Genomic DNA, 242097 nt, shown 5'->3' with positions numbered 1-242097 from the left:
GAGGATTTGCAACTGAGTCCCGCACGCGCCCGGGTTCACACGCCGCAGGGTGCGCGCTCGCGCACGCGCACGCAGTGGCGGGGGTGGGGACGGGCCCGGAGGCCCGGGCGGAGAACAAAGGGGCCGCGCCTGGCCCCGCCCCCGGGCTCCGCGTGAAATGGCGGCCGCCGCGCCACAAAATGGCAGCCGGCCCGGCCCCCGGCGCGTGGGGGCGTGGGAGACGCGGGGCGCCCGGGGTCCCTCCCCGCGTCGCCACCGTGGCGCCCCGCTCCTTCCCACGCCCCGAAGCTGCCCTCTCCCAGGGGCGGGCGGAAGGGGCGGCAGCCCTTCTCCGGATCCCACAGCGGCAGACGCGGCAGGTGTGGGGGACGTTAACGCGGGTCCCCAGGGCGGGCGGCCCGGGCTCTCCCGCCGCCCGCTGCGGCCCCCGCGCCCTCCTCCTTGGCGCGAGGGTCCCGAGGAACCCGGCCATGGCTTTGATGGTTGGAGGCCGGGCGGTGTGTGTTGGATTTTTCGTTTTCTTCTCTCCGAACCGCTCCGCTTCCCTGCGATTCCCATCCCCCAAGCTTCCCTTTGGTCTCCTCCTTTCCAGAAACTTCTCAGGGAAACTCAGCAAAAAAGCCGCAGGCTCAGCCTTCGCCGCGTTCCTCCTGACGCATGCGCAGTGAGGCGGGCGGAGGAGCGAGGCGCGCGCAGGGTAGGAGGTAAAGAGTGTGAGAGTGGTGCGGGCGCGCGTGTCCTCCTGCGGGGGCAGTTCGCTCTCACAATGAAGGGAACAGGTTTTCCCCTCCCCCCTCCCCCCCCAGCGGTCCGTCACTGCGCAGGCGCACTGAGGCAATTTCCCTAATCTTTGAGAGAAAGGGGGAGGGGCGGCCCGTGGCGCCTGGGCGGGGGCTCCGCGCGCCTGCGCACTGAGTCCTCCTGACCGCGCCGTTTTTGTGTGTGTTTTTGTTTTGTTTTGTTTCTCGGCGCTCGGCTCGGGTGGCGTCTTCGATTTCTAATGTGTCTGAGCAGCCAGTTTCTCCTGGACTCCTCGTTTACTTTACTCCCGCTGGCGGAAACCGCGGGGGGGGGGTGTCGAGCTTTCCCTTTGTGCCCTCGGGGCTGAGCCGGGATGGAGTCTTGGCTGGCGCCCCTCCCACTCCGGCCCGCGCCATGTTTGCGCGCCTCGGGATTGGCTTCGGCGTCTGGAGAGTGGTGGGACCTCCTCTAGGCTCGCGCAGCAGCCCCCGAGGCCGGGGAGGGGCCGGGCTGGCTCACACCTGGCACTGCCGAGAGTTCTCGTTCACCCAGCCGGGACTAGGGTGGCTTCGATGGGTGCCAGGCCGCGCCCGCCCCAGACAGTGGTCACCGCAGTGACCTGACCGCGTGGGGGGAGTTACGGTCAGGGCTGGCGGGGGAGGGGGTGTCTTGGAGGTAATTATTTTTGTATTATCTCGGGGCTTCAGTTCAACGTGCCTGGTTAAGTGCACAGTGCTTCTCCATTCACACACACACACTTATAAAGCATACGCCGACCCTGTGGTCCTGTAATCTGACCCAGAGTTTGAAATCCGAGGTTTCTCGCCTCCCCGAACCCCCTCCCATCACGCGCACACCGCCCCCCACAATAATTGCCTCGGTGGGCGATGGGTCGGTCCTCGTGGGAGCGACGGCTGTAAGAGGGCTGCGAGTGGGTGAAACCGGCACCCCGGCCGCCGCAGTCCGGGCTCCGAGGTTGCTGGCTGTGCTTGGGCCCCGCAGCCCCTGGGGCCGGGCGAACTGGCCGGCAGGTGCGTGTGCGCCTTGACCGCGGCCGCCGGGCGAGGTCAGCGGCTCGGGGCGGGGCCGCCCTGGGGCCCCGCGGAGGGAGGGAGCTCAGTGTCTCCCCGGTGGGAACGGCGGGGTGGTGCCCAGGCTCTACCCGAACTCTAGTTAAATCTGTCCAGAAGCTGTGGATTTCCACTGTTAAGTCACAGAATTCTGCTACTTAGGCTGTGATTTGAGGCTTGGAAAAGGCCAGGCCCAGTGTTCCTCCGATGGAAGACTCGGGTGTAGATTCGGTCTTGATATACAGCAGGGTTACTAGGTTCTTCCGATCGCTTCCCACAGTGAGGCGAACACCATGAGAAAGGAAAAGAGCTTTATAGTTTAAAATAGACATATCGGGCTGGCTCAGTGGTATAGTGCTTGCCTTGCATGCATGAGGCCCTGGGTTCGATTCCTCAGCACCACATAAGCAAAAAGAAAAGAGCCGGAAGTAGCACTGTGGCTTAAGTGGTAGAGCGCTAGCCTTGAGCTGAAGAGCTGAGGGAGAGCACCCAGGCCCAGAGTTCATACAAAGGGCAAAAAATATTCTGGTTTAAAGCGTGTGTGTGTGTGTGTGTGTGTGTGTGTGTGTGTGTGTGTCCACACACAATATTCTGGTTTAAAGCGTGTGTGTGTGTGTGTGTGTGTGTGTGTGTGTGTGTGTGCACACACGCATGCGCACCACTATTGAGGCCTGAACTCAAGGGTCTGAGCACTCACTACTGTCCATTAGCTTTTTCTTTTTTTCTGCTGGTCCTGGGACTTGACCTCAGGGCCTGGGCACTGTCCCTGAGCTTCTCTGTGCTTAAGGGTAGTGCTTTACTATTTGAGCCATAGCACCACTTCCTGCTTTTTCTGAATTTACTGGAGGAAAGAGTTTCATGGACTTTCCTGCCCAGGCTGGCTTTGAACTGTGATCCTCAGATCTCAGTCTTCTTAGTAGCTAGGATTACAGGCTGAGCCACTGGCCCTAGCCTTCAGGTGAGTTTTAGTTTTATTTATTTTTAAAAAATTTCATTGGGGCTGGGAAAGTGGCTCAGTGGTAGAGCGCTTGCCTTGCATGCCTGAGGCCCTGGGTTCGATTCCTCAGCACCACATAAGCAGAAAAAGCTGGAAGTGGTGCTGTGGCTCAAGTGGTAGAGCGCTAGCCTTGAGCTGAAGAGCTGAGGGACAGCTCCCAGGCCCAGAATTCAGGCCCCATGACCGGACCAAAAAAAAAAAAAAAAAACCAAGAAACAAAAAACAAAAAAAATTTTCATTGTTGGGGCTGGAAAGGTGGCTCAGTGGTAGAGTGCTTGCCTTGCATGAATGAGGCACTGGGTTCAATTCCTCAGCACCACATAAGCAGAAAAAGCTGGAAGTGGCACTGTAGCTCAAGTGGTAGAGCACTAGCCTTGAGCTGAAGAGCTGAGGTACAGTGCCCAGGCCCAGAGTTTAGGCCCCACGACTGACCAAAAAAAAAGAAAAAGAAAAAAAATTTCATTGTTGTTATAAAGGTGATATACAGAGTAGTTACGGTTACATAAGTCAGAGAGACTACATTTCTTTTTTTTTTTTTAATTTTCTTTTCTTTTTTTTTTTTTTTTTTTGTTGATTGTGGGGCTTGAATTTAGGGCCTGGGTGTTGTCCTGAGCTCCTTTGCTCAAGGCTAGCCTTCTACCACTTAGGCTATAATGCTACTTCCAAGAGTATATTTATTTTTGGACAAAGTCACCCTTTCCCTCACTGTCTCCCAGTCCTCCCACCCCATGCCCACTCACAAGTTGTACAGTTCATTTTCAACAGTGTCTAGTGAGTACCACTACTGTTATTTGTTCACTCTTGTACCTCCATTTCTGTGCCCCCACCTTACCCTCTCAAAGACAGATGAATGAACAAACAAGACAAAAAGAAAACAAAAGAGCAACAGAGGAAAAAAAAAACCTCTTTTCTATTTCCTGGAGTTAATTTCAATAAATATTATTTTATGTGATCAGTTGCACATAAACATTGTGCTTTTGTGTTCTCCTAAGTATATCCTCCTTTGGTCTCACTGTGTTTGAATGCCTAGAGTCCTGTGTAATTTATTATGTCCCAGTGTATTTTTAGATCTATCTTTCCCACATGAGAGAAAACATTTGCCATTTGTTTATTTAGTGCCAGTCCTGGGGCTTGAACTTAGGGCCTTGGTGCTGAGCCTGAGCTTTTGTGCTCAAGGCTAGTTAGTGCTTCACCACTTTAGGCACAGTTTTACTTGATGCTTTTTTGGGTAGTTAATTGAAGATCAGAGTCTCAAGGAGTTTCCTGCTGGGGCTGGCTTCAAACTACAATCCTCAGATCTCAGTCTCTCCAGTAGCTAGGATTACAGGCATGAACCATGGGTGAATTTTTCAAAAAGTAAAGGTCATGTGCTTGGGTGAGTGTTTAACCTGTGGGTATAAGGAAAATATGCCACCTTTCTTTCAATCCAACTACTCTTTTAGCCGTTTACATTGACATCTTTAGCTATGACTCTTTATTGATTCTGACTTTTTAATTAGAAAAAGTATTTCAAGCCAGATGCCAGTGGCTCACACCTGTAATCCTAGCTATTGAGAAAGCTGAGATCTGAGGATCACAGTTCAAAGTTGGCCTAGTCAGAAAAGTCCAAGTCTTATCTCCAGTTAACCAGCAAAAAAGCTAGAACTACTGATGTGGCTCAAGTGGAGAGCACCAGCTACAAGTAGCAAAAGCCAAACAAGGGTGGGTGCCCCTGAATTCAGACCTCAGTACACACACACAGATAACACACATAATCACAAAATATTTAAAATATTTCAAATTACTCTTCAAAGAAAGTTTCCCAGCTGGGAGCTGGTGGCTCATGCCTGTAATCCTAGCTACTCAGGAGGCTGAGATTTGAAGATCATGGTTTGAAGCCAGCCTAGGCAGGGAAATCTGTGAGACTCATCTCTGATTAACCACTTGAAAACTAGAAGTGGTGCTGTAGCTCAAATGGTAAAGTGCTAGCCTTGCGCAAAAGAGCTCAGGGACAATGCCCAGCTCCCAGTTCAAGGCCCATTACTCCCCCACCCCCCGCCCCCAAATAAAATTTCTATTTCCTGCCATATTTTCCAAATACCAACCAGATGGATCCCAGGACATTTGTATTATATAACATTAAAAAAAATATTCTGTTTAGGGGCTGGGAATGTGGTAGAGTGCTTGCCTAGCATGCTTGAGGCCCTGGGTTCAATTTCTTTTTTTTTTTTTTTTTTTTAAAGAATTATCGTGATTTTGTTTTTATTCTTTTTTATTTTTATTATTATTTTTTTTTTTGGTCGGCCGTGGGGCTTGAACTCTGGGCCTGGGCGCTGTCTCTCAGTTCTTCAGCTCAAGGCGAGCGCTCTACCACTTGAGCTACAGCGCCACTTCCCCTGGGTTCAATTTCTCAGTACTACATAAACAATAAGTAAAAGAAATGAGAAAACAATATAAAATCTGTCTATATGTTTTCTAGCAAAATATTGAAATTGAATGTGTGTGTGTGTGTGTGTGTGTGTGTGTGTGTGTGTGTGTGTGCGCGCGCACGTACTGGGTCTTAAACTCAGGGACTAGGTGTTATGTCTTTTTTTTTTTTGTCGGTCGTGGGGCTTGAACTCTGGGCCTGGGTGCTGTCCCTCAGCTCTTCAGCTCAAGGCGAGCGCTCTACCACTTGAGCTACAGCACCACTTCCGGTTTTTCTGGTGGTTTATTTGAGATAGGAGTCTCACGGTCTTTCCTGCCCGGGCTGGCTTTGAACCGCGATCCTCAGATCTCAGCCTCCTAAGTAGCTAGGATTACAGGCGTGAGCCACCAGCGCCCCGCTTAGGTGTTATGTCTTAACTTATGTCTTAACCAGCTCAAGGCTGGTACTCGACCACTTGAGCCACAGTTCCACTTCAGTCTTTTTTTTTTTTTTTTTGAATTTGGTTAGTCATGGGGCTTGAATACAAGTCTTGGGCATTGTCCCTGAGCTCTTTTGCTCAAGGCTAGAGCTCTACCATTTTGAGCCAGAGCACCACTTGTGGTTTTCTTATGGTTAATTGAAGGTAAGAGTCATGGACTTTCCTTCCCTGGGCTGTCTTTGAACCTCAGTCCTCAGATCACAGCCTCCTGAGTAGCTAGGATTACAGACTGTGTCAGCATTTTGACTGCTGGGATTACAGGAGTTTAGTATCACAACATCTGGCAAAACTTAACTTTTTAAAGACTTAAGGGGAAGGAGGGACTGGAGTGAGGGAACAGAAGACACTGTACTCATTACCTGACTCATGTAATCCCTCTATACATCAACTTTATAAATAATAAATTAAGTTAAAAAAATAAGTTCACTTCAGCAGTTTTTCTCTGGGTTAAGAATGACAGAAGCCTGGTGATGGTGGCTCACAACTGTAATCCCAGCTACTCAGGAGGCTGAGATCTGAGGGCAGGAAAGTCCATGAGATTCATCTCAATTAACCACCAGAAAACTGGAAGTGGTGCTGTGGCTTAAGTGGTAGGGCACTAGCCTTGAGCTGAAAAACTGAGGGACAGTGCCCAGACCCAGAGTTCAAGCCCCATGACCAAAAAAAGAAAAGAATGGCAGAAACTTAGGAAACTGACTTCCTTTAAAAAAATCAGCAATTCTATTTTAATTTATGGAAAACTAAAAATAATATAGAATAAATTACTTAGCTTTCCTGGAGACCTAAATAGTAAAGAAGATGCTTATGAAGTACTAGCTTCCTGAAAGATCACTATTATCCTTTCAACCTTTTGCTGTTCAAGTAACATATGTATAGACAATTTTCCCAGCATGAATTTTCTTTTCTTTTTCTTTTTTTTTTTTTTTTCTTTTTTTTTTGGGTCTGGTCCTGGGGCCTGAACTCTGGGCCTGAGTGCTGTCCCTCAGCTCTTCAGCTCAAGGCTAGTGCTCTACCACTTGAACCACTTCCGGCTTTTTTCTTTTTGCTTATGTGGTGCTGGAGGAATTGAACCCAGGGCCTCAGGCATGCAAGGCAAACACTCTACCACTGAGCCAACTTCCCAGCCCCCCAGCACGTACTTTCAATATTGAATGTAGTAGTAGACTGTTCATTCTCACTATTGGCCCTCAGAGATAATAATACAGTGGCATTTGTCTTATCTTCTATGACTGTTACTGTTATTATTATTAGACAGAATTTCATTATATAGGCCCAACTGGCCTGGCATTTGCTATGCAGGGTAAGTTGGCCTCAAACTTGAAATCCTCCTGATTCAGCTAGGATTACAGGTGTCCATCACCATATTTAGTTGTTATTTTCTTTTTTTCCTTCATTTAAAAAAATTGCTATTATAGGGGCTGGGAAGGTGGCTCAGTGGTAGAGCTCTTGCCTTGCATGCCTGAGGCCCTGGGTTCAATCCCTCAGCACCACATAAGCAAAAAGAAAAAACCCGAAGTGGCGCTGTGACTCAAGTGGTAGAGCACTAGCCTTGAGCTGAAGAGCTGAAGGACAGTGCCCAGGCCCAGAGTTCAGGCCCCACGACCGGACCCCCCTCCAAAAAAAAAAAAAAGAAAAAAATTGCTATTATAAAGATCATATAAAGAATGGTTTTGCCAGGTGCCAGTGGTTCATGCCTGTAATCGTAGGTACTCAGGAGGCTGAGATCTGAGAATCATGGTTCAAAGCCAGCCCCGGCAGGAAAGTCCATAAGACTCTTATCTCCAATAAACCACTAGAAAACTGGAAGTGGTACTGTAGCTCAGGTGGTAGAGTACCTGCCTTAAGCTGAAGAGCTGTGTGTGTGTGTGTGTGTGTGTGTGTGTGTGTGTGCACTGGTACTGGGGATTGAACTGAGACTATCCATGCTTGCCTTTTTCTTTCTTACTTTCTTTTTTTTTTTTTTTTTTTTTTTGCCGGTCGTGGGCCTGGGCGCGCGCTGTCCCTCACCTCTTCAGCTCAAGGCTAGTGCTCTACCACTTGAGCCACAGCATCACTTCCAGCTTTTTCTGCTTTTGTGGTGCTGAGGAATCGAACCCAGGGCCTCATAAATGCAAGGCAAGCACTCTACCACTGAGTCACCTTCCCAGCCCCCATGCTTGCCTTTTTCTAGGTGGTCTGCCACTTGAGACACACCTCAGACTCAGGGTTTTTACAGGTTAATTGCAAATGATACTCTTGGATTTGTCTGCCCCAAATAGCTTCAAACGTCAGTCCTCAGATTTCAGCTTTCTGAGTATCTATGATTATAGGGATGAGCCACCGAGGTCAATTTAATTAATATATTTGTATATGCCTTTTTGAAAAAATGTTTATATTTTGTGTATGCTTTCTCATGAAACAGCTGAATTTTAATACCCTTGAACCCAATTTGTAACTGAATTCTTGTAATGTATCTGGTAAATGTTTGTATAAATGGCAATATGAATTTATCTGCTCTAGTGACTAGGTTCACATTCAAAGCATGGATTTAAGGCTCAGATGCTTTCCCCATCTGAGCTTCCATTACGCATGACTGAACTCTTTGAGCATGTCTAGCATGCTAAATACAGCAGCTCCTCACAGTGTGAAAATAAGACTTGATTAAAAGCAAATCTATTTTAGTTCCTTTTGCAAATGGCTCTACTTTAATGTCACCTTCCTGAATTCCCTTTAATATTCAAATGAGGGAATTCTTTTTACCACACATTATAGATAAATCACAACCTCACTTTTCTGTTGCTGCTGTTTTTGAGGTACTGGGGATGAAATCCAAGGCCTTTCACACTAGGAAGCTCTCTGTCGCTGAGCTACAACCCCAGCCCCCACACTTTTTGTTCTTCAATGAGCATCAATTATTAATTGTTAAGATTATAAAAACAAACTCATCAGAGAATAACAGAGTAGGTTGCCTTTCTTCTCTTCCTTTGTTTTTCCTTTCTATTGAAAACATACAGGCATACATACAGGCTTATGCAGAAATTCTGCCCTTGTAAATATTGTAACAAGATTCTAAATGGAGTAAAGCTTTTCCAGTGTTTCTTGATGCATCGCCAACAAAAATGAAAAACTCTCACAAATCAAACACTTGTTGTGGAACTGTGCAAAGGGCATGAACTTATCAGAGTTGTTACCAAGAGCTTTTGCAATAGAAAAGGTCAGGAAAAAAAAAAAAAAGAATTGAGCAAATATCTACTCTGCTTTTTTTCCATAGAGAAACAGCACCAACGTAACATAGCCCTTATGATAATCTAGGAAAAGTACATTCAAAAAAAATTAGTAGGGGCTGGGAAGGTGGGTCAGTGGTAGAGTGCTTGCCTTGCATGCATGAGGCCCTGAGTTTGATTCCTCAGCACCACATAAGCAAAAAGAAAAAAGCCGGAAGTGGCACTGTGGTTCAAGTGGTAGAGCACTAGCCTTGAGCTGAAGAGCTGAGGGACAGCGCATAGGCCCACAGTTCAGGCCCCACGACCGGACCAAAAAAAAAAAAAAAAATTAGAAGCCCGGCGCCCGATGGCTATGCCTTTAATCCTAGCTACTCAGGAGGCTGAGATCTGAGGATTGCGGTTCAAAGTCAGCCCGAGCAGGAAAGTCTGTGAGACTCCTATCTCCAATAAACCACTTGAAAACCGGAAGTGGCACTGTAGCTCAACCGGTAGAGCACTCACCTTGAGCTGAGGAGCTGAGGGACAGTGCCTAAGCCCAGAGTTTAAGCCCCATGACCAAACAACAACAACAAAAAATTACGCTGTAGGGTGTGTATGGTGGTACAAGCAAGTAATCACAATATTTGGGAGGCTGAAGTAAGAATTATTTTTTCCAGATGCCCACCAGTGTTTGATGCCTGTAATCCTAGCTACAGCTAGGCTTCTTAGCCACTTTCAGCTTTTTAGTTACTTGGAGATAAAACTTTTACAGACTTTCCTGCCCAGGCTGGTTCTGAACCTTCATCCTCAGATTTTTGCCTTTTGGGTAGCTAGGATTATAGGTGTGAGCCACCAGTGCCCAGTCTTTTCTGGTTTTCATAGTGATACTTTCCCAGAGTTTTAACTTCTTTCTTTTTAGGCAGATTTTTTACTTGGTAACCCAGCTGGCCTCAAATGTTGGATTCTTCTGCATTAGACTCCTAATTGCTGCAATTATAGATATACACTGACATACTCAGCACCTATCTGGTTTTCAGTGAATAATGTACAATGTATTTTAAAGTGTTCCCTAAATTGTGGGCATTTGTAGTGAAATTGTTTCACAGGAAACACATGTCATTTCAGCATTTTCTAACTGCAGCCACAACATAGTAGTCTATAGTTCATGATGATACACACATTGTATCCTATGGTTTACCATAGCAGTTTGACAGAGAAATGGCCAAATGTAAATAGTCAAATTCCCTTCTTCCCTCCCTCCCTTTTTTGAAGGTGCTAGGACTTTAACTGAGGGTCTGAGCTACATCCCAATTTCCAATCCTACATCTTAATGTAGGTTAGTTTTCTTTCAGTTTTGCTAAGGAATCAATTCTAAATTAATTAATCAATTTATTTTCTGCCAGTCCTGGGGCTTGAACTCAGGGCCAAGCACTGTCCCTGAACTTTTATGCTCAAGGCTAGTGGTCTACTACTTGAGCCACAGCTCCACTTCCAGTTTTTAGGTAGTTAATTGTTGTTTTTGTTTTTTTGGTCCATCATGGGGCTTGAACTCTGGGCTTGGGCCCTGTCCCTGTGCTCTTCAGCTCAAGGTGAGCACTCTACCACTTGAGCTATAGCGCCACTTCCTAGGTGGTTAATTGGAGATAAGAGTCTCATGGACTTTTCTGCAGGAGGTTTGAACCAAAATTCTCAGATCTCAGCCTCCTGAGTAGCTAGGATTACAGGTATGAGCCTGTATATAATTTTTAAGATTCAAAGTTTCTAATCACTTAATGATTATTTTGCATGGAGACAAAAATCTCTTTGGAGGCATATACCATAAGTGAATTCAATTGTGAATGAGTTTCAGTATTGTTGTTTACAAATACTAATAGTACTTTCTTTTTTTCCTGTTTCCAATATTTGTTTTTCTGATTTTTGTCTCTGTCTCTTAGCTTCTGGATGAAAGAATGGCATGTGTTTAAATTCAAGCATGTTTTCAGTCTTTAAAATATTTTTCCTTCCTGTTTCTGCTTCTTATGAAGTTAAAACTTCAAACAATTTAAAAACATGTTCAACCAGGCATGGTGGCTCACACTTGTGCTTACATGTTCTCAGGAGTTGGAAATCCTGGAGGATTGAGGTTTGAGGCCAGGGGGTTATAACTGGGAATGGTGGTGCATACCTGTTATCCCAGTAATGCAGGAAGGAAGTCATAGGTAGGAGAATGGAGTTTTGAGACAAATCTCTGCAAAAGCAAAAACTTGACTCATTACTTGAAATTAACTGGGTTTGGGGCATGACTCAAGTGGTAGAGTGCCTGACTGCCAAGTGCAAGGCCCTGAGTTCAAACTGCAGTACAAAAATAACAACAAGAACAACAAAAATCCACCACCAGCAATGTTTTCTAGTAGAAATTATTGTAGCTTGGCTAGATGTGGTATTGTTAAGGCCTGTAATCCTGATGGGAGGGTTTGGAGGCAAGTCTGGACACTCAAAAAAAAAAAAGTGTAGTTTTATCTTTTTTTTTTTTTTTTGGCCAGTCTGGGCTTGAATTTAGGGCCTGGGTATTGTCCCTGAGCCTCTTTGTGCTCAAGGCTAGCACGCTACAGCCTGAGCCATAGTGCCACATCATGCTTTTTCTGAATAGTTTATTGTAGGTAAAGAGTCTCATGGACTTTTCTGCCCGGGCTGACTTTGAACCGTCATCCTCAGATCTCAGCCTCCTGAATGGCTAGGATTACAGGTGTAAGACACAGGTGTGAGCCTGGTGCTGGCTTGTAGTTTGTTTTTAAGGGCACTGTGAGACCAGATATTTATGTGTTCTGTACCTCTATACCTTAAGTATTTCTTTATTATTTATGTGTATGAAAAGTGTTAAGAAATGGGGGTGATGGTGCACTCCCAGCATTTGGGAGGCTGAGGCAGGTGAATCAAGACCACATTTCAAAAAACAAAAAACACAAACCCACAACAACAACCAAACAAAAACTGAATTGCTGACCGTCCTCATTAACTTGGTTCTTCTCCATTCTGTAGTTGCCTTAACTGTGAATTTTCTTCAAAGTCAAGGCGACAGGTTACTGCAAGCTGGTCATTATAGTAAAGTACAACTGAAGCTTTGTAAATTCCTAGACCTGGGGGGGGGGGGCGGCGGAGGAACAATCCACTCCTGTTAAAAACATAAGACACTAAATTACCCCGTGATTGGCGCAGCAGCCGCCTAACTGTCTCAGTTCAGTTCTGTTCCTTTTATACCGTAAGGATGAGCAAGGATATCTTGGCAAGACGTTTCACAAGGTCCTATATTAGAAAGTTGCTTAATGTTACAAGCCAATGATTCTTGGGAGGGATGGGTTTCCGAGGCGGTGGCTGCCGGGCTGGGCGGTGAGCCGGCAGCCTCGTCCTGACCACTTTCCCAAGCAGGCGGGGAAATCCAAGCGCCCGGAAACTGCCAGGCACTGGCTGCAGGGCGAGCAGGCGCAGGGGTTCCGCCTGGTCGGAGCCGCTTTAACCCACAAACGTGTCGGAACCAGCCCGGTTTTCTTTGTTCTTCCCCAGGCCTGAGCCTTGGGACGCATACCCGGCGGGGCTGCAGGCCGCCCCAGCGTCACGCGGCGCGTGTACGGGAGGACTGAACAACGCGGGAGGGCGGGCAGGCAGGCGGGGGCCTCCCGCAGGGCTGCGCGCCTGCGCACTGCGGCCGGGCGCGCGCGCTCCGCTTCCCGGCTCCGCGTTCCTCCTCCCCCGCCCGGCCCCGCGCGCCTGCGCGCCGCGGCTGGGAGGAACTCGGCGTCCCGGCCGCGAAGGGCGGTCGGACGCGCGCGCGCTCGCGAAGAGGGGGCGGCGGCCAGGCGGCGAGAGGCGGGCCGCGCGCGCCGGTGGGAAGCGTCCGGCCGCCACAGCGCCAGCTCCGTCGTAGTCGCGGCCGCCCGGGTCCCGCTCGCCCCTCCTCCCGCTCCCCCCGCCCGCCGCCGCCCGCGCGCATGCGCCGCCGGAGCGCGAGGGTCGGCTTCGGGTGTGTGGTGGCGGCAGAGCGGAGCTGCGAGGCCCGAGAGTCAGAACCTGGGGGAGAGGGATGGTCTCTGCACGGGGGGGAGCCGGAGGAGCCGCCGCCGCTGCCGACGCCACCGCCGCAGCCGCCACCGCCGCCGCCCCGGCGCCCGCCTCCCGGCGCTGACGGCCGAGTACGAAGCCGGCGAGGGGGAGTCAGCCACCGCGGCCGCCGGCGCGCCGCCCAGCATGGTGCGGGAAACCAGGCACCTCTGGGTGGGCAACTTACCGGAGAACGTGCGGGAGGAGAAGATCATCGAACATTTCAAACGGTGAGTGACACGCGGCCCGGGGCCGCGCTCGCTCCGCGGGCGCCGCTGCCGCTCCGGCCCGTTGCCGGCCCCTCCCCGTGCGCGGAACTGGCGCGGCGATCCCGGCCGCCGACACCCTCGGGCGGTGCGGCCCCGCCAGGCTGTCCGGACCGTCGTCCCCTTGGCCCGCGTCGCGGCGTCGGGCCTCGGCGGAACCGGCCACCGACCGCCGCCTCCCAGCCTCGGAGGGAGGAGGCCGGCGCCAGCGTCCGCGGAGGAGCGGTGGGCGCCGCGCTCTCGCCGAGCTCGCCCGCGGGGTCGCGTCCTTGTTGTCCGCCGCTCCTTGGTCCGGAGCGGCCGGGCGGGGACCCGAGCACGCCGGACAGCCCGGCTCGACGCCGGGAGCCCCGATCCGCACCACTCCCGCGCCGGAGATGTCAGCCCTGGAGAGCGAGAGTCGTGCGGACGCCGAGGTCCCGGTGGGTAACACAGGGCAGGCGGTCCGGCCCCTGGCTCTGAGCCCGCTCACGGGGCACCCGAGGCAGAAGGCCCTGACCGAGTGGCGGACGCTCCGTCGGGTTTGGGGGTGGGGGACTCGTAGGGACGCACCGGGCCGGGAGTGGGGAGCTCTCGCCCTGCGTCCTCCCCGCACCCCACCCGGGAGCCTGGGGAGGCGGGGGGCTAGCGGAGCGCGGGACCGGTGGACGCGGTGGCCTTTGGAGACTGTGGGCTCCCGGAACACTGGAAAGTGCAAACCTTCCCGGGCGGCCGCTGGCGCCCGCCCCGGGTCCTGGGGCGAGCGGAACGGGCGCAAACGTCGCCCTGGCCACGGGTTACTTTTTTGGTCGTGGCTCGCGCTCGCCGAGCGAGCGGAGGAGGCCTCTGCGCACAGCCCCGCTCCCGGGGCCGGTGTGTCCACACGGGCACGCCAAGAAGGAACGCAGCCGTGCGCTTCTGCCGAGGCTCAAGAAAGATTCCACGTCGGGCTCGCTCTTCAGTTCCCCTCTCTGTCCGGAGAGCGGAGGAAATGATGGAACGTGCTCATTAGTGAGTCAACCAGGGAGGAAAACAGCGGCCTGGCTGAGGACGTGGAGCGCGGAGGCCGCCGGGCGCCTCCGTCCCCCGGGTGGAGAACCATTGCTTCTGTTGGCCGTCGCTGTTACCGAGACCCGGTCTTCGCCACGGAGCGCTCGTGTGCGCGTGCCCGCCCGCGTGTGAACAGGAGCCCGCACCGTGAGGCCATGCCTGACCGGCAGGCCGCCCGCAGGCCCGGGGGAGGGTGGGAGGTCCGCTGCTCCGGGCTCGCCTCGGAGCCGAAGGGGCACCGGGGGACGCCGGGGAGACCGCGGCGAGCCGATGGGAACTTTCCGTCTCGGTGGTGCTCCACCCCTTCCTCCTCCTCCCCTTCCTCCTCCCCCTTCCACCTCGTCAGTGTCTCGGCGGAAAAAAAAAAAACTCAACAAAAAACACTGGGCTGCGGACGGTGGGAGCGGGAAGCCGCGGGATGTGCGCGCATTCTTCTGCTCGGGGGTGGGCCCGGCCGTCGGTCCGCACCGACGTGCTCGCACGTGCACTGCCGCAACGGGGTTAGGTGGCCGGACGTGTCACTTCGCCGTACGCAGGTTCGCGGGGCTCGGCCTGCCTCTGGCGGCAGCCTGACCCCCTGGCGCGACCAGGGCAGGGGTGAGGACACCGAGCCAGCCCGTTCCGAGCGGAGGGTTGCTGCGGTCCGGCTCGTGTGAATGACTCTAAAATGGCGGCCGGGACCCACTTTATGTGGGAATCGGCGGGGCGGCGCTCGGAATGCGCGGAGGGCGGGCGGGCGGCCGGCCGGCGAGCCGCATCCCGCGGGGAGCCCGAGGATCGCGGGGGCCTAGCTGGCACCTTGCTCTCCACTGCATTTAAAGGCAGACCTTACGTATCGCAGAACAAAAGCTACTCATAAAAGCTACTCATAAAAACAGGTTATTTTAAAACTCAGCAGACGTGTGTCCCTGCAACTCCTTTATCTTAAGAGTGATTTTTTTCTCTTTTAAACGAATATACTTTTATTTGAGTAGGTAGTGCATTTTTAGTGGGTTCAAAGAGCATAGAAAGGTTTACAACCAATAATCTCCCCATCACCCCTGATTCTGTTATCTCTCCCTTTCCCCACAAATAAGCTACTGTAGGTTTCCGCTTTCCTGCCTGTCTTCCCCTATAATAGAAATGTTGTTGCTGGTCCAACTTGGCGCTAAATGGACCAGCCTTTTATCCCCATTGTGGAATTTGCTTTACCAAAAAAAAAAGTGAGTCTGCTACTGGGAGGAAAATCGAATTGAGTAATTTAAGTGAAAGGGATGTGAGGTAGTTGTATCAGAATGATGGCTCTGCAAAGAAAAATTAATGGTATTCACCTCTGGTGTCTTGTAGAAATCACAATGAGAAAAATCATACAATACTTAGGTTAAAACTGAAGCTTAAGTGCCTCCTTCTGCCCTTTTCCCTAGCTAATTACAACATTAACTAATAACTGTTTTACAGGATTAAGAGGTGTACACTGGGAATACATTATATAAAACGTTTTCAAGATGAATGTTCTCTTAACAATGATTAGGCTTTTGCAGTATTTGGATTAAAAAGAAGGGGGGGGGCAAACTAGACAGCTGACATTTTAAAGGGGGGGGGGAAGTCAGAGTCAATTTTTTGTCCAGTTTATATTTTGATCAGTGTCTTTGTTTGACAATACATTGAGAAGATGCTGATTTGGCTTTTCCCCCTCAGTGCCAAAGGAAGACCAGAGCCTTAGAATATAATCAGAGTATTAAAAAAATTGGCTATGCCTTTTTACATAATAAAAAAATCTATTGTGTTCATTCTCTCCACAGCTTTCTAAATGCTGAAATAAAAAAAAATTAAAGGAAGACTTTCTGAATCGATTTTTAGTTAACAAAGATTCATTACGGGAGCACAATAAAGAAAGTCCTTTCCTTTGTATGTTAGCTGGATTGAAGGGGGAAGGAAGGAGTTACACAATTGGTTGTTGTCTTTCAGTTGTAAAAGAGAGGTGTGTGCAAAGGCGACACTTTGAATTAGAATGAGCAAATGAATGGAACCCTTTAAAGATTCAAAAATTCTTTTTATGTCTAAATTTCAGATTTTTCTCCCCACCCTCTTTTATGGACCAATCCAATAATATCCAGAGGATGATAGATTGCCCCTCATCAAAATTATTTTCAAAGAATAAAACCCACTTAAAAATGTATTTTGTTCATTTTAGTTGTTTTATCATAATGATTCTCTTGAGTTTAAAGACCTGGGATATACATTAGCATATATTCCAGAATCTTTGTCACATAATACAAAGAAGTTTCCTTGTTCCTTACAGTCAGTAGTTATTTATACCCATCATTAGAATATCATTAGAGACCAGACAGTTTCTATGAAACTGTTTTTAGTTTTGAATATGATTTTGAATATCAGTTCTCAGGCAGGATAGGCTTTTGAATATTTTAAAAAGTTACAAAAATTAGCAAAAATTACACAAAAATTCATTTATCTTGAGCTATATTAACATTAACACAGAATGCTTGAAATGCATTTTTGTCTTCTGAGTGGAATTCCTGTGGCAGACTGAGGGAAAATATACCAGTCATTGCAAAGAATGGTGGCATTTGACACGTAGAAGGTGCTTTTTCCCATTTACCTTTGTTGTAGGTTCTTGTTTGGTTGGGATTGTCTGGAATGCTTATAAGGAGAAGAGACTTGATCTATTGGATGTGTGCGTGCATGCGTGCCTGCGCTGGTCACTAGGGCTTTTCTGGCTAATTGTCTCAGACTTTTCTGCCCAGGCTGGGTTTGAACTGTGATCCTCAGATCTCAGCTTCCTAAGTAGCTAAGTGTGAGCTACCAGCATTCATCCGTACATCCATCCATCCATTTTATTCATTCATTCATTCATTCATTCATTCATTCATTCATTCATTCATTCATTCATTTTGGGTCTGGTCGTGGGGCCTGAACTCTGGGCCTGGGCGCTGTCCCTCAGCTCTTCAGCTCAAGGCTAGCGCTCTACCACTTGAACCACAGCACCACTTCTGGCTTTTTTCTTTTTGCTTATGTGGTGCTGAGGAATCGAACCCAGGGCCTCCTCATGCATGCAAGGCAAGCGCTCTACCACTGAGCCAACTTCCCAGCCCCCATCCATCCATTTTAAATCTACCTAGATGGTGGTAATGTGAGTGAAAGTTATTCTGTATGGGCTTCCAAGTCTCTCATTCCCCTTAGTTTGAAATCTGTAAATTAAAGAGAGTATTTAATTTGGACACAAATGTCTTTTGATATTATTTCTCTCTCCTTATCTGTTTCCTTCTCCTATATCCATCTTTTCCTCATTCTCTTCCTTTCTCCCTTCTCCCTTGAAAAAAAAACAAAGAAAAAAAAACTGAAACCTTGGCTTGTAATTTCCAATCTTTTAAAAAAAAAATCTTCCTTACCTATAAAAGGCTAATTTATTATTCACTTAGTAGCTATTTATGTTTTGAATGAAATTAGCATACTCTTACTATAGAAGCCAAATGTAAATGATTAAAAACCATGCAATTTTGGAGTGCTGTATAGCTGGTGACTAGTGTGGGAGTGTAGTGAAAAGATATCCAGATCCATAAAGTACCCTACTTCGGGGTGTTCATACTACAGTGTCCTTGTCTCAGTCAAGTTGGAACGTGCCAGTGTCTAAAATCACAGTGGAATGATTATAATATCCTTACTTAAATGTAGCGATTTTTGTTTCACATTTAATTACTTGTGATTTTATGTCCAGTATAGAGATGAATTTTATGTTTTACATTTTTTTGAGACAAAATCTTACCTGAAGCCCAGGCTGGCTTCAAACTTGCCATCCTGCTACCTCAGTCTCCATAGTGATAGGATTACAGGTGTGCATTGCCATATCTAGCTCATAGATTTTCACATTTCTAGATAGTATAGTGAGCTAAGTGCTGGCTTACTTTGTAATCTGATTTACTCAGAAGGCTGAGATCTGAAGATTGACATTTGAAGCCAGCCTAGGTGATAGCTCCAAATAATCAAAAAGCTAGATTGGAGTCATGACTCATGTGTAAAGCACCAATTATGAGAGGAAAAAGCTAAGTTAAAGAATGAGGTACCAGTACAAACACAAAGATAAATAAAAGTGAATGTCATAGACGCTTGATGCTTTTATTTAATGCATAAATAAAAGGCATGCTGCGCAACTGTGGCTCATGACAATAATCCTAACTACTCAGGAGGCTAAGATCGGTGGGTTGTGGTTCAAAGCCAGTCCAGGCTGGAAAGTTTATGAGACTTTTATCTCCAATTAACTACAAAAAAGAAAGCTGGAAGTGGAGATGTGGCTCAAGTGGTAGAGGACTAGCTTCTAGCAAAATAACTCAGCACCCAGGCCCAGAGTTTAAGCCCCTGTACCTGCACAACAACAGGCATATAACTCTACTAATTTGTATGTATAATAAATTTTTTTCCTTTTTTTTTTTTTTTTGGGTTCGGTCATGGGGCCTGAACTCTGGGCCTGGGCGCTGTCCCTCAGCTCTTCAGCTCAAGGCTAGCGCTCTACCACTTGAGCCACAGTGCCACTTCTGGCTTTTTTCTTTTTGCTTATATGGTGCTGAGGAATCGAACCCAGGGCCTCAGGCATGCAAGGCAAGCCACCTTCCCACCCCTAATTTTTTTTTTGTCAGTCGTGGGGCTTGACCTCTGGGCCTGGGTGCTGTTCCTACACTCTTCAGCTCAAGGCGAGCGCTCTACCACTTGAGCAACAGCACCACTTCTGGTTTTCAAGTGGTTTATTGGAGATAAGAGTCTCACGGACTTTCCTGCCCTGGCTGGCTTTGAACTGCGATCCTTAGATCTCAGCTTCCTGAGTAGCTAGGATTACAGGCATGAGCTACCAGCACCCAGCTTAATTCATTCCTTCCTTCCTTCCTTCCTTCCTTCCTTCCTTCCTTCCTTCCTTCCTTCCTTCCTTCCTTCCTTCTTTCCTTCTTTCCTTCCTTCGTCATGGGGCCTGAACTCAGGGCCTGGGTACTGTCCCTCAGCTCAAGGCTAGCACTCTACCATTTGAGCCACAGTGCCACTTCCGGCTTTTTCTGCTTATGTGGTGCTGAGGAATCAAACCCAGGGCCTCATGCATGCAAGGCAAGCACTCTACCAGTGAGCTACCTTCCCAGCCCCATGTATACTAATTTCTGTGTACTCCCTCTCTCCCTCTCCTTCTTTCCCTCCCCTCCCTCCCCCTCTGTCCCTCTGTCTTGTTTGTTTCCATCTCAGCCATCCTGAGTAGTTAGGTTTACAGATGTGAGCCATTGGCAATTAGCTCATTAAGTTTTCTGTTACCAGTCCTGGGGCTTGAACTCTGGGCCTGGGCACTGTCCCTGAGCTCCTTTTGTTCAAGGCTAGCACTCTACACCTTGAGCCACAATGCTACTTCTAGCCTTTTCTGTTTATGTGGTACTGAGGAATTGAACCCAGGACTTCATGCATACTAGGCAAGCACTCTATCACTAAGCCACAATCCCAGCTCCACCTCTGGCTTTTTCTGCGATTAATTAGAGATCAGAGTCTCATGGACTTTCCTGCCCTAGAGAGCTGGCTTCAAACTGTGATCCTCAGATCTCAGCTTCCTGAGTAGCTAGGATTACAGGTATGAGCCACTAGTGCCCAGCTTCATCACTAAGTTTTTATTTTAGGCATTACAAAGGTTATTTTGTATTTTTGTCCTTTGAAATGCCCTGCTTCTTCTAGAAAAAAATTTAGAAAAAAAATTTCTAGGTACTCAGTTTGGCTGTTTTTGCAGAGTTGAGTTCTAATCTTCCCGTTTCCATGTTTGTAAATATCTTCTCAGTGAAATCCTGACTCCCATTATTCATGATACATTTACTTCATTGCTCAGTCAATTGTGTGCCCCTTGGAACTAGTATCCCAACTGCTTTGCCTCCCACTCCTCTGCTACCTCTGGGGACATTGTCTCAATAGCTTCTGCATGGCTTCCCCTTCTTCTGTTCTTCCATGGAAACTAATGTGGGGAGGGGACCAACAAGGAAAGTAAAGGGAGGTGGGAGTGAGACTGTGTGTGTGTGTGTGTGTGTATGTATGTATGTATGTATGTATGTATGTATGTATGTATGTATGTATGTATATGTATGTGTGGTGCTAGGGATCAAACTCAACATGTTGTGCATGTCCCCAACCCATCAGATGTGGGAGTTAACTGGCTATGAGGGATTAGTTGCAAAACTTGAATGTGCTATTTTCATTAGTGAGGTGTAGTTCTGTTGTTTTGTTTCTAGAATGACTCAGGGAGGATTGTTGTCTTTAGTAGGAGAACTTATGTGCAAATGAAGTATGTGGCAATTCACACTATTGCTTATTAGTAGGTCAGTTGCAAAAGCTGGATTAAAATTGCTATTGCATTCCTATTGATAACCCAGACAATGAAGGTTGCTTGCAGGCTTTTCTGAAAAGGCGCACTGAGGAATTCACTGGGGTTTTAACATACTAATGGTTCCTGCTGTGTCCCCTTCCCCCTTTCTGGGGCATACCAGTGATTTTCAGGTTTGTTTGGCAGTTTTCTCCTGCCAGTACTGGGCTTGAACTTCTCCTGCCAGTCCTGGGCTTGAACTCAGGGCCAGACTATCATTTGAGCTACCTCCACTTCTGGCTTTTTGGTGGTTAATTGGAGTTGAGTCTCATAAACTTTATTGCCCCAGCTCCTCTTCAGATCTCAGTCTACTGAGTAGTGTACATTGGTAATTCTTAAATAAGTTTCTTATGGGGGGGGGCGGTTAATGAAACAGTATTAGAGTCTGGGTGAGATGGAGAACCTTTTCATCTATGGGTTATTGAAAATTGTAAATAAATTTCCTGAGGCTTCTGTTTTGTTCCTAGTATATATCAAGGGCTTAGAACGTCATCTTTTAAAGCCATGTAATTAATAACTGTTAAAATCACAACTGTAGTCTTTTCTCATAGCCTCATTTCCCACTTCCCACTTTGCTCTGCTCTCAAATGTAAAATCTGAAATCATTGATATACTGAAATCACATTCTTCAGGGAACTGTTTTTCTTTTTTTCCCCCAGCCCTGGGGCTTGAACTCAGAGCCTGGGCACTGTCCCTGAGCTGCTTTCACCCAAGGCTAGCACTCTACACCTTGAGCCACAATGTCACTTCTAGCCTTTTTTGTTCATGTGGTACTGAGGAATTGAACCCAGGACTTCATGCATGTTAGGCAAGCATGCTACCATTAAGCCACAATCCCAGCCCTCTTCAGGGAGCTTCTAAGGACTTTAATACTTACTTTAAATATTGTCAAATGTTGTAAGGAGAGCAAACATTATTTTAGGCAGATTTTTATTATAAATTTAGGAGATATAGTCACTTTTTTGTTGATTGTGGGGCTTGAACTCTGGGTTTGGGTGCTGTCTCTGTGCTCTTCAGTTCAAGGTGAGTGGTCTACTACTTGAGCCACAGCATCATTTCCAGTGTTCTAGTGGTTTATTGGAGATAAGAGTCTTACGGACTTTCTTCCCCGTGCTGGCTTTGAACCATGATTTCAGACTCCTGAGTAGCTAGGATTACATGCTTGAGCTACCAGTGCCGGGCTAGTCATCCTTCTTTATCCAACCAACTATGGATAGAAAGTATTTGGGAAAAATTCCATCTGCAGTGAACATATACAAGTACTTTGCTTTAAAAAATTTTTTTTTTTTTGGTTCTTGGAATCCAGGTCTGCTTGGATTCTGCTAAGCCTGTGTTCTTTTAGTAAGGTGTAACCCCAGGCTCCGACCCCAGTGCAACAGCTATATGCATTATAATAGATATTCTAAGTATTTAGAGATGGTTTAAGGTACTTGAAAAAGCTACACCGGAAGCTGAGGCAGGAAGTTTGATAGGAGGGTAGGCTAGTCTGGGAAATAGAATGAGACAGCTTTATAAAAAGGGAAGAGGGGACTGGGAAGGTGGCTCAGTGGTAGAGTGCTTACCTCCTCCCATGCATGAGGCCCTCGATTTGATTCCTCAGCACCACATAAGCAGAAAAAGCAGGAAGTGGCTCTGTGGCTCAAGTGGTAGGGCGCTAGCCTTGAGCTGAAGAGCTGAGGGACCCTGAGTTCAGCCCCCACGACCGACCAAAAAAAAAAAAAGGGAAGAGGCTGGAAATATAGTTTAGTGGAACAACACTTTTCTAGCACGTCCAAGCTCCTGGGTTTCTTGACTAGTACCACCATAAAGAAAAAGTATATGGGAAGATGTTCATGTAGTATATATATAAATACTTTGCCTGTCTATCTATAAACTTACCTACCTGTTGGTGTTTGAACAGGACCTTACACTTTCTTAGCTTGCTGCTTGGCTGGCACTCTATGTTCTGAACCACACCTTTAGTCTTACTTTTCTATTTTATATGAAAAACTTGAGTATCTGCCTTTTTTTTTTTTTTTTTCTTTTTCATTTGTGTGTTGGTCCTGGGGCTTGAACTCTGGGCCTGGGCGCTGTCCCTGAGCTCTTCAGCTCAAGGCCAGTGCTCTAGCACTTGAACCACAGTGCCACTTTCGGTTTTCTTTTCTTTCTTTCTTTTTTTTTTGTCAGCCGTGGGGCTTGACCTCAGAGCTTTTGGGCACTATCCCTCAGCTCTTCAGCTCAAGGCGAGCGCTCTACCGCTTGAGCCACAGCGCCACTTCCGGTTTTCTAGTGCTTTAATGGAGATTATGTCTCATGGACTTTCCTGCCCAAGCTGGCTTTGAATCGTGATCCTCGGATCTCAGCCTCCTGAGCAGCTAGGATTTACAGGTGTGAGCCACCGGCACCCGGCTCCACTTGGCTCCACTTCAGGTTTTCTGAGTGGTTTATTGTAGATAAGAGTTTGCCAGATTTTTCTACCTGGGCTAGCTTTGAACCATGATCCTCAGATCTCAGCCTCCTGAGTAGCTGGGATTATAGATGTGAGCCACTAGGCCCGGCCAGCTTTATATTCTTATTTAAGAAAAACTTGCATTTTATTCTTAAAAATTACAAATGGGGTGGCTGGAAAAGTGGCTCAGGGTAGAGTGCTTGCCTTGCATGCATGAGGCGCTGGGTTTGATTCCTTAGCACCACATAGTGAGCAGAAAAGCCGGAAGTGGTCCTGTGGCTCAAGTGGTATGATCCTCAGATCTCAGCTTCCTGAGTAGGATAACAGATGTTAGCCACTGCTACTTGGCTCCAGCCCAAGATTTTAAAATTACTCTATTTTAGGTTTAATAACCTATTTTTAGAGTGTAAAAATTGCTTAACAATTGCTTAAAAAATAGTCATGCTTGAGTTATCCTCCCAGTCTTCCTAAAACTTGGAGATAAAGATTCTCTAGCTTTGGGCTGGGAAGGTGGCTCAGAGGTAGAGTATTTGCCTTACAAGCATGAGGCCCTGGGTTTGATTCCTCAACACCACATAAACAGAAAAAGCCGGAAGTGGCGCTGTGCCTCAATTGGTAGAGCAGTAGCCTTGAACTGAAGAGCTTAGGGACAGTACCTAGGCCCAGAGTTCAGAACCATTGACCGACAAAAAAAAAAAAGTCTCTAGCTTTGTCTGTGTGGGCTGCTTTGAACTATAATCCTCTGATTTCAGCCTCTCCTATAGCTAAGTAATTGGCCCTCAGCCTTTTTGAGATTCATTTCAGATAAGTGTTACAGAAAGGTCAAGGAGGGGCTGCAAGGTGGCTCAGTGGTAGAGTGCTTTCCTTGAATGCATGAGGTCCTGGGTTTGATTCCTCAGCACCACATAAGCAGAAAAAGCCGGAAGTGGGGCTGAGGCTCAAGTGGTAGAGCGCTAGTCTACAGTTGAAGAGCTGAGGGACAGCGCCCAGGCCTGGAGTTCAGGCCCCACAACTGACAAAAAAAAAAAAAAGGTTAAGGATAGTTTAGTAAATATTATGTTTAGGAAGTTAATGGGGCGCCAGTGGCTCATGCCTATAATCCTATGTATAATTCTAGTGATCTCAGGATCGCAGTTTGAAGCCAGCCTGGCCAGGAAAGTCCGAGAGACTTTTTTTTTTTTTTTTCTTTTGTGGTTGGGGGCTTGAACTCTGGGCCTGAACACTGTCCATCAGTTCTTCAGCTCAAGCCTAGCCACCTACCACTTGAGCCACCACACCACTTCTGGTTTTCTGAGTGGTTTATTGGAGCTAAGAGTCTCATGGAGTTTCCTGCCTGGGCTGGCTTTGAAATGTGATCCTCAGATCTCAGTCTCCTGAGCAGCTAGGATTAAAGGCGGGAGCCACGGATGCCCAGTTTCTTCCCCCGCCCCCTCCCCCTCCCCCCCAGCTAGGCTCTACCACTGAGCCACCTTTCCAGCCCCCCCTCCCCCCCAGAGTCTTTTATCTCCAACTAACCACCAAAAAGAAGTGGAGCTGTGAGTCAAATGGTAAAAAACTAGCCTTGAAGCCTGGTGCTGGTAGCTCATGCCTGTAATCCTAACTACTTAGGAGGCTGAGATCTGAGGATAAAAAAGTCCGGAAGACTCTACCAATTAGACTCTACCAATTAACCACCAGACAAACTGTAAGTGATTTTGTGACTCAAAGTGGTAAAGTACTAGCCGTGAAGGAACAGCTTCCAGACACTGAGTTCAAGCCCCACAGCCACCAAAAAACAAAAACAAAAACGCAAAAAAACCCCAGAACTAGCCTTGAGCAAAGAAAGCCCAAGGAGAATGCCCAGGCCCTGAATTTAAGCCTGTGGACCCCCCCTCCAAAAGGAGAGTAATATAATACTGGGGTGCAAATATTTCTTCCAAAGGAAAATGGAAAACATACTTGTTAATAAGAACTATTTAAAGGGCTGGGAAGGTGGCTCAGTGGTAGAGCGCTTGCCTTGCATGCTCAAGGCCCTGGGTTCGATTCCTCAGCACCACATAAGCAAAAAGAAAAAAGCCGGAAGTGGCGCTGTGGCTCAAGTGGTAGAGCGCTAGCCTTGAGCTGAAGAGCTGAGGGACAGTGCCCAGGCCCAGAGTTCAGGCCCCACGACTGGAAAAAAAAAAAAAAAAAAAAAAAAAGAACTATTTAAAAAGTCATGTTGTAACCTTTCTCCCATATTTATATATAATATAAATTTTCTAAGAAATATTTTAAAAACATTTTGGAAAACAATTGATATGCAATAATAATATGTAGTAATAATGTTGACTTTATTTTTTTCCAGCTATGGCCGTGTGGAAAGTGTCAAAATTCTCCCCAAGAGGGGCTCTGAAGGAGGAGTGGCCGCCTTTGTGGATTTTGTGGACATTAAAAGTGCACAGAAAGCTCACAACTCAGTCAACAAAATGGGAGATAGAGACCTCCGCACGGATTACAATGAACCAGGCACTATTCCAAGTGCTGCTCGGGGATTGGATGATACAGTTTCCATAGCATCTCGTAGTAGAGAGGTTTCTGGGTTCAGAGGAGGTGGTGGAGGGCCTGCTTATGGCCCCCCACCATCACTTCATGCACGAGAAGGACGTTATGAGCGGAGACTTGATGGGTAAGTTCCAAGGTTTCTGTAGGCAGGTGTCTTGTATTTGATGTGGTGAGAACCAGAAACTCATATCTAGGGGCCCCAGATGGATTTAAAGTTTTGGGCATTCTCAATGTTTCCTATTTTGGGTTGGAAACAGAAGTGCTTTCTGTCCCAGTGGCTGGTGTCTTACGGAATCCTAGAGGATTATTTTCTTCAGTGGATTGGATTATCTACTCCTGAACTATAACATGATGGAAGATTTCCTGTGGCAGTATCATTTTTGGAGTTATTTGTCTTCTAGAATTAATTACTCCTTTTGGATATCAAGGCCTTCTGTGGATATATATATACCTTCTACCTGATGGAGCTATTTGGCTACAGGTTTCCTGGTCCTGCTATTTGGAATATTTCTGGAATATTAGAGCTGACAGATCCTTTTAGAAGTCAATACCTGCTTCTTGGTTTTCACTACATGAAGTCTACAAATTGGATTGTCGCGAAATAATCTAGCAGACCATAATGATTCAGCATTTGGATTCTACAAACAATACTTTAACATGGAAATATGTACTTGGATGAGGAAGAGCAAAGGCAGTGTTTGAGTTTTCCAATTTGGATCTACCCGAGTTCTGTGTTGGAATTATATTTCTTGGCTGAATGGGGGAAAGTTGAGACGATGGACATTCATTAATGCTGGAATATAGCTACTTTTTCCTACATGCTGGAATGTATGGGATGTCATGCTCTCAAGACTCCAATTAGCCCAGGGAAAGAGGATTACTATGTCATTCTTAAGCAAGTTGGGTCCAGAGAACTTTAGTATTGAACGCATGGTGATTATCAGTTGTGGATACAGCTGTTAAAACTGACTGGGTTGGATGGCTACAAAGGCAAACAATTGGCGAGCACTCATACTTTCTTCATCTGTTGGAATTTTAAAGGATATTTCCTTTTCTTGCCAGCTGCCTGATCAATACTTAGGGCTGGATATTTATGAATGTGGATCAATTTATAATGTCTACTATCTCAAGAAAGAAGTCTGGGGGTTTGAGAGTTACAGTTTGTTTGGGACTACTTGCTTCCAGTGGAATTATTTTGTCTGGTCACTAAGATTTTTTTTTTCTTGTGGTTCATCTAAATATCATTTTGACACCCTTGCCCATTAAGAAGGTGGATTACCCCTGTAAGAGGGGCCAAAATTGGGGAAGTTATGTTCACAATTCTCTCCCTAGATTTAATTGGGATTATAGGTCGTGTTTCCACAGTTGGAAAAGGTTGGTATGTCCTGACCTGTGTATTTAGTCCCTCTCCTAACCTAAGTCGAACTCTCTTTCCCCACTAACTCTAGAAATGTTTAGTACTAATAGATGAGTCAAAGAATAGCCATTAGATTCAGCTATACTAGCTCTTGTGCCTGCCTTCTGTACCTTCCTAATGGATAAGAATGTTGCATATTTACAGAATATTAGTAGTAGCAGTAATTCTAGAGCTTTTGCCTTTTTTTTGCTTTTGTTATACCATTAATAATGGCTTTCACTGATTAAACATTTCATAGGGTACTAAATGAATTATTTATGAAGTTTTCTCCTAAGTTTCAAAGGAAACCTTGTTAGACATTGAAGTATCCAAATTTCAGAATTATAGCAAAGAGTGAAGGAGAAAATCATTTGGGTATGATTTTTTTTTTTTTAGGGGGTAGAGGGTTAGGTCAGTTGTTTGTTACAATAGCAGTAGAAAAAAAGAAAAATAGCCTAGTAAAGTGGGATTGTGGTGTAGTAAAGTGATGGGTGAAAAGAAATGTTACAGATTTCCCATTCTTGGAGAAGACTGGGAAAATAGTATTGCATTTTACAGAATTTTTCCATATACCTTTTGTTGGAGAGATTTAAATTCTTTATCCCAATTTCTTTTTAAAAGTGTTTTTCTTTTTTAGGGGTGGTATTGAGATTTGAAGCCCAGGCTTCATGCTTGCTAGACTCGTGCTCTCCTGTCTTGAGCTGCAGCTCCAGATCTTTTTGCTCTGGTTATTTTTGAGATAGAGTCTTGCCCAAACCTGTAACCTGGAACATGAGCCTACTATTTATGCTTCCTTTCATAGCAGAGGTTACAAATTTGTACCACCATGGCCTACCTTTTCTGTTGAGGTGGAATCTTACAAACTCTTCTTGCTAGGGCTGACCTGGAGCCTTTCTTCATGCATCTGGGATGACAGGTGTGAGCCACTGGCTTGATTCCCTTAATTCTTTTCTATAGAAGATTTATACAAGATGAAGTTGAATAAAAAAAAATCCAAGTGATTTATTTGTCTTTTAAGAAATCAGCTGGGTGCTGGTATCTTACTCCTGTAATCCTAGCTACTCAGGAGACTGAGATCTGAGGATTGGGGTTCAAAGCCAGCCTGGGCAGGAAACTCCATGAGACTCTTATCTCCAATTAAAAACCAGAAAACTGGAAGTGGCGGTGTGACTCAAGTTATAGAGTATGTGCCTTGAGCTGAACAGCTACAGTGCCCAGGCCCAGAGTTCAAGCCCCATGACTGACCAAAAAAAAATAAAAAAATGCATGAACTGAATTCCAGTTCTGTGTAAAAATGGAGAACTTACAGTTTCTTATATAAATAGAATTAGTTTTTAACATTAGCACATAATTGCAAATGTTATTATAATGGAATAGTTTTTATTCTCCAAGATTGGTGGCCATTGATAGCCTAGTAAAAAAATTCTGAAGGATTGGGCATATGGCTCAGCAGTGGAGCGCTTGCCTAGCATGTGCGAGAGGGCCTGGGTTGGATCCCCAGCACTGGGAAGGTAGGATGTTGAGGGGTACTAATAAGTTAAATCATTGCTAAAAACTGTAGAGTTAATTTTTATCATATTAAGTATCTATATTAACATGTTGAATCATGACATTATAGATGGTTTAAAAATTACAAGGATAGCACAAGAAGATAACTTTTACTCTTAGGTCAATTTGCATAGAATAACACATAATAGCCAGTATTTTTTATCTCATGTGTTCTTAAGATTTTGTTTTTATTATTAAACATTATTTAGGCAATTTAAGCAGTCCAGTAATTAAGAAAAAATTAATCAAAGCAGTCTCAGCTGGGGATGCTGTGGCAGAAGTGCAAATTCAAGGCAGCTTAGGTTACAGAGCACAGCCCTGTCTCAAAACAAAACAAAGCCAGGTATTGGTGGCTCACATCTGTAATCCTAGCTGCTCAGGAGGCGGAGATCTGAGGATCAGTGTTCAAAGACAGCCCAGCCAGGAAACTCCATGAAACTCTTATCTCCAGTTAATCACCAGAAAACTGGAAGTGATTCTGTGGCTCAAGTGGTAGAGTGTTCACCTTGAACTGAAGAGCACCCAGGCTCAGAGTTCAAGCCCCATCACCACAAAATAAAACAAAAGTTACTGAAAGCTAGGCGCCCTTGGCTCACACTTTGTAACCCTAGCTTCTCAAGAGGTGGAGATCTGAGAATTGTAGTTCAAAGCCAGCCCAGCTAGGAAAGCCCATTTGAGACTGTTCTCTACAATTAACCACCAAAAGCTGGAAGTGAAGCTGTGGTTTAACTGATAGAGGCTAGTTTTGAGCTTAAAAGGTCATGAACAGTAGATGCTCCTTGAGTTAAAGCCCCAGGAGTAGTGTGTGTGTGTGTGTGCGTGTGTGTGCGTGTGCGTGTGCGTGTGCGTGCGCGTGCGTGTATGTGTGCGTGCGCGTGTGTGCGTGTGCGTGTGTGCGCGCGCGTGTGTGTGCTTGTACGTGTTTGCACACAGAAATGACTGAGGAAAAAGGAAAAAGTTGAACTTACAAATTTTTTATGGTTTTCTTTTGACATTTCTTTTATCTGTAGAATGTGCATTGCATCCAGCTTTCATGTCTTTTGTCTAAATGTAGTGTGCAAATATGGCTGAAAATATTTGCAAGTAAATACAGGTTCTATTTAGATAAGTATAAAAAACTTCTATTTTAAAAAAGATGGTATAGCTGGATATGGTTGTGCATGTCAGTATTTATAGTACTTTGGAGGCTGAGGAAGTAGGATCATGAGTTTATGGCCAGCCTGGACTTCATAGCAAGAATCTGATATGAGAGAGAGAAAGAGAGAGATTTTGTTGTGTGCATATGTGTGTGTTTGTGTGTACAAGCCAGAAAATCTGTAATAAACATCTGAGCTGCAGAACATCACTCATGAAAGCCTGATATACAAGTAAAATAATGACCACTCAGCTATGAAAATAATTTTGGGGGTGAAGTATAAAATGTTAAGCTTGTTAGTATTTGCTTACTAAGGTTAATGCTGTTTAGAAAATAACTAGGTGCAAAGACAATTCTGAAGTGAATGTTTGCATGACTTGCTTTTAGTTTTACTTGCTCTATTCTGATTAAATATTTTTTCCCCCTCCTAAATGCAGGGCTTCAGATAACAGGGAGCGTGCTTATGAACATAGTGCCTATGGACACCATGAACGGGGGACGGGAGCATTTGATCGGACAAGACATTACGATCAGGATTACTATAGAGATCCTCGAGAGCGGACTTTACAACATGGGCTCTATTATACATCTCGGAGTCGAAGTCCAAACCGTTTTGATGCTCATGACCCCCGATATGAACCTAGGGCTCGGGAGCAGTTTACACTGCCCAGTGTGGTACACAGGGATATCTACAGGGATGATTTGACCCGGGAGGTACGAGGCAGAAGGCCAGAGCGGAATTACCAGCACAGCAGGAGTCGCTCACCACATTCATCCCAGTCTAGAAATCAGTCTCCTCAGAGACTGGCTAGCCAAGCGTCTAGACCCACCAGGTCCCCTAGCGGCAGCGGCTCTAGGAGTAGATCGTCTAGTAGTGACTCAATCAGCAGCAGCAGTAGTACCAGCAGTGACAGGTAGGTTTTTTTTCCTTATGTTCTAACAGATATACATTCTCAAATTCTCAGTGATCTGTGGTAATGGTTTTTAACAGTTATTATTTTTTTTAAAGTTGTTTTTAAAAAAGTAATCTTGGGATATATATGTATATTGGATAAAAAAAAACCTGAATAGCACTCAGCCAAGTAATTTGCAAATGCTGTTTCATCTTCTGTCGGGCAAGGAACCCCTTTTTTTTTTTTTTTTTGAAAAGGGCCACTGGGATATTTATTTATGATACCATTGGATATTTATGACATCATTTTGGACCATTCGAAATTGTCAATCCTGGCATACAGGCTCTGGGCAGCTGTGGAGAAACATGTATGTCTAACACATCATATACTAAGTGATTTCACAGGCCTTAATTCAACCTTTGGGCCAGACATTCCTTATCCTTAAGATGATAAACATTAAAATTGCCAAAAAGAAGAAAATGGTGACTTCAGCTGTGTGAGACAGATCTTTTTTTGTTTTGGTTGATCGTGGGGCTTGAACTCCGGGCCTGGGTGCTGTCTCTGAGCTCTTCAGCTCAAGGCCAGCGCTCTACTACTTGAGCCACAGCACCACTTTCTGGTAGTGATAGAGTCTCATGGAGTTTCCTGCCCCGGCTGGCTTTAAACCACGGTCCTCAGCCTCCTAAGTAGCTAGGATTAGGATTATAAGCAGGAGCCACTGGTGCCTGGCTATGAGACATACTTAAACTGTTGAAGTTGTTAATTTTTTTTTTAGGTGTGTACTACCAATTTACTATTTTGGTTGAACATTGTAAAAGCTGTTTGGTTAAGTGTGTGTTGGTGAAATGTATTGTGGACACATTATCAGTGACTAAATGAATTTAGGTCATGTTTTAACAGGTATGGCAGCCAAATTTATAAATGCAAGTGGAAGATTTTCTTTAATTGCAAGTTGTGATGGCTGAGTCAACTTTTACTAGCTGGGAATTTTTTTTTTTTTTTAACAGGATTCTTCAGTTTATTAGGATTCTTTTTTAAAATTTTTATTGTGAAAATACTGTACAGAGGGGTTACAATTACATGGGCAAGGTAGTGAGTACATTTTTTATCAAGCATTGTAGCCTCCTCCTTTGTTTACCCTTCCCATCCCTTCCCAGCCTCCCCCCACCCCCCCACTCAAACCTTCCCCCCCACCCCCCCACCAAAGTTGTAAAGTTCTGGGAATTGTTTTTTAAACCCAGGAGTGTTCTAAAGATAAAAAATGAGAGAGTAATCATAAGGAAGAGACTACTTTTACTAACCTTGGGACAGTTTACTTATGTTCTTTTTTTTTTTTTGCCGGTTGTGGGTCTGAACTCTGGGCCTGGGTGCTGTCCCTCAGCTCTTCAGCTCAAGGCTAGCGCTCTACCACTTGAGCCACAGTGCCACTTGCGGCTTTTTCTGCATATGTGGTGCTGAGGAATTGAACCCAGGGCCTCATGCATGCAAGGCAAGCACTCTACTACTGAGCTACCTTCCCAGCCCTACTTACGTTCTTTGTGGCTTCATTTTCCCATCTTTTTTTTGGATCAGTGTGGGGCTTGAACTTAGAGACTGGGTGCTGTTCCTGAGCTTTTTTTTTTTTTTTTTTTGCTTAAGGCCAGCATTCTACCACTTTGAGGCACAGGGCCACTGCCAGCCTTTTCTGAGTAGTTTATTGGAGATAAGAGGCTCATGGAGCCTGTAATCCTAGCTACTCAGGAGGCTGAGATCTGAGGTTCGCTGTTCAAAGCCAGCCCGGGCAGGAACATCCATGAGACTCTTATCTCCAATAAACCACTAGAAAACCGGAAGTGATGCTGTGGCTCAGGTGGTAGAGCACTCACCTTGAACTGAAGAGCACAGGGACAGTGCCCAGGCCCAGAGTTCAAGCCCCATGACTGACAAAAAAAAAAGAGGCTCATGGATTTTCCTGCCCAAGCTGGCTTTGAACCACAATCCTCAGATCTTGGCCTATTGAGTAGCTAGGATTATAGGTGTGAGCTGCTGATGCCCTGGGAAAAGATCACGTCTTTTTTTTTTCTTTTTTCTCCTGTCAGTCCTGGGGTTTGAACTCAGGGTTTGGGCACTGTCCCTGAGCTCTTTTTGCTAAAGGTTAGTGCTCTACCACTTTGAGCCATAGCTCTGCTACTGGTTTGGGAGTAGTTAATTTAATTGGAGGTAAGAGTCTCACGGGCACTTTTCTGCCCAGGCTGGCTTCAAACCTTGATCTTTGGATCTCAGCCTCCTGAGTGGCTAGGATTACAGGTGTGAGCCACCAATACCTAGCTGACCAGCCTTATTTTATAAAATTGTTGTGAAGATTAAAATGAATCCTGAAAGTAAAGGTGCTTGTATTGATATCCAGTACATATTAAATAAATATTGCCCCTAATAATAAGTAACTATTATTCCTTACATGTTGCTTACACTCAGATGCTTATAATCTTTGGGCTTATCTATTTCCCTTTTTATTTATTTATTTATTTATTTATTTTATTTGTGAACATACTGTACAGAGGGGTTACAATTACATGGGCAGGATAATGCATACATTTCTTACCAAGCATTGCAGCCTCCTCCTTTGTTTACCCTTAACATCCCTTCCCAGCCTCCCCCCTTCTCCCCCACCCAATCCTCCCCCCCCCCACACTGACGTTGTAAAGCTCATTTTTGACATGACAACTTGTACTTCTCATTGTTGCAACAGGTCCACCTTAATCTTTAAATGACTTGTTTTTCCCCATCTCCTCCACAAGTTATACTGACATCAAATATAGTGAAAGCGGGGGTTATACTGTGGGGGAGGGACATACAAAGCAACAAAGAAATAATCTTATAAATGCGTTAGAAACACATGCATGAAAGAAAAAAAAAACATTAAAATACATATCTAAGGGTTCATTTTCCTAACATCACATTCTATTTTCCTTTACTGTTGATACTCAGTAGTCTTCAAATCCCAGATGCCCTAGTTTTAAATTTAGGTGATGGTGTTTTAAATTAACATGGTACACCTGCTTTGACCTGATTAAAAAGAACTAGATTATTTTCCTTTAAGTATTGCCTTCCTACTTTTAAGAAAATCAAATAATTATGTACTTCAATGGTTTTTTTTTTCTTTCTAAATTTTATAATTTAAAAGGAAACTTTTTTTTTCTCTCTCCACTCTTCCCTTGCTGGAAACATTTTTTTTTTTAAGCTCTTCTTGCTTAGATATAATTCAAATATTTGGGACACCCCCCCCCCCCCCCCCCCCCCCCCGTCAGTCCTGGCCTTGAACTCTCTGGGCCTGGGTGCTTGCTGTCCTTAAGCTCCTTTTGCTTAAGGATAGTACTCTGCCACTTGAGCTACAGCAATCCTCACATCTCAGCTTTCTGAGTAGCTCGGATTATAGGTGTGAGCCACCAGCTCCTGGCTAGGAATTTTTGAATACTAAAATGAGACAACTGGGCTGGAAAGGTGGCTCAGTGGTAGAGCGCTTGCCTTGCATGCCTGAGGCCCTGGGTTCGATTCCTTAGCACCACATAAGAAAAACGCCAGAAGTGGCGCTGTGGCTCAAGTGGTAGAGCACTAGCCTTGAGCTGAAGAGCTGAGGGACAGCGCCCAGGCCCAGAGTTCAGGCCCCACGACTGGACCAAAAAAAATAAAATAAAAAAAAAATAAAATGAGACAACTGACTGGGAATGTGGCTTAGTGATACAGTGCTTGCCTAGCATGCATGAATCCCTGGGATCGATTGTTTAGTACCACACAAACAGAAAAAGCCAGAAATGGTGTGGTAGAGTGCTAGTCTTGAGCAAAAGAAGCTCAGGGACAGCGCAGAGGCCCTGAGTACAAGCCCCAGGACTGGCAAAAAAACCAAAATGAGACAAGTACTGAGGCTCTGGCACCAGTTTTGCTGCTCTGTAACATGAAGACCCTTAATTTCTTGGTTTCATCTGCTATACTGTCTGGTTAAAGGATTGAACTTCATTTAAATTTTATAAACCATTATAAAATGCTGTGTGTTTCACTTTTTCCTGCATAGAACTGTCTAAAATGCTCAGATTTTAGTCATTTTACTCAAACTTTACTCATGAAGGGACTGCTACTGCATTCTATTGGATTAAAACTTATTGAAAACAATAGCTTATAATAGTAGAGTTGAAGCCAGAGAAGAATTAATGATACTAAGCCTCGAAGATTTTGTACTTTGGAGGAGTTATGAATTATAGACTCAGAAATTTAAACCCAGAGATGAACTGATGCATTTGATGGTGCTAATCCATGTTTATATAAATAAAAGCAAGTCTATGCTTCTGAACATTTTCACTTTTTGCAGTTAACTGCTAGAAAGGCAGGATATATCAAGAAAATGTAACAGAGGACTAAATCATAATAAAAAAGTTGATGAGCCGGGCCCTGGTGGCTCATGCCTGTAATCCTAGCTACTCAGGAGGCTGAGAGCTGGGGATCGCGGTTCAAAGCCAGCCCGGACAGGAGAGACCGTGAGACTCCTATCTCCAATAAACCACCAGAAAACCGGAAGTGGCGCTGTAGCTCAAGTGGTAGAGTGCTCGCCTTGAGCTGAAGAGCTGAGGGACAGCACCCAGGCCCAGAGTTCAAGCCCCACAACTGACCAAAAAAAAAAAAAAAAGCTGATGACTGCAAAGGCTTGATTTACTTTTAAGTTATGGTATGGTAGCTTGGTTTATTTATACAATGAATAGGTAACCTTGACATTTAGAAGGCCTCTGATCAGCTGACAAGTTTAATTTGCCTGTACAGTGTTTCATATTTAAGTTATCATCAATACTTAAAACTTGTAGTTGCCGGAGCCAGTGGCTCTCTCCTTTAATCCTAGTTACTCAGGAGGCTTGGATCTGAGGATCATGGTTCAAAGCCAGCCGAGGCAGCAAAGTCCATGAAACTTTTTTGTTGTTGTTGGTCATGGGGCTTGAACTCAACCTGGGCCCTGTACCTGAGCTCTTTTGCTCAAGGGTAACACACTTTGAGCGATAGCTCCACTTCCAGTTTTTGAGTATTTAATTGGAGATTAGAATCTCATGGGGACTTTTCTGCCCGAGCTGGCTCTGAACTGTGATCCTCATATCTCAGCCTCTAAGTGGTAGGATTATTGACAAGAGCACCTGTGCCCGCCACAAAACTCTTTTATCTTCAGTTAATTACAAAAGGTGAAAGTGGAACTGTGTGGCTCAAGTGGTAGAGTGTTAGCCTTGGACAAAAAAAAAGGCTCAGGAACAGTGCCTAGACCCTGAGTTTAAGCCCTAGGATTGGCACAACAAAACAAAATGAAAACAAACAAAAACCAAAACAAAACCCTGAAGTTTTATTTAAAAGGCCAAATTTGGGATCCTTGTGTGTTTCTTCTCTTTGTTTGCATTGTTGTACTGTAACTGACAAGAAGGTAAGTGTTCTAAAATATACTGACTTGGGCTTAAAGGAAGAACCATCATTCCTTTTCTTTCTCCTGAGTCTGCAGAGATTATTCTTTCTGTTTGTGTTCAGTCTCTTTTCACAAGTTAGAGTTCACTAGATTATTGGAATTTTTGGGGGGTCAACTGGGGGGCTTGAACTCGGGGTGTGGGTGCTGTCCCTGAGATTTTTCAGTCTAGGCTAGTGTTCTACCACTTTGAGCCACAGTGCCACTTGTGGTTTTCTGGTCGTTAATTGGAGATAAGAGTCTCACAGACTTTCCTGCCAGGGCTGGCTATGAACTGAAGTTTGCTTTTTATTTTATTTTTTTATTTTTTCGTTACCTGAACCTTTTTCATTAGCTCATTGATTTCCTTCTAGTTTTACTTGTGACAAGGGTTACATAATGGCACTTTTGTATCTATATATAGAATGGTGGGAGAGCAGAAAGAGAATTATTTGGACTCCTGGGGGAGATCTGAGACTCTGAGGATGTATAGGACTTGAGAAGGTTTTTATTTCAGAGGGGTAATATTGTGGGCAAAAGCAACAACATAGAAGTAGGTAGAAGAATGTTTTGAGACCAGCAGGTAATTTAGAATAGTTTATGCTAATGATTTAGGATTTTATTCTTTACACAGAGATTTAGAATGGTCATAGCTGTTGAAGTCTGTCCTTCAGAAAGGCAACTTGTAGAGTTGGTGTTCAATGATAGAATACTTTGTCAAACCTGTGAGACCCTGGGTTTGATCCAGCAAACTCTGGAGGACAACTTGGATTGCCAAGAGTGCCTATTTGAGGTGGGTGGGACACATTGTGTTGGGTAAGTTTATGCTGGCTTTTTGGCTTTTAGCACTGTCCTGAATTTGACAGACTAGTAGTATAGTTCCTTTCTCAGAGTACTTGCCCAAAATCTACTGAAAGACTTAGATAATACTTAATAAACTGAAGGATAAAGCTGAATTGGTGCACATTTGGCCATTAAATAGAGATAGAAGCCGGACGCTGGTGGCTCACGCCTGTAATCCTAGCTACTCAGGAGGCTGAGATCTGAGGATCTTGGTTCAAAGCCAGCCCCGGCAGGAGAGACCGTGAGACTCCTATCTCCAATAAACCACCAGAAAACCGGAAGTGGCGCTGTAGCTCAAGTGGTAGGGCGCTCGCCTTGAGCTGAAGAGCTGAGGGACAGCACCCAGGCCCAGAGTTCAAGCCCCATGACCGACCAAAAAAAAAAAAAAAAAAATAGAGATAGAAGCAAGGGTGCCTAAGTACCCTGGTTTTTAGAGCCTATTTCGTGTCCCTGGTTTCATTCTTTTCATCTGATGCCTCTTTTCCTCTACAGTTATATTGAATGCAGAGTGCAATACCTTGAAATGTTATATAAACTCAGAATGTTCAATTTCCTTTTGGAAGAAATAAGCTCTTTTTTGTAATTTTCAAACTTTTACCATAGCAGAATTGTAACAGTTCTAAAATCTCATTAAAGTTGCTTAAAATTAATACTAGTCTGCTGGACAAAATATATCTAGGTTTCTTTTCTGTATCCATGACTGAAGAATTAACAGCCCTTCATCCTCTTAATTGTTGCTGCTTTGATGCAGTGCTTATCAAATGAGTAAACATGGATTAATGGTAGTCTAGTTGTGAAGTCCTTATAAATGACACACCTCCCATGTCTGCACAAGTATTCACAGAATTTAAGTGGTGAGAGAGAACTGGGGCTTCATGACAAACTTTCCTATGCACTGCTTTTGTGTTGCTGTAGGTCTCTCTTAATTAGTCAATTTTCCTTTCAAAAGTATACTGTAGGCTGGGTGCTGGTGGCTCATGTCTGTAATCCTTACTACTCAAGAGGCTGTGATCTGAGGAGTGCTGTTCGAAGCCAGACTGGAAAGTCTGTGAGACTCTCATCTTTAATTAACCACAGAAAAAGCCAGAAGTGGTACTGTGGCTCAAGTAGTAGAGTAGCCTTGAGCAAAAGGAGCTCAGGAATGGCACGTAGGCCCCCGAGTTCAAGCCCAGAAAAAGCCAGAAGTGGTACTGTGGCTCAAGTAGTAGAGTAGCCTTGAGCGAAAGGAGCTCAGGAACGGCACGTAGGCCCCCGAATTCAAGCCCAGAACCGGTCAAAAAAAGAAAAGAAAAGAAAAAAGGTAATTGGGCAGGTTGGGGGATCCCTGAATTTGGAATTGTAAAACACTATATATCTTTTCTCTAACCTGTAACTAATTATGAAATTAGGAAACAAACAGTATGTGGCCATGGCTGGCCTATAATTCTATCTATTCAAGATGCTGAGTTGTTTTTTTTTTTTTGGGGGGGGGGTCTGTTGTGGGGCTTGATCTCTGGGCCTGGGTGATGTCCCTCAGCTCTTCAGCTAAAGGCTAGTGCTCTACCACTTGAGCCACAGTGCCACTTCCAGTTTTCTGGTGGTTTATTGGAGATAAGTGTTTCATGGTCATTCCTGCTCTGGCTGACTCTGAACCGTGATCCTCAGATCTCAGTCTCCTGAGTAGCTAGGATTACAGGTGTGAGCCACCAGTGCCCAGCCCTCAACTCTTCATAGCTCAAGGCTAGTGCCCTTGCACTTTGAGCCAGAGTGCCACTTCTGGTTTTCTAATGGTTGGTTGGTGATAAGAATCTTAAGGACTTTCTTGCCCTGGCTGGCTTTGAACTGTGATTCTCAGGTCTGTGCCTCCTGAGTAGCTAGGATTACATGTGTGAGCCACTAGCACCCAGCTAATTTCCTTCTTATTCTTATTTTACTTTATGCATTAGAAACATTATTCTCAAAACTGTTGCCACATCTTCACCAGATTGCTAGAAAAGGTTCCTGTCACCTTTGTAGCTGGTTAGCTACAGATTCTGTAGCCTAAAGTTTATTGAATGAGTGCTGGAAAATGATGGAAGAGTGATAGGTAGCCAAGATCATCTTGGTCTCACTCCTCTCCTCTAGCAGTTTATTTCTCTTAAATCTCCTTGTAAGCTAAAATTTACTTTAGTTTACATTTGACCATTCATTTAATAAATCTCCCCGCCCCTTGTCCTGTTTTTTGCTGGTCCTCCCGAGGTTTGAGCTCAGGGCCTGGTGCTGTCCTTGAGCCCCTAGCTCTCTACCACTTGAGCCACAATGCCACTTCCTACTTTTTCTGAGTAGTTTATTGGAGGTAAGAGTCTCATAACTTTCCTATCTGGGCTGGCTTTGAACCACAATTCTCAGATCTCAGCTTCCTGAATAGCTAAGATTACAGGTGTGAGCCACCAATGCATGGCTTAAATGCCCTTTTTGTATACCAGGCTTATGAAATAAGATTGATCAGTACAGGTTGGAGGGAGCTCCCTAAGTAGAGCCAGTTTTTTTTTTTTAATTTTTTGACATTACTATTATTTTTTGGCCAGTCCTGGGGCTTGAATTCAGGGCCTGGGCACTGTCCCTGAGCTTCTTTTGCTCAAGGCTAGCACTCTACCACTTGAGCCACAGCACCATTTCTGTCTTTTTCTATTTATATGGCACTGAGGAATTGAACCCAGGGCTTCATGCATGCTAGGCAAGCACTCTACCACTAAGCCACATTCCCAGTCTAGATATTTACATGTTTTTTTTTGGTCGGTTATGAGGCTTGAACTCAGCCTGGGCGCTGTCCCTCAGCTCTTCAGCTCAAGGCGAGCGCTCTACCACTTGAGCTACAGTGCCACTTCCAGTTTTCTAGTAGTTTATTGGAGATAGGAGTCTCACGGTCTTTCATGCCCGGGCTGGCTTTGAACCGCGATCCTCAGATCTCAGCCTCCTGAGTAGCTAGGATTACAGGCGTGAGCAACCGGCGCCTGGCTCCTCTTTGTCTTTCTTCTTCCTCCTCCTCCTTATTCCTCCTCCTCTTCTTTTATTTATTTTTTGGAAGAAGAAAGTAGTCCAGGCTGGCCTTGAACTCTCAATCTTCCTGCCTCAATCTCAGCAGGCTGAGTTTACAGGCATGTGCTTCTATATCTAGCCAGATGCTTTGCTATGTTAAGATGGAATTCATTATTGATGTATTACCATTCCATTAGAACAATCTAATTTTTGAAGCTTAGGTGGTAGCACCTGCCTATCAAGTGCAAGGCTCTGAATTGAAACTGCAGAACCACTCACCCTTGCCAAAAATAAAGGAATATTCCTTTTATTGAAACAAGTTAAAATATTTTTACTTCTGGTGGTATTATTTGCAGTGTATATACTTTAAGCCTTATAACAACCAATTTAAAAATCTTTTAGCTGAATATGGTTAAACTGTATACTTACTTATAGTAATTAGAATATTGACCGAGTTCTAGGATTTTTTGTTAGCTTGTTTTTTCTTCTTTCTCTCTCTCTCTCCCTCTCTCTCTCCCCCATTCCCCTTTCTCCCCCTCCGCCTTTCTCCCCCTTTCTCTCCCTTTCTCCTTTTCTCCCTTTCTTTCCCTGCACTCCCTGCACTCCTCAGCTCAAGGTGAGTGCTCTACCACTTGAGCTACAGCACCACTTCCGGTTTTCTAGTGGTTTATTGGAAATAAGAGTCTCAACAGACTTTCCTGCCCGGGCTGGCTTTGAACCATGATCCTCAGATCTCAGCCTCTTGAGTAGCTAGGATTATAGGCGTGAGCCTACAGCGCCTGGCTCCCTTACTCTCTCCCTTTCTTTCTCTCTTTCTTCTCCCACCCCCTTTTTTTTTGATTGGTCATGGGGCCTGAACTCTGGACCTAGGCGCTGTTCCTCAGCTCTTCAGCTCAAGGCTAGCACTCTACCACTTGAGCCACAGTGCCACTTCTGGCTTTTTCTGCTTATGTGGTGCTGAGGAATCAAACCCAGGGCCTCATGCATGCAAGGCAAGCACTCTACCACTGAGCCAACTTCCAGCCCTCCTTGAGCTCTTTTGCTCGAGGCTAGCGCCCTACCACTTTGAGCCACAGCACCACTTCCGGTTTTCTGGTGGTTAATTGGAGATAATAGTCTCATGAACTTTCCTGCCTAGGCTGACTTTGATCCTCAGATCCTCAGATCTCAGCCTCCTGGGTAGCTAGGGTTACATGTATGAGCCACCAGTGCTTAGCCAATTAATAGTTTTATTGACTGTGTAATTAGTGTTTTTTTCTAAAATAGCGCTAAATTCTTTTAAACATGATTTTAGAGGGAAAGTTGTTGGAGAAGAGATATTCTGGAGCAGCCAGAATATCTGTGATTGAAAACCAGTAGGTCTTGACTGCCCTAAAATGACTCTCCAAAATCAAGATTTGGTCTTTCCTGCATGATGCAATTTTAGAGCACAGAACAAGCTTTGGAGAATCCATTAAGAGGAAAATTTCTGATACATCAGTAGCAATCTGCAGGGGTCACCTAAGAGTTCTGTTGTGAAAATATTCCTTTTAAGTTTATTAGTTTTGTTACTACTCAACAAGCTACCCACAACCTTGTCTTTTGAGGTCATATTAGCTAGCCAAACCTTGCTTGTGCTAAATATGGAAAATGGAAAAATGTGTGCTTACTAATTGCTTTGGTGGACATAGGTCTATACTAAACAGGTTGGTTTCCTCTCTGCTTTTTCAGAATGTTGTTGAATACAGAATTTTGTAAGCTTAAAAAATTATTATTGTAGGTATGTTTGTCAGGGCCCACTTGGTGTGACTATATCTTTCAGGCTGACCCATATTTGCTCTGCTGTTAGAGAACTGAGAACTAGGTAGATGAAAATGGCAAGGAGAATCTCAGTGGGCATGTTAGTGCCCGAGTGTTGTAGAGAAGCTGAGAATTGCTTGTGATTTGAACCAGCCTAAACTGGAACCATCCAGTTTTGAGTTGGCTGCTGGCCACCTCCCAGAGGCTTCCTCATGTTTTTTTTTTTTTTTTTTTTTTTTTGCCAGGGATTGTCTGACTGTGCTCAACCTTGAGGAAGAGGGCCACTTCAGGGCTAGAGGGCTGTGGGGCTGGAGGGCAGGGCTGCCTCTGTGCCAGCTGTCTGGGTATGCTGTGGGAGGGAATGGAAGCTGCTGGGAACTGTGATTTTCACTGCTCTGTTCATCTATTAACCCTTTCTTTAACGTTAACTTTCTCTCTTCTGCCCCTTAAAAACTAAGGCTTGAAAATTTGTTTCTGCCCTGGCTCTGCTTTGCTATAGCACTGCAAGTCAAAGTATTTATTACTGAAGTTCCTAGGAACTTTGCTTTTAGTTAGGTTAGTTGTCTCTCCCCCTCCTTTCTGCTTGGGTTGTGCTATAGCTTGTTTTCTTTGTTAGGCTGAAGGAATGAAATTAGGTTGAGGGATAAAGCTATAACTTGATATTTTGTGGGTTTAGTCCTTATGTAAAATTTAATATTGCTTCAAAGATTAACATTAATACATTAATTCAAAAAATTAAAGTTCTAAAGAATGAGTCTTTTTTAAGTTAAAAAAAAAAGTTTATTGCTGGGCGCCAGTAGCTCACACCTGTAATCCTAGCTACTCAGGAGGCTGAGCTCTGAGGATCACAGTTCAAAGCCAGCCCAGGCAGGAAAGTCAGTGAGACTCTTATCTCCAATTAACCACCAGAAAACAAGAAGTGGTGCTATGGCTCAAGTGGTAGAGTGCTCACCTTCAGCTGAATTGCTAAGGGACAGTGCCCAGGCCCAGAGTTCAAGCCCCACAACCAACCAAAACAAAGTTTATTAGAAGAGAAATAGGATAATTTTAAAAATTCCAATCTAAATTGTATTATTTTACTTGGAAACAAAATATACATCATTTAAAAAAGCAGTATTATGCATAAGTGGCAAATTTTTAATACTCTGATTACTTTATAAAGTTTCTCTGAGGAATAAGGGAGTAGATGACTAAGCATGGCCTAATTTCTTATGAGAGTCACCATAACATTACCAAGACACGTTATAGCCAAGCTACAAATAAAGGAACACATTTGTTTTTGTCATGTTGGGTGTCAGGTTTGGGCTGTATAGAAAATTCATGTGTCCAAAGCTTTGCGCTCATGTTCGGGAGTGAGATTGAAACCTGTATCAGGTATTTTTACTCAATCTTGTTCTGTTACCCCTTCTGGGTTGTGTTCACTTAGAACCTTTCTATGTTAATTTCAGAAACCCCAGTACAATTTTCTTGCATAAACTTTTATGAAGTAAGGAAAATGACATTGTCATTTAAAAAGGAACACTAATGTTTTCAGAAAATTAGAACTAGCCAAGATTTTTTGTGCATAATCTTTTTTTTTTTTTTTGGGTCCGGTCGTGGGGCCTGAACTCTGGGCCTGGGCACAGTCCCTCAGCTCTTCAGCTCAAGGCTAGTGCTCTACCACTTGAGCCACAGCACCACTTCCGGCTTTTTTCTTTTTTCTTATGTGATGCTGAGGAATCGAACCCAGGGCCTCATGCATGCAAGGCAAGCACTCTACCACTGAGCCACCTTCCCAGCCCATTGTGCATAATCTTTTAAATCTGTACTTTAAAATATAAACTGAACTGGGTGCAGTGGTTCATGCCTATAATCCCAGAGTTCAAGCCCCATGATTGACCCCCCCCCAAAAAAAATTATATATAAACTGATTGGTATTACCTACAAAAAACTATTATACTTGCTTAGTAAATGATATATCAGGTAAGTTTACTTCTGACAGTAGGAAATTATTTTTCTAAAATACCTTTAATTTTTTTTTAATGGCAAACTAAACTCTCCAGATAGAAAGAATATTAAGTAAAATAGCTCTTAAAAATTATTTGGGCCTGGTCCCAGCAGGTCTACTGAATAAATCTACCCCTTACCTGAAAAAAAAAAAAATTATTTGGAGCTAATAGTGTTGGTGGCTTACACCTGTAATCCTAGCTACTCAAGAGGCTGAAATCTGAAGATAGCAGTTTGAAACCAGCCCGGGGAGAAAAGTCCTGGTGAGACACTTATCTCCAATTAACCACTCATAAGCTGGAAGTTGGGCTGGGAATGTGGCTTAGTGGTACATTGTTTGCCTAGCACGTATGAAGCCCAGGGTTCGATTCTTCAATACTACATAAACAGAAAAAGCCTGAAGTGGCTCAAGGATAGAGCCCTAGCTTTGAGCAAAAGAAGCTTAGGGAGAGTACCCAGATTCTGAGTTCAAACCCAGGACTGAAAAAACAAAACAAAAACCCAAGCCTGGAAGTGGCGCTGTGGCTCAAAGAACTATAGAGCATTAGGCTTGCGCACAAAGAGGTGCAGGGACCATGCCCTGCCCTGAGTTCAAGCCTCAGGACTGGCAAAAAAAAAGGGTAGAGTACTAGCCTTGAGCACCAAGAGACTCAAGGACAGTACCTGGGCCCTGAGTTCAAGCCCCACAACTGACCACCCCCTCCTCCAATTAATTTGCAATCCAGGCACTTGGGTTCATGCCTGCAGTCTTAGTTACTCGGGAGGCTAAGATCTGAGGACTGTGGTTCCAAGGCAGCCTAGGTATAAAAGTCTTAGTTATTTAGGAGGCTAAGGTCTGAGGACTGTGGTTCCTAGGCAGCCTGGCCACAAAAGTCTGAGATTTTTTTTTTTTTTTTTGATCGGTCGTGGGGCTTGAACTCTGGGCCTGGGCGCTGTCCCTCAGCTCTTCAGCTCAAGGCGAGCGCTCTACCACTTGAGCCACAGTGCCACTTCCGGTTTTCTGGTGGTTTATTGGAGATAGGAGTCTCATGGTCTCTCCTGCCCGGGCTGGCTTTGAACCATGATCCTCAGATCTCAGCCTCCTGAGTAGCTAGGATTACAGGTGTGAGCCACCAGCTCCCGGCTTAAGTCTGAGATTCTTATCTCCAATTAATCAGCAGAGAGACAGAAGTGGAGTTGTATAGCTTAAATGGTAGAACACTAGTCTTGAGCAAAATACTCAGGGACAGTCCAGGCCCTGAGTTCAGACCGCAGGACTGGCACACACAAAAAAACTTTTGCAAAGTAGTTTTCTCCTAAAAATCTCACTCATACTATGAATTTTTCTTTAGCATAGAAAACATGATTATAGGGGTCTGGGAAAGTGGCTCAGTTGTAAGAGTGCTTGCCTTGCATGCATAAGGCCCTGGGTTAGATTCCACAGCACCACATAAACAGAAAAAGCCATAAGTGGTGCTATAGCTCAAGTGGTATAGTGCTAGCCTTGAGCTGAAGAGCTGAGGGACAGCGATCAGGCCCAGAGTTCAAGCCTCACGACCAATTACCCTCCCCCCCCCCAAAAAAAAAGGAAAAAAGAAAACATGATTAGAAATATGTGTTAAGGGCTAGAGCCATGAGTATTTGCTTAATGCAAGACCCCTGAGTTCAAACCCTAGTACTCCTTCCCCTCCCCCCAAAAAAAATGTTTGCTGAGGGCTGGGAACGTGGCTCAGTGGTAGAGCGCTTGCCTTGCATGCATGAGGCCCTGGGTTCAATTCCACAGCACCACATAAGAAAAAAGCCGGAAGTGGCGCTGTGGCTCAAGTGGTAGAGTGCTAGCCTTGAGCTGAAGAGCTGAGAGACAGCGCCCAGGCCCAGAGTTCAGGCCCCACGACTGAACCCCCCAAAAAAACAAAAAAAATAGATCTGGTTTCCTTAATAATTGTTTTGCTTTCTGTTAATACTATTAAATTTTAAAAAAATGGCAGTGGCAAATACCCTGGAGCTAAAATTACTTTCTCCCTTTTCTCTTTTCTCCTGCCCTCCTCTCCTACCCTTCCAACTCTTTTTTATTTTTTGTGAATGTCCTAGTGCTCTACCACTTGTGCCACTTCTGGCTTTTTTTTTTTTTTTTTTTCTTTTGTGGTTGTGGGGCTTGAATTTTGTGCCTGAGCGCTGTCCCTCAGCTCTTCAATTCAAGGCTAGTGCTCTACCACTTGAGCCACAATGCCACTTCTGATTTTCTGAGTGGTTTATTGGAGATGAGTCTCACAGACTTTCCTGCCCCAGCTGGTTTTGAACCTTTATCCTCAGATCTCAGCCTCCTTAGTAGCTAGGATTACAGGCGTGAGCCACTTGTGACCGGTGACTTCCAGCTCTTTTGATGGTTAATTGGAGATCAGAGTCCCATGGGCTTTCCTGCTCATCGGCTATGAACTCTAGTCCTCAGATCTCAGCTTCCTGAGTAGCTAGGATTATGATCTGAGACTGCTGCTCTGCTTTTTACTTTTTTTTTTTTTTTTTTTTTTTTTTGCCAGTCCTGGGGCACTGTCCCTGAGCTTCTTTTGCTCAAGGCTACCACTCTACCACTTGAGCCACAACACTACTTCCAGCTTTTTCTTTTTATGTGATACTGAGGAATTGAACCCAGGGCCTCATGCATGCAAGGCAAGCACTCTACCACTGAGCCACCTTCCCAACTCCTGCTTTTTACTTTTGAGGGTGGTGTCTTTCTTGGGTCTTGAGCTCAGGGCCTTGGCACTGTTCCTGAGCCTGCCTCCTACCCCATCTCAAGGCTAGTGCTTTATCACTAGTGCCACAGCTCCACTTTTTAAAATGGTTAATTGGAGATAAGAATCTCATAGAATTTCTTGCTTGGTCTAGCTGTAACCCATGATCCTCAAATCTCAGCCTCCTGAGTAGCTAGGATTTCAAGCATGAACCACCAGCACCCGGCTAGATGCTCTTTTTTTTGAAATAGTAATTCCCCTCTACATTTCTTCCTTCCTTTCCTTTCCTCCCTTCTTGCCCCCTCTCTTTTTCTCTCTTTTCTCTCTTTCTTTTTCCTTTTCTTTTTTAATTGTAAAATACTGTGTAGGGAGGTTACAATTACATGGGCAAGATAATGAGTACATTTCTTATCAAGCATTGTTGCCTCCCCCTGTGTTTCCCCTTCCCATCCCTTTCCATCCCCCCCCCTTTCTCTTTCTTTCTCTTTCTCCCTTTCTTTCAATTCTTTCTTTCTTTCTTTCTTTCTTTCTTTCTTTCTTTCTTTCTTTCTTTCTTTCTCTCTCTCTCTCTCTCTCTCTCTCTCTCTCTCTCTCCCTCCCTCCCTCCCTCCTTCCTTCCGTCCTTCCTTCCTTCTGCACCCCCTTTTTGTTTTTGCTGTGTTGCAGTGGAGAAGCTCAAGCCTAGGGTATTCTAGTGTGTCAGCAGGCAGTCTACCATCCAGCTATATTCTCAGGGTCTTGGTATGTAGCTCAGGCTGACCTGATCTTTGAGATCCCTGTGGTACCGGGATTGTAGATACAGACCACCATGCTGGGTGGGGTGTGTGTGGAGGAGGAGAGAACTTTAATGTGAAAGTTATTTTAAAGTAATAGCTAATATTTTCATAAGAGTTTTAAAATGTGTCTGTTAACATACGGTGGAGTTTTTAGAAAACAAAGTTAATAGACATGGGTTATTCCTAGACATGGTATATATACATAAATATGTATGTATGTATGTGCGTATGTGTTTGTATATAAAACTAGGATAGTTGTGTGATGGTTGCAGGAGTAGGGGAAGGACAGACACCTTTTGAATGTGCTGTGTGATGGTGCTTGGAGCCATTTTGGACTGTAGCTCTGTTTTATCACAGAAAGAATGGCAGGGAAGTTGTTTGCTGTGACTAGAGTTTGCTATGGGCTAGAGTTTCTTAATGAGTAATTTTTAGGTCTTTAAAAAACAAACCTGTGCCCCAAAGGTAGATGGCTTAGGCTACCTTGTGGGTAGGTACCTTTCAAATCTCTTGATTAGAAATGGAAAATGGCAATCTTTTCTCTCATTTTAGATGGGTTATGAGATGTGATTAGCAACAAAATTAAATTGGAAAAGGACAAAAACTGCAAAGTATATTTACTTACGAGTTTGATAAAGGCTACATGAATTGTATTATGTTGGAATTCCATTTGGGTACCTGTGCTATCTTGGTTTATACTTTTTGAAGCATTTTAGTTGCTTACAGAAGAAATATACCTGATTTTTACATAGTGTGCAAGAGAAGGAGCAAGTCTCACATGTTGTAATCGACAGTAAATTTCTTTTAATCTGTCTCTAGAATCCTTGGGATGCTCTAATACACTACCATGAAAGAAGGTTTTCTTGTTTTTCATGGTTGATGGGTTTTGCTTTGAATTGAGTAGCAGGTTTTCTGAATCTTAAGGGGCTGTCAGCCATAGGCCATGGTTCTTTGGAATTTAAACAAAGTATTTTAGGACCAAGGATTGTTTTGAAAAGTGGTAATGCCTAGGAAAATAATTTTCTACTTTACCTAGTTTGAAGTTTGTGCTTACCACAGTTTTTTTTTTTTTTTTGGTCGGTCGTGGGGCTTGAACTCTGGGCCTGGGCGCTGTCCCTCAGCTCTTCAGCTCAAGGCGAGCGCTCTACCACTTGAGCTACAGCGCCACTTCCGGTTTTCTGGTGGTTTTATTGGAGATAGGAGTCTGGCGGTCTCTCCTGCCCGGGCTAGCTTTGAACCGCGATCCTCAGATCTCAGCCTCCTGAGTAGCTAGGATTACAGGCGTGAGCCACCAGCGCCCGGCCTTACCACAGTTTTTATGTCAGAATCTGACCATAGTTGATCTTACATATTCTTCTTTCCTCTTCCTCTTCCTATTCCTCTTCCTCCTCCTCTTTCTCCTCCTTTTCTTCCTTTTTCTTTTCCTTTTGTTGGTTGTGGGGCCTGCACGCTGTCCCTGAGCCTCTTTTTGACCGAGGCTAGCACTCTACCACTTGAACCACAGTGCCACTCCTGGTTTTTGAGTGGTTTGTTGGCGATAAAGAGTCTGTCTCATGGGGACTTTTCTGCCTGGGATGGCTTTGAACTGTGATCCTCAGATCTCAGCCTCTTGAGTAGCAACAATTATAGGTGTGAGCCACCAGCATCTGGCTTGTATATAATTCTTAAAGCTAGCAATGGAATTTTAGTGCCCAGTAAAAAATACCTTTTTGAAAATGTCATGTGATTCATAGTACTAGATTAACAAAGCATAGCCTTTCCATTTTTTGCAGTTATTAGAATAGTTTATTCTGAAACTACTAAATTGTGCCCTCTTTCCCTCCCTTCTTCCCCCTACCCCCTCCCACCCACCCTCCCTCATTTTTTCTATGAGTGTGGATTCTAGGGCTTGAACTCTGGCTCTTGCTTGTGGTTTTTGCTCAAGGCCACCTCTCTACACTTGAGCTACATCTCTAGCTCCTTCATCCTCCTCTTTGCTGGTAACTGAGCCTTGAACTTAGGACTTCCCACTCACTTGACTTTGTTGCTCCACTGGTGCTCTTCCACTGAATCATACTTTTTGCTGGTGAATTGGATTTGGAGTCTCACTAGACTTTCCTGCCTAGGCTAGTGTTGAACTGTAATCCTCATCTATCAGCCTCCTGAGTAGGATTACAGGCATGAGCCACTATACTCAGCAGATTTTTTTTTTGTTTTTTGGTAGTATGGGGGTTTAAACTGAGAGCCTTCTGCTTTCTAAGTTCTACCACTTGAGCCACACACCCAACCACATCAGAAATTCATTCCTTTGTTGAATAATATTCCTTATCATTATCATCACTTATTATTATTATTTTGGCCTTTACTTTATTCTTACTATTTTAGCCAGGCACAGGTGGCTCTTTACAGGTGGCTCACCTGTAATCCTGTCTATTCAGGACGATCTGAGGATACTAGTTCAAAGCCAGCCCAGGCAGGGAAAATCCATGAAATGGAGCTGTGGCTCAAGATCACTAGCTTTGAGGGGAAAAAAAGCCAATAAAGCATAGGGAACTATTTATACTTTCTGGTATCATCATGCTCACTCTCCCCCCCTCCCCCCTTAAGATTGTGGGGTCTTAAGAGCAATTTTTCTCCAAGACTGTTTTAGAATTCTATCTTTCCAGTCTCAGGTGTCCAAAGCCCCTTTCCCCCAATCTGGGTAGTTAGGTATGTGCTACCACACATAGCTTTTTGTCTTTTTTTTTTTAATCAGTCATGGGGCTTAAACTGTGGGCCTGGGCACTGTCCCTCAGCTCTTCAGCTAGCACTCTACCACTTGAGCTACAGCACTTCAGGTTTTCTGGTGTTTAATTGGAGATAGGAGTCTCACTGACTTTTCTGCCTGGGCTTTGAACTGCCATGTTCAGATCTCAGCCTCCTGCTGTAGCTGGAATTAAGGTGTGAACCACTGGCCCCCAGATTTTTGTACAGGTCTGGAGGACTTGAGCTCAAGGCCTAGGCACTGTCCCTGAGCTTTGTCCCTCAATGCCAGTATACTGCCGGTTAAGCCACACGTCTACTTCCAGCATTTTGCTAGTCAGTTCGAAATAGTCTCACAGACTTTCCTGCCTAGGGGCTTTAAACTCCAGTCTTCAGATCTCAGCCTACTGAGTAGCTAGGATTTACAGGTATGAGCCACTGGTGCCTGACAAAAGATTACTTTTTAAGAGGGTATTGTGTGGCCCACCTGGCCTGGAAGTGCCAGAGCTCTTTCTTTGAGTGCTGGGTCATAGGTGTAGGTCACCATACCCTGCCCATCTCCTTAATCATTGCTGAGGTTGAACAGCTTTTCCTTTTCTTTTTTTGTCGTTGGTCGTGGGGCTTGAACTCTGGGCCTGGGCTCTGACCCTCAGCTCTTCAGCTCAAGGCAAGCATTCTACCACTTGAACCACCGCACCACTTCAGTTTTCTGGTGGTTTACTGGAGGTAAGAGTTCACGGACTTTCCTGCCTGGGCTGGCTTTGAACCATGATCCTCAGATCTCAGCCTCCTGAATAGCTAGTATTACAGGTGTGAGCCACTGGTACACGGCGCTTTTCACTTTCTTTTTGGGCATTTATTTATCTCTAGAAATGTGTCTTTGGCTCATGTTTTATCTATGTATTTATTTGCTGGTCTTGGGGCTTGAACTCTGAGTCTGGGCACTTTTTCTTACCTTCTTTTGCACAAGGCTAATGCTTTACTGCTTGAGTCACAGTGCTACTTCCATTTTTTTCTGTGTAGTTTATTGGAGGTAAAAGTCTCCTGGACTTTACTGCCAACCCCACTCACACTCCTTGTTTTGGAATCACAATCCTCAGATCTCAGCCTTGTGAGTAGCTAGGATTACAGACGTGAGCCATCAGCACCTAGTTTGTTGTTGTTACATCATTATTTTTTAGGTAAATTTAACATGTCTCAGAAGGCCTAGGAAGGTGGCTCAGTGCTTGCCTTGTATGCATGAGGCTCTGGGTTCAATTCCTCAGCACCATATAAACAGAAAAAGCTGGAAATGAGGGCTGGGAAGGTGGCTCAGTGGTAGAGTGCTTGCCTTGCATGCCTGAGGCCCTGGGTTCGATTCCTCAGCACCACATAAAGCAGAAAAAGCTGGAAGTGGTGCTGTGGCTCAGGTGGTAGAGCACTAGCCTTGAGCTGAAGGGCTGAGGGACAGTGTCCAGGCCCAGAGTTCAGGCACCATGACTGGCAAAAAATAAAATAAAATAAAATAAAAAAAAAACTTTCAAAATGTTTTTGTCTGCTAATACTTGGAATTTGTTATACACAGGATAAAGAACACAAACATTAAAAAAAAAAAAACCCTTGTAGTTAGAAAAAAACTTAAAAAACTTGTATGTGGTTTAAAGATATAGCAGTTGGTTAGCACGTATATGGACCTGGTTTTATTTCCTTGCATCACAACAGAAGAGGGGGAACTATTTACATTTTACCTTTTATTTATTTATTTATTTTTTGGTCCAGTCGTGGGGCCTGAACTCTGGGCCTGGGCGCTGTCCCTCAGCTCTTCAGCTCAAGGCTAGCGCTCTACCACTTGAGCCAGAGCGCCACTTTCGGCTTTTTTCTTTTTTTGCCTATGTGGTGCTGAGGAATCGAACCCAGGGCCTCGAGCATGCAAGGCAAGCGCTCTACTACTGAGCCACCTTCCCAGCCCTACATTTTACCTTTTAATTCCAAATTCAAATGATGCCAGTTTGTTTTAGATCTCAGCCTCTTTAGTCTAACTCTAGAAGTTGACATCTTCCTGGTCCCACCAGTAAGCTTACTTCATTTTTGTCTTAAAGTAGTTTTACAAAGGGGTTTGAATTTACCATGTCAGTTTGAGTACAATGCATCTTTTTTTTTTTTTTCCTGTTGGCCCTGGGGCTTGAACTTGGGGCCTGACTGCTGCCACTGAGCTCTTTGTTTGTTTCCCTCCCCTCCCCTCCCCTCCCTGCCCCTCCTCTCCACGCCCCTCCCCTCCCCTCTTTTTGGTCGGTGGGAGGGGCCTGAACTCAGGGCCTGGGCACTGTCCCTCAGCTCTTCAGCTCAAGGCTAGCGCTCTAACCACTTGAGCCATAGCACCACTTCTGGCTTTTCTGAGTATTTGGTGCTGAGGAATTGAACCCAGGGCCTCATGAATGCAAGGCAAGTAATCTATCACTGAGCTGCCTTCCCAGCCACCTGAGCTCTTTTTGTTTAAAGTTAGTGCTCCACCACTTTTAGTTATAGTGCCACTTCCAGTTTTCTGGTGATTAATTGGAGATAAGTCTCATGGACTTTCCTGGTGGGGCTGGCTTCAAACCACAGTCCTCAGATCTAAGCCTCCCTGAGTAGCTAGGATTATAGGCATTAGCCATTGGCACCTGGCTTAATAATTTTTAAGTATAATTTTATTGTTATTAAGGTATACAGAAGTGATACCATTTCATTTTAGTAATTTTTATGAAATAGTTAACCTAGAATTCTAGGCACAAGAGCAAATCCAGTGGTTCCCTATGTCCAGTTTGGTCATAGCTCCAGCCATACCAAATGAAGAGCTCAGTAATGTTTGGGTAGAGGAAGTTTATCAAACTACACAGCCTTGGGAAGAAAGTACTTTAACCCATTTGCAACCATCTTCGGGGTACAGACATAAGGTCCCCCCCCCCCTTTGGTAGTACTGGTTCATGGCCTTTAACTCTGGACCTGGGTGCTTTCCTGAGGTTTTTTGCTCAAGGTTAGTGCTCTACCACTTTAGTCAGAGCTCTACTTCAAGCTTTTTCTGGTACTTAATTGGAGATAAGAGTCTCAAGGACTTACCTGTGGGACTGGCTTTAAACCGTGGTCCTCAGATCTCAGCCTCCTGAGTAGCACTAGGATTACTGGCTTGAGCCACCAGCACCTGGCCACACATAAGCTTTTGATTTACTAGAAAAAGGATTAGTGGCTGGGCATGAAAGCTATGCATTGTTATAGTCCCATTCACTGTGAGACCTGATTGATCATTACCTGTTATGGTTTTGGGAGAGGTTCCTGTATCTCATGTACCACTTTATCAGAGTAGTCTGGTCAGGATAAGCAAACCATTGTTGAGTGGTGTGATATCTGTCCCTGAGGCTCTGCTTTTTCCCTTTTGGACCATCCATCCTTATAAATACATTATTGATCATTGCTGTACTTCTGGGATTTCAAGGTGGTTTGCCATTCAAGGTGAATGGCTTATAGCACAGACATCCAAAAATGGAGGCAAAGATGCCTGTCCTTTCTCCTACTTTTAGTTAATGCCTAGGCTCAACTAAGGAGTCAGTGCTAATGAGAAAAAGCAACATAAGTATCTGTTATAACTATCCATTAATACCAAGAAAAGAAAAATTCTGTATTTGGATTACTGTGTGAAATTCACATTGACTTTCAAAAGAAGAGAAAGCAAAGCAATTCTGTTTGCCTGGGTTTCTCAACTATAGACACTGCTCACCTTTGAGACCAGAGAATTCTTTGTTGTGAGGACTGTCCTTTGTACTACAGGACATTAGACAAAATTCCTGGCTTCTCAAATACTAGATACTTACAAAATGCAGGCAACAACAGTTCTATTCCCAATGGAGTAGAGGATTTATAAATGAAATAAAATAGCCATCCAGACCCTGGTCTTTGTTAGACATTTTAATACCAGTGTGGCGCGGCCCACTCCCCCCCCCCCCCCCCCCCCATTGCTTGGTCTACCTGCTGGTCTATATTAACAGCCTAAAGCCTTTTTGTCAATCAGGTCATTACTTTTTTTTTTTTTTTTTTTGGTCGGTCTGTCGTGGGGCTTGAACTCGGGACTTGGGCACTATCCCTGCACTCTTCACCTGAAGGCGAGCACTCTACCGCTTGAGCCATAGCACCACTTCTGGTTTTGTAGTGGTTTATTGGAGATAAGAGTCTCACAGACATTTTTTTTTTTGGGTGGGGGGGTCCGGTCGTGGGGCCTGAACTCTGGGCCTGGGCACTGTCCCTCAGCTCTTCAGCTCAATGCTAGTGCTCTACCACTTGAGTCACAAGCCACTTTGGCGTTTTTCTTTTTGCTTATGTGGTGCTGAGGAATCGAACCCAGGGCCTCATGCATGCAAGGCAAGCGCTCTACCACTGAGCCACCTTCCCAGCCCTCTCACGGACTTGCTGCCCGGGCTGGCTTTGAATTGTGATCCTCAGATCTCAGCCTCCTGAGTAGCTAGGATTACAGGTGTGAGCCACCGGCGCCTGACTTAGGTCATACTTTTTTATGCCAGTCCTGGGGTTTGAATTCAGGGCCTAGGCACTGTTCCTGAGCTTTATTGCTCAAAGCTAGTGCTCTTACCACTTGACCTACTGGACTTTTTTGGAGGTTAATTGGAGATAAGAGTCTCATGGGCTTTCTTGCCCCCAGGCTGGATTTGAACTACTAGATCTCAGCCTCCTGAGTACCTAGGCGTGAGCCACGTCACCTGACTCAATCAGGTTATTGATGGGACTTAAAAAATTACTAATATCCTGCTGGGTGCTGGTGGCTCATGTCTGTAATCCTAGCTACTCAGGAGGCTGAGATCTGAGGATCGTGGTTCAAAGCCAGCCCAGGCAGGAGAGACCATGAGACTCTTATCTCCAATAAACCACCAGAAAACCAGAAGTGGCACTGTAGCTCAAGTTGTAGAGCGTTTGCCTTGAGCTGAAGAGCTGAGGGACAGTGTCCAGGCCCAGAGTTCAAGCCCCACGACAGACCAAAAAAAAAAAAAAAAAAATTACTAATATCCTATGTTCTGTTTGCTACCAAGATTTTGGGGGGAGAGTATAGTGTTACTGGAGATTGAATCAAAGTCCTTGAGTATACATTTGATTCAGTGCATACCAGCATTCTATCACTGATCTGTAGCTCCATCTCAAGAATATGTATGTATCCTTGCTTGGTGCTGGTGGCTCATGCCTGTAATCCTAGTTATTGAGGAGGCTGAGGATGGAGGTTTGAAGCCAGTTTGGGCAGGAAAGTCTGTGAGACTCTTACCTCCAACAAACTACTCAGAAAAAGCCAGAAGTGGCACTGTGGTTCAAGTAGTAGAGCCCTAGCCTTGAGCACAAAGAGGCTCAGGGACAGTGCCTTGGCCCTGAGTTCAAGCTTGAAAGGCTTCTACAGGAGGATCAGAAATTAAAGTGCAGCCTGGGCTGATAAGGGGAGGCACTGACACACACACACACACACACACACACACACACACACACACACACACACACACACACACACTCTCTCTCTCTCTCTCTCTCTCTCTCTCTCTCTCTCTCTCCACACACACACTCTCTCTCTCTCTCTCTCTCTCTCTCTCTCTCTCTCTCTCTCTCTCTCTCTCTCTCTCTCTCTCTCTCTCACGTACACACACAAATCTGGTTGCTTTCATATTTGTTAATGAAAATCTTAGTCTTAGTAGTCATAATTGTAAGTTATTATTCTTAGCCAGGCACTGGTGGCTCACGGATGTGAGCCTAGCTACTCAGGAGGCTGAGATTTGAGGGTCTGAAAATAGCATTTTGAAGCTAGCTGGCACAGGAAAGTCTTTGAGACTCTTTGTTGTTATTGTTGTTGTTGGTCATGGGGCTTGAACTCTGGACCTGGGCACTGTCCCAGAGCTCTTCAGCTCTAGGTGAGCACTCAACCACTTCCAGCGCCACTTCCAGTTTTCTGGTGGTTAATTGGAGATAAAAGTCTCACAGACTTTGCTTTCCCTGGCTGGCTTTGAACCACTATCCTCAGATCTCAGCCTCCTGAGTAGAATTACAAGTGTTAGCCACTCGTGCCTGGCCTGAGATTCTTACCAATTAATCACCAAAAAGCTAGAAGTGGAGCTGTGGCTAAGTGCTAGCTTGAGCCAAAAAGCTCAGGGACTTGGCCCCGAGTTCAAGCCCCAGGACCAGCACACACAAAAAGTTATTCTTTTTTTTTTTTTTTGTCGGTCGTGGGGCTTGAACTCTTGAGCCACAGCGCCACTTCCGGTTTTCTGGTAGTTTATTGGAGATAGGAGTCTCACGGTCTCTCCTGCCAGGGCTGGCTTTGAACCATGATCCTCAGATCTCAGCCTCCTGAGTAGCTAGGATTACAGGCGTGAGCCACCAGCACCCAGCAAGTTATTCTTCTAAGTAAATGTAAGAAATAATTTATCATTGTCCTATGAAATATATCTAGAAGTGTAACTAGATAATTTTTTTTTTTTTGTCGGCCGTGGGGCTTGAACTCTGGGCCTGGGCGCTGTCCCTCAGCTCTTCAGCTCAAGGCGAGCGCTCTACCACTTGAGCTACAGCGCCACTTCCGGTTTTCTGGTGGTTTATTGGAGATAGGAGTCTCACGGTCTCTCCTGCCCGGGCTGGCTTTGAACCGCGATCCTCAGATCTCAGCCTCCTGAGTAGCTAGGATTACAGGCGTGAGCCACCAGCGCCCGGCGTAACTAGATAATTTTTGTTTTGTTTTTTTCTGCTCTACCACTTGAGCCACAGCTCTACTTTGTATTACTCTCTCCTTGATAGGGCTTTCTGCACTTCCCAGGTTGGTCTCATGTGATCCCCATTTGTGATCCCCAGTGTCAACCTCTGTAGCAGCTGGGACTACAGGCAGACCAACTCCATGTGGCATAGAGTTTCTTTAAATTATGTTTCTTATAAAGTCCTTATCATTTAAAACCAACTCTTACTGGACATAGGTGGCTTAATGCCTGTATTCTTAGCTTCTTAGAAGCCTGAGATCTGAGGATCAGTTTAAAGAGCCTGGGCAGGAAAGTCCTTGAGACTTTTTTTTTTTTTTTTTGGGTCCGGTTGTAGGGCCTGAACTCTGGGCCTGGGCGCTGTCCCTTAGCTCTTGAGCTCAAGGTTAGTGCTCTACCACTTGAGCCACAGCACTACTTCCGGCTTTTTTCTTTTTTCTTATGTGGTGCTGAGGAATCGAACCCAGGGCCTCATGCATGCAAGGCAAGTGCTCTACCACTGAGCCACCTTCCCAGCCCCGTTGAGACTTTTAAAAAAATTTTTATTTATTTTTTATTGTGAAAATACTGTACAGAGGGGTTACAATTACATGGGCAAGATAGTGAGTACATTTCTTATTAAGCATTGTAGCCTCCTCCTTTGTTTCCCCTTCCCATCCCTTCCCAGCCTCTAACACCCCCCCCCCCCAGACTTTTTTTTTTATTTCGTTGGTCATAAGCTTGAACTCAGGGCCTGAGTACTAGCCTTGAGTTCTGTTCAAGGCTAATGCTCTGCCCCTTGGAGCCACAGTGCCACTTACAGTTTTCAGGTGGTCTCATGGACTCAGATCTCAGCTTCCTAATAAGCGAGGATTAGGATTACAGGAGTGAGCTACTGGCACCCGGCTCTTGTGGCTTTGCTCATGCTAGTCAGGCAGTCTTCTACTAAGCTACATTCTTCAGTCCCAAGAAAGTTACCTTTTGGGGTTTGTACTCAGGTCCTTGTATTGGTACTTGCTAGTTAGGCCTGTCTACTACTGGAGCTGTCTATGACTGTCTACTATTGACTCAAGGTTTTTTATTTGCCTTACATTCATAGCTACTTAGCTCTTACTCCAAGTCTGTGTGTATGTGTGAGTGTATGCCTGCGTGCAGGTTCTGGGGCTTGTACCTAGGGCTGGGCGGTGCCCCTGAGCTTGAATCACTGCTCCACTTCTAGCTTTTTGGTGGTTAATTGGAGATAACAGTCTCATAGACTTTGATGCCTAGACTGGGTTTTGAATTATCTCAGCTTCCTTAGTAGCTGTGAGCTGCTGGAACCTAACTTTTTTTTTTTTTGGTCGGTCATGGGCCTTGAACTCTGGACCTGAGCGCTGTCCCTTAGCTCTTCAGCTTCAGCTCAAGACTAGCGCTTTACCACTTGAGCTACAGCACCACTTCTGGTTTTCTGGTGTTTTGGTTTTTTTTTTTTTTTTTTTTTTTTTTTGGGGGTCCGGTCATGGGGCCTGAACTCTGGGCCTGGGCGCTGTCCCTCAGCTCTTCAGCTCAAGGCTAGCACTCTGCCACTTGAGCAACAGCGCCACTTCTGGCTTTTTTCTTTTTGCTTATATGTGGTGCTGAGGAATCGAACCCAGGGCCTCAGGCATGCAAGGCAAGTGCTCTACCACTGAGCCACCTTCCTAGCCCCTTTTCTGGTGGTTTATTAGAGATAAGAGTTTCAAGGACTTTCCTGCCCAGGCTGGCTTTGAACTGTGATCCTCAGATCTCAGCCTCCTGAGTAGCTAGGACTACACATGTGAGCCACTGGCAACTGGCTGGAACCTGACTTTTATCTCAAGTCTTTGTTTCCTTTGTTGGGTTGAGGATATAGCTAGAGCACTTGCCTAGCCTGCCTGAGGTTCTGGGTTAGATCCTCAGCACCAGAAAACAAAAGCAAAACAAAGTCAGCTTTAATTGTAGTTTAATTCCTTCCTTTTGGTTCTCTCTAACATAGCTTTATTTCCCTACATTTCAAAATGTAGAAAGTGAGTTTTTGTTGTTGTTGTTGTTGGTTGTGGTACTTGAACTGGGCCTGGGGGCGCTGTCCCTCAGCTCTTCAGTTCTAGGTGAGCACTCTACCACTTAATCCACAGCACCACTTCCAGTTTTCTGAGTGGTTTATTGGAGATAAGAGTCTCACAGAGTTTCCTGCCCAGGCTGGCCTTGAACCATGAACTAGGATTACAAGCAGAAAGTGAACTTTTTGGCAGTAACCTCGTAAAGTTTGCATCTTTAACATACGAGGGCTAAATTAATATGGGGGTAAATTCCTAGTTTTCTAAAAATAGCTTTAGTTTTATGTAAGAAAGAAACCACAGTATTTGTCTTTAATTTTTGAAAGAAAAACAAATAGCATCAGAGTTCTGTCCACTAAGACATGACTGATTTATCTGGATGTTTTAGTGGTTGTCTTGGATATGAAATTTGTAGTCTTAGTACAAATGACAAAAACTACCATGGGCCATTTCCTCTAGCTCATGTGGGTAAGATAGATTATTCCTGAGAGTTACTTGCTTGAGACAAGAGCTTGCCATCCTAGGGAGGAAAGTATGAAGCAACATTTCATAAAGATAGCAGTACCTGCTGTTAATCTGCTTGAAAATACTGTAAATAAACTAAAAATTGTAATAGTCTTGTACAGCCAGTACTAAGCAGAGAATTTTGTGTTTCTCACAGTTCTTAGATATATTAGACAAGATAAAAATGTATCCCTCTCAAGTTGGACTCTGGTGGCTCATGCCTGTAATCCTAGCTCCTCAGGAGGCTGAGGATCATGGTTTGAAGCCTTGGCAGGAAAGTCCCTAAGATTATTATTTTTAATTAACTACCAAAAACCTGGAAGTGGAGCTGTGGCTCAAGTGGTAGAGTGTTAGCCTTGAACAACAACAAAAACAAGCCTGAGTTCAAGCCCTAGGATCGGCGCGCACATACACACACACACAAACACACACACTCCCTCTTTTAATTTGGTTTTGTAGATAACCATTTATTCCCCCCCCCCTTTTTTTTTTTTGGTCAGTTGTGGGGCCTGAACTGTGGCCTGGGTGCTGTCCTTCAGTTCTTCAGCTCAAGGCTAGCGCTCTACCACTTGAGCCACCGTCTCAGCTTTTTTTTTTTAAAAACAGGCATAAGTCACACAGTGCACAGCTCTCAAGTCAATTATGTACTTTTTCATTAGAGCTTCAAACACTTAGAAACAAAATTACCTGAAAAATTATTTTGGGTATTTTATTTCCTAAAAATTAATTTACCAATGAGGTAGTCATCGTCGTCGTTGTGGTCGCTCTCCTCCTCCTCCTCCTCCTTTTCCTCTTCCTCTTCCTCCTTCTCTTCTTTCTCTTTCTTTCTCTTTCTCTTTCTCTTTCTCTTTTTCTTTTTCTCTTCCTCGCTGAACATCCTTAATGTGAGGGGGGTCAAGCATAAAATCCTAGCTACTTAGAAGGCTGGGATCAGGGAACAGTACGTAGTTTGAGGCTAGCCTGGCCATAAAAATAAAGCAAAAAGGGGTGAGGTGTGACTTATGTGGTAGAGTACTTGCTTAGCAAGCATAAGGCCCTGAGTTCAAACTTCATGCTGACAAAAAATAATTAGAAAAATCCAAAATTAGAAATGTTCAAAACATATGAAACTTTCTGAGCTTCAACATCACACTACTCTTATACTACTATAAAACTTTCATATGTAAAATTCATAAAAATACTGTACACAGTTACATGAATGTTAAGATACATATGAAATGTAAATGAATTTAAATGTTCAGACTGAAGTCCCATTCCAGAGATATCACATGAAAATCCTAGTGTTTCTGCTCGTAAGCATTTCAAATAAAGGGCCATTCAGGCTGGAGTAAGAACAGTGTCAATAATATTTTGAGTGCTTGGTGTATTCAAAACCCTATGGTAGTTGGGTGCCAGTGGCTTACATCTGTAATCTAGCTACTAAAGAGGCTGAGATCTGAGGACTACGGTTTAAACCCAGCCTGAGAGCAGGAAAGTCCTTGAGACTTTCCCCCCCTTCCCCCAGTCCTGGGGCTTGAACTCAGGGCCTGAGCACTGTCCCTGAGCCTCTTTTGATCAAGGCTAGCACTCTACCACTTGAGCAACCGCACCAATTCCAGCTTTTCCTGTTTATATGGGACTGAGGAATCGAACCCAGGGATTGATGCATGTTAGGCAAGCATTCTACCACTAAGCCACATTCCCAGTTCTCCCTGAGACTCTTATCTCCAATAAGCCACCAGAAAACTGGAAGTGGCACTGTGGCTCAAGTGGTAGAGCACTCGCCTTGAGCTGAAGACCTGAGGGACAGCCCCCAGGCTCAGAGTTCAAACCCCACAACTATATTTAGCCCTGTGGGATCAATACTGTTTTTATTATTTCTGTTTTACATCTGGGGCTGAGCCAAGATTTAAAACTAGATCTCTGGGGCTGGAGAGTTGGCTCAATGGTAGAGTGATTGCCTCGCATGCATGAGGCCCTGAGTTTGATTCCTCAATACCACATAAGCAGAAAAAAGCCTAAGTGGCCTGTGGCTCAAGTAAGTGGTAGGGCCCTAGCCTTGAGCTAAAGAGATGAGGGACAGTGTCCAGGCCCAGAGTTCAGCCCCCCCCCCTGACAAAAATAAATAAACAAAAAAAACCCAGACCTCTGGATCTAGGTTTATAGCCATTGTTTTCTATTATTATCCTGTGAATTACATTCACTAATTTTCTCTCCATGTCTTTCTGTTGTATATCTCTTACATGTGTGCACACATATGTACACATACACATGTATACATTGAGATAGGATCCTGCCATGTAGCCCAAACTGGACTTGTTGGTCTTGAATATGTGCGTTCTCTTGCTGTTCAAGACCAGACCTCAGCTCTCACTGGGTCTTACTTCATTTGGAGAAAAAGTAGTCACTTTACTCATGGAAAACAATATTTGAGCCAGATGCCTCTGGCTCATGTCAGTAATCCTAGCTACTCAGGAGTCTGAGATCTGAGGATCACAGTTTAAAGCCAATCTCAGCAGAAAAGTCCATGAGATTCTTATCTCTAATGAAATACTCAGAAAAAGCAAGAAATGGCACTGTGGCTAGAGCACAAGTCTTGAGTACAAAGAGGCTCAGAGACAGTGCCCAGGCCCTGAATTCAAGCTCCAGGACCAGCCAAAAAACAAAACAAAAAACAATACTTGTCTTTTGGATGACATATGTTGTTGAGGAGAGAGAGAGAGAGAGAGCGAGAACGAGAGCGAGCGCACTCTGATTTCAGCATTTTTTTTCACTTACAGCTATGTTCTATTACTTCAGCATTCTCAGGCCAGTGTTTACTGTTGTACCACCTCTGAAGATTGAAAATGATAGGTGGAGTCAATGAAATCTCAGTCTTAAAGTTGTCTGTTAATTGCTGCTATTACTAACTTTAAGAAGTTTTCTATGTTACTCATTTTACTGTTCATTTTTGTACTCAAATTTGTGGGGTTTTGTTTTTGCCCATGTGTAGCAGTGATTCCAGCAGCAGTTCAAGTGATGACTCTCCAGCCCGATCCGTTCAGTCGGCAGCAGTCCCTGCACCCACTTCCCAGTTGCTTTCATCTCTCGAAAAAGATGAACCTCGTAAAAGTTTTGGGATCAAAGTTCAGAATCTGCCAGTACGCTCTACAGGTAAAATTTTATGTGACTTACACTCTTTTAGCTGCTATTGAGGAATGAGATAGACTTGTGTACACTATACAGTAAAAACAAGCATTCCTTTTGTGTCTTGTTAACATTTAAGATTGTTTAAGTGATGGGCTGGGAATGTGGAATAGTGGAAAGTGCTTGTCTAGCATGTATGAAACCCTGGGTTCAATTCCTCAGTACCACATAAACAGAAAAAGCCAGAAGTGGTGCTGTGGCTCAAGTGGTAGAATGCTAGAACAAAAGAAGTTTAGGGACAAGCCAGGTGCCCATGGCTTACGCCTGTAATCCTAGCTACTCAGGAGGCTGAGATTGAGGATGATTCAAAGCCAGCCTGGGCAGGAAAGTCTGTGAGACTCTTATCTCTAATAAATCACTTGAAAATCGAAAGTGGCCCTGTAGCTCAAGTGGTAGAGTGCTCGCCTTGAGCTGAAGAGCCCAGGAACAACGCCCAAACCCAGAGTTCAAGCCACACAAACCACCCAAAAAAAAAAAAAAAGCTTAGCGACAGTGCCCAGTCCCTGACCTGAGTTCAAGCCCCAGGACTGGCAAAAAAGGGAAAAAACAAGTGATTATTATAAATGTAGTTTAATTTCTAGTTCGTTATCCTTGGACTATGTATGGAAATTGCATGGTAAATGGAATTTTGTGCATAATGTGTACATATACATACTTCCATATACCTACATATTAGATATGTAAACATGTTATTTACAAGTGTGTGGTATGATAGATGACATATAAAGAAAGCATGGATTGCTGGTGGCTGATGGCTCACACCTGTAATTTAGTCACTTTGGAAGCTATCAGCCCAGAAGTAATGTTTTAACAAAACTTAGAACAAATATCAAGGGAGAGTTGGGTGCTGATGGCTCTTGCTAATTCAAGCTATTCATTCAGGAGGCTGAGATCTGAGGATGGTGGTTTGAAGGTAGCCCAGGCAGGAAAGTTTGTGAGACTCTTATCTTTAATAAACTACTCTGAAAAAGCCAGAAGTAGTGCTGTGGCTCAACTGGTAGAACACGAGGCTTGACCAAAAAGGAGCTCAGGGACAGTGTTCAGGCCCAGAGTTCAAGCTCCAGGAATGCCAGAAACCAAACACCAGGCCAGAGATTTAGTTGCATATTTATTGAGTTGTATTACACTGGAAAAACTAACTTGTCTTTGGAAATTTAGATACAAGCCTTAAAGATGGCCTTTTCCATGAATTTAAGAAGTTTGGCAAGGTGACTTCAGTACAGATACATGGAACTTCAGAAGAGAGGTATGGACTGGTATTCTTTCGGCAGCAAGAGGACCAAGAAAAAGCACTAACTGCATCAAAAGGAAAGCTTTTCTTTGGAATGCAGATTGAAGTAACCGCATGGATAGGGCCAGGTAAGAGACAAGTTGAATTCCAATTACAATTTTTGTCTGCTTATGAGAGTATAGCGTTTTTATCCTGAGTATAGACACTTTGCTAGCTCTACTCATTGACATAATTCTATATCTTTGTTTTTAAAGAGTAGTATATTTATTGTTCACTTTAAAACATTATTGCGTTGGATGGGAAGGGTAGTAATTTTTCTGTTTCTATAATAGAAAAATGCTGATCTTTGTGAGTCTAAAGGTGGTACTTTAGAGGCTGGGAAGGTGGCTTAGTGGTTGAGTGCTTGCCTCCCATGCATGAGGCCCTGGGTTCCATTCCTCAGCACCACATAAGCAGAAAAAGCGGGAAGTGGTACTGTCTTTCTAGTGGTAGAGCGCTAGCCTTGAGTTGAAGAGCTGAGGGACAGCGCCCAGGCCCAGAATCCAGGCTCCATGACCACCACCACCAACAAAAAGGTGATACTTAAGACCATTTTTGGAAGCAGCTTCCTAGAAGGGTTGAATTTGTTTTATTTAGAATGACAGTAGAATCACCTTGAGTTAGGAAGCAGGTTACAGGCTAATCTGTTGTGAGGGATTCATTAGATAATTTTATTTCCATTATTACCAGCACAGATTGGATCCATTATTCTAGGTGATAGACCAGAAATATATTTCCAATACAGTTGGATCTATTAATGTAGGTGACACCGATATTTCTAGATGATCTTAAAATATGAGTAACAGAAGCTGGATTAAGTCTTACAGATAGTGCCCATTGAGTATTTTAAGGAATATTTTACTAGCTTGAAGCTGTAAGACTTAATATAAGAAGTCTCAGACTTCTTGTTTAAAAATGGACTCTGACCCTATATGAGCTAATGAAGTCAAAATTCAAAACATCCATTTGAGAGTATCTGATTTAAAGTGACATGTAAGTAAATTAATACAGATATTAAAATTCTGAAGTTACCTTGTGAATCTGATACAACACTTTTTCTTTTTTCTTTTCTTTATTTTTCTTTTTCTTTCTTTCTTTTTTTTTTTTTTTTTTTCTTTTTGGTGCCGGTCCTGGGACTTGAACTTGGGGCCTGTTAGTTGTCTCTGAGCTCTTTTGAACTCAAGGCTACCCACAGGTACACTTCTGGCTTCAAACTCAGGCAGAATAGTTCATGAGACTCCTTCTTGCTTGATTATCACCACAGGTGTGATTTAAAAAAAACAAAACAAAAAACAAAACCATACCTACCTGGACAGAAATTGATACCCTTATCTCAAAAATGACCAGTAGAGCTGGGTACTGGTGGCTCATGCTTGTATTTCTAGCAACTCAGGAGGCTGAGATCTGTGAATCCCTGGTTCAAAGCCAACTGGGGCAGGAAAAGTCTGTGAGACTCTTATCGTCAGTTAACCAGTAAAAAGTCGGAAGTAGAACTGTGGCTTGAATGATAAGAGTGCTAGCCTTGGCATGAGAGTTGCTCAGGAATAGCACTCAGGTACAGAACCAGCACGCACACATAAAATAATTGGTAGAAAAAAGGGCTGGAGGCATGACTCAGTGGTTGAATTACTCCCTACTAAGTATGAGGCCCTGAGTTCAAACTCCAGTATTGCAAAATAAATAAATCAGTCAAAAATCAATAAAACTAAATGGGTAAGTATCATTTTCAGGCTGGGGTGTGGTTTAAATAGATACAGTGTTTCTCTAGGAAATGAAAGGCCTTGAGTTCAAGTTTAACACATTGAAATGTTATTCAATTTCAAGTTTATTTTCTTTAAAAAATTTTTAATTAGCATATATTAGTTATACAAGGGGGCTTTCATTATGACATACATACCTACAATCAATATGGAACCTGAGTATTGAACTCAGGGCCTCATGCTTGCTAGGCAAGTATGTTACCATTTGAGCCACCCTCAGACCCTTAAGTCCATTTTCTATGTTGAAATCTAAGCAAATTCAATTCAACCTTACTTTTTGTAGTAGGTTTCTTCAGCCTTTGTTTTCCTATTTCTCAGTTAATAAGGAAGCCATTGTGCTAATGGTGTTTACAGTTTTTCAGTTTGTGGGAGTGTTTGTTTAATCCCATTCTTTCTGAGCTCATGTTTTTGTTTTTTGGTCCGGTCGTGGGGCCTGAACTCTGGGCCTGGGCGCTGTCCCTCAGCTCTTCAGCTCAAGGCTAGCACTCTACCACTTGAGCCACAATGCCACTTCTGCTTTTTTCTTCTTATGTGGTGCTAAGGAATCGAACCCAGGGCCTCAAGCATGCAAGGCAAGCGCTCTACCACTGAGCCACCTTCCCAGCCCCTCACTTACTCTCTGAATCCAAGTTAGTGTGCTTGTGTGCTCTCTCTCACTTGTTCTCTCTCCCTCCGCCCCTCCCTCTCTTTCTCTCTCCCGCTCCCTCTCTCCTCTTCTATCTTCTATCTACTCTAGACAAGGTCTTGCAGTGTAGCCTAGGCTGACCTTTTGGCCTTGGGTACTGGGATTATAGTTGTGTGTACCATCACACCTGGTATGAGTTTGTAAGCAGATTTTACATATACGTAAGTATACCTTGCAGTTTCCTTCTCTGTTTACTCTTCCCCATGCCACTTGCAGAAACAGAAAGTGAAAATGAATTTCGCCCTTTGGATGAAAGGATAGATGAGTTTCACCCCAAAGCAACAAGGACTTTGTTCATTGGCAACCTTGAGAAGACCACCACGTACCATGACCTTCGCAACATCTTCCAGCGCTTTGGAGAAATTGTGGTATGTTGCTCTGATAACACAATTCTAGGTCTTTTTCATGAAATATAAAGCATAGGAAAGACATTTATTGCTGTAATAAATATTTTTCTCATTTGCTTTTTTTTGGTGCCAGTCCTGAAACTGACCCTGGGCTTTCCACACTCTGCTTGAGTGAAAAATGCCAAGGACTGGCGCTCAGGCCTTGAGTTCAAGCCTTAGGATGTACATATGTGTGTACATGTACACATATACACACACGAACACATGCATGCTACTGCTTGGGTAGTGTCCCTGAGCTGCTGCTGCTGCTGCTTTGTTGTTGTCTGGTGAGGAAGCTGTCGCTGAGCTCTTTTGCTCAAGGCTAGTGTCCTACCACTGCTCACGCTTGCAGTTTTTGAGTGTTTACTTGGAGATAAGAGTCTCATGGATTTTTTTTTTTTTTTTCCCTGCCTGGGCTGGCTTTGAACTGTGATTCTCAGCTCTCAGCCTCTTGAGTAGCTAGGATTATAGGTTCATGAGCCATCTGTGCCCGGCTAAGATTTCATGTTTTAACCCATGTTTTAAAAACATTTCTTATTTCTTTATTGGTAACATTTTTCTCAGTATGTCTTAAAAGGTCTTAATTCCTAAAGGGATTTTTTTTTTTTTTGCCTGTTCAGGAGCTTGTACTCAGTGCCTTGACACTATCCCTGAGTTTGTACTCAGGGCTGGGCGTTATCCCTGTTTGCCCAAGACTAGCACTGTACCACTTGAGCCACAGCTTCAGGCTAGTACTCTTCCATCACTGACTTCTAGCTTTTTTAGTAGATTATTGGAGATAAGATTCTCACAGACTTTCCCATCTGGGGTGATTTGAACCATGATCCTTAGATCTCAGCTTCCTGAGTAGCTAGCATTATAGGAGTGAGCCAGTGGCACTCAGCTCCTAATAAAGGTTTCTGAAGGGAATTATTAGGATTTTTACTAATTGACTATGACTAATTTTCTTTTCCTTCCTTCCTTCCTTCCTTCCTTCCTTCCTTCCTTCCTTCCTTCCTTCCTTCCTTCCTTCCTTCCTTCCTTCCTTCCTTCCTTCCTTCCTTGCTTTCCTCCTCCTCCTCCTCCTCCTCCTCCTTCCTTTTTTTTTTTTTTTTTTGTCGGTCGTGGGGCTTGAACTCTGGGCCTGGGCACTGTCCCTGCACTCTTCAGCTCCAGGCGAGCACTCTACCACTTGAGCCACAGCACCGCTTCTGGTTTTCTAGTGGTTTATTGGAGATAAGAGTCTCATGGACTTTTCTGCCCGGGCTGGCTTTGAACCATGATCCTCATATCTCAGCCTCCTGAGTAGCTAGGATTACAGGTGTGAGCCACTGGTGCCTGGCTTGACTCTCTTTCTTAATTACCATAAATTCTCTAATTCTGGTATCATAGATTTAAGCTTGTAATTTTGAGTTGTAGTGCAGTTGCTCTTCTGCAGAAAGCTTTAGGTGGGATGGGTTTCATGGTTTGTGAACTAAGTGGTTATGGGGAACATAACTCTTTGGAGAAATAGGTACTCTGTATAGACGAGTTATTCTGGTTTTTTTCTTGTTAGCTTATTACTAAGTGATATTGATGCACTTTTTTTTTTAAAGGATATTGATATTAAGAAAGTAAATGGAGTACCTCAGTATGCATTCTTGCAATACTGTGATATCGCCAGTGTTTGCAAAGCTATTAAGAAGATGGATGGAGAATACCTTGGAAATAATCGCCTCAAGGTAAATGTATTTTTATGGTGCTATTAAGATTTGCTTTGTTTTTAAGATCTGGAGATTTTGTGCCTTATCTGAATTTTTAAGGGTTAATAGTTTTAGATAACCACAAAGGAGATGCACTTCCTTGCATTTCATACCATCAGACTAGTGCGACTGATACATACTTAGGCAGGCAGGTGGCACTCTTGTTTCGTTTTAGTCAGGTTGTTCTCACTTAAGATGTTGATTTGGGGAGTTTAGGGTGTGGCTCAGTAAAATATGTGAGGCTCTGGGTACACACACACAGAGCTCAGTAGTACTGTGCACATTGGTAATTGATAAGATAGTTGAATAGTAATTGTAAGTCTACTAATAGATTTCTCTTTTTATATTCAGCTGGGTTTTGGAAAGAGCATGCCTACAAACTGTGTATGGCTAGATGGGCTTTCTTCAAATGTGTCAGATCAGTATTTAACACGACATTTCTGCCGATATGGGCCTGTGGTGAAGGTAGGTGGGGGGGGGGCTGTCATGTGGTCCTTATTTGCTCTGACTCCCTTGGTGTTCTTTCCTTTCAGTCACAGTTTCTAGTGCTGCCTTTTTCCTTCCATTTAGTAACTTGTGTCATATTTTGTCCATTCAGGCATTTGTGTCTGAGACTGGATTTAGAAAAGTATTTTGAAGGGCTGGAAGTACTCCTCTTTGATAGTGTTTGCCTAGCATGCACAAAACCTTGAGTTCAGTCCACGGCACTGTAGAAAGGAAACCGGAGGCGGGAAAGGAGGAAACTGTTTTGAACTAGCTGAGACTTTTGAAATTTATGAAACTGTTCCAAAGTTAAATAAAATGTTTTTTAGAGTTGTGTCCCCTATGTCTCCTCCCCCCCCCCCCCCCCCCCCCAACTAGGTGGTGTCATTTGAGCTTTTTTGCTCTACCACTTGAGCTTCAGCTCCACAGCTGGTGTTGTTTTGGTAGTTAATTGGAGATAATGAGTCTTATGGACCCAATTGCCTAAGCTGACTTGGAATGGCAATCCTCATATCTCAGCCTTCTGAGTAACTAGGATTACAGGCATGAGTCACTCGCACCCATCTACATACTTACCTTCCCTCCCTCTCTCCCTCTCTCCCTCTCTCCCTCTCTCCCTCTCCCTCTCCCTCTCTCCCTCTCCCTCTCTCCCTCTCCCTCTCTCTCTCTCTCTCTCTCTCTCTCTCTCTCTCTCTCTCTCTCCCCCCTCTTCCTTCCTTCCTTCCTTCCTTCCTTCCTTCCTTCCTTCCTTCCTTCCTTCCTTCCTTCCTTCCTTCCTTCCTTCCTTCCTTTTTTTCTTTTTTCTTTTTCTGTCAGTTGTGGGGCCTGAACTCTGCGCTTGGGCGCTGTCCCTCAGCTCTTCAGCTCAAAGCGAGCGCTCTACCACTTGGGCCATTTCTGGTAGTAGTTTATTGGAGATAAGAGTCTCACAGACTTTCCTGCCCAGGCTGGCTTTGAACCACAATCCTCAGATCTCAGCCTCTTGAGTAGCTAGGATTACAGGTGTGAGCCACTGGCACATGGCTTTTTTTTTTTTTTTTTTTTTTTTTAAGTGAAAAGTAGAAAATAGTCCAGTGGTAATGGCATGTCTATAATCCTAGCTACTGAGGACACTGAGGTCTGAAGATCCCTGTTCTAAGTCAGTCTGGGCATACAGATCTGTGTGTCTCTTACCTCTTATCTCCAGTTATAACCAGCAATACAAATGGAGGCTCAAGTTAAATGTGTCTTAAGTGGTAGAGAACAGCCTTGGGAGAAAAAGCTAAACAAGAATGCAAAGGTCTTGAGTCAATCCTCCCAGTGTAAGCACATACAAGGAAGAAAAGAAAAGCAATTTACTTAAAGTATAATAGTCAATATGGAAATCAAAGTAAAATATAGGAAAAAATAAAGGTATAACATAGCTCAAGTCACGATATTCATGATTTGATGTGGTCACATTTTATTGTGTGTTTCATCAGGAAAAGCCTGGAAATGTGTTGGGCAAAATGTACATAATGAATTTTCTTGGCAGCATTCTTGGGACTTAGTGTATCATTGGGGCTGACACTAAGCCCAGTGGATGAGGATCTTTACTGGTTTTTGTTTTTTTACAGGTGGTATTTGACCGCTTAAAAGGCATGGCCCTGGTTCTCTACAATGAGATTGAGTATGCACAAGCAGCTGTAAAAGAGACCAAGGGGAGGAAAATCGGTGGGAATAAGATTAAGGTGTGCAGAATGATTTTAAGTAAATGCAAACAAAATTATCTTCAAACCTCACTCCATTAATAACTGGAATTTGTAGGCTGTCAGTGAAGAATGATTTATAGAACATGACTTACATGTCCTTGGTTTTAGGAGGATATTGAGGTTTTTGTGTTTGGCAATAGGCACAGGTACTTTTCATAATGTTCTCTAGTTCAAACAAGCATCTTCTCCCTCCCTTGGATACCTGACTTAGTGCAAGCCCACCTATAGGTTCTATCTCTGAGTATCTGCACACCTAGGGTATGGCGTCAGTGGTCAGCTTCTCTAAGGACCTGTCTTCCTCTTTACGTCTCAAGAGTGGGAAGACATTATAAGCACTATATGCTTAGTTTGTTTTGCTTACATGATAGTTAAGGTTGGAGGGAATCCATACTCTTTTTTTTTTTTGGTCCGGTCGTGGGGCCTGAACTCTGGGCCTGGGTGATGTCCCTCAGCTCTTCCGCTCAAGGCTAGCACTCTACCACTTGAGCAACAGCGTCACTTCTGGTTTTTTCTTTTTGCTTATGTGGTACTGAGGAATCGAACCCAGGGCCTCATGCATGCAAGGCAAGTGCTCTACCACTGAGCCACCTTCCCAGCCCCATGGAATCAATACTCTTAATAATTGATAGTTAGATTGAAATAAAATGGTAAAGATACTGTTAGATAAATAGGTACCATATGCTTTAGTGACTGAGGTCTGCCTGTTTGAATAAAGTTTAAACGTTCTCCCTTTTTCTCTTGGAATTGTTCTCTCAATTTTGTATATATGTATTTGTCAGTCATGGGCCTTGAACTCTGGGCCTGAGCGCTGTCCCTCAGCTCTTCAGCTCAAGGCTAGCGCTCTACCACTTGAGCTACAGCTCCACTTCCAGTTTTCTGGTGGTTTATTGGAGATAAAAGTTTCACAGACTTTTCCTTTTCCTGCCTGGACTGGCTTTGAGCAGAGATCCTCAGATCTCAGCTTCCTGAGTAGCTAGGATTACAGGTGTGAGCCACCAGTGCCCGGCTTCATTTTTTTTTTTTTTTTTGTTGGTCGCGGGGCTTGAACTCTGGGCTTGGGCTCTGTCCCTGCGCTCTTCAGCTCAAGGTGAGCGCTCTACCTCTTGAGCTACAGCGCCACTTCTCCCGGCTTCAATTTTGTGATAATAAAGATCACTTGACTTAATGGATGCAGTTATTTAATTGCCTATCAAGAATCCTGACATTTGGGGCTGCGAAGTTGGCTCAGTGGTAGAGCGCTTGCCTTGCATGCCTGAGGCCCTGGGTTCGATTCCTCAGCACCACATAAGCAAAAAGAAAAAAAGCCGGAAGTGGCGCTGTGGCTCAAGTGGTAGAGCACTAATCTTGAGCTGAAGAGCTGAGAGACAGCGCCCAGGCCCAGAGTTCAGGCCCCACGACCGGACCCAAAAAAAAAAAAAAAGAATCCTGACATTTGTTTCCGTTTTCCATTTTACTTTTTATTTTCTTTCTTTTTGTGCCCATTCTGGGGCATGAATTCAGGGTGATGTCCCTGAGGTTTTTTTTTTTGTTTGTTTGTTTGTTTGTTTTGTTTTGTTTTTTTTCCCTCAAGGCTAGCACTCTGCTGCTTGAGTGACAGCTTCGTTTCTGGCTTTTTGCTGGTTGATTGGAGATAACAGTCTTAGAGACTTTCCTGCCCAGCTGGCTTTGAACCTCTACCTTCAGATTTCAGTCTCCTTAATAGCTAGGATTACAGGTGTGAGTTACTAGTGTTCAATATTTTTTTAAAGTAGTACTGGGGTTTGAACTCAAGACCTGGAGCTTGCAAGGCTGGTTCTCTACCACCTGAGCCATGCCTGTACCCTTCTGTTTTTTGTTATTTATTTTTATTACTACTAATTTCTTTTTGAGAAAAGATTAAAAAAAATTAAAAAGGCCAGTGCTAGTGGCTCATGCCTATAATCCTAGCTACTCAGAAGTCTAAGATCTGAAGGTCTGCAGTTTGAAGCCAGCCCATCAGGAAAGTCTGTGAGACTCTTAACTTCCAATAAACTACTAATTGAGCTGTGGCTGAAGTGGTAGAGCACTAACCTTGAGCAGAAAAGCTCAGGAACAATACCCAAGCCCTGAGTTCAAACCAAAGACCAGCACCAAAAAAAAAAATTTAATTAAAATAAAAAGCCAACTCTGGCCTTGAACTTATTATTCTCCTGTTCCAGCCTCCAGAAAGCTGATGTTACTTGACCTTTCCAGTCTTTGGATGGTGCTCTTAAATTACATTTGTCAGGATTTCTGTACAATTTGAAACATTTCAAGTTAACAAAATTTAGTTTCTGTTAGTGTTTCATTTGAAGTAAATTGCTGTTTTCTGAGTTCAACAGGGATATAATGTGAAAAATTTTCAAGTTTGATAATACTTTTTCATAATTAAAATCTGAAATTTAGGTTACCTATTTCTTTCTTTCTTTTTTTTTTTTTGAGGTTGATTTTGCGAATCGGGAAAGTCAGCTGGCATTTTATCACTGCATGGAGAAGTCAGGCCAAGATATCAGAGACTTTTATGAAATGTTAACAGAAAGAAGGTATTGTTACTTCATTGTGTATTAATTGTTTCCAGTACTGGGAATCAACCCAGTGTCTTGTGCATGCTAGACTAGCACTGTACCTATAAGCTACATCCCCAGCCTAAGAAGATAATAAATTTTAAACACAGGTATAATTTTGTGAATGCAGTTTTCATGTGGCTTACAAGGGTGTTAGGATACTGTTTTGATTTCTCATTGAATTCTCCTATAACTTGAAAGTGTTACTGTTTTGTCAGAGTTAGGTTCCATTAATTTCCAGGACAATTCAGTGGTTCTTTTATTTATCCCTGTCCATTGGCCTTTAGCTCCTAAAGCGAGGAGGGTAAAATTTGTTAGGGCAGTGTCACTATACAGGGGCTTAAACTCAAGTCTGTCTGGAGTTCTACCACACATCTACTTCTGGCCTTTTGCCAGAATTGGGGATAAGGAGTGTTGTGGAATTTTCTGTCCTGACTAGTTTTGAATTGTGATCACACATCTCACCCTCCTGAGTAGCTATGATTACAGGTATGAACCACTGGCACTCAACTTTCTATTTCAATTGTTGAGATTTAATTTCCAAAATTCTTTATAAAAATGGACTAGCCAAACTTCAGTGCTCAGAGCTACATGGGGTTAGGAGCGGAGAGCTGGTACAGTTTAACAAGTGATTAATTGACACCAGAGTTTAAAACATAGAACTCTCTGATCTCAAACATCTAACGTTAGGTATAATCTCTTTTTGGCAGAGAGGAACGAAGGGGATCCTATGACTATAACCAAGATCGGACGTATTACGAGAGTGTTCGGACTCCAGGTACATATCCTGAGGACTCCCGGAGGGACTACCCAGCCCGAGGAAGAGAATTTTATTCAGAGTGGGAAACATACCAAGGAGACTACTATGAGTCCCGCTACTACGATGATCCTCGAGAATACAGGGATTACAGAAGCGATCCCTATGAACAGGACATTCGGGAATATAGTTACAGGCAAAGAGAACGAGAGAGAGAGCGTGAAAGATTTGACTCTGAGCGGGACAGAGACCATGAGAGAAGGCCCATTGAGCGAAGTCAGAGTCCTGTGCACTTGCGACATCCACAGAGTCCTGGAGTATCTCCCTCGCAGTCAGAGAGGTTGCCGAGTGACTCAGAGAGGAGGCTGTATAGCCGGTCCTCAGAGCGGAGTGGCAGCTGCAGCTCACTCTCCCCCCCACGGTACGATAAACTGGACAAGTCTCGTTTGGAGCGCTATACAAAAAATGAAAAGACAGATAAAGAGCGAATTTTCGATGCTGAGAGAATGGAAAGAGAGAGGCGCTTAACACGGAAGGAGAAAGTGGAAAAGGACAAACCTGACAAACAGAGACGAAAAGGAAAACTTCATTCCCCTAGTTCTCAGTCTTCAGAAACTGACCAGGAGAATGAGCGCGAACAGAGCCCTGAGAAGTCAAGGAGTTCTAGTAAACTGAGCAGAGAGAAAACTGACAAAGAAGGAGTGGGGAAAAACCGCCTGGAGCTAATGCCTTGTGTGGTTTTGACTCGAGTAAAAGAGAAAGAAGGGAAGGTCATTGACCACACTCCACTGGAAAAGCTGAAAGCCAGGCTTGATACCGACTCCGCCAAGTCTTCTGTTCTGGAACAGAAAGTTCAGGCCTCCCAGACAGAGCCTGCAAAATCTGACTCTAAAGCAGAACCTGCTAGAGGAAAAGTGGTGAGGGAAAAGGTGCTTAGCCACATGGAGGTAGCAGATAAGGAAGGCAGGCCTAAGCCCAGGAAGCCTCTCAGGCCAGAGCAGACCCCTGAGGGTCTGAGTGCTGTGGACCTGGAGAAGCTGGAAGCCAGGAAAAGGCGATTTGCAGATTCCAGTTTGAAAGCAGAAAGGCAAAAACCAGAAGTCAAGAAAAGCAGTCCTGACATGGAAGATGCTCGTGTACTTTTAAAAAAGCAAGCTGACTTGTCATCGAGAGATGTCATCCTGCTGCGGGAGGGGGAGTCTGAAAGGAAGCCTGGGCGAAAAGAAATTCTTAAAAGAGAATCTAAAAAAATCAAACTGGACAGACTTAACACCGCTCCCAGCCCTAAAGACTGTCAGGAGCTTGCTAGTGTCTCTGTTGGGTCTGGCTCAAGGCCCAGCTCAGACCTGCAAGCAAGACTGGGAGAACCAGGGGGTGAATCTGTGGAAAATCAAGAATCTCAGTCAAAAAAAGCCACCCCCTCCAAACCACAGCTCAAACAGCTGCAGCTCTCAGATGATCAGGGACCGGAGAGAGAGGATGGCAGGAAAAACTGTTGCAGTCTTCGTGAAGAAACATCTGAACGCAAACCAGGCCAAGAGAAACCACATGTGGTAAATACTGAAGAAAAAATTGGCATTGACATTGATCACACACAGAGTTACCGCAAACAAATGGAGCAGAGTCGTAGAAAACAGCAGATGGAAATGGAAATGGCCAAGTCTGAAAAGTTCGGCAGTCCTAAAAAAGACATTGACGAATATGAAAAGCGTAGCCTTGTTCACGAGGTGGGCAAACCCCCTCAGGATGTCACCGATGACTCACCCCCCAGCAAAAAGAAAAGGATGGATCATGTTGATTTTGATATATGCACCAAAAGAGAGAGGAATTACAGAAGTTCACGCCAAGTCAGTGAGGATTCTGAAAGGACTGGCTGTTCTCCCAGCCTCCGCCATAGTTCCTTCCATGAAGATGATGACCCCCTCGGCTCTCCTAGGCCTACAGCAGTAAAAGGGTCTCCTAAAGCAGATGAAAAAGGTCTCCCCTATTCTAATGTAACAGTGAGAGAAGAGTCCTTAAAATTTAATCCTTATGACTCTAGCCGGAGAGAACAGATGGCAGACATGGCCAGAATAAAGCTGTCTGTCTTGAATTCTGAAGATGAGTTAAATCGTTGGGACTCTCAAATGAAACAAGAAGCCAGCAGATTTGATGTGAGTTTTCCAAACAGCATCATTAAGAGAGATAGCCTACGGAAGAGATGTGTGCGTGATCTGGAGCCTGGGGAGGTGCCTTCTGATTCGGACGAAGATGGCGAGCACAAATCCCACTCGCCCCGCGCTGCTGCAGTGTATGAGAATTCCCGGCTGTCTTTTTTATTGAGAGACAGAGAAGACAAACCACGTGATCGGGAAGAAAGACTTTCTGGTTCTTTAGAAAGGAACAAGTTTTATTCTTTTGCACTGGATAAGACAATCACGCCAGACACTAAAGCTTTGCTTGAACGAGCGAAATCTCTCTCTTCATCCCGAGAAGAAAATTGGTCTTTTCTGGACTGGGATTCCCGATTTGCTAATTTTCGAAACAACAAAGATAAAGAAAAGGTTGACTCTGCTCCAAGGCCTATTCCATCTTGGTACATGAAAAAGAAAAAGATCAGGACTGACTCAGAAGGGAAAATGGATGATAAAAAAGATGATCATAAGGAGGAGGAGCAGGAAAGACAGGAACTGTTTGCCTCTCGTTTTTTACACAGCTCCATCTTTGAACAGGACTCCAAGCGGCTGCAGCATCTAGAGAGGAAGGATGAAGACTCTGACCTCCCTCCTGGGAGGTCCTATGGGAGGCAGGTATCTGACGGACCACACACCACAAGCGAGTCAGTTCAGGAGCCGGTCGTTCTCTTCCACAGCAAATTCATGGAGCTCACAAGAATGCAACAGAAAGAAAAAGAGAAAGACCAAAAACCCAAAGAGGTTGAGAAGCAGGACAATACAGAGAACCATCCCAAGACCCCAGAATCTGCTGTGGAGAACAAAGAGTCGGAGCTGAAAACCCTACTCCCAGCCAGGCTTCCCAGTGTCCCAGCTGTAACTGCAGAAACAGCATCATCCATGCCCGAGAAGACCAGTGAGCGGGTAGCCGAGGCATCTCCAGTGCCTCTGGAAGAGAAGCCTGTGGAGCCAGCTGCTGTTCCCGAAGAGATAAAACCAGGAGCTGAGCTGGCACCTGTTTCTGGGGAACAGCTCGAACAAGTAGATGTGCCCCCACGAGCAGACAGTGGCCACGAGGCTCCCGTGGCACCTCTCACTGTGGAAGATACCTCACCTATGGACCCCCCGCCAAGTATGGACGCCAAGCCTCCCACTCCAGGGCCCTCACTTTCCCAGGTGGAAAGCAATATGGATCCAGAGCCTGAGAGTCCCCAACTGCCTTCCAAACCGAGCCAGAAGACTGAGGACGCTGAAGAGCCGAAAGCAGAAAGGCTAGACATAGCTTCGAGCATTGACCCTGGAATCAATCAGAAGGCTGAAGTTGCTCCTGAGGCTCAGCCTCAAGCTTCTGAGGATGCAGAGATTGATCCTCCCATTGCTGCAAAAGATAAGAAGCCAAACAAAAGTAAGCGCTCCAAGACGCCAGTTCAGGCAACTGCAGCAAGCATCGTGGAGAAGCCAGTCACGAGGAAGAGTGAGAGGATTGACCGGGAAAAGCTAAAACGGTCCAGTTCTCCGCGGGGAGAAGCACAGAAGCTTCTAGAACTGAAGATGGAGGCAGAGAAGATTACAAGGACTGCTTCTAAACACTCTTCTGGGGACACGGAGCACCCTGAACCAAGTCTTCCAGTCAGCCGAACGAGGCGTCGGAATGTCAGGAGTGTTTATGCAACTATGAGTGACCACGAAAGCCGCTCTCCAGCCAAAGAGCCCACAGAGCAGCTGAGAGTGACCAGGAAGAGATTAGAGAGAGAGCTTCAGGAGGCTGCGGTAGTTCCCGCCACCCCTCGGAGAGGACGGCCTCCAAAAACACGCCGGCGAGCCGAAGAGGATGATGAAGCTGAGACTAAAGAGCCTGCAGAAACACCCAGACCAGCTGAGGGGTGGAGGTCCCCGCGGGCTCAGAAAGCAGCTGGTGGCCATCAAGGGAAAAGGGGGAGAAATGAGCCTAAAGTTGAAGCAGAGCGAGCAGAGGCTGCTGCTGAGGCGCGGCACCAGGTAAACGTGAAAGAGGGCAACACCAGATCCAAGGGGGATAAAGAGGAAGCAGGAAGTGACCCGAAACGAGACAGAAAGGAAATGGTCACCAACAAACATGTGCCTGACTTTGAAGCCATGGAAAAAAGGCCAGTCCCAGAAAAAAACTCCAAATCAAAGAGAGGAAGATCTCGAAACGCACGCGGTGCGGTGGACAGAGCTGCGCATCTGAGAAGTGTGGCAGTGGCCGCCAGTCCCAGTGTGGCCCTTGCAGGGGGGCCAGGGCAGGCAGTGGACAGGGAAGCTGGGATTGTGGCAGTCTCCCCAGAGAAAAGCGAGAGTCCCCAAAAGGAGAGTCGTTCCTCATCCCAGTTGAAAACCACTCCAGTGGATCCCGACAGGGAATCGGGGAGAGAGGATCTGTCTGCCCCCCGGCTGTCTGCAGAGGTGGCTCAGTTGGCCAAGCAGATGGAGCTGGAACGGATGGAGTTGGAGCGGGCTGTGGAGAATATCGCAAAGCTTGCTGACACGGCCCCCCGTGGTACTTATAAGGCAGCAGCTGTGGGAGCTGTGGGTCCTACTACGGAGGACAGGGACAAACCCGCCCCTCAGGCCAGTGAAACAGAACTGGCTGCGGCCATTGGTTCCATCATCAGTGACATCAGTGACTCCCCTGCCCCGCCCCCTTTCCCTGCGGACTCTCAGACAGATCTGCAGTCCCCAGGGGAAGCCACAGAGCCTGAGACCCACCAGGCCGTGTCTGGAATCGTAGAGGCTGCTTTGGAGTCTTCTAGACCTGCAGTCAGTGCCCCTGTCCCCTCAGCAGGTGCCAAGGAGGCTGGGGGAGATGGCAGTGACACCTCTCGCCTGCCCCGGCAGGCCAGAGGGTCCAGAGAAGGAGCAGTCGCTCTTGTCCGCAAAGACAAAGGGCGCCAAAAGACTACAAGGTCCCGCCGTAGACGAAATACAAACAAGAAGGCCAGCGCTGCAGCCGAGCCTCCCAGCGCTGCAGCCGACCCCCCTGCCACCGTAGAGACAGAGACTGACCAGGCTCAGGGCGAGAGCCCCACTGTGAATGAGGAGACCACGATCCAACCCCCAGACTCACCGCAGGAAGACACACAGGCTGAAAAGCCCCAAACTACCCCTCCTCAGGCCTGTGCTTCTGACCCGACCAAGACTCCACCCACAGAGGGTTTGCCTGAAGACAGCAATACTGAAGAGAAGACGCCCCCCAAAGTACCCACATCCCCGGCCCTCCCCTCCCTGTCCCAGCCAGCGCTGGCTGATGACGAGGCCCAGGCCAGGTTCAAGGTACATTCAATCATTGAAAGTGACCCTGTGACCCCACCCAGTGATTCGAGCCTACCCCTGCCCATACTTCCTTCTGTGACTGTAGCTAAGCTTGCTGCCCCTGTCCCCTCCGGGGCTGTCCCACACCAGAGCCCCCCAACAAAGCTAACAGAGTGGATCACCAGGCAGGAGGAGCCGCGGCCTCAGTCCACCCCGTCTCCAGCTCTTCCCCCAGACACAAAGGCCTCTGATGTGGATACCAGCTCCAGTACGCTGAGGAAGATCCTTATGGACCCTAAATACGTGTCTGCCACAGGCATCACGTCCACCAGCGTCACCACAGCTATCCCGGAGCCTGTGAGCGCCGCCCCTGCGCTGCACACGGCACTGCCCCCTCCAGTGGAAGCGAAGAAGCCTCCCGTAGAAGAAAGCCCCGTGGTTCCAGCCACGCAAGCCGCCGACACGCAGGCCTTGCAGCTCCCCGTGACCTCGGACAAGGAGAAGGTGGCTCCAGTCATCGCCCCCAAAATCACATCTGTGATTAGCCGGATGCCTGTCAGCATTGATTTGGAGAACTCACAGAAGATAACTTTGGCAAAACCAGCACCTCAGACCCTGACAGGCCTGGTGAGTGCCCTGACGGGCCTGGTCAATGTCTCCCTGGTCCCTGTGAACGCCCTCAAGGGCCCTGTGAAGGGCTCGGTGGCCACGCTGAAGGGGCTGGTGAGCACCCCTGCGGGGCCCGTGAATGTCCTCAAGGGGCCCGTGAACGTCCTCACCGGGCCTGTGAACGTCCTCACCACGCCGGTGAATGCCACGGTGGGCACGGTGAACACTGCCGCGGGGGCAGCGACAGTCACAGCCGCCACGGTTGCCTCCGGGGGCGTGACTGCCGCAACGGGCACGACCACTGTGACCACCGTGACGACCATGACAGGCGCCGCCGCCGCCGCCGCCGCCGCCCCAGTGGCGAAAAGCAAGCAGAGGTCAGGCAGCAGCGAGAACAACCGCTTCCACCCCGGGGCCATGTCTGTGATCGATGACCGGCCCGCAGACACGGGCTCCGGGCCGGGGCTGCGTGTGAACACTTCGGAAGGGGTTGTGTTGCTCAGTTACTCCGGGCAGAAGACTGAGGGCCCACAGAGAATCAGCGCCAAGATCAGCCAGATCCCTGCAGCCAGTGCCGTGGATATCGAATTCCAGCAGTCCGTGTCCAAGTCCCAGGCGAAGGCCGATTGTGTCACACCTTCGCAGCCCACGCCCAAAGGCCCTCAGGCCCCTTCTGGCTTTGCCAACGTGGCCACCCATTCCACCCTGGTGTTGACGGCGCAGACCTACAACGCGTCCCCTGTCATTTCATCCGTGAAGGCCGACCGTCCGACCCTGGAGAAGCCCGAGCCCATTCACCTCTCTGTGTCCACGCCCGTTACCCAGGGTGGCACAGTGAAGGTTCTCACGCAGGGCATCAACACGTCCCCGGTGCTGGTGCACAACCAGCTGGTCCTCACCCCAAGCATAGTCACCGCCAACAAGAAGCTCGCTGACCCCGTCACTCTCAAGATAGAGACCAAGGTCCTTCAGCCAGCTAACCTGGGCTCCACACTCGCCCCCCACCATCCCCCAGCTCTGCCCAGCAAGCTCCCGACGGAAGTGAACCATGTCACCTCAGGACCTAGCACCCCGGCAGAGCGGGCGGTCTCCCACTTGGCAGCCACCAAGCCAGAGGCCCACTCTCCTCGACCCAGCGGGCCCACGCCGTCCTTCCCGAGGGCAGGCCACCCCAGCAGCACCGCGTCCACCGCGCTCTCCACCAACGCCACGGTCATGCTGGCTGCAGGAATCCCCGTGCCTCAGTTTATCTCCAGTATCCACCCTGAGCAGTCCGTCATCATGCCACCCCACAGTATCACCCAGACTGTGTCCCTTGGCCACTTGTCCCAGGGCGAGGTGAGAATGAACACACCCACATTGCCTAGCATCACCTACAGCATCCGCCCAGAGACCCTTCACCCTCCTCGGGCCCCCCTGCAGCCCCAGCAGATAGAGGTCAGGGCCCCGCCCCGGGCTGGCACACCCCAGCCGGCCCCTGCCAGCGTTCCCGCCCTGACCTCCCAACACCCGCCTGAGGAGGAGGTGCACTACCTCCCCGTCGCCCGAGCCGCAGCCCCCGTGCAGTCCGAGGTGCTGGTCATGCAGTCTGAGTACCGCCTGCACCCATACACCGTGCCCCGCGACGTGAGGATCATGGTGCACCCACATGTGACTGCGGTCAGCGAGCAGCCCAGGGCCACCGAGGGTGTGGTGAAGGTGCCCCCTGCCAGCAAGGCCCCCCAGCAGCCAGCCAAGGAAGCTGCCAAGACATCAGATGCCAAAGCAGCCCCGGCCCCCACCTCAGCTCCTCATGGCGAGGCCCGCATCCTCACCGTCACCCCCAGCAACCAGCTCCAGGGGCTGCCTCTCACCCCACCGGTGGTTGTGACCCATGGGGTGCAGATCGTGCACTCCAGCGGAGAGCTCTTCCAAGAATACCGGTATGGCGACATCCGCACCTACCACGCTCCAGCCCAGCTCTCTCACACCCAGTTTCCCGTGGCCTCCTCCATCGGCCTGCCCTCCCGGACCAAGACTCCGGCCCAGGTGAGCAAGGCAGTCTCAACTTTCTCTGTGCGTGCACTCGGGCATCCCCCATGGCATTGAGGTGGAGATAACAGGAAGTCAAGATGGTGGGCGAGGTGCGGGCGAGCCACACAGGCCCTCCAAAGGGGCTTCCTATCCGCAGTGGTGGTCGCGTGTGAGAGGGTCAGATCGTGACAGAGCGAGCTTTGGCTGTGGGGAGGAGCTTCGTGGGAGTGCCTGGCCCAGTGGATCCTGCCTGTGGAGTCAAGAGGGAGGTAGTAGGCAAGCAGCTGGCCAGAAGCCACGCTGCTGGCTCATGCTCGCTCCCTCCCGGGCACACAGAGGAGCCTTTTCCCGGGTCCCGGGGGGGGGGGGGGTTCTTGGTTGGGTTGGTGGCAGGGCTTGGTGGCTGACACTGACTGTCCCTCTCTGCCTTCCCACCTCTAGGGACCCCCGGAAGGTGAGCCCTTGCAATCCATACCTTCCGCACAGCCTGCCTCACCCATGTCATCAGCACAGCCTGTCCCGCCTCTGCCCTCCTGCCAGCCCGCGCCACTCAGCCAGCCTGGCCAGCCACCCAGCAGCAAGAAGCCGCAGGTCTCCCAGGAGGCAAAGGGGACCCAGACTGGAGGAGCAGAGCAGCCTCGCCTCCCGGCTGTCCCTGCAAGCAGGCCTTCAGAGCCCCATGCTCAGCTTCAGCGGGCACAGGCAGAAACAGGCCCGGCGTCTCACCCTTCCCCTGTGTCTGTCACCATGAAGCCTGACCTCCCGGCCCTGCCCCCTCAGGCTGCCCCAAAGCAGCCGTTGTTTATCCCCACAACTTCAGGCCCCAGCACCCCACCAGGACTGGCTCTGCCGCACACTGAAACCCAACCAGCCCCTAACCAAGATTCTTCTCCGCACCTGACTTCCCAGAGACCTGTGGACATGGTCCAGCTTCTGAAGGTAAGTGTGGCCGCCGCTGCCCTGCCACCCTTAGTTTGCAGCCTGGGTCCGGCGCTGTCCAGTGTGGCCACCGGCTCACTTGTGCACTCTTTTCCCTTGAGCAGAAGTATCCCATTGTGTGGCAGGGCTTGCTGGCCCTCAAGAACGACACAGCTGCTGTGCAGCTCCACTTTGTCTCTGGCAACAACGTCCTGGCCCATCGCTCGCTGCCCCTCTCCGAAGGAGGCCCCCCGCTGAGGATTGCCCAGAGGATGCGGCTGGAGGCATCACAGCTAGAAGGGGTTGCTCGAAGGATGACAGTAAGGCGCCGGGCCCCAGGGAAACACTGCTCCCCCCCCCCCCCCCCCCCCACTGCCACCCTGTCTCCTGACATTCTCCAAGTGGATAGTAACAGACATGTCTCTACCGTGGGGGTGGGGGTGCGGGTGGGATACGTGGAGACGCCAAGCAAGGCCATTTGCTTTGAGCAATTAGGTGAGCTTATGACACCATATCCTAGATGAAGGGTGCGGCGGACTTGACACTGGGTTGGACATGTGCTCCTGTTTGGCTAGGAGACCCCTGACCACTGGCCTCTGTCCCAGGTGGAGACAGATTACTGTCTACTGCTAGCACTGCCCTGTGGTCGTGACCAAGAGGACGTGGTGAGCCAGACAGAGTCCCTCAAGGCTGCCTTCATCACCTACCTGCAAGCCAAGCAGGCAGCAGGGATCATCAACGTTCCCAACCCTGGCTCCAATCAGGTTGGTCCTCTGGGCCTGTGGCCCCTCACCCCAGGTGTGTGTTCAGAGGGAGGGGTGGTCTTGGCCTGCCAGGCTAAGCTCTCAGGAGGCGAGGGAGGGGCCTGTGCCTGAGAGAAGCCAGCGAACTGACAGGACTGTCCTGAGCTTGCTGCGGAAGTGATAGCTGGACCAGGTGCCTGGGAGTAAGATGGCAGGCACTGGCTGGGTTCCGCCTGTGGGGGTGATCCAGGGTGGGCAGCTGGTCTGGCTTGCCCTGGTGCTCTGCCTCTCTAGGACTTGTCAGAACCACCTGGAGTTGGGGAGGGTGATGTGAAGGCCAGGAGTCCCACTCCTTTCTCCTTCTCCAGCCTGCTTACGTGCTGCAGATCTTCCCACCATGTGAGTTCTCTGAGAGTCACCTGTCCCGCCTGGCTCCTGACCTCCTTGCCAGCATCTCCAACATCTCCCCCCACCTGATGATTGTCATCGCTTCCGTGTGAGGCATCGAGTGGTCATCACCCGAGGTATCTTCCCGAGGCCCTGCTGCAGAAATTGCACCCAACACCGGACAGGACAGCCCAGCAGGCGAGGGGAAGCTGCTGATGGGGACAGACTGCTGCCCGACGCCAGCTTCCTGCACTCGCCCACCACTCAGCTCCAAGGGACAGACCTCTGGGCGGAGGTGCTGCTACTTTGTATGTTTACACGACACTTTCACCCAGGACAGACCACCGATGGATGGACAGACTTGCAGACTCCTAGGGGCTGGGTTTCTGTCTCCTCTTTTGGGAGAAAAGGAACAGAGCAATGGAACGAATTTTTTTTTTTTTTTTTGTTTTTTGTTTTTTGTTTTGGGCTTTTTGGGTTTTTTTTGGTTTTTTTTTTTAAGAAACAAGAGAACTGCCTTTGCACTAAATTAGTGACTTGGATTTTTTTGCACAGTGAAGATAGGCTGTGACACTGGACACTTGGTGTACATGAACACACATCACGGACTTTTAATGCTGGAACCTTGGGGGTCAAGGAACATTTCATTGGGATTTTTTTGCCCCACCTCCTCCCCTCCCTGCTCATTGGATGTGTTACCTTTCCTAATTCTCCTGCCGCCACCACCTTTGACTCACGAGGATGTACAGTTTACAATCAAACGAGCAAACAGAAGGATTTCCTTTCTTGGTGGGACATGCAGAACTTGGGGTGTGTATATATAAATATATAATATATATAAATATATATAATACTGACTTAAAAATCAATTTCCCCGACATACATTTTTTTTAATCTGTGCCAAAAATGTGTTTTCAAAGAAAATCTTATTTTCATACTCAGACTTTGTACCGTCACTCATTGTCTCAGTGCGCTTCGCCGCAGCCCGGGTCTTCCTGCCACGTGGAAGTGTCTGTCACCCAGCATCTGTACAGGACCGGCCAGTCCCTCCTCCTGCGACCCGGACCGCCCCCAGACCTCCTAACACTATTAATTTATGAAACTGTTTTCCTCAGCGCAGTTTTGTTTTGTGTGTCCATTGGATTACAAACTTTATTAAAAAATACAAAACACCTCAAGTGTGAATGAGTGTGATCCTGGCCGGAGTGGGAACAGCAGGGTCCCTGGCTTAAAATAGAAACATAGCCCTCACCCAGCTTTGCTTTTTGTGTGTGTGTGTGTGTGTGTGTGTGTCAGTCGTGGGGCTTGAACTCTGGGCCTGGACGCTGTCCCTCAGCTCTGCCACTTGAGTTACAGTGCCACTTCTGGTTTTCTGGTGGTTTATTAGAGATAGGAATCTCACAGTCTTTCCTGCCCGGGCTGGCTTTGAACCGTGATCCTCAGATCTCAGCCTCCTGAGTAGCTAGGATTACAGGCGTGAGCCACTGGCACCCGGCTTCAGCTTTGCTTTCTTTGCCCTGCCCCAAGTCTGTAAACAGGGGCCTCCTCCCCAAAGAGCATTTTACCAATACACGAGGATTTTGTCATGAGTGCTGAACTCAGGAAATATTTTTCATTGTAGCAGCGTGGGTACCGGTGACATTTCTGTCCTTGCTGGTCCCCAGGCAATGTGGAAGGCACTTCAGGCAGGTCTCGATACAGAAACACATGCACATACCCAGCAAACTCGGAGCCTAAGGGTTCCCTTCCTTTGTCTGCTAGTAGGGTGCCAGTGGTTCCCATGTAGACAGGAGGGTGGAGGGGGCTCGCTCTAGGTTCCCTTGCAGTTCAGTTGTGAAACCAGGATTCAGGAACATCTTCACTACGCTTAGCGGGGCAAAAACAGGCCTGCACACTTTTACCTGTGAAAGAAGGGTCCCAGCTGCTAGGACAAGCTGTGGGGAGGAGGTAGAGGCAGGAACTCCAGGCTTGGAGGGAAGGGGGGGGGTCGGGGAACAGCCTTGCTTACTATGAACCCACCAAAAACTCCACTTTGCTCCTTTGGTCCCTCCAGGGACAGCCTGGTGATGGGTTCAGAACCCACCAGGGCAAATAAATGCTTCTAAAAGACTACTGGCAGCACCTGAGCTGGCGGCTCATGTCTGTAATCTCATCTACTTAAGAGGCTGACAGGTGAAGGCAGTGGTTCTAAGCCAGGCTGGGTAGAAAAGTCTTGTGAGACTCTTGTCCAATTAACCACTGAAAAGCTCTTGGGGTAGAGCATTAGCCTTGAATGAAAAAGCTAAGGGAGCTTGTGAGGCCCTGAGTTCAAGTCCCATTTTGGGCACATGTATGTACACTTGCACGCGCACACACACGGCATTGGCTTGGCCTCTGCTCCAGCAGGGTGGCTGGTGAACTAAGCACAAAGCTGCAACACTGCTCCGGGTGGCGTGTTGGGGTTGGGCCTGGCATAAACCCAGAAGTGGCCAAAGAGGGTAAAGCCACTGAGACCTTGGGGCTGGGTTCTTGGGGCAGCCAGCAGGGAGGGGTGCAGGTTACAACACTGCTCTGAGGAGAGCACAGGCTTGGGGTACTGGGACTAGGTTCTTCCCACACCCCAACCTGGGCCACATTTGGATTCCAGGGCCCCAGTCCCATTCTGCAGGAGGAACAGACAGCAGGGCTTCCCTAGATCGGCACCAGGGTGGTGCAGCCCTTCCGTGGCTCCAGCAGGCAACCCTCCCACCCCCCACAGGACCTAAAAGCAGCATTAGAAAATAATCAAATTTATTCTCTAGGGAAGGGGGGAGGGGCACCCATCTCAGTTCGAGGGGGCCATCCATCCTTAAATAAACTCAGGAGAAGGGCTACCGGCTCACTCAGCAGGTGGTGGGCATTCAGAAGCTGCAGGTGGGGTCTCTGCCAGTGCGGGCTGGCCCTCGGCCCCATCCCGAGGGCGGAAGACCAGGTCCCCAGCCTGCAACACCTGCCCGGCCGGCCAGGTGCTGCCTGGCCCGTACTGCTGGTAGAAGTCCGCATCGGTCTGGAACATGACCAGTGCCTGGGCCGTGTGGATCCGAACATGCTGAGCCAGGCTGTTGGCATCCAGAAATTTGTCCCCACAGGAGTCACAGGCATAGAGGATGTGGGTGTTGGGGTCTGTGGAGGCGAGGCTGCAGTAAGTGTGGGAAAGGCTCTGGGTCCACCAGCGTCCGCTCCCCGGGTGCCCTCCTCACCTTCCTCCTGCACTTGCTTCACCGCCTTGCTGATCTCCGCTTTAAGAACTTCCGTCTCGTCAGCCGTCACCGCGGCCCCCACTGGCACCACTGAGGGCAGAGTCAGCAGGGCCTGAGGCAGCAGCCACAGGCAGGCACGCCCACCCGCCCACCGCTGCACCTGCGGTCCGCCGCCCCGGCCCCCTCCTGCCAGCAGCCCGCACCTGTGAGCTGAGTGACCGCGGTTGCGGCCAGTGCCTCCGTGGCCAGCGTGACCATGTCATCCACAGTGACCACGCTGACCTCGCCACCCTCTTCTGGCTCCAGGATTTTGATGCCCGCCTTGCCCTGGTGCACCGTCTTCACGTGGGAGCGCAGGTTGTCCACGCGGTTGAACCCTCGGCCGCACTTGTCACAGAGGTAAGGCTTCTCTCCTGCCTCGGGGAGGGGCATTGGGGGGGCTGTGGGAGGCCTCTAACCTGCACAGCCCCAGCGCCCCAGCTTTCCCGCAAGACACCAGGGCAGCCAGATGCTCCTGAAGCTCAGAGGCCCTGGCTGGTCTGAATCCAACTGCTCCCAAGGGTCCTGTGATGAAGGGCCAGCACCTAATGCTCACCAGTGTGGATGATGATGTGCTTGGACAGGTCTCCCACGTTCACAAAGGCCTTGCTGCACACGCTGCATTTGTGCGGGCGGATGTTGTCATGATGCCGGATGTGATTGGCCAACTGGCTGGACTGGACAAATCTGCAAGACAAGGGTTCACGCTGGTTGGCCTAGTGGGGAGCAGGGCCTGGGCCCCTGGCGCCAGGGTTAGGGGAGCAGGGTAGGGAGCACCTCTTGCCGCAGCGCTCGCAGACGTAGGGCTTCTCCCCTGTGTGCTGACGCACGTGGGCAATGAGAGAGCTGGCCTGGGTGAAGGCTTTGCCACAGATGACGCACTGGCACGGCTTCTCTCCTGGGGAGGAGCAGGGGAGTGCGTTGGCACCCGCCTCTGCCCCTCTTGCTCGCTCCCCCCCTTGTCTCTGGCCACCCACCCGTGTGGATCCGGACATGCCGCTGCAGCGCGCCGGGGTCTGCGAACTGCCGCTGGCAGTGGATGCACACATACGGCTTCTCCCCACTGTGGATCCGCAGGTGCCGCTTGAGGTTCCCTGTGGCCAGGCGAGAATGAGGGTGTGGTGGGGGCGAGGGCGTGGCAAGGGTGGTGAGAAGTCGGTGAGGGCTGGCTGGGGGAGAGGGAGGGCGTGGTGGGGGAGAATGAGTGTCTGTACAGGTGTGTAGAGGGAAGGATGTGGTGGGGGCGGGGCGTGGAGAGAACGATGAGCAGACCAGAGCGAGGTAAGGTGAGGGTGGAGGCGTGGGGCTCGCGCGGGTAGGGCGAGGGGTAGGAGCGGGCCCTACCTGAGGTGGTGAACTGCTTCCCGCACTCCCGGCACTTGAGGGGCCCGTCAGCGATGTGGATCTTCAGGTGTGCCTTAAGGTTCCCCACCTGCGCCAGGTAGGGGCTCAGAAGGCCCCACGGAGCGTGGCCTAGGACTCCCGGCCCCTCCCACCGATGATGCCAATCGGGAATGGGGCCGGGCGCCACCTCTGCCCAGGACCACCCGCGGCCCTCCCCGCTCGCTGCCGAGGCCTGGCCTGCAGGCCTCGGGGAGGCACGGACGCGCGCACCCCGCACCTGGTTGAACTTCTTGTCGCAGTGCGGGCACTTGTGCTCCTTGTCCGTGTCGTGCGTTTCCAGGTGGCGCATCTTGGACGTGGGGTCGGAGAAGGAGCGGCCGCAGTAGTCGCACTGGTACGGCTTCTCCCCGCTGTGCACCAGCTGGTGGCGCTTGAGGTTGCCGGACGTGGTGAAGAGCTTGCCGCAGTCGCCGCAGCGGTAGCGGGCCTCGCCCGAGTGCCGCTTCTTGTGCAGGTTCAGCAGGCTGATGAGCCGGTAGCTCTTGCCGCACTCCTCGCAGCCGTAGGGCTTCAGGGGGCTGCGGGGACGAGGGCGGCAGGGGCTTGCGGGTGCGCGGCGGCAGGGGGGCCCGGGGCGGGGCCGGCGCCGGCCTACCTGTGCGTCTTCTCGTGCGCCTTGCAGGCGGCGGGGTCCGAGAAGGCCTTGCTGCACTCGCGGCACGAGAAGGGCTTCTCGCCGGTGTGGATGCGGATGTGCCGCTTGAAGTTGCCGGTGTGCGTGAACTCCTTCCCGCAGTCCTGCGGGGCGAGGGCGCGTGAGGGGTGGCGGGGCCCCGGGGGAGGGGGCGCCGCCCACCCCGGCCCGCACCTCGCACTTGTGGATGACGGAGCCGTAGGCCTTGGACTCCGTGCGGTCCCCGTAGGTGCCCGAGCGCAGGCTCCGGGGCTCGGCGCCCAGCTCCTGCCCCGAGTCCGTGCCCGCCGAGCCCTCGGTGTCCTCCGGGCCCTCGCCGTTCTCCAGCGGCGGCCGCGCTCCCTGCAGCTGCACCGCGCCGGGCGCGGGCCCCTCCTCCGCGCGCTCTTCCCCTTTGCTGGCCGGCTCCACCTCCATTTCTACAAGACAGGGGCACAGCACCCCTGGGGCCGGCCCGGCCTGCGGCTCCTCTCCCAGCAGGGAGACCAGGGACACCCCTGCTTGGGGCCGGCCGGGGCTGGGCACAGGACTCCCTCGGTGGGTGCACAGCACGGGGCTGTGCAGGAACCCGGCCCCGGGGTTTAACCTCGACACTGAATTCAAGACTGACGCCTACTGAGGCCGGGGGCAGCGCTGCGTGGGCCGGTGGAGGGGGGGGGGCTGGCCAGGAAGGGGGCACCTTGCTCGGAGCTCTCCGACAAGGCGGCCTCAGCTTCTGCGGCCGCCATGCTGCTCGTGGGGCCGGGCTTGAGCTCCACAGGACGGGGTCCCCGGGGGACATCAGCCTTCTCCGTCTGCTCCGCACCTGGAGGGGCACCAGACGCTGCATGGACCCGGTGTCCAGCTAGTGCACACCGCACAACAAATGCTGGCTCTGTCGGTGGCTGTGAATTGCTAAGTGGAGGGGCCCATGCCACCTCCTGCCCTGCGGGCCCTCCTTCCCAGGCCTGACCTCCTGGCACAACTCACCGCTGGCTGCACTCTTGGCCTGGCCACCCCGCTCCTCTTTGGGCTCCCTGCCTAGGCCTGTGGGCACACTGCTCCTCGCTTGGTCCAGCCTGCTCAGTGCAGCAGCTGCAGCTTTCTCCTCTTTGGCTCTCTTATCTGCTCCTGGAGATGGAACAGGACAGACCTGCCATTGCCCATCACGCCCACTGCCTGGGGGGGATGGGATATATGTGTGGGGTGGCCCAGAACCTGCTAGCTCTTCTGGGTCCTCCTGGGCCTACAGCTAAGAAGTGGTTTGTTTTGTTTCCATGCCCACTGTAGCTGGCCCTGGGAATTCAGCCATGGCAGCTCATGCTTCTGTGGGGCTGAAGAGCAGCCGGGGACAGAGACAGACTCACAGGGGCCACAGGGGCACTGACAGGGGTCAGGGCCTGGAAGGGAGGCCATGGTCCTCTGAAGGGGCACTGGTGTAGCCACACAGGCATCTGAGGGCATTCCTCAGATGTCAAGGGGAGGAAGGAAGCTCGGGGAAGACAGTCTGGGAGGGTTTAGGAGTGAGTCCTGCCACGTGCTCTGGCAGTGACTCAGGCATGGCTCCCATCTTCTGCTGCCCGGAGTTGGAAAAGGGGCAGGGCCAAGGACTCTTCCAAATTGTGACTGTGGCATTCTTCACTATCACCCCAAGGCAAAGACAGGGCAGGAAACTAAGACCCAGGGAGGTGACCTGGAGGCATCAAAAGCCAGGTTTCAGACTGAGCTCAGCTCAAGTGGTAGAGGGCCTGCCAGGCTAGCAAGCACAAGACCCTGAGTTCAAACCCCAGCACTGCAAAAATATGCAAATAAGGGGCTGGGAAGGTGGCTCAGTGGTAAAGCGCTTGCCTTGCATGCCTGAGGCCCTGGGTTCGATTCCTCAGCACCACATAACCAAAAGAAAAAAACCGGAAGTGGCGCTGTGGCTCAAGTGGTAGAGCGCTAGCCTTGAGCTGAAGAGCTGAGGGACAGCGCCCAGACCCAGAGTTCAGGCCCCACGACCCGACCCCCCCCAAAAAAAATGCAAATAACTAGGAAGCTAGGTTCCTGGGCCACCTCTCAGGAACAGCCTGCCAGTAATTTTACCTTCCATGGCTGAAGACTCTGCATTTTCCCCAGGGCTGCTGGCTGGCTCGGCGAGTGACTTGAGTGCATGGCAGGCTGTGATGATGTCCTGCATCTGGAGGAAGCTGGCCACGGCCAGCACATCATCCACATTTTCTGGGCTCAGGCTCAGCTTGGCTGTGTACATGAACTCCAGAACCTGACCCAAGCCTGCTGAGGACAGCATGGCTGTCACAGACCCACCTCAGGGGCCCTCCGCTCAATGGCAGGGTCAAAGGGTTCTAGAAAGCTGAGCGGCAGGCTTCCACCAGTGTTGCTAACTCCCCCCAGCCATACCACCTGTCCCCCCTTCCCACCTTAGCAACCCAACACTGCACTTCACTGGACAATGCTCCAACCCACCACCAGCTTCCTCAAACTCTGCCACCACCTCTAGTTGACCTTCTCACAGTGTTTCTCATCATTCTAGGTTGGAGCCCCGATCCAGGACCAGAGTTGCCAGGTCAGCCCCAGCCCAGGCTGCCCTGTCATAGCCACCTATCACCACTCCTGGTTAGCCCGCAATAGTGGCTCCAGGGCTGCTAACTGGGCCAGCCCATTCTGTCTTCCTGATGAGACTTGTGCCCTGTTAGCTGTGGCCTAGAGCTTACCATGAGCCCAGCTGCCAGTTCTCCTCTTACCACTCCATTCCCAGTTAAACCAAAAGATGGCAGGAACTTGGTACCCACAGGCTCAGAGCCTGAGGCTTGTGTGCGAGGCCTGGGACACCTGTAGGCCTGCAGATGCTGCCCCCGGAGGGCCTTGCACATCCCAGGCCGGCCACAGCTTCTGGCCTCCACAATTTTTCCCTGGCCCCGACGGGGTACCTGCCGCGTTACTGATGTCTAGGTGTACCACGTCCTTCTGGTCCACGAAGAGCATCTTGAAGTACTCGCTGCAGGCTGCCAGCACTGCTTTGTGGGCCTTAAAGTCAACACCATCCACCACGAAGGTGCAGTCACACAGAAGCCCCAGCTGCCGCTGCTGGTTCAGCTGCTCCAGGACATACTGGCTGTGCTGAGGGAAGTCCATGGCTGTAAGAGCCACAGCGCCTCTATGAGCATGGGACAGGCACCTGCTGACCCATCTGCTAACCCCAGTCCCCAGGTGACACACACAGGGGAAGGGGGGAAGAATGAAACAAAGGAGGGGCATTTCCACCAACGGAGGGCAGAGAACTACCAATAGCTGCAGCAAGCCAACATGAAACAATGGCTCTTAGAATCCTTGGGTTACTGAACAGAGGAAGTTCCCCAAATCAAAAAGTACTGAGGAAGCTAGGTGCCAGTGTCTCACACCTGTACTCCTAGCCACTCAGGAGGCTGAGATCTGAGGATCATGGTTTGAAGGCAATCTGGGCAGGAAAATCTCTAAGACTCATCGCCAGTTAATTACCATAAAGCTGGAAATAGAACTGTGACTTAAGTGGTAAAACATTAGCTTTGAGCAAAAAACTCAGGGACAGTGTCCAGGCCCTGAGTTCAAGCCTCAGGATGAGTACACACGTACACATACACGTACACGTACACACACACATGCACACACATACATACTGAGGGACCAACATAACAATAGCCACTATTGTATCTTGCCAGGTACTGTGATGTTAAAGAATCAAAAGAGCAAAGAGACAAACACCATATAATCTTTTTTTTGGGGGGTCAGTCATGGGGCTTGAACTCTGGGCATGGGTGCTGTCTCTGACCTCTTCAAGGCTAGCACTCTACACTTGAGCCACAGAGCCACTTCTGGTTTTTCTGGTGGTTAATTGCAGATAAGAGTCTCACGGACTTTCCTGGCTGGGCTGGCTTAGAACTGTGATCCTCAGATCTCAGCCTTCTGAGTAGCTAGGATTACAGGCATAAGCCACTGGTGCCCAACTTTACCATATAATCTTAACCATAAAGGGCAAATGTAACACTGGATACACTTAGCTTTCAGATGACCTATTTTGCTTGTTTTTCTCATTCTTTCATGGACAAGTGACAGATCTGTTCAGGAAGGTGTCAATGTGGCTCTTGGATCACCAGATCATTCTGAACAGTCCCTGACCCATGGCTCCCATGGCCCGTGCAAATTCCTGTGTCCAAAGAAAGCAAGACCATGCGATAAGGATTTTTTTTTTTTTTTTTGTCAGTCATGGGGCTTGAACTCTGGGCCTGGGTGCTGTCCCTGAGCTCTTCAGCTCAAGGCAAGTGCTCTACCACTAGAGCCACAGCACCACTTCCGGTTTTCTGGTGGTGTATTGGAAATAAGAGTCTCATGGAGTTTCCTGCCCAGGCTGGCTTTGAACCGCAATCCTCAGATCTCAGCCTCCTGAGCAGCTAGGATTACAGGCGTGAGCCCCCTCCCCTCCCCCGGCTGAGATAAGGATCTTTCTCTCAGGGGCTCAGGGAATGACATAAAGCTGGGGAATGTTCTGTCTCCAGAAACTTCTGATCTGGTGAATCTGCCAGGAGGCACAGCAACTCCAATCCTGATCCCAAGAGCTACTGGCCTGGCAGTTTCTCTGCCAAGCTCCTCACCTAAGGCCTGGACATCCCAAACTGTTGAGCATGCTCAGAAGAGTCCCCATGCTGAATTAGGAGCTATAGAGACCATGACCATAAGTATCTAGAGCAGCAGTCCTGCCCACACAGCACCTCTGCAGTCTGTCTCAAGCTAGGCAGGAAACAAGTTCCTTTCCTTCTAGAAAGAATCAACTCTGGAATGTTTCAAAATAAAAGCCAGTACCCACTGCCTGAGAACACACCACCAAGCAGAGGGGCAGCTATGGCACCTGAACCAGGGTCTGTGCAGTAGTGGGGCTTCTCTACCAGTGGCTCCTGGCCAGGTGTGAACCTCTCCTCTGCAGACAGCTCTGCCACAGCTGCCCTGGGCTGCTCCTGGACAGGGGAGAGGGACACTGTAGGATGTTCTGTCACAGGTGGCTGCAGCCCAGGCTGCTCCAGCTCCATCAGCTGGCCAGGATGAGTTACTGGCCTGTGCCCAAAGCCACTGTGAGTGTATGGCTGGCTAGGGTGAGCGGGTGGGAGTCAGGCCCTCATGTCAGCACAGGCCAGCTCTGCAGGATGTCCAGGCCTTCTCCTTGTGGTGGACTTTTCAAAAGTGGAGGTCGGCACCAGTAATTTTAGCACTTGGAAAGTAGAAGAAGGAGAGCTTGAAACCTCTGTCTAACCACCCCCTCCCAAGATGGGAACCACCAAGACACCCAGCCCTGTTGGCACGGTCCTCTGTGCCCAGTAGCTGTTCCATCTTATTTAGTTATTGCAGTGCTAGAGATTAAATCCAGGGCCTCATGAATGCTAGCTAAGCATTCAATCATTGAGCTATCTCCTCAGCTCTACTACTTGTAAAAATCAAGTTCTCTCCATTAGATAAACTCAGCCCCTTCTGACACTCTACATTCTGATAATTATCCTCTAGTGGATAGTGCCCACCCTGCCTTGGGAGCCTCCACCTCCTACGCAATCCTGCCGACTCAGAGCTGGAAGAAACGTTTTCAGTTGTCTGCAGCTTTTATAAAAAGAAGGTTCCCTCCCTCCCTCCCTTCTTTCTTTCTTGTTTGGTATTTTTTAGACGGGTCTTGCTATTTAGGGCCAAGTGACTTCAAACTCAAGATGATCCTGCCCTCACTTCCTCAGGGTTGGAATTGTTAGTGTGTACAACCACACCTGGTTCCAGAGGCTCATGAAGATCATTGAGAGTAAAATAAGAGCTTCCCTTTTGAAAGGCAAAACTGGAACACGAGGTACATAAGCATAGCCGAGCATTTTCCACTTCCCCCAGGCTGAAGTTAGTGTGTTGCCCTGTCTTCCTACCAGTGTAGTAAGCGCACTGTCAGGAGGAAGTACTTCTAAGTCTCCCTTGCAGGTATTATAAACCCAAGAATCAATTCTGTGTGTTTGGGGGAGAGGGCAGGTGGGTGGTAATACTAGTACTAGGGCTTGTGCTCTTGCTTGGCTTTTCTTTCCCACTCAAGGCTGGCACTCCACTCGAGCCACACTGCCACTTCCGTCTTTTTGGTGGTTCATCAGAGATAAAGAGACTCTTGGGTTTATCTGCTCAAGATGGCTTTAAACCATGGCCCTCAGATCTCAGCCTTCTGAGTAGCTAGGACTATAGGCATGAGCCACCAGTGCCCAGCAGGACTCTATTCTTGAGTAGTTACAGATCAAGAGGTAGGGATCTTGGTGGGTTTTTTTTGCCAGTCATGGGGCCTGAACTCTGGGCCTGGGCGCTGTCCCTCAGCTCTTCAACTCAAGGCTAGCACTCTACCACTTGAGCCACAGTACCACATCGGGCCTTTTCTGCTTATGTGGTGCTGAGGAATCGAACCCAGGGCCTCATGCATGCAAGGCAAGCACTCTACCACTGAATTCACCTTCCCAGCCCCAGATCTTGGTCTTTTTGAGTATGACTAACTTGATGTCAAAATATTCCCTTGATCCTTATAAAATGATAGCTTTACTTGTGATTTTTTTTTTTGGGGGGGGTCCAGTTGTGGGGCGTGAACTCTGGGCCTGGGCACTGTCCCTCAACTCTTCAGCTCAAGGCTAGTGCTCTACCACTTGAGCCACAGCACCACTTCCAGCTTTTTTTTCTTTTTGCTTATGTGGTGCTGAGGAATCGAACCCAGGGCCTCATGCATGCAAGGCAAGCACTCTACCACTGAGCCACCTTCCCAGCCCTTTACTTGTGATATTTAATTGAGCAAATAATAGACAAAAGTCACTCAGAAATGAATTTCTGTTCTATTAATCACACCATCTGTATATGCTATATATGCTATATTTGAATGTCTGTGCATTCCACAACTCATGTGGAAATTTAATTGCCAATGTAACAATATGAAGAGACAGGACCTTGCTGGGTATGAGGTACATGCCTGTTATCCCAGTACTCAGGAACCTAAGTCAGGAGGATCACAAGTTCAAGGCTAGCTTGGACTACATAGGAAGACATTGCCCCAAAAAGTGGTGGGGGTGGGAGAGGGGAAGAGGTGGGAACCTGCAAAGGATTAGCTCTTGCACATAGCAGGATGGGAGAGGGCTCCTGAAAGAAAGATAGAGTTCAGTACCCCATGCTGTCTTGCTCTTCTGATTTCTGTCATACAGGGACATGACATAAAGTCCCTCACTGGATGCCAACACTTTGATGTTGAATCTACCAGCCTCCAGAATTATGAGGAATTATTTTTCTTTATAAATTACCCACTTTATGGTATTCTGTTATAGCAACACACACACACAAAAACAGGCCGAACCCCCCCCCCAAACCTCAGAACAATATGCATTTGAGAAATGATTCCATGCACATATGTGGGAAATTTCCCAGGTACAGAGAAGAACAGCAGGGTGACACAGCTACACAAGTTATTGTACTGCCCTCTGTAGTTCCACAGCCCATAAATTATCAAGTACAAAGACCAGCGATTTCACAAGCAGCTAATGAGTGCCTCCATGTGTGTGTCTGAGGTACTGCATCGGAGCTGGGAGCTGGGGAAAGACAGGTCTTAAATCAATATAATAAATGTTGTCAGGTATTAAGTACTGTGGAAGCAGAGGTGAGGCTATTTAATAATCAAAGAAAGGAATATGCGGAGAACTTCTCTGAGGAGGTTGCCTTAAGCAAGACCTGAATGAAGTGCCAGAGTGAGCCATGACACTATTAAGCCCAGGGACCATTATGGACACAAAAAGAGCCTGCCCTTGGCAGTCTAACCTTGGCCGAGGGGTGGGTATGTTGGAGAGGGATAGGTAGGCAGGCAGGCAGGAAGAGGAGCTGAAGCTGGTTATAGCAGAGGCTGAGCTTTCTCAGGGCCTGAGTGACACTGTTTTGGCGTTTCTTCTGAATGCCTTGGCTCTGAGAGTTGAGAATGGAACAGAGAACTTTCAAAGGGCCCTTGCAGTGTAAGAGAGACTGCCAAGGACAAGAGCAGACAGCAAACGGGCCACTGCAGAGGGGATTAAGGGGTACAGTGGCCACACCTTGGTGGCAAATGCAGCGCTCAGATTAGGGAGATGGTTTGGCTGGTCAAGAAGCCAAGGACCCTGCTCAAAGTTCTGGCCTGAGAAGCTGGCCTGGGGGTGGCGCTGCACCCCAGAGGAGGAGTAATGGGGGAGGGGGGACTATGTGGGGATCTTTCAGGGAACAAGGAGCTCTGTTCAGGGCAGCTAAGGCTGAGATGGTGATTAAGGGTATGGATAACTGGACGAAGAAAAGAGAGTCCACAGTGGACAGAAAGTGCTGCTCCAATACTGGCAGAGTGGAACTAGAACCTTCTCTATCACAAGTTTGAGATCATACCATTAACAAAAGGGGAAGTGAGCCAGAGGCTCCAGATTGAGTTCCTGAGGCAGCGTAGTGGTGGCTCAAAGCCTGAGGAGGGAAGTGGGAGAAGGATCTCGTGTTAGGGGAGAGAGATAACTGAGGGGCAAGTGCCACCCAGAAGGACATAGGCACCTGCCATGTCTAAACACATGTGAGCATGTTAGGGGAGGGGTGGAAGGAAGAAAAAGGAAAAAATACTCAAGCAAAGGCAGGAAGGACAGTGAAACAGGAAGGCGTGGGCTGTGGAGGAGTGCACAGTGCAGGCTGGGGACCGGTGAAGCCAGGTGAGAGCAGCTGCAGTGTGGAGGAAGACTGAGGAAAATAGCTAGGGGTCAAAGGTGGAGACCAAGTTAACAAGCATGCTGGGAAGTCTCACGGCAAATAGACCCTTGGGACATGAAAAGTGGAACAATGCCACCCTGCTGGCACTGGGAGGGTTTAGCTGGTATCCACAATCCAATGTACCTTGTCGTTATTGTTTATACATTTCAAGACAAAGTCTCACAATGTCAGCTGGATTCAAATCTGTACTGCTCTTGCCTTGGCTGCCTGAGAACTGGGATCACATTATGTGCTACTACTACCCCTAGATCCCATCACACTTTTCTGGGTCCCTGAGCAACTTGATCAAGGACCCTGCTATGAAATACCATAACATTCTTGAAGGTTTTGAGTGTGTCTTCGAGGGTGTTCAGAGTCTCCTAGCATACACTGGCTGTGCAGGACCACAGTGCAGCTGAGGCACAGAGCTGACTCACTTTGGGAGCAGACACCCACATCTTTGGGGCATAAGAAAGTCATAATGGGACTTCCCCCAAGAGGATGAGGGCAGAGAGGATGGGCACAATTCTCAATGATTTCCTGTTCATTACTTGTAAATATTCTCCATTAAAAAATTAAAACAGAGCCGGGCGCTGGTGGCTCACGCCTGTAATCCTAGCTACTCAGGAGGCTGAGATCTGAGGATCGCGGTTCAAAGCCAGCCCGGGCAGGAGAGACCGTGAGACTCCTATCTCCAATAAACCACCAGAAAACTGGAAGTGGCGCTGTAGCTCAAGTGGTAGAGTGCTCGCCTTGAGCTGAAGAGCTGAGGGACAGCGCCCAGGCCCAGAGTTCAAGCCCCACGACCGACAAAAAAAAAAAAAAATTAAAACAGAGGAACCAAAGAGAGGGAGGGAGGGGAGAAGGAGGGAGAAAGGGAAGGAAGGAGGGAGAGAAAGAGAACCAACAGAGTCAGAGATCCAAATCCTTATTTCTATTCATATCTATCTGCCATAAAACCTTTAACACATTTTCAAAAGACCTAGTGAGTAAAAATTTCTTAACAGGAAAAGGTTTTCCTGAGAGAAAACAATGGTAATCTGGTCAGAGAATGTGTCATGCAAGGAAAGTCTATGAGCAGAAATCCCTTACAAGGACTTCCCCAGAGTAACAGGTAGTACTCTCCTGGTAGGCACAGAAATGCTGGAGTCCACTGCCCTCCACAGATAACTCTGGGACCAGCCATAGCCTCCAGGCCCAGAACCCAGCAGAGCTAACTGAGGATCAAGGACAGGGGTGCGCAGATCTCTGACCTGGTAGGTTTCTCCAGCATAAAGCTGCCATAAACCTGTGCATGTAACCCTTTGTTAGCTATAATATGTCTGGAGAAAAGGGAGAAAAGGGGCCCTGCCACCCAACCTCATCCAACTGATCCTCTGAACAGAGATGCACAGCTGGGCACCAGTGGCTTATGCCTGTAGTCCTAGCTAATTAGGAGGCTGACATCTAAAGATGGAGATTTGAAGTTAGCCAGAGCAATAAAGTCTGCAAGACTCTTATCTCCTTCCAATTAACCAGCAAAAAGCCAGAAGTGCAGCTACAGCTCAAGTGGTAGAATGTTAACCTTGAGCAAAAAAGCTCAGGGACAGCACCCAGGCCCTAAGTTCAAGCCCCAAGACTGGCACACACATGCACGCACATAAACATAAACACATACATACACAACCCCACATAGGTAAAGATGTAAAAAAAAAAAAAAAAACCTCACCAACAACCTAGCATCCCATCAGATGGTTTCAACCAGCTAGAAAAGTCAGGAAAAGACCAGTGCTCACTCCACTTCTGGTAATACAGTTCAAAGCCTGGGTGCTTAACAATGCCAGGTGCCTTGGCCTCCTTTCTACAAAGGAGCAGAAAGGCTTCACTGAGAAAGAGACAGGTGTTACACTCCCACAAAGCTAGTGACAGGGCATGCAATCCCAAAGCAGAACTAGTTGTTCCAAGTCTCTCCTGAAGACTGAGAATCCAGGCTGAAGGCCAGTGGCTCACACCTGTTACCCCAGAGGCCAAGACAGATCTAGCACTGCACGGAGGAGGGAGAAAGCTTCCCTGAGAGCTGTAACCATGAGCTGGCCCCCAGATGCACTCTGGCCCAGATCAATTGATTACCTTCAGGCAGATGCAATGTGACCCAGAAGGAAAGCATGAGTGACAAGAAGGAATGAGGAGTGAGGGAAGTAAGGAAACCCAAACACACATGGAGCCAATGATGCTTTGGAAAACTTCTCAAAGAACTAAAATACACATCTGCAGATTCAAAGCAAAGGAGGGAGTGAAGATTTAAAGGATGTAACCCAAGCCTGCGAGCCTAGTGCTCAGGAGGATAAGGGTGAGTTCCAGACCAGCCTGGGCTCAACAGTGAGACCCTGTCTCAAAAACATTGAATGTTTCACAGTCTTTCACTGTTGGATTGTATGGTGTAAAGACAATCATTAAAACTGCCCTTTTGGGACTAGGAGTATGGCTTAGTGGTAGAGTGCTTGCCTAGCACGCATAAAGTCCTATGTTTGATTCCTCAGTACTACATAAACAGAAAAAGCCCCGAAGTGGCCCTGTGGCTCAAGTAGCCTTGAGCAAAAGAAGCTCAGGGAAAGTGCCCAAGACTGAAAAAAAAATTCAGAGCAATTCTAATAAACATCTCAACAGTACTTATGGCATTTTATAAGTATGCTCTAAAAAGGAGACAGGTGGGCTGGGGGTAGAACTCAAGTGACAGAACGCTTGCCTAGCATGTGAGGGGCCATGTATTTGATACCCAGTATTGCAATTAATTAAGTGATCAATCAATTGATAAAATGAACATGAATGAACAAAAAGGGAGGCAAAGCCTTACCAGACAAGAGCTATTAGGAAAACTGTATTAATGAAGTCACCATGGCACTGACACAAAGACACAAATAGGCTCACAGCTGTAAACCCTTGATACTGATGGTTGCTGGTTAGGTGACAGATCAGATCCATGTGAAGAGATATTGGTGGGATTTTTTGTTGGTTGTTTTGATCATTGGTACAAACCATTTTTTAAAAATATTTGGCCAGCCCTGGGGCTTGAACTTGGGGCCTGGGTGCTATCCCCTCTCTGTGCTCAAGGCTGGCGCTCTACCCCTTACTTGAGTCACAGCACCACTACTGGCTTTTTCTGAGTAGTTTACTGGAGATAAGAGTCACATATATGTGACTCTTATCTCCAATAGAGTCAAGAGTCACATGCCCCAGCTGGCTTAGAACTGAACCTTGATCCTCAGATCTCAGCCTCCTGAGTAGCTGGGATTATAGGTGTAAACCACCAGCACCTGGCTTTTTTTTAAAAAAGAAAAAAAGAAATCAGTCCTTTATCTTACACCATACATAAAATAATTATGAATGGATTAAAAGATTTGAGGTAAAAGATAAAATAAGAAAATGTTCACAAGACAATATACATATACATATAGGGAAGAAGTTCTGAACTTCTTTTGCTCAAGACTAGCACTCTACTCTTTGAGCCACAGCACCACTTCCAGCTTTTTTCTGTTTATATGGTGCTGAGGAACCAAACCCAGGGCTTCATGTATGCTAGGCAAGCAATCTACCACTGAGACACCTTCCCAGCTCTGGGAAGAAGTTCTTAAGGTGCCACCTATAAAATAAAAATAATTGATAAATTAAATTAAAATTTAGATTTCCTGGGGCTGGGAATGTGGCCTAAAGTGGTGCTGTGGCTCAAGTGATAGAGTGCTAGCCTTGAGCAAAAGAAGCTCAGAGACAGCGCCCAGGCCGAGTCCAAGCCCCATGACAGGCACAAAAAAATTTAGAATTCCTGGAGGGTGGGGGAGGAGGGTACAGAAATTGACCGAAAAAGTGCAACACCAGTGCTCATTGGACAGTGATGAAAGTGAACTATATAACTCATGGGTGGAGGAACTGGGAGAGAGTGAGGGAAGGGAAGACATTATATAAAAGGAAATATACTCATAACCTGACTCATAACCTGACTCATATAACTGTAATCCCTCTGTATATCATCTTTAAAATAACAATACACTTTTTAAAAAAACGATAATTTCTTTTAAAGCCTAAAACCCTAAAGGAAAATAGACCAAAAGTTGGAAATAAATAGTTGCCATATATTCTGTACAAAAGTCAGTCTCCAAAATAAAAAACCAACAAAAGCCTAGTGTCAGTGGCTCACACCTGTAACCCTAGCTACTCAGAATGCTGAGATCTGAGCATTGTGATTTAAAGCCAGCCCGGGCAGGAAAGTCCAGGAGACTTTTATCCTCATTCAACCACCTAAACGCCAGAAGTAGAGCTGTAACTCAAGTGGTAGAGTGATAGCCTTGACGAAAAAAAGAAAAGCTCAAGGTCAGGGCCCAGGCCCTGAGTTCAAGCCCCACAAAAAACAAAAATGAGTTAAAACAACAACAACAACAACAACCAAGATAAGCTACTCTCATCAATGCAGTAAAAATTTTAATAACTTTTCAGTATGTGACATAGACAGAATTGTTTGTTGGCTGATGTATAATCTCTTGAAACAATGTGCATTTGGTCAGATACCCTGTGACTCAGTTCACCCCAGGTATGTACCCTGAAACCACATATGCACCCCAGTATGGCAGCACAGTCTGTAAACAATCCAAATGGCCACCAAGATGATAGGGACATTTCCATCAGTGAAAATGAAGCAGATGTGGACTAGCTCAAGAACAAAAGCAAAAAAATCGAAGTCACTACAGAACACAGTATTACATTTATATTAAGTTCAAAAACTACAGCCAGAGCTGGACACAGGTGGCTTAGGCCTTATAATCTCAGTTACTCCGAAAGCTGAGATACGAGGATCACTGTTGAAAGCCAGCCCAGACAGGAAGATCCATGAGACTTATCTCCAATTAACCAGCAAAAAGCTGGAAGTGGAGGTGTGGCTCAAGTGGTAAAGCATCAGCCTTGATTAAGGAGAAACATCAAGGCCTCTAGTTCAAACAACAGTTCAAACACACACACACAAAGTGTACAAAGTAAAAGACACATAGTTTAGCAACACAGCTGTAGCAAAACTACTCCAAGGAAAGAAAGAGAAGGACAGGTGAAGGAAAGCTCATGATGTCAGGGTGATGGATGGCCTGCAGGTCAGGGTAGCATTTTTATAAGCTGGGTGGTGGGGAGATGGGGGGCATGTCTGCTTGTTCTTCCTTCTGAAGATTATTCTGCATGGAAACTGGAGAGCAAGGGCAGCTTATGGAGCAACAGGGGACTGGAAAGGCCTACTGCAGTGTCCTCTCTGCTCTCTGCCTTCTGAGCTAGTGAGACCCAGCTCCCCCCAGGCTGGGCAGTAAGCCTGGAGCAGAGCCTTCACCTAGGACAGAACAATGACCCTTACTGACAGTTCTAGCACAGGAAGTAGACTCTAACCCCAGACCTTTCAGGACTAGAAGCTGGCATATGCCCAATGTGACCATGAGCCCCCCAGGATAGCTTTTTGGCCTGTCTCCCTGTCTGCTGGATTCCCACGGCTGGGCCTCTGTCCCTGTTGTGATCTGGATGGAAAAAGAGATTCCCAACTCTCACCTTGCACTTTGCTGCTTCCTTACTAAGCTTGAGAACCACGTTTGTCTCCCATGCAGAACAAGAGTAAGCCCTGGTTTTTCCCATGTCAAGACCGACAGGATCGAGGTCAGCTTTAATGGCCCTGGGATGGTTAAGCTTGCTACAGACACTCACTGGGATCGTGCCAAGCACATGCTGACATGCCACACACACACAAGCCCCGTATGCTCAGATCACTACATACCAACAGTTTTACTCTTGGGTTGATCGCTACAATTTTCAGAACAATGTGTCTGTGTCAAAACACACCTAGACCTTTAGGTTTTAAGGGTTGGAGCTCCCTGCTGTGAGGAACAACACCCAACACCAGGTCACCTTGACACACAAAGTTTGAGGAAAAAAAGAAAAGGTCAGGGTCAGTGCCCAAGCCCTGAGTTCAAGCCCCAAGACTGGCACAAAAAACAAAAACAAAAACACAAAAAAACCCGAATATGAGTTACTCTCATCAGTACAGTGAAAATTTAACAACTGTTTTCAGTATGTGACACAGACAGAACTGTTTGTTGGTTGAAGTATAAACTGAAGATTCTCTAACTGTTTGGAACGGGCCACCTGGTCTTTTCCAAGCGCCCAGAACTACTGCAGCATCAGCTGGTCAGGCTCCCAGGTGGCTTCACACTCTTAGCCTTGATGGTGTTTCTGCATGGCATGTGGTTATCTATGTGGCTAGGAGCACCTTGTTCCTGGGACCCAATCTTTTTTTTTTTTTTTGTCGGTCGTGGGGCTTGAACTCTGGGCCTAGGCGCTGTCCCTCAGCTCTTCAGCTCAAGGCGAGCGCTCTACCACTTGAGCTACAGCACCACTTCCGGTTTTTTTCTGGTGGCTTATTGGAGATAGGAGTTTCACGGTCTTTCCTGCCCAAGCTGGCTTTGAACCGAGATCCTCAGATCTCAGCCTCCTGAGTAGCTAGGATTACAGGCGTGAGCCACCAGCGCCTGGCTTCTGGGACCCAATCTTATGCAGGACTGTGCTCCTGACAAAGCCTCGTGTGACACACAGCAGACACAGTCCACACTGCATGTATGAACAAGCCTGAGCCCTCTAATCCAAGCATTGTAAACCTGCTAAAAGCCACAGCAGCCTGACATGCAGAGATAGAAGCCTGGCCGTGAGAAGCGGGTGACACTGAGTGAGTGAATCTGTATGTCCATCCGTCCATCCATATTCCCTCCCTCCCTTACCAGTTCAGTGGACTTCCCGTCAGGTCCAGCCCACCTCAGTGATCCCATCTCTCAGCTGGTTTTTCTTCCAGCACTGAAGAGACATGACTCATTTTCTGGGTACATACCAGAGGCAATAACTAGCTTATGTTTGGTGACCACGCAATACAAAAATATGTCTCTTTAAACTTTCAAACCTTAAAAGGAATGAGCATGTACTCCCTACTATCTTTCCCTTTTTTGCCACATGGAATTCATACATGATGGCAGGACCTGGAACAGCCATCTTGGACCGTGAAATAGATGCCTGGGTTTGAGCAAGAGCCATGTGATTAAAGAAGTACTGTTTCCAGCTAGGCCTCATGGTAAAGTGACCTGCTTTACCAGTATTGGACTGTATACTTCTACACTGTTAGAGGAGGGTGAATAAAACTACTATTTTATTTCAGCTATAATATTTGTGACTGCTTATTGGAGCATTTTATTTAATTTATTTGCAGTTCTGGGGATCACACCGAGGGCCTTGTACAAGAGCTCTACTACTGAACCATGGCTTGTGCCTGTAATCTTGCCTACCGAGGAGACTGAGATCTGAGAATTGAGGTTCAAAGCCAGACCTGGCTGGTTCTTATCTCCAATTAACCAACAAAGAACTGGAAGTGAAACTGTGGCTCATGCAGTAGAGCACCAGACCAGAGCAAAAAAAGCTAAGTGGAGTGTCAGACCCTTAGTTCAAACCCAAGTACAGGTATATGTACATGTGTACACACACACACACGTACACATACACACACGTACACACACACGTACACACGCACGTACACACGCACGTACACACGCACGCACGTACACACACACACACACACACACACACACACACACACACACACACACACACACACACACACACACACACGAGTTCTTTCACGGAGCTATACCCCATCCTGGTTAGAGCATTTTATTTATTTTTGTCAGTTATGGGGCTTGAACTCAGGGGCCTGGGTGCTGTCCCTGAGGTTTTAAGTGCTCAAGGCTAGTGCTCTACCACTTTAAGCTACAGCTCCACTTCTGGTTATCTGGGATGAGTCTCACTAAGAATCTGATAGACTTTCTTGTCTGGGTTGGTTTTGAACTATGATCCTAAGATCTGAGCATCCTGATACCTAGGATTTTAAGCCTGAACCCCTAGCCCCCAGCTGGTTAGAGCATTTCAGATTGCACCAAACAAAGAGATGTGAGCAGGCACAGTAAGTAATCCACTGTGTGGGGAGGAGGTAGAAGTAGTACCAAGTAGTATCAACAATCTCCCAATCTAATTGTAATGAGGACATCATTAGTGATTCTCCCTCCCCCCTGACCCCTCTACCCCCAACCCCCAGTCCTGGAGCTTGAACTCAGGGCTGGGGCATTGTCCCAGAGCATCTTTTCTGCTCAAGGCTTTGTACTCTACACTTATGGCTTTTTCTGTGTATGTGGTACTGAGGAATCGAACCCAGGGCTTCATGCATGCCAGGCAAGCACTCTACCACTAAGCCACATTCCAAGCCCGTCATTAGTGATTTTAAAGAAAAAGCTAACTTGAACTTGAAAGGATTATTTGAGGCTGGGTGTGATATCCCAAGCCTATAATCCTTTCCACTCCAGAGGCATAGACAGGAGGTCGGCCCAGGCAAACTTTAGTGACACCTATCTCAAAAAGAAGCCAAGCATGGTGGTGTATGCCTGTACTTCTAGCTACTTGGGAAGTAGAGGTAGGACTATGGCTGGAGGCCAGCCTGGGCAAAGTTAGAGAGTCTCTCTGAAAAAACAAACTAAAATGCAGAAGGGCTAGGACTCAAGTGTCAGAGTGCTTTTTAACTAGTGTGACTTAGTTCAATCCTCAATACTGAAAAAGAGGGTGGAAGAAGACAAGTGAGGGGAGGAGGAGGAGAAGAAAAGGTTACTGGAATGCTACTGAGTCTAGAGGATGACAAAACTCACTTCAATGTTCCACTCTTAAGTGTTACAGACATACCTCAGACTTCCAAATCGCCCGGGCTATTCTTCTCTGACAGTTTGTCTGCAGAAACTCCAGCTTGGCTCCCTTCCTCCAGCTCATTACCTGAATCAAAGATACCCAAGTAAAAACTCTGGTGAGAACTTTGCAAGGGTCCTGCTTGCTTCCTAAGAGCTTTTTCATTCACAGGCAAATGCAGAGTATCTGGCATAGAGTCTGGCACAAAGTTAAATGCTCAATACATGCTAGACTGGATTATCATTGGCCTGCTGCATGACAACTTGCCACACAGGGGATACAAGGAGAAAAACTCAGTCTCAGTCCCAACACTGGAACTCAAGCCTGATGAAGGACAAGGCACAATGTCGATCAGCAAAAATCACAAAGCTGAACTAGCCTGGTGCTGGTGGCTCACACCCATAATCCTAGCTACTCTGGAGGCTGAGATCTGAGGATTGAGGTTCCAAACCAGCCTGGGCAGGAAAGTCTGTGAGCCTCTTATGTCCAATTAACCACCAGAAAACTGGAAGTGGAGCTGTGGCTCTAAGTGGTAGAACACTAACCTGGAGCAAAACTAGCTCAGGGACAAGCAGAGTTCAAGCCCCACAAAGAGATGACCAAAAAAAAAAGTCCCACTGACTTTCTTGCTCTGGCTTGTAGCCTCAATTCTCAGATTTCAGCTTCTTCAGTAAGTAGGATTACAGGCATGAGCCACCTGCATCCAGCTAAGCATTCTTTAGGTATCAGTCTTCTAGGGAAGAGAAGTCTCTGCATTCACCTAGAGATTGAGCGAGATCTATCTAGTTTGTGTTTCCAGAGCCTGGACAGTCCATTTAGCCCAGTGGGGACCTTTATGTCTCCTGCCCTGGGTGGTAGTGGTGGTATTGATCATTTAAGTTGGCAACAGTACACAGCCTTCTCTAGGCAGCCCTAAGTGTTGTGGGCATTTTCCACCTATGACCTCAGTTTATCCTCAACCCTCTCAGGAGGCAGATTTGTTATCATCTGCGCTGTTTTTGCGGGGGGTGGGAGGGGGAGCGGTACTGGAGTTTGAAATCTGGTTACCATGCTTGCTTGGCCGGGGCTCTACTGCTTGAGCCACACCTCCGGTCCTAAGGGTCCCGAGTCGCGAGCGAGCGAGCGGGCTAGCGTGGAGTGCTGGCTCGGAGACGGGGCAGGGAGGCGGGAAGCGGGCTCGCTCTGACCCCGGCACCGCGCCGGCCTCACTTCTTCCCCGCCGCGGCACCGAGCAGGACCCGCGGCGACAAGAGCGAGCGAATGAATGAAGCACCGCACCCGGGAGCCGCGCCGCACCTCCGGGGCCCGGGCGGCCCGCGCCCGCCCCGCGGCGCCCCCGGCGGCCCGGCCCGGCGCCCCCTCGCGGCGGCGGAGCGCCCACCCGCCGCGGCGCGCGGGGTCAGGGGGCGGTGACAGCCCGCGGCGGGGGCGGAGGGGCGGCCCGCCGAGGTGTCACCGGCCCGGGAGGCGACGCGAGCGCCCCGCGCCGCGCCGAGGGCCCGGCCCCGCCGCCCGCTCCCGGCCCGGCCGCCCCGCCGCCGCCCGGCCGGCCCGCGGCGCCCCCGGGCCCCGGTTCCGGTCCCGTTCCACCTCCCTCCCCTCCCCCACACAACCGTCCACGGCGTCCCGTCGCGCCCCATCCTCCGGCGCCTCAGTCCCGGCCCCCGCGACTCCGCCGGACCGCGGAGCTGGCCGACCCTCACCTGCCATGTCCCGAACCCGGCCGCAGAGGAAGGTGCATCAGGGCCGCGAGAAGGCCGGCGACAGCACTTCAGAGCAGACAAAGGGCGCCGCCATGTTAGAGTCGGGCGGAACCGACCTCGCCGGCTTCCCAGCTGCGACTTCCGGCGCATGCGCAGAGCTCGCGCCCGGCGTGCCACAGCAGATTGGCGCATGCGCTTGGCTATCCAAAAGTTCAACCTTCTAGGCTGGGGGCGTGGCCCAAGTGGTGGAGCGCCTACCCAGGGAGAGCGTGGTCCTGAGTTCAAACCGCAGACCCGCCAAAGAGGGGGAAAGTTCTACAATTCAGTACTTCTATTCTTAGAATTGTCCCGTTATAATCCCGCCTCGGTTTCCTGTCCCAACTAGAACAGTAACTGCTTCCACGTGTTTGTTCAATGCTTACCATGGCCTGGCCCAGCCCGAGTTCATTGCGTACTTGGTCATATTTACACCAATCGTTAAATAATCTTTACCCTAGAGTGTGTGTGTGTGCGTGTGTGCGTGTGCGTGTGCGTGTGTGTGTGCGTGTGCGTGTGTGTTGGTCCTGGGGCTTGAACTCAGGGCCTGGGCACTCTTCTATAGCTTTATTCCACTCAAGACTGGTGCTTTACCCCCTGAGCCAAACTCCACTACTGAATTTTTGGTGGTTCTGGAGATAAGAGTCTCTTGGGTTTGTCCACCTGAGCTAGCTTGGAACCAAGATCCTCAGGTCCTCAGTAGCTAAAATTCCAGGTGGGAGCACCACACCTGGCTTTGAAGATCTTTTTTGGAGTCAACGATTTCACTGCATTTCTGATTCTATTATTCTTTCTCCATTCCTGGAATTCTTCTAGAAACAAGAACTTGCCTCATCAGCTAGGCTTATATGCTTACCTAGAAATTCAGTTCATTGAGGGAAAATAAGGCAAAGTTGTTTTGTTTTTTTAAAATAACTTTCTCAGTCTTCACCGTGAAAGAATGAATTTGTTGGGATAAAGTTCCCATATCAAATCACTCATTTTTTTTTTTCCAGTGCCAGTCCTGGGCCTTGAACTCAGGACCCTGGGTACTGTCCTTTAGCTTTTTTGCTCAAGGTGCTCTACCACTTGGGCTATGGGCTCCACTTCCAGCTTTTTGGTCTTTAATTGGAGATAAGAATCTCAGACTTTCCTGCCTGGGCTGGAAACCTTACTTGGAACCGCAGTCCTCTATCCTCATATCTCAGCCTCCTGAGTACCTAGGATTATAGATATGAGCTACTGGGGTCCCAGAATCCTTTCTGGCAGTTTTAAGGACATCTATTGTCTCCCTTTTCCAGCTTCTAGCAGCATTTGCTTTGTCTTGCCTCTCTGTGATAGTTTGATGTTTGGGTTTTGGTCATGATACCCTAAAGGTTAAAGCTCTTAACCTTTTGGCTTTGATTCTGAGCACAGGTTAGAAATCAGTTCAGAGCAGTCTTTTGCTATAATATTAAGAACAAGTTAGGCCTCAGAAATAAAGAATCTCTCTCTCTCTCTCTCTCTCTCTCTCTCTCTCTCTCTCTCTCTCTCTCTCTCTCTCTCTCTCTCTCTCTCTCTCTCTGAACCTTTTTCCTGCCCTTTTTTTTCTCTCTAAGGCAGGCTGTAGACGCTACAATTCTCCTCTAAAGTGAGCCATACAAATTAAGAGCATATCTTAGACTTTTCCCCTATCTTTCTGCCTTAGACATGACCATAATTTTCTTCTTTTTCTTTTGTGTGCTGGGGATGGACCCCAGGGCCCTGTGAGGTTTAGGCCAGCTGTCCATATGGAGCTACACCCCTGCTCTGACAGCAGATCAAACACTGCCCCAGGTGAGGCCCTTCCCTGAACTTGTTACTGGTATCCAGTAGGAAGGAATGCTGTCTAGACAGGCTTTGCTGGATTGTTCTGCTGACCCAGATCACACTCATATTGTACAGTCACATTTTCCCCTGGCTATCGATGCTATGTGTGAAGACTCCATAAAACCCCAAAAGGATGGCCCAGAAAGCTATGGAAAGCACATGGCACTGGCACGGGAGCTCCTCAACTCCCCGTGGGCCTCCCTGTTCCTCTCTTTACCTGTATCCATGTAACATCCTTTATACTAAACCAGAAAACTTGTCTTTCCCTGAGTACATTAGTTGAACCCAAGGAGAGGTATGGGAGCCCTAATTGATGCTGGTTGTTCAGAACTGCAGATAAAACCAATGAGCACTTTCCACTGGCATCTGGGGGTGGGGGTGGGGAGGGGCGTGCTGGGGACTGAGCCTTCCACCCATGGGTCTACAGCAACCCACAGGGAAGAATTGGAACTGAACCCAATGGTGGGTGGGGTTTGTCCAAAGTGCCACAGTGACCTGTTTTGTTGTCACAGCAATGCAGACCAGCACAGATCAAGACCACTTTTCAGAGAGGATAAAGTTTATTGCTAAGGACCCAACCAGGATAGCGCCAGAAAGAAGTTCAGATACCGAGGAAGGGGAAAACCTGGGTGTAACCCTGGGTTATACACAAAATAGGCATTAATCAAATATACAAGAAGTCAGGCAGAAGACATCAACTTGTGAAAGGCAGGCAATCCCTTTCTAATTGTGCAGAAATTATGCCATCCTGTCACTGTCCCTTCTGAATTGTTATTTAGAATGATGCCTTGTGGAGTTCCTACTATCCATTCAGATGGCCCCGCCTAGGCCACCCAACTCGCATTCCACATTCCCACCTGGCCACTTTTTGGCAACTGATGGGGGGTGGGGGGTGGGAGCCCAGGATGCTACCTTCCAGCAACTGGGTGCGGTAATGTGCCTTTGCCTAGAGAGGTCACTGTCTACTTCATTGTGACAACAGAGATGGAGAAATGGAGTTTGACTTTGGCTTTTGCCTCTGTGACAGAATCTCCAAAGCTAACTAACAATGGCAGGGTGAATCCTCACTTCTGGTCTTTCTGGCTCCCCCACCCCACCCCCATGCCCCCATACTTGGCCTTGTCTTTTTTGCTCACTATAGATACACAGCCCCTAGACATTGTTGAGATGAGGCCAGTAAGTTGTAAGCAGAAAGCCCGATGACCAGAATTATCTTTGAAATAGTCCATCTGAGCTGAGCATGGTGATGCACCCTGTTATCACAGTTACTCAGAAAACTGAGGCAGGAGCATTCAAGGCCAGCGCGGACTATTGTAGCAAGATCCTCTGGCTACAGAATAGGAGGCAGGGGAGGAAGACTAGGAATCTGAGCCTTTGCCCAGGCTTGGATTTGGCGAGGGGGAAAGTGTAGTATGGAGGCCCATCAGGAATAGAGCTCCCTGACCTCTTCCCCACTGCCTGAGAGCCCAGGACCGAATCACCCAACACTACAAGGGCAGATCTGCCTGCACACCTAGCTTCCCACCAGCAGGTGGTGTCATCTCATCAGCCAGGAGGGCACCAGGGCCAGGTATAGCCGGGGAAGAGATGCTGGAGTGGGCCAGAACCGTGAGGCCCAGCCCAGTGGGTGGCCTGTGTTCTCAGAAGCCATGTTTCATTCTAACCCACACCCCTTTCATGTGGAATAGTGGATATTTATGCCAGATGTAGCAACACTTTAGAACTTAGTGGTGAGGATTCACCACTAAGTGAAGCTTCATAGATACTTATGGGAACTGTCACCCTGACACCTTTTTATGTGTGTCAGTCCTGGGGCTTGAACTATGGGTCTGAGTGCTGTCCTTCAGCTCTTCAGCTCAACAATAGTGCTCTACCACTTGATCCACAGCGCCACTTCCGGCTTTTTCTGCTTATGTGATGCTGAGGAATCAAACCCAAGGCCTCATGCATGCATAGCAAGCACTGTACCACTGAGCTACCTTTGCAGCCCTCTCTAAGCTTGTTTTAATGCTCAAAGCTAGTGATATGCCACTTGAACCACACCTCCACTTCCAGTTTTTTGGTAGTTTATTGGAAATAAAAGCCTCACAGGCTTTCCTACCCAGGCTGGCTTTGAACCACCATTCTCAGATCTCAGCCTCCCAAGTGGCTAGGATTACAGGCATGAGCCACCAGCACCCAGCTTTGTCTAGACACCTATATGGGCCACACACCACTTCACTCCAGTCTTCGGAGTGGATATGATTTTAGTTACCGTTCTAAAGATGAGAAACTGGGGCACAGAGAGGCTAAACACTTTGCCCATGAACAAAGAAGCAGAGCCCAAAACAGACTTGGTGGTGCTATAATCCCAGTGCTAGGGAGACCGAGGTAGGAGGATTACAGTTCAAGGCCAAACTGAGCTATATTACTCCACCACAGATGAATGTATTAAGAAGATGGACTAGCCCAGTGACAGTGGCCCACACCTGTAATCCTAGCTACTCAGGTGGCTGAGATCTGAGGATTATGGTTTAAAGCCACCTGGGGCAGGAAAGTCTGTGAGATTCTTTTTTTTTTTTTTTGGTCGGTCATGGGGCTTGAACTCTGGGCCTGGGCGCTGTCCCTCAGCTCTTCAGCTCAAGGTGAGTGCTCTACCACTTGAGCTACAGTGCCACTTCCGGTTTTCTGGTGGTTTATTGGAGATAAGAGTCTCACGGTCTCTCCTGCCCGGGCTGGCTTTGAACCTCGATCCTAAGATCTCAGCCTCCTAAGCGGCTAGGATTACAGGCGTGAGCCACCAGCGCCCGGCTTCTATGAGATTCTTATCTCCAATTAACTACCAGAAAACTGGAAGTGGTGCTGTGGCTCAAGTGGTAGAGCACTAGCCTTGAGCTGAAGAGCTGAGGAACAGCGCCCAGCCCAGAGTTCAAGCTCCATGACTGACAAAAAAAAAAAGATGGACTATATTGGAATATTACACAGCCAGGAAGAAAAACAAAATGATGCCATCCGGAAAATGAGCACAATTTAGAGGACATCCTGAGCAAGACTAAGGAAGACCAAGCTGAGCTCATAAATAAAACATGTATGTTTTCACTCATGTGTAGAAGCTGGGCCAATAAAAGATACATATTCATGGACATAGACATGAATATAATTATCCATAAACACAATTACTTATATGATGAAACAGAACATGAATCAAGCTAGGAGACTACTCAGGAGAAGGAGAGAGAATGGAAAAACAAGAGAGTGAATAATGGAACACATTGCAGATGTTTATGAGAACAGTACAGAGAAACTCAGCAAAAGATGATGCTCAGTAAAGGATGAGAAGAAAAGAAACAGACTCTGTGAGTAGATGGGGAAAAGAGGTATACTCTCAAAAGGATAAAGAAGATTGCTGACAAAATAGATTGTTTCTTTTTCTCCCTCCCTCCCTCCCTCCTTCCTTTCTCCTTCCCTTCCTTCCTTCCTTCCTTCCTTCCTTCCTTCCTTCCTTCCTTCCTTCCTTCCTTCCTTCCTTCCTTCATTCCTTCCTTTTGTTTGCCAGTCCTAGGGCTTGAACTCTGGGCCTGGATGCTGTCCCTGAACTTTTTTTGCTCAAGGCTAGTGCTCTACCACTTGAACCACAGCACCATTTCTGTGATTAATTGATTGAAGATAACTGTCTTACAGACTTTCCTGCCCGTGCTGGCTTTGAACTTTAATCCCCAGATCTCAGCCTCCTGAGTACCTAGGATTACAGGTGTGAGCCACTGGTGCTCAGCTTGTTTCATTTTCATAGTTAGAAACAATCTACTTTAACTGGGTGCCTGGCTCATGCCTATAATTCTATCTACTCAGGAGGCTGAGATCTGAGGATTGAGGTTCAAAGCCAGCCCGGGCAGAAAAGTCCATGAGACTCTAATCTCCAACCACCAGTGTGGGGAACACAGGCAGCAAAGATGGCGCTGAGAGGGAGTTGAGTGGGCAGAGCCCAATTTACTGTAGAGCACATGGGCAGCAAAGATGGCGCTGAGAGGGAGTAGAGTGGGCAGAGCCCGATTTGCCTTACGTTCAGTGCGTAACCGTGAAAGCTTAGGTGCATGTTAGGGTGTGACCTTGACAGTGATTGGTTCCTCTTCCTCCCCTGCCATGCCACCCGCCCTTTTTGGCTTTAAAAAGGGCTGCTCTGTGTTAATAAACGAGTTTTCTACCTGCTGGATTTGGCTCCCCGCTGTGTCTGATTGTCTCCCAGGCTGAGGGAGGCTGGGGAACGGACAAGTGCCACACTTACCTTTTCTCAGACCCTTCTGTCTTTTGTGGGACGGACGAAGACCCAACACACCAGAAAACCCGAAGTGGAACTGTGGCTCAAAGTGCATGATGCTTTGTAATGAAGGAAAGGGTGCAGGGAGTGTGATAGAGGGGATGAGATTGATTGGAGTACAGAATAAAATGTGTGGAGATGTTAACAGTGAAATCCTCTCCTATATAACTAATATAAACCAATTAAAAAGATGATCCATTTCTGTTCTCTCTTTTGTCTGGCACTGGGGTTTGAACTCAAGAGCCGTATACTATCACTTAGTTTTTTTACCCAGGGCTGGTAGTCTACCACTTGAGCCATACCTCTGCGTCTGGCTTTTTGCTGGTTGATTGGAGATCAGAGTCTCTCAGATGCATCTGCCCAGGTTGGCTTTGATCCGCAATTCTCAGATCTCAGCCTCCTGGGTAGTTAGGATTGCAGGTGCCATTGGTACTCATCTTTTTTGGGAGGAGGGGGGCACTCATCTTAATGGAGAGGCGGGGGAGGGAGGGAGGAAGGGAGGGAGGGCCAGAGCGTGTGAGGGAGTGGAGAAAGACTCAGACAAGTCCAGACCCTGGTACTGCGGCTGCAGTAGGCCTCTGTGCCCATTTGTTGAATGAATGCATTCAGGAGACTATTCCTGAGGACCAGCCCCGAGCCACAGGTGAGGGGAGCGCCCCCCCCCCGAATGGGTGCCAGGGGTTCACGCTGTGGGAATGTGTAGGTGGGAGAGGAAGCAGGGACACGAGGATGTGACAGGTTCGCGTGGGGCCGCGCTGTGCGTGTAAGGGCCGGCGGGACATGTTGGGGAGATGTGGCAGCACAGGTGGTGGCCTCTCCCTCTGCAGCTCTGGTCAGGAGCTGAGGTTTGTGACAAGAGAGCCATTGGCACAGAGGCGGTGATCGCAGCCACTTGCAGAAGGCACAGAGGAAGGCTGGGGCTGGAGGCCCAACATTAAGGAACTGAATAAGACAAACTTCCACAGGTTGTCTCCTTGTAGCCTGTTCCTTGCCTGGTACTGCTGCTTGGTGTCTTACAGGTCTGGGTATTGTAAACTGCTGAGAGGATTGCAATGTACAGACAAGTGTGCTCTGTGGGCTTCCCAGCCACTGTGAGAGAAGCTGGTTTTGCCTCCATCCTTCTGGGCTGAGGATGGACCCCAGGGCCCTGTGCATGCTGGGAAAACACTCGAATACCATGCTGTACCTTCAGCCCAGGACAAGTAAAGTAAACTCTTTTTTTTTTTTTTTGCCAGTCCTGGGGCTTGAACTCAGGGACTGGGCACTGTCCCTGAGCTTCTTTTGCTGAAGTTTTGTTCTCTACTACTTGAGCCACAGTACCACTTCTAGCTTTTTTTTGTTTATGTGGTACTGAGGAATTAAACCTAGGGCTTCATGCATGCTAGGCAAGCACTCTACTACTGAGCCACAGTCCCAGCCCCAAGTAAAATCTTTAGTAGGAATGTAAAATAATACAGTCTCTCTGTAAAACAGCCAGGCATTTGCTCAGTTACCAGACTGGAGCTGGTACCTCACACCTGTAATCCTAGCTATGCAGGAGGCTGAGATCTGGAGGTTCATGGTTTGAAGCTAGCCCAAAGCAGAAGAGTTCACAATACTCTATTTAAAAATAATCAGCAAAAAGCCAGACTGGGCTGGGCACCAGGGGCTCACACCTGTAACTACTCAGGAGGTTGAGATCTAAGGATCTTGGTTCAAAGCAACCTGGGCAGGAATGTCTGTGACTTTTTTTTTTTTTTTGTCGGCCGTGGGGCTTGAACTCTGGGCCTGGGTGCTGTCCCTCAGCTCTTCAGCTCAAATCGAGCGCTCTACCACTTGAGCTACAGCGCCACTTCCGGTTTTCTGGTGGTTTATTGGAGATAGGAGTCTCACAGTCTCTCCTGCCCGGGCTGGCTTTGAACCGCGATCCTCAGATCTCAGCCTCCTGAGTAGCTAGGATTACAGGTGTGAGCCACCAGTGCCCGGCTGTCTGTGACTCTTATTTCCAACTAACCACCAGAAAACCGTAAGTGGCGCTGTGGTTCAAGTGGTAGAGTCCTCACCTTGAGCTGAAGAGCTTAGAGACAGCGCTCAGGTCCAGAGTTCAAGCCCCATGACTGACAAAAAGGCATGGCTCAGGTGGTAGAGTATCGGCATAGTAAGCACAAGGCTCTGAGTTCAAACTCAGTGCCACCATAGGGAAAAGGATATAACAAAACAAAACAAAACAGGCTTACCATATAACCCAGCAATCTACTCTGTGACATACAGCCACTAGCAGAAAAAACATGCTTATACAAAAATCTAGCCAAAAAAATAGTCCAAACACGATCAGCTGGTGAATGGGCCAACATTCATCCCACATAGTATATGCACGCAGTGGGAGACAACTGCTTTAAAAAGGAATGAACAGCTCATGCCTATAATCCTAGCTACTTGGAAAGCTGAGATCCAGAGAATCAAGGTTCAAGAGCAGCTTAGGAAAAAGTTTTAAAGACCCCATCTAAACCAATTTTAAAAGTGGGTGCAGTGATATATAACATGTCTGTCATGCCAGTTCCGTAGGTTGAATAAGAATAGTGAGCCAGGATGGTCCAGGGAGAATACCCAAACCCAATTGGGAAAATAACTAAAACAAAAAGGACTAGAGGTCTGACTCTGGTGATAGAGTGCCTGCCTAGTGAATGTGAGAGCCCAAGTTCAAATTCCAGTTACCACCCCCCCCAAAACAACAACAACAACAGTGAAATGCCGAGCAGGGTGGTGCATGCCTGTAATCTCAGCTGCTCAGGAGGTCGAGATAGGAGGATCATGAATTTGAGGCTAGCTAGCAAAGGCAGCAGCACAATTCTGTCTCAAAAAGGTGAGGGAGGGGAGAGCAGAGGCAAAGCTCAAGAGGCAGACCACCTGTGTAGAACGTGCTAGGTCTTAGGTCAGATCCCCAACACCACAGTTGAAAATAAATTTAAAAAATAAAGGAAGGGCCGGGCACTGGTGGCTTACCTCAGTCTGTAATTCCAGCTACTCAGGCTGAGATCTGATGACCGAGGTTTGAAACCAGCCTGGACAGAAAAGTCTGTGAGGTTTTTGTTGTTGTTGTTGTTGGTTGTGAAGCTTGAACTCAGGGCCTGGGCGCTGTTCCTGAACTCTTGCTCAAGGTTAGCTCTCGACCATTTGTGCCACAGTGCCACTTCTGGCTTTTTGGTGGTTAGTTGGAGATTAAGAGTCTCATGGACTTTCGTGCCCAGGCTGGCTTCAAATCATGATCCTCAGATCTCAGCTTCCAGACTAGCTAGGATGACAGGCGTGGGCTGTTGGTGCTGAAGGAAGCAGGCAGTTTTGGTATCAGATCAGGCAGGGAGGCAGGAAACCTGACCTGGGAGGATGACAGCATGATGCCAGGAATGAAATGATGGTGTCAACATTGATTCAGAAGCCTGTCCCGGGCTGCTGATGAGAACAGAGCAGCTGTGACTCAGAGCAGTGTCTTGCTGACCTGGCCAGCCTGGAGAAATGACCTCCAAGGTCAGGCACTCTCCCCATCCATGGAAGGTTTTGATAAGCACAGCCCCATCTCCAGAAATCAATGGCACAGCTGTTTCCCACGTGGCCACCCCATCTTTGCAGACCCCACAGAGGCTGGGGTGCTGGGACCCCTCAGCTCTCTGGCCTCTGGCGTCTGCCCACCCTCCCCCTGGAGGAGGCACTTCTGCTTTGCTTCCGCTTTGCATCCACACACCCGCTCCTGCTCGCATCCCCTGTGAGTCTTCCTTCTCTGACAGACTCGTACTTTGTGACTCTCTGGACCCCAGGACTGGATCATTCTGACCCCCACAACCAATCACACCAAGGAAGTGACCCCACCTATATAGACTCAATTGAACCTACAAGAGGAAGTGTAAATACACTGGCAGTTGGGCTCACTCAACTCTGCCCCTGTGCCATAGCTCCTGGAACCCCGTGCATGGCTAGGTTTTTTGTGGGAGGCTGGGGCTAGAGTTCCAAGGGACAGTGCGCTTAGCAGGCCCTGGGCTCGACGTCTGACACAGCAAGGTAAAGAGAGAGAGAGAAAAAAAAAGATAGAGGGCTGGGAAGGTGGCTCAGTGGTAGAGCACTTGCCTTGCATGCTCGAGGCCCGGGGTTCAATTCCTCAGCACCACATAAGCAAAAAGAAAAAAGCCGGAAGTGGTGCTGTGGCTCAAGTGGTAGAGCACTAGCCTTGAGCTGAACTGCTGAGGGACAGCGCCCAGGCCCAGAGTTCAGGGCCCACGACTGGACCTCCCCCCCCCAAAAAAAAAAAAAAGAAAAGAAAGAGAGAGGGAGAAAGAAAGGAAAGAATTGTGCAGGAAGGAACAGTAAGATGGAGCCAGGCACTGGTGGCTCACGCCTGTAATCCTAGTTACTCAGGAGGCTGAGATCTGAGGATCATGGTTCAAAGCCAGCCCAGACAGAAAAGTATCTCCAAAGAACCATCAAAAAGCCAAAAGTGGAGGTGTGACTCAAGTGGTAGAGTGTGAGCCTGGAGTCAAAAAGCTCAGGGACCCGTACCCAAGACCTAAATTCAAGCCCCAGGGCTAGTGCATGCATGCATGCGCGCACACACACACACACACACACACACACACACACACACAGCCTAAATCATGGCCTCTCTGGACATCTAGCCTTTCCCCAGGACTCAGTGTGCATCTTCTGAGAGGGGGTGGGGCCACATTTAAGCCCCACCCCAGCCATCTATCCTTGGAGGGACCAGCATCCTCCAGTCCAGATCTTAATGCAACCTCCCAGCAGTCAAGCCTCCTGCGCATTGCCAGTGCAGGACACATGGGAGCCACTGTCGGTTGTTGTGTGCCAGGTACTGCGTATGCCTCAGCTCCCCCAGCAGACAAAGCAGCTCTAGCAGGTACACCCTATTACAGATCCTTCCTGAGACACAGAGAGGTTGAGTTACTTTCACAGCAGTCAAGATCTGATGCCCAGGAGGTCTGGTTCCATTCTGTGACTGACCCTCCTCTGTTTGCATGCCAAGACTTTCAAGCAAGAAGGGAATAAGAAAGACACGGGGCAGAATGCAGAACTAGTATTTCTGTCAGCCTGGGGAACAGGCGGGAGGGGTATGGGGGACCAAGGCGGATGGGGAGGGTTGGACTAAGCGAGGGAGGTCATACCTTCATTTAAGCCCTGCCACTCACTTGCTGTGTGTCCCTGAGCCATGTCCTACCACTCCTTGGGCCTGAGGCTTTCCATCATAGCAGCAGTGTGGACTCACTCCCTGAGAGGTGGGGCTGGCTGAAGAAGTGGACAGGCCTTGATGCTGCTGGCCCGTGTGCTGCTGCCTCAACTTCTTTTTGAAGACTGGGGACTAGCAAGGTGTGGGAAGGGAGTCTGCACACCTCAGGCAGGGGGCTTTGTGCTCCCACATGGCTGGCTGCTTGGGAGGGTTTGCTGGAGAAGACTCAGACTCGGTGCTTTTCTTTGTTTTTGTTTTATGGGACAACATTCTCTCTCTCTCTCTCTCCTCTCTCTCTCTCTCTCTCTCTCTCTCTCTCTCTCTCTCTGCCAGTCCGTGCCTGGGCACTGTCCTTAGGCTTCTTTTGCTCAAGGCTAGAGCTCTACCACTTAAGCTGCAGCACCACTTCCGTTTTTTTTTCTGTGTATGTGGTACTGAGGAATGGAACCCAGGGCTTCATGCATGCTAGGCAAGCACTCTACCACTGAGCCACCTTCCCAGCCTCAAACATTCACTTGCTTGGGACTCCCCAGTGCTGGAATTACAGACATGCACTACCATATATTCCACTAGGCTGAACCTAGAACCTAAAACCTGAACCTAGAACCTAGAACCTGAGCCTAGAACCTCCAGGGTTCTCTCTCCCCTCCTGGGTGTCAGGTACCACATACCCTGACCTTTTCCACATTCAGGGCTGGCCTAGGATCCCTCCCCACTCAACATGACTTTGAGGGAGCTGGGGCAGGGGCAGGGACTGGTGCAAGAGGGAGAGGAGAGTTGGGGGGGGTCCCATGGCACCCTGGGGAAGGTGGTTTGGTCTGGGCTGACCCAGCAGAGGGCTTTATGAAGCCACCGACCAGGACTCAGATCCCAAGCTGGGTGACCTTGGGCCAATTGCTTGACCTCTCTGAACCCCTTTATCATCTTTGAAAACCACAGCACATGTTGACCTGGCAGGATGGTGGGAGAGAGCCATGTGCCTGGCTGCTACTAGAAGTTCAATGAATGGGGTTGCTATAATTACTTCTCACGAGTGGGGGTGGGCACAAGGCCTGGAGTCGGGCTTATATTTAGTCTGGAAAGGGGCGGGGCACCCTGAGACAAAGCAGGGGGGAGGGTGGCGAAGCCAATGAAACCCCAGTGGCTCCCCCCCACAGACACACCCCATTCCCCCCTCCCCCCCCCCCGCCCGGTGCACCAGGTCACCTTGGTGGAGAGGCAGCTAGAGACTCCATTACACGGGACAAACCTCAGTCCCCGGGCTGCTAGCTTGTCCCACCTCTACCTAGGGGAGGCTGCTGGGCTGAGCCCCTCCCACTGCCCCCCCATCCTGGGAATGGTTTTGCTGGGGTCTGGCTGCCAAGGTGAACCTGACCTTGGGTGAGGGGTAAGGCGGGGGGGGGCTACTCCGACTCCTCCTCCCAAGCTCAGCACACAGAATGAGTGTTGGGGCTGCAAATAGCCCAGTGGAATGAGTGAGTCACCCAGGCTGGAAATACTGCACCCCTGCCCTCCCCTCCACCTCTCTGGCCGCACCCCTCTGCGCCGTGCTTCACTGGGGGAAATGCCTGGCACTCTGATTTCAAGTGCCTGAGGCCGTGGGGGTCAGTTGGAAAGCCCTCCAACTTTCCTGAGTCAGCCAGCACTCCACCTTGCCCCTGCTCCTTCACCCTGGATCCAGCTGGCTGAGCCTGGAGCTGTGTGATTTTGAGCCAATTACTGGGCCTCTCTGGACCTTAGAGCCCCCATGCTAGCAGAAAGGCTTCAAGAAGGGATTTGAGGAGCTGGGATGAAGCTCAGTGGTGGAGCACTTGCCTAGCAAGGCTCTGGGTTCCACACCCTGTACTGCAGAACAAAAACAAAGCAAAACAAAAAAGCACAGTAGACACCACGCCTGACTACTCAGGAGGCTGAGATCTGAGGATCACATTGTGAAGCCAGCCAGGGCACGAAAGTCCTGAGACACAGCTCCAATTAAACACCAAAAAGCTAGAAGTGGAGCAGTGGCTCAAGTGGTAGAACACTAGCCTTGAGTGAAAAAGCTAAGGGCCAGCACTCTGGCCCTGAGTTCAAGCCCCAGTGGTGGCATATGCACACGTGCACACATGCGTGTGCATACACACACACAGAGGCATATGCACCTTCAACCCCCCCCCCCACACACACACAGAGGAAAGGACCAAAGCGGGCAGGGTTCTCTGGAAGATGCTGGAGCACTTGCAGCAGCAGGTGGGTTCCCAGAGCCATTGGAGGCCAAAGGACGCCCATATTACTAGGCCTCAGTTTTCACGCCAGTCTACCTTGTTCCCCAGCTCTACCCCAGGCACGAGAACGGCAGGCTGGCGTGCGCTTCAGGTCTGCAATACAGTCCTTTATTGGGGGTACAATTATAGAGCCCCGACCTCCCATGGCACCCACCTGCCCCCACCCCCAGCTCCCAGGCTCAGGAGTCGGGCCACCCTACAGCAACCAGCCCTCAGGGCACAGATGCCGGCTCAGCTATTTATCCTGAGGACCCTGGACTGTGAGCCACCCCTTCCCTGCCCTGCTTCCTCCCTATGGAGAACAAGCCAGAGTCATTGGGGGGCCGCTGGCGCCCCCCAGATTTAAGGCTGATGGGCCAGAAGGAGGCTGGGGTTGAGCTCTCCTCCCCAGCAGGGGTGGGTGACATGGGCAGGTGCATGGCCCCAGGAGGGAAGAAGGAGGGGAGCACCCAGGGTGGAGGGGGGCACTGTGACCAGCTAAGACAGGTGGGGTTCAGAACCGACCCTCAGGGCAAAGCCGGGCGTGGGGTGGCTCAGAAACTCGGTGTTCTAGTGAGGAGAAGGGAGACATTAAATCTGATTCTAGAATGTTCTGAATTTGGTTTCATCCAATGGTAATGTTGAGTATTTGAGGGGTGTGTGTGTGTATGCGTGTGTGTGGGTGTGTGTGTGTGTGTGTCCAGAGAATGTTGCAAGAAGCTGGGCTCCAACCTGGAGTTCCCCAAAGGGCTGTGCATATCTTGGTTCCACTTGGGGGGGGGGGGGTGGCGGGGATCCTGTCTGCAGAGGGGAGCAGCCCCAGGGGTACAGGCTGTGCTGGTAGAGCAGGGGCAGCCTTTCCCCTGGCCTCACTCGCAGGCACTGGCAGGTAGAGGAAGAGGAAGGCAGCAGTTTCACACCATAAAGCCCCATCTAGGGTACAGGGTACCAGGAGCCCTGCCCCAGCACAGCTGGCTGGCCCGGGCATGGAGTGGTGGGCAGCCTGCCAGCTGGTTTGGGGCTTAGAGAGTGGCAGAGGGAGAGTGCTGTGATGTCTGCCTCCTTCCTGCCTTCCTGGGCCCTCTGGTGAGGCCACCTCCCCTTTTGACCTCTCCCACTCCACTGAGCCTAGGGTCCCTGGTTCTCGGTGCCCCTTGCCCCTGGCCTGCAGAGACCCCACAGATAGGATTTGTCTGTCTGTCCTGCAGATCCTCTGCCCAGCCACATCCCCCTCCCCACCATCCTTCCCCCACCCTTCTTTGGGAACCCTCTCTGTCTCCACCCCAACCCCTCGGATCTGAATTGTCAGAGACCATATCTGGAACCTGGGGGTCATGAGGGAGCCAAGGGATCCATAGGCTGTGCTAGTTGGTGGGGGGGGGGTCAGGCCCACCTGGGGCCTGGGGGGTGTAAGGGGCTGGAGCCTGAGCTGAGATGTCCTGGGGGGACCGTCATGTAGGGGTTCAGGAGCCGTGGCTGCAGTCCAGTTGTGGAGGAGGTGGGGTGGAGGGAGGGCAGGGCAGGGGAGGCCCTCAGATTTTGATCTCTGTCCGGAAGACCTGCTGGACGTGCTCTGTGTGGGGGTGCCGCCGGGCCCGGATGGTGAGGCTCCCGTCCTCCCGCAGGGCTGAGGTCACCGAGGTGGGGTCCACGTCCTCCGGCAACTGGCACTTGTGAGCGAAGGTGTTCATGACTGTGCCATCAGCCGCCAGCTGGGGGAAGGGGTGCGGGGTCAGGGCAGGCTGCCTGGGAAACCCACAAGCCCCCATCCTGATTCCAGAGAGGGGTCCATGGCCCTGCAGAGGGGCTAGGGGTAGCCAGGGGCCAAGGCCTATGTGGGAGCTGCGGAGGCGCTGGGAGGACCTCCCGGGGTCTCGGGGTCAGGGGACTCTGTGCTGTGAAGCAGAGGCCAGGAAGCTGGGGTTGCTTGAGCAGTGGGAAGGCAGGGGTGGGGGGGTGGGGGGGGGTGGGGGGGGTGACGCCAGTTTGCCTGCCTGGATTCCCAGACTCTGCCGCCACCAGGGCCTCCTCCCCTCCCCACAGCTCAGCCAGCACATAGCGTCCAGCTGCAGTCTGGCTGGCTGAGTCACTCTAGGGTGGCGAGGCTGGCACGTGCCACCACCAGTCCCTGGTCCTGGCGCCCCTGGCAGGGTTTTTAGGGAGTGCAGGGCAGGAAGCTGGGCCCTGGGGACCCAAGAGGCTTTGGCAGATCTCCCCTAAGACACAGGTGGCTTCTCTGGTCACACAGCCACGCCTTCCTCCAGGACAGAGGGCCTCGGGGTCTCGGTGGAGGGGGTGGGAGGATGGGACTCAGACTTAGAGCTTAGGCCTAGGTAAGGGGTCCAATGGAGTGTGGGGAAAGGGGCTCTACAGGGTCTGGGCCTTTGGCTTTGGGATGAAGAGGACTGGAGGTGCGGCATGAGGGAGTGTCCCCCCAGGTGAGCACCCCCTTTCCTCCCTCCCCTACTCCTCAGTCCAACATGGCCACATCCCTCATCTTCCACTCTCATGGTTCAGTCCCCTCTTCACGTGTTCCCTCCAGCCCCTCCACCCTCAGCTACCTAAGGTCCCCTCAGTAGATGAAATCTGGAAACTTGGTGGGTAGAGAGGGGCCTATGGGGAGCCCCTGATTATCCAGGGGCCAAGGCCTTCAGTTTGACCTGGGGGACCTCGAATAGAGAAGGGACCCAGGGAAGACAGGAGGCCCAGGGCAAGGGGCTGGCTTAGGCAGGTGTCCAGGCTGGGAGTCAGGTCCCCAGGGGTGGGTGGCACCACGCTCACCTTCTCGGCCCGCACCTCAATGTGGTTATTGGAGGTGGTGACGATGATGTCCTCGGGAGAGAAGTCTCTCACGTCCACTGCAAATTCATAGGCGTCTCCCAGGGTCTTGATGTTTGCCCGGCCCCCCCAGGACGGGCTGCAGAAAGGGCACCGTGAGCCAGGCACCAGGCAGGGAATGCAGCCAGAACCCAGCTGTCTGGACCCGTGCTGGAAATGGGGTCTGGCCCCCAGGTCACCTGCCCTCAGCTGCCCTCCGGAGCCTGCTAGGGATATGCTCACTCTGCAGCAACCCCACCAGGGCCTGCAGGCTGGGGGGCGCCCTCTACCCCTCAGTCCTTGCCGGCTCTCTGGGCCTGTTTCTCGACTACCTCTGGGCGGCCCCGTGGCAGGCTATGCAACACCTCTTGCTGGCAAGTGGACAGTTGCAGCCTTTGCAGGGGGGAGGGGGGCGGCAGAGGAGTGCCCTGGAATAGAGATCCCCACCTGTGCCTCTCCCCTCCCCCCAGAGCCCCAGCACTTGCCTGGGAAGGCCAGAGGTTCCGAGTGGGGCCTTATGAAACTGCCGAAGTCCTCGGAGAACAAGCTTAAAGCCTTCTCCATGGGTGGGTCCTGGGCTGGGAGGGCTCTGGAGGCTGAAGAGGACGAGGAAGAGGAGGAAGAGGAGGAGGAATGGAAGCTTCGCTCCGCTCGGAAGGAGGAGGAGGTCCGGGTGGCTCATTCACAGGCAGTGTGGGGCCCTGGCTAGGCGGGCAGGGACTGGAGAGAAGAAATGGTGTAGGTACAGCCCGCAGGGGTAGCGTGCCGGGCCCTAGCTGCCAGCGCTTTATAAGGCCCGCCGGGCGTTGGGCTTGGGGCCAGCCTCTTGTCTCCTAGCTAAATTTAGGCCTCTTCATGGCCCAGAGGGGGCTGGAAATCTTCTCCGGAGAAGTGGCGTTGCTGATAGTCAGACACAAGGCAGGCCGAGCCGGAGGGCTGAGCTCACTCCTGGCATTCCAGCCCCAAGGACCTCCGCACACCACAGGGTCGGGGGGTGAATCTGTCGCCTGGCCACTCAGGGTCCTCTGTGAGGACTTTGATGTCTCCATGTTTCACCCACCAGCCTGGGGGCTCTCTAGGGATTCTGGGTCTCCAGGGATCTGTGCCCCCTCCTTGCTGGTGGGGTGGGGGTGGGGGCTAGGCCCAGACTCAGAAGAGGGGGCAGATAATTTGGAGATTGTCTTTAAAGATTTAGGGGGGGGGTTGTTCCCAGTCACAGTATGCTTGACCTTTAAGCTCCCAGGAGCTGCCAGCCGGCCCTGGACTTTGGTTGGGGAATTATAAAGAGACAGGCATTGTACAAGCTCTGATTTCTGGGGTACCTCTGGGCACTGGCTCCCTATATGAAGCTTTCCAGCACCCCACCTTCTGATTCCCATACAGTTCACAGGAAGGAGGTATGAAGCCCATTTTATAGACTGGAAAAGCTAACCTCACAGGAAGGGAGGGGTAGGGCACCTGTGCAAGAGTCAGAGCTGGGGGTTTGAACCCAGATGTCCGACCCAAAGCCTTTTTTTTTTTTTTTTTTTTGCTAGTCCTGGGGCTTGAACTCAGGACTGGGCACTACCCTTGAGCTGCATTTTTTGCTCAAGGCTAGCACTCTACCACTTGAGCCACAGCGCCACTTCCAGCTTTTTCTGTGGTCCTGAGGAATCGAGCCCAGGGCTTCATGCATGCTAGGCAAGCACTCTACCACTAAGCCACCTTCCCAGCCCCCTAGTTTTTTTTTTTTTTTAACTTAACAGTATTGGAGTTGAACTCAGAACCTTGATCATTCTAAACAAGTACTTTACTGCCTGAACCATGTCCTTAGCTTTTTTTTGTCTGTATTTTCTTTTGCCTGAGTATATTTAATATTTTTATTTTAAAAAGATGTACCTGGGGGAATTGGACAAAGAGAGGAGGGACACATGAAAGGAGGAGGAAGGGTGAGCAAATAGTTATTATATTTAATGTACATTATATAAAAAATTAACAATGTAACTTGTGGGTAGGGATGGGATGGGGAAGATGGTGTCTTTTATGTGTGAGTTGGTCTCACTAGCCAAATTTTCCCCAGGCTGGCCTAGAACTTATGATCCACCTGCTCTATCTCCATGCAGCTGGGATTATAATCATGTACTACCATAGTCCAATGCCCCTTTTTAATTTATTTATTTTGGGGGTGTGTGCTGGTTCTGGGGCTTGCACTCAGGGCCTGAGTGCTGTCCCTGAGCTTTGTAGCTCAGGACTAGCACCTTACCACTTAGGTTACAACTTCACTTCCAGCTTTTTGCTGGGTAATTGGAGATGAGTCTCACAGACTTTCCTGCCCAAGATGACTTTAAACCACAATCCTCAGATCTCAGCTTCCTGAGTAACTAGGATTACAGGTGTGAGCCACTATCACACAGCTCCTTTTTTACTTTTCTTTTTCTTATCTTTTTTTTTCTTTTTGTCAGTTGTGGGCCTTGAACTCTGGGCCTGGGCGCTGTTTCTCAGCTCTTCAGCTCAAGGCGAGCACTCTGCCACTGGAGCCACAGTGCCACTTCTGGTTTTCTGGTGGTTAATTGAAGATGAGTCTCACAGACATTCCTGCCGGGCTGGCTTTGAACCGAGATCCTCAGATCTCAGCCTCCTGAGTAGCTAGGATTACAGGCATAAGCTATGGGCACCCAGCCTTACTTTTATTTTTTTTAACGTACATGTAGAGACAGCTTAGCCAAGTTGACCCTAAGAAGTCCCTCTCTACCCACTCCTCTACTCATGAGAGCCATGTTGGATGTCACACTTCATCAGGGCGGGTCAGAAGATGGGGGAAGGCCCTTTGGGGAGGTAGGCTGGCTATTGGTCTGTGCTGGTGGCAATGTGGGGCGATGCCTCTCTCTTCCTGCCCTCAGAACAGCAAGCTCCCATTACTACACGGAGGCCTCTGGTTACTCCTGTCCACTCAGGGCCTGTGGAGAACCGGAAGCTCTGGCTGACAGTGCTTCCTGTGTTCTGAGATTTCTCTGTGGTGTCTCCTTTCCCTATCCAACTGGGAGTTCCCTAGAACATGGAGTCACCTTTCTCCCCATTAGACTGGGGCTCCTAAAGATGGGGCCTGTGTCTTCCTTCTTGCTTTTGCGGAGGCCAGCCTGGAGCTGCATCTCTGGGCAGAGGGCTCCCCATACGGTGTAGTGGGGGGCAGGACAAGCCATAGGGTGGCTGAGGGCTAGGGTGGTGGCTGGAGAGTGGAGTACTTGCTTGAGCCTAGGTCTGTGTCATCTGCCATGCCCCAGGGGTGTGCTGGCAGGGCTGGGGGGAGTCATCAGCACAGAGGTAAGATGGAAAGTGGTGGGGCCAGGCGTGGGGGGCATCTGGAGCCATCTGCCCACAAGGGAACCGGGAGCCAGTGGCTAAATGCAGACACGCTGTCATGGTGCTGAGGGCCTGAGTCACTGCTCCTGGATGACAGTCCCTTACCCACCCCCGCTGCCTCCCCCCCCATCCCCGAGGCGTCATCCACACAAATACTGAGTCCTCTGGCTTGGAGACCAATAGAACCCCAAAAGATCATTGAGGTCATTCCCCTGAGTGCAGCATGCCAGAAGAGTCACAAGGATTTCAGTCCAGGAAGGCATCACACATAGGGAGGCTCTCCACAAACACAGCTCCCCAAGACCTCGATTGAGGGTTTTTAAATTTTAGTTATTTATTTATTTTTGTGCCAGTACTGGACCTGGCCACCCTTCGGTCGCTTTTTTTTAAAAATCAAGGCTGCTAGGCACTCTACCACTTGAGTCACAGCTCTACTTCTGGTTTTTTTTGGTGGTTAATTGGAAATAAATGTCTCATGGACTTTCCCTTCCCGGACTGGCTTTGAACTTTGATCCTTCAGATCTCAGACTCCCCAGTAGCTAGGATTACAGGTGTGAGCTACAGGAACCTGGGATCCAGATCAGGGTCTTGGGAAGAATTGGGATCCAGTTCCCCTCAACCAGCCCTTCACCAGACCAGAAACCCACGTCAGAGCTTTTTCTGGAGCCTTGGATGAATGAGGCAGAGGCAGGGCCCTGTCCTCAGGCTCTCCTAAGGAGGAGGAAACTGCAATCCGGAGTGGGGAAGGAGTGGGCAGAGCTTCTCTGCTTTTAAACCAGTTCCTGCCTTCCCAGCCCTCCCCTGCCCTCCTCCGGCTGCCAGGTGCTTGATGCGGAAGAGGGGGAACTCAGGGCTGGGGTGGTGCACTGTGGCTTTGGGAGGAATTTGCCCTGGGCACTGGCTGGCTGGCTTGCTGTCTGTCTCCCCTCGAGCTTCCTGGTGGTCATGGGACCTGGGAGTTGTGCAGGCATTCAGGGACAGCTGTGGCCCCGGGTGGCAGTTGCCTAAACCTGAGACAAGTTTGGGATATCAACAAAGCAGCCATTACCTGTGACTGCATAGTCAACAGATCCCTGTGGTCAAAAGTAAGGGGGGGGGGGGGAGTCAGGGTCTTGCGGTCAGAGAAGCAAGCCTCAGCCCCGCCCTTCCAGAACTATACACCTGATTTGGTTCTGAACAGAGACTGCCCAAGGCCCCAGGTTTGAACACAAGCGGCTTTCAGGAAGAAAAAAAGAGATCTGTCCCAAATATCTTGCCCAAGCCTTCTGAAAGTCGAATCAAACTAACACTCTCCATTTCCTACCCAAACCGTCCCCCTTGCTAAAGCCTCAGGAGCAGGAGGATTTCCGTGGAGGGAAGTTACACTGTGTAAGACAGAGGTCAGTTTCTGCTGTGTGACCTAGGCTGAGAGACTGCACCTCTCTAACTTTTCCATTCATCATCTGCAAAATGAGGATGCTACCCCAATGCAGCTGGCAGAGGAGACAAACTAAGTGGCAGCTGTGGGGGCTCCAGGGATTGGCTGGCACACACACATGTCACCAACTCTCTGGAGGCCTGTGTTTCTATCCTCAGATCTGGGGGAGAGAAGATCTGTGACATTTACCCAGAAGCCCCCAGTCTGAGCAGCAGCCCCTGGGAAGCTGTGGTTTGAGAAGCAGTTGGCTGGGACTGAAGGGGACAGACACCAAGTTCAATCCAAGTTCCTCAGCAGGCCCTGGAGGCCTCCACCACCCCTTTCTCCCTCCCCAGCCTGGAACAAGATGCAACTTTCAAAGCAGGACCGTGGCGCTTTGAGTCAGGCAAACCATGGGTGGAATCCTGCCTCAACCCCTTTGCCTCTGAGACATGGTTTTTGTCGTTGAGACTAAGACTTGATACATTTCTGAGGCTGACCTGGAACTCCTGGGCTCAAGTGGTCCTTCTGCCCCCACCTGCAGAGTAGCTGGGCCTCCAGGCATGTGCCTCCCATGCCAGCTAGCCAAACAGATCTTGGGCCAAAAAAACAAAAACTCCTCACCACACCATGTTGCAATTTCTTTTGAACAGGACAAAGTGGATCTCCAGGAGCACTCAGAGTAACTCTGGGCAAGTCAGAGTAGAGTTCCTGCCTCGCAGGGTGCAGCCACAGCCTCACTCCCTTGTGCCCCTGAGCTTTCTCCTCTCTGTCCACCTGCTCCCCACTTCTGTGGTTTCTCAACTCCTTCGCTGGCCAGCTGAGAACTCAGAGCCCTGAGCCTCAGCCTTGGTCTGTGGGTGCCCGCCTCTCCCTCCCAGGCCTGATTCCCAGGAGCCCCCAGGAACCTGCAGTGTGGTTGGTGCTGCCTTCTGGGCAGCTCTGGGGTGTGTGTGTGTGTGTGTGTGTGTGTGTGTGTGTGTGTGTGTGTGTGTGTGTGTGTGTGTGTGTGTGTGTGTGTGTGTGTGTGTGTGTGTGTGTGTGTGTGTGTGTGTGTGTGTGTGTGTGTGTGTGTGTGTGTGTGTGTGTGTGTGTGTGTGTGTGTGTGTGTGTGTGTGTGTGTGTGTGTGTGTGTGTGTGTGTGTGTGTGCCTGCCTGCTCAGCGGTACAGGGGAGTTCTGGCTGGTTTGTCAAGGGCATTCTTAATGGTTTCCTTAACCCTACTGGAGGAGGGGGAGGCGCTGGAGGGTGGTGTGCACACCTGTCCAGGTGCTCAGGAACTGCAAACACAGGCTCTGCTGGGGCTGCAGCGGAACGGATCAACAGGTGAGGGGTAGGAGCACGGACTTGGACAGGACAAGCCAGGGCCTGGGCAGACAGGGCATGAGGAGGGAGGGGACAGGAGCTGGCACCCCATTTTCACCTTGATGGTCTCTTTCTGAGCCTGGGGATTTCCGCTCCTCTGGACCTGAGGGATAGGCATGGGGACACCAGAGCCATCTCCAGGGGTCCACAGAGAATGTGCCACTGAGGCACAGCAAAGGCTCTGAGGAGAAGCAGCTCAGTGTCCCAGAGGGTGGCAGCAGGGGCCACAGCAAGGGAGGGCTTGGTGAGGGCCCAGGGCCTCCACTGAGGTCCCTAGGGACACCTAGAAGCTTCCAGCCCACTTGGAGGACACAGCCACCCTCCTAGTGACAGAGGCTCTGTCCCCTCCTTTAACATCACATACACACACACACACACACATGCATGCACACATACATGCATACACACATACATGCATACACGTGCACATGCACTCATGGCCAGGGCCATTCCTTCTCTTCCCAAGGTGGACTGCTCCAGAGCCTGGACGCGGTGCTGGCACTGGAGCGGCCCGCCCACGGTCCAGCTGCCCGTCCTCACAGAGCCCATGGAGGAGCTGGTGGGGCTGCGTGAGGGCTCCTCGGGGAAGCCCGTGACTCTGCAGGAGCTGTGGGGCCCGTGTCCCCGCATCCGGGGACGCATCCAACGTGAGAGCTGGGGCCCTCCCCCCCCATGGAAGACTCTGGGGACACCGCGCCTGGCAGGCTCACCACCCCACCCCATCCCACCCCACCTGCCCCTTCTGCCCCTGGCTCCTTCTTTGAAACTTGAAGCTCATTGTTCACCTTGACACCAGACTGTCCCTTTCCCTGGGGGTAGAGCAGGCAGGGACCCCAGAGAGAGCCAATGTATAGGCCTCCCCCCAGCTCCCCCCGCCTGCTGCCAGGTACTGAGGCTCCCCGACCCCAGCTTCCAGGCTGGGCTGACAAACAGTGGCCAGGGCTTGCTGGGGCCCAGGGGACAGATGGCCCTGCAGGCCCTGGGAAGCCACAGCTTCTGCAGAGATGCTGAGCAGGGCTGTGGTGCTGACCCCACCCAGCCCCTGGGTGCCACCGACCATCCTTCAACAGTGACAAGAGAGGGTGTGGGGGTGATGTCAGACTCAAGCCCCTGCCCAGCTGTCCCGGCCCAGAGTCTGAGCAGGCCTCCAGGGAAGGGGCTGTCGCGGCACCCCTCCACCTGGGCTGTGCCCCCAATGCCCTGGCAGGCGGCCTGGAGTGGCTGAAGGAGAAGCTCTTCCGCGTGGATGAGGACTGGTACTTCCTGGCCATCCTCGGGGTGCTCATGGCCCTCATCAGCTATGCCATGAACTTCGCCATCGGCCGCGTGGTGCGAGGTAAGCCGGCCTGGCACACACCCGCCCTGGACCAGGGATTCCTGCTCTCTGGGATGGTCACCAGGTCACCCGATGGTCGCCAGGGCAGGAGGGGGGGACGACTCTGCTTGACCACACCTGGGGCTGGGGCTGGCTTCTCTCCTGCCTTGCATTGTGTCCCTCTCTGGGACACAGCCACATCTGCACAATGAGGGGTGAGCCTGGTGTCCCAGGAGCCCTTCCCCGTGTGAGCTCTGTGCCCCTCTTCACCCCACCCTGCCGCTTCTCTCTCCCTCCTGGATCCCAAAACCCAGGCACAAAGCTTCCCCCATCCTTCAGAGGGCTCCACCCTGAGGCCTTCCTGGAAGAGTAGGCATGGGCAGGAAGGGCTGGAGACCCTTTCTCTGTGCCCTCAGCTGCTATCCTGAGGACCTACTGTCCTATGCGGTTTTCCTCACCCAGTCACATTCAGTTCTCTACTGAGGGACAGAACTTCCTGTAGATTTTAGAACCTGTGAGGTGTCCCCATCACAGCCCACTGGGCAAGTGAGGAAACTGAGGCTCAGAGAGGTTGAGTCACTTGCCCATAGTCACTCAGGCCAGAAGTAGTCAAGTTGGGACATGGTCCTGGGACCCTCGCTTCATTCTGAGGGTCTGACACACACTGGGTGGCGTGGGGCCCCTGTGTCCTGGTGTACATGGGGGAGGGGGGAGCTGCAGAGCCTGTGGTGGCTCCTGATGCCCGGCCTTCCCCAGCTCACAAGTGGCTATATGGAGAGATCTGGGACAGCCACCTGCTGCGGTATCTCTCCTGGACTGTGTACCCAGTGGCCCTCCTGTCCTTCTCCTCTGGCTTCTCCCAAAGCATCACGCCCTTCTCTGGAGGTGAGTCTGCCATCTTGTCTCTGGCCAGCAGGTCTTCACTGCAGTGTCCTCTGGGCCTGTGGGGCTTCTGGGGGACACAGGAATCACCAGCCCCGTTTCCCAGCCAGGGATGCCTGCTTGGAGAGCGGTGTCCGTCCCCCAGGTCACAAAGGGAGAAGGGCAGATGTGGACTCCTGGGTTCCCATGGGCTCTGTCTGCTCTCCTGGGCACGGTCCCCTGCAGAGCCAGAGTCAGTGACTTATTCCAGGAAGGGGCTTGTGGTGGCCTGGTGTTGCGCACTGGCTAGATCAGCTAGCCACCAGCACAGGCCAGGAGGGGGAGAAGGGCACAGACAGTTCACATGCCCACCCTGCGCCTCAGCTTCCTCTCCTGCCAACTGAGGTCAGCAGTCTTCCCTTTGTCGGGTGCCAATGGCTCATGCCTGTAATCTTAGCTACCCAGGAGACTGTGATCTGAGGATCCCAGTTCAAAACCAGCTTGGGCAGCAAAGTCTGAGAGACTCTTATCTCCTATTAGCCAGCAAAAACATGAAATGTTGGTGCTGGAGAGTTAGCTCAGTGGAAGAGCATTTGCCTACAAGTATAAGACCTTGAGTTCGATCCTCACCTCTAAAGACAAAAACAAAAGACAAAAAATAAACAAACAAAAAACCTATCAGTGGTGAAGGGAAAGGGAGGAGGAGGGTAGAGGGCAGAAGCTGCCAGGCAGGCAGGCAGGCAGGCAGGAAGGAAGGCAGGAAAGCAGGAAGGCAGGCAGGCAGGAAGGCAGGAAGGCAGGCTGGGTCTTTGCCTAGCACACATGAAGCTCTGGGTTCAATTCCTCAGTAGTACATAAGCAGAAAAAGCTAGAAGTGGCTCTGTGTTTCAAGTGGTAGAGTGCTAGCCTTGAGCAAAAGAAGCTCAGGGACAGTGTTTAGGCCGAGTTCAAGTCCCAGGACTGGCAAAAAATAAAAATCTAAAGTTTAAACGTGAGTACTGGCACACACACACACACACACACACACACACACACACACACACACACACACACACACACACACACACACACACACACACACACACACACACACACACACACACACACACACACACGGAAAAGAAAATGAACATGAAGGAGAGAGAGGGAGCGAGAATCCCCTCCTTGTAGGGTATGAGACTCAGAGAAGATAGGATAGTTCCATTGAGAGTGTGGATGTGGGGAGACGGAGAGCGAGGAGATTTAATCTAGACTTTGACCCTCTTGTCCTGCCCATGCCACCAAGGATCTGGAATCCCGGAGCTGAAGGCCATCTTGTCAGGTGTGATCTTGGAGAACCACCTGGATATCAAGAACTTTGGAGCCAAGGTGGCTGGGCTCTCCTGCACACTGGCCACAGGCAGCACCATCTTCCTAGGCAAAATGGTAAGAGCAGGAGAGAGGCCCCTCACCCCATCCCCACCTCCTCCTCAGCCTTCCCTGTCCCCACCACAGCCAGGCCCACCTGGGGAGCTAGTGCAGCCAGGTTCCCAGTGTGAGCAGTCACGTGCCCCTGGAGATGGCTGGGAAGGGAGCGTGGGTGGAAAAGGCATACTTGCTATGCATTAGGCCTTCAGCTTCCTTCATGGAAGCACAAAGAGAAGAATGGGAGGATGATGAGGGTAGAAGGGAGGAGGAAGGATTAATAGTAGGAGGAAAAGGAGCAAGAACCCCCCTCTCCAGGGCACAGGCCACCTGCCCTGCACCCACCTCACCCCTACAGGGCTCCTTCGTGCACCTGGGTGTGATGATTGCGGCCTACCTGGGCCGGGTGCGCACCAGGACCATCGGGGAGTCTGAGGTGAGGGGCTCAGGGAGGGCCTCCATGGAGGGATGGTGGGGTTGGGGAGAGTGGCTCTGAACCCAGGTCCTGATTCCCCAGAACAAGAACAAGCAACATGAAATGCTGGTGGCAGGAGCGGCAGTGGGCTTTGCCACGGTCTTTGCAGCCCCCTTCAGTGGTGAGACCCTTCCTCCAGGCCCTGAGCCTTAGTACTGCCTATGTCCCTCCCCTGCTTCTTCCCATGGGGCTGTCAGAACCAATCAGGTGACTCCTTTATAGGTGTGGGGGGGAGGGGGTGTCTTCCAGTTCCCGCTGCTGTTCTGCAGGGTGGGCTGATGTCCAGTTGCTCATCCCCGCCCCCCACCCCATACATGGGTTTGGAAACCAGCTGTTGGTGCGGCCCTGGGCGGCCAGTTCACCGCCTGAGCTGCGTGTCCCCCCAGGCATCTTGTTCAGCATCGAGGTCATGTCCTCTCACTTTACCGTCTGGAATTATTGGAGGGGCTTCTTCGCTGCCACCTGCGGGGCCTTCACCTTCCGCCTCCTGGGAGTCTTCAACAGCGAGCAGGGTGAGACTCAGCTGCCTGGGCCTGCCCACTCCTCCCTCTCCCCGTCTCCTCCTTCTCCTCTTCTTCCTCCTCCTCCTCCTTCTCTCCCTATTCCCCTTCTTCCTCTTCCTCCTCCCCCTGTCCCCTCTCTCTTTCACCCCTTCCCCCCTGCATCTCCCAGAGGACAGAAGGGGCTGAGCTGTGCCAGGCAGTGAGAGGGAGGAAGAGGGTAGAGGGCAAAGCTGGCAGGAAGGCAGGATGGCATGATGGCAGGCTGGGTTGTGGGGTTTGGGGTCGACACTGCACCTCCAGCCCTGCCTCTTCCTTTGGGACCCAGTGTGGTTGAGAAGGGCTTGACCTCTGACCCCACTGCCCTCCTCCCCCAGAGACCATCACCTCCATCTACAAGACCAGCTTCCCTGTGGATGTGCCCTTTGACCTGCCTGAGATTTTCTTCTTTGTGGCGCTGGGGTGAGCAGGGTCTCAGGCCCTGAGAGCCTGCCTGTGGTCTCTTCCCAGTCTGACTGGGTTGGGGGTGGGGTGGGGGGCTAGGGACTCAGCTGTCCATGTCCCCAGGGCCATTTGCGGTGTCCTGAGCTGTGCTTACCTCTTCTGCCAGCGAACCTTCCTGGGCTTTGTCACTACCAACCGCTTCACCTCCAAGCTGCTGGCCACCAGGTGGGTCAGGGCCATGGTGGGCCCCTCAGGAAGCCCATTACCCCTAGTCCACTGAACTCCTGTCCTCCCATGGGTCCCCAACCCCTCCCCACTTATACAGTCCCCATTCCCTCTCCAAGACCCCTGCAAGTCCCTAAGCCCTTGCCTTTCAATTGTGCACCAACTTCTTAACCTCTCTTCTTGGGGTTCCCTCTCCTCACTGAGCCCTGCTTCCTCTCCTCCTGACTCCTATGCCACAGGCCCTTGGTTTTTTCTCTCTCTCTCATTCCCTCCCTCCCTCCCTCCCTTCTCTTTTCCTCTCCTCTCTTCCCTCTCCCCTCTACTCCTCTCCCCTTCCTTCCTTCCTTCCTTCCTTCCTTCCTTCCTTCCTTCCTTCCTTCCTTCCTTCCTTCCTTCCTTCCTTCCTTCTTGTCATGGGCATTGAACTCAGAGGCCTGGTTGCTCTCCCTGAGCTCTTTTGTTTAAGGCTAGTACTATAATCTAGCACTTTGATTCACAGCATCACTTCTGATTTTCTGGTGGTTAACTGGAGATAGAATCTCATGGACTTTCCTGTGGGGGCTGGCTTTGAACCACAATCCTCAGATCTCAGCCTCCTGAGCAGCTAGGATTACAGGTGTGAGCCACCAACACCAGCTACGCCCTTGGTTTTCTCTAGCCTTTTCTGCCTGGACCAGAGAGGCAGAGCCCCTCCATGGGCTGGCATGGATCTGTCCTTGGTCTCTGTCCCAACTTTAATCAGTCCAGCTTCCTATCACCTCCAATCTCCTGGGCCCACCTCACCTGCCTTATCCCTGAGGGAAGGGGGTGTCTTCCCTGGTCTCTCCTTCCTCCTCTCCCATCCTCAGTCCCTGCCTGCCCCTTCCTGAGTAGCCCATTTCTCTCCATGTTTTGGGGGAAGGAGAGGGGCTGGCACTGGACCTCCTTTGTCCACAGCAAGCCTGTGTACGCTGCCCTGGCTGCCCTGATTCTGGCTTCCATCACCTACCCACCTGGCGTGGGTCACTTCATGGCTTCCCGGGTAAGGGCTGAGGGGTAGAAGGTCACCGTGTTTTCCCCTTTGTGGCACTGCCTCACTAACCCCCATACCATGCAACAGAGATGCTTACGCATGCTTTTCTAGAGAAGAGCACTAAGCTCAGAGAGGCCAGAGCCTGCCCAGCCCCCCCGGGGGGTGGGGAGGTGGGGAGAGGCAGAGTAGGCACTGAGGTTGGGTTGGGAGACATGGTAAGGACATACTGAAGGCCCACCGGCCCTGCCCAGCTGTCCATGGAGCAGCTCTTGGATTCGCTATTTGACAACAACTCGTGGGCATGGATGACCCAGAACTCATCCCTACCTTGGACTGCCGAGCCTGATCCCCAGAACCTGTGGTTGGAATGGTACCACCCACGGCTCACCATCTTTGGGACGCTAGCTTTCTTCCTGGTTATGAAGGTGGGTCCCCAGGTGTGGGCAGAGCCAAGGCCAGCTCTTTCTTAGGGTGACGTTCCTTTTCTGGCTTGTTACCATGCCAGAGATGGCGATGAACCAAGGCATGGACACCCTTTTCTCTTGGCCCTCCCAGCTCTTTTCTCACTCTCCCTCCCCACCCCTCCCCCTTGTGGCATCTAACTTCCTCCAGTGAGCACTGTCTCCCCACAGTTCTGGATGCTCATTCTGGCCACCACCATCCCTGTGCCTGCTGGGTATTTTCTGCCCCTGTTTGTGTATGGTGAGTCTGAGGACTGAGAGTCTGAGAGTCGGGGAGTAGGGGGGCATTGCAGGAGAGCAGTGGCACTCAGCCCTTCTCGGCCCTCCAAGGGTGGTGCTGAGCATGGCCCCAGGGACAGAGGGCTGAGGGCCAGGTCAGTCACCATGGCTGCCCCTGATGGCAGTCATTCATCTGCGGCAGGAGCTGCTATTGGGCGCCTCTTGGGGGAGGCTCTGTCTCTCGCCTTCCCTGAGGGCATCGTGGCTGGAGGTGTCATCAATCCCATCATGCCTGGGGGCTATGCTCTGGCAGGTAAGTGCCCTGGGCTAGGTTGGGTGGGCAGACCTCCTGGGGATGGGCTGTAGTGGAGAGAGGGTGCTAGCGAGGGCACAGGGGGTGTCACTGAGTGTCCAGATCCCCTCCCTTCATGCGGCCTCCCTGACCCCAGCCTCCTCACTTCTCTAGTCTCTGTCTTCTCCATCCCACATGCTCTCCTTTATCCCTCTCCTCTCCCCAAGTCCAGGTACAAGGCAGGTCCAGCAGTGGCCAACATGGGTCCTCTGCCTTGGGAAAAGCCATGCCCACCTTGCCCCTGGGAGAGTCTGACCCCTGGATTGAACGACTTTGCCCTGGCTCTGCCCCCCCCACCCCCCAGGAGCTGCGGCCTTCTCTGGAGCGGTGACCCACTCCATCTCCACGGCGCTGCTGGCCTTTGAGCTGACCGGCCAGATCTTGCACGCCCTGCCTGTGCTGATGGCGGTGCTGGTGGCCAATGCCATTGCTCAGAGCTGCCAGCCCTCCTTTTATGATGGTACCATCATTGTCAAGAAACTGCCTTACCTGCCATGGATTCGGGGGCGCAAGATCGGGTGCGCAGGCAGCTGAGGCTCGCTGACAAGGGAGAGGGTGCTCTGGGTGGGCTGAGTGGGGAGGGGCAAAATCACCACTGAGGCTGACCTTGAACCTGGGCATGAGAGTGATGAATCATGGCTGCCCTCTGGTCTCTAGTCTTCCCAGTGGCCTGATGGCTGTGTGAGGATGCTGGGATTCAAGCAGGCCTGGGTCTTGCACAAGGTCTCATAGATCAAGGTCACATGGAACACCACAGCCAGGGCTCCCCTCCCCCTCTGCTCCTGCTCTGCCATCCTTACAAGCAGAGATGGTCTGGGCCCACTGCAGTCTAAGGCCCAGGAATCAGACCTGGTCTCCAGATTCCTCCCTTGGGGGTGGGATGAGGTGGGCACTCACTCTGGAGTCTCCCAGCCTCCACCCTGGCTTGAGAGATCCTCAGGTCCTGGGCCAGCAGGGCTCCCCATGTGCCCTGCCTCACCTGGGGGCTGACACCCCTAGCCAGGACCTGATGGAGCCTCCGTCTGCCCCAGCTCGTACCCCACGACGGTGGGACACTTCATGAACTGTGCCATCACCACCCTGGCCAAGGACACCCCGCTGGAGCAGGTGGTCAAGGTGGTGACCTCCACAGATGAGGCCCAGTATCCCTTGGTGGAGAGCACAGGTGCCTGGCAGGAAGGGGTGGCTGCCTGGGAGGGGCGGGATGCCCTTGGCCTTGCTCTGAGCCTGAGTGTCAGGGCAGAGTGTTGTTTCTATACCTGGATCTGGGCTGTGCAGCTTAACAGCTGTGTGGCCCTGAATCCCTTCTCCTCTCTGAGCTTTGTGTTCTTTATGCATGAAAGGACAGATTAACCATGCCCTGGAGATAGGCTGATGCGTGCAAGTGAGAGAGGAGAGGGGGCTTGTACGACCCCCTGTGAATGGCACTTGGAGCTCTAGGAAAGGAGGCTGGCATTCCTGCGAGTGAGGAAAGGGTGGTCAGCCTCCTTAGGCCTTCCAGTGGTCACTTTCCTCAGTGTCCCTGGAGCATCCCCTAGCTGAGTGCCCTCCCCACCAATGGGTTGTGGCTCTTGTTAAAAGTCGTATCCAGGGGCTGGGAAGGTGGCTTAGTGGTAGAGTGCTTGCCTAGCATGCGTGAAGCCCTGGGTTTCTTTCCTCAGTACCACAAAAACAGAAAAGGCCAGAAGTGGCTCCAGTGGTAAAGTGTTAGCTCTGTGCAAAAGAAGATCAGGGACAGTGCCCAGGCCCTGAGTTCAAGCCCAAGGGCTAGCAAGAATTAAAACTTTTTTTTTAAAAAGTCATGTCAAGCAGGGCGTCAGTAGCTCATGCCTACAATCCTAGCTACTCAGTAGGCTGAGATCTGAGGATCACTGAAGCCAGCTCAGGCAGGAAAATCCTTGAGACTCTTCTCTTATTATCCACCAAAAAGGTGAAGTAGAGCTTTGGCTCAAGTGGTGGACACACACAAACATGTGTCACACACACACACACACACACACGCACGCACGCACGCACGCACGCACGCACGCACGCACGCACGCACGCACAGGTCACATCAGTTACATCTTGGGGAAAGGTCTAACCAGGCATCCTGTCCTGCTTTGCATGCACAGTATCAGAGTAGAGAACATGAGCCAGGGAGACATGGGCTATTGGCAGCCCACAGCCCACAGCCCACAGCCCACAGTTCTCTGGGTACTGGAGGCAAAGGGAACTCTGGAAAGGTACAGCATGACTGGATTTGGGTCCCCAGGCCTTGGGCAGGCACCTTTGGCAGTGAGAAACCTACAAGACAAATATGAGGCCACTCTCCATGGCCTACACGTAGCCTAGTGACCATATAGAACCTGTCACATGAGTTTACAAGTGGTGGAATCTTCACTCAGGCTCCATGAGCCCCAGGTTCCTGTCTACGGATTGCACATGTCCAGTCCTGCCAAAAGGCTTCATTCTAGAACAGAACTGGCTTTACCAACAAAGGGCCACGGTAAGCAAAGCATTCCCAATCAGACTGGCCAGGGGACAGGCTCTCACTATTCATCCAAGTAATAACTTGGTTTATCAGTAAGGGTGGAAGCATTTCAATGCCCGGTTGTCAAGTTGATTGGTTTCTTTGTGGTGCTGAGGATGGAACCTAGAGCCAAGGGCTTGCTCGGCAAGTACTCTTCCTCGAGCCACACTCCAGCCCAGCTCCCAAGCTTTTTCTTGTTACTGCACATAAGGATCAGTATCAAACTTGCTACTCAAACTCTTGTGATCCACCATCATTAGAGTGAGGGTTACTAAGCACTGGGCACATAGGAGGACCTTAGAATATGGTGCCCTCCTGGGTGTGCTCCTTCACTGGATGTTAAATGTTCTGTGGGAAAATAGAGAAAGCCAAGTCTTGACACCAGCCTGCATCATACAAATATCCCAGCTTCTTCCTGCCTGAAGACCTAGCACATGGGGCTTCTTCTTGGCCTGCTGTCAGCCATAACCAGCCATTCTGAATGGCTACACATTCACTTGGGCAGCTTAGTGGGTGTGGCCATGACAATTAGCCCCGCCCACTCCCACTGAGCCTCAGTTGCCTAGTCAATAGATTGGATGATCTCCACACCACTGGCTGCTTAAGGTTCCTCTGAGGCACAAGAACACCCCTAGCATCATGCTTGGCACACAGTAAGGGCTCAGTTAATGTGAATTCTCCCTCCATATTAGAGTCTCAGATCCTGGTGGGCACCGTGAGAAGGGCCCAGCTGGTGCAGGCCCTCCATGCTGAGCCAGCTTGCTGGGTGGCAGGCCAACAGGTAAGTGAGTGGGTGAGTGCCCGGGAGGGGCTGGGCCAGGGTAGGGTGGTGGGCAGGGCTGGGAGGGGAAGATAAGATGACATTCTGGGAACAGGGTCTGGAATCCCACTGTCCCTCCCCCATCCCCAGTGCTGTCTCCAGGACCTCTTGGCTGGGGGCTGTCCCATGGAGCCAGTGACCCTACAGCTGTCCCCAGAGACCTCCCTGCACCAGGTAAGGGGAGGATGGGAGAAGGCAGGCAGAAGGCCCCAGAGGAGGGGGAGGAAGCCGGTAGGTGGGTCAGGCTCCAGCTTCTCCCCTGTGCCAAGTGATCTCTGCTCCCCCCTTGGTTTTCCTCATTTACATGGGCATGGGCCTGGCAGCTCCTTCCCTGGGCACTCCTTCCCTGAATAGGAACCAGCACTCAGGTGCAGAGACACTGGTTAAAATCATCTCCTGAAGTTGGGCACTGGTGACTCATGCCTGTAATCCTAGCTGCTCAGGAGGCTGAGATCTGAGGATCATGGTTTAAAGCCAGCCCAGGCAGCATAGTCTGTAAGACTCTTATCTCCAATTAGCTACCTAAAAACTGAGATGGAACCGTGGTTCAAGCCCCACTACAGACCAAGAAATAATAATAATAAATAAGTAAAAATCAAGCATCCCATGAAGACGTAGGCAGAGGTCAATTTTAAGTTTGCCACATTCTCCCTGTGTGATCTTGAACAATGACTCAACCACCCAGGGCAGAGCTGGCACTCGATGTGGGCCAGGGACACAAGCAGTCTGGGGTCTTGGGCCTGGGCCTCTCCTCACTGCCAGGGGATGGCACCATGATGGTGGTGGGTAATGGTGGATAATGGCATCTTCTGCCCCTGGGCCTCACCCAGCTGTTGCATGGACTCTGGCCACCCCTAGTGGTCACTCTGCACATTGCAGGCCAGTTCCCTAGAATTGGGGGAGTCCAGGCTGAGAGGTGGGTTAGTGGGCCTCAGGGGGACCCTGAGCCCAGAATGTTCTCTGAACCCTCCAGACGCACCACCTGTTTGAGCTGTTGAACCTGCAGTTGCTCTATGTGACATCGCGGGGCAGAGCTGTGGGCGCCGTGACCTGGGTGGAGGTATGGGATTCTCGGGGAGGGTGAGGCAGAGGAGGTGGGGGGACTTCTCCCAACCTAAGCGTGAGAGCCTCTGAGGACTCTGATGAACCTCACAGCTGGGACCCGAGTGACCACTGGGTCTGAGGACCCCTAGGAGCCTCTGCTCTCCGGGCTCAGTGACCCCATGATGCAATGGGGAGGCACTGGCTTATCATCCACCCCAACATCCACCCTAGGGGGGCCTCCAAAGTCAGAATCCTTCCTCCCAACCCTTTTATTCTCTGTTGCAGTTAAAGAAAGCGATTTCCACCCTGACCAACCCACCAGCCCCCAAGTGAGCCGTCCTGGTCAGTGAGAGCAGGTGCGCAGCTGCCCGGGGCTGGACAGGGCCCCTGCCTCTCCCTAGATGCCACCACCCATCGTTACCTGCCCCAGTCCCTCCCCACTGTACAGGGGAGCTGGCAGCTCTTCTCTAGCCCCAAAGAAGGACCCACACCCCTGTGTCCCAGCTTGGGGACAGCAGCCATTGGCTAGAAGGACAAACCCCACCCCGGATGCAGCAAGGAGTAGGAAATGGAGACGAAATGGAGGACCTTTGACACCCAGTGCCTGGTCTCCCATTTGTGAATGAAGAGATTGGTACATGTCATTACCAAATGTGGACATCCATGTTCCCAGGCAGACGCTCCTGAGAAAAATAAAGCTGATGCCCAGAGCTGCTGCTAGTCCCTAGCCTCTCTGCAGGCTGTTCAGGGCGCAGCAGGGGCCTCTGCGCCTCAGCAGGATTTTGTGAGCTGCCCGTGCTTACCCAGGTGATCCATCCATCCCATGGCATCAGACAGCATGATGTGGGGCCCGAGGCCCCAGCTTCACCCCTGCAGAGCCCGGCCTGTGCCCGCCTGCCCCCAGCTTCACCCCTGCGGAGCCCGGCCTGTGCCCGCCTGCCCCCAGCTTCACCCCTGCGGAGCCCGGCCTGTGCCCGCCTGCCCCCAGCTTCACCCCTGCGGAGCCCGGCCTGTGCCCGCCTGCCCCCAGCTTCACCCCTGCGGAGCCCGGCCTGTGCCCGCCTGCCCCCACTGACCTGCGGCAAAGCGGGCCTCACGCAGCTCGTCCGGGAGGCAGCAATAGCGCTCGTCCTCAGCGGGGGACAGCGCCCAGTCTGACCGCTGGGCGCTCCAGCCCTTCCACTCGATGAGATGGGCCACGCGGCCCCGGGCCATGGCCGTGGGCTTCGTGATGTGGTCCTTGATGCTCTGCACCACCCCTGGTGGCACAGAGGGCCTGGGTTGGCCATCCCAGCAGAGAGCCCAGTGCAGGGCCCCCCACCCCCACCGCCTCTCACTCCCAGAGCTCAGCCCCACCCCGTGGTCTGCACCCACATTCACACATGCACCCCAGTGAATGCCCTGCACCGCTATGCCACACACGACCCAGCAGCCTGCACTGTCCATGCCCACGTCCAGCCCTGTGCCCTCCCAAGTTTATGTTCCTATTCAGAAGTCCCGCCCACCCACACGCCCAGTCTCTGCCAATGTCCTTGTGTCCATGGGGCCTTCTTCCTCAGACCAGCTGTACCCCCTTCCTTAATAACTCCGCACCCCACCCACGAAGTAAGAGCTCTGAAGGAGCCCCAGGTGTGCTCTCTCTGCTCCGTTGGGGCGAGAGCTTAGAGCAGGCCGTGAAGTGGTGTCCGTGAGGTTGTGTTCGTTTTGCATCGCTGGGAGCAAAATAATACGTGACCGAGCAACTTCCGGGAGGAATTCTTTGTTTTGCTCCTGGGTTCAGAGGCTCAGTTCATGGTCACGATGCCCAGCATTTCAGGGCTGTGGTGGGGCTGAACATCATGGCAGAGAGAAAGGTGGCAGACAGGGCAACACAGTAAGCTGAGCAGACTGGGCACCTCGTTAACCTTCAAACCTCCACCCGGGCCTCACCTCCCCAGTTTCTAGAACGTCCCAAAATAACACCACCAGCTGGGACCATGCATTGAACACACGAGCTTGGGGAAGACATTTCTACTCACACCCCAATGTTCCTCTGTCTCAACAGACCCCTGGCATCTCACAGTAAAAAAGGAAAAAAGACTAAAGTTCATATTCTTCCTTCTTCCTTCCCCTCCCTCCTCCTCCTCCTCCTCCTCCTCCTCCTCCTCCTCCTCCTCCTCCTTCTCCTCCTCCTCTGCTTCTGCTGTTTCTTTTTTTTTTTTTTTCCAGTCTTGGGGCTTGAGCACAGAGCCTGGACACTGTCCCTGGGCTTCTTTCGCTCAAGGTTAGCGCTCTACCACTCAGCCACAGTGTCACTTTCAGCTTTTTCTGTTTATGTGGTACTGAGGAATCAAACCCAGGGCTTCATGCCTGCTAGGCAAGCCCTCTACCACTAAGCCAATTTCTCAGCCCAAATTGTTCAATTTAAAGAGTTCCTGAGGTCTTAACCACGCCAATGTTTTCTTTTTTTACAAATCTAAATTCAGTCTTCTGAGAGTCAAAGCAAACCCTTACCTGTCAACCTCCCTGTGAAGCCAGAACTCAGTTGCTTATTTCTGGAGAATGGTAGCCAGAGTCCATGCATCTGTTCCAAAGGGAGCAATGACTGGAACACAGCAAGGAAGGTTGAGCACCACTGGCTCATGCCTGTAATCCTAGCTACTCAGGAGGCTGAGAACAGAGGATAACAGTTTGAAGCCAGCTCACCCAGGAGAGTCCCTGAGACTCTTATCTCCAATATACAAAAAAAAAAAAAAAAAAAAAAAAGCAGAAGCGGAGCTGTGGCTCCACCGGTAGAGTGCTAGCCTTGAGCAAAAGGAACTCAGAAACTCATGCAGGGTGCAGGTGGCTCACGCCTGTAATCCTAGCTACACAGGAGGCTGAGATCTGAGGAACACGGTTAAAAGCCAGCCTGGGCAGGAAAGTCTGTGAGACTCTTACCTACAATAAAACACTAGAAAACCTGAAGTGGCGCTGTGGCTCAAGAGGTAGAGTGCTCGCCTTGAGCTGAAAAGCGCAGGAACAGCACCCAGACCCAGAGTTCAAGCCCCACAACTGATTAAAAAAAAAAGAAAAGAAAGAAACTCAGAAACTCTGGGGCAGGGCCCAGCCCCTGAGTTCAAGCCCTATGTGTGTGCGCATGCACGCACACTCACACACACACACACGCACGCACGCACGCACGCATGCACGCACACACACACACACACACACACACACACACACACACACACACCTGCTGCTGCTGCTGCTGCTGCTGTTCGGCATTGTATACTGTCTCTCCATTTCCAGCACCTGGCACAGGTGTGGAGTGTGATGTCAGCTCTCAGGGCCTGGCGCTCCACCCTTACACACTTTTCCACTCACAGCCCACGTGGTCTCTCACCTGGGCTGCCCATACTCCTGTCTGTGGCTTTCTCACATCTCCAATGTCCTTGGGCTCTAAGTGACTTGCTGGAAGAATCCTGGGGTGTCCTTGTGTGACCAGAGGACCCTAGATTAGCTTTCTTCTCATGAGGAAGCCTTTCAAATGAATTGCCTCCTTCAGGCCTTTGAGCCTGTGATGGATAGGAAAGGAGGGGCTAGTTATCAAGATTTGGATGTATTATTTCCTATAGTCTTGAAGCCAAGTGCTTGACTTGTTGCTGCTCATTGAACTAGTGTCTCCTTATATGTTCAGGCTGATCATAAACTCACTCTGTGCATGGGTATGTGTGTACATGAACACACACATGCACAATAGCACTGGGGCTTGAACTCAGGGCCTGAGCAGCATCCCATAGCTTTTTTTTTTTTATACAAAGATAGCACTCTCCCACTTGAGTCACAGCTCCACTTTTGGATTTCTTCTGCTTAATTGGAGACAATACTCTAACAGCTGCCCCAGGTGATTTTGAACTCCCGTCCTCAGATCTCAGCCCCGAGCCACTTATAGGTATGCGCCACCAACACTTGGCTTTGTCTTCCTCATAATCATGCACATTTCTTGAAGACTTCTGTAACTCCCACCTTTACCCTGACTTTTCTGACAAATTGCACCATTTTTCTTTTCTTTTTTTTTTTGTCCGGTCATGAGGCCTGAACTCTGGGCCTGGGTGCTGTCCCTCAGCTCTTCAGCTCAAGGCTAGCGCTCTACCACTTGGGCCACAGTGCCACTTCCGGCTTTTTTCTTTTTGCTTATGTGGTACTGAAGAATCAAACCCGGGGCTTCAGGCATGGAAGGCAAGTGCTCTACCACTGAGCCACCTTCCCAGACCCAGTTACCATTTTTCAAATCCCAATACTCTGGCTTTATGTTTCCAGGGCTTACTTTAAACCAAGGTAAAAGCAGCCATCAATATCCATGCCACAGTCCAATGGTAGCTCCTTGAAACTTCCTTCAGTCCCCCATCTTCCAACTCAACCTCTTTCAAAGTCTCAGGACTTGTGTCAAGTTCTTTGTCACATCATAGCCTAAATGAATAGCCTAAGCCAATGCCAAGGAGCATCCTGGCTCCCATCTGAAATCTCAGAAGCCTTCATTGTTCCTGTTTCGAGCAGGATTCTGTCACTCAGGAAGCCCTGCCTACAGCACCATAGGCTTTCTCAAGCTTGCATTGCCAAGTTTGTCCAAAGTCCTCCCACAAACCAGTTCCAAAGGCTGAAGAACTTCTGAGTGGTAATGACTCCACTCCTGGTACCAGGTCACTGATACCTGAGAAAAACAATGGAGGGGAAGAAGGATTTGTTCTGGTTCACAGATTCAGTGGATTCAGTCCACGGTGGCTTGGCCTTGTGTTTCTATGGCTATGGTGAAGTAGAACAGTGCAGACACAAGAACGTGTGTCAGAGGAAGGTCTCTGCCCAATGGAGGGCAGGAAGCAGACAGTGAGGAAGGGGGCCTGGTCTAGGAAAAACTTTTTTTTTTCTTTTTTGCCAGTCCTGGGGCTTGAACTCAAGGCCTGGGTGTGATCCCTGAGCCTCTTTGTGCTCAAGGCTAGTGCTCTACCACTGAGCCACAGCATCACTTCCAGCTTTTTCTGAGTAGTTTATTGAAGAGAGGAGTCTCATGGACTTCGCTGCCTAGGCTGTCTTTGAACCTCGATCCTCAGATCTCAGCCTACTGAATAGCTAGGATTACAGGTGTGAACCACCAGCGCCCCGTTTAGGAATAACTTTCACAGTCTCATCCCCAGTGATTTCCTGCCTCCACCTAGGCTCTACCTCCTGAAGTTTCTGGAACCTCCAAAAAACAGAACCAACCCCAGAGGGCCAGACCTATGGCCAAAAACATCAATGTGTTTTCTAGCTGTGCTGGCTTCTTGGAGGTGGTAACCTGGAGGAGGAAGGTTGAAGGTGGGTTGGATTGAACAAGTAGAGATCAGACAAGAGACGAGGGAGTGCCCTGGTTCCATATGAGGTCAGGGTCTGTCCATGCGTGGGTTGTGCCCTGCTGTCCTTGGCATGCAGAGACCTGAGACCTGAGTGCTAGAACAGACCCCACTGATGCAGTGTTGACTTTATTGACTAGCTGGATGTTGGGAGATGAGAAGGTTAACCTCTCAGGATGTCAGCTTCTTACTCTGAAGGCCATGGCAGTGCCATTTACCTTACAGGAGGTGACCCAAGCAGAGTGTCCAGTACAGTGATCAGTGTTTGATATACTTTAAGAAAAAAAAAGCAATATATCAACTGGTAGATTCAAGCAAGGGTCCGTGAACAGGGGTAGAAATCACTACCAGGATTGGGGTCTAGCAAATCAGCTCACACAATACTTTCCCGCAGCTCCTCGCAGCCTCTCTTCCCTCCTGCCCAGCAAAACAGCGCAGGCCTGTCCTTGGGGTTCTCCCAGGTGGATGCCCTGACCCCAACATCCCCATGCACGGATGTAAAAACCTGGCATGCTGCAATACCGTGCTGGAGATTTAATATGCACTGTGCCTGCAGGCAAGGCTGGATTTATTTTAAAGGTCTTTCTTCAGCTAGGCGAAGAGGCACAGACCTGCAATACCATCACGTAGAAAAGTGAAGAGTGAGATCTTGTTTCAGAAACCAAGGCTTGTATGAATCTCGATGGTGAAGCTCTTGCCTAGCAGGTATGAAACACTGGGTTTGATCCCCAACGCTGCAAACCATAAATGCTTACTTCTACAATAATGAATTAAAATTTAGTTTGCCATAACTTTTTCTTTCTTTTTTGTCTATTGTGCAGCTTGAACTCAGTGTTTGGGCGCTGTCCCTGAGCCTCTATGTACTCAAGACTAGCACACTACCATTTGAGCCACAGTGCCACTTCTGGTTTTTGAGTGATTAATTAGAGCTAAGAGTCTCATGGGGACTTTCCTGCCTGGGTTAGCTTTGAACCTCAATCCTCAGATCTCAGGCTCCTGAGTAGCTAGGATTATAGGCATGAGCCACTGGTGCCTGGCTCCAAGAGTCCTTCTGTCCCAGCCTGCAGAGTAGCTGGGAATCTAGGTGTGTGCCACCGTGCCGATCAACCCCATGGATCTTGGACAATTTTTTTTTTAACGGCCTCATTACACTATGATGCAATTTCTTTCAAACAGGACAACGTAGCTGGGTCTCCAGGAGCACTGAGAGTAACTCTGTGAAAGGCAGAGCAGAATTCCTGCCTCGCAGGGTGCAGCCACAGCTGCCTTCACTCCCTTGTGCCCCTGCGCTTTCTCCTCTCTGTCAACCCCTTCTGTGGCCAGCTGAGAACACAGAGCCCTGAGCCTCGGCCTCAGCCTGGGCGGAGGTGGCTCAGCCCCGGGCTGTGGGTGCCCGCCACCCCCCTCTCCCAGACCTGGTCCCAGAGCAGCCAGGAACTTAAGGCTATGTCAGATGCCATGCTTTATTGGGTTCTGGGGGGAGGGTCTCCGCACCCCTTAGCAGCAGTGCCCTGCATGCTCAGGGCACAGGGAGTTCTGGTTGGTTTGTCACGGACCTTCCTACTGGTCACGGTCACCCTGTGGAGGGCGAGGTGCTGGCGGGTGCAGTGTGCACCTGTCCAGGTGCTCAGGAGCAGCGAACAAAGAGGCTCTGTTGAAGGGACAGTCGCGGCCTCAGCAGGCGAGCTGACAGGTAAGGACACTGGCTGCTTGACCGGGGTGAGATCTGCAGAGCAGGGGGGAGGGCTGGAGCTGGCACCCCACGTCCATCCTCAAGTTCCTCCTCCTCTACCTGGCCTGAGGGCACAGAATGCTGAAGGATGGGCATGGGAACAGCAGAGCCATCTCCGGGGATCCACAGAGAGTGTGCCACAGGGACACAGCGAAGGCTCTCAGGAGAAGCAGCTCAGTGTCCCAGAGGGTGGCAGCAGGGGCCACAGCAAGGGAGGGCTTGGTGAGGGCCCAGGGCCTCCACGGAGGTCCCTAGGGGACACCTAGAAGCTTCCAGCCCACTTGGAGGACACAGCCACCCTCCTAGTGACAGAGGCTCTGTCCCCTTCTTTAACATCACACACACACACACACACACACACACATGCACGCACACATACATGCATACACGTACACACGCACTCATGGCCGGGGCCATTCCTTCTCTTCCCAAGGTGGACTGCTCCAGAGCCTGGACGCGGTGCTGGCACTGGAGCAGCCCGCCCACAGTCCGGCTGCCCGTCCTCACAGAGCCCATGGAGGAGCTGGTGGGGCTGCGTGAGGGCTCCTCGGGGAAGCCCGTGACTCTGCAGGAGCTGTGGGGCCCGTGTCCCCGCATCCGGGGACGCATCCAACGTGAGAGCTGGGGCCCTCCCCCCCCATGGAAGACTCTGGGGACACCGCGCCTGGCAGGCTCACCACCCCACCCCATCCCACCCCACCTGCCCCTTCTGCCCCAGGCTCCTGGGTGCAGCAGGGAGGGGCATCTGCCTCCCCTCTGCCTGGCTAGAGGTCGGCCTCTCCCTTTTGGGAGACACAGCCCAAGGCCTGCTCCCCATGTCCACTGGCCCCCACCTGTTCCACGGGGGGCTGTGGTCAGCAGGAGCCACCGCAGGTGGCCGGGGAGCTGTGCCCCTGGCTCCTTCTTTGAAACTTGAAGCTCATTGTTCACCTTGACACCAGACTGTCCCTTTCCCTGGGGGTAGAGCAGGCAGGGACCCCAGAGAGAGCCAATGTATAGGCCTCCCCCCAGCTCCCCCCGCCTGCTGCCAGGTACTGAGGCTCCCCGACCCCAGCTTCCAGGCTGGGCTGACAAACAGTGGCCAGGGCTTGCTGGGGCCCAGGGGACAGATGGCCCTGCAGGCCCTGGGGGAGGCAGGCCCTGTGGCCACTCAGGGGCAAGAAGCCACAGCTTCTGCAGAGATGCTGAGCAGGGCTGTGGTGCTGACCCCACCCAGCCCCTGGTGCCACCGACCATCCTTCAACAGTGACAAGAGAGGGTGTGGGGGTGATGTCAGACTCAAGCCCCTGCCCAGCTGTCCCGGCCCAGAGTCTGAGCAGGCCTCCAGGGAAGGGGCTGTCGCGGCACCCCTCCACCTGGGCTGTGCCCCCAATGCCCTGGCAGGCGGCCTGGAGTGGCTGAAGGAGAAGCTCTTCCGCGTGGATGAGGACTGGTACTTCCTGGCCATCCTCGGGGTGCTCATGGCCCTCATCAGCTATGCCATGAACTTCGCCATCGGCCGCGTGGTGCGAGGTAAGCCGGCCTGGCACACACCCGCCCTGGACCAGGGATTCCTGCTCTCTGGGATGGTCACCAGGTCACCCGATGGTCGCCAGGGCAGGAGGGGGGGACGACTCTGCTTGACCACACCTGGGGCTGGCCTCTCTCCTGCCTTGCTCTGTGACCCTGGCTAGGAACTTGTCCCTCTCTGGGACACAGCCACATCTGTACAATGAGGGGTGAGACCAGGATGTGACTTAGATTTTGGGACCTGTGAAAAGGTTCCATGATAGCCCACTGGGCAGGTGAGGAAACAGGCTCAGAGAGGTTGAGTCACTTGCCCATAGTCACTCAGGCCAGAAGTAGTCAAGTTGGGACATGGTCCTGGGACCCTCGCTTCATTCTGAGGGTCTGACACACACTGGGTGGCGTGGGGCCCCTGTGTCCTGGTGTACATGGGGGAGGGGGAGCTGCAGAGCCTGTGGTGGCTCCTGATGCCCGGCCTTCCCCAGCTCACATGTGGCTATATGGAGAGATCGGGGATAGCCACCTGCTGCGGTATCTCTCCTGGACTGTGTACCCAGTGGCCCTCCTGTCCTTCTCCTCTGGCTTCTCCCAAAGCATCACGCCCTTCTCTGGAGGTGAGTCTGCCATCTTGTCTCTGGCCAGCAGGTCTTCACTGCAGTGTCCTCTGGGCCTGTGGGGCTTCTGGGGGACACAGGAATCACCAGCCCCGTTTCCCAGCCAGGGATGCCTGCTTGGAGAGCGGTGTCCGTCCCCCAGGTCACAAAGGGAGAAGGGCAGATGTGGACTTCTGGGTTCCCATGGGCTCTGTCTGCTCTCCTGGGTACGGTCCCCTGCAGAGCCAGAGTCAGTGACTTGTTCCAGGAAGGGGCTTGTGGTGGCCTGGTGTTGCGCACTGGCTTGATCAGCTAGCCACCAGCACAGGCCAGGAGGGGGAGAAGGGCACAGACAGTTCACATGCCCACCCTGTGCCTCAGCTTCCTCTCCTGCCAACTGAGGTCAGCAATCCTCCCCTCATGAGGTGTCTGAGGTTCAGGTCCCGTGGCTCAGATCTAGAATTCTAGCTATCCAGGAGACTGAGTCTGGTTCAAAGCCAGAGAGGGCAGGAAAGTCTGTGAGACTCCAATTCATTAGTAAGTCATCCAATTGGATACATGGCTCAAGTGCTACAGTGTCACTTTGAATAAAAGAAGCTGAGCAAGACCTCAACCTGAGTTCAAGCCCTAGTACCAGTGGGTGTGTGTGCATGTGCTTGCATGAGTGCACACGTGTGTGCATGCGTACGCCCACACACATACACACACACACACAGAGAGACAGAGCTATTGATTGACTGGTCCATTGTTCAGTGTTCAGTGTTAGGAGATCTAATCTAGGCCTTGACCCTCTTGCCCTGTCCATACCACCAAGGATCTGGACTCCCGGAGTTGAAGACCATCTTGTCAGGTGTGATCTTGGAAAATTACCTGGATATCAAGAACTTTGGGGCCAAGGTGGCTGGACTCTCCTGCACACTGGCCACAGGCAGCACTGTCTTCTTAGGCAAAGTGGTAAGGGTCAGAGAGAACCTCCTCACCCCACCCCATCCTCCTCCTCAGCCTTCCCTGTCCCCACCACAGCCAGCACTGCTGGGGAGCTGAGTCTTACAGAGCAGCCAGGTCTCCAGGTATGAACAAAGCCAGTTCAAGATGGCCTGGGGGGTTGGTGCACAGCAGGGTAGGAGGGTATGGGTGGGGAAGCCGTGCTGTTCTTGGTTTTCCTACCCTGGGTGCTAAGGATGAGAAGGAGAGAAATGTTATGGGGTGGTAGGAGGAGGAGGGGAGGGGGAAGAGGGAAAGGAGAAAGAAGAGCAAGAACCTAGCCTTCCCAGGCCACAGGCCACCTGCCCTGCCACTACCTCACCCCTGCAGGGACCCTTCGTGCACCTGAGTGTGATGATTGCGGCCTACCTGGGCCGGGTGCGCACCAGGACCATCGGGGAGTCTGAGGTGAGGGGCTCAGGGAGGGCCTCCATGGAGGGATGGTGGGGGGTGGGGAGAGTAGCCCTGAGCCCAGGTCCTGATTCCCCAGAACAAGAGCAAGCAACATGAAATGCTGGTGGCAGCAGCAGCAGTGGGCGTGGCCACGGTCTTTGCAGCCCCCTTCAGCGGTGAGACCCTTCCTCCAGGCCCTGAGCCTTAGTACTGCCTATGTCCCTCCCCTGCCTCTTCCCACGGTGCTGTCCAAACCAATCAGGTGACTCCTGACACACCTGTAAAGGTGTGGGGGGAGGGGGTGTCTTCCAGTTCCCACTGCTGTTCTGCAGGGTGGGCTGATGTCCAGTTGCTCATCCCCGCCCCCCACCCCATACATGGGTTTGGAAACCAGCTGTTGGTGCGGCCCTGGGCGGCCAGTTCACCTCCCGAGCTGCGTGTCCCCCCAGGCGTCCTGTTCAGCATCGAGGTCATGTCCTCTCACTTTACCGTCTGGAATTATTGGAGGGGCTTCTTCGCTGCCACCTGCGGGGCCTTCACCTTCCGCCTCCTGGCAGTCTTCAACAGCGAGCAGGGTGAGAGCTCCTCTCCCCTGTCTTCTGCTCCCCCTTCCCCCTCCCCCTGTCTGGGCTATGTCCCCTTTCGCGTTCCCCTCCCCCCTGCATCTCCCAGAGGACAGAAGGGGCTGAGCTGTGCCAGGCAGTGAGAGGGAGGAAGAGGGTAGAGGGCAAAGCTGGCAGGAAGGCAGGATGGCATGATGGCAGGCTGGGTTGTGGGGTTTGGGGTCGACACTGCACCTCCAGCCCTGCCTCTTCCTTTGGGACACAGTGTGGTTGAGAAGGGCTTGACCTCTGACCCCACTGCCCTCCTCCCCCAGAGACCATCACCTCCATCTACAAGACCAGCTTCCCTGTGGATGTGCCCTTTGACCTGCCTGAGATTTTCTTCTTTGTGGCGCTGGGGTGAGCAGGGTCTCAGGCCCTGAGAGCCTGCCTGTGGTCTCTTCCCAGCCTGACTGGGCTGGGGGTGGGGTGGGGGGCTAGGGACTCAGCTGTCCATGTCCCCAGGGCCATCTGCGGTGTCCTGAGCTGTGTTTACCTCTTCTGCCAGCGAACCTTCCTAGGCTTCATCAAGACCAACCGCTTCACCTCCAAGCTGCTGGCCACCAGGTGGGTCAGGGGCCAGCGTGGCCCCGCAGGAAGCCCCTGAGTCCCAACCTTACTAACTTCTCAACAGGCTCCAGCCAGGAGCCCCAGCCCCACCCCCTCCCACAGAACCTCCATTCCTGCTGTACATCCTCACTAGCCACTGTCCCTTCAGGGCAAAGCCAGCACCTCCTCTATTCTTGAGATTCACACCCCTCCTATCGTCTCCTCCCCTGCCCCCTGCCCTGGCTCCCCACAGCTTTCTCCTGCCTAGGTCCCAGGCAGAGTCCCTCTCCTGACCCAGTCTCAATGAGCCCAGCCCCTGATCACCTCTGAGCTCCTGGGGCCAGCTCGCTGCTCTTATCCCTGGAGGGTCTGCCCTGGTTCCTCCGTCCTTCCTCCCCCATCCTCAATCCTTGCACGGCGGCCTGGCCCTTCCTGGGTAACCCACTTTGTGGGGGGAAGGAGAGGGGCTGGCACTGGACCCCCTTTGTCCACAGCAAGCCTCTGTACGCTGCCCTGGGCGCCCTGATTCTGGCCTCCATCACCTACCCACCTGGCGTGGGCCGCTTCATGGCCTCCCGGGTAAGGGCTGGGGAATGGGAGGGTTCCCCCTTTAGGGTGTTGTCTCACTGGGTCGGGTAACTTCAAGAGGAAGCCCCTCACGCCCCTGCCCAGCTCTCCATGAGGCAGCACTTGGACACACTGTTTGACAACAACTCCTGGGCACTGATGACCCGGAACTCGTCTCCGCCCTGGCCTGCTGAGCCTGATCCTCAGAACCTGTGGTTTGAGTGGTACCACCCTCGGTTCACCATCTTTGGGACGCTGGCTTTCTTCCTGGTTATGAAGGTGGGTCCTCCCCGGGAGAGGGCAGAGCGAGGCCAGCTCTGGGTGGCAAGTGGCTGATCTTCAGAACTGGGGCATGCAGCCTCCCCTTCCACCAGGAAGACAGAGTTCCACAGTGGGGTTGGAACTCAAGGACGAGTGCTTACTCAGCTGGCACTCTACTGCTTGATCACACTGTGGGCTCTCCTCCCAGCCCACCAGATGCCATATCTGGGCTCCACCTGCTGCGGTCTTGGGTGTGCTGTTTATCCTCAGCCTTGCTTACTTCTTTAAGATGGGGTGGTATTCTTTGTACCTAAAGAGCAGGTAAAGAAAGAAGAAGGGGGGCTGGGAAGGTGGCTCAGTGGTAGAGCGCTTGCCTTGCATGCATGAGGCCTTGGGTTTGATTCCTCAGTACCACATAAGCAGAAAAACCAGCAATGGCACTTGGCTCAAGTGGCAGAGCACTAGAGTTGATCTGAGGAGCTGAGGGACAGCACCCGGACCCAGAGTTCAGGCCCCACGACTGACCAAAAAATAAAAAAAAGAAAGAAAAGAAAAGAAGGAAGGAAGGAACGAACCTGACATGCTGCCCGCAGGCATTGGACACTGTGAGAGTCATGTCCTTTAAGCCAGACACTGCCTGGGGAACAGGCCTGGGACCTCAGCCTGGGACCTCTGTCCTGTCCCTCCTTTGCTCAGGTTTTTTCCTCACTTCCTGCTCTTGTCCACCCTCTCCCTCCACAGTTCTGGATGCTCATTCTGGTCAGCACAATCCCCATGCCTGCCGGATTCTTCATGCCTGTGTTCATCATGGGTGAGCTGGAGTTGGGGGTAGCTAAGGGTCGGGGCATTGCAGGAGAGCAGTGGCACTCAGCCCTTCTCGGCCCTCCCAGGGTGGTGCTGAGCATGGCCCCAGGGACAGAGGGCTGAGGGCCAGGTCAGTCACCATGGCTGCCCCTGATGGCAGTCATTCATCTGCGGCAGGAGCTGCTATTGGGCGCCTCTTGGGGGAGGCTCTGTCTCTCGCCTTCCCTGAGGGCATCGTGGCTGGAGGTGTCATCAATCCCATCATGCCTGGGGGCTATGCTCTGGCAGGTAAGTGCCCTGGGCTAGGTTGGGTGGGCAGACCTCCTGGGGATGGGCTGTAGTGGAGAGAGGGTGCTAGCGAGGGCACAGGGGGTGTCACTGAGTGTCCAGATCCCCTCCCTTCATGCGGCCTCCCTGACCCCAGCCTCCGCACTTCTCTAGTCTCTTGTCTTCTCCATCCCACATGCTCTCCTTTATCCCTCTCCTCTCCCCAAGTCCAGGTACAAGGCAGGTCCTGCAGTGGCCAACATGGGTCCTCTGCCTTGGGAAAAGCCATGCCCACCCTGTCCCTGGGAGAGTCTGACCCCTGGATTGAACGACTTTGCCCTGGCTCTGCCCCCCCCCCCCGCCCCCCAGGAGCTGCGGCCTTCTCTGGAGCGGTGACTCACACCATCTCCACGGCGCTGCTGGCCTTTGAGCTGACCGGCCAGATCTTGCACGCCCTGCCTGTGCTGATGGCGGTGCTGATGGCTAATGCCATCTCCCAGAACTGCCAGCCCTCTTTCTATAATGGCACCATCATGATGAAGAAACTGCCTTACCTGCCATGGATTCGGGGGCGCAAGATCGGGTGAGCAGGCTGCCTGAGGCTCGCTGACAAGGGAGAGGGTTTCCGGGGGGGGGCGGTAGTGGAGCCTCAAGAATCACCACTGAGGCTGACCTTGAACCTGGGCATGGGAGGGATGAGTCATGGCTGCCCTCTGGTCTCTAGTCTTCCCAGTGGCCTGATGGCTGTGTGAGGATGCTGGGATTGAGGCAGGCCTGGGTCTTGCCCAAGGTCTCATAGATCAAGGTCACATGGAACACCACAGCCAGGGCTCCCCTCCCCCTCTGCTCCTGCTCTGCCATCCTTACAAGCAGAGATGGTCTGGGCCCACTGCAGTCTAGGGCCCAGGAATCAGACCTGGTCTCCAGATTCCTCCCTGGGGGGTGGGATGAGGTGGGCACTCACTCTGGAGTCTCCCAGCCTCCACCCTGGCTTGAGAGATCCTCAGGTCCTGGGCCAGCAGGGCTCCCCATGTGCCCTGCCTCACCTGGGGGCTGACACCCCTAGCCAGGACCTGATGGAGCCTCCGTCTGCCCCAGCTCGTACCCCACGACGGTGGGACACTTCATGAACTGTGCCATCACCACCCTGGCCAAGGACACCCCGCTGGAGCAGGTGGTCAAGGTGGTGACCTCCACAGATGAGGCCCAGTATCCCTTGGTGGAGAGCACAGGTGCCTGGCAGGAAGGGGTGGCTGCCTGGGAGGGGCGGGATGCCCTTGGCCTTGCTCTGAGCCTGAGTGTCTGGGCAGAGGTACATCTAAGATCCCCTGTGGGTCTAAATTCTAAGAACTAAACCATCACTAGCTGTCAAACCTCCACATCAGAGATTGGCAGTTAGCCTCGCCCAGTGCCACTGAGCCTCCGTTGCTAGTCTAAGTTGGATGATCTCCACATTACTGGTTCCTTAAGTTTCCTATGAGGCACAAGAACACCCCTAGCATCATGCTTGGCACACAGTAAGGGCTCAGTTAATGTGAATTCTCCCTCCATCCTAGAGTCTCAGATCCTGGTGGGCACCGTGAGAAGGGCCCAGCTGGTGCAGGCCCTCCATGCTGAGCCAGCTTGCTGGGTGGCAGGCCAACAGGTGAGTGAGTGAGTGCCCGGGAGGGGCTGGGCCAGGGTAGGGTGGTGGGCAGGGCTGGGAGGGGAAGATAAGATGACATTCTGGGAACAGGGTCTGGAATCCCACTGTCCCTCCCCCATCCCCAGTGCTGTCTCCAGGACCTCTTGGCTGGGGGCTGTCCCATGGAGCCAGTGACCCTACAGCTGTCCCCAGAGACCTCCCTGCACCAGGTAAGGGGAGGATGGGAGAAGGCAGGCAGAAGGCCCCAGAGGAGGGGGAGGAAGCCGGTAGGTGGGTCAGGCTCCAGCTTCTCCCCTGTGCCAAGTGATCTCTGCTCCCCCCTAGGGTTTCCTCATCTGCATGGGCATGGGCCTGGCAGCTCCTGCCTGGGCACCCCTCACCCATTAGGATGGTGGAAAGATGAGGGAAGTGGGCGAGTATGGGAGATAGCACTCAGGTGCAGACACTGGTTAAAAGCTGGTAACTCATGCCTGTAATCCTAGCTACTCAGGAAGCTCTGAGGATTGAGGTTTGAAGCCAGCCTGGGCAGGAAAGTCTATGAGACTCCTATCTCCAATTCACCACCTCAAAACTGGAAGTAGAACTGTGGTTCAAAGTGGTAGAGCACTAGCCTTTAGAAAAATAGCTCAGGGACAGTGCTGGGGGGGGGGGGGAGGCGGGAAACATTAACAAACAAACCAAAAAACCCAAGCTTCCCATAAAGATGTAGGCAGAGGTCAATTTTAAGTTTGCCACATTCTCCCTGTGTGATCTTGAACAAATGACTCAACCACCTAGGGCAGAGCTGGCACTCGATGTGGGCCAGGGACACAAGCAGCCTGGGGTCTTGGGCCTGGGCCTATCTCCTCACTGCCAGGGGATGGCACCATGATGGTGGTGGGTAATGGTGGATAATGGCATCTTCTGCCCCTGGGCCTCACCCAGCTGTTGCATGGACTCTGGCCACCCCTAGTGGTTACTCTGCACATTGCAGGCCAGTTCCCTAGAATTGGGGGAGTCCAGGCTGAGAGGTGGGTTAGTGGGCCTCAGGGGGACCCTGAGCCCAGAATGTTCTCTGAACCCTCCAGACGCACCACCTGTTTGAGCTGTTGAACCTGCAGTTGCTCTATGTGACATCGCGGGGCAGAGCTGTGGGCGCCGTGACCTGGGTGGAGGTATGGGATTCTCGGGGAGGGTGAGGCAGAGGAGGTGGGGGGACTTCTCCCAACCTAAGCGTGAGAGCCTCTGAGGACTCTGATGAACCTCACAGCTGGGACCCGAGTGACCACTGGGTCTGGGGACCCCTAGGAGCCTCTGCTCTCCGGGCTCAGTGACCCCATGATGCAATGGGGAGGCACTGGCTTATCATCCACCCCAACATCCACCCTAGGGGGGCCTCCAAAGTCAGAATCCTTCCTCCCAACCCTTTTATTCTCTGTTGCAGTTAAAGAAAGCGATTTCCACCCTGACCAACCCACCAGCCCCCAAGTGAGCCTGCCTGGTCAGTGAGAGCAGGTGCGCAGCTGCCCGGGGCTGGATAGGGCCCCTGCCTCTCCCTAGATGCCACCACCCATCGTTACCTGCCCCAGCCCCTCCCCACTGTACAGGGGATTTGGCAGCTCTTCTCTAACCCTTCTGTCCCATTCTGGGGCCAGTGGCTGTTGCCTAGAAAGCCAAACCCCACCCTGGATACAGCACAGAGTGGGAGTTGGAGAAGAAATGGAGGATACCCAGTGCCTGGCCCCATTTGTGAATGAAGTGACTGGTATGTGTCAGCGCCAAGTGCCAGCACCCATGTTCCCAGGCAGACGCTCCTGAGAAAAATAAAGCTGATGCCCAGAGCTGCTGTTCATCCCTAGCCTGCCTGCAGGCTGCGCCTGGTGCTGACAAGGGCAGGCAGACCTGGTCCTTCATCCGCAGCTCAGTCCTCACTCCCTGGCAGGGAGCTGTGGGGGAGAAAACGTTCTACAGGTGGGCCTTCTGATGTCTGACCTTGTCTCACATGACTCTGCGGCACAGTTCCTGCCCCCAGCACCAGTCTCCTTGGTTGTGACAAGGTTGATAGAATGGGGTTCCATGGCTGGCGGCTTTGGGGTTCCACAGACCCTGAGCGTCCTTCATGGGGTCTCTCTTGGCTTTGTGGGTTAGGGGTGGAATCCTCCCTCCCTGCCCAGTCCACACCCTCCCCAGAGTCCAGGCTGAGTTCACTCAGGGTAGATCCTCCACTTTAATGTCACCAGAGAACCTTGAAGGGAATAGTGGGGTGAAGGTTGAGGGGCTGGCTCCCCGGTGTGAGGAGCAGGGGGTCACATGGGAAGTGGGGGACAGATGGTCCCTCCAGAGAGTGAAAAGGGCCAGAGAACTGCACTCAGCGACCAGAAGTAGCCACAACACCAGCGGGACGAGTATGATTGGGGAAGGTCAGGTCTCTGGGCGCCACTCCAAATAGATCTCCCCATCTTGCTTGGTTGTCTGCCTGGGGGCCTGGCTGTCAGTTCCCTGCCCCACCTGGGGCCAGCTATGGTGTTGGCTGAGAGTCCTTGAGCTGCCGGAGGGCAGAAACCCCAGGGGGAGAAGGGCAATTATGGTTCCGCCCACAGGGGCGAAGCGCCACAGAGGCCCAGAGAGACCCACAAGCTCTGCCAGCCTCAGCCCTGTAATGACCCAATCCATGCCGTCTCTGAGGGGTCTAGTGATGCTGGTTGCTAGAGCCAAGGTGGTCCCCGTCCAGCTGGACTTCTGCCAGGAGCAGGGGAACCGGCCGGGCCCGGCTTCAGTTGTAAAACACGTCGTCCTCCTCCTCTGAGAGGGAGCCGCTGTCCATGGAGGGCAGGGAGCCCTGCAGGTGCACCCCCCCTTCGGGCGCTGGGCCCCCTGGCAGCCGCCGTCGATGTGGGGCCGGGCTGGGGGGCTGGGCGCGGGCAGCTGCCATGGGAGGCTCCTCAGGGGAGGGCCAGCTGTGAGGGGAGAGGCCGGGGGAGAAGGCCGGGAGGCTGTCGTCCTGCGAGGGGCCACTCAGCAGGCTGTCTTGAAGGTAGATGCTCTCCAGGTCTGGAAAACCAAATAAAGGGGGGAGGGGGCAGAGAAGTGGAAAACCAAATGGGGGGCCTGGGGTCCAAGTCCTGTTATACCACTGCTGAGCTGTGCGACCCCCTGGCAAGTCACTGAACCTCTCTGAGACATTTTATCCTGATGGCAGGGGGGTGGGGGAGTGAAGAGCAGGCTGTACTCTGAGAATTGGGACAAGGGACATGTGACCCCCAGTCACTGCTCCCCTCCGGTCAGAGGCACAATCAAGCGAGGTAAAGTCCTCAAGACCCTAGGGTCACCCCCAGAACCGCTGGGCTCTAGACAGGTGGCTGCTGCACCTGGTGATGAGCCCCAAGCCAGGCTGGGTTGAGTTTCTGAACCCCATAATGCCTCTACTTCCCTAGTAGAGACAACAGGACTGCTTCCTGGGGGTGTCATATAGATCAGCTTTGAAGGCAAGGAGGGGATGGGAGGAGGGGGCAGGCCGTGGAGTGGGGAGCAAGGGTCATGGGTTAGAGGGTGAAGGATGGAGTGTTCAGAGATTGAAGGAAGCCAAGGGCTGCTCTGGCATCTTCAGGGCCCCAGGACAAATCCTCAGGGCCACTGCTCGGGGCACCAGACAGGGCAATGATCCGCAGGACCCATCTCACAGAAGAAGAAACTGAGGCTGGGGCAGAGACTCAGCCCCTTTGCTTTGCCCACCCCACGCTGGTGTTCCGAGCTATACCCTGGAGCTGGAGGGCATCCGGGGGGCTGTTTTCAGGGTGCAGTTCCTCGTCGTCCAGTGAGGACCAGGCGCTCAGAGTGGCCTCTGTGATGGCAAACTGTTCAGCGACCCCTAGGGGACATGGACACTTGGCTCAGTAGGGACAGAGGCAGAGAGGCCGTCCTTCCTCAGCGGTCAAAGAGCCTACTGCATGCTCCATCCAACCCACGGCATCAGACAGCACGATGTGGGGCCCCTGAAGCCCCAGCTTCACCCCTGCGGAGCCCGGCCTGTGCCCGCCTGCCCCCAGCTTCACCCCTGCGGAGCCCGGCCTGTGCCCGCCTGCCCCCAGCTTCACCCCTGCGGAGCCCGGCCTGTGCCCGCCTGCCCCCAGCTTCACCCCTGCGGAGCCCGGCCTGTGCCCGCCTGCCCCCAGCTTCACCCCTGCGGAGCCCGGCCTGTGCCCGCCTGCCCCCACTGACCTGCGGCAAAGCGGGCCTCACGCAGCTCGTCCGGGAGGCAGCAATAGCGCTCGTCCTCAGCGGGGGACAGCGCCCAGTCTGACCGCTGGGCGCTCCAGCCCTTCCACTCGATGAGATGGGCCACGCGGCCCCGGGCCATGGCCGTGGGCTTCGTGATGTGGTCCTTGATGCTCTGCACCACCCCTGGTGGCACAGAGGGCCTGGGTTGGCCATCCCAGCAGAGAGCCCAGTGCAGGGCCCCCCACCCCCACCGCCTCTCACTCCCAGAGCTCAGCCCCACCCCGTGGTCTGCACCCACATTCACACATGCACCCCAGTGAATGCCCTGCACCGCTATGCCACACACGACCCAGCAGCCTGCACTGTCCATGCCCACGTCCGGCCCTGTGCCCTCCCAAGTTTATGTTCCTATTCAGAAGGCCCGCCCACCCACACGCCCAGTCTCCGCCAAAGTCCTGCCAGGGACATTCGTGCCCACGGGGGCGTCTTCCTCAATCAGCCACACCCCTCCCTCCCTTCCTGTCAGATGTCCTGGAAGTCACGGAGAGCCACAGCAGGACAAGGTACAGGGAGAGGCAGGGTAACCCTGCCACTTAGGAAGAGTGTCCCAATTGGAGGATAACGGATCAAGAGAGACAGAAAGAAGGGAATGCCAATGACCCCCAGCAAGAGATAAGGAAGGGCTGGACAGAGGGAAGGAAGGGGCGGGGTCTCTGGATGTGCAAAGTGCCAATGGGGTTGCAGGGAAAGTCTAGCACCTTTATCCACTAAGGCTGAGAATTCAGATCAGGCAGCCTGGGGTCCCTGAGCCATGTGGGCATGAGGCGTGGAGGAGTGGGGGTTTGGTGACAACACTGGAACACAGAAGACAGAGACAGGGAAGAGGCAGGGAGCATGGTGGGGCAGGGGAGGGCAAAGGGGAATCTTCATCTTCAAGCTGGGGGGTAGGCATCAGATTTTTCGGATTGTAAAGGGACCCTTCAAGGTGGCAGGCAGGTGTGTGTCTCAGGGAGGCAGGGAGGCCTCTGGGAACTTGGAAGTCTGAGATGGGTGGGGCAAAGCTCTGGTTAATGGCTGGTGGGCTGGGTGCTTGGATGGGACAATGGGGAGCACAGGCCCAACCCTCTTTCCCGGCCTGGGGACCCACCCCACAGCTGTCTCAGTTGTGCTATTCTCAGCTCCCACCTGCACCCTTCTCTGGAGAAATGCCCCAGCTTTGGGCACTGCCACACCAGAAATGCTCTCAGGGTGGCAGGCCCCTTAGGGGCAGCCAAGGATGAACAACAGGGCGAGGTCAAGTCCAACCATTAGTTCTGTGTGTAAGTCCTGCTGCAGTGCCTGGGTGGGTTGGGTCAGGGACGTATTCCTCATCGTGGCTGAGCCGTGTCCCTGTGTCCCTCACCCCTGCCCCACAGTCCTTATGGGGCCTGCAAAGCAGTCCCTCAATGCACAATTCCCTCCTCAGCTTCTAGGGATAATTGGGGGGGGGGGAGCGGGGTGACACAGGGGGCAGAGAGGTAGGGAGACCACACAAACAGACAGACACCCCAGACCATCTGAACACTCCAGATCCTCAGAGGTTCTTGAGAATCCAGAAACATAATCCCCAGGAGCAGGAACCCAGACATCAGTAATACCAGACCCAGTCTAGAGTCAAGCTCACACCTGTAATCTTGGCCATTCCAGAGGCTGAAATCTGAGAATCTCGGTTTGGAGCCAGCCAGGGCAGGAAAGTACATGAGACTCTTATTGCCAACTGACCACCAAAAAGCCAAGCTGTGCACTGGTGGCTCATACCTATAATCCTAGCTACTCAGGAGGCTGAGATCTGAGGATCGAGGTTCAAAGCCAGCCTGGGCAGGAAAGTCCATGAGATTCTTATCTCCAACAAACTACCAGAAAATCAGAAGTGGGGCTGTGGTAGAGCACTAGCCTTGATCAGAAAAGAGCTCAGGGACAGTGCACAGGCCCTGAGTTCAAGCCTCATGACAGGCAAAAAAAAAAAAAAATCATAAGTGGAGCTGTGACTCAGGTGGTAGAGCACTAGCCTACAAAAGCTCAGGAACAGCACCCAGGCCCTGAGTTCAAGTCCCAGAACCATCTCAAAGAAAAGAAAAAAGAAAAGAAATCAGGCTGACCATTCTCCTAATTAAGGGTCAGAGATGGAGTCGGGAAAATCCAGGAGTGAGAGAGGGACAAGTTAGCACCTACCCACAAGGGACGAGGTGGCCAGGGCTGCCACGCTGTAGTTGCTGGAGCAGGCTCTGGAGCTGGACAGGTAGCCGTTGGTGGTCTGGAAGCACCTCTGTAGGAAAGGGGGGGCAGGGTAAGCAGGAGGCCCAGCCAGCCGCCCATACCCCCCATGCATGGCCATTGCCAGCACCCGGAGCCCTTGGGTGGTGGGCAGGAACAGGGCAGGGAAAGCCAAGAGAGCCTACTCTCTCCCCAGACCCTTCCCCCAGGGCTGGCAGGACTGTGGGCCTGGGCACAGTAGAGGGAGAAGCAGTGGTGCCATCTGGACTGGCCAAAACAGGGACAGTAAGTGCACTGACCTGCCAGGGGTCCCAACAGAACTCCATCTGTTTGTCCTAAAGCAAGAGGAGAAAGGGGGTCAGGCAGGGCCGGCTCACTGTGCCAGCAATGGCGGAGTCCTGGCGGCCCTAGGGGTGGTGTGGATCAGGCCTCGGGCGCCCTGAGAGGACAGGGTCTCCCACTCATGGGTCATGTCCTGCCACCCCTGGCATGTGGGGAAGCCAGGAGGCGAACAGCAACACCGGGCACAGGGCTAAATCAGACCCCACCAATTGAGTGCTGACTTCATCTCCTACTCGGTTGTCTCAGGGTGTCAGCTTCACCCTCTGAGGGAGGTGACAGTGACATCAGCCTCACAGGAGGGTGACACATAAACTATAAACTATATGGTGCAGGCAGAATGCCCAGCAGAGTGATCGTGGGGTATATTGCTTTACAAGGTACTGTATCAAGCTGGGTGCCAGTGGCTCATGCCTAGCATCCTAGCTACTCAGGAAGCTGAGACCTGAGATTGTGGTTCAAAGCTAGCCGAGGCAGGAAAGTCTATGAGAATCTTATCTCCAATTAATGAGCACAAGGCTAGGAGTGAGCTGTGGCTCACTGGTAGAGCACTAGCTTTGAGCAAAAAGAAACCTAGGGATGGTGCCCAGGCCCTGAGTTCAAACTCTAGGCCCAGCACATACACACAAAAAAAATAAAAATAAAAAAGCAATGTATCAACTGGTGGTGGTTCAGGCCAGCACCCGTAGGAACTGTCAACGGTAGGAACTGTCCATCGAGATGGGGGGCCCTGGAAAAGCCTTCCGCATCTCCGGGAACTGAACGGCATACTCAGTCCTATCGATCCCCCTGGGGAGGGAGGTGCCTCCTGCTCAGGGCCAGGGGCCACTGGAGGAACCCAATCAGAGTGTCTGGGAAGCCCTTCAGGGAGAGATTGTGTTTTTTAACCAAGCCCAGCCTGCTCCTAGATGCCCAATCTAATGCAGACTCTCACCTGCTGAACACTAAATCCAGCACTACCCCACTCCACCTCCTCTATCTCCCTGATACATCCTGAGTGTAGCAGGAATGAGAGGAGGTTGGAATAGCTCCTGTTTCTTACGGGGAAAAGCTGGGGACAAGTCAGGACCCAGGGGACAGGCAGGAGGAGGGGTGATAAGTGAGCAGTCACCTTGCCAGCGACATGGTCTGGCGGGAAGGCTGGTGGGCAGCTGGAGGGCAGGTGGGGGCTCAGGAGCTCCGAGCCCTGGGGCACAGGGCAGTCCTTGTGGGCACTTGTGAACAGATCTGGAAACAAGAATGATGGGAGACGGTTAGAAAAGCTCAGACCTAATTGGAGCTACAAGGTAAGAAAAAAAGCAAAGTGTTCAATATGGAAAGGCAAAAATCCACTTATCCCTATTATAGATATGTTTGATTGTGTGTGTGTGTGTGTGTGTGTGTGTGTGTGTGTGTGTGTATATATATATATAATCTATATATAAATCAGAAGATCTATTGAACTGATAAAGCTGGTAAGATTGCAGGATATAAGATCAACATACAGAGAAGGGGGTGACACTATCCAGAATGAAATGTACTTATGACCTGACTTATATAACTGTAACCTCTCTGTACATTATCCTTATGAGAACAATAAAAAAAACCCAAAACATTTGGGGCTGGGAAGGTGGCTCAGTGGTAGAGTGCTTGCCTTGCATGCATAAGGCCTGGGTTTGATTCCTCAGCACCACATAAGCAGAAAAAGCTGGAAGTGTTGCTGTAACTCAAGTGGTAGAGTGCTAGCCTTGAGCTGAAGAGCTGAGGGACAGCGCTCAGGCCCAGAGCTCAGGCCCCACGACCAACAAAAAAAAAAAATAAAAATCAACATACAAAAATTATTTGTTGGGGCTGGGAAGGTGGCTCAGTGGTAGAGCGCTTGCCTTGCATGCCAGAGGCCCTGGGTTCGATTCCTCAGCACCACATAAGCAAAAAGAAAAAAGCCGGAAGTGGCGCTGTGGCTCAAGTGGTAGAGCGCTAGCCTTGAGCTGAAGAGCTGAGGGACAGAGCCCAGGCCCAGAGTTCAGGCCCCACAAACGGACAAAAAAAAAAAAAAATTATTTGCTCAATAAGGCAAGTAGTACATGCCTATAATCCCAGCTACTCAGGAAGGTAAGCAGGAAGATCATCTGAGCCTAGGAGTTGGGGATCACCAGCCTGAGAGAGAGAGAGAGAGAGAGAGAGAGAGAGAGAGAGAGAGAGAGAGAGAGAGAGAGAGAGAGAGAGATTTAAATAGGAGGAAGAAGGATTTGGGAAGTGGCAAACCCTAGTTGAGTGATCTGGTGTATGTCTAGTTATAAGGAAGTCTTGGGTCCAGTTCCCAGAATGACTAGGGAAAAAAAAAAGAAAAGAAGAAAGGAAGGAAGGAGAGAAGGGAGGGAGGAGAAGAAAGCAAAAACTCTTGCTAAGAAACCAAGAAAGCAAACCTATTCAAAATGGCTACAAAACATAATGATAGTCATAGTACTAGTAGTAATTGTAACCAAGAAAGTAACTGCTGCAATTAAAAAATACAAAATGATGAAGAAAGGCCTTGAAGAAGTCACAGAAAGTGCAAAGACATCCCATGTTCATGGATGGGCAGAACTCACCCCTGCTAGCCCAGAGGGCCAGCTCTTCCCAGCACATCTCCCACTCTCTGGCCACACTGATCACACTTCTGACAAATGCCCTGCACCCCGCTGTCTCAGGGCCTTTGCACTTGTCCTCTCCCATCTTCTAGGATTCTCTCCTCCCAGATGGCTGCAGGTCCCCCTCTTGCTCCATTCAGGTCTGTTCAAGTGCTATCATCTCCATGATCTCCCCAACAACCCTCTTGTTTAACATGCCCTGACCCTCAGCTGCATCGCTCTGCACAACACCTAGCACACTGCATATGGTGTCTGCCGCTCACTAGTCATAGGCCCAGAATGTACTAGGTACCCTTTAAGGAGGAAGGTGAGAATATTTGGACGTCTGCCATATAGGGAACCTTCCTGCCAGCCAGGCACAGTTAGAGCTCCAGAGAAATAGAACTGTCTTGGCTCTTCCTCTCTGTGGAGGAGAGGGGGTGTCTACAGGGCCGTGAGTCAGCAGAACCACCCAGAATGTGACCCTCAATGCAGCCACTCTTGCCTGGGGGGCCAAGGCAAGCACTGATCTGGATGCCAGGTAAAAGTTTCAGCCAAACTGCACTGGGTTTAGTACACAGAAGCGATCAGAAGGAGCTAAGTGCATATAAGTGCAGTAGCTCATACCCATAACCTTAGTGGACTTTGGAGGCTGAAACCAGGAGGATTGTGGTTTGAGGACAGAAAGTTCTCAGTACCCCAATCTCAACAGAACATGCTGGGGCACCATAGCAAACGCCTGTAATCCCACCACAGTAGAAATAAGGTCTGGGCAAAAAGCAAGATCTTATCTCAAAATCAACCAGAGCAAAAGGATTGGTAGAGGTATGACTTAACCAGTAGAGCACCAGCTGAGCAAGTGTAAGGCCCTGAGTTCAAACCCAGAAACACCAAAACAATAAAAAACAAAACAAAATTAAAAAATTTAAAAAAAAAAAAAAAAAGGTTCTGAGCCAGGTGCCAGTGGCTCACGCCTGTTATCCTGGCTACTCAGGAGGCTGAGATCTGAGGATCATGGTTCAAAGCCAGCTGGAGCAGGAAAGTCCATGAGACTCTTATCACCAGAAAACAAGAGGTGGAGCTGTAGCTCAAAGTGGTAGGGTGCTAGCCTTGCGCAAAAGGGACAGCACCCAGGCCCTGAATTCAGGCCCTGTGATGGGGAAAGGAAAGAAAAGAAAAGAAAAAGGAAGAAAAGAAAGGCAGGTAGGCGGGCTGGGGATGTGGCTTAGTGATAGAGTGTTTGCCTAGCATGCATGAAGCCCTGGGCTTGATTCCCCAGTACCACATACACAGAAAAAAGCTGGAAGTGGCACTGTGGCTCAAGTGATAGAGTGTTAGCTTTGAGTAAAAGAAGCTCAGGGACAGTGCCTAGGCTCTGAGTTCAAGCCCCGGGACCAGGGTGGGGGAGGGAGGGAGGGAGAGAGAAAGAAGGAAAGAGAGAGGGGAGAGAAGGAAGGAAGGGAGGGAAGGAGGGAAGGAGGGACAGACCAGCCTGAGCTATGGTGGGTGAGGCAGGGCTGTATGAGAGAGACCTGGAGATGAGGAAGGCAGGGTCAAGGTTAGCCTCCCCTCCCTACCAGGAACACCAGCAGATGTCAGAACAGAGAGGACCCTGTGGACCCTGAGACCTGAGCCTTGTGTGGCCTGCGCTAGTCTGGGCTTCAGTGACGCAGGCCATTGATCTCATTTACTCTGAAATGAACAGATGAAAGTGTGACCCAAGGGATAGAGCACCTGCTTTGAAAGTGTAAAGCCCTGAGCTGAAACCTCAGCACCTCCAAAGGGGTTTGAAGAAGAACTGGAGCCCACGGGAGAGCATGGCAGGTGGGGTTACCCAGTGCTTTGCAGAGCTTCTGTTAAGCTACATGCGTATCACATGAATGTGTGCGCACATGAATGGTAAGATTTTTCTACACTAGACACCAGTGACTCACATCCGTCAGCCTCACTATGCAGGAGGCTGACATCGGAGGATCATGGTTTGGAGCCAGCCCAGGCAGAAAAGTCCATGAGACTCTTATCTCCAATAAACCATCAAAAAGCCAGAAGTGGAGCTGTGGCTCAAGTGGGAGAATGCCCACCTTGAACAAAAAGCTGACCCTGGGTTCAAGCCCCAGAGAAGATTTTTCTGGGTCATAATGTTTCTGGGTCAAGATTTTTCTCTAGTTTTGGCAGTACTGGGATTTGAACACAGGGTTTTGCACTTGCTAAGTAGATCCTCCGTCACTTATGCAGCCCTTACGCTGCACAATGTATTTATTCCTATAGACCCAGCCAAAACAGTTTGAAAGGTGTGTTTGAGTGCAGTAGTGTATGTCTATAATCCCAGCCTTATGGAGGCTGAGGCAGGAGGAATGAGAGTTTCAGGCTACATGGTGAGACCCTATTCCAAAGAAAAAAGAGGCGTGTGTGTGTGTGTGTGTGTGTGTGTGTGTGTGTGTGTGTGTGTGTGTGTGTCAGTCAGACCTGGGACTTGAACTCTGGGCCTGGACACTATCACTGAGTTTTGGGTGTGTGTGTGTGTGTGTGTGTGTCAGACCTGGGACTTGAATTCTGGGCTGAGTTTTGTGTGTGTGTGTGTGTGTGTGTGTGTGTGTGTGTGTGTGTGTGTGTGTGTGTCAGTCAGACCTGGGACTTGAACTCTGGGCCTGGACACTATCACTGAGTTTTGGGTGTGTGTGTGTGTGTGTGTGTGTCAGACCTGGGACTTGAATTCTGGGCTGAGTTTTGTGTGTGTGTGTGTGTGTGTGTGTGTGTGTGTGTGTGTGTGTGTGTCAGACCTGGGACTTGAACTCTGGGCCTGGACACTATCACTGAGTTTTGGGTGTTGTTGGTGTGTGTGTGTGTGTGTGTGTGTGTGTGTGTGTGTGTGTGTGTGTATGTGTGTGTGTGTGTCAGACCTGGGACTTGAACTCTGGGCCTGGACACTATCACTGAGTTCTGGGTGTTGGGTTTTGTTGCTGTTGTTGTTCAAGGCTAGTACTTTACCAGTTGAGGCACAGCTCTACTTCTAGCTTTTTGGTGATTAACTGGAGATAAATGTATCACAGACTTTCCTGCCTGGGCTGGCTTTGAGCTTTCATCCTCAGATCTTAGCCTCCCGAGTAGCTAGGATTACAGGTGTGAGCCACAGGCAGCCCCATGCACTTCACTTTTAAAGCTTCCAGGAATTCTGTATGTTGTGCAAACCCAAGGTTGGCTTCAGGCTGGGGCTGGGAACTCTGAGAAGGGCTAACTAGTGCTCCTGGCCACCCAGGAAGCTGCCAAGCACAGAGGAGGTGGACTGGGAAGGGAGCAAAGCTGGCACTGAGGTGGCAGGTGATACCAAGGCCCCCAGGGACCCGGCTTGGGCGGGCTGTCCCCTGAGACGGGGCGGACCCCGGCCCCCTGGCTCTGGGCATCACCCCGTCTGGGGTTACTAGGTGCCTCGGCCAAAGTTGCCTGTCTCCCTCAGAGGACTTCAGCCCCTTGATGTCACAGACAGGTTGCCATGGAGACGTCAGGTAATGAACCAGCCAGGGTGAAATCACAGGCTGCGCTCAGCCCAGCTGGGACCAAGCCACGTCACCGCCACTGGCAACTGGAAAAACACAGTCTCATGGAGGGTGGAGGCTAGGGGTGAGGGGGGAGAGCTAGCTCGTGCCTTAGTGGCAGATCCCCCACCCAAGAGAGCTGTGGGGACACTCTTTTCTTTCTCAAGGGCTGAGCCCCTTTCTGGGCCTGATCCTACTCCCTCCTCCCCTGACCATAGCAGTGAGGGGGCTCCTGGTTGTTATGACAACAAGAAGAGGGCATCTTGACCCTTCAAGGAGAAAGGTACCAATCAGAGGTCCCCTGTGTTCAATCAGGGCATCCCCTCTGTGTGTCAAGGGTGCCTTTTGTCTTCCTGTGCAAGCTTCTCAATCCGATTTATAGCCGAAACTCCCTGTCGGTTCCTTCTGATGTCTAACCTAATCCTGTCTTGCTGCAAAAAGTTTCCATCTTGGTCTCTGCTTGTCCCCAAGGTGCCTCAGGCTGCTCTCACCCACCGCAGGGCCATCCAGAGCCCTGAGCTGGTCCATAGGGCTCTGGGTCCCAGCCCTAGTCACCATGGTTATCTATCCCCAGTGTGTCTCCCCAAGAGCAAGGGAGCACACCTGCGGCCATTTGGGAGCAGAGTTCCAGGCAGAGGGAGGGCAAGGAGGACCAGGTCTTCCCACTCTTCCCCAGTAGCCCAGAGAGGGCAAAGGTCTTGGAACCACACAGCACGCTGGGTCCATGGCTGCTTGTACATCCTCACTGGCAGTCCAGTCTCCCCCACACTCCCCAAGCCCTGGGGCCACGGCACGGGCCCTGGGGCACGGGGTCACTGCCACCGCTGCCCAGGCCTGGGCCACCGAGCAGCTGCGTGCCAGGCCTGCACGGGGCTTGGTCCGCACACATCACTGTTGGTCCCTGGCTGAGCCTCACTCCCCAGGCAGGGCCCCGCCTTCCCCTCCCTCTGTGTCTCTTCCTGGAGGATGGAACAGACCCATCAGCCATTGCTCTGTCCTTCCCCAGACTGAAGCTTGCCCTGGGAGCCCTAAAGAGGGAGGCCACGGCCTAAGGGGAGGTTTGGTCTCTGCCTGGTGACTCACTGCCCCAGAAGCAGCCCACAGAACTTGGCAGAGGCCTCGTCTCCAGTGGACCCAGTGTCCCCCACCCTAGGCATTCACGTCACCTGAGCCATCGCTGGGTGGGATGTCCCTTCCACACCCAGCTCCTTCAGACTCCCTCTGCCATTCTAGGGCCCAATCTCTTTGAACATACTTCTCTAACCTTACTGCCTCCAGGCAGCCTTCCCAGGTTACCCTCAACTGTGGCCCTAATGGACCAAAGGTGGCCTACAGAAGTCTGCTGTCTGTCCTAGGACTGCTTACGCTCTCTTGTCTCTCACCCTACACAGTAAGCATTATGACACCCACTTTGCAGATGGGGAAACCGAGGCCCTGAAAGTATCTGAGCTTCCAGAAGGAAATCTTAGCCTACAGTTTCTGTTCTCATGATCCTCAGTGCTTAGAGCATTAGAGATTCCCAGGGCCGGCCTGGTCTGGAGGATAAAACTGGGGCAGGAGGTGACAGGCAGAGGCCACGGTACCAAGGGCAGAGGCTGAGCAGCAAGACTTGGAGCTAGAGAAGGGGAGGACATTCAGTTCCTCTCCCTTCCACATCCATTGCCACCATCTGTGGTCCCCAGGCCAAACAAAAGCCCATTGAAAGCCAGGTACTAGTGGCTCACGCCTGTAATCCCAGCTACTCAGGAGGCTGAGATCTGAGGACTGCAGTTCAAAGCCTGCCTCAGTAAAAAAAAGTCTGTGATACTCTTATCTCCAATTAACCACCAAAAATCCAGAAGTGGAGCTGTAGCTCAATTGGTAGAGTGCTATCTTTTGAACACAAAAACTCAGGGACAGGATGTAGGACCTGAGTTCAAGTTCCAGGACCAGCCCCCGCCCCCTGCAAAAAAAAAAAAAAAAAGCCCCTTGAATTATTCCAGAAAGTTGTCCTGGAGCTCTGGCCATGCACAGAGACTGAGAGTACCTCTCTGTGTGGGAGGGACACAAGAAAGCAAAGGGCACAGGTTTCCCATCAGCCCTAAATCCCAAAGGCCTGGATTCCAGTCTGCCTCTGCATTCTCTGGCTGGTGACCTGAGATGAGGCTCTGCCCCTCTCTGAGCCCACTTCCATCCTAGAGTTGAAGCAGAACTAACTAGGTCAGGAGAGCAAAGGCTCAGCCCAGCCTGGCTCGGGGTAAGCTCCCAACAAATGACAGCTTAAAAATAGATAATGAACGCAAAATAGCTCCTGGCTATAACAGCGTTTGGTGCCTTAATCTGGTCCCAATCACATTTCCGCTGGCCTTGGTACAAGTGCCTGCTGCCTACCCCTTCCGCAGGCGGGCAGGAGGGGCTCCAAGCTCCCTTTCCAGCCAAGAAGGTCTGGACCTGTGTCCGTGTCTACATGGAAACTAATAATACGAATTACAAATGAGAATAGCTAATGAATAGCTAATGGATGCTGGTGGTATAGCAGATACTGGATGCGTTACATGAATCAGCCACTGAATTCCCTACCTGCTCCCCCTCCACACACACCATCCTATGGTGTGTGTGTGTGTGTGTGTGTGTGTGTGTGTGTGTGTGTGTGTGTGTGTGTGTGTGTGTGTGTGTGTGTGTGTGTGTGTGTGTGTGTGTGTGTGTGTGTGTGTGTGTGTGTGTGTGTGTCCTAATACAAGGCTTGAACTCAGGGCCTTGTCCTCTCACTTGGCTTTTTTGCTCAAGGCGACACTCTGCCACTTGATCCACAGATCCACTACCTACTTTCTGGCAGTTGATTGGAGATAAGCATCTCATGGACTGGCTTCAAACCCCAATCATCAGATCTCAGCCTCCCGAGTAGCTGGGATTACAGGCATGAGCCACCAGTGCAACCCTATTGGCATCTTAGAGGAGAGAACTGAGGCTCATATACAAGGTTAAGTAGTTGGTAGAGGTCATGCAGCTGGGGGAATGGTAGAGCAGAGATTTGAACCCCTGGTGGCCAGCTCCAGGCAGGCCTAGCCCTCATGGTCTCTCAGCCTACTAGGCAGAAGCAGAAGCTAACTGCTAGATGGGGTCTCCCCCCACAACACCCCGTATGGCCTGAAGTTGAGGGTCAAGGAAGTTGTGCTGGGCAGCCCTAGGTGGGTACAGGCTCCAAGTTCCATGTCACATTACTACCAGGTCAAGACTCACAGTCCCCGGCCTTCTCTTCAGACTATGACTATGGTCCTTGCCTCGCAGGGACTGTTATTAACACCTGGTGCAGATGTAGAGAGCAAGTGGGAATCAGGCAGTGGAGCTGAGGGCTCCCTTTGTGGTGTTGAAACTAGGGGACCTAGGTTATGGAGTCAGCATGCCAGGGTTGAAGTCCTGGCTTTGCTGTTACCTACCTATGTGGCCTGGGGAAAAGTCACTGAACTGCATTCTGCCTCTGTTTCCTCATTTTTGAAATGAAGACTATGATAGTATATAACCTATTAGTTTTCTATACCTAAATTTCTCAGACTAACACCTGGTAAATTATAAGCACTCAAATAGCATTAGACATAATTAGAGGAGTGGATGGCCTCTGGTAGGTGGGTCAGTCCCCTCCCCAGCTTCTGGAACATTCTTCTCTTTCTACATATTAGCTTTCCCCTCCATCCAGCTTGCCTGGGGGAATGCTGGGACTTCAGGGGCCCCATCCTCTTAGGAGAGAAACAGACCCAGCTAGATCTGGGGTGACACTAAGAAGCCCAAACTGCAGAAGGAAGAGTAGAGAGGCAATATGACCTCAAACAGCCCTGACAAGCTGGACACTGGTGGCTCACACCGGTAATCCAAGTTACTCAGGAAGCTGAGAGGTGAGGATCGCAGTTCAAAGGCTAGTCTGGGCAGGAAAGTCCATGACACTCCTACTCTCACAATTAAAAATAAAAAATCCAGAAGTGGCTCAAGTAGTAGAGCACCAGACATGGAGGGAGCACTAGGTAGGAGACAGAGGACTTGGGTCCCAGCCTTGCAGTGGGACCTGGCAGTCAGCCCTTCCTCTTTGGCCTGTCTTATGCTTGGTAGATTACAGGTCAGCGCACTTGGGAGTGGGTCCCATGGCATGGGATGGCCAGGTGAGAGGGAAGGGGAATGGTCCCTAAGGAAGCATCAAGTCCCCACAACCTGAGCTGAGCCCACCAGAGGCTGCCCAAAGCCTTTGGGTGTTTCTGACACCACAGATGCTGAGCACTGGGGCCTTCCACAGACCCTCAGCCACTCTAGACACTGCCCTGCCCTCCTGCACAGCCGCAGTCCACTCAGACAGGGTGCTGTGCTGGATTGCTCCTAGTGGACATGGCCTCTTGATGCTCTGGACACATGGTCTGCATCGTGGTTAAGATCAGCTTAGTGAAGGAGGCATCCAACTCCACACAGCCTGACCCCCTGCTCCTTGCCCTCCACCAGGACCCCACTTCTGGCACCTCCCAGAAAGACATTTCCCAAAATGCCCTTTCTTAGAGAGCAGAGCCCCCCCCCCCCAGTCTCTAGAGGACAGGGAAGGGGTGCTCCTCCCTCAGCACCCTTACAATGCTCAGCATCCCTGCCCAGGTGGGTTCATCTGTCCACACCTGAGTTAAGCTATTGGGAGTGATAGGCAGGTGGCAGATTGCCCCCCCCCACCCCCACAAGACCTTGTGGTTGATGCCAAGCCTTCAGAGCTTGAGCCTGAGCCCACACTCCCAGCCCCAGCCCCCGCCTCACAGTGGGTGAAGAGCCCAAGGTGGAAGGGCTGCCAGGAGGCAGCTCAGGAGGGAAATCAAGGTCCCCCCTGTCAGGTCCGGCCTCCTGGACGACCTGACCCCCGCCCCCCCCCAGTCGCTGCGGCTCCTTGGTACCGCCTTGGTGACAGCCAAGGGTACCGGGTCAGAGACAAAGAGAAAGGCCCTGGGATGGGGGGACAACGTTTCTGCCCCTCGCTGTCCCCTAAGGACAGGGTTGGAATGAGGAGCTGGGGGTGCGAGGGCGCCGAGGGGCGCCTTCTTCGGGACCCCTGCTTGCCGTGGCGGGGCGTGGAGGGGGAGGGAGGGGGCCGGGAAGGGGCCCGCGGGGAACCAGGAAGGCGGCGGGGCCCCTCCGCAGGGGGTGTGTGGCGGCCGGCCAGGAAGCCGGGCACCGGCCGGCGTCCCGCCGCCGCCTGCCGGGGGCGTGGAGGCGAGGCCGGTGCGGAGGCACCGCACGCTCCCGCGCCGCCCCCCGCGCCCCGCGCCCCGGCCCGGGCGGCCGGCCGCCGCGCCAGCTCCCTCCTGCCGGCCGGGGACCCCCACCGGGCCCCCCGGCCCCCCACCGCGCCCCGGGCGGCCGGCCGCCGCGCCAGCTCCCTCCCACCGGCCGGGGACCCCCACCGGGCCCCCGCCGCCCCCCGCGCCCCGGGCGGCCGGCCGCCGCGCCAGCTCCCTCCCGCCGGCCGGGGACCCCCACCGGGCCCCCGCCCCCCACGCCCCGGCCCGGGCGGGCGGCCGGCCGCCGCGCCAGCTCCCTCCCGCCGGCCGGGGACCCCCACCGAGCCCCCGCCCCCCCACCGCGCCCCGGGCGGCCGGCCGCCCCCCCAGCTCCCTCCCGCCGGCCGGGGACCCCCACCGGGCCCCCGCCGCCCCTCACCTCGGGACACGCAGGAGCCCATCACGGGGCCACGGGGCCGGGCCGCTGCGCCTCGGGTGCGTCGGGCCGCCGGGCGCTCATGTCTACGCGGGCCGAGGGGCGCGGGGCGGGAGCCGGGGGCGCTTCAGGTCCGCGCTGCTCGGCCTCGGCTCCTCCCCGGGTCGTCCTCGTTTCCGCCGCTTCCACGGCTGCGTCCAGGTCTCCCAGCTCCAGGCCGCCGAGGGGCGGTGACACCGCGGGGGCGGAGCCCTGGGCCGCGGGGGCGGGGCTCTGGGTCTCGGGGGCGGAGCCCTGGGCCTGGGGGAGGAGCCCAAGATCGTGGGGGCAGGCCCGGGATCGTGGGGGCGGGGTCTGGGCTGTGGGGGGTAGGTCTCATGACCTGGGGGCGGGGCCAGGGGATGGGGGTCAGGACCGCGGGGGCGGGGCCCATGCCCATGGCCCTAGGCATCCAGAGGCGTGTCCCAGGTAGGTCCCGCCCCCATGATCCCCATCCGGTGCACCTGTTGCCACTGCAGGGGTCTGGGGAGAGGAGGAGGGTGGAACTCTGGCCTCAGGCTCCCCAGCACCCGAAGGTCAGGAGGGTAGGGCAACTTTGGCATTTGGGGCTTAAAGCAAACTAATTTGGTGACAGGGGGGGAACTATGCAGAGAACCAGCCCCCCTTCCCCTCCATTGCTGAGGTAGATAGATGTCTGGTGGCAAAAAGTCAGCTTGGCTGGGTGAAGCCTGGGTGGCTCACACCTGTAATACCAGCTGCTGAGGAGGCAGAGAGGCAGAGATCTGAGGATCACAGCTCCAAGCCAGCCCTGACAGGAAACTGAGGTGGTGGGGTTTGGGGTTTGGGGTTGTTTTTTGTTTTTCAGTCCTGGGGCTTGAACTTGGGGCCTGAGCACCATCCCTCAGCTCTTCAGCTCAAGGTGAGCTCTCTACCACTTGAGCCACAGCACCACTTCCAGTTTTCTGGTGGTTAATTGGAGATGAGTCTCACGGACTTTTCTGCCTCAGCTGGCTTTAAACTGTGATCCTCAGATCTCAGCCTCCTAAGTAGCTAGGATTACAAGCATGAGCTAACGGCGCCCAGCATTGTTGTTGTTTTGCTGGTCGTGGAGCTTAAACTCAGCCTGGGTGCTGTCCCTCTCCTTTTGCTCAAGGCTAGCCCTCTACCACTTGAGCCACAGCGCCACTTCCAGCTTTTTCTGTGATTAATTAGAGGTAAGAGTCTCATGAGCTTTCCTGCTCCAGCTGGCTTCAACCCTCAATCGTCAGATCTCAGCTTCCTGAGTAACTAGGACTATAGGCAGGAGCCTGTGCCTAGCTTTTCTGTGAGATTTTTTTTTCCCTGTGAGATTCTTATCTCCAGTTAACCACCAAAAACTCAGAAGTGGAGCTGTGGTTCAAATGGTAGAGTGCTAGCCTTGAGCAAAAAAAGCTCAGAGTTTGCCACGCACCAGTGTGAACTTAGGATCACAGTTCAAAGCCATCCCAGGCAGGAAAGTCCAACAGGGGCTGGGAAGGTGGGTCAGTGGTAGAGTGTTTGCCTCGCATGCCTGAGGCCCTGGGTTCAATTCCTCAGCACCACATAAACAGAAAAAGCCAGAAGTGGTGCTGTGCTCAAGTGGTAAAGTGCTCGCCTTGAGCTGAAGAGCTGAGGGACAATGCCCAAACCCCAAGTTCAAGAACCACAACCAACAACAACAACAAAAAAGCTCAAGCTGAGTAGGAGTGCACACTTGCGCATGCACGCGTGCACACACACACACACACACACAGAGCTGAGGGTCAACACATACCCTCAGCTCTGAGGGTTAGTACCATTGACTACAATCTCCTCACCTGGGGGATACTTAGCTCAGGCCAGTGAGCAGAGGTCTGGAATAAGGCGCCAGCAGTCTCTCAGGCTGAGGAACTCTGGCGATGACTGAAGAAGCAGGCTGCTTTCCAGGGCTTCTCTAGGGCAGAGTATAAACTGAGGCACAAGTCTTTGTGTCTACCCTGATGGCTTCTCCCACAGGCACACTGCCCAGTCCACATTCTTGTGTTTGTACACAGTTACACACCAGCTCCTAGGCAGACAAATCAGAGACATTTATCTTTAATCAACCAACAAAAATCCAGAACTGGAGCTGTGGCTAAAGTGCTAGCGTACTAGCCTTGAGCAACAAAGCTCAAGGATGGTGTCCAGGCCCTGAGTTCAAGCCCCAGTACACACACACACACACAGAGTACTTAAGGCTAAAAATAGATACAGATGGTCTTCCAGACCATGGGTCATATGGGTCATAGATTTTTGCCTCTGTGGATTCAACCAATTGTAAATTCAAAGTATCCAAAACCAAAAAACAGTGTCTGTATTTTGATCATGTACAGGCTTTTATCTTTGTTACTTCCGACATAAATCAGAACAACTCTTTATACAGCATCTGCATTGGATTAGATAGAGATGATTTGATTGAGTTATCTGGGAGGAGGATGTGGGGTCAAATAGGCTGCTATTTTATCCAAGAGGCTGCAATGTACCCTTCAGTGGTGGAGGTCTTGGCATTATTTCCCCCCCCCAATCCTGATGAATGACAGCAGGACTGGGGACAATATAAGTTGGGTACACTATCACCTCACCTGCCCCACACCCAGCCTGAAGACTTTGAAGTGATGGACAGGTATAAACCACCTATGGCATGACAGTATGAACAAGAGTTCCCGCCCCCAAGTGAGTACTGTTCACAGCTGCTTGGAGTGCTGCCGTACCCCCCCCCCCATGCTCTGCCCTCCAATCTGGCCTTGCTGAGGACCATCCTTTTATTCCATGGATGCTGCACTGTGGCCTTGTCTGGAGAAGGAAAATGCGGTCAGCCTGTGACCAGGCTCTAGCTCTGTCCTGGGTGGCGGCCTGGGGCTACAGAGAAAGAGCTGCCCCTTTTTCTTATTCCTGTGGGGAGTGACTGAATCTGAGTCATCATGATTTGGGAGCTTGGTCCTAGCTGCCAATTCTCCTAGCTGGCAACCTGCCAGCTCTAGGACAGAGAGGAGGGGACCCCTACAGAGAGGGCAGGCAGAGGAAAAGGGAAGAGCATGACTGGGTCCCCACTATGTCCTCTTCAGCCTGAGGCATGGACGGGAGGGAGGATCAACTTCCAGATGTAGCTGGGGCTGGGGTGGGGTGGGGTGCTTTGGGCTGACCCAGCCTCTGGAGTTCATGCCGGCCAGCTCTGTGCTGATTCAGCCCCGTCCTTGTACCCAGTGATGATCAGAGAGAAGTAGAGGTTTGCCCAAGGTCACCCAGCAAGTTGATGGCAGAACAGAACAGACTAGAACTCAGGTGTGACCCCTGTGCGGTACAGGGGCAGGCGGCTCTTCCTCGGGAGGCCACGGTCACCTTCCCAGTCCTTGGAATTCTGCTGAAGCGGAGACAGTGTCCAGACAGCTCCGGGCTCTGTGGCCGTCCTCCCGGGGGCTGGCTGTCCTCTCCCAGCTCAGCTCACAGCCCATCTGCCCTGTGAGCTTCTACTGTCTGCCCTGGTGCCCTCCTGCCATGCCCGCCTATGGCAGAGGGGCGAGGGAGAGAGCCCGACTGCGCCCTTCACACCTCACCCTGCATTCTCCGGCCATGATCTTAGGGTTCCGGGCAGATTCCCCCCCTCCTCCTGCAGCTGCCCCCGTTTATTTCAATTCATCAACAGACATTGGCCGCCCCAAGTGCTGTGGGCACTGGAGCGTACAGGGATACCGCGGGGCCTGATGGGAGGAGAAGTAATGACAAGAAGCACTAGGGATGAATCGGAGCAGCGCTTGCGCTAGCAGTCCTGGGGGGGGGGGGGAGGGCTTGGGAGGGGAGGATGTCAGGATGAATGCCACCTGCATGTGTGAGCACTGCTGCTCCTGCGGAGGGCTGGCAGTTTCAAGGCTACAGTGAGTCTGAAGCTGGATGTGGAAAGTGGGGTGGGATGTTGGCAGGCAGAGCTGGCAGAGCACTCTCTTGCACAAAGGTTTGGAGGCAGGGACATTCGGAGCATAAGTGACATCCTGGGAGACAGTGAGGCTGGGCACAGAGGCTGCCCTCCCCCAGGCTACAAGAATATCTAGGAGTGCTGAGCACCCATGGCTCACATCTGTAATCCTAGCTACTCAGAAGGCTGAGATGTGAGGTTCTGAAGTTCAAATCCAGCCCAGGGAAGTCAAATCTGAGTGACTCTTATCTCCAACTAACCACCAGATAAGCTGGAAATGGAGCTGTGGATCAAGTAGTAGAGCACCAGCCTTGAGTGAAAAAGCTCTGAGACTCACTCAGGCTCTGAGTTCAAGCCCCAGTTTTGTTTTGTTTTTTTAAAGGCACAGATTAACTTTGGAATAGCATTCAGCTTGAAACTGGTGGCTTCCAGATGGTCTTGCAGGACTAATGGTCTTCCTCTTCTTTTTGTTTTTTTTTTTTGGGTCCGGTCGTGGGGCCTAAACTCTGGATCTGGGCGCTGTCCCTCAGCTCTTCAGCTCAAGGCTAGCGCTCTACCACTTGAGCCACAGCGCCACTTCTGGCTTTTTTCTTTTTGCTTATGTGGTGGTGAGGAATTGAACCCAGGGCCTCTGGCATGCAAGGCAAGCGCTCTACCACTGAGCCACCTTCCCAGCCCCTGGTCTTCCTCTTTTAACCTCAGGCAGCAAACAGTTAGACTGAGTAGGGAAGGGGAGAAGGCAGAGAGAAAGACAGGCAGCGAGGGGAGGGGGGAAGGAGAGAGCACTTAGGGAACCTGAAATTAGATGGAGGGTCCATGGATATTGGAGAGAGATCAGCCGCACCCTGGAAGGAAATACCCAGCCTGTGGAATGAAGGGGTGCTCTGAGTTCATCTGCCTGGCCCAGGACAGGTTCCCGAAAGCTGCTTCATGCCAGGATCCCTTTCTTAGGGTTCAGGGGCCAATGTTCCTACTCCTCCAGGTCTGAGTACTCTTCCCTCCCTCCCTCCCTCCCTCCCTCCCTCCCTTCCTCCCTCCCTCCCTCCCTCCCTCTCTCTCTCTCTCTCTCTCTCTTTCTCTTTCCTCTTTCTTTCTTTCTTTCTTTCTTTCTTTCTTTCTTTCTTTCTTTCTTTCTTTCTTTCTTTCTTTCTTTCTTTCTTTCTATCATGAGGCTTGAACTCAGGGCCTCAGCACTGTCTCTGAGCTCTTCATCTCAAGGCTAGCACTCTACCACTCTGAGCCACAGCACCACTTCCAGTTTTCTGGTGGTTCATTGGAGATAAGAGTCTCACGGAATTTCCTGCCCAGACTGGTTTTGAACCATGATCCTCAGATCTCAGCCTCCTGAGTAGCTAGGATTACAGGCATGAGCACAAACACCTGGCAGGTCTCAGGATTTCTGTAGGCTGGAGAGGCTCTACCAGAGCTGTGGCCTTCATGCAGATATTAGCCATTAGGGGGCAGCAGAAGACAGTGACATTCTAAACTGTTTTCTTCCTCCTTTGGCCAATTGACCCAGAAAGTACCATGTTGGCAACTTAGACCCAGCCAGGGTTCAAGGTTGTGCACATTGTGCCAGGCACAAAGTGCCCAGTCAAGAGGGAGGGGACTGAAACTTCCAGTGCTCTGGTCACTAAGTTCTAAGTTCTACCATAGGGCTGTGAACAAAACATCTTTTTCTTAGCACCAAGGGGTCCTTTCCCCTGTGAGGGTGCATCTGTCCACAGAGATGAAGTGTTTCTTTTTTTTTTGTCGGTCGTGGGGCTTGAACTCTGGGCCTGGGCGCTGTCGCTCAGCTCTTCAGCTCAAGGCGAGCGCTCTACCACTTGAGCTACAGCGCCACTTCCGGTTTTCTGGTGGTTTATTGGAGATAGGAGTCTCATGGTCTTTCTTGCCCGGGCTGGCTTTGAACCGCGATCCTCAGATCTCAGCCTCCTGAGTAGCTAGGATTACAGGCGTGAGCCACCAGCGCCCGGCTAGATGAAGTGTTTCTAACTGGCACAAAATCTCCATACTAGGCTAGCAGCAACCCTGAACTTGGATATGGGGTCCCAACTCCATTGCACAGATATGGAGACTGAGGCCTTTGGAGAAGATCTCAGGCCTCTGGAGCAGAGCTGGGACTAGAACCCACAGCCAGCCAGATGCCCTGCTCTAATCTCCCATGCTAAGTGCTACTTCTGGACACCTGGCTATGCCTGGTGTCCTGGTAGTTTGACTTGAGACCTTCTAGGGATCCTAAGAAAGTCTTAGGGGACCCTGAGGGTCATTCTCAGTTGTAGATTTGGGTAGGGGGCTTCCAGGTAGATTGAGACAAATGGCTAGCCCAAGTAGGGTAGGAAGAGATGGCGGGGCAAGTTCCCAGTCTGGTGGAGGAACAGAGGCTGCAGGGACACAGGCATTCTTTCAGGCCCCTGTCGTGAACACTGGGACAGAATGGGACCAGCCCTTTAGTTTGGGAGTGAGTTGGTGCCGAGGTATCCCCTGCACCAGGACAATGAAGCTTACAATCACACGTTCCCAGCAGGGGAGTCTTGCTGTTTGAGTTAATAACATAATATACATCACATAAGAGCAGAAACCCTGAGGTACATCACGTGGTGCCCACATGGGGGCACAGCGCTTAGAACCTTCAATCTTGACCTGTGGGTGGCTCCCAACCTGGGGACTCCTGGGGGCTAGGAACAAGCAGGACCTCTCTCTTCCTAAACAGCATCTGTAAGGGGCTCACTGCCCAAATAATGCCATATATTAGGTGCAAACAGGCCCAGCCCAGCTGTTGTGGAGTCTGCAGCTGGTGTTCACCAACTATGGCTTGCTTTTATCATCATCATCATCATCATCATCATCATCATCATTATTATTATTGTCGGTCATGGAGCTTAAACTGAGGGCCTAGGCATTACCCCTGAGCTCTTTTGCTCCAGACTGGCACTCTACCACTTTGAGCCACAATATCCCTTCTAGAAATAAGAGTCTTACAAGCCAGGCGCTGGTAGCTCATGCCTGTAATCCTAGCTACTCAGGAGGCTGAGATCTGAGGATCGCAGTTCAAAGCCAGCCTGGGTAGGAAAGTCCGTGAGACTCTTATCTCCAATAAACCACTAGAAAACCAGAAGTGGCACTGTGGCTCAAGTGGTAGAGTGCTAGCCTTGAGTTGAAGAGAGCAGGGACAACACCCAAGCCCAGAGTTCAAGCCTCACGATCGACAAAAAAAAAAAAGTCTTACAGACTTTCCTGGCCAGGTTGGCTTTGAATTGTGAGCCTCAGATCTCAGCCTCCTGAGTAGCTAGGATTTCAGGCATGAGCCACTGGCACCCAGCTCACAGCTTGCTTTTTTTTTTTTTTTTTTTTGGTCAGTTGTAGGGCTTGAACTCTGGGCCTGGGCGCTGTCCTTCAGCTCTTCAGCTCAAGGCTAGCATTCTACTACTTGAGCCACAAGGCCACTTCCAGCTTTTTCTGCTTATGTGGTGCTGAGGAATCGAACCCAAGGCCTCATCATGCGAGGCAAGCGTTCTACCCCTGAGCCACCTTCCCAGCCCACCAGCTTGCTTTTATAAATAAAGTGTTATTCAAACACATCCATGTTTATTCATTTACCTAATGTCTATGGCCATTCTGCCCTACAAGGTGGAAGTATGGCAGAAATGGTCTGACCATCAAAACGAAAGGTATTTACTCTATGTAGAACACATTTGCCAATGTTTGGCTGAGAGTCTGCAGAAGGGACAGATGTTAAATAAATAAGCTGACAAATTGTGAGGCGTGTCTGGAGGGGCACAATGCGGGGGGTGCGGTGGGGTAGGAATTAAGCCAGAGGAAAGGTGAGTTCAGTTGGCTCTGTTGGCCATTTCTTCTCACCTTCAACTTTGATGGCTGAGCATGCCAGTCAGGGCAGGAAGTGGGCAGCACAGGGGCTGGCCCTACTGAAGGTCCAGCCTGAGCCTAAACCTTCTTCCAAGGCTGAGGGTCCTGCTGCATCGACCCTTGGAGCTCATGCCCAAGTCCTCCCTCAGCTCCTCACCTGGCCTCTCAACACATCCGGGGCATTTCCTGGGGGGTAGGCAGGTGTAGGAATTATGTTCCTTTTAAAATGAGGGTAACAGGGGCCATAGTGTTTGATGAATTGGCCAAGACCTGGTTCCATGTCTCTGCAGGCAGAGATCTGGCTGCTGTGGGAAAGCCCCGAATGGTATTTAGGACACCAGCTTCTAGCCCAGGACTCATTGGGGCAAGTCTGTCCCCTCTGGGCCTCAGTGTGCTCATCTGTAGCCGAAAAGGTTGGATAAAACAGCTGGAAGAGCTGCCAGCTACAGGCTGGGGCTCGCCCATCCCTCTCCAGGCCTCGGTTTGTCTCTGTGAAATGGGGAGATGAATGCCTGGCCCTCCCACACCCCGCAGCTGCTCCCAGGCCCAGGAGATCACAGGTGGGAAAGCTTTCAGCTGAGTGGAAGAAAGGAGCTCTATAAACCTAGGGGGTTATTATGCTGCTGATCTAGGTGGGATCAGGTGCGGGCTGGCCCGCAGAGGCCTTCACGGAGTGTGGTCTGACCAGCAGGGGGCAATGTGGGAAGTCAGGTGGCGCCTGAGATTGGACTCCACTTTCCTCTGCTGAGACCGAGGCGTAGGTTCACAGTCACGAATTCAGGGGTCTTAAGAGGTGCCAGGCTAGAAATGGGGACAGGCAGAGTGGGACAGGAAGTAAAGTAGATAACGCAGAGGGAGATGGGGCTAGAGAGGGCACTCGGCAGTGGCCCAATTGTCCCACTGCTATAGGAAATTGAGAAGAGACAGTCAGCCTTAAGCTAGATCAGAAGCCTAGGCTGGAAGACTTAGGGGAAATGAAATCTGGTGGCCTCTGGTGGCTCTGCTGCCTTGGATAAATTGCCTTGCCTCTCTAGGCTTTAGTCAAATGCTATGACTAAGGGCCTTTTCTTTCCGTGCTGCCGTGAGGCCTGAGTGCTCTAGAAGAGCACTCAGAGAAAGTTCTAGAACTGGGCCTGATGTACAAACCCCTTCATGTCATGTGACTGAGAGCCCTCGGCAGAGCCATGACCAGTTCAAGCTGTAAGGCACAGCTGAGACTGGGGGAGGGGAGGGGACAGAGGGAGGTTGAGTGGCTCCTCCAGCCTCATCCTCAGCTGCTCTGGGCTTTCTCTCCGCTTCATTCTGCTCCCTGTCAAATGGGTAAACAGGGGCTGGGAAGGTGGCTCAGTGGTAGAGTGCTTGCCTCACATGCTTAAGGCCCTGGGTTCAATTCCTCAGCACCACATAAACAGAAAAGGCCGGAAGTGACACTGTGGCTCAAGTGGTAGAGCGCTAGCCTTGAGCTGAAGAGCTGAGGGACAGTGCCCAGACCCAGAGTTCAAGCCCCATAACAGACAAAAAACAAAAGCGGGGGTGGGGGTGGGGATAAAAAGTGCATGGTTCACAGAGCTCAAAAGTTCCCTGAGATGGCATGGAAGAGAACAAATATCCCTCCCACCATCTTCCACCCCAGGAGTGGCTGCCGCCGCCTCTCTCCCCACAGCTACCAGGCCTTTGATCCAGAAAAACAGTCTAAGAGGAAAACCCCCCAGAACACACAGAGCTCAGCCCTGCCCAGCTCCACCCTGCCTACTCCTTCCCTACCTGAGTGGGGGGGGGGTGGCATCCCAGGATGTGCCCCGGGGGCTGAGGGTGGGTGTCAGGATCCCAAGAAATCCCTCCAAAGTGGGTCAAACAGCAGATGCCAAAGCACCCCCTCTCCTCCAGAGGAGTCTGAGGCCTCCCAATGGGGAGGCAACCAAGGGGGGTGCGCTGGCTGGGCTTTGAGACCTGCAGGGAAGGACAGGGCTCTAGTGGGTGGGAGGCACACGGGGCGATGGAGGATGGGGCACTTCCACAGCCCTGGAGCTGCCAGGCAGGAAATGAGAGTGCTCTGGGGAAGCAGATGGGAACAGGGTGTCGGGTGGCTCACGCCTGTCATCCTAGCTACTTGGGAGGCTGAGATCTGAGGATTGTGGTTCAAAGCCAGCCTGGGCAGGAAAGTCCATGAGACACTTATCTCCACTTTTAACTACCAAAAACTGGAAGTGGAGCTGTGGCTCAAATGGTGGAATGCTAGCCTTGAGCACAAAAAGCTCAGGGACAGTGTCCCTGAGCTCAAGCTCTAAGACTGGCACAAAGAGAGACAGAGAGAGACACACCCAGACAGACAGAGACAGAGAGTTTTCAGGGTTCTGGAACTCACTGGCCAAGGGTCCTCATGTGTCCCTTTACCTTGTAAACCTCACAAACACCTAGAAATGATATTGGGGGGGTCCTTTAGAGGAGCACCAGGCTGATGGGGAAACTGACTCCCCCCAGTGCATGTGCTGGGGTTTGGAGTCCTAAGAGTCTTCAAGGCAAAGTGCTCACCCTGTTAGGAGCTGGACTTGGAGAACAGGAGGACAGAATGGGTCACCTGGGCTCAGCCTTGGATTAGCCCATGGGGGACCTGGGGTGCCAGGGACACTCCAGGGCCTGGCTGAGCAGGGGCAGGCTAGAACCTTCAAGTTCTGGGGGTCTGGATGGTGGCCATCATGTCAACACGGGACATGGAGTGGATGGCGTTGGGGTCAGTGTCTCTGCCTTTTCTTCCCCACCCTGGGGAAGACTCCCAGCCCCTGCTTAAGGAAGGACCATTTGCCCCACTGCCCCAGTGCTCTGGGAAGAGGAAGGCCCTCCTTGGGGGAACCTACTTTTCTGGGGTCACACCTGTGTGGACCTTGAATCCCGGGTTAGTCAAAGAAAGGGCAGGGGAGCCTGGGCTGCTTTTCTGTATGTCCCAGAAAATGGAGGGGGGCCAGCAGGGAGGCAGACTCCCCGGCTGGTGCGGGGCCATCAGGGATTTGGGGCTGCGCGCTGATTGTCTGTCTTCTGAATGGGCCGCTGAAGTGATTGGCTGTGCCCTGAATGGGCCGCTGAAGTGATTGGCTGTGCCCTGAATGGGCCGCTGAAGTGATTGGCTGTGCCCTGAATGGGCTGCTGAAGTAGAGCCCTCTCCTCTCCCCCCACCTCCCCTCACTCTCAGCTCCTCTCACCTTCCAGCTGCTCCCTGACTTCCTTCACCACCAGCTAGGGCCAGCAGTTCTGGGACCATTTCCCCAGCCTGGGAGCAGCTTGTGGAGCAGAAAAGAGCCACGAGGCTCTGAGACGCGTGGGCCGCGTCCGCCTTTGGCGAGGCAGTGGGCTTTGCTAGGCCCGCATCCCTGGGTGTAGACCTGGCTCAGGGAAAGTCTGCTGCTTCTGTTATCAGACAGTGGCCTTCCATGACCCTGTCTCGCCCCCTCACTTCTCAGGAGGGCAAACCAGGCCCAGAGAGGGTGTGGGACCTATCCTAGGTCACACAGCACTCCGGTCTAAAATGTTTGGGTTGGCGCCTCCCCAGGGTGGGTTCCTTTGGGGCAGGCTCCGCTGTGCTGTCTCCTGAAGGAAACCGCTTTGCTCAGCAGCCTGGGCAGCAGAGAGAAGGAACTCGTTTGGCTACGTGACGGGCAGGCCCTGGAGGCTGAGCCAGGCCCTGTGCCCGGAAAACAACCTGCTGGGGTGGGCACGGGGTGGAGGCCTCCGTGCCTGGAGGAGGAAGCAACGAGAGGAGTGGACTTCCTTAGAGCAGGCAGGAGGCTGGGCCGCAAGCCTGCCTTTGTGTCTCTAACAGGCTGGGGTTCCGGGGAGCAGCAGGCTTATGGGTGGGTGGTGAGGCCCGTGGGCACACACGGCTCCAGGGAGATCTGTATAGGATTCTGCCCACTCATCGGCTCTGATTTACGGGCATCAGGGCAGGCAACCAGATGTGGAGGCGAGCTGGACCCTCCCAGAGGAGCCTGGGGGCACAAGGCCCAAGCCAAGGGGCTGAGCCTCCTGGAGCCTTCCTGAAACAGGCAGAGCCTCTCTGGGGAGCCTCATGAAGCCACTGCCTGACCCCACAAGCTTAGAGGGTCACAGCGTGGCAAAGGAGAGTTATGGAAGGTGCCACTCAGGGGAGAGGATCAGATGAAGCCAGATTGGAGGTTGGAGGACAGAGGGAAGTGGGGAAAGCCCAGATGAGCGAGCAGGCCACATCTGGGCATCAGATAGGAAGAAGAGGGCCTGGCTGGCTGGAGACCGAGTGGAAGCTGGGCAAGACAGGAAATGGTAGCCAGGCTGCCTGGCTCTAGGCCTGGCCTTTCTTCCCAGTTGGGGGGCACAGCTCGCTGATGCTGGCTGTGGGAAATCCCATTCACCTGTTCTCTGAACAGCTGATGAAGCCAGCCAGGCGCTGTGGCTCAAGCCTGTAATCTAGCTACTCAGGAGGCTGAGATCTGAGGATCACTGTTTGAAGCCAGCATGGGCAGGAAAGTCCATGAGACTCTTATCTCCAATAAACCACTAGAAAACTGGAAGTGGCGTTGTGTCTCAAGTGGTAGAGCTCTCATCTTGAGTTGATAGAGCTGAGGGACAGCGCCCAGGCACAGAGTTCAAGCCCCACGACTGACAAAAAGAAGAAAGGAAGGAAGGAAGGAAAGAAGGAAGGCAGGAAGGAAGGAAGGGAAGGAGGGAGGGAGGGAGGGAGGGAGAGAGAGAAACAGAGAGAGAGAGAGAGAGAGAAAGAAAGAAAGAAAGAAAGAAAGAAAGAAAGAAAGAAAGAAAGAAAGAAAGAAAGAAAGAGAAAGCAAGCAAGCAAGCAAAAGTTGGAATTCTGTCAGAACCAGGAGGACCTACTGCTCCCCTCTGGAGTCCACAGTACTGCCTGCCCTCAGCTCAGGGCACCCAGCACCTGGCCGTGGATGCAGCTGAGAAAGTGGAGTTGGAGCTGGAGCCTGGACAGCAGAGGGCAGCAAGGAAGCAGGTGTCCCCTGGTCAGGTCTGGGGTACCGAGGGCATCCCTGGAAGCTGGGCATGGTGGGTGATGGGCAGAGCCTCTGCTGGGGACCAGAAAAACCAATGTTCCCACATCATTATCAGTCAGGGGAGGTCACTGGTACTATGACCCATGGCTTAAGGAAATGAAACTCAGGGTAGTGACCGGAAGAAAAGGCCTTGATGGTTTAGAAGATCTACCCAAAACACAGTGACCTTGCCTTCTGCAGCTACAAGCGGTGACCGCGCCTCACTTGCCTGGGCTGAGGGGAGGGGCAGAGGCCACAGCCCCGGTGTCTCCTAGCTTAGCTAGGCCTCCCTTGACTCTCAACCACCTTGTCCATGAAACAGGGTTTCAGGGGTGCCCGTCCCCAAGGATGGCCGGTAGGAATATGAGAGCCTGTGCAGGGGCGCATGGCACATACATCGGCTGCCAGTGGACTCTTGGTCTCACCTAATCCCTGAGAGATGGGTGTAGTGCCTATTTTGCAGAGGGGGGAAACTGAGGCTCGGAGAGGTTAAAGGAACTTGTCACAATCACCTTGGAATTCTTAGCCTGGGTTCCCTGTATTGTGGAGGACAGGGGCACAAGGCTTGAGGGAGAGGGGTACAGATCCATCTCTCCCTCCTTCTCTTCCTGCCAGAGTCAGGCCCCGAGGGGGTCCGGGCCGGACCCCAAAGAACACTCCTTCCTGATTCTAGGGCTGACCCTCTGGGTGGGTGGGGAGGAGTCTAGCTTGAGTCCTTCCTGTCCTAACCACAGCCTCTTCTGGTTCCTCTGCCTTCTGAGCTGGCTAATGGAACCCCCTCCATGATACCCCTCCCTGCCCCACTGGGAGAGAAGACAGCTTGCCCCCTCCTTACTGGTGCCTCATCCTTTCGGCCCAGGGTGCCCTAACTGTGCCAGCCTGCGCCCCACCCCACCCCCCTTAGTAGGACTGCCATGAACCTCACTGGTTCCCACCAGGGACAAGGTCACTCTCCTCCAGCCATCCCTTCTGCCCAGAGTTCTGAAGCCAGGCCGAAGCCAGCGAGCCTATCCGGGTGCACCTGGGCCAGGTGAGATGAAGCCAAGAGCCAGCTCATCACTTGGGTGTAAACAGCAGCCCAGTGGGAAGTTGGCAGCTGCCTCCCCTGCCCTTTCCCCAGCCCCCGCCCCGGAGCCCCGCCCCGGGGATAGAGGGTGTCCCAACTTGTTGGAGGAGTTTGTATCCCACACCTGTGCCCACACTGGGTGTGTGTGGGGGGGGGTGGACGGCAACCACACACATCTTTGTCCTCCAGACCCACCTCCTCCCTCCTCCCCTGGGCTGCTGGGGAGGCCCCCATCTTCCCGACCCACACCCACACACTGATGCCTTAGCCACTGGTTCCAGGCCCCACCAGCAGTCAGAGCAAGGCATTGTGGGAACCAGAGCCTGCCCTAGGGACCTCTTAGTTCTCCCTGAGGGAGCTGTGCCTTGGAAGAAAAGTAGAGCCCAAACATTTCCTGAAGGGTATGGAAAGCAGGCCTCCACCAAGCCCTGGCACTTGAAAGATGGGGACGTTGAGGCTAGAGCGCCAGTGGCAGGACGCGTGGACCCGCTCTGCCTTGTTTGCAGCTGGCACACAATGAGCTCTCATGGTAGAATGGTGGAGTGGATGAATAAGGCCCAGAGAGGGCAACTGACCTGCCCAAGGCCACACAGCCAGGAAACAGATCAACAGGAAACCAACCTGGTCAGAATGCATCCTAAACCCAGACCCATCATTACACACGTACCTATACCTATGCGTGATATCAGGGCTCTGCTCCCCCCCCACCCCAGGACACCCACGTGGAACACAATACACACCACAGCCACCTGTCCGTCCATACTACTCAGGTCCCAATACTGGACGCCGCCCTCACCCCCCCCCCCCACCTTCCTCCGGTGCCGGCCCCACACCCGCCTCTGTCACCACCCCTCCTCCACGGCTGCAGGAGGCAGGATGGCACATGTCCTCCCCACCCCCAAGCCCTCTCTGCCTCCCCGGGCCCAACAGCTACGCTGGGCTGCTGCGGAGGAGGCTGGAGAACCACAGGGCACCAACGTCCAGGGGAGCCCCAGAGTCCCAGAGGTGGGACAGGCCCGGGAGCACCAGCATCCTGCCCATGGGGCGGGCGGGGCTTTGCCTGGGCAGTGCTGGAGGCCAGCTCTGTCTGGGTTGGGCCTCTCCTGCTTCTCTACCAATAGGAAGCTTGTGAAGCCGAGGTGGCCAGGGGCTGCTGGGAGCCCGGGAGTACAGACAGCACGCGCCCAACTCCACTCAAGACTTGACACGCAGCTTCTCATCTGACCTCATGAGAATCCTTAAAGAAAGGAACTTGTGTGTCTTTGGTATGGTTCCATTTTCTAGAAGGATAAACTGAGTCCTAGAGAGTTAAGACAGTGGCCTAAGGTCTCTGGTCTTTGGTATATGGTGGGTGTTTTTGTTTTGTGTGTGTGTGTGTGTGTGTGTGTGTGTGTGTGTTCGTGCGCGCGCGCTGGTCGTAGGGCTTGAACTCAGGAGCTGTTCCCAGAACTTTTTGCTCAAGGCTAACCATTCTACTACTTGAGCCACAACTCCACTTACAACTTTTTGGTGTTTTGTTGGCAATAAGAGTCCCATGGACTTTCCAGCCTGGAGTGGCTTTGAACGTCAATCCTCAGATCTCAGCCTCCTGAGTAGCTAGGATTACAGGTGTGAACCACTGGCACCTGGCTGACCCAGAACTGGAACCCATTTATGGTATCAGAGACTTCCGATCCTCATCCTGGGCTGGGCTCTCTCCCCAGCTGTGAGGCCCCCAGAGAAGACAGCATATGTCCCTCATGGCTTTCCTGTATGAGGTGGTCCGTTCCCCCAAGTCTCCATGTTATTTCCTCTAAAATAGAGAAGCAGCCCTTGGCAGCCCACGGGGCACAAACTCACCATACAGAAGCAATGTCACACTGGGCGCTAGTGGCTCACGCCTGTAATCCTAGCTGCTCAGGAGGCTGAGATCTCAGGTTTGTGGTTCAAAGCCAGCCTGGACAGGAACATCCATGAGATGTTTATCTCCAATAAACCACTCAAAAACCGGAAGTGGTGCTGTGGCTCAAGTGGTAGAGCGCTTGCCTTGAGCTGAAGAGTGCAGGGAGAGCGCCCAGGCCCAGAGTTCAAGCCCCACGGCCGACCAAAAAAAAAAAAAAAAAAAAAAAGAAGCAATGCCACAGTTCACCAACATTCAACAAAGCCAGGGACGGTGAGAGAGCTAGCCCAGAAACAAGACCACATTGCAATCACATCTGAATGCCTACAAAAAAAAAACAAAAAAACACAACTAAATATGGATCAAGTCACATAAATGGCCAAACATCCTTTACTATGAGATGAGTGAGGGAACTTGCGCTTTTGTGTGTTTTTCCCTTCCAGATAAATTGCTAAGATCAACAGTCAAAACATCAACCCCCCCTTTACCAGGCGCGGGTGGCTACTCAGGAGAGTAGGATCTGAGGATCTCAGTTCGAAGCAATCCTGGACAGGAAAGTTTGGGAGACTCTTATCTCCAATAAACTACCAAAAGAGCCGGAAGTGGAGCTGTCGCTCAAGTGGTATAGAGCACTAGCCTTGAATGACAAAGCTTAGGGACAATGCCTGAGCCCTGAGTTCAAGCCCCACAATGGACAAAAAACAAACACCAAACAAACCCCCACCCTGTGACAGCATAGCAAAGCACCACTTCTGTGCACCACAAAAACACCTACTGTAACCCCTAATTATGTAAGGTCTTCCAAAGACCCTCATACACAATTTCTGCAGGGGTGTATTCTTTATTTCATCCAGAAGTCCAACATCCAGGTGTGCTTCTGGTGGTCTTGGGCTGAAGGACAGGATACAATTCTACAACAGAACAAGTCCGGTTTTGTTGATGACTGTAGAAACACAAGCCAGGAAAGTGTCAGCCTCCCATGATACTCAGCAGGGCCAGAGAGGAGCTTTAATCTCCTTCTGCTCCCAGGAGCTTGCTTCATGCTTCTGGCCAGTGGCTGGAGAAAGTTAACTCATTGCTGGTCCTATAGCATCCACCCCACAGCCCATGTACCTGATACCTTGCCCTCAAGGGCATCAGACACCTGTGTGGAGGCTGGAAGACAGTAACATAGAACAAAGCCAGAGCAGGGGGACTCGTCCCTATAATCCTAGCTACTCAGGAGCCTGAGATCTGAGGATCATGGTTCAAAGCCAGCCTGGGCAGGAAAGTCTTTGAGACTCTTATCTCCAACTAGTCACCAGGAAACTGGAAGTAGAGCTGTGGCTCAAAGTGATCAAGCACCAGCCTTGAGTGAAAGAGCTCAGGGACAGCACCCAGGCCCTGAGTTCAAGCCCCTTGAGTTCAGGCTCCAGTACCTGTACTCACTACACACACACACACACACACACACACACACACACACACACACACACACACACACACACACACAAATGCATAAATAAATAGTTGAAGGGAGCCAGGCACCAGTGGCTCATGCCTGTAATCCTAGCTACTCAGGAGGCTGAGATCTGAGGATTGCGGTTCAAAGCCAAGAAAGTCTGTGAGACTTTTATCTCCAATAAACCACCAGAAAACCGGAAGTGGAACAGCGCTCAGGCCCAGAGTTCAAGCTCCACGACTGACAAAAATAAAAAATAAAATAAATAATTGAAGGGACCTGTTCCCACCTGGGACTATGGCCAGATCTTTGCTATAAACTCTTCAGTAGACACAGCAGGTTTCTAACCTCCTCTTCTTGACCCTTCTCCTTTCGAATGGACACCAGCTGACCTGAGGGGGCAGGTGAGGGCCAGGGGGGAGCCCATGTGTCTCCAGTCACCAACCCCTGGCTGGGCAGGAGGAAGCAGTGTGTGTGTGTGTGTGTGTGTGTGTGTGTGTGTGTGTGTGTGTGTGTGTGTGTGTGTGTGTGTGTGTGTGTGTGTGTGTGTGTGTGTGTGTGACCATTGTTGAGAGTTCACGGTGCGGGGCTCTGTGTCCTTCGCCTTGTTCCTCCTCGCTGTCTGGGTCAGGGACCACATCCAAGCCAAACAGGATGGTTCGGATGGGAGCCGGAGGTGGCACGGGAAGGCCAGGCAGAGCCTGGGGAAGTTGAGGAAGAGTCTCAGTGGCTTCATTCATTCCCTAATCCCACACTCCCGGATGAAGGGAGGTAGCCCCCCCCCAACCCTGCCCCAGGCATGAGAGGAGGAAGGAGCAAAGCCAAGGTACTGAGGTCCAAGCCTAGGACAGACCTTTCCAGAAAGAAAGCTCTTGGCGTGGAGATCAAGGAGCAGAGAGGCCTTGGCTCCTTGCAGCCTGTCTTCGGGGGATGCTGACGCCACCTCCTCCTGCTTCTTTCATCATAGCCCACTTGTTATTGTCCCCCCCCCCCCGCCCCACTACAATGTCACCTCTACCTGCTATCTTGGAGCCTCCACTTGAACTTCGCCTCCTCCAGGAAGCCTCCAGTGGTTGCAAGGTACCAATCAACAGCTCCCTCTGCGTCTCCCTCCCGATACTGACCACCCTGTGAGGGGCAGGGGGTAGCCTCTGTCTCCTCCCAGCCAAATCCTTGTCCGACAGAGGACACACGAGCATCTATCTGATCACGAGGGACCCAAACATCGGAGGGCAAAGAACCATGGATTGGGATGGCTGATGGTGGCCAAGTTCGGTGCTGGGGTGCGGGGGAAGTGGGGATTTGAAATGGTAGAGGTGAAGAGTTAGGCGAAGGTGAGAAAATGCTGCCAGGCACCAGCGATTCACAGTGATTCCTGTGATCCTAGCGACCCAGGAACCAACCCAGGCAGTAAAAGTTTGTAAAACTCTTATTTCCAATTAACCAGCAAAAAAAGCTGGAAGTGGAGGTGTGGCTTAAGTGGTAGAGCATTCGCCTCGAGAGATAAAGTCAAGCAAGAGCACAAGGTCCTGAGTTCAAGCCCCAGTACAGCACACACACACACACACACACACACACACACACACACACACACCAATATGAGGGTCTTCTCCTCAAGTAATAGAACAGGTAATTTGACTCTTTTTTTTTTTTTTGGTTAGTTGTAGGGTTTGAACTCAGCCCTCTTTGTGCTCAAACCTAGTGCTCTACCACTTAGGCTGGAGTGCCACTTCAGATTTTCAAGTGATTATTTGGAGGTGAGAGTATTTTCTGCTCCGGTCAGCTTCAAACTGCGATCCTAGGAGTTCAGCCTCCTGAGTAGCTAGGATTATAGGCGTGAGCCACTGGTGCCTGGCAACGAATTATTTTTTGTGCCATCATGAGGCTTGAACTTAGGGCCTGGGCACTGTCCCTGAGATTGTTTTGCTCAAGACACACTCTACCACTTGCACCATCATTCCCCTTCTGGCTTTTTGCTGGTTAATTGGAGATAAGTCTTACAGACTTTCCTATCCAGCTGGCTTTTAATTGTGGATCTTCAGATCTCAGTCTCCTAAATAGCTAGGCTCACAAGCACCTGGTAATTTGAGTTCTGTGTGTATGTGTGTGTCTGTGTGTGTGTCTGTGTGTCTGTGTGTGTCTGTGTGTGTGTCTGTGTGTCTGTCTGTGTGTCTGTGTGTTGGTCCTAGGGCTTAAACTCATGGCTTGGATGCTGTCCCTGAGCTTTTTTGCTCAAGGCTAGTGCTCTGCCAGTTGAGCTACAGCTGCAGTTTTGGCTTCTTTGGTTCTTAATTGGAGATAAGAGTCTCACAGACTTTACTGCCTGGGCTAGCTTTGAAACACAATCTTCGGGGACTGGGAAGGTGGCTCAGAGGTAGAGCGCTTGCCTTGCATGCATGAAGCCCTGGGTTCGATTCCTCAGCACCACATAAGCAAAAAGAAAAAAGCCGGAAGTGGCGCTGTGGCTCAAGTGATAGAGCGCTAGCCTTGAGCTGAAGAGCTGAGGGACAGCGCCCAGGCCCAGAGTTCCGGCCCCACGACTGGACCACCCCCACTCCAAAAAAAGAAAAAAGAAACACAATCCTCACCTCTCAGCCTCCAGAGTATCTATGATTACCAGCATGAGCCACCAGGGCCCAGCTCATTTGCCTTTTTTTTTCTTTTTTTTTGTCAGTGGTGGGGCTTGAACTCCGGGGCCTGCGCACTGTCCCTGAGTTCTTTAGCTCAAGGTGAGTGCTCTACCACTTGAGCTGCGGCACCACTTCTGGTTTTCTGCTGGTTAATTGAAGATAAGAGTCTCATGGACTTTCCTGCCCAGACTAGCTTTGAACCGCAATTCTCAGATCTCAGCCTCCTGAGTAGCTAGGATTACTTATTTTTGAAAAGTCACTTTGTGTGTGCGTGCTCATACTGGACCTTGAACTCACTTGCTTGGTTTGCTCATGGCTGGTACTTGAGCCACACCACGGCAGGTTTGAACCTTAATCCTCTGAAATCTCAGCCTCCTGAGTAGCGAGGGTTTAAAGTGCCTTATGCCTGTAACACCAGCTCTCAGGAGGCTGCAGTGGGCAGATCAGAAGTTCCAGGCCAGCCTGGGCTACATAGCAAGACCCTGGTCTCAGAAACAAAAATCAAGAAAAAGAAAAGAAAAATGAAGTACATGCTACAGTGTGAAGAAACTTGAACGTTTTAGGGTAAGCAAAAGAAGCCACACATTGTATATTTTTTCCCTTATTTGAAATGTCCAGAATAGATAAATCTTAGAGACAGAAAGTAGATTAATGATTGCCAGGGGAGGGGAGCCAGATGAGGAGTGACTAGCAGGCAGAGTTTCACTTTGGGGTGACGACATTGTTTTGGAATTAGACCACAATGGTGGTTGCACAATTTTGACCATGATAACTGAAGTATGTTATATCAGTTGTGGGATTTTTTCCTTCTTCTGTCATGGTAGGGATTGAACTCAAGGCCTCACACATACTAGGGGATTGCTTGATGTTGTAAAATTATGGTATGAGAATGATATCTGTTTTCATTGGGGGAGGCGGTACTTGGGTTGAGGATCTTGCTAGGGCAGGTGCTCTACCCTTTGAGCCACATCCTGTAAAGTTCAAGCTATGCCACCTACCACCTGAGCCGTGTCCTTTGCCACTTGAGCCGCACCTCTGCTTCCTCAGAGCCTAGTTTTCTACACCTGAGAGGTTGATCCTCCAGGTGTTCCAGGGGCCTCAGGACATTTTGCAGGGAGTAAAAGAAAAATGGCTGCCACATAGCCAGACAATGGTGGCTCACGCCTGTATTCCTCGCTCCTCGGGAGGCTGAGATCTGAAGATGGCAGTTTGAAGCTAGCTCAGGCAGGAAAGTCCGTGAGGCTCTTATTTCCAATGAACCGCCAGAAACCGGGAAGTGGAGCTGTGGCTCCAAGTGGTAGAGCACTAGCCTTGAGCTTGAGTTCAAGCTCCATGACCAAAAGGGCTCCCACAGTTGAACCACAAGCTAGACACTGTGGGGAGGACTCCCAAGCCCTTGTTTGTCTTGCTCTTTTTTGTGTGTGTGGCAGGAGAGGGGCACTGGGATTTGAACCCTAGGCTTTGTGCTAACTCAGCTGGCTTGCTGGGCTGGAGCTCTACCAGCTGAACCAGCCCAGCCTCTTGGCTGGTTAATTGAAGACAGAATCTCACAAACTTTTCTGCCCAAGCTGGCCTTGAATAGTGATCCTCTAGGTCCCGGCTTCCTGAGTAGAATTAGGACAGGCGTGAGCCATCATGAGCACGCTATCTTTTTACAGTTACAAAATTGCAGGTCCAGAGGGATGACTTTGCCCAGGGTCACACAGCTAGGGGAAGAAAAAAAAAAAGGTGAATCACAATGGGAATCCTGCCTCCTTCCTGCTGTCTAGCAGGGCCTCCCTGGCAGACCCAGACCTGGGGACAGGGATAGGACTCTGGGGTCTGGGATGGGATGGTGCGGTGAGGGGAGGGCTGAGGAGGCCTGCTGCCTGGTAAAGGGGCCCCGGGCTGTGGGGATGGCCCTTCCTGGCTGGGTTCTAGAGTCTGCTGAGAACAGTGCTGCCTTCCAAGTTCTCTTCTCCAGGCCAGGCCCATGAGTTTCCTGCTGTCCCTGGAGTGACCCCCAGGGGGCTCCATCATCATTAAGAGTTGCACTGTTTGTGTTGGGGGGAAGTAGGGAGGCTCCCCAGCTGCCCTGGGCGCCCCCCCCCCCCCCCCCCCCCGTGCACGGCTTAGAACAGCTCTTACCCCTCATCCTGCCTGGCGGTCCTCTCGCCTGGGACCCCATGAGCCTGCTTGGCTCTAAGATTGCAGGAGAGCAGGGCGGCCGGGAGCCGCTTGTCCAGGCCTGGGACAGTCAGCTGACACTCACGTAGTGGTCGTGGCCCCAGTGTGGTGACTTAAAACCGACCCCCCTTTCAGCCTCACCCCTAAATCTTATCTCCTCAGTGTAGAAGAAGAGCCTTCCGGAGCCTGGTGTGGAGAGGGGTCCCCTTCTTCTCTCTGGAGGCTGCAGCTCTATTGACAGCTGCTTCCCAGAGGTCCTCTGTACATTCAGCTAGCACTTAGAAAGAGCTGTGTGTGTGTGTGTGTGTGTGTGTGTGTGTGTGTGTGTGTGTGTGTGTGTGTGTGTGTGTTACCACTAGCCTTGAGCTGAAGAGCTGAGGGACAATGCCCAGGCCCAGAGTTCAGGCCCCATGACCGGACCCCCCCCAAAAAATGGATTGATGTAACTGGGTGCTTATGCCTATAATCCTAACTGTTTAGGTGTCTAAGGATTGTGTTTCAAAGTCAGACCTGGCAGACAACTCTGAGTCTCTTCTCTCTAGCCAGCAGAAAGCTGGAGGTGGGGGTATAGTTCAAATGGTAAAGAGTCAGCATTGCCAGGCGCTGGTGGCTCACACCTATAATCCATCCTAGTTACTCAGGAGGCTGAGGTCAGAGGATTGTGGTTCAAAGCCAGCTCAGGCAGGAATGTCCCTGTGAGATGCTTATCTCCAATTAACCACTCAAAAACTGGAAGCGGTGCTGTGGCTCAAGTGGTAGAGTGGTAGCCTTGAGCACAATGCGGCTTGGGGGCAGCGCTCAGGTCCTGACTTCAAGCCCCACAACTGACCAGAAAATAGAAGAGTCACCTTTGAATGAGAAAGCTAAGCCAGAGTGCAAGGCTCTGAGTTCAAGGTCCAGTACTGACACATACTCACACACAGCGTCTCCAGAGTCAGATGTCTCCTGGTGGAAGAGGGACAAAATTGTAAGTGGTTGAAAACCACTGGGTCAAGGAAATTGTGGGAGATGAGAAGGTGGAAAGACTACAGGGCCTGCAGAGCCTCTGTCGGCCACTTCCGGGAGTTAGAGGATTGCAGGATTCAGTTGGGGGCATGGTGAGTGGGAAGCGGACCCCTGGCCCCAGGCCCAGGCAGGCCCAGGCTGGCCCAGGAGTGGATCTGACCCAACTCTGTGCCACCCTCCCCCACAGCCGCGTCTGAAGTCCCTCCTGTGCTCCCCAGGGCCTCCCTTTTCTCCACGGCCTGGGCCACCCGGGGAACCACCCTTGGACTCCATCCAGACCTAGCTCCCAGAGGGACTCATCCTGGCACATGCAACATGTTCTTCCAGAATAGTCTCTGGGGTGAGTGATCTCAGAGCCACTGAGCAGAATCAAAACCAGCCGTGATGCCCTTCCTTGCCCCCCAGGGGGGAGTAGGAGTCCCTGGGATTGAACCATCCCTCCCCCTCCCAGGAGCTCGCCTGTCCTGTCTCTGTGCTCTGGGTCTCTGGGTCCCCTCCTATTCTTGGGAGTCTCCTGGGCTTCTGCTTGTCTCCCTAGCACCACTCCAACATCCTCTAGTCTGCCTGTGTCTGCTGGGTCCCTCTGCCCCGGTCTCCTCCCCTCCTCAGCCTCATGCTCTAGCCAGAGCTCTAGCCTCTCCCCGTCACCCCCAGCCCCCCTTCTGAGACAGTCTCTTCTTCCCCAGTGGCTCCAGTGGTTTGGACAGGCTCAGCTCTAACTGCCACATGACCTCCCTTCCCTGCCACAGGCACACGCACACACCCACGGTCACACACCAGCTCAAAGGGACACACACACACACCACACACACACAGACCAGCCTGCACGCCGAGGCCTCCTCAGGCAGGCGCGGCCACACATAGACACGCACACAATCTCAGCTGGGGTTCTTTCAATCTGGGGAGGCTCTGCCTCCTCTCCCCCTGCCCCCCACCCTCCGGCCCCCATCAGCGCCAGGTCCCAAGTGGGGAGTACGCAAAGCAAGCCCTACGGGGTTAGGGCCCAGGGAAAGCAGCCTTGCAAAAAGCCAGCTCTGCCTGGTCTCTGCGAAGAAACTCCCCTAAAAAAAACCCTAAAACTCCCCTACCTCCCTCTGGGGTCAAGGGGCTGAGGCACCGGGTCCAGGACCCCTCTCTTTCTCCCTAAAGGGGACTGGCCAGCGCCTTCCTCCCCTTCATCCCTCTGTGTTCTTGAAAGATAGCCAGGACCGACTGGGAACTGGGAACTTGGATCCAGCCAACTCAGTCCCCATCACCCTGGGAGACTTTGGCATGTGCCTCAGTTTCCTCCTCTGTTAACCCGAGTCCTGATGTCATTCTGGCAATGTTGCTGGACCACAATGGGCAGTGACGGGTATGGGATTCTGTGGACAGCCTCCTACTCAAGGCCCCCCCACTCCCACCCCAGACAGCCCTGGGCACCTCTGTAGTTAGCCCCCACCGGCGGTCTGTCTCCAGGAGAGCTTCCCACCAGACTTGGGGGGTCGGAGGGAAGGGGGAGCGGGCCCTCTGCCTTCTAATTTAGATTCTTGGGTTTATGGCAGGAAGCATGTGAAGCTAATGCTGTAATTAAGGCGATTCCTGAGGCTGCAGGGAGAGGCAAGGAGAAGAGCCCGCTAAGAGGCTGTCTCCCCTTCAACCCCTGCCACAAGCCCTGGCCGGGAGCTTCAACAGCCCTAGCTCCCAGCTCTGGAACTCCATTTTGCCTCCTTGGAAATCAGAGATGGGCAGCTGCATGTAAAAGGCCACACAGCACATGGGGCATATACCTGAGCTGTCCTGTGGGCCTCCATCTGCTAGATGGAGGGGAGGGGGTACAGGGAGAGTCCAGATATGTGGCTTCTCTTTGTCTCTGTCTCTTTCTGTTTCTGTTTCTCTGTTTCTCTGTCTCTGTCTCTCTGTATGTGTGACAGTACTGGGGCTTGAACTCATGGCCTGGGTGCTGTTCTTAGATTTTTTTTTTTCCCTTCAAATTAGCTTTTACATTCAAGGCTAGCACTTGAGCCACAATTCTGTTTTTTTGTTTTTTTGTCGGTTGTAGGACTTGAACTCTAGGCTTTGGCACTGTCCCTGCGTTCTTCAGCTCAAGGCCAGTGCTCTACTGCTTGAGCCACAGTGCCACTTCTGGTTTTCTGGTGGTTTCTTGGAGATAAGAGTCTCACAGACTTTCTTGCCCGGGCTGGCTTTGAACCGCAATCCTCAGATCTCAGCCTCTGGAGTAGCTAGGATTACAGGCGTGAGCCACCAGCACCCGGCTTGAGCCACAATTCTATGTCTGGCTTTTTTGTTGGCTACTAGAGTAAAGAGTTAAGAACTGGGCTGGGAAGGTGGCTCAGTGGTAGAGCGCTTGCCTTGCATGTGTGAGGCCCTGGGCTCGATTCCTCAGCACCACATAAGCAGAAAAAGCCAGAAGTGGCTGTGGCTCAAGCAGTAGAGCGCTAGCCTGGAGCTGAAGAGCTGAGGGACAGCACCCAGGCCCAGAGTTCAGGCCCCACGACCGACAAGAAACAAAAAAATTTAAGGATTTTCTTGCCTGGGTTTGAAATAGAATCCTCAGATCTCAGCCTCCCCAGTAGCTAGGATTATAGGCATGAGCCACCAGTGCCCAGCTAGACATGTGATTTTCTTTCTTTCTTTCTTTCTTTCTTTCTTTCTTTCTTTCTTTCTTTCTTTCTTTCTTTCTTTCTTTCTTTCTTTCTTGCCAGTTGTGGGGCCTGGCCGCTGTCCCTGGCCGCTCTTTAGCTCAAGGCTAGCGCTCTACCACTTGGGCCACAGCACCACTTCTGACTTTTTCTGCTTATGGGGTGCTGCGGAATCAAACCCAGGGCCTCATGCATGCAAGGCAAGCACTCTACCCCTGAGCCACCTTCCCAGCCCCGACATGTGCCTTTCTAGTCCTAGCCACTCAGGCTCCATCTTCCCTGAGCGCTGCTCTCTCTTCATTCCACAGGAGTCCGGGCAGAGTCTGGCCAGGGCTCTGTCAGAAGGGGCAGATCTCAACCCAGGGTCAAAACCAGGGCATCAGCCCGGGCCTGAGCACCCAGTGGAGGCCTAACTGACATCTGGAACTGTGCTGAGTCTGTGGTGGCCAGGAGGAGAACTTAGGGCTCAATAGCTCCATTGTCCCTCCCACCCATGGGATCGGATGGCAGGGCTGGAGTTTAGATTCAGGCTCTGCCGGGTCCCTGGACCTCCCCACAGGTTTCCTAGTGTAGGATCTTTTACCAAAAGCCTGGCTGTCACCAGGGAGGTTCGTCCTGTCCCTGCTCCAGGCTGGGCTGGCGGCGGCCCCGCCATTGGACAGGAGCCTTCACAGGCCTTCAGGAGCCTCACTTTTCACGCTTGTCCTGCCTGGCTGAGCCCTCTCTGGGCTCCTGCCTCCTCCTTGGTAAGAAGAGGGAGTTAAAGAGAGTCAGGGTCTCACACAAAGGCATTTCCCAGCCAATACCAAATTCCAAAGCACAGGGCAGGCGGGCGGGCGGGCGGGGGGGGGGGGGCTGAGCCGTTATACTTTGCAAATTTGGGATGTTTAAAAAAAAAATAGATTGTCAAGCACAAAGACTCAGGAACAGCTGGGTGAGGCGGGAGCGAGGCACGTGGTATGCTGTGTTCTCGTTCAACTCCCAGCTGGCTGGGGACACCTCTGTGGTAGCTGGCTTGGGGTTTTGGATGGGGCAGGGGGTGCTCTGACCTGAGGGGCTGGGCTGTGCAGGGGGTCATGTTATGCAGGACAAGGCCAATAGTGGGCGCTGCTAAGGAAGCGGAAATGCCGCACCTCGCAAGGGGCCCAGGGCTGCCTTAAGCTCCAAAATGAACCTCTCACCAAGAGAGCACTGGGGTCCGGGTCTGGGTGGCAGATAGGGATCAAGGCAAGGCAGGAGGGGTGCCAGGCAGCCCTCAGGCTGGGGAGAATGGTGGCTTTGTAGTATGAAACTGAGCTGCCCCGGACTCTGCATGCTCAGGCTGTGTGCCAAGGACAGAAAAGCTCCCACAGTGGGGGCAGGGGGCTGAGCCTCCTCTTGTCCCAACGAGACCATGGGGTCTCTGGTCAGCTGTGCCCTCCTCCAGGCTGGGATCCACACAGGTGCACTCACCAGCCTAGAGCCAGAGGGGGAGATGGTGGTTGGGGCAATGCTGGGGCTCACAGAGGTGCCCCACCACCAGCTGGGGAGTGGGTGGGGGATGAGAGATTCCGGGCTGCATTTGGGGGTTCATGCATTTTGTCAATCTCCCCACTGTTTCAGGAGAGGCGCTGTGAGGACTCAGTAGCAGAGGAGAAATTACAAGTCAAACCTCAGATACCAACACTTGAGCTTCAGGCCCCCCTCCCCCCCCCAGCAAAGGGGAGACAAGGGGTGTTCCCAAACAACTGTCCTTAAGTTAGGCTTCCTTCTGAGGACCTGCCCCGGCTCAGGTCTGGGCTTGGTGCAGGCTGATGAGCATTGTACTCAGCAGGTGTTTAATAAAACGCTCACTCATGAGTACTCTAGGCCTCTCTCTGGGATTTTTGTCTGGCTCCTGCTGACATTGTCTACTGTTTGCGGGGGGTAGGGGGTGAGGGGGAGTGTCCATGGCCCCCTTAGTCTCTAGGTCTCCCCCTCCTGATCTCACTGGTAGAATGGGACACCTGCGCCCCTGTTCTGACTACAGCCTCCTCCGATGCGGGTAGGTGTGAAGGGGAGCCTGAAATGTCTTCATCTCTTCATCTCTGTCTTGCTAGCCCCAGCTGGGGACACATGAAGGTCCCTGGAAGTTGTGTCAGGGCCTCCTACAGACCTGGAGGCCCAGGCCGGGGTGGCAGGCTCTGGAATGCACACCCTCTGGCCCACCCCTCCCTCCCACAGACACTGTTACACACAAAGCGCCAGCCTTTGTCCGAGCTCGGCTTAATAGGATTGGGCGGGGGTGGGGAGCCGGCCTCTGGTGGGGGGCACTCTCTGCGCCGACACAATGGGGCCCTGTGACATCACGCTGCTCCCCGCTGTGATGTCAGGGGCTGCCACAATAGCCCTTCCCAGACATGGAGCCCGGGGGCGGGGCGGATGGCTGGGGACAGGGCAGTGGGGCGGGCGGGACACCTGGTTCAGACCCCGGAGAGGTTGCCAGGGGCCGGTCCAAAGGCCAGCAGTAGCTGCTGCCCCACACTGAGCCACAAATAAACCCCTCTTTCTTAGAGAAGAGGGTCAGAGGTCACCTGCGTGTCATCCCAGCCCCCCACCTCCCCGCGGGGGCGGCTATGATGGGAACAGGGGAGAATCAGGAGAGAGATGGCTGACGTGTCCACACCATCTAGGGGAGGGTCCGCAGAGGTTTCTGGGAGGACCTGGGCCCTGGAAGGAAGAACAGGGGGAAAGTAGGGAAACGGGAGAGCAGGCATGTGGATGAGTCAGAGTACAAGGGAGGAAGCGGGTAATGGTGCCTAGTCCATCACTGGGATTGGCCGAGGGGGAAGGCCCCCTCTGTCCGCCAGCCCGGCAGGAGACCGGGTCCCTCTGCTGCCTGGCTCTGCCAGACCAGTGTGGAAACGGCACCAGCCGGCCCAGGGCTGCTGACGCCGCCGCGGAATGTGATGAAGTTGCTGAACCTGGCTGCGCCCAGCGGGGAGAGAGGGGGCCCCAGCTCGGGGCTGGGTGGGATGCGGCTGCAGCTTCCCAGAAACTGGGCCTGGTTCCGGCTGGGCCTGGCCATCAGGGCTTGGATTGGAAAGCCAGAGACACAGGACTGGAGTGGGGCCTGCTTGCCTGTGCCAAGTGGGGAGAGGACAAGTCTGGGTGGCTGGTCCTAGCTCGCATGCTGTTCCTAGAGGCCTGTGGCTACAGGCAGACACTCAGAGATGGGGCCACTGAGGAATATACCCTTCCTTTCCAACTGCTTGCCAAGTATCCCTCAGCTGTGGGTACAGTGCGATGAACTGGCCTTACAGCCCTCTTTGTCACCTCCTGCCTGTGGCATCTTCTGGTCACTGGCACCTGGCAGAGAACTTCAGGTCACCTGTTGGTAAAATCTGATAAAGCCATGCCCTGCAGGTCTGAGATCCTGACCTCACATACAGAACATGGGGCTCCAGTTTCGCTCAGTAACCCACACATAGTAGGTGTGCAGCAATACTCCATTGCTTCTGCAGTGTCAGACTCCAGCCACCTAGTGGGACCACTTGCTAGCGACTCCTGTCCTCCAAATCCAGGTGTTCTGATATTGAATCATCTGCCTCCATGGGTCTCTCTAGGCCTAGCTTGAACTCAGGGCTTAGGCACTGACTCTGAGCTTTTATTTCCCTCAAGGCTGGCACTCTATCCCTTGAGCCACAGCTCCACTTCTGGCTTTTTGAAGAAGTGGAAATAAGAGTCTCTCAGACTTTCCTGTCTTATCTGGCTTCGAACCAAGATCTTTAGCTGTCATCCTCCTAAGAAGTTAGGATTACAGGTCTGAGCCACAGCAACCAGCTACTACATTTATCTGTTTGTTTGACCAATATTTACAAAGGACCCACTAGGGGCTGGGCAGCATTCTGGAGAGAGGCGATCCATGGCAAGTGTTTCATGCATTCATTCAAGCTCAGCTCCAGCAACACCTACCGCATCTCAAACTCAGCCCAGGCTAGACTTTGCTAAGGGCAAGGAGTTTGGTGAAACTGTTCTAACTTCCTATATATTAAGAGCCTCAGAGAAAGAGTCTCCCACCCAGTCCCCTCTAATTGTAGCCTTAGTGGCCTCCTCCTCCTCCTCCCCCACCCCTCCTCCGCTTTGCTGGGTGAATCAAAGGGCTACCATGGCCCCTAAGCTCAGAGGCTCCACTGCCTTGACTGTCTCCACCAGGCAGAGCTCCCCACGCGGTCTCTGGCTCCAGGACCAGCTGGGCCCAGAACAGGAAGCAGCCATTGAAGGTAGGGACAGCACAGCAAGCCACAGCAAGCCCTGTCAGAGGCCTTCAAGGACCTTGGGCAAGTTCCTGGGCCTGTTTCCCTTGGAGCAGTGCTTTTCAGACCTTCTCTAGGTGTGGTCCTGATGGGTGGCACAGTTAAGAGCAGTAGGTAGGAAGCTGCTAAACCAGAGTCTTTCTGCCCGGAAGTGAAGGGCACAGACTCTGAACCAGGACTGCTGTGGCTTGACTCCTGCTCCTGCCCCTCACGGGCTAGTGAGCTGGTAGGTTCTATGTCTAAATGTGTAAAAATGGGCTGGCACCAGGAAGGGCTGTGGGAAGGATTAAGTAACACAGGCAAGGCACTCAGGCAACCCTGAATTGTTGGCTGACACCTGTGTTGCTCATCTGCAGTAAGTTAGTGTGTTTGCTTTTTCACTCCTGATGGTAACTTCCCATTGCTAAGTTACTCTTCCCTTCTTTCTTTCTTTCTTTTTTTTTTGGTTGATCGTGGGGCTTGAATTCTGGGCCTGCGCACTGTCCCTGTGCTCTTCAGCTCAAGACGAGCACTCTACTGCTTGAGCCACAGCACCACTTCCGGTTTTCTGGTGGTTTATTGGAGATAAGAGTCTTATGGACTTTCCTGCCCGGGCTGGCTTTGAACCGCGATCCTCAGATCTCAGCCTCCTGAGTAGCTAGGATTATAGGCGTGAGCCACCGGTGCCCAGCTTCCCTTCTTTGTTTTCAACATAGATCTGTGTGGATTTGTTTAATAAAACTTTGTGTTATCATCAGCATCATACAAGGTTTGTTTTGGAAGTTGGCGTTTAGGAACCAAGATCTGGGGCTGGGTGTGCTCATAGCTACAGGGGTGACCCTGCCATCTCCGCCTTTTCAGGGGACAAATCTGGGTTTTCATCCATTTAAAAATTTCATCCAGGGGCTGGGAAGGTGGCTCAGTGATAGAACGCTTGCCTTGCATGCGTGAAGCCCTGGGTTCAATTCTTCAGCATCACATAAGCAGACAAAGCCAGAAATAGAGCTGTGGCTCAAGTGGTAGAGCGCTAGTCTTGAGCTGAAGAGCTGAGAGACAACGCCCAGGCCCAGAGTTCAGGCCCTACGACTGACAAAAAAATAAAATAAAAAATTTCATCCAAGCACTAGTGGCTCATGCCTATAATCCTAGCTACTCAAGAAGCTGAGATCTGAGGATCCTAGTTCAAAATGTCTGGAGAAACAAACCTGTGAGATTCTTATCCAGCAAAAGACTGGAACCAGGTTCAAGTGGTGGAACATCAGTCTTACGTGGATAAGAAAGCAAGGCCCCGAGTTCAAGTTCCAGTATCCACATAAAAATAAAGTTTCCAGGCAGATATGATACACAAAGGTAATCCCAGTCCTCGGGAAGTTGAGGCAGAAAGGATTAAAAGTTTGAGGCCAACCCAGACTACACAGCCAGACCTTATCGCAAAACAACAAATGTGAAGTTTCCCTCTATCCATTGTAGGATGCTTCCAGAACTGGAGACAAGTGTTCACTGGCTAGAACACAGAGAGGCATCAGTGGTCCTGGGAAAGGATCTGGGCACCGCAGGCCAGCCTTGACATCTCAGGACAAGCCAAGTACTTTGCTGGTTTTGCCCACAAGTCTAGGCAGCCTCAGGAAGACCACGTCCCGAGCCTGCCTCCACCAGTGACAATGGTCATGCCACACTGTGCTTGAAGTCTTCAGTGAAGCCAGCACTGGTGGCTCACATCTATAGTCCTAGCTACTGAGGAGACTGAGATCTGAGGATCCTGGTTCAAAAGCTAGCCCAGGCAGGAACATCCTAGAGACTCTTACCTCCAATTAACTAACCAAGAGCCAGTCAGAAGGGGAGCTGTGGCTCAAGTGATAAAGGGCTAGCCCTTGAGCAAAACAAAACCAAACAAAACTAAACAAACCCTCAAGGACAGCACCCAGGCCCTGAGTTCAAGCCCCAGGACTGGTAGCAACAACACAAAACCACTCAGTTGCTTGTGGGGCCTTTGCACAACCTTGTGGTTTTACATCCCTGCTGCCTGCTGTGCCTGCGTCACCCGCTCCGCTGCTTTACTAACTGCTTCCCTTTGAGGCCTTGGTCCTTGTGTCTCCTCCTCCAGGGAGCCTTCCTCCTGGGCCCCATATTCATCGGTCACTCCCTGGTTGCTTGTGACTACCACCTTTCTTAAGCCTCTGATATGCAGGTCAGTAACCTGGTAAAAGCAGAGATGCCTGACATTGCGATTCTGGCTTCCCTGAAGGCCTTTGCTTTGTGACTTTGGGCAAGTCGCTGCACATCTCTGAGCTTGTCTCTTTCATCTATGAGAAAAGCATCTTCATAAGATACTTGGCTTGGTTTTCCCTTCTGGCTTCTCTGTTCCTAACTTGCTGTGTGGCCTGGGGCAAAGCCTGGTCACTGGACTCAGCCTTGGTTTTTCTCTTCTGTAAAATGGGTCTGCCCACCAAAAAACACCTTAAACAACAAAGCCTCCCTGGAAAGGTGTCATGGGAGGGAAGCCTACCACTGTCCCAAGGGTGGGCTGCTTACGTCCCAGCCACTGTGTCCCCTCGGCTCTCAGGTGACAGAACATGTCTTGTGAAGGCAGCTCTGTTTTAAATCAATACTTAAGAAAGCCAGCCCTCCTCCCCAGCACCCCACAAGGGCACCCTTGGACCCCACCACATGTCCAAGACTGAAAGCCAAAATCAGTTCGAACCATCTGCAACTTTATTCCAGAGCAGAAATAAGTCATTTTCTAACAATAAATATAAAAAAAATAATAATAAATTAAGGTTCCAAAAAAAAAAATCCCAACAAAACCAGTCATTAACACTGACAAAGTAGTGAACAGTCATCTGGATGGGGGAGAGGGGCGGGCTGGTGGCGCTTCCTGCAGCCACGGCCCCCACCCAGCCCAGGAATGTCTGACACAGGGCCTGCTCTGCTCCCCGGCTCTGGTGGGGCCCTGCCACTCACTCATTCTCTCCACAAAGTACAAAATATATATTTTAAAAAAACCTCAACACAACCAAGCGTTCTAAGAGGGCCCAGGAGAACAAGACATCAGCCCATTAGAGCCGAGAGCTGGGGCTGGGGGGCGTGAAGAAGGCACTAGTAAAGGGGAAGGGAGGGGCACAGCACCACTGTGAATCTCACCCAACCAAGTTCATGATCTGCCCTCTGAGAGCAAGACATGGGGCTTGAGGTACCCTATACACGTGACCTTGGGCTGACCCCCAGCTCCTATTTGGATTCGTGGGGCAGGAGGCCATTTTGGAGATGTCCCATGCAGCAGGGCATGCTGGGAAGGCGACATGTGTCCGCTAAGTGCTCGGCTGGGTCCCTTGCAGAGGAAGAGTCCCTGGCCTGGCATCCCCAAGAGTCTCCTCAGTTCATTTCAGGGTGTTGTCCAAGGCTCCCCAGCAAAGGCCTGGGGGTGGCGTCAGTAAGGAACGGTTGGAAATAAATAAGGTCTCTGTGGCCCAGCCCAGACCTGGTAAGGAGGCCTCTTTGTTTCTTCAAGTATTCTTGGCCAGGAGGGGGTGGGGGGCACGAGGCTATGTCGGGGTTCAGATGGGGATCCCCACGGTGTTCACCTGGTCCTTGAGTCCCAACAGGCTATAGGCAATGCGCTTCTGATGACCAGGCAGCCGTACCCCAATTCTCTTGATGTCACTGAGGGTAGGGAGAGACAGAGAGTTAGGGCCAGAGCAGGGATAGGGACTGGGCCGGAGGGGGCTTGGGGGCCTGGGCAGCTGTGGGAGGAAGGAGGAGCTGGGCAGGAAAGGGGATCAGAAGGGAGCCTTGTGGAGTAAGAGAGCTCTAGTTAGGGAGGCCAGTGAGATTTCACATCCTAGATAAGACTTCATTCCCTAAACATGCCCAGATGGCCCACCACTGACCAGGTTAGGAAAATAATAAAAACACCCATTCCAAGCTTGCTCTCTCTCTCCAGTACTGGGGCTTGAATTGAGTGTCTCATACTCTCATTTGGGTTTTTTTGCTCAAGGCTGGCACTCTACCACTTGAGCCACAACACCATGTCTGGGTTTTTCTATGATTAATTGGAGATAAAGAGTCTGACAGACTTTCCTGCCCAGCCTGTTCTTCAAACCTCGATCCTCAGATCTCAGGCTCCTGAGTAACTAGGATGACAGGCGTGAGCCACTGGCCAGGTCACCTGAAGGTGGCTTTTGCATGGAGGTTTTATTATTGCAAGGAAACCTCTATTCTCTCACCTATAAGAGGGAGTAACAGGAGGAAAGAGCCCAGAAACTGGTGTTAGACAAGGCCCAGGAGCCCACAGCCTCCTCGTCTACCCCACAAGGTACAGGCCACCCCTGCTACTTCTCCATCTCATCCCCTTCAGACCTCCCAAAAACCTGCCAGCAACCACGACCATATTTACTGCTAACTTTGGGAGTTTTCTCTTCCATTCCTCACCCACCAGCCCCAACCCATGAAAACACCCAGGTTTTTATGGGCCGCCTCTTGGCTGTAAATGACATTAATTATATGGTATGAGCTCTATTTGCAATTCCCGAGACATGACTTTCCCACAGGCTCCGGGAACCCTGGGGAAGAGCTGAGCGCTCAACAGGGAGGGGCAGATTCAGGTGAGGCCTTGCTCCCTTGGCAACAGGAAAACCAGAAGTTAGCTTTGGAAAGAACTTCCTATCCAGTCACCCCAGGATATCTGCAGCCTATAGAGCTGCATGCAGGGGTCACAATGTGAAGCTTGGATACGCACTTGGGGGCCAGGAGAAGGGAGGAATTTGGTGGATCCTGTGCACAAAGGGCTACTGTGGGCAAGGAGAGGGCCAGAGACGCTCACTGCGTAAGAACCTCCGGGGTTGGCCAGGCACTGGTGGCTCACACCTATAATCCTAGCTACTAAAGAGAATGAGATTTCACCAGGCACCGGTGGCTCACTTCTATAATCCTAGCTACTCAGTAGGCTGTGATCTGAGGATGGTGGTTCGAAGCCAGCCAAGGCAGGAAAGTCCATGAGATTCTTAGCTCCAATTAACTACGGATAGGGTCCAGACCCTGAGTTCAAGCACTAGTTCCAGCATTGAAAAAAAAAAAGATGGGGGGCAGGGGAGGCTTTGATGGGATTCTCTTGAGCAGCCTGCCCCTGCTCCGTCTCTTTCAATGCAAAAGCACCCCAAACCTCCCCTCCTTTCCTGAGCACGAACAAGCAGCATACTAGGATGAGAGTCACAGAGTGGCCCATGGCTGTGACCTACTGCACAGCCTGAACCTGCTCCTGCCTCAGTTTCCCCCTCAGGGATGCAGGGCACCCATCCTATTAACCCTTGTAGAAGAGCAAAGAGATGTAGGACTGAGGCCACTTCTGACTGTCTGGTCTTTCCCTTGAGTACACATGATGTGTACTGGCAATGGAAAATTCAAGGACACACATTCAACGAACAGGTGCTGTGCACTGGCTCCCAGTAAGAAAGCCAGAGATGCTTGAGTCAGACCCTTCATTCAGTCGGCAAGCATTCCTTCTGGGATGGTGTGCAGGACTTGAAGAGCCACCAGCCTGTGCCCCTGCCTCAGCCCACACGATGCTGCATGCTGGGTAGTTCTGACATTGGACAGAGTCTATGTTATGGAGCTGGCTGCTTATCTGGGTGCAACACCCATCCATTCCATCAGCTCCTCGCCAAACATTCAGAACCACTAGTCTAGTTAGGACACCACCTAAGCCCAGAAAAGCATGGAAACACTCAAGTAGGCAGAAATGCTGTCCTTGCAACCACAGAGGAGCCAGCACCCAGTCTCACGGGAAGAGATCAAAGAATTGGGGTCCACAGTGTGTGCAGACAACACAGATTTCAGGTAGGTTTAAAAGTGCTTTGAGCAGGGCGCGATGCCATGGTGGCTCACACCTGCCATCCTAGCTACTCAGGAGTCTGAGACCTGAGGATCGCAGTTCCAAGTCAACCCAGACAGAAAAGTCACTGAGACTCTTTTTTTTTGGAGGGGGGGGGGTAACGGTCGTGGGGCCTGAACTCTGGGCCTGGGCACTGTCTCTCAGCTATTCAGCTCAAGGCTAGCGCTCTACCACTTGAGCCACAGCGCCACTTCCGGCTTTTTTCTTTTTGCTTATGTGGTGCTGAGGAATCGAACCCAGGGCCTCATGCATGCAAGGCAAGTGCTCTACCACTGAGCCACCTTCCCAGCCCCATCACTGAGACTCTTATCTCCAATTAACCACCAAATAAAAAAAAAAAAAAAAAGTCAGAAGAAGAGCTATGGCTCAAATGGTAAAGTGCCAGCTGAGTAAAAAAGCTAAGAGACAGTTCCCAGGACCTGAATTCAAGCGCTAATATCAGCTCTCTGCCAAAAAAAAATTGCCTTGAGATCCCATTTACTAGGAATGAGTGAGAGGAAGGGGGAGGAGGAGGGAGCGATGAATGACTTCCTGGCTTTATCCAGCCATGTTCAAAACAAACCCTGCATGCACAGCCAGCCTCCATCCACCCAAGAGCCAGGCCCTGGGTCCCTGGACCCTACTCGTGGGAAAGGAATTGGCAAGGAGCACCCCGGGCTATTTTGGGATGCTTCTAAGAACATGTGTTTCCTGTAAGCACTCTTCCTTGCCCTCAGCTCTAGTCACCAGAAGAGAAACTGCACTGTCCTGAGGGGGAGGGAGGGCGGGCCTGGAGGGGCCCAGGAGGCTGGCCTAGCTTCCCAAGGAAACAGGAGGGGAGAGGAGAGGAGGTCTATGGACCATGGAAAAGATGAGAGGGACTCAGACTAAGGCCCTAGTGTGTGCTGGACAGGTCATCTGCACTGCACTAATCCAAGCCCCACCATGGGAGCAGGACCTCCTAGGAAGTGGCACGTGTAACCCTTGATCCCAGGTCTGTGCCCTAAGATGCCCTGGGACCCATCTCTCCTCTCTCTGTCTCCTCTGGCTAGCTGTCCCTGTGTGATTCCCCATCACTGGCCATCCCCTGGGGCAGCCTGTGGTTCTGGCCAGCAGATTGAAAGGGGTTTGCTGAGAGGCGCTGGAACGGACTCAGGCACAGACCCAAATCCCAGAACCTCTGTGACCCAGAACTTAGGGAGGTCCAAGTCGACCCTCCACGTGGTTCCCAAAACCTCCCCACTCCGGGCCCATTCCAGACGTGACCTGAGACCCTGTCCAAGCGGCGCTGTGGGGACACATGGCTATTTTTAGTGACACAAAGGGCTAAGAAGATGATGTCTTTTCCCTCCGGGGATGAGAGGGGGCGTCTTTGCCAAGGCTGCACTGGGAAAGGGCCACAGTGCTGGCGCGATGGAGGGAGAAGAGCGCTGAGGAGAGGCTGCGGGGCAAGCCACAGGGCTGGGCCAACCCAGGGAGGACAAGTGCCAGGAGAGGCTGCCCCCTGGCTCCTGGGAATCAGAAGAGAAGCTGCCCAGAGCTGGCCATAGGACCTCAGGCAGTGGACTCTGACTGGAACCTCCCAGGCTGCCCCTGGTGGCTGTGGGGTCCTGGTTAAGTCACTAGCCCTCACCTTTTCCAGAGGGGCTACTCCCAGGCCCTCTCTACCACTCCAGCACAGAGCTAGAGCATAGTCAGCCTCCATATATGGCCACCACGTTGTTACGTTTACTCTTTTTCTCTCTGGAGACACAGTCAGAAAGGGGAAGGAGTCCAGAGGTACAGGCTGCTGGCCTATGTCTGCCCTGACTGTAGAGCTCTACTGAAAGATGGACTAAGTGCAAGGTGAGGAACAGATGCGGAACTGGGGGGTGGAGGATGCAGGGGTGGACCCCAGGCTACTCACTCATTGGTCATCTGCACCACCTTCTCGATGGCTGTGTAGCCAGCTGTCATGAAATGCTCTGTGTACTGTTGCATCTTAATGGATTCCAGCCACTCGGACACGGTGCGGAAGGGCACTCCCTCTGAGCCACTGGTACTGGGCAGCCGGATGGACACCCTGGAACAGAGACAACCAGCCCTCAGGTGAGGGGCTGCAGCGCCCAGCCCACCTGGGCCCCAATCCTGCTGCTCCCCTAATGTGGGTACATTGAGGAAGCCCAGTCATCAGCGGGGCTCCACGAGATGCCTGGCTTGTCAGATACACTCACTGTTGACCCCGGCTGTTCTCCGCATTATCAAGGCCACCTCCAGGTACACCAAATCATAAAACCCCGTTACCAGCACAGATTCGAGACACTAATCAAGACCCAGCCCAGCTATGGGCCAGCCAGGAGATACTTAATCACCCAGTGTCTTGGTTTCTTTATCTACAGAAAGGGAATAATTAAGCTGGGCGTGGTGGCTCATGCCTATAATCCTAGCTGCTCAGGAGGCCAAGATCAGAAGAATTTCAGCTAAGAATAGACTGGGTAACAAAAGCTCGCAAGACCCCTATCTCCACAAATAAGCAAGGCATGATGGTTCTTGCCTACAATTCCAGACGAAAGAATTGAGGTCTCAGGCCAGCCCCAGGCAAAACAAAACCACGAGACACTATCTGAAAAAAAATACATAACTAAACCAAAAAGGGGCTGGATAGGTGGCTCAAGTGATAAAATGAATGTCTTCCTAGCAAGAGGGAGGCCCTGTTTCAACCCCAGCACCAAAACAAAGAAAGAGAAAGGAGTCTGTCCTGGTGGGTATGCAAATGAGCCAGTTGATATGCAAATGAGCTAGAAGTGCCCAAGGAACATTGAGTCTACACGGGATCTCTCCGGGTCCAAGCAAAGCCCGTGTTTCAAGGCTCTGGCCACCCCACTTTCTCATCTATTCACCTTGCTCAGGTGGCTTTGGAGTCCACAGCAGGAAATAGGAGGATCACCACAGGCACAGGGCATGGGACTCACCGGGGGTCGAAGTCAGCCAGAGTCTTGAGGGAGTCGGGCGCCCGGATGAGCTTGTCAAGGATGCTGACGATGTCGGCAAACTTGGGGCGGCGGGCACGCTCCTGCTGCCAGCACTGCATCATGAGCTGGTAGATGGCAGAGGGACAGTCCATGGGTGTGGGGAGCCGGAAGCCATCATTGATGGCCTTCATCACCTGGGGAGGGGAGGGACACAAATGTCAGGGAAACCTTGGCAGAAGCCACAGAGAACTGGTGCACAGACCCCCGGGGAGCCTCGGTGCAGAGATGGGAAGGCGTGGGGAGCCCCGGAAACAGAACAAGCCTCTTTTCTTAAAAGTCTGACACGGACCGGGTACCAGTGGCTCATGCCTATAACACTAGCTTCTTGAGAGGCTGAGATCTGAGGGTCACAGTTTGAAGTCAGCCTGTGCAGAAAAGTCCATGACACTCTTATCTCCAATTAAGCACCAGAAAAGCTGGAAGCAGAGCAGTGGCTCAAGTGGTAGAGCCTAGCACTTAGCCTTGAGCAAAAAAAGCTCAAGGACAACACTCAGGCCCTGAGCTCAAGCTCCAGGATCGGCAGAAAAAGAGAGAAGAAAAAAGTTCTGACACAGGACTTCAGAGCTGCCCATGGGCCCAATGCTGAGGGGCTGTCTCCCTGGTTCCTCTGCTCCCCAGAGCTCCCTGGGCTGTCCTACCATGCCCCTCAACCCAGCCTCCTTCTGGTCTCTGGATGCCTCTTGGCTGGGGCTCTCTTTCCCTGCCTTCTCTTTACCCCTCTGCTTTATCATATCCTGGGTCTTAGCAGGGACAAGACATCCTCTGGGCAGCCTCCTGGGGCTCCAGGCTGGGTGAGGCACGAGGTGTGCGCGTGCACGCGCATGCACACACACACATATGTGCATGCACACGCATGCACTCAGGCATTCCCCTACTAAAGGAATCCAAGAGTAACCTCTGCCTGATAAAGGTCAGCCCCCAAGTTCTTCTGCTGGGACCCCAGGCCTGGTCATGAGGATGGGGGTTAAGTTTAGGTCCCTCTGATTGAGGGGACGTACCTCGTGGTTCGACAGCTCCCAGTAGGGCCGTTCACCATAGGTCATCACCTCCCACATGACAATGCCGAAACTCCACACATCACTAGCTGAGGTGAACTTGCGGTAGGAAATGGCCTCTGGGGCTGTCCAGCGGATCGGGATCTTGCCGCCCTGTAGGGGACCCAGGTTCAGTTTCCACTGTCCCCTCTGGCCAGCCCCCCACTACCACCACAGTGGCAGCCGGGCCTTGGCCCCTCTGAGGTTCCTCCCCGCCTCCCCCAGGCCCCCAGTCTCCATGCCCAGCAGGAACAACCCTCCCCCAACTCACACTGGTGGTGTAGGTGGCCTCAGGGTCATCCTCCAGCACTCGAGACAGGCCGAAGTCTGACACCTTGCATACCAGGTTGCTGTTGACCAGGATGTTGCGTGCGGCCAGGTCACGGTGGACATAGTTCATATTGGCCAGGTACTTCATGCCGGACGCGATGCCCCGCAGCATGCCCACCAGCTGCAGCACACTGAAGTAGCCATCCTTCTCCTGCAGAGCACAGACCCTCAGCTCTAGCCGGCCCCAGGCAGCCCAGGTTGCCATCCTCTCCACCACTGCCTGCATCCTTACCCGGAGGAACTTGTCCAGGGCCCCGTTCTCCATGTATTCTGTGATGATCATCATGGGCTTGTCTGTAGGGCGGGGGCAGAGGTGAGAGGTGGGCGGAGCGATGGTCGACCACCCTTCCCTTACTCATCTGTCAATCATGGGATCACCCAAGCGTCTTTCAGGACTCACATTTGGAGATCACGCCCTCCAGGCGGATGATGTTGTGGTGGCTAAACTGGCCCATGATGCTGGCTTCGCTCAGGAAGTCTATCCGTTGCTTCTCTGTGTAGCCTGCTTTCAGTGTCTTGATGGCCACTGGCACCTCCTTCTTCCCTGAGGATGCCTTCAGTGTTCCCTTGTACACCTCCCCAAACTCTCCTGCAGGCAGGCAAGGTGGAAGGATTGCCCTAGTGAGCCCAGGCTTCTAGTGGGCCCCCACCTGGACCACCTATCATCAGCCTTCTGCTGCACCACAGGTACGCCAGCCTCACCTGCTCCGATCACCTTCTGCTGGGTGACACAGGACGGGTGGATCTCGGTGGTGAACTTGAGCACAGCCTGGTTGGGGTCTTCATAGGTATGGGGATCCACATAGGTCTTCAGGGGCTTCAGTTGCTCTGGGAGGAGGAAGGAGGGGTGGGGTCAACAAACAGCTTGGGAAAAGGCCCCAGGAGACACAGGCCAGGCTGTGGAGCAAGGACCTTCTGGCTTAGCTCCTCGGAGCTGCCCCATGGTGCCCCATCCAGAGCCCTGGCATGCCCTGGCTGCCCTCATTTCCACTGCTGAGCTGGGGGAGGTCCGTGGGAACAGCCCAAGGGATTGCCTCTCACCTGACTTGGAGAAGTAGACGTCCTCTGAGGACTGACGAGTTCGCAGCTTCCTCCTCCTGAAAGGACCACGTGGGCACAAACACGGGGAGGTCAGCACAGACCAGGCCCGTGCACATGCATGCACACGCGTGTGCACACACACATTCCAATCCCCACTCTTTGTACGCTCTGGCCAGGGGAGCCGACTGAGCCTGGTTCTGAGAGGACTGTGATCCAGTACTCTCTGCTTAGCCTCTGTCTATCAGCAGAGGGTGTGGGGAAGGCAGCGGAAGTGAGCAAGCCAGGACTCACGCTTGGAGATCTACGCCCCATAATAGCCCCTTAAGTAGCCATAATGAGGGCTTTCGTCATTAGAGCTTCCCATGTGGTGTCCAGAGCAAGTGTGGACACACAGTTAATAACAAACACAGAAACGATGGCCACTGCCTCCGGAACCCCCATACATCGCAGCTCTACCTAACTGCCATCGGGACATCACACATCGCCCTGGAGGCAGGGATCTGATTGGATCCAATTGGACCGATGTGGTCCCTTTTTCAGATCAGGAAACGGCCCTGCCCTGCGGGGTCCTACTTAAGCCCTGGGGGAGCCCAGGTGTGGCTCTGACTAACCTGCGGTGGATGAAAAAGCCGACTCCTGCCAGTACCAGAAGCAAGACGATGCCCACAGCCAAACCACCGATCAGCGCCATGTTGCCAGATCCTTCCATGGCTGCTAGAAAAGAGCAGCTGATGATAAGGAGCCCTACCCCACCCCCAAATCACAGCAACATCCCCTGCTTAACCTAGAACCCTCTTAAGGGACCTGGGCATCTACAGGATGCTGGAGTGCTTTTAGTGAGTCTGAGGAGATTTATTCCCATATCCCTGAAGGTCTCACACAGGTACCCCAGGTATGAGGGACCCTGGCTCTGTGATGCATGATTTGAACTCAGGTCAGCCAATGCTGCCAGAGCCCACAGCCTCCCTTCCTCTTACAACCTTGACCCTCCCTCCACTTCCTGGCTGACCAAGGAAATGGAAATATCTAATTAATAAATTTGTGAACTCCTTCCCTGGGTGTCCCAGGGCTTCGTTTCAGGGCCAGGGTCTGGCCCAGGTTCCAATCCCCCAACTCACACAGCGTCTGGAACTCATGCACCTTGCTGCCGGCCCCCTGGCCCTCCTGTGTCAGAGCCTGCACCTGGACCAGGTAGACGGTGTCGGGCGCCAGGTCCTCCAGAGTCACGGAGAAGCCCTCGGTGCGCCGCACATTGTAGCTGTTGGCGTCTCCCTGTGGGTGGCATGGGCAGAGGAGCCGTGAAGGCAGGGCAGGGGCCTCAGCTAAGCCTCCCCACCCCAAAAAAGCCCAGCCTGCAGGTGGCTCCCCAGCATTAGCTCACTGGATGCCCTTCTTACAAAAGAAGAAACTGAGGCCCTGAGAGGTCAAATGACTCACTCGAGATCAGATCGCAGCAAATGTCCAACTCAAGACTCAGCCCAGGGGCTTCTGGTCCCAATGACCCCGCCCTACCCCTGCATCTCAGGATGCACAACTCTTCTTGTACAGATCCCCAAGGCCCTGCCCTGGCAGACCCCACACTCATTTCCCCAGGTGGCCAACACCCCCGTGACCCACCAGGGCCAGCACTGACACCCCATGAGTTACCTTCTTGCGGTAGGTCACCTCATACTTCCACACCCGACTCTGCTGGGGTGCAGGGATTGTCCAGGTGACACTCAGCGAGGTGGTACTGCGGCCCTCCAGCCTTACTTTGGGGGGCTCTGGGTAGGATAGAGGGGAGAGGAAGAGTGTAAGGAGCCGGAGAGCCAGGTAGGGGACACAGGGGAGGAGAATGAAAAGGCTTTTCAGATCATGCCCTGGGTCCTGAACATCTTGGCTCCTGAGGCCGAGCCCCAGTCCCCAGCACAGGGACCAGCTGTAAACATTCACTAGCACGGATAATAAGACCAAAGCAACAGCTGACACGCACTGCGCCCTTCCAGACAGGCTCTGCTCTATGAGTCTTAACTTCAATGCTCGACCTAGCCCTCAACAGCCCTGGAATAATAATCCAGGGCCACCCAGAGAGGAACCCGGAACTTGCCCATAGTGGTAGCACTCAGAAGTGGCTCCAGAGCTGTCTATGTATCTATGTGTTTTGGGGTAGGGTCTCATGTTTTTGCACCTCAATTTATCTCTATCTCCCATGTACCACCCATCACACCTGGCTTACTTTTTGCCTGGGCTGGCTGGCCTCAAACTACAACGCTCCCGATCGCAGCCTCCTCAGTGGCTCTGCCACCCATCCTGGGCCTCACCTGTCTGGTTGATGCTGACGCTGGCAGTGCGGAAGCTACGGCTGGTCACCAGGCCCGAGACCCCATTTCGGGCCTCGACGGCAAAAGTGTAGTTCATGTGCGGCTCCAGGTCACTGACTGTCACGCTGGTGCGGGTCAGGGCATGGGGAGGCTCCGAGTAGCGCACGCTGGCCTCGCAGGGCCCACAATCCCCAGACTCCGGCCAGCACTGCTCGCAGGTGACCCGGTACACGATGTCCTCACGGCCCCCGCTGTCCTGGGGAGGTGTCCAGCGCAGCTCCACTTTGGCACCCATGCCCACGGCTGTGAGGTAGTGCGGCGCGGAGGGTGGGCCTAGAAGAGGGCAGAAGACAAGCATGGACTCCCCGGTCACAACCTCGCTGGCCTGCCCCCCGCCCCCCGGGCCTGGCCCTCAGCGAGACTCACGCGTGCAGGGCATGGACAGCGGGTCCTCCAGTGCCCGGAAGTAGCCTTCTTCACAGTCGCAGAAGGTGGCACCCTCTAGGGATGGCAGTGTGTGCTCGGGGCACACCTGGCATGAGCTCTCAGACGCCTCAGACTTGAAGAATCCTGGAGAACAGGCTGCCAGACACAAGGACATGGGGCACAAGGTCAATTCAACTTGTTCTCTCTCAGCTGGGTGTCAGTGGCTCACTCCTAGCTCCTCAGGAGGTTGAGATCTGAGGATCACACTTTGAGGCCAGCCAGGGCAGGCAGAAAAGTCTGTGAGATTCTCATCTACAATCAACCACACCGAAAGGCTGGAAGGGCAGGTATAGCTCAAGTGGTAGAGCGCCAACCTTGAGTGAAAATGCTAATGCCCAGAGTTCAAGCCCCAGATTTGGCATTAAAAGAAAAAAAATCTGTCCCCTCCTCAGGGGCAATCTCTGCCCCCCCTTTCTGTGACACCCCAAGGTGACTGACTCCATCTCTACATACCTGGTGTCTCACCTAGCCAAGGAAAAACACACATAGCCAGTGGCCAGCACACACTGGGCATGGAAGAGGCCCCCCTCCCCCCACCGTGTCCACTCCAAACCTGGGCCTCACTCCCCCAGCCTCACACAGGGAGCCTACACCCCTGAGTGTGCCATTCAAGGTCCAGCCCTCTCCTTTCAGCTTCCTAAGAATCTTATCGCCCGGGCCAGCTCAGCGTCTGAGTGACTGCGCAGCTTGTTTGCCTGGCTTATCACCTTTGATCTGTGCACACCAGGGTAGTGACCGAATCTGCCCGGCTACTGCTGTTTGTTGATTGACCATCAGCACCAACTAACTGATCAGCCAGCCTTCCCAGTGTGGGATGTTCCTCCTGCCCCCAGCAGGGGTTCCTTTAGCCCCAGACCTGACTGGCTTCCTGTTCTGGGGCTGGTCCACCAGGAAGCAGGAAAGGCCAACCTCCCCCCCCTCCCCATTTTCTCTAGACCTGTTTCCACCACCCACAGGACAGCAGGAAGTGGCTCTCCTTCCCGGGGTCTAGCCTAGCCCAGCTGGCCAGGAGCGCAGGCACCTGACTCTGAGGATTTTTTCCTATCCTGCCCCCTGCCCCCAGCCCCTTCCTGGCTCCACAGACAGGAAACTGCTCAGACATAGGCCCGCTGTATCCAGAGCTAGGTAGCTGTGGAAACGGCCAGAGTAGGGACATGCCAGTGCCAGAATCCTCCCTTCTAAAGTCTACAACTACTCCCTCTGGTCTATTTGATTTGGTGTTCCCAGGGTTGCAACTCAGGGCTGAAAGCTCTTGCTTGGCTTGCTTGTTTGGCTGGTGCTCTACCACTTGAGCCATGCCTCCAGCCCTTTTTCCTGGTTATTTTGGAGATGGAGCCTTGCGGACTTTTCTGCCTAGGCTGCCTTTGAACTGTCATCCTCCAGATCTCAGTCTCCTATAACAAGGATTGCAGGTGCAGTATCCAGCTTTCTTTAGCTTACTCTGAGGAGAGTCCTTAGCTACCGCCAACCTCAGTGCCACATTTACCAGTGTTTGCTCTCTGAGCCTCTACTCTGCCTGGTCCCATGCCCAACACAGGTCCTAAGATGAAACCAAAGCCCCCGAACACAGGGAGCAATCCCTATTAAAGGAGCTGGGCGAAGAGGGTGGGAGAAGGGAAATGAACTTAAGACAGGAATTTGAGGAGTCACCACTGGGGCTTAGAAGCGGTGTAGGAGTTCAACAGGGCACAGATACTGAAAGACAGAGAGGTAAGGAAAATCATGGCCTACAGTAAGTGGGAGCCATCTGTGCGCATGGCAGTAGGGTGCAGGAGGGAGTGTGGCACTGGAGAAGGGTCTTGAATGCCCAGAAGTCTGGATTCTGTCCTGCAGGCCATGGGAACCAATGTAGGTCTAATGTTAGGGACAGTGACACAATTAGATCTGCACTGTCAGGAAAAACTCTTGGATAAAGGGGGCCTGAGATGTGAGGTGTCTGTCTCCTGACAGCCTTCCAGGGAAGCCCAAGTACCCGAGGACCCTGACAGAGCCAGGCCTGTTCACCCTGAGGCTGGAGCGCAGGCCAGGGAGCTCCTTTAAGTGAACAGAGGGAGGAGAGGAAGGCCATGAGGGGGACTAGCTTCAAAGACAGCCACTCTGTAAGGTGTTAGGCAATGAGTCAGGCAGCCTCTCTTCACCTTGTAGCCTCTCAAGGGGGTGTGCGTGTGTGCGTGCGCACCGCCCATCCTGCCTCAGCACAGGCCCTGAGACCTCAGACACAAGTGGACAGGAGGACCACTGAGCAGGACAGCAGAGGCCCAGGGTGAGCGCCTGATCTGGAGGGGATCCTGGAGTCCCAAGGACAATGAACACCAAGGAGAGCACTTACTGTGTGCAAGGCAGTCCTACTAAGTACTCTGCATCCATCCATCTCCCATCATGCACCAGTTCCACGTAGGAACTGCGCGCATTCACCCTATACTGCCAGTGAGATGGAGGCCCAGAGGGGCCAAACAACTGCTCCATGACGAGACACAAACAGGATGCCTGACATCGTCTCCCCTTTCCCACATCAATCTGCAGCAAAGAAATGTGGAGGTTCTGCAAGAGGACTGTGGAGAAATGAGTCCTGACCTGCTTCAGCAACCAGAACAATCTTACGACTCATTGCAGAGCTGCGGGAGGGGGAGGTGTCCCACATCAGATCTCTTCCAAGCAGGCATGTGTGCATCAGACTGGGAAACGTGTAGACTCCAGCCCAGGGGCCTGTGGGATTAGCTAAAGTGGTCTCCTGAAGCCTCAAATGTCTTTCAAGTCTCCTGGCGGATTTAAGAAATCCGCGTGCGTGTTTGCTTATCTGCTATAATACAAAAATAGCTCTCTCCTCGAGAATTTCAAGTGAAAATGACATTCTAAGGAAGCTGGGCCATGTTTATCCTGGGGTCCCCCTTCCCCCATCAGCTTGTCCACCGAGATGCCTGCACCCTGGACCAATGCTGGCTGAGTTGTTGAGGGAGTTTAAGGGTAGTAGGTTTGACCCCCAGAACCACAGGGGTACCCTCGCCACCCAGGCTCATTTCCAGGCAAGGCCTTAGCCACCTGCCAACCCCCATGGTGCCCCCATCCCCAGGTGGAACAGCTCCCATGCCCCTCAGCCATATGCCAGCAGGAAGTAGGGAAAGAGATGGGTTCCATTCTTGGGCTCCCAGAGCCTGGGGGTGGCCCGCGCACTGCCGGCAGGAAAGAGGGAATTTGGAGATTTCCGCAGCGGATGCACCAGATAATGCGGCATCAACCAGGCATGCGCTAGCCTGCCAAGAATGTGCTGCCTGTCCTCCAACTCCAGGGAGGCTGGGGGGCTCCCCCAGGTACTGCCAGAGCTTAAAGTGCTCACGGGGGCCCCAGAACCCTTATGGGGGACTCCAGCAACCCCCCAATCTGGTCAGATTTCCTGGCATGCTGGGCAAGCAAGTGGAGACAGGGGTTAAACCACAAACTCATCCATATACACAGAAAACCCACTTTCCCTTCACCACCAGCAAACTCCTATGCATCCTTCAATACCCAGCTTATTAAGTTCCTCTATGTAGTTCTTCCAAGCTTCCCAATTCCTGTCCCCCTTGTGCCCTACTAGGCATCACTTACTCAAGTTCATGTTTACCAAACAGAAGTGAGCGCAGCCTACATGTTTGGCACAATGTTGAGAGCTGGGACTCGATGGTGAGACAGATAAACACCTTTTCGGCTCCAGGGGAGCGCAGCCTGGCATGGCATTCACGCTTCATTTGAGAAGCTACAGGTGAGAAGCCTGCACGAGACAGTCCCTGGGGAGCAGCAATGGGTGGGATTTATCTGTGTACCATGGTCCAGCACAGAGTCTGGTAGGAAGCAGTTGCTCAGTTAATGTTGCCTGAACCAATGTGTGGAGAGATGAAGGAAGGCAGGCAGGAAGGCAGGAAGGAAGGAAGGAGTGAATGAATGACTGGGAGCCCCTGGAGACCATCCACTTGCACACCCACCTGGGTGGCACAGGCCTGGCTTTGGCACACCTGGGCCCCAGGTCTCTGGACTCAAGTTGCCTGGCAGGCCTGGGCCACTTCAGCAGAACTGGGGCATGGTGGCTGCACCTAGGGCTGTACCCCGGTTTTTCCAGTTCCCAATGCCCGCCCCTCAGGTGGCAGCGTGGGGTGTGACTCAGGGACAGACGCCCTCTGCTTGATGCAAGTCCAGTACCCGTGGGGCCCCCTCCCTGATGTCCCAGTCACCTCCTGGGCTGTGGGGTCAAGAGGTCACGGTGGCAATTCTGCAGGCCAGGCCCAGCAGGTGGCCACAGGCCCCATTTCAGCCCAAGATGCCTGGACTTTGTCTCCAAGCCCTGACAGGCAGCAAACCGGCAAGTTATCAAGGAAACAAATGAGGCCAGCTGATAACTTTAAGCCCAGTGATTTCTTGTCCCTCAGCAGGCTTGGGGTCCCCCCAGAAAGAGGAACTACACTCTCTCTCTCTCTCTCTCTCTCTCTCTCTCTCACACACACACACACACACACACACACACATTCTTCCACCAAGTCAGGGAGCACTTCCCGTCCCCCTCCGGCCCTGCTCCAGCCCCCCACACACACCCTTTCCCCCACCACCAGCCTTTATCTCCTGTTTGCTCTCCCTGCCTCTTTCCTTCCGTTCTGGGAACCCATTTACCTTCCGGTGGCAGTGGAGGGAGCTGAGGGTGGGGCAGGTGAGCCAAGGGGGTCACATCCACCACCTGAGCTGGGGGGAGGGAAGACACCTTGCCCGTGAGGGCCACAGAAAGAAGGCCTCTCAAGGGAGGGGGCCAGCCTGAACATCACAGCCAACTATGCACAGTATTACAATATTATTCCCCCCACCCAGGGAGGGCCTGGCAGAGCCCTGCCACAGACCAAGGCTACCTGCCTAAGGACTATTTTGGCCAAAGCCACCGCTACTCAGGGAAAAGGTTACCTGGCAGCTATGGACCCTAGGCTAGGCCTGGGCCACTCAGAGCTATGCTAAGAAGGGACAGGAGCTGGGCACTGTCATTTCCAGTGGAGAAGAATGAGACTCGGAGGGGACTTTCCATAGCCACACAGCCTCCAGGTGAGAGGACACAAAGCAGGAGTGACTGGCTGGGGGCTGGAGACTCCCACCTATAATCCTAGCCACTCAAGAAGCTGAGATCGGAGGAATGCAGTTCAAAGCCAGCTTGGACAGACAAATCCATGACACTCTGATCTCCAATTAACCAGTAACAAGCTGGGAGTGGAGCTTTGGTTCAAGCGATAAGAGTGTCAGCCTTGAATAGAAAGAGCCAAGTAAAAGTGTGAGATCTGGTGTTCAAGCCCCAGAACCGGCATACACATTAGCGACAGGATAGTGCCCTGATTTTTCAGCTGGTTTTCCTCTTAGTCTCAGTTTCCTTATCTGTAAGATGCGGTTCTGAAGAAGGAAAGAGATCTTGCATGTGAAATGCTGAGCAGGGTACCTGGAATGGGGTACCCCTAACAAACTGAAGGGGAGTCCAGAGGGGACATCTCCCCCAAAGGCAGGGACGGCCCAGGTGCTTGACTGACTGAGCCTCCCAGCCAAAGCCGCCAGCCACCTGCTCACCTGGCCAAGCGCTCTCCCTGGGCTGAGGCGCCAGCGGGGGCCCTGCCAGCTCAGCTGCCAGCCACAGGAAGCAGAGACAAAGCAGCCCCAGGGGAGGGGTGGCGGTCAGCCTGAGTGACTCCACTGTCCACTGAGCCGGGCCGGGAGTTTGGAAGCTGGCTCATTCCTGACATAGCTCTGGGAGTGCAGCTGGGCAGCGTGCCCACCTGGAGGCACCTGGGAGGTGCCTCCGGGCCTCCCTTCTGCAGCCCATTTAACTCTTTCCTGAGATCCTCTGGGCTTCCTGACTGTGGCCCCTGGGGATGATCTTGACCAGGTGCTGGGGGCCCTCTGGATGCCATGTCCCCTCCTCTCTGGGCTCTGCCGAGCATTAGCAATGAAGAATCTAGAGCTGTACACTAGAGAAAGGGGGAGCCACGCCTTCCTCCCTGGCCAGCAAGGGCCCTCTGATCACCCTGCTTCTGATGGATGCCCCTGCCCTCTGCTAGGACCCACCCCCTTGGGGCTGCCCCGGTCATGGGGCCAGGAGCTGAGTCAGGGATTCCAAAGGAACTGGTCACTTCCCGCTCAGTTTCCTGACCTGCCACAGCCTGGTGCAGCCAAGGTGCAAACCCTGATACAGCCACCCCCTGGCTGTGCAACTCCAGCCGAGCCTGTTTCAACCTTTCTAGGCCTCGCTTTCCTCATCTGTTCACTGTGCCTAACAAGAGTCTCTGCCCTCCTAGGAAGAACCTGCGCACCCAGCCAGGACATCCAGATAAAGCACCAGGAGAGAAAGCAAGTCACTGTGGCCATCCCCACCTCTGTCATGGCCAAGAGTTCCTGAGCAGCGTGGAGCAAGCCTGGGGATTCTCAGACAACAGCAGAGACCCAAAGAGGAAGGGCTGATGGGGCTACACACACACACACACACACACACACACACACACACACACACACACACACACACACACACACACACACATACACACACACACACACACACACACACACACACACACACACACACACACACACACACCACTTATCTCTTCGGGGCCTTCTCCACAGGGAGAAGGCTTCCAGTGGCCCTCCCCCCACCCTTGCATTCTTGTGGGAGGATGTCATGCTGGAGAGGCTGCCTGACAGACTGCTGCCCCCCACCCCCGCCCCGAAGCCATTGTCTGAGGTCACCTACACGTGGGCTGCCTGGGAAGGGGCTCACTCAGCAGAGGGGAACAGGGGGGCATGGGTAATGATAGGCAGGCCAGAGTAGAGACCACACCAGCATCCATCTCATGGCCAGAGAGGCTTAGAAGTCTTCTGGGTTGGCGGGGGGAGGGGGAGGGACGCACTCAAAGGCTGCATTAAGAAAAGTTCTGAGGATCTGCCTTGGGAAGGAACGAAGTGCGGACCAACAGAAAGGACTTTGGTAGCTGGACTGGTGACTCACATCTGTCATCTTAGCTACTCAGGAGGCTAAGATCTGGAGGATCATAGTTCAAAGCCAAGCCAGGCAGAAAAGTCTCTGCAATTACCAAAAACAACAACAAAAAAAAGCCAGCCTGGAGGAGTTGTTTAAGTGGTGGAGTGCCACCCAAGCAAACAAACCAAGGGAGCACGAGGCTCTGAGTTCAAACCCCAGGACAGGGGTCACGGCTGGAAATGGCACTGGAATCTGTAGGTAAAGGTGGATTTTATTCCATTTAACTCATAAGAAACTGGAGGCCAAAGATGAAGAATGACTTCCCCAGTGTCACTGGGCAGTGACAGGGGGGATCCCAGCCCCCAATTTCTCAACACCCACTTTTATCTCAGCCTAGAAGCTCCCAGCAGACAGGGGACAGGTCCCCGCATCCCTCAGAAGTCCTGCCCTCACAGACTCTAGGGGTCACCACTGCAGATGTACCAGGAGCCCTGAGCCCCCTCAGTGTCCTGCGCTATCTCAGGGGGAGCTCCAAATACCCAGGCCTCTTCCTCTCCCTTTCTGGGCCTCCATTTATCACCAATCAAGCCCCCAGTAGAGAGTATGGATGCAGTGGGGGTGAGTCTAACCTCAAACTCTGGATCCAATTCAATTAATCCTCTGTTTCACCAAGAGGAGTCTGAGGCCCAGAGAGATTTCTGTGGCTTGCCTGGGGTCACCCAGTGGGTGAACAAGGGGAATGAGTTGGTTCCCAGGACCAGATCACAGTTGTTGGCACAGAGCAGATACAGAGAAACTGTTTGTGGGATGAATTAAAAATAACAGCTCCACTTAAAAGTATTTATGTGTCAGGCACTGACCTAAACACTTTACGAGTGTGAAGTCATTTGATTATATCATAACCACCCTACAGACAGATACTAAGTACAACTCCTCTTTACAATGGGTGAAACCTAGGCACACACAGTTAAAGGAGATAGATGGCCTTAAGTTAACAGTTACACAGCTCAGTTAAATACAGGGCGGCTGGAATTGAACCCAGGCAGGCTTCTAGAGTCCTGGCCTCATCATCTCCCACTATACTGTTTCATTCATTCATTCATTCATTCACTCATTCATTCATTCTAAGGAAACTAATCCCCACAAAGTCCCTACAGACTTAACTATCAGATCCCACAACACACATCAGTGCTGCTGCTGGGGGGAGGGACTGAGGCTGAACTCAGGTTCACCAGCTCCCCCCACCTGAGCACCCCGAGAGCCACCACTCACCCTGGCAGGCATCCTCCACCTTCTCATAGCCCGCCTGGCACAGGCACTGCCCAATAGGTACCAGCCACTCGCCATCCACCGCGCAGTGCATGCGAGGCTCTTCACCCCCGGGGGGCACCACTGCATGGTCCACGCAGGTACCAGCCACAGTGGCCAGGGAGGGCGCATCAGAGCCTGCGATGGTCTCAGGGAAGCGGGCCAGGCTCTTCAGCAGCTCGGGGCATTTCTTGTAGTAGACACGGACAGAGAGCAGTGCCACGCAGGCGCCCAGGTCCTGGAAGGCCAGGTAGAAGCCCTTGCGGCTGAGAGGCCCCACGGAGCGCTCCTCCACGTTCAGCTTCACGTGGCGTGCCTCAAAGTCGCTGCTGACCGTGATCTCGTCGGGCGCAATGGTGTCGATCTTGGTGAACTGGCGCTTCTGGAAGTTGGTGCCGTAGTCCACGTCTGACTCGGCGTAGTAGAGGTTGAAGGTCTCCTTGCAGGAGCTGGCACCACCCGGGAAGCTGTTGCAATCGCGCACTGTGAACTTGAGCTCGATGAAGATGCGTTCGGCCTCCTCACGGTACACCCAGTTGGTGCGCAGCCAGTTGTCCTGGTCGCCGGCTACCACGTTGCACACCGAGTACATGTAGATGGGCACATCGTTCATGATATTCTGCATCAAGTCCCACTGTGCGGGGCAGGGGAGGGGGGAGAGGTTACTGTGGGTAGGTACCTGGGGGAAACTGAGGCCCAAGTGGCAGAGCAGGGCACCGGGAAGAAGATATGTCACAGTTTCCTCCATTCTACAAGGAAGGAAACTGAGGACCAGAGAGGGACAACTAGAAGCAGGTAAGCTTTCTGGACCTCTCTGCATATCACTATTCAAATGTGAGCCTGGCCTGGTGTCTGGGGTTCTATGTGACCTCCACCAGGTCCCTTGAGCTCTCTGAGCCTCAAGGTCCCCATCTTACAATGGAAGCAGATTTATCTCACAGGACTACAGGCGGGGGCTCAGAGACAGATGTCTCCAAAATACTAAGCACAGTGCCTAGAAGAGGTGACCACCATGGAAGGTAACCGGCATTGCATTCTTTTTTTTTTTTTTTTTGGTCAGTCGTGGGGCTTGAACTCCGGGCCTGGGCACTGTCCTTGAACTCTTTTTGCTCAAGGATAGTGCTCTACCACTTTGAGCCACAGCTCTACTTCCAGTTTTCTGGTGGCTCATTAGAGATGAGAGTCTCATGGACTTTCCTGCTTGGGCTGGCTTTGATGGGTGATCCCCAGATCTCAGCCTCCTGAGTAGCTAGGATTACAGGCACAAGCTGCCAGTGCCCGCTTGCATTCTTATATTATTGATCTTTCTGATCATGGTGTGCCATGTGCATCCATGTGTGTGAGTGGCAGGGGAAGAAGGCATGAAGTCAAAACAACCAATGAGCCTCTACCATCTGGGCTTTGGAACAGATCAATGGTCATTGTAAAACACCCCTCCACACACACACAGAATATAGCTCAGTCGTCAGGAAGGTCCACCCTGCCCATTTCCATGTTCCCTTTGGCACAGCACTTGGCACAGACAATGCCTACCCAGGCTCCAATAAAATATGCTGACTTCCTGCATCTGATTCGGATCTGCATCCCTCCTCTCCCACCCCCTGGGACCTCCCCGACACAGAGTAGGTGCTCAGAAAGTCTCGACTGAATCAATGAGCAAAACTAGAGGGGATACCTGCCAGGAGTGACATTGACTAAAACTCATGTTCCCACTCTGTGCTAGGACTGGCTGGGTCACATAAGCTGCCTCCCAGCTAGTCATTCTGGGATCTTAGAGGTCAGCTCAGAGCTCTGCTCAGAGCATACTCCAGGCCTCATTGGAGGCGGGGAGCAGTGACAGGCCCCCATCACACATCTCAAGCACACGAGGTCCAGGACTAAGTGAGCACTGTATGGGTGGGAGGACGGAGGCCCAGAGAGCAGTAGTATCTTCCCTAAGACCACACAACAGTCACATGCAATGTCAGGGGCAGGGCCAGCCTCCGGTCTAGGGGTGCCAGTCATGGCAGGGCAGCTGAGAGGGTGGTGCTAGCTGGAGATGAGGCACGTGGACGGCCCTAGGCCAGAAGGGGTAGCAGCAGTTGAGGGGCAGACAAAAAGGGATTCATTGCTTCTTGTCTCTCCTTCACTCCTTACTTCCTGGGCTGAGACCTCTCAGACAGGGGACCTTTGACCTCTTCCCCCCCCCCGCCCCGCCCAAGAAGCCCAAGGAGGGCTCCATAGGCCACCTTAGGGCATCCAAGGGCCCCCCCCCCACTGCTAGGGCCTCCCCAGCTCAGCCACCTCTAGGCCATTCCCCATCGTGCAGCTCCTGCCAGCCCTGGCCTGGGCTGCTGACTTCTGGCTGGAGGTAGAAAGCTGACCTTTTCGATCTAAGGCAGCCTCTATCCTCATTGGTCCCAGTCTCTCCAGGGGACCAGCTGCCCCAGACCCATGCCTTTCCCTGCCCCCAAGGCTTGCCTTACCCCTTTGCCATAGGGGTGCGTGAGCCAGCCGAGTTCTCCTTTTGCTGCAGCAAAATCCAATAGGACAACTGTGGAGAGACAGAGAGAGACAAGTGAGCCAAGAGGGTTGGTCTCCAGAAGGAAGGTCACCGCAGAGACGATGAGAGCCCCCGCCCTTGCCCCCAACAGCCTCAAGAGGCCTTGTCCTGAGAAAGGAGAAGATTCAGTTAAATCTATGCTGCAAGCTAGGCGCCAGTGGCTCTCGCCTATAATCCTAGCGACTTCAGAGGCTGAGATCTGAGGATTGCGGTTCAAAGCCAGCCCGGGCAGGAAAGACCGTGAGACTCTTATCTCCAATAAACCAATAGAAAACCAGAAGTGGTGCTGTGGCTCAAATGGTAGAGCACACGCCTTGAGCTGAAGAGATGAGGGACAGCGCCCAGGCCCAGAGTTCAAGCCCCATGACTGACAAAAACCAACAAAAACAACAACAACAACAAAAAAAAAACTATGCTACAGCCTGGCACTGGTGCTCATGCCTGTAATCCTAGCTGTTCAGGAGGCTGAGATTGGAGGATCACCACTCAAAGCCAATTATCTCCAAGTAACCACCAAAAAAAGCCACAAGTGGAGGCATGACTTGAGTGATAAGTCTTGAGCCAAGTGAGGGCATGAGGCCCTGAGTTCAAGCCACACAGCAGGCTGCGTCAGTACTGGGCCTCCTGTCTCCAAGGCCAGGACTCCATCGCCGCACCCCCACTGCCAGCCCCCAGCTGGGAAGAGCAGGACAGGATTCAGCCCACTGGGAGAAGAGCAGCTGGGCAGGGGGGTGGGGGGGAGTGGAGGTATTATGTGGCAGGCTGCCTCCTCTGCTTCCTCAAAAAGGCCTCTAGGGAGCACTTTCGCACACATGTGGGCCGAAGAGACACTGGTGTCTCCATTTTACACATCCCCTGGCATCAAACACTTTGACTCCACAGGAGTGACACGCCCATCCCCCAACTCCCCACCCCCGCCCCATATGCACACATTAAAAGAGTGCCGTTTTAACAGGTGACATGGCTGATGGGGAGGGGCACCTGGGAAGTGACTTTCCCACCATAAAAGCCACAGAGCGGGGTTGGGTGAAGCCTGAATCCACAGGGGCCTCTAGGAGGGGCCTGAAGGCACACACAGCTGGTGAGGTTCCCTTTTACCTGGGAAAGTTGCACCCAGTGGCCCTGCCAGGACTGCCTGAGGAACCACAGATGGAAACCCTCATAGGGGACTTCCCAAGCCTAGAGGAAGCAGGTGCCAGGACCATCCTGCCCCCCAGTGAGGGAGGCGTGTGGAGCCAGGCAGAGGGACCCACTTCCAGGGGCTTTCCTAGACCTGGCCCAGTCCCCCAAACATCTCCCTGCTTCTTGGCCAAGCTCAACAGGTGTAGCCAGGACCCCAAACTCTGTTGGGTCTCCCTTTCCAATTCAGCACTCTTTGGGGTTCTACATGGGAAACAGAGAGGCTGGGGGGAATGCTTAGTTTGGAGAGATGGTAAGTGGGTGGTTCATGCTCTGAGGGTAGGCTAAAAATCCTTTCTGGGTGCTAGTGGCTCACATGTGTAATCCTAGCTACTCAGGAGACTACAATCTGAGGATCGAGGTTCAAAGCCAGCTCTGTCAGGAAAGTCTATGAGATTCTTTTGTGTGTGTGTGGGGGGGGGTGTCTTGGTGCTTGAACTCTGGGCCTGGGCGCTGTCCCTCAGCTCTTCAGCACAAGGCAAGCCCTCTACTACTTGAGCCACAGTGCCATTTCCGGTTTTCTGGTAGTTTATTGGAGATAAGAGTTTCACGCTTTCCTGCCCAGGCTGGCTTTGAACCAAGATCCTCAGATCTCAGCCTCCTAAGTAGCTAGGATTACAGGCGTGAGCAACCAGCACCCAACTCATGAGACTTATCTTCCATTTACCACCCAAAATCTAGACCTGGAGCTGTGGCTCAAGTGGTAGAGCGCTAGCCTTGAGGAAAGAAGCTCAGGGACAGCACCCAGGCCCTGACTGAGTTCAGGCCCCAGGACCAGCACAAAATACTACTAATAATACTAGTAATTAATAGTAATACCTCCTCTGGTGAAGCCCCAAGGCCTGGTGTGACTGACTGCTGACCCAGGCCAGATCTCTCTAGGAAGCGTCTGGCAGCCCAAACCGGGGAAGAGGAAATCCGATGTGGCACCTGGCCCACAGTGGCACAGACTGTGGGATGGCAGAGGGTGGCTGGGGGGGGGGGTGGCTAGGGGCAGGGATTTGTTTGGACATGTCCAAGGCCTGGGCTTGGAAAACTCACTGACCCCACTAATGGAATGTTCCAACTACACAGGAAGGAATCTGGGGGTTCCTGGCTCCAGCTGGGAAGGTAGGAGGTCACTGTTGAGTGTTTCTTACAGTACACACACACACACACACACACACACACCAGGCAAGAAGCTGATCTCTGTGCCCCTGAGAGAGGGGGCTGTGAAGGGTTAACCGGGCAGAAGGCTCCCCTCCCTTCCAGCCTGAGTCCTCCTCTAGAAGTATCACAGGACTCAATCTGAGAAGAAAAGAGGCCTTCACTCAGGAAGGGGCCTCCCCCTGGGACTCTCAGCCACAGCCCCCTCCCAGGAAATTCCCTAGAACCAACCACCAGGAACCAGGGAGCCCAGCCGGGTCTCTCTGCCCCATCAAGGCCCTGAGACAGGCAGCTCAGCTCTCTCCCCCAGTTCCTAGCTTCCCTGGGAAGGGGCAACCAAGGGTCCTATCAGCATTTTTCTGCCTTCTCCTCTCCCTGCCCCGTGCCAGCGTAAGGCTTTCTGAGAGATGGCTCACTGTGACCCTTCTGTCCCCTTACCTGCCATGTGCAAGAAAGAAACTGCCTGAAGCCCCACCCTAAATGTCCTCTTGTGGTCCACATTTCTTTACAGACTTTTTCAAAGTCCAGTACCTACCCCAACCCCGTTGCCAACTCCCAGACACCCACAAGCTTCCTTACCCGACTAGGAGCAGCTCATTCCTAAGAAGGTGGAGAAGTGTGGGGCCCCCAGAAGAAGACAAGGAAAGGACCGGAGGACAGACAGGTCCTTTGCAGAAGGCAATAGGCCCTCAGTCCTCTTCACTTCTCAATCCCTAGCAGCTCAGTGGCCAGACCCTGCCCGGCCTAGCCCAGCTCACTTCCCAGCAAAACCCACCATGCAACCCCATTGCAAGACCAGGGACTCTTGGCCATGGTAGTCCCAGAAGCCAGATGGTCAGCTCAGAAGCTCTGTGCAGAGCCCTGGAAAAGAACAGGCCTTGGTGTCTCTGTAAAAGAGAGAAGATTCCATAGCTGCTGAGGCCCTAACAGGTTTCACCTGGGTTTCCAAACCCAAGGGTGTGGGCAGGAAAGGAAGAGTAGTCAGAGCAGCGGGGTGAGGGGGTGGAGGACATGGTGTCCTCCTGTCCAACCCCCAGCGCTTCTCCAGGTGGACCCAGCGCTCCCAGCCTAAATCTCAGTTTTCACTTAGCAAGGAAGTGAGACCAGCAGCTGGCAGCTGGGCCACAACCCCCACACACACACACACAGAAGCCACACCGGCCACCCCTGTAGGAGTCCTGTGGAGTGGCTCCTGGGGACTCTGGGAGAGAAAGTGTGTTGCATCACCCCAGGACAATACATGCCCCTTTCCTCCTCCAGCCCATGGGGGGCTGAGCTAGTCACTGAGGCTGGGGGGAGTCGCCCACAGAGGGACTGGACACAGCATCTCTGGCTGGGGCTGGAGGGGGGGGGGGGGGGCGGCGGTTGGAGACTGGGGCTGCATACAGCAAAGCAATCGCCTAATCCCCACCCAGCTCAGGAGAGAGGCCTGTGATTCCAGCTGTCTCCCCTTCCCTCCAGCCACCGTCCCCGGGTAGGGGGAGGACTAAGGACTAAGGACCAAAAGGGGAGGTGCAGTGAGGTTCGCAGGAAATCCCAAAACTCCCGGCTGTGCCCTCCTCCGAGTTCGCAGGTGGGTCCCAGAGCCTGGGCCCCTCTGCCCTCCACCCGCAGAGTTCCGGCCCCTCTTTATCCACCCAACAATGGAAGGGCAAAAAACTTTCAACCCAGTCTGGAGGCGGAAAAAGAAGGAGAGGCTCAAGGAAACTTCTCCGCGCCCAGGTTTCCTCTGCGCTTCCCCCTGGTGGAGCCCGCGGGAGCCGCGCTCGGCCCGGGCCGGTGGTTGCTACCTTCCTTGGGGTGGGGGTGGGGGGGCTGCAGCCAGCCTCGGCTGGGTGCACCGGAAGGTTCTAGGCCAAAGGCAGGAGGCGCCCCCCATGCTCCCCCATCCGCACACCCGCCGCGCCTCGGCCGCCCAGATCCAGGGGCTCTTGGGGCGGCGGTGGGTGAATCAGCCCCCTCCACCGCCACCCCCGGGTTCCCGGGCTCCTGGTGGCCCTGGGGTGACGGCTCCACACCTTGGGAGGCCGCACCTCCACCTGCCGCATTTCCTCGTTCTGAGTCACCCCTTATTCAGAGCACTTGACTTTGAGACTTCCTGTCCTCGCCCGCGGCCCCTAATCGGTCCCCACCTTGGGAGCGAGAGAGGGGCGCGCGGCAGGCACGGAGCCCGGCCTCTCCCCGGGCTCACCCCGGGGACCCGAGACAAAGCGGGTGGGGGCCGAGAGACACCCCCAAGACCCGAAGCCTCGGCGGCCCTTCGCGTCCCTCGAGAAGCACCCCCGCCCGCTCCCCCCAAAGCGAGGCCTCCACCGAAATGCCTTTCCCAAGAAATCGGGGCAAGCGGCACGGGCCAGTTCAGCCTACCCAGAAGCTGATCCCGCGGAAAGCGCCCCCCTCGTCCCCCCCCCCGGACGTCCCCTTCCCCCAGCGACCCCCTCTCCGGGACGTGTTCCCGAAGCCCGCACCCCGGCCGCCGCCGCGTGGCCCGCGCCCGAGCCCCCGTCCCCGCGGCGCCCGAGCCCCCCGCGCGCCGGCGCTCTCCGGGGTCGGTGCCCACGCGGGGTCCCCGCTCGCGCGCGCCCTCCCGTCCCGTCCCCAGCGCGCCCCGCCTGGGCTGCACCAGGATGCGCCGCCGCGGTCCCCGAGACCCTCCCGGCCTCGGCACCGGGGTCTCGCCGCGCGCGCGCGCGGACACTCACCTTCCTTGCCCTGCGCCGCCACGGCCACGACCACCGCGCAGCCCCACAGCAGGGCGAAGTAGGCGCGGGCTGCCCGGTGCTCCATGCCGCGCTTCCCGCTGTGTGCCCTGATCCCCGGTGCCCGCACGGCCCGCACGCCCGCACGCCGGCCTGGGTGTCCCGCTGCCGCCCGCCCGGCGCGCGCAACTTGCGCCCCTCCAGCCCCGAGTCCTAAATGGAAGCTGGGTGAGAACCCGCTCCTGTTCATTCATGTCCCGCGCTGACGTCACCGGGCCACGCCCCCAGGAATGTCTTTTAAAGGGGCCGGGCTGGCACCGGGTGGAGTGGGAGGAGAGGGAGGGAGGGCCAGTCCGAAGAGTTTGTGGAGAGCGTCTGGGAGCCCTGGGTCCCCGCGCACGTCCCCCAGACCCGGCCTTGAAACGCCAGCGCCCCCACGCGCTAGTCCCCGGGCAATCTCGGAGCCCCGGATCCGCAGCCCATCTGCACGGAGCCTTCCCGACTCTCACCCTTGGGAGGCTGAACTCAATATTAATGGGGTGAAGGTCCCAGAACTTTTTAACCTCTTGATCACAGTTCTAGGAAAGTAGCCCTGAAGTACACACACACACACACACACACACACACACACACACACACACACACACACACAGAGTCATACTCACACTTACATATCCCTAGGACCTCTGAAGGGTGTATAGAACCATTGAAGGTCCAGATCATCTCTGCCTAGGAACCACAAGCTTTCTGTGACTTAAGAACAGCCACCTGTTGGATGGGTCAGACATGTATCATCTCATTTAATCTCACTTGTGAAGCAGGGATTATCATCTTCACCTTAGAAGAGGACCTGAGCCAGTCACTGGTGGTTCACAACCTGTAATCCTAGCTACTCAGGAGGCTGAGATCTGAAGATCACAGTTCAAAGCCAGTCCTGGCAAGAAAGTCTGAGACTCTTAGCTCCCCTAAAACTACCAAAAAAAAAAGTCAGAAGCGCAGCTGGGGCTCAAGTGATAGAGCACTAGCCTTGAGCAAAAGCAGCTCAGGGACAGTACCCAGGCCCTGGATTCAAGCCCCAGTACTAGCATACAAAAAAAGAGGAAACTGAGGCTCCAGAAGTTCACAGAACATGCCCAAAGGTTGCACAACTCAGGTACTAGAGGCAGGGCTGGAATCCTGGTAGTCTCTAACTACACACGGTGAAGGTTGGCCAGGGGCTCCTGTGCCGAGCACCCTTAGTCCCTACCCCAGTGTGGCAGAATGAGCTGGTATGCCTGACACCTTGGGAGATACCTGCCTCCCACCTGTACCTTCGAGCGGCCTTTCTCCAAGGGTCCCTCAGACCCTGACAGAAGTGGCTGGTAGAAATGGAACAAAGGTATCCTTTCTGCTGCCCGGCTACCCACAGCTGCTGGTTGCCCTAATATCATTCGGCTAGTAGGAAAGGAAAGGCTGTAGCAGGCCTGTTTTCCCAAGGCCTCCCTCTGCCCATCTCCTTCTCAGATCCTCTCCTCTCCCTCAGCAGCCATACGGTGCTCGGTTCTCCTGGCCACATGTGGATGGACTTGGTCTTGGCCTTGGGGCCTGCCTCTGAGAAGCGGGTCCAGACATCTTCCCTGGAGGAGGAAAGGAAGGGTTAATTACAGGTGTTGGGGTTAATTGCCGGCTTTGATCAGGATGATAGAAAGGGAGCTTTGGTCTTCTGAGAGTACGTGAGTGTGCAAATGTCCATGAGAGAGAGGGTGTGTTCTGGAAGAAGTTTTGTTTGAATGTGGGTGGATGTGAATGTGTGTGGACACTGTTGGTATATGAGGGCCTGGGAGGATTCATGGGTACATGTGTAAGCATGTGAGCTTGTATTTGAGTGTGGATGTATAGTATGAGATGATTTGGGTACGTGTACACAAGTGTGTCACACTTCACAATCGTTGGGACCCAGGGCTCAGCTAATTAAAGTTTTTAGATTTTGTTTTTTGTTTTGTTTTGTACCAGTACTGGGAGTACTGGTACTTGAACTCAGGACCTGGGCACGCTCCCTGAGCTCTTTTGCTAAAGGCTAGCACTCTCTACTGTGAGCCATAGTGCTACTTCTGGTTTTTGAATGGTTAATTGGAGATAAAAGTCCTGGGGACTTTCCTGCCCCGGCTGGCTTTGAACTGTGATCTTCAGAACTCAGCCTTCTGAGTACCTAGGATTACAGACATGAACCACTAGCACATGGATACTTCTGCTTTTTGATAGTCTCATGGACTTTCCTGCCTAGGCTGGCTTTGAACCATAATCCTCAGCCTCCTGAGTAGCTAGGATGACAGGCATGAGCCATGGGTGCCCAGCCCACTTGAGTCTTTGGACCAATCATTTCACTTCCCCAAGTCTTGGTTTGCTGATTTGGAAGATGGAAGTCCTACTTGGGAAAGTTACTGGGAGGATCAAATAAGGTCATGCATGAAAACCACATGCTCTGGGACAGCAGAAAGCGCTAGTCAATCTCAGCTGTTATTACTGTGACATGCGGTTCGGCGAGAGGAAGTCACATCTGGGGAGGGAGGGGCCTGTGGTGTGCAAGGGCTCTGTGGATAAGCACGTGTGGAAATGAGCGTATGCATGCCTGTAGCAATGATAGGAGCATGGTATGAGGAAGACCAGGGAAGCCACGTGGTTTATGCAGGACTCCACGTGAGTTGTTTACAAGATGCTGTTTGTACGTGTGTTTCATACCATTTGCAGACTGTGATTGTGTCATTAGAAAACACACTAGGGCAGGAAAGGATGTTTGTCTGAAGGAAACAGACAGCACTTGACACATAGCAAGGATTTAGCAAGCAACCGTTGCTGAAGGACTGAATGAAGGTATTGGCAAGTTCTGGGTTGCACTGAAGTCTCTTTATTTTGTGTTGGTTAGCCTGCTTCTACACAGGTGTGCATTTCCATGCATAGCTCCTAAGGGGAAACCCTGAACACATGCCAGGGGTTCAGGCAAGCCTCAGTGGCCTGGGGTCATGTGACCAGCAGCACATGCTGGAGCTGGAGTTGGGCCCACCACCCCTGGTGGTTTGTGGGGGTGGCTGGAGAATGGGGGTAGGGTCAGTTCTGTCATCCACCTGGTGACACTCTTCGGGTTTCTAACTTGACTCAGGTTCTGGGTGACTAGATACTAAGTGGGAAAGTTCTCCAGTGAGTCTTACAAAGCCGCACCAAAACATGGTATTTATTGTGACATAATCAGCTCTAATGGAGATGGAATTATCCTATAAAGGCCCCAAAGAGCCCTCGGGGCCTAAGTGGCACTGCAGCAAGCCAGGCTTCTGGTTCAGGTGGGTGGAACCTGTGTGTGTGTGTGTGTGTGTGTGCGCGCGCGCGCGCGCGCGCGTGCGTGCTGTGCGCTCGCACCTCTCCTTTCTGTTCAGGTGATGACCTTCCCTAGGACTTGGCTGGGGGCTGGGCACATGTTAAAATCTTGGTCCCTCCCCCCACTCCACCTCTCCACCACTGCCTTTGATCTATGCCTGCCCTTGGCCAAGAGCCAGATATGATCAGAAAGGATAATTGTAGCCAACACCTACAATAGGAGCACTTGCTCCCTGCCGGGACAATCCTAAGCGCTTTGCCTACATTGACCCTTTAGTTCTTACCCAGCTCCCCATTCTGCAGAGGAAGAAACTTGCTCATGAAAGTTGGACTTGGGATTCTAGCCAGTCTAGATCCATGTACACACCCTCCTCAAAAGTTCCTTTCTCATTCCCTGCCTCTGAATTCTACAAAACCCAGACAGCCACTTAACAAATACCTGGACGGACTCTGGGCACTGGTGTCTCACATCTGTAATCCTAGCTACTCAGGAGGCTGAGACATGAGGATCCCACCATGGTTCGAAGGCAGCCCAGGCAGGAAAGTCTGTGAGACTCTATCTCCAATTAACCACTAGAAAACTGGAAGGATGCTGTAGCTCAAGTGGTAGAGTGCTAGCCTTGAGCAAAAGAGCTCAGGGAGAGTGCCCAGGCCCTGAGTTCAAGCCCCACAACCAACAAAAAAAACAACCAAAAATACCTGGACTGATGCACCACTTCTTCTTCTTCTTCTTCTTCTTCTTCTTCTTCTTCTTCTTCTTCTTCTTCTTCTTCTTCTTCTTCTTCTTCTTCTTCTTCCTCCTCTCCTCCTCCTCCTCCTCCTCCTCCTCCTCCTCCTCCTCCTCCTCCTCCTCCTCCTCCTCCTCCTCCTCCTCCTCCTCTTCTTCTTCTTCTTCCTTCCTTCCTCTTCTTCTTCTTCTTCTTCTTCCTTCCTCTTCTTCTTCTTCTTCTTCTTCTTCTTCTTCTTCTTCTTCTTCTTCTTCTTCTTCTTCTTCTTCTTCCTTCCTCTTCTTCCTTCCTCTTCTTCTTCTTCCTCCTCTTCTTCTTCTTCTTCTTCCTCTTCCTCCTCCTCCTCCTCCTCCTCCTCCTCCTCCTCCTCCTCCTCCTCCTCCTCCTCCTCCTCCTCCTCCTCCTCCTCCTCCTCTCTCTTCTTCTTCTTCTTCTTCTTCTTCTTCTTCTTCTTCTTCTTCTTCTTCTTCTTCTTCTTCTTCTGTCCTGGGGCTTGAACTCAGGGCCACTTGAGCCATAGTGCCACCTCTGGCTTTTTCTGTTTATGTGGTACTGAGAAATCAAACCCAGGGCTCATGCATGCTAGGCAAGCACTCTACCACTGAGCCACATTCCCAGCACCTTCTTTCTGTCGCCAGCTCCTAGTCAGTGAAACCCCAGCAACCAGGTCTCCCCTGAACCCCACTCTGCATGCCCATCAGGACCCTGGGCTCAACCTCCATCTGGCCTTCCTGGGCCTTTGAACTGTCTCCCCAACTAAATTGTCAAACTCCCTGAGGCCAGGGATGAATCTAACAGCCTTTGCACTCCTGGCACCAGCTAGAGGAGTGCCTTGCACACAGCAGTCACCCAATAAACTAGGACATTCTGCATCCATTTCCTGTGTTTCTTTCAATCCATATTTCACCAAGGTCTGCCATAATGCTAAGCTACTTCCTCTATGTGAATTCATTCACTTCTTCTAGCAGCCCTGCCTGGAACGAAAAATTAATTTTTGTCCCCATTTTTGTAGATGAAGAAAGCGGGCTTCAGAGAGGAACCAACTTCGTTTGAAGTTACCCGCCGATTGCACGCAGATGCGGAACTAAAAATCTAAGTGTGTCCCTGCCCCAGAGCCTGGTCTGCCTGCCCTCTTACATACACCATGTGCTTCCACGCCCTGCAGCTGGGCCCCCTCCCTGCATACCTTTCCATGTGGGCTGCGCCTAGACATTCTTCTGGACTTACTTTGGAAAAGCACAGGGCAGGGAAGCCCCAAAGTACAGGTGAGTGCCTGGTCTCTCGAGTATACACAAGACAGGTCTAGTGAATGGACAGTGGAGGGGAAAAGGGCAGAAGAAAGGGAAGGGAATAGCTCTAGGGTCCAGCTGGTCTGGGTCCTGCCATGTCTGGTGTGGCCTCGGCTATGGCGTCTGTAAAATGGGTATGAGTGTTCACCCTCTAGGATGGCTACTGGGATTAAGGGAGCTCACCTGGCTACAGTCCTCGGTTCAGTGCCCAGCACACAGTGAAATGCTCTACCTTCCCAAAAGCTGTCTGGGCTCCCTCCAGGCCAAACAGTTTCACCCAGTACAAACTCCACCCTCACCGTGTTCTGGAACTCCCTCCCCTTTAGGCAGGGAGCTCTTGGAGGACAGAGGTCTAGTTTACACCATCTTGAAGGTCCCAGTGGCACCCCACATCCCCAGCTGCTCAGCACACCTTTGTGGAGTGCCTCCACATGCAATTACGGGGGCCCCATCTTCTTCAAAAGAATATGTTCCCGTGGCCAGGTGCCTGTGGCTCCTGCCTAGCTACTCAAGAGGCTGAGACTTGAGGATCGGGGTTGGATACCAGCCCAGGCAGCAAAGTCCATCAAACTCTTACTAAGTTAACCAGAAAAAAAAAGCCAGAAGTGGATCAGTGGCTCAAGTGGCAGAGTGCTAGCCTTGAGCAAAAAAAACTCAGGGACAGCCCCAGCCCTGCATTCAAGCCCCAGGACTGGCACTACATAAATAAAAGGAATAATTTCCCCAATTGCAGCTTCAAAGCGAGACTGGCT

At 51.6% G+C, this 242097-nt stretch overlaps 6 protein-coding genes, 1 long non-coding RNA gene and 1 pseudogene across 20 annotated transcripts; 4 read left to right on the top strand and 4 right to left on the bottom strand.

The window, feature by feature from the left end:
- The first annotated feature begins 12817 nt into the window (after positions 1-12817).
- On the top strand, positions 12818-84834 carry LOC138814814 (msx2-interacting protein-like). Of its 4 annotated transcripts, XR_011368098.1 has the most exons (16): positions 12818-13637; positions 25366-25686; positions 30079-30555; positions 62030-62190; positions 63382-63582; positions 66155-66306; positions 67899-68024; positions 68397-68510; positions 70124-70237; positions 72698-72798; positions 73530-81636; positions 82063-82560; positions 82665-82859; positions 83145-83303; positions 83651-84479; positions 84612-84834. XR_011368098.1 is itself a non-coding variant. In XM_070003891.1 (15 exons), exons 1-15 carry the CDS (start codon positions 12841-12843, stop codon positions 83780-83782), a joined length of 11652 nt encoding a protein of 3883 aa, XP_069859992.1. In that variant the 5' UTR covers positions 12818-12840; the 3' UTR covers positions 83783-84834. The 4 variants fall into 4 exon arrangements, 3 of the variants coding, with proteins under 3 accessions (XP_069859992.1, XP_069859991.1, XP_069859993.1); XM_070003891.1 differs by having other exon boundaries at positions 62033-62190; positions 83651-84834; XM_070003890.1 differs by having other exon boundaries at positions 83651-84834.
- Positions 84835-86421: 1587 nt separating this feature from the next.
- Positions 86422-108296, bottom strand: LOC138814813 (zinc finger and BTB domain-containing protein 17). Of its 6 annotated transcripts, none has more exons than XM_070003886.1 (16): positions 108167-108296; positions 106464-106550; positions 91874-92080; positions 91029-91217; positions 89934-90074; positions 89644-89769; positions 89139-89383; positions 88926-89068; positions 88548-88848; positions 88271-88358; positions 87904-88020; positions 87704-87824; positions 87483-87613; positions 87091-87300; positions 86888-86977; positions 86422-86810 (listed from the first exon to the last, which is right to left on the bottom strand). In XM_070003886.1, exons 3-16 carry the CDS (start codon positions 92076-92078, stop codon positions 86527-86529), a joined length of 2391 nt encoding a protein of 796 aa, XP_069859987.1. In that variant the 5' UTR covers positions 92079-92080; positions 106464-106550; positions 108167-108296; the 3' UTR covers positions 86422-86526. The 6 variants fall into 6 exon arrangements, with proteins under 6 accessions (XP_069859987.1, XP_069859985.1, XP_069859986.1 ...); XM_070003884.1 differs by having other exon boundaries at positions 91029-91220; positions 108167-108283; XM_070003885.1 differs by lacking the exon at positions 108167-108296 and adding an exon at positions 107511-107543 and having other exon boundaries at positions 91029-91220.
- Positions 108297-123274: 14978 nt separating this feature from the next.
- LOC138814824 (heat shock protein beta-7-like) lies at positions 123275-125641 on the bottom strand (annotated as a pseudogene).
- A 4851-nt stretch (positions 125642-130492) lies between these two features.
- LOC138814812 (chloride channel protein ClC-Ka-like) lies at positions 130493-143134 on the top strand. Of its 3 annotated transcripts, XM_070003882.1 has the most exons (20): positions 130493-130653; positions 131159-131339; positions 131900-132028; positions 132764-132892; positions 134154-134293; positions 134631-134708; positions 134790-134868; positions 135134-135259; positions 135625-135709; positions 135815-135916; positions 136853-136937; positions 137180-137353; positions 137561-137630; positions 137811-137921; positions 138265-138478; positions 138992-139125; positions 141165-141253; positions 141383-141466; positions 142266-142352; positions 142622-143134. In XM_070003882.1, exons 2-20 carry the CDS (start codon positions 131240-131242, stop codon positions 142667-142669), a joined length of 2064 nt encoding a protein of 687 aa, XP_069859983.1. In that variant the 5' UTR covers positions 130493-130653; positions 131159-131239; the 3' UTR covers positions 142670-143134. The 3 variants fall into 3 exon arrangements, with proteins under 3 accessions (XP_069859983.1, XP_069859984.1, XP_069859982.1); XM_070003881.1 differs by lacking the exon at positions 130493-130653 and having other exon boundaries at positions 130753-131339; XM_070003883.1 differs by lacking the exons at positions 130493-130653; positions 137180-137353 and having other exon boundaries at positions 130747-131339.
- Positions 143135-149295: 6161 nt separating this feature from the next.
- Positions 149296-159407, top strand: LOC138814809 (chloride channel protein ClC-Ka). 2 transcript variants are annotated; one of them, XM_070003878.1, is made up of 21 exons: positions 149296-149377; positions 149850-150030; positions 150800-150928; positions 151408-151536; positions 152330-152469; positions 152830-152907; positions 152990-153068; positions 153342-153467; positions 153770-153854; positions 153960-154061; positions 154538-154622; positions 154716-154889; positions 155613-155682; positions 155853-155963; positions 156312-156525; positions 157041-157174; positions 157499-157587; positions 157713-157796; positions 158655-158741; positions 159011-159081; positions 159222-159407. In XM_070003878.1, the coding sequence occupies exons 2-20, from the start codon at positions 149931-149933 to the stop codon at positions 159056-159058; spliced, it is 2064 nt and encodes a 687-aa protein (XP_069859979.1). In that variant the 5' UTR covers positions 149296-149377; positions 149850-149930; the 3' UTR covers positions 159059-159081; positions 159222-159407. The 2 variants fall into 2 exon arrangements, with proteins under 2 accessions (XP_069859979.1, XP_069859978.1); XM_070003877.1 differs by having other exon boundaries at positions 159011-159407.
- Positions 159408-159457: 50 nt separating this feature from the next.
- LOC138814810 (protein FAM131C-like) lies at positions 159458-176353 on the bottom strand. 2 transcript variants are annotated; one of them, XM_070003879.1, is made up of 7 exons: positions 176153-176353; positions 165488-165603; positions 164337-164372; positions 163996-164089; positions 161785-161967; positions 161324-161434; positions 159459-160617 (listed from the first exon to the last, which is right to left on the bottom strand). In XM_070003879.1, exons 1-7 carry the CDS (start codon positions 176172-176174, stop codon positions 160340-160342), a joined length of 840 nt encoding a protein of 279 aa, XP_069859980.1. In that variant the 5' UTR covers positions 176175-176353; the 3' UTR covers positions 159459-160339. The 2 variants fall into 2 exon arrangements, with proteins under 2 accessions (XP_069859981.1, XP_069859980.1); XM_070003880.1 differs by lacking the exon at positions 164337-164372 and having other exon boundaries at positions 159458-160617.
- Positions 176354-194374: 18021 nt separating this feature from the next.
- LOC138814804 (uncharacterized) lies at positions 194375-203473 on the top strand. The gene is made up of 3 exons (XR_011368097.1): positions 194375-194452; positions 199392-199513; positions 203418-203473. It is a non-coding gene; the product is annotated as an uncharacterized lncRNA (long non-coding RNA).
- A 5285-nt stretch (positions 203474-208758) lies between these two features.
- Positions 208759-236183, bottom strand: LOC138814808 (ephrin type-A receptor 2-like). Of its 2 annotated transcripts, none has more exons than XM_070003875.1 (17): positions 235984-236183; positions 230880-230947; positions 228379-229048; positions 220077-220232; positions 219651-219983; positions 218998-219113; positions 218469-218622; positions 217962-218064; positions 217351-217406; positions 217012-217137; positions 216710-216898; positions 216542-216603; positions 216251-216460; positions 215944-216093; positions 214886-215079; positions 213841-213996; positions 208759-209728 (listed from the first exon to the last, which is right to left on the bottom strand). In XM_070003875.1, the coding sequence occupies exons 1-17, from the start codon at positions 236066-236068 to the stop codon at positions 209623-209625; spliced, it is 2934 nt and encodes a 977-aa protein (XP_069859976.1). In that variant the 5' UTR covers positions 236069-236183; the 3' UTR covers positions 208759-209622. The 2 variants fall into 2 exon arrangements, with proteins under 2 accessions (XP_069859976.1, XP_069859977.1); XM_070003876.1 differs by having other exon boundaries at positions 217962-218061.
- Positions 236184-242097: the final 5914 nt, after the last annotated feature.

This window comes from Dipodomys merriami, unplaced genomic scaffold (assembly GCF_024711535.1).
Source record: "Dipodomys merriami isolate MVZ:Mamm:240054 unplaced genomic scaffold, mDipMer1.0.p SCAF_613, whole genome shotgun sequence".
NCBI classification, from domain to species: domain Eukaryota; kingdom Metazoa; phylum Chordata; class Mammalia; order Rodentia; family Heteromyidae; genus Dipodomys; species Dipodomys merriami.
This window is presented reverse-complemented; position numbering and strand designations above follow the sequence as displayed.

Bases quoted from the DNA above. Each gene is read 5' to 3' on its own strand.
- LOC138814814 (XM_070003890.1), top strand. From the start codon at position 12,841: ATGCGCCGCCGGAGCGCGAGGGTCGGCTTCGGGTGTGTGGTGGCGGCA. The intron at 72,799-73,529 runs GTATTGTTACTT...TCTTTTTGGCAG, and splicing joins GAAATGTTAACAGAAAGAAG to AGAGGAACGAAGGGGATCCT. The intron at 83,304-83,650 runs GTTGGTCCTCTG...CTCCTTCTCCAG, and splicing joins CCAACCCTGGCTCCAATCAG to CCTGCTTACGTGCTGCAGAT.
- LOC138814813 (XM_070003884.1), bottom strand. From the start codon at position 92,078: ATGGACTTCCCTCAGCACAGCCAGTATGTCCTGGAGCAGCTGAACCAG. The intron at 88,849-88,925 runs GTAGGCCGGCGC...TCGTCCCCGCAG, and splicing joins GCGCACGAGAAGACGCACAG to CCCCCTGAAGCCCTACGGCT. The intron at 87,614-87,703 runs GTGCTCCCTACC...CTTGTCTTGCAG, and splicing joins TGCGAGCGCTGCGGCAAGAG to ATTTGTCCAGTCCAGCCAGT.
- LOC138814812 (XM_070003881.1), top strand. From the start codon at position 131,105: ATGCATACACGTGCACATGCACTCATGGCCAGGGCCATTCCTTCTCTT. The intron at 132,893-134,153 runs GTGAGTCTGCCA...CATGCCACCAAG, and splicing joins CATCACGCCCTTCTCTGGAG to GATCTGGAATCCCGGAGCTG. The intron at 137,631-137,810 runs GTGAGTCTGAGG...CATCTGCGGCAG, and splicing joins TCTGCCCCTGTTTGTGTATG to GAGCTGCTATTGGGCGCCTC.
- LOC138814809 (XM_070003878.1), top strand. From the start codon at position 149,931: ATGGAGGAGCTGGTGGGGCTGCGTGAGGGCTCCTCGGGGAAGCCCGTG. The intron at 152,470-152,829 runs GTAAGGGTCAGA...TCACCCCTGCAG, and splicing joins CTGTCTTCTTAGGCAAAGTG to GGACCCTTCGTGCACCTGAG. The intron at 155,683-155,852 runs GTGAGCTGGAGT...CATCTGCGGCAG, and splicing joins CATGCCTGTGTTCATCATGG to GAGCTGCTATTGGGCGCCTC.
- LOC138814810 (XM_070003879.1), bottom strand. From the start codon at position 176,174: ATGGGCTCCTGCGTGTCCCGAG. The intron at 164,090-164,336 runs GTCAGTGCACTT...CCTTTCCTACAG, and splicing joins TCTGTTGGGACCCCTGGCAG to AGGTGCTTCCAGACCACCAA. The intron at 161,435-161,784 runs GTCAGTGGGGGC...CATGTCCCCTAG, and splicing joins TGAGGCCCGCTTTGCCGCAG to GGGTCGCTGAACAGTTTGCC.
- LOC138814808 (XM_070003875.1), bottom strand. From the start codon at position 236,068: ATGGAGCACCGGGCAGCCCGCGCCTACTTCGCCCTGCTGTGGGGCTGC. The intron at 220,233-228,378 runs GTGAGTGGTGGC...TGTGTCTGGCAG, and splicing joins GGTGGAGGATGCCTGCCAGG to CCTGTTCTCCAGGATTCTTC. The intron at 217,138-217,350 runs GTGAGAGGCAAT...TCCTCCTCCCAG, and splicing joins CGTCTACTTCTCCAAGTCAG to AGCAACTGAAGCCCCTGAAG.